Raw genomic sequence first — 206,264 nt, 5'->3', positions numbered from 1 at the left:
GTCTGCCATTCAGGTTCAGAGAGGCAGATATTTTCCCGCAGACGTGCTTGCGCTCAGGAAAGGGAGTATATATGTGTGGCACCGACAGTAACCTGGAAGTGAGGGCAGATGAAACCCCCATCCCCGCCGCTCTTCCAGGGGCTCCCAGAGGAGGTGCAGGCTGCGTGATTAATAATATTTTAGCGTGGCTGTCCTCTCGGGTTGGGTTTTTTGACGCACAAGCTGTTAAATCACTCTGGAGGTGGAAGGCCCTGACATGTCTCCGGTTACGAAAACAAGCCCCGAAAATGAATGAAATTATTTCTGTGCGAGGGAAGAGCTTACGCACTGTCCACAGAGGTCACACCGCAGAATTGGGTGGGAATTAAGCGTCCCCAGATGTGCCTCGTGCTCCTCTTCGTGCCGGAGTTCAGCATAGCTGGAATATTTGGTGTCTTCTGCTGCAGCAACAGCTCTGAAGAGCCAGCAACAATTTGCAGTCTGCCCTGGCTGGATGGACTGGCCCCTGGGATAGGGTGGGGACCACATTAAGGTTGACGGGCAGTCATAGGAAGTGACTGTAAGAACCTACTAAATCCATGTTTTAGGGAACTGTGTTTTTCCATCCAGAATACATCTTCGAACTCCCCATGATTTCATAAAAATCCATGTGATTACATGTGATAGCCTGACGGGGTGTCTGAAATCTATACTGTGAAATTAAACACACCATTACGCAGCTTGTAAACTGTGCCAACACGTCGCCAGTAGTTCATTATAAATCAGATTCGAGGCCAGCTCTAAAGTGTTGAATGTGCGGTAATACGCAGGTGGAATCCTGCTTTCCTGTACTGAACCCCAGCTGTGGAGTAAATAAACACCCACTCTTAATTTCTGCTTTATTCTATGTGGGGGACTATAATCACCTTATAAAGGCTTGCACAATATTTTCAGCAGGCGTGAGATGACGTAATAAGAAGGTAATGTAGCAGAGTTGCTCCGTTTGCCAAAGAGATCGGTGCTGTTGTGTTTACACATACTGTGGCACTTTTCCAACAAGATTTTCAGGGGCGTCGGAGCTCGGAAACACGAGAGGGACGGGGGGAGGGGGGCGGGAGAGGACACGGACGGCGGGAGACACCGGAGCAGGAAGGCGGGTGCCGGCAATGCCGGAACAGATTCAGGGGCGTTCCCGGCTTTTGGCTGACGTCGCGTGACGTAGCCAAAAGCCAAAAATTCTCGGGAACGCCCCCGAATCTGGTCCGGCATTGACGGACAGGCCCGTCTTCCAATGGCTAGCCTCCATTTATGGAGCTAGCCAATGAAAGACGGAGGCCGTTCCTGTCTCCCGTATACAACTCAAGAGGTTTTCGCCTGCGCGAAAAAGATGCGCAGAAGCCCATCTTTTCGCCAGGCAAAACCTAAAAAGGGTACAGTGTTCTTGTTGATCCCATATTTGTGAAGACATATGGTGGTGAAATATTGTCCGGTTGATACTCTTCTCATTCCCATTTAGTCCCTTTTGCTTGAGGATAATCATCTTCATCTTGAAAGCATACTTTATTCAACCGAAAGATAATTCCACCTACTGAGGGCTTCCCGGAAGCAAACAAAAGTGCATACCAAGCTTGACATGAACCATTATGGGAAAAGGTAGAGGAATAAAAGGGGTTCCTCCTTTCTTTTGGTGTGCAGGTATCATCCCACACACCCAACAATTGGTAGTATTCGTGGCATTGTGTGTATGATGCAACATCTGGATGAATGTGTTATTTAGGTAGGATTATCGATGCTTTTGCTCATGGTAGGGAAGTATAGTAATGGTGTTCCACTGGAGCAGGAGTAGTGGCAACAAAAAGCTGTCGAGCAGGGGCCACTTTCTCAACAAACCAGGTGATTATTTCCATAACCACCAGAGCAAAACCAAGCCCTACAGCACAAAATATTCTTTTGTTATTCATTTCAGCAACAGCGATGATTGATCTTTCTAAAACTCGTTGAAAACAATCGTTGGAGCTCTTATCCCTGGGCAGCCGTTGATTTCTTCACCACGGGCCAAGACGGGTGTAACTACACTACGCAGGGCTGATCCCCCCCTTGCCACATCGGCTCTCCGTTTCACAAACCCAGGGCGGTAGCTCATCCAGTATTTTCCCGCACTGCAGCTTCTTTCTTCGGTCTCAAGTGGCATCGTGATGATCCAGGAATCGTGTGGTCCGGGAAGACTTCCGCAGATTCGTCAGGTGAGATAGCTTGACCTTTCTCTGTCTCCAGAATCTCTCGATGGTCGGTCAGCACAGCAGGTTCCACCAAGGCAGGCGACACGCATTTACAATGCGTGTTGAGGACCCAGTTCTTTTCGTTCGTCACTCGAACTGCTGTCCTTGTAGCCAGGAGCACCTGCTCCGGACCCCGCCACCTCGGCTCCAAGCTGTGTGATCTGTTGAAGACCTTGACCATCACGTGGTCGCCGGGATGAAGTTCATGGGCCTCACCTGTAGATCTGTCAGGAAGCGCTTCTCAAACCTGTTGATGAATAGAGATAAAACTGTTGGTTAACTGTGCCAAATAATCATTCAACAGAACACAAGGAACATCATGTATGGGGTATGCTTAGGAACTCCGCAAATGTTCATCGGTCTCCCAAATACCACCTCATAAGGTGTAAGCCCAGATCGTGAGTGTGGCACCAATCTTATGGATAACAATGCCAAAGGTAGTGCATTTGGGCACTTTAAAGACGTGGAAGCCAGTATTTTCGCCAGCTTCAATTTTAAAGTAACGTTATACCTTTCCGCCAATCCTGCTGATTGCGGGTGGAAGACTGTATGGAAATTCTGTTTGATCCCTAACCCTTTCAGGACATGCTAAACAACTTACCCAATAAAATGAGGTACGTTGTCACTCCACAAAAGCTCACAAACACGATATCTAGAGAAAAACTCCTTTAGAAGCACCTTTGCTGTGGTGAGAACAGTATTATCCTTTGTAGGGTATGCCTCTATCCATTTGCCGAAGGCACATACCACCACTAGGACATACTTCAGATTATTGGTGCGTTCGAGTTGGATGTAATCCATCTGCAAGACTTCAAAAGGTGCAGTTGGTGTAGCAAACCCTCCTGTAGAAGTCTGTGTCCCTTTTCCAGGATTATACTGCCCACAGATCAAACAGGACTGTACTACTCTTTTAGCTGTGCTGGCAATTTCAGGATGCTCCCAAACTTGTGTAAGCAATTTAGTTATTGCTAGAGCTCTAACATGTGCCAGCCCATGTGCCATTTGGACCATAGGTTGTAAATAGGCTGTAGGCAGTTTCCACTTATTCATTTCTTTGTTACACCCACAGCCCTCATTGTCTAACATTCCTTCATTAGACCATTGCTCAAGTTCTTCCACAGAGGCAAATCTCTGTATATCCAATACTTCCTCTCTAGCATCATGCCAACGCTCAGCTTGTGATTTTACTACGTACATGGATGTAGTGCTTCGCTGCATCGCAGTCTCACGGGCTAAGAGATCTGCAAAGGCATTGCCTTGTCCTATTTTGTCAATGATTTTCTTGTTTGCGCTACACTTCATAATAGCAACTTTCTTTAGGTATGAAAGTGCACTCAAGAGATTATGCACTAATTCTCCGTGCATTATCTGCATCCCGTGGGGTGTAAGAAAGCCTCTTTCCTTCCAGAGTAGGCCAAAATCATGAACCACTCCTAAAAGCATAGCGGCTATCCGTGTAAATGTTCACACACAAGTCAGTGCTAAGTTCACACGCTCATGTCAAAGCTATTAATTCAGCTGCTTGAGCCGACTTCTGTGGTCTGCGAGCTGTTTCAACTAATTTCTCAAGTGTTGTAATTGCATACGCAGCTGAAGTCGTGCCATCTGGTAACTTCAAACAGGACCCATCAACCCACAGTTCCCCATCTACATCTGAAAGGGGCATATCTTGCAAATCAATGCGACCCTTTGTCTGTTCCTCAGTAAGGAATATACAATTGTGAGGCTCCTTTGACTGAGACTGAGTCGCAGGATATGGCAACAAAGAGGCTGGGTTCAGTGTCGCGCACCTCTTCAATGTAATATGAGGTGCTAACAGTGTCAATTCGTATCCTGTCAGGCGAGCACTAGTTAAGTCTTGTGTCTTGGTCTGATTCAAAAGGGCATCTACTGCATGGGGTACTAGCACCAACAGTTTGTGTGACAAAACTATCCCTTCAATCTGACGTATGGACACAGCTGTCGCTGCAACTGAACGGAAGCATCCAGGCAAAGCAAGAGCAACAGGATCAAGAACTGCAGAAAAATATGCACAGGGACACTGTTTGTCACCGTGTGTCTGTACTAAAACTGACAATGCACACCCATCTTTCTGATGTACATAGAGTGTAAAAGCCTTTGTGTAATCTGGTGTGCCTAACACTAGTGCAGAGCAAAGAGCTTGTCTTAACTGACGAAAAGCATTTTGGCATTCATTTGTCCATGGGAGGGGGATTGGGGTGTTTTTAGTCAAAAGTGCAAGCAGGGGTGTAACAATGTGTGAAAAACCAAATATCCATTGCCTACAAAACAAAGTCAAACCAATGAATGCGCAGACATCTTTCTGTGTGGAAGGTACTGGGGTGTCTAATATTGCTTGAATGCGATCTGGTGTCAGTGCACGGCCTTTATTAGACAGAAGGTGACCTAAGTAGGTTACCTTCGGTCTACAATATTGCAATTTCTTCAGTGATACTTTATGATGGTGTGTAGCAGGAAAAGAAAGCAAGGACAAAGTACATTTTTCACACTGCTCAGGTGTATCGGCTGCCAACAAGATGTAATCAAAATATTGTATGAGAGCCACTCCTTCAGACAAAGTAAAGGAATCGAGTTGTCGTTTTAGGGCTTGACTATAAATACTCGGACTCTCAGTGTACCCTTAAGGAACTCTACAAAATCTGTATGATTGATTATTCAAAGTGAAACCAAACAAATATCGGCTATCAGGATGAATAGGAATCGAAAAGAAAGCATTCTTCAAATCGATTACAGAAAATGTAGTTGCTGTTGGAGGGACCAGGGTAAGCAATGTCGTTATGTCAGAAACTACAGGGTACTCGGGTACTACAATCTTGTTGACTTCTCTCAAATCAATGATAAATCTATAAATCCTAATGCCAGTATCTTTTTTCAAAATGGGAAGAATCGGAATATTGCAAACATCGTAAGGAACTTCTTCCACAACCCCCACCTTAAATCATGGATAATGCGTGTGAGTGCTTCTTCTCATTCTCGAGAAATTTTATACTGAGGCAGTCTCGGCAATGAAGCACCCTCCTTGACACTAATATGCACTGGTGGAATAATTATTTGCCCTACATCGGTGTCTGAAGTAGCCCACAAGGTACTGGGGAGTGAAGCTAATGCAATGTCATCTTTAACAATACAGAATCTCTCAATGATGGGGTGGTTGTCATTCAAAATAACCCGTTCTCCTTCTGGAGAACATCGTATTGTAGCCCTGAAATATTTGAGCATATCAAGACCCACAATATTATCTGGTGTGTTTGGAGAAAGCAAAAACGGGCATGGAGCAGTAAACTTATCATGGAATGCAAGTGGTTGTGACAGTGGAAGGGAAGGTGTTCCATCGAAACCTATTGATGCAATAGTTAAGCCAGACAAGGGAGCCCTAGGAACCAGGGGGCTCATTTATGAGCTCTTGCGTCACTTTTACGCCGCTGGTGCGTCACTTTTTGTGACGCACCAGCGGAGTAAAAAATGTGCCTTGTTGCACCATATTTGCAAAGTGACGCATCTAGGTAGATGCGTCACTTTGTAAACCCCTGCGCCACATTATACCTGCACCAGGTATAATGTATGCAAGGGGGGCGTATTGACGCCAGAAAGAGTCACAGAAGTGATGCAGTGAAATCTATAACATTTCACTGCGCCATTTCTTGGACGCTAATGCGTCACAATCTTACGCCTGCCTCATGGCAGGCCTAAGATTGACGCAGGCACTTACAACACGGGACTTGCCCATGTTAGAGTACACATTGCTGGAGTTGCGTCACTTTTGTGATACACTCAAGCAATGCGTCGCTTTTGCGCCTACAGATACGTCAGAAATACTGACGTATCTGTAACTCCTTGCGACATGATGCGTCATACTGTAAATATGACGCATCGTTAGTGTCGCAGGGAGAGCGCAGTGAAAAGTGAGGCATCGCTGTTTTCACGCAGCGATGCGCCACTTTTCATAAATGAGGCCCAAAGTGTTTAGACAAGGCGCTACGAGTAGCTCCTGTATCAACCAGAAATTGATCAGTAGAACCCAAAACATGTGCTGTAACATAGGGAGCCCTCTGATTATGCATTAGCAGAATCTTGCAAATCAGACGGCACATAGTCAGACATTTGATATTGGTTCCGTCTATCAAAAGAGTTAAACCCATCCTGTCCACGTGTATTAGCATCAAACCTAGCACGATCATTTGTGCTTCCTCTATTTCTCACTTGTCCCCGACCACGTGGACACTGCTGAGTACGCAGTACTGGACAATCAGAACGCCAATGGCCGAATTTCTTGCAGTACGCACACTGATTGACAGACACATTCGAACGAGTATAGGAAGGATAAGATGAACCATAACATCCATGTCCACCTCTATTATTACCTCTAGAAGGTGGGCCATGAGCCTGAGCAAACATAACCTTTGTTTTTTATCCTCATTACTTTTAGCTTCAAATTCTTGTCGCTCATAATACTGAGCCATAGTTAGGAGAGAAACCGGAGAAGAGGTAGTCCATGAGCTTTCACTGGCCTTTAGGCGACTAGCTATACCTGGAAAAAAGTTTGCGACATATTTATCGACAAACAGATCCCTACCTGTGTCATCTGTCAATGACTGGCTACTAAAATCGTGGAATGCTTCTTCAAAGCGTGTGAAGAAGTCAGAAACTGATTCATCTACCTTTTGCTTGCAAGATGCTAACACTGTCCAATCTATCTTTTTAGGGGGAATAATCGTCTTTAACTTAACTAATATAGCTGCCGGAAGATTTAATATTGTCGGGATCGTCAGCAGCACAAGAATATGTAAAAACGCCTTTTCTTGTGACCAGCAGAGATGAGGATGGATGAATATCCCCCCAGTTCCCTTTAACGCAACCTCCAGCAGAGGTAGGAATCCTACTGCGTGAAATTTTGTCCAGGGGGAAAGGGAAGTGGATAAAATAACAAACCAGCTGCAAGTTCTGTAGTCCCTTCTAGGTCTGGTCTGGGAGACTGCGAGGCAACAGTAGGGATGTATAGGGATGTATATACTGCAGGACAGGAAGACACCAATAATAATGAGGTATTCACTCTTTGGCTGAAATACAGTACTTCTAATAACTACCTCTCTCACCTACTCACCAGATATATGCAGTGAACAAACAAATAAATAAATGTGTCTTTACTGTCCAGGTTCGAGATATTCCCCCACTGACCAGTCTTCAATAATAGCAGGGTAATCGTGAGAATCAAATACTAAAGTTAGTAAAGTACATGACAAAATGAAATAAACACGGGCTCAAAATGTTCACTGTAGACAGAGAACCCATTCCTAGTAGTGTCGATAAAGTACACAACCCTAGGAACTTGAACAACTGGAGTATTTCCTTACAAACATAAGAAAGGTATAGCATAGATGAAAATCATGAAAAGTTCAAGGCTCAGAGTCTCAGGGAACATATTTGCGCCTTGCTTTTAAACTAAGAACAGAGCATCCGGCATCCAAACAGGCTTCCGCTGATTGGAAAACGTTTTCGCTGATGTGAGCCAAAAGAAAAAAACAAACAGACGTTGGAGGTACCTTGCCCGAGCACCACACTAAAAATAGACTGCCAGAACTAGAAACTCCAAAGGAAAAAAGTCTTTAAGGGAACCAATGAACAATTCACTAATAAACACAAACGAGTCACGTAACACTTAAATGTGCTCCAGCGCGACCAGTGTTACCACGGCTCCAATCTCGAAATAGTAATTAAGGACAGTGAAATGGAGGAGGCGAGCCCTCACTCCTTCCGTGATACCTGGAAGCAAACGGGCAACTCTGGAGGGCGATATCACCAAGATGCGAACAGGAGACTGCTGTCTTCACTCTGAATCCGGCGGGGCACACCATCCGTCATTCCCAATATCGGCTAGAAGATTGTCAAGCACCTTCTCTAGGCAGAGGAGGTGCTTAAATCAGAAACGCTCTTTGCCTCGCTTTGGCTAGCCCCATGGTCTGCTGGTAGTTGTAGTTGAAGGGGACCCTTCGCACTTTCGAACTGGAAATTCCCCATAGGAATGTTACAGGGACGTGTCAATATGTTGTTATGTGGACAGGAAATCGCGACAAATATTAACTGACACGGTTTCTGTGCAGGTTCTCTATCCTTGTTTAAATGCTCTAAATCTTTCCACAAGGCTCCAAATGTCGCACAATCATCAACTTTATGCACAGTTCTCCAAATATAAGGCGGTAATATTAGCCCAAAAAACAAATCAATATCAGGCAAAGTCATGGTACAAGAGCTAATGGCACCCTCAACTTCCTCATAAAAGGCTACTGGATTATTTTGCGGATCATACAATGCAATTTTAAGGGCCATAACATCTGCTCTATTCCAAGGAGTGTAAACCCAATTATAAAATATATTACCCTTTTGCATCGGTAGAAGTTTTATCATCATTTATACCCGCTCCCTTAGGAGGAATGTATAAAGGCGCGGCTTCCAGCATACGTTTCACATTAATTACAACATTTTTATCTGTTTCAGGATTAGAAGTTCGTGCCATGCTGATCTGGGATGTTGGTGCAGCTGCGTCTGCTGTCTTTTTCTCCTCTCGCAAACGGGCTGCGTCAACACGCAGTTTAACCAAGCGTCTGATCATGTCAGCCACCTGGGAGAAGACAAAAAGACCGTCATGTAATTGTTTACAATCAGTTGCTGCATCATCGGGCTCCATTTCTACTGAATATTTTCTGTACCGTTCAATAACCTCTGCGGCAAATGTCTCGGTAAAATATATTTTCTCCCTTTCCGGCCAATCTTTAATATTATCTAGAAGTTCAGAAGCAGTCTTAGTACTAAGAACGGCTATACGCGCAGCAGATCTAATCTCAGACACACGCTCAGCAGATAACATTGAGCGAGTTTCTCAAGCTTTGTCCTGGTCTGAAGAAGAGTCCTCATCTGACTCATGAGGAGCAGAAGGAAGAGTATACGGAGGTAGACAACGATCAAATAAGAGAGAATCATCTTGGGGTTTATTAAGAATAGGATAATGAGGCCTACGAACAGTGTATTAGCCATTTACCTGTAACTGAAGCTCCCTAACTTCCCTCTGTTTAATTTCTCTAATTTCGTTATTTTTCATTTCCAATGCTCTCGCATGAATGCTCTTATGTTGTTCTTTTTCAATCAAGGCTTGCTCACGCTTCATTCGCTCACACACTTCTTTCTCCCACATTCGCACACAGCCAAACATATCTTGCCTAGCCTTTCGCTTAAACATTAGTTGCTCCGCATACTGAATCTTTCGCAAATCAAATGACCCATGCATAGGCCAATGCAACTCAGGATCTTTACGAGTGTATTCGTTTCATAACATGCTGTACATTATGGAAGAAATACCATAATTAATATACATGTCCCTATTAGGCTACCCCTCCGGGGGGCCGGCAGTGCTTCGTCGAGTCTCAAATTGGTACCACTACAAAAGCAACACATCCTACGAAGTGTGCTGGAAACAGGCATGCCAAAAATAGTGCAAAATATGCAGTATTATAATCAAAGTAGCACTTAAGGTATTCTTCGTACGTTGCGCCGTTCAAACAAATTGAAATAGAGAAAAATCTCCTCATTACCTGCCTATATGAATTGCAATACATATATAAATGTCACACAAATTCTGATATTGGGCAATCGTACAAACAAAGTAGCAGTAAGTGTTACTAAACTACCTTACCAATCAAAGGCATCAAAAAACCAACAGCAAGTGCCGCAGAACGGCTCTTACCAATCAAATGGTGTCCAGGTTCAAACTGCCAAGTTCTCAAATCGACCAAATGGTCACTGCACGGCGAATCAACAGAAGAGATCTCAGTCGAGGACCGGCGCCACCTGGATGGTCAGATCAGAAAGAAAGGAAAAACGCCGTGGGTGCCAAGACTCGGGTCTCCTCAGGCAGCGATCGCGTCCAAAGCGAGATTCCAATCCTTCATCTCGACCACTCCTTCGGGCATCCGAGTCGCCGATGAGCCCCACGTTGGAAGCGCCAGTTTGTGGTGGTGAGCCTCAGCAAGCCGTACCAGTGCAAGGGATTCGCCCTTCTCTGCACAGAGTCCTCAGACCAATAGGAAGAAGTTGGCACAGAAACTGGAATAGAAAATAGAGTTTATTAAACCTCATGAGGTGGAACTACATTCACACAACACCCTTCGGCAAAGTATGACGTAGCACACTGAATGGAAGGAGCTTGGTCCTTTTATACCCACACAGGGGCTCAAATGAAGGTGGTACAAGTACAAATGCTGGTTTTAGGTAAATATAAGGCCATAGAGAAAATGCAGTCAACAAGTGTGAGGAGCTAAACAGTTGCTAATCCTGGTGGACACATCCTGACAGTTACAATTTGGGGACAGCTGTAAGCTCAACTGGTACAAAAGGGGGTGGTAATGGACGGAGCATCTGAACCAATCAAACACTCACACCCAGTCAAAGTACCTGGGTTTAATCCATCACCGTTCTTTAGCCCACTCTGCCACCCTAGTTCAGACACAGTCATATGCAAATCAGTCTGACCCTGTGCCTCATGGGAAAAGTCCAGCCCGAACTGCCAAGCCATGCCTTCCCTGGACCGGAAACAAGCTTCCGAGGACCGGTTTCTGGCATTCCAGCCGTCTTCAGCCTGGCCTGCTTGAATCCAGTGGCAAAGGGAGCAAGGGTCTCACGTCTGAGCATACCCTGCCACACTTATGGCGGCAAAAAGCGGTACAAAAGGGGGTGGTAATGGACGGAGCATCTGAACCAATCAAACACTCACACCCATTCAAAGAATCTGGGTTTAATCCATCACCGTTCTTTAGCCCACACTGCCACCCCAGTTCAGACATGGCCATATGCAAATCAGTCTGACCCTGTGCCTCATGGGAACAGTCCAGCCCGAACTGCCAAGCCATGCCTTCATGGACCGGAAACAATCTTCCGAGGACCGGTTTCTGGCATTCCAGCCGTCTTCAGCCCGGCTTGCTTGAATCCAGTGGCAAAGTGAGCAAGGGACTCACATCTGAGCATACCCTGCCACACTTATGGAGGCCAAAAGCGGTACAAAAGGGGGTCGTAATGGACGGAGCGGTACAAAAGGGGGTGGTAATGGACGGAGCGGTACAAAAGGGGGTGGTAATGACTGGGTGTGAGTGTTTGATTGATTCAGATGCTCCGTCCATCACCACCCCCTTTTGTACCGCTTTTGGCCGCTATAAGTGTGGCAGGGTATGCTCAGACGTGAGTCCCTTGCTCACTTTGCCACTGGATTCAAGCAAGCCGGGCTGAGGACGGCTGGAATGCCAGAATCCGGTCCTCGGAAGCTTGTTTCCGGTCCAGGGAAGACATGGCTTGGCAGTTCGGGCTGGACTGTTCCCATGAGGCACAGGGTCAGACTGATTTGCATATAGCCATGTCTGAACTGGGGTGGCAGAGTGGGCTAAAGAACGTGATGGATTAAACCCAGATCTTTTGACTGGGTGTGAGTGTTTGATTGATTCAGATGCTCCGTCCATCACCACCCCCTTTTGTACCGTAAGCTCAACTGAGCATGTGAGAAACAGGAGAGGCTAAATATATCTGGTCTCTAGGCAGATTTCAGGAGCAGTTAACAGGAAGGTAGGACAGAGCATATGGCGAGCACATGGTAAACAAAATGGCACATAGAATACAACATAGATTCCGCAAAATGGACAAGATAGTCTCTAAAAGCAAGATGGCTTTAGTTAATGCTAACCTAATTGCTGCCAAATTACAACAGAAGGTCCAAGAGTTCTGTATCAAAGTTTCTTTCTAGGATAATCTAAAATCCTGGGTCCCTCCTATGGGTGGACCTGAGAAGGGTGTGGTTACACCCTTTTCCCTTTGTCCAGTTTCGTGCCAGAGCTGGGGCTGGAGTGCCACAGCAACTGGTTTGAACCAGGCTATGCATGGAGCACCTTGGGTGCCCCAGGCAGTGTCTAGATGCATTCACTGAATGCAACCCTCCTTGCCCCAATACACAAAACCCCTGTCTGCAGAGGTGCCAGCACCTCCCTGGACAGGAAACCTATTGTCCAGGCCTCCCCTGCCGGAGTTTCGTCCAGCAGCAGGAGGTCAGACTCATGTCTGTGGCAGCAGCATCCATTTTGTGATGCTGAGGCTCTGTTTAACTTTAACTGGGTAAAGCAGTAACATACATGTCTTTTCCCTCTAGAAGGGTGGAATGCTACCCCTGCCGCCAGAATTGGCGGGGGGGTGTAGTATTCCAAAGTGTTTGACACCTTACACGACATGTTTTGATAAAGCCAAACCAAAGTTAGCATTAACCGCGAGGATTATAATGCACTTAGGAGTATATGGTATGGCTATATCATAGAACAGCTATAAGGAGATGGTTCCGAAAGCTGCACAGGGGCTCAGCTCATGCCAGAGCACCCTCTCACATGAAACCAAGCAGTCTGCCTCCAGGATTGTCGAGGCCTACCTTAGGAGTGGCTTATAGGTGTATATGTGTCTATATGTAAAGGTAGATATAGGTATACTATATCTAAGTAAGGGGTGATTACACCATCTTACCCAGGCTGTGTGTACAGACCTGTGGTGTCAGTTTGGAAGGCAAACCAGTGGTGGCACAATACATGCTGCAGCCCCTGGTAGGCCTAGGGTGCACCTATGCCCTGGGTACCTATGGTACACTCTACAGGGGCTCACAAGGGTGACCCCGTAACCAATCTGGTATGTACCTAAAGTACATGGAGTCCATTTTATAGAGAAAGCAGATAGTCTAGGGCTCTGATTATCAGGGTCCCAGGCCAACTAAGTCAAAAACCAGCAAAACTAGGAAAAAAGTTGGGGGGTAACCATATAGTCAGATTCCACCTTCGTACACCCCCCTCCACCCCCCCAAACGAAAGGAGATAAGGCTATCCTTGTCCAAGTAAGCCTATATTGACTAAGTGGCCATATAAGGAAGTACCTGCACTAGCATGGTTACCCCCTGTCTTATGGTCCGCTAAGAAATCCGTCACCCTAAGGGTATCAGAGGGTCTCCACCATTGGGATTTACTTCCTATGGGGTGTTTTGGCAAAGTAAAAGGCTGGTGCTGGGATGGAGTACTGAAGTGAGGCTCCACTAAGGTTGGGCTCAGCTTCCTCCAATCACTATCCACCATGTATGCCTTTCTTTCCATGACTGAGTTGCACTGCACTCTCAGGGTCAACCTTTGGCTACCTACAGCTGGAGGTTGGGTCCCTTTGACTGGACTACTGGAGGGACAGGTCAGGTTTGGGACCACTGGGTCCCAGGTTTGCATGTGTCCAACAGAGTCCATCTGGGGGAGGTTCCTACACAAAGGTAAGGGAGATCCCTCAGAGTGTTGAAGAATTTTCACTTGGCTAGGGCTACTAGACTGGGTGCCCCTAATCTGCTGATGGGGAAGGGGTTCCTCTGGACAGCGGGCCCTTTGGGTGACCACTGTCCTCCCTGACCTCTACAGCCCTGGGCTGGGTGAGGCAGGGTAGAGAGGGGCAGGTTACCTGCTCCAGACTGGGCTCTACCTTGGAGGGGTCCACTGACATCAGGGGATCTGCCAGGCCTGACTACCTCTGGGGCAGTTCCTTCACAAGGGGTGGGGTCAGTTCCCTGAGGAGACTGACCCTCACCTAAAGTCTGGTGGGAGGGAGACTTTTCTTCCTCCCTTATGCTCTCTGTCTGTGTGGAGTGATCCATAGTTTCAGGCTTCACAACACAAAAATCTGTTTGGGTTTGGGCTGTGACCATCACAGCCCTACTAACCTTTTCAGGACGGCCTATCATTTTGGAATGGGCCTGTTTCTCTACCTCAGCCCAGGCTGAGATCACTAGACCATAGCCCAGTAAGCAATCTACAGGCAAGTTTGTAGACACTGCCACTCTCTTTGGGCCAGTGACACCTGCCCAGCTGAGATTTACTACTGCCATGTCACGATCTGTCTTCACTCCATCAATATTGACCACCTGGTAGCTAAACCCAGGTAACAGTTGTCCTTAGGGTTCTAGATGCTCGGTCACCATGGTGACACTAGCCCCTGTGTCCCTATAGGCCACAACTGTCTGGTCATTGATATGGGGCTCCTGTCTGTACTTGCCCAATGTGTTGGGACAAGCAGTAAAGTTGGCAAACCCCATGCCAGCATTACAGACTAGAGTTGCTGTGGTAGGGGACCTGGTTAGGCCAGAGTCCACCTGAGGTCCCCAAGTATATCCAGCCAAATTCTTGGGGGCACTCCCACCACCTGGGGGATTACTACTAGTAGTAAAAGGAGGTGTTGGAGTAGCACTTGGAGGAATATTTTCCTTATTGTTGGCTTTTGGGCAACTGCTGTCAGTTTTCCAGTTTTCCAGTGGCCAGGTTGTCTACATACATGACAATAAGGTTTCTTAACATCAGAGGAAGGGGTTTGGGACCCACCCCCCTCAGAGGATTTTTGGGGCCCTGTAGTAGAGATTGTCCTTAGATTTATCCCCACCTTTCTCTTGAGGTTTGGTAGAATCTTTCTTCTGGTCACCACCCTGATTTTTAGGCCTCGCCCTGGTTCTGACCCATTTGTCTGCATTCTCTCCCAATTCTTGGGGAGAGGTCAGATCAGAGTCCACCAGGTGCTGATGTAGAAGCTGGTTTTGACAATTATTAAGCATCTGCTCCCTCATAATCAAATTATACAATCCTGTAAAGTCTTGTACTTTGCTGCCCAGTAACCAGCCCTCCAGATCCTTACTAGCACAATCTACAAAATCAGCCCAGTCCTGAGTCTGTGTCTTTTGGGTATCCCTGAACAGAAACCTGTACTGCTCAGTGGTTAGGCCAAACCCATCTATCAGAGCACTCTTCAGGACATAGTAATTGTCAGCATCCTGGTCATTACCTGTCAAGAGCTTATCTCTACCTTTTTCTGAAAAGGAGAGCCACAAGATTGTTGCCCACTGACGTTTGGGTACCTGCTGTACTTTGCAAGCCCTCTCCAGAGCAATTATCCATTTGTGAATGTCATCCCCAACCTGATAGGGAGAGACAATCTTGGTTAGATTTCTATGGTCATAAGACCTTTCCCTATCTTTAGGAATGATGCTGCCACCAGTGGGCTCTAGCCCTTTCAACTTTTTCTCTCTCTCAAGAGCCAGGGTCTCTTTTGCAAGGGCAACTTCTTGCCTCTTGATCTTCAGCTTGACCTCTTTCATTCTAGCTTTGTGCTCTCTCCTCTCAGGGGAAGTCATCCCCCTTAGAGCAGAGGCATTGGACCCTACTGAAGAATCAGAATGCTCAAAGCCACTGGACAGTGACCGGTGCCTTCTGTTTCTAATGTTAGGCCTACTGGGGTGAGTGGAAGGGGGCCTCCTATCGCCCTCTCCACTTCCAGATTGTCCTGTGTTGCCCAGGATAGGGTCATCACCCTCTTCCTGACCAGCATCCACCTCCTCATCAGATTGTGGTGGATCATCTCCAGTATTCTCTTCTGTAGATGGATGCCACCCCTCTCTACTACCTTGGTTGTCTGTGTCTGATGCATTCTCTACATCATAGGCCACTAAGATGTCTACCAGGTGGTTAAAGGTTGGACTCTGTCCTTGTCTCAGTCTTCTGACTGAACACAGACTTCTCAGTTCATGAAAAGTAAAAAATGTTCCAAGGACATTTTCTAGTGAGGTGTGGTGTGTGCACTTACCTACACTAAATGGTTTCCTACTAGAACCTCTCCAGGAGTTGTAGTCAGGGTGTGCTAGGCCCTTACCACCTACAACAACTACGTTTAGTAGAACTTATGTATGTCTAAGACTTGATTTATATGTACATAGATTATTACAAGATTATTTGGTAAAACAAATTGCAAGCTCTTATCCCAACCGCTGCACACCAATGTGAGAAGTTAGCCTGGCATATGATATCCACTAGTTCTAGTGGGCACCTTGCACCAGTCTAATCGACCCTTATTGGTGATGGTTGTAAAGTCAACCTTATAGAAAGCTATCCTAGTGGTAGCATGAACCAGCAGTCTTCAGGCTAAGCCTTCAGTTAAGCAAGTTGTTTTACCAAATATAATCCATTGAATACCAAATGAAAGGACACCACACAAGGTATATATCAAATATATATATATTTAATCTAAACACAACCCCTCTGCACTCTTTATGAGGTCAGAGGTAAAAATACAATACAAGTCACACAGTTAATACACAATAAGTTGCACAGTATACGTTATGCCCTAGGAGCATCACTAACCATATACTAAGAAAGTGTTATAAGAACCGTGTGAGAGTTAGAAAGCAGGCCCAGGGGCCTATAGAATCGCTGGGGCTACACTAAACGACCAGTTGTTAGGAAGTAGGAGACCCACCGGAGCCGCGTGCAGTGTCTAAACACAGGCGCAGGTTCACATTGACTTTCTACGGTGTTTAAAAAAGTTACAAAGTTAAAGACTGAGGACACTTCCGGATGGACTTGGATGGAACACTTTTAAACTAGGACACTTGCTGAGTCAATACCCACAGGAGCACCGGGGTACTCGAGTTACCTCACCCAGGGAAACCAGGTCCATAGGGGTCTTTTCGTGTCTGGTTTTGTCGTTTTCTATGGAGAGTTGCAAAGAAGTGCTGCAGGCGACCAGAGGAAAAGTGTCCAGATGGATCCAAGGGTGGATCAGAGGTGTGAAGAACCTGAAAGCAGAGGGGACAGAGTCTGGGTCACTAGCTAGTGACCAGGAAGGAACCAGGCGATGTCGGGTGCTTGCAGGTAAAGATGGTGAGCGTGTCTCTTCAGCCACGAGGTCCAAGAGGCATCGACGATGACCAGGAGCTGGATTCGAGCTGTCCTACAATGGATCTAGATGAATGCAGTGTCGGTATCCTGATTGGACCCAACAAGCCTTGGTAACCGCAACCCATGCAGGATGTCAAGATTGGCTCTGTTGCAGACCAGCAAGGTCTGTGGCGCTTCTCCTTTTGATAGAAGCTGGAGCAAGCCTGGAGCAACCAGGAAAGCAAAGTAGTTTCAAAATGGCATCTTCAGAGGGCTCACTAGCTAAATGGCAAGCAGCCGGGAAGACGCATCAAGCACAAATGTGAAGGCGGGGTCCACGGGACACTCACGGAGTGTGGGGGCCTAGGCTTCAGTGCAAATGATGCTCAGGGCTGGGGCTTCTTGTACCCCAATGCACAACTTACTGAGTCTTCAGGAAAGGAGTGCAGTTAGCAAAATGCAGGATGTCCAAGATGTCCGGTCCCACGTCTCTCGTGTCCGCCACGGGTCTCAGCTTTGCTGTGGATGTGGGTGGGGGTCAGAGAAGTCTGGAAGTCTAGTTCTTGAGTCGCAGAGTCATTGGGTTCCAGCAGGAGCCTAGAAACTGCAGACCGGCAAAGTTGCTGATAGTGCCTGTTTGAACAGGGTGGTCATTCCTTGACCACAAGGGAGATGTCTTCCGTCTTCTAGTCAGAATAGAATGTCGAAGGTCCAAGAGTTCTGTATTAAAGTTTCTTTCCAGGATAATCTAAAATCCTGGGGACACAGCTCCTATACTTATACTAAGGATGGGGGCTGGATTACCTGCCTAGGTCCCTCCTATGGGTGGACCTGAGAAGGGGGTGGTTACACCCCTTTCCCTTTGTCCAGTTTTGCGTCAGAGCTGGGGCTGGAGTGCCCCAGCAACTGGTTTGAACTGGGCTATGCATGGAGCACCTTGGGTGCCCCAGGCAGTTATGTTATGTTATGATATTGGGTGTTTTATAGAGCGCCTAGACTCAGGCAGAGTGTCCCGGCGCTATACAGATCAACAGAGAAGTGTCCAGGAAAGCGCATGTAAACTATTGTTCAAACAGCCAGGTCTTAAGCCCTTTCTTAAAAGACAGCAGGTTATCTAGTTGTCGAAGAGCAAAGGGCAGTTTGTTCCAGAGTTGAGGGGCCAGCTGTCTATATGAGCGACCTCCAATGCGTGCTCGTTTGGTTGCAGGCACGATGGCCAGTGCTTGAACAGAGAGATCTAGACGGAAAGTAGAACCATAATCTTTTCCTTAAGTACACGGCACCAATGCCGTGTAAGGACTTAAAGGCCATGATCAGAGTCTTGAAATGAATCCGTTTCTGCACCGGCAACCAGTGGAGCTAGTTCAGAAGAGCCGATGTACGGGCCCTACGGCTAAGGCCAAAAATGGCCCTTGCCGCCGCATTCTGTACTAATTGGAGGCGCGTGAGAAGATATTCCGGCAGGCCCAGATATAGTACGTTGGCATAATCCAACCTGGAGCCAATCAATGCCTGTACCGTAATCCTCCTATGGCTCAGGGAAAGAAAAGAAAGAAATTTCCTAAGAGTTCGTAACAAGCCAAAACACTGGCCAGCTACATTGAGAATCTGGGGTTTGAAGGTTAGGCCATTATCGATTTTAACACCCAGATTCTTTGCCAGAGGTGCAGCCGAAGATGGGGGGTACATATTGGAGGGCCACCATGATTTCCAATGGCCGTCTGGAGGGCAGACAAAAAACAAGATCTCAGACTTGTCCGAATTGCATCTCAGCTGATTTACTTGAAACCAAGAAAAGACGGCCTCAAGGCAGCTTCTGATGGAATCACCTGCGAAGTCCATGTTCTTATCGCAGGTGCTGCTTTGCATTCATAATGGTGGACCCCTCCTGAGGCGGAAGCCGGGAGGTAGACTACTGTTTTAATCTTCTGTACACTGCGCTGATCACTAGCAAAGTGTACAAATATTTACTGTGTGTTGTGCTAACTACTAGCGCGACGCGCGTCTTGAAATCGCCGATTTTTAAATAATTTTATTTTCACTCCTCCCTTCACTCACTTTTCTCCCTGTGCTCCCCTCTGCCGTTTTCCCTCCTCTTCCCCGCACCCTGGTCGGTTCCAGCCGATTTTCGGGCTGATCACCGAGACCTGGGCAGAGTGCTCCCACAGCGGACATCTTGAGTGGGAGGCACCAGAACCTTTAGCGTTCTGGTCCTCCTTACTTAAGGAGTAAACCAGAGACAGTCGCGTGTTGCTGCTGCTTTGCATTCATAAGGGTGGACCCCTCCTGAGGCGGAAGCCGGGAGGTAGACTACTGTTTTAATCTTCTGTAAACTGCGCTGATCACTAGCAAAGTGTACAAATATTTACTGTGTGTTGTGCTGACTACTAGCGCGACGCGCGTCTTGAAATCGCCGATTTTTAAATAATTTTATTTTCACTCCTCCCTTCACTCACTTTTCTCCCTGTGCTTCCCTCTACCATTTTCGCTCCTCTTCCCCGCACCCTGGTCGGTTCCAGCCGATTTTCGGGCTGATCACCGAGACCTGGGCAGAGTGCTCCCACAGCGGACATCTTGAATGGGAGGCACCAGGACCTTTAGCGTTCTAGTCCTCCTTACTTAAAGAGACGGCCATGTCTCCGCGCAGCGGACGCGTTAAGCAGACGCGCCGTATCAGCGCCGGAGTCACGCCTGAGTCCAGCCCGTCTGCGCCCGTCAGCGCCAAGGAGGCGCCGAGGGCCGGTAAGGATTCTGGAAATACTACTCCGGACACAGATATTTACTTGTACTCTCAGGATTCTCTCCTAGCTCTAAGACCCCCTGGAAGCACTGTCATCACGGGACTACCCCTCAAAGACTATGTAACGCTCTCAATTGTTGTCCCACTGAAGGGCCGAGCAATTACATCCCGCCTGCTCGCCCTGCTAAAAATACTCCTAAAACATCCCCGCCCCTTCACAAGGAATTTGGCTTCCTTATTAACGCCCGATCATTGGTTAAAAACAGCATCACTTTTCATGATTTTGTCTCGCAAAGAAGGCCCTCTTGGGTTTTTATAACCGAAACTTGGGCCACTGACTCCTCGGGGCCCGAACTAGTAAATGCTGTCCCCGATGGCTATGCCCTTGTGAGACTGGACAGGGAAAGGCGGAAAGGTGGAGGGATTGCTATCTTACATAAATGCTCTACTATCTGCCGGATTGAGCCCCTTTCCTCCCCGCTGGACTCTCTTCAAGCTTTGCATTTTATGTTAAAATTCACTTCCTCTGCCTCCTTTGCCGGCATCCTTCTTGATAGACCACCCGGTCCTAGAGCTACCTTTACCCCCCACCACCTGGAATTAATAGAGCCCTATATTGACAAAATCAACCTCACCATTCTAGGTGATTTCAATTTTCACCTAGAAAACCCTAATTCAGCTGACTCCACGCTTCTGCTCGACTCTCTAGTATCCTATGTCTTCGTGCAGCAAGTAATGGGCTCCACTCATTCCGCAGGGCATACCCTGGATGGAGTTTTTACTAACGACTCCAGGCTACTCACAGGCCCTCCCCTTCCCCTATCTTGGACTGACCACATGGCAGTCCCTCTTGAGCTCACCCTCTGTCCTTCGGCCCCTTCCGATAAGTCCGCTAGTCATCAGGTCTCCAAAAGGAACTACAAGGGCCTCAATAACGAAGCCCTAGGCCCTTTTATCGCCAACTTCAACCTTTCATCTATATCAGATATAGATATGGCTTCCCTTGCGCTCTCCAACTCCATAACAAAGGCCATTGATACCCTGGCCCCGGCTAAATCTTACTACTCTGCCAGAAAGCGCCCCTCGGCCCCCTGGTACACCGACGCCCTCAGACTGCTCAGACAGGACTGTAGGAAGCAAGAAAGGCTTTGGAGATCCCATCTCGATCTACACGAAAGAACTAAACATAAGGACATGCTCAAAAGATATAAGGCCGCAGTTCTAGCGGAAAAAATGTCATACTTCACTAACCTTACAACTACCCTCAGATCACCCAGAGAGCTATTTAAAATCGTGGATAATCTATCCATGGCTCTCCTCCCTGACCCTATTGTGCCCTCCCAAGAGTTGTGTAACCAGATCTCCACTTTTTTCCACATAAAAATCAAGGATATTTACACAGCTCTAGAAGATTGCAACCTTAACACCAATATTGCCCACTTTCCGACAACTCTCCCCCCGCAAGACTCGATGTCTCTTCCTCGTGGCAGCATGACAAATTATCCCCCTCTAACTATGGAGCTCCTCCATCAACTCCTTGACAAACTTAAGTCTGGTTCCCCCCTTGATCCCTGTCCCTTAAAAATCCTGAAGGAGTGCAAAGAGGTTCTCTTGCCCCCACTCCTTTACATCATGAACCAAGCTATCTCCAAGGGCGCTTTCCCAGCATCTTGGAAAATGGCCATAGTCAAGCCACTCCTCAAGAAACCCTCCCTAGACCCCACCATCCTAAAAAACCTCCGCCCGATATCCTTGCTACCTGCTCATGCCAAGCTATTAGAGGCCCACCTTAACTCTCATCTCAGCGCCTTCCTGGATAAATCCTGCCTGCTAGATTCTTCTCAGCATGGCTTCCGGAAGGCGCACAGCACAGAGTCAGCTCTCACAGTGGTGGTTAACAACATCCGCACTAAGGTCGACAGTGGTCAGACTACCCTTCTGATCCTGCTCGACATTACAGCTGCATTCGACACCCTGTCCCCCGCTATTCTTATTGCTCGCCTCAGTGAGATGGGAATAGATGGGCCTGCCTTGAGCCTCCTGGCCTCGTTCCTCAATCAACGCATGCAGAGGGTTAAACTGGGTGAATTCCTCTCTCCTGCCAAGCCTGTGCAATGTGGGGTCCCGCAGGGCTCATCCTTGAGCCCCACCCTTTTCAACATTTATGTGGCCCCCCCTTGCCAGGCTTGTAAGATCATTTGGTTTGGAAGTATTATCACATGCCGACGACACCCAGATTATGGTCTCCCTCAATCAATCTGTGGAGACCGAGGCATCCAACTTCAGGAACTGTATGGAAGCAGTACCAGGATGGATGACCAAAAATTTCCCAAAACTTAATGGGGAAAAGACGCAGGTCTTGGTCTTCGGAGGCAAACATGAGATCTGGTTGGCTGACTGGTGGCCATCGGCCCTTGGAGTATGCCTCACACCCACCCTTGCAGCTCGTAATCTAGGAGTTATTCTTGACACCACACTTTCCCTCGATAGACAAGTGAATAGAACCGTCTCTACCTGCTGCGGGGTTCTAAGGATCCTCCGCAAACTCTCCAACTATCTTTCCTTGGATTCCAGAAAACAACTTGCTGTGGCCCTTATCTCTTCACGCCTAGACTATTGCAACGCACTTTATCTGGGCATAAACAAGAGTCTGGTTCAACGCCTGCAGGTTGTGCAGAACACTGCAGCCAGGTTTGTGGTCAACGCCCCTAGACGGTCCTCTGGCTCGGCCATAAGAAAACATCTCCACTGGCTTCCGATGCTATCCAGGATAGATTTTAAGGTCTTATGTCTAACCCACGGTGCCCTTCATGAATCCGGCGCAGAGGACATCAGGTCCCTGGTATCCTTGTATACCCCTGGCAGAGTCTTGCGCTCTGCCAACAAGAACCTTCTGTCCACCCCCCGGACGAAGAAGGCCAGATGGGGAGGGAAGGCTTTCTCTGCTCTTGCCCCGAAGCTCTGGAACCTTCTCCCTGAGAAGCTCAAGGGCCTTGCATCGCCTGATCAATTTCGCAAAGCCTTAAAGACCTGGCTTTTTACCAAAGCTTACCAGTAGTCCCCCCCCCCCCTTCTAATCTATGCACTGCCCCCAGCTTTTCCATCCTATGCGCCTTGATGCCTCTGGGCAAAGTTCTGCGCTATATAAAACTACTTTCATTCATTCATTCAAAAGAAGCTGGGTGTCATCAGCGTAAGACACAATCCGGGCACCGTGAGATTCTACCAGATCGGCCAAGGGAGACAAATAAATATTAAAAAGAGTGGGGCTCAATACTGACCCCTGTGGCACTCCCACGTTCAGCGGTGGAACAGTGGCGGTGAAAGGGGGGGCCCATATCGATTGATGTCGATCTGACAGGAAAGACTCGAACCAATTGAATACCGTCCCTCTCAGTCCAATCTCCTGGAGTCTTGCAAGAAGACGCCCGTGAGGGACGGTATCAAAGGCCACCGACAAATCGAGTAGGACCAACATCGCCTTTTCTCCATTATCCAGGACTTCCTTTATTGACTCCGTGACTTCCAACAATGCAGTCTCAGTGCTCAAATTTGAGCGAAAGCCAGATTGAGTATGGTGAAGAATGTTGCGGGTTTCAAGGAAGTTCGAGAGAGTGCAGTGAACATGCTTTTCCACAATTTTAGCAAAAGCGGGGAGTAACGAGATCGGTCTATAGTTGGAATGCTCTAAGGGGTCCAAATTCTGCTTTTTTAGTAGTGGGAGAATGTGTGCCCTTTTCCATGCACTGGGAACTGTACCCGTTTCGAGATAGACATTGAGGAGAGGATTGATGATAGGGTTTATCACATGTGCCAACTTGGCCAAGATTTTAGCAGGGCAGGGATCAGACGGAGAACCTGACTTTAATTTGAGCAATAGGTCCAATGACGATTGGGGGGATATGGGGGAAAGGAAGAAAGCAAATGATTCTCAGAACAGGGATGGATTGGGAAGGAATTTGGTCTGGATTCGCTTAAGGAGGCAACAGGTGAAAAAGAGGCCTGGATGTTTATGATCTTATTTGCGAAGAAACTGGCCAATTGATTGATCCAAAGATCTGTGGGAGAGTTTTGCGGTTAAAGAAATAGGGGAGGTGAATTCCCTAACTATATTAAAAATGTATTTACTAATATTAGCTGCAGCTTCTAGTCTTTTAGCAAGATGCAAGTTTTTCTCTGCAACAATCGCAGTATGGTATCCTTTAATAAGGTCCCTTTATGTCTTTTTTAGTGAAGCATCATAGCTTTTTCGCCACGCTCTTTCGGCTTTTTTGCAGCGTCTTCTGGTTTCATGGAGCACCGAGGTGAACCAAGGAGCTGATGCCCGCTGATCTTTTTTAGGCTGAGTGGAAAGGGGGCCTGCTCATCCAGACTCTGCGTAAGTCAGGCCTGAAAAGGAGCTAAGTCATTCGCTAGCTTGCCCGTAAATTGGCAGGGATGGGACACTAAGGACTGCTCCAGCATGTCGGCTGTAAGACGATGATATGGGCGGGCGGTTGAAAGCTAAGAACCTACAGCACTACTGGCCGCTTTAGAAATGCCCAAAATGTCAAAATTTTATAGGAAATGATCAGTCCAAATCAGGATTATGGGAGGGTAGGAGATAATGGGCAAAGAATAAAAAATCTGGTCAAGAGTGTAGCCTTTTGTGAGACTGTGGGCTGGGCGGACCGGAATAACAGGCGGGGAGGCCGGATGTATTGAGCTATGGTCAAGGATTTATTGGTTGATAGTATACACAAAGTCCGGAACAAAGAGTTTGTAGGGAAGAAAAATCCGCAGGGAAGCTCCCAGCCGGGAGGGTCTGGATGTTTGGCAGATATCCGGGTTGTGGTCCGCTGCGGGGCTGTAGTCGTCAGGGTCCGGCCGGTCGATGGGTCTCCTCGGAGATAAGTAAGAGAGAGTACAGGGGTTAGTCCCGTCCAGTAAGGACTACTGAGTACTGCCACCGTCACCGGGAAGTGAATGGCCAGGTAAGGAACGTGGCGGAAGGTGGGAAGGGTAGGTAGGGATAAGAGCGATTGGCAAGCAGGAGGGGTTTGTGATGGGAGGTGTCCGGGATACGTGAGAGGACTATAGGTACAGTGCTCGTGAAACGTATACTAAGTACTAAGGCTGGTGCAGGGTGCTCGTGGGGGTTCTATTTACAAGATTTACAGTTAGGTACAATATTTACACTAGGGAAACACGGAGAAGGATAGAGTGTACTCACGTGCCCCGCCGTAACTCTCATCCGAGTTACGGCCGCTCTCCCGCCACCTCCGGAGGTCGCCACCAATCCTCCGTCCACAGGTCTTCTTCCTCGTTCTCCTCTCCGCTCTCCGCCTCCTCTCCGGTCTCCTCCTTCCTTCCGCTCTCCGTCGGGGGTTCCCGCCGTTCGCTGTCTCCTGCCACGAGTCCGCTGGGCTGAACAACCTTTCCTCGCTCCGGCCGTCTTTTCTATGATCTCGGCGGACTGCAGTGGACGTGCTTCCGGTTCCGGAGGGGTCGGGTTCCGGGTCACCTGAAGGAGTTCCGTTTCCGGTATCCGATGGGTCCGTTTCCGGGTCGGTGTGGGTTATCGGCTCCTGTGGGTGAAGAGCGGAATTCCGGTAACCAAGGGACGCTGTTCCTCCCGGTGTGGGGGAGTGGCCCCCGCGACTACACCGCCCTTCCGACGAGGTAGGGACCCCTGGTCTTCCACATCCCCTTTCCCTAGCTGTCTTACTAGTAGGGTTGGTTGTAGTTGGAAAACGCGAGAGGTAATCTGCATTGCCCTGGTCTAGTCCCTTTCGGTGTAGTGTCCTGAACCGAAAGGGCTGCAGAGAAAGGAACCACCTAAGTACCCTGTCGTTGTGGCCCCGGTTACGGGCCATCCATTCCAGCGGGGCATGATCCGTATATAAGAGGAACTCCCGGCCCTCCAGATAATATCGGAGACTGTCCACAGCCCATTTAATGGCTAGTGCCTCTTTTTCTACGACCGCATAGTTCTGTTCACGGGGGAAGAGTTTTCGGCTCAGATACAATATTGGTTTTTCGACCCCCTTGTCATCTTGTTGGGACAGGACGGCCCCTAAACCCTGATCGGAGGCGTCTGTCTGCAGGATAAAAGGTCGAGAATAGTCAGGGCTGACTAACACGGGTTCTGACAACAGGGACTGTTTGAGGAGGTCAAAGGCTTGTAGTAGCTGGGGAGTGGGTTGCTGTAATTTCTCTTCTGTTCTAGAGGTTTTTCTCAACAGGTCTGTTAAGGGGGCGGCCATTTGGGAAAAGTTGGGAATAAACCTCCGGTAATACCCCAGCAACCCGAGAAAGGCTCGTAATTCTCTCTTGGTATGAGGGAAGGGTATGGAATGAATAGCCTGAATCTTGTTGTTTTGAGGGCGAATGACCCCTTCCCCCAACAGATAACCCAGATATTTCACACTTTGGGCCGCCAAAGTGGTTTTGGCAGGGTTGATGGTAAAGCCGTGATTACCAAGGGATTGCACTACAGTCTGCAGATGGTGTAGGTGTTGTTCCCAGCTGTCGCTGTAAATGACTATGTCATCTAAGTATGCCCCGGCATAGCTGGTATGGGGTCGTAAGACCAGATTCATGGCCCTTTGGAAAGTTGCCGGGGCCCCATGTAGCCCGAAGGGCATCACTCTGAATTGGAACAAACCCTCAGGGGTTGAAAACACGGTTTTCGGCCTGTCTTCGAGTTTTAGAGGGATCTGCCAGTACCCCTTGCATAAGTCAAGGGTACTGATATATTTGGCTTTGCCTATACGCTCCACCATCTCATCTACTCGAGGAAGGGGATAGGAGTCAAAGGCAGAGATTTTATTCACCTCCCTGAAATCGATGCAGAATCGAGTAGAGCCATCAGGTTTGGGTACTAGAACGATTGGGGAATTCCAACTGCTGCTGGACGGTTCAATTATACCCATCCGTAGCATCTGGGTCGTCTCTTCTTTAATTACGGCCCTTCGTGCTTCAGGGATCCGGTAGGGTCTCTGTCGCACTGTTTTCCCTGTTTCGGTGTGAATGGCGTGCTCCACAATGGTGGAGTGCCCGGGCATGGAGGAAAAGACTGTTTGTACAGAGGATAAGACCTGTCTAAGGTCCTGCTTGTTCCTTTCCGGGAGTTCTGGATCAATACAGCCCTCAAAGGGGAGAGAGGGAGAGGTTGACAAAACTGGGAGGGGTCCCACCCATTTCTTCAATAGATTGACATGGTATATTTGGGTGACCCCTCGGTTAGTATCGATATCGAGTTCATAGGTGACGGGAGTCACCTGTCTCAAGATAGGGAAGGGCCCCTGCCATTGACCCAACAATTTATGGTCGGAGGAGGGTATGAGCAATAGTACTAGGTCTCCAGGGTTAAACGAACGGGCCTTGGTTCCTTTATTATACTGCTGTGTTTGGGATACCTGAGCGGCCACCATGTTCTGTCTCACTATTTCTCTAATTTGGGTTAGGTGGGTTCGGAGATTATCGACATATTCCGGGAGGGGACGGGTTCGGTCAGGCTCAGCTTCCCATGCCTCACGGGCCATATCTAACAGAGTCCTAGGCGCTCGGCCATATAACAATTCATAAGGGGAATACCCGGTGCTACTTTGCACCTTGCAACGGATTGCGAAGAGGGCAAGCGGAAGCATCTCCTCCCACTTTTTACTCTCAAGGCCTAGTAGCTTTTTGAGGGTGGTCTTTAGGGTGGCGTTGTAGCGTTCTACCAACCCATCTGTCTGGGGGTGGTAGGCCGATGTTCTTATCTGCTTAATGCCCAGATGGGCACAGACTTGCCGCATGAGGGAAGACACAAAAGGCGTACCTTGATCTGTTAAGATCTCCCGAGGGAACCCTACTCTACTAAAGATGGAGATAAGGGCTTTGGCAATGTTTTGGGTAGTGGGCTGTTTCAAAGGGACGGCCTCCGGGAACCGGGTGGCATAGTCTACCAACACCAGGGCGTATCTACAACCCGACCTAGAGGGCAACATGGGTCCTATCAGGTCCATCCCTACACGGGAAAAAGGCACGTCAATAAGAGGCAGGGGTTGGAGTGGGACTCGGGGTGGCCGATACCGGCTGTTCTTCTGGCAGACCGGGCACTCTCTGCAGTATTGTTTTATTTGCCCGTGTACCCCCGGCCAGTAGAACTTCTCAAGGATTGTTTGCCCTGTTTTTTCATCGCTGAAGTGTCCTCCCAGCAAGTGACTGTGGGCCAAATAAAGGACCTTGTCCCGAAACAATCCTGGGATGACTAACTGGGCTGGGAGCTGGGGCCCCCCTTTTCTGTATAGAAGACCATTCTTTCGAAAGAAGTAGGGACCTACTTGCAGAGGATCTTCATTGTCCAGGGCACGATTCCAGGCTTCCTGCAGCACCGGGTCCTCTTGCTGGGTGGCGCGGAATTCTCGGTCGGTCTCCCAGGGGTGAACATCGACCTGAGCAGGATAAGCCCCAGTAAAGGTCCTTTTCTCTCTTTTCTTTTGATTCTTGGTTTTCCCTGGTTTTGAAGGGGAGTCCGCTGAAGGAGAGCCCTGGGGAAACGGGGCCTCTGCCCACCACCTCTTTTGGGAGTCCGTAGTGTCTTTCAAGAGGGAGGGGAGACCACTGTAGTCGCTACCTAATATGATTTGTTCCGGGAGATTAGGAACCAAACCGACAGTTAGCATTCTACCCACATCGGATTGTTGTTGCACCCGTACTTGGGCCGTCGGATAACTCCGGGTGTCTCCATGGACGCATTTGATCGCGACTGTTCCAGTTAGGGGTCCGACAGGATCAGGTAGTTCCTGGGGTCGTAGGACGCTATGCCTACATCCCGTGTCGGCCAATGCCATCATCCGGCGTCCCTCGATTCTCACTGGACACCGGAACGGTGGAGGTGTGACCTCGTTGGTAAGACATACATAGTTCCGGACCATCCCTATGTCCATGGGTTCCTCTTTTTGGGGGCATACACGAGCTATGTGGCCATACCCTCCACAGTGATAACACTGAGGACCAGGAGGGCTAGGTCGAGGCATGACAGGGTAGGGCATCAGGGGAGCAGGATCTGGTCTTCTGGCCACGGGAGAATGCCTCTGTGGACGAGCGTGACTGCTATGTGGCATCCGTGGATGTGGTTCCTCCCGGACCCGTTGGGACTCTTGGGCCCTACTAAAGGCACTGGCTATCTCAACCGCGCTGTCCAAGGTCAGGCGGGCGTGTTGCCTCACCCATTTTTGGGTGGCCGGATGTAGAGACGCCAGATACTGCTCCAGATATATTTTTGAAAGGATCTCGTCCTTGGTGGCTGTGGCAGGTTTCAACCATCTGTTTGCCAGGTCCTGTATCCGGAATGAGAGAGCCCGTGGCGTTTCTTGGGGTCCCTCTTTGGCCTGTCTCAGCCGTACCCGGTATGTTTCGTCATCAATTCCCAGCCTCTCTAGTATACAAGTCTTTATGTCTTGGTAGGGAGTCTGGCCCTGGATATTGGCCTGCTGATATGCTGCTTGCAGTTCACCAGTCAAGAGAGGACCTAGATAGTGACCCCAGCGATCCTCAGGCCATGCTGCTGCTTGAGCCAGACGCTCGAAATTGGTAAAGAAATAATCGGGGTCTTCACCCGAGACAGATTTTTGGAGAACGACTGATGGTAAGGAGGTTGTGGGTATTTGTTGCCCCATGACTGTGGTCAGTTTTTCAAGGGCATGATCCTGAGCGGTTCCCTGTCCCTTAAGGACGTCATGTAGTTGACCACGATCATCTTCCGCGGTTTTCAGGAAGCGTTCCATCATTTTTCCAAGCTGCTCTTGGCTCTCTGCTAGATGTTTAACGGCGGCCTCCATGCTTCCGGCGGATCCCACTTCTGACACCACCTGTGAGACTGTGGGCTGGGCGGACCGGAATAACAGGCGGGGAGGCCGGATGTATTGAGCTATGGTCAAGGATTTATTGGTTGATAGTATACACAAAGTCCGGAACAAAGAGTTTGTAGGGAAGAAAAATCCGCAGGGAAGCTCCCAGCCGGGAGGGTCTGGATGTTTGGCAGATATCCGGGTTGTGGTCCGCTGCGGGGCTGTAGTCGTCAGGGTCCGGCCGGTCGATGGGTCTCCTCGGAGATAAGTAAGAGAGAGTACAGGGGTTAGTCCCGTCCAGTAAGGACTACTGAGTACTGCCACCGTCACCGGGAAGTGAATGGCCAGGTAAGGAACGTGGCGGAAGGTGGGAAGGGTAGGTAGGGATAAGAGCGATTGGCAAGCAGGAGGGGTTTGTGATGGGAGGTGTCCGGGATACGTGAGAGGACTATAGGTACAGTGCTCGTGAAACGTATACTAAGTACTAAGGCTGGTGCAGGGTGCTCGTGGGGGTTCTATTTACAAGATTTACAGTTAGGTACAATATTTACACTAGGGAAACACGGAGAAGGATAGAGTGTACTCACGTGCCCCGCCGTAACTCTCATCCGAGTTACGGCCGCTCTCCCGCCACCTCCGGAGGTCGCCACCAATCCTCCGTCAACAGGTCTTCTTCCTCGTTCTCCTCTCCGCTCTCCGCCTCCTCTCCGGTCTCCTCCTTCCTTCCGCTCTCCGTCGGGGGTTCCGCGCCGTTCGCTGTCTCCTGCCACGAGTCCGCTGGGCTGAACAACCTTTCCTCGCTCCGGCCGTCTTTTCTATGATCTCGGCGGACTGCAGTGGACGTGCTTCCGGTTCCGGAGGGGTCGGGTTCCGGGTCACCTGAAGGAGTTCCGTTTCCGGTATCCGATGGGTCCGTTTCCGGGTCGGTGTGGGTTATTGGCTCCTGTGGGTGAAGAGCGGAATTCCGGTAACCAAGGGACGCTGTTCCTCCCGGTGTGGGGGAGTGGCCCCCGCGACTACACCGCCCTTCCGACGAGGTAGGGACCCCTGGTCTTCCACACCTTTGTTATGGGTGGCCGAAAAAACATAAGGTGACAAACCAAATGTATCATTGACATCCTCAAGTTTCACAGTATCAGCTGCACCAATATCATCCATATGTATGTTGAATTCCCATAAGAGTAGGCAGTGCTTAAATTTCATGATTAATGGGGCCAAAGCTGCGTGCAATTCGTCATAAAAGGGGCCTGTGTGACCAGGTGGTCTGTAAAGCAATAGACCAGAACACGAGTGATGGGAAGAAAAGGACAGACAGAAGCCAAGTGACTCCACCCCAGTAATATCCTCCGTCACAATCACCGAACATGCATAGCGTCTATCCACCACAATGGCAACTCCCCCTCCTCTCCCTAGCGCTCGATCTTTCCTCACTATATAATAATTGGGAGGGAGAGCCATAGAGATATCAGGGCTAGAAGAGTCACCTAACCAGATCTCTGTCAAGAAAAGGCATGTCGGCTTGTGCTCGGTGATCAGATTAAATAGATCAAGCGCATGTTTGCCCAGAGACCGAGTGTTTAATAGCATGCAGGAACGGTTGTTTTGATAGTTTTCCCTAGTCTTCGCCTGAGCAGAAGGGTCAGATACACACACAATGCCCTTACTAAGGGAAGGGATCTGAGTTGTCCATCCACAACATGCACAGCTTAAGGCCTCCGATGGATTAATGTGGAGCATGGGACAATGGCAATCGACATTTCCCCTCAGAGTGAGCAAGTGAATCGAATCATATTTAAGCATGTTATGTGGCATTCCTACTTGGGCTCCGTTAATGGGGTCTAGCCCGGATGCCTCCAGGACGCGGTCGGGTGCAGATGGGCTTACCTTAGGTGCACCTTCGGCGCACATTAGGCGCGCCCACTGCACTCGTCCGCTGCACGTCCTCAGGGGCATTCTAATTAAATAGGGAGGAGAAAGTAGGGCATGTGACGCTAAACACTAGCGTGCTTACCTGATTCCCCCCAAGATGGAGGCCGCGCTGCAAAGGAGCGTGAAACTACAGCCCGAGTCAGGTAAGGCTGCAGAAACCCTCACAATGACATCTGCGCCTAAGAGAGAGTGAGGCAGTCGTTTTAGAACACAGGGTCTAGATGCATTCACTGAATGCAGCCCTCCCTGCCCCAATACACAAAACCCCTGTCTGGAGAGGTGCAAGTACCTCCCTGGACAAGAAACCTATTGTCCAGGCCTCCCCTGCCGGAGTTTCGTCCAGCAGCAGGAGGTCAGACTCATGTCTGTGGCAGCAGCATCCATTTTGTGATGCTGAGGCTCTGTTTAACTTTAACTGGGTAAAGCAGTAACATACATGTCTTTTCCCTCTAGAAGGGTGGAATGCTACCCCCACTGCCAGAATTGGCATGAGGGGGTAGTATTCCAAAATGTTTGATACCTTACACAACATGTTTTGATAAAGCCAAACTAAAGTTGGCATTAACCGTGAGGATTATAATGCACTTAGGAGTATATGGTATGGCTATATCATAGAACAGCTATAAGGAGATGGTTCCGAAAGCTGCAGAGGGGCTCAGCTCATGCCAGAGCACCCTCTCAAATGAAACCAAGCACTCTGCCTCCAGGATTGTCGAGGCCTACCTTAGGAGTGGCTTATAGGTGTATATGTGTCTATATGTAAAGGTAGATATAGGTATACTATATCTAAGTAAGGGGTGATTACACCACCTTACCCAGGCTATGCCCTGGGTACCTATGGTACACTGTACAGGGTCTCACAAGGGTGACCCAGTAACCAATCTGGTATGTACCTAAAGTACATGAAGTCCATTTTATAGAGAAAGCAGATAGTCTGGGGCCCTGATTAGCAGGGTCCCAGGCCAACTAAGTCGAAAAATAGCAAAACACCAGGAAAAAAGTTGGGGTAACCATATAGTCAGATTTCACCTTCCTACAGTATTTATCCATAAAATAATATTGTATGCATACAGTGCCTTAACTTGAACTAGATTTCCGCTCGTAGTATATTCCTCTTTTTTTTTAAGGTTGTGTTTCCTCTTAAAACAAATATCACGTTTTCTTCGGTTTCTTCTGTCGTTTTTATGTTTCCTTCTTCTTATAATCCTCAAGTTAAAGTTATTCCAAATGTATTCCGTTAGGTTCTATTTAAATTGCTTCACCATAAAAGTCCTTTTCTGATTAAATAACATTTTCCAACTTTCTTCTTCGTTCTGTAAATCCCAAAAATTGCAGTTCTCTTCTTTTCAAGAGCACAACTCCTCTGTGTGGCATCCTTCTGTTGAGAGAAATGCTCTTGTCCTCGTCGCCATTATAAATCTCCAGATTTAAATTAAATAAGTTTATTGTATATAATTAAAAGCAGCACAGCAACAAGCACTGAACAGCTCCAGAGTCCACTGCAACTGAATACTCAGGAGTTAAACATTCCACCAAGATGTCCTGATGGAATCAGAACATTAACTAAATGATAACACTATTGCTTGAAAGCATTATGCAAAATGTAGCAAACATGTCCCGAAAACACTTGCAAAATATTTAGATGACCACCAATTGCTCCACACTGGACAGGCGGGCTTCAGGGCACACCATAGTACAGAGCTGGTGATGGTGTCCGTCCTGGACCAGCTTAGAGTTAGGGCCAATAACAAACAGCCGAGTGCTCTGATTTTATTAGATCTGTCAGCAGCATTCAACACGGTAAGCCATAACATTCTGCTGAACCGTTTGTCGAATCTGGGCATAAAGGGGCAAGCACTTCAATGGCTAAGATCCTTCCTGACTGATCGCACTCAGAGAGTCCAAATGGGTGAGCAGTAAGGGTGGGCGGCCAGCTACGCTCCGTGCATGGAGTGCGCGTAGTGCCGTCTCCTACGCATTTTGCGTAGCGGGCGTAGCCAGGCGGCACTATGCGCGCTCCGCAGACGGTGCGTAGCGGGCCGCCACCCACCTCCCTCCCGCCCTCCCTAAATACTTAAATAATTGTCCGCCGCGTCCCCGGGGCTCCCTCTCGCCGTCCCTGGATTCGCGCCAACATTTCGGATACTAATGCGCATGCGCGGGCGCCCGCGCATGCGCATGCGCATTAGTATCTGAATCGGTGGCGGCGCGAATCGCGGGACGGCGAGAGGGAGCCCCGGGGACGCGGCGGACAAGGTAAGCGTTTTTAAAAGCTTTCTATCCTTTAATTTAAGTATTTAGGGAGGGCGGGAGGGAGGCGGGTGGCGCGTAGTGGGGCTACGCGGAGTGCGCGGGTGGGCGTAGTTTTGTGCCCACTTCGCATAGCTCCGCGTAGCCCCACTCCGCACACTACGCCCAGGGTTAGTGAGCAGTTGTCGAGCTTGGGCTCCCTGACCTATGGAGTCCCCCAGGGTTCTGCATTGCAACCCTTGGTGGAGGCTCTCACACGCAGAGACTGCCAGGTCTTAAACTACGCTGATGACACCCAACTCCGGGTCCGGCTTGACAACACCAGCCAGGTTCAAGAGTCAGTAAAAAATCTACTTAGGTTTACTGTTAACTGGATGGCAGCCAACTCCTTGAAAGTCAACCCGGATAAAACCGAGGTGCTGAATATTCCAGCTCATAATAGCCCTTGGTGTGATCTTTTTTGGCCCCCAGAATTAGGGGTGGTCCCAGTGCCAGTAGTAAAAAGCCTGGGACTGAAAATTGACTCGGATTTGTCTATGTCCTGTCAGGTTTCTTCGGTTGTGGGCACCTGCACGAGCTTACTTAGGCAACTGCGGAGGCTTGTTCCTCTCCTCTCTACTTCTGTGTTGCAATCAATTGTTTCCGCCACTGTCATCTCTTGACTGGATTATGGGAATGCCCTCTATTTGGGCATTCCCCAGAAGTTCTTGAGGAGATTGCAAGTTGTACAAAATGATGCGGCCAGGCTCCTTTTTAGACTTCATAGGAGAACTCGAGCCACTCCATTACTTCATAAATTGCACTGGCTGCCCATTGAACAGCGTGTGCAATTTAAGAGTCTTTGTATAAACCACAAAGCCATTTATGGGGATGCACCGAAATATATAAAAGATCGAGTGAAAAAGTTCGTTCCCGGCTGGGCTCTCCCTTCCTCCAAGGCCTGTAGGCTAGCCTTCTCCAGGTACAACCTTAAAACCAGGGGGGCAGAGCGTTCTGGGTCCTCCTTCCACAGATCTGGAACGATCTACCGGAGAACCTGCGAAAGGAATTGGTTCTGCTTTCCTTTAGAAAGATTCTAAAGACCTACCTGTTTAGAGAGACATTGACATCAGTCTAAGCTCTGCCTCCACAGTCACTAGACTTCCTACGCTAACGACCTGTTCTTTCTCTAGAAGCGCTTAGAGACCAGGGGTGATTTGCGCTATATAAAAATAAAATAACATAACAGAAATGTGCCATAAAGTGGACCCTGAAAGAATGGCTAAAAAGGTAAAAGCAGGGCACACTTGGGTAAAGTTTGATTGTTTTAAAATGGGATTACAAACATTTCCCTCGGCACCTCATAATAACTATAAAACATTTAAAAATAAATGATATCCTGAGGGGATTTGCCATTGCAACCACATGGCAACAAAGTCTCGCCTTTTCTACTCGCCTGCGGGTGGGCGAGGAAAAGGTGAAATAGATCAAAACGTAATCTTGTTAATAAAAAACGTTCATGCGTTTTGGGAAGTCCTAGGAGATACGGTTCAATTGTGGGTCCGTCTTAAGAATAATATATTTACGTACACTGGGCTTTATTAACTCACACTCTTCCCTGTTCACCAGCCACTATCTAAAAAAAGTTTTGTCGGCCCAAAGATCTTTTCTTTCAATTGAATTCAGATTACTATAGCGATCCTCCCTACCAAGAGTCCTATATCCATCCCGGATGTATTTTAACCAAGGAATGTAGTGGGCATGGTCCAGAGCCATACAATCTCTTAGGATCTCTCTATTTAGGGCGGTACGCTTGTTCAAGCAGACTTGGAGCCAATGAGAAAGGGGGCGAAATGACAACATGTCAATTTATTGCGTCTGGATTTACCTCACATCCTAGAGGGGTCCTTATCTGTGCTGACAATAAGGCAGGTGGGACGATAAAAAATGTTCGCAATGACCCAAGCGTTAAAATTGTGATGGTCCGTTGTTATAAGGAAGACGTAGCAGTCCTGTCAGTTGGACTCTTTGGTCCTAACTATGATGACCCGCAGTTTGACCACACACTCGGCGCCTACCTGCAACAGGACGATGGCCTGCCTCAGATTTGGGGGTGGGGCTACTTTAATTGCCTCCTGGACCCTGCTAATTATAGATCAAGGGACCCGACCTGCAGCTGGACTGTTTGGGAATGGTGGATATATAGAGACACTGCTTAAATATGGAAGGCGGGTATATCCACTATTCCTCCGTACATGACATACCCACTAGGATAGATTATTGGTTAATCTTTAAGAGCCTAGTGCCTAGGGTTACCCAACGTGAACCTCTCCCCCATACATATTGGGATCACTCGCCAGTGATATTGACCATGGAGCTCTGACAATGCCAGACCGCTGGCGATTCCCACCGTTCTCTCTTCTAGACTCCGCCTTTAAAGTTGAATTGAGCCAGCTAATAAGTGAGTTTTTCTCAGACAATGTAGGCTCGGTGGATATATTTGCTGCAGTCTGGGAAACATTCATAGTTTATACCTGTGTAGGCCCTGCTGCTTTAAAACTACAGGCCTCAGTTACATGGGCCTGAGCACTGCCATTTCTTTTAGCTTAGAGCACAAGCAGAAAGCAGGTCTGACCCAAGCTTCTCCCAGCGAGGCCCAGCACTCCTGTTTCAAGGCCCCCACCCCACAGTATGCTAGGTTCACGAACATTAAAGTTCAAGTTCCTCCTTAATCTTGCAACACACCCCAGGCCCCCACCTGAAAGCTGTGAACGGAGAAAAGGGAAGTTCTCAGCTACTGTAAGCCGTCCGATAAATGAGAATAAATGTGGCAAATCAGTATCTCAGACTGGCACATAAACGCATGAATAGAATCCTTTGAAGCAATAATGGCACATTTCTAATTAATGATAAACTTCCAGCCAAGATGCCAGGAACTCAGTCTAGACTGGCGTACGTGCCACACAATTACGAGAAGGGGCCACATTTACACTTATGCTGGGAAGGTACCAGGCAGGGGCGTAAGAGACGATGGAGGGATATGAGATACGAGGTGGCGTGAAATGACGTGATTATAGTCTCACGCTTTGGACATTATAAAAAGGAGACCCGCTAGAAAATCGGCGGGCAACTCCTCGTCTGTATGTAGGTATTCAGGCAGAGAGTTGTCTCCAAGGGCCCTTGATCAAATGTTCATCTTTTGTATATATATATATTTACCTGTATTTTATCTGTGTAACTGCTTTTCAACAAGACATTTTATATCTGCATATGTTTTCTGTAACTTGTTTTTCTCATTTAAGCATTTATATTGTGGTGTAAGGACATCTCACTGAGTATAGAGTTGTGAGCGTACCTAATAATAATAATTTGTACTTTGCATTCTAATGTAATTTCAGGATTCTCACTATAAGCAAATGTGAGTATTTTTCTATGTAACTAGCACAACCGTGGTTATTCAAACTGCCTCAAATCTCATAAGTGCACTTAAAGAATAGTTTCTGTTAGACGGAGACCCGAAGGGTCCGCCGAGGACAGGGGGAAGAGGCCTCCGGTGAGGGCCGTCTCCTGCGATCGTACAGACGAGTAACTTCCCCCCCACAGATGGACACCACACAAGGATGAGGTCAACACTCTTTATATATGATTCTTGAAGCAAGGTTATCAGTGATACAGTGAGGTCAGGACACGAGGGTCCTCTTAATTCTAGTCTCTGAAGGGGAAAGGGTAGCGGGACAGTCTTGGTACCGGTCTGGTACGGGGTGGCAAGATGGGTAGCTCACAATCCTCGAGCTCGGAGTTCTGGAAGGTCGGGCCGCGGCAGCGCCAGCAGGCTAGGGTGATAAGTCTCACTTGAGAAGGGCCGCGGCAGCGCCAGCAGGCAAAGGCGATGGTTCACACAAGGATGGGCCGCGGCAGCGCCAGCAGGTGCCGACGAAGATGTAGGTTGCAGAGGGCCGCGGCAGCACCAGCAGGCAGGAACAATGAAGGATGGGCCACGGCAGCGCCAGCAGGTCCCGACGAAGGTGTACGTTGCAGAGGGCCACGGCAGCGCCAGCAGGCAGGAACGATGGTTCACGAGGATGGGCCGCGGCAGCTCCAGCAGGTCCCGACGAAGGTGTAGGTTGCAGAGGGCCGCGGCAGCGCCAGCAGGCAGGAACGATGATTCACAAGGCAGGGCTGCGGCAGCGCCAGCAGTCCGTCAAGGATGAGTTCTTCAAGGTGTCTCTCGACTCCAGGATACAACTGCCTTCCTGCTCTGGAGCTGCCCCAGTTATAGGTCTGATGTCCTTTGATGTCCGGACCCTCGCTCTTGGAGGTCGGGAGGTCCAGGATGAGGGAGTCCAGACACCCAGCAGGGGGGTGGAGCCAGCGCCCGGGGAGGCTGGGGGCGATCGGCACCTGGCGGGGGAGAGCCATCGACACTCCTCTCTCCCATTGACCTGCCAAGTGGTCCGTTCACCTCCTGGGTGGATGGTGGTGCCTCGATGTCGGGGCCTGGCCAGGCCCAGGGTTGGGGTCGAGCTGCGGCCACGCGGCCTCGTGGTGCAGTGTCCAAGATGGCGGCTGGGCCGGGGCAATGCTGCTGATGACGGCCCGGGACGGCCGATGTCGGGGTGTTCGGGAGCAGGCGTCCCGTTGGGAACGGGTTGCGGGTTGCTTCTGTGGGTTGCCGATGTGGTTCTTCAGGTGACACCGGGAGAGCCGGTGCTCGGGCCTTATTATGCGGGGGAGGGAGCGGCCCCTTCACGAGGTCTGTCCAACATGCGTCCCCCCCAGCTGAAGGCAGGGAGAGTCACCCATCTTCTTGGGTACTCTCCTCACCGAGGCGGAAAAAGCGTGACAGGCCGTCCGCGTTGGCGTGGTCCTGGCCAGGGCGATGCTCCACAGAGAAGTCCATCCCCTGCAAGGAGATGGACCATCGCAACAGTTTTGGGTTCTCCCCCCGCATCTGCATCAGCCATTGCAGGGGTCGGTGGTCTGTCTGTACCCTGAAGTGGGTACCGAAGAGGTAGGGTCGGAGTTTCTTGAGGGCCCATACCACTGCGAAGGCCTCCCGCTCGATGGTGCTCCAGCGCTGCTCTCGAGCCAGCAGGCGTCGGCTGATGAAGGCCACTGGCTGATCGACTCCCTCGGCGTTGAGTTGAGAGAGTACTGCCCCAACGCCATGATCTGAGGCGTCCGTCTGGACGATGAACTCCCGGCTGTAGTCGGGGGCCTGGAGCACGGGGGCGGTGCACATGGCGGCCTTCAACTTCTCGAAGGCCGCTTGACAGTCCGGAGTCCAGTTAACGGTTTTGGGGTTTTTCTTGGATGTGAGTTCTGTGAGGGGCCCCACAATGCTGCCATAGTCCTTTACAAACCGCCGGTAGTATCCGGTGAGCCCTAGGAAGGCTCGGACCTCGGTTTGGGTGACAGGAGGTTGCCAGGACTGGATGGCAGCGATCTTGAGCTGAAGGGGGGCCACCAGACCGCTCCCCACTTGGTGTCCGAGATAGGTCACGGACCCCTGGCCAATCTGACATTTGCTGGCCTTGATGGTGGGACCGGCCTGCTGGAGGGCGTGCAGGACTTCTCGGAGGTGGTGGAGGTGGTCCGCCCAGTGACGACTGTATACAGCGATATCGTCCAGGTAGGCGGCTCTGAATTCTTCGAGGCCCGCCAATACCTGGTTCACGAGTCGTTGGAAGGTAGCTGGAGCGTTTTTCATGCCGAATGGCATCACTTTGAAGTGGTAGTGGCCATCCGGGGTAGAGAAGGCGGATCGTTCTTGGGCCCTGGGGGTAAGGCCGATCTGCCAGTAGCCTGCTGTTAGATCGAAGATGCTCAGATAGCGGGCAGCCCCCATGCGGTCAACCAGCTCATCCGCCCGGGGGATGGGTTGAGCGTCGGTTCGGGTAACAGCGTTCAGGCCCCGTTAGTCTACACAGAACCGGAGCTCGGGGGCGACGCCCGGGGCGGCAGCCTTGGGGACCAGTACGACTGGGCTGGCCCAGGGGCTGTCGGATGGCTCGATCACTCCTAGGGCCAGCATTTTAGAGACTTCGTCCTGGATGCAGGTGCGCACCCGATCTGGCACTCGGTACGCCCTGTGTCGAATAGGTGGACTATCCCCAGTGTCCACGTCGTGAAGGCACCAGGGGGTGACCCCTGGGGTGAGGGAGAACAGGTTCGCAAATTGTAGCAGGAGAGCCCGACAGTCTTGGCGTTGTTCCGGGGACAAGGCCTCGGAGAGTCTGACCCCTTCCACTGAGCCATCTTTTTCACGGGTCCTCAGTAGGTCAGGGAGGGGATCGGAGTCTTCTTCCGTCCCACTATCTGTTGCCATCAGTAGGCTGAGCTCCGAGCGTACGAAGTGGGGTTTGAGTCTGTTGGCGTGGAGGACTCGGAGGGGGTTCCGGGGGGACTCCATGTCTATTAGGTAGGTGACAGGGCCCTTGCGCTCTATCACCTTGAAGGGTTCTGTCCATTTGTCCTGCAGGGCACAAGGTTCGACTGGAGACATCACCCATACTTGCTGGCCTGGTTCGAACTCGATGGAGGAGGCATGTTGATTGTACCATTTCTTCATGTCCTCCTGACTGGCCTGGCAGGTGGGGCAGGCCCGGCAGTGGTTGGAGACATCATTTCGCATTTTGGGCCAGTAAAAGTGTGTTACCAGGCGGTTGTATGTTTTGTCTTGTCCCAAGTGTCCAGCAAGGGGGACATTGTGCGCTAAGTTCAAAAGGAAGTCTCTGAAGCGGAGGGGCACCACCAGCACCCGACTGGCCCCCAGCTCAGCAATTCTTTGCTCGCTGTAGAGCAGGTCATTGTCCCAATAAATCCAGTGGGCCCCTGTGGTGTCTCCTGCGCTCTGGGCGAGGGCTTGCTGCCGGAGTCCCTCGAGGGAGGGACAGGTCTTCTGTTCTTGTCGGAATTGTTCCTTGGTGGGACCACCCTCTTGACGCCACTGGGCCAGTTCGGGAAGGTCCTGGAGTTGAACGGGCCCTTCTTCGTTTTGGTCTGGGGGATTGGTACTTAGGGCGTCTCCCTCCGGGACGATCGGGGGAGGAGGTTCTGGCCATTCGGGTTCTTCGGGACTGGGGATGGCGCGGGCGGCCATGGACCGGGTCGTTATGCAGGCCCATTCAGGGAGTCCCAACATCCTCAGGTGCTCTCTTCTTTCGACGGCTGCCCAGGGGGAACTTTCGAGGTCGTTTCCCAGGAGGCAGTCCACTGGGGCATCATCGCGGACAGTCACCTTCAGCATTCCCGACACTCCTCCCCACTCGAAGGGGACGCAGGCCATCCGACACAGGCTTTCCGAGTTGTCGGCTGACCGGACAGGGCAAAGGACGTTCGGCAAGATCTGCTCCGGGGTTACCAGGTGACAGCGGACTGCCGTCACACTGGCCCCGGTGTCGCGTAGGGCTTCAGCCCGGCGCCCATTTATAATTACCCACTGGCTGTATTTTCTCGTATTGGCGGGTAGGGGAGCCAGCGGAATCATGTCTCTCTCCCCTAGGCAGACCAGGGACATGGCGGCTGGTTCCCACTCGGGCTGTTCCTGTTCGTATTCTTCATACTCCTCTTGGGCTTGCTCTTCTCCCAGGGCGGCGGCAGCGACCTGGCGGGGTATAGGATTCTGGTTCTTCGGGCAATTAGGGTCGTTGGCATAGTGGCCGGTCCGCTGGCACCGGTGGCAAGTAACGTTGGCTCGGAACCCCGGACGCATCGGGGGGTTTCCCCTGCCGGCCGGGGGCGGGGAGTTGCTGGCGGGAGCCGCCGGGACGGCGTCTCTGCCCCAACCCTGGCCTCCTCCTCCTCGGGGGCGATGGGGACCTTGGTTGGTTCTGTTTGGCTCGCTGGGCCCGTTTCGGGCAACTCGAATGCTTTCCCATCGGTCAGCTTCGGCGGCAAGTTGCCGAGGTTCAGTCAGTTTACTGTCGAGGAGGTGCTGCCTGAGCTCGACGAAGCAATTGTTGGAGAGGTGCTCCCACACAATGAGGTTAAAGAGTTGTTCGTAGGTGGTTACCTGGCTGCCCTTGATCCACCCCTCGAATGCTCTGCTGAAAAAGTTCACGTACTCCACCCAAGTTGTACCCGGGATCCGTTTGCAGTCGCGGAACCGCTGGCGGTACATCTCGGGCGTGAGCCCGTATCGAGTGAGGAGGGCGGCCTTCATGTGGTCATAGGACGTCATCTGATGGTCCGGGAGTTGCAGCAGGGCGTCGCGCCCTTCGTTGACGAACCTACCCCATAACCCGGCTCCCCAGTCACTTCGAGAAATCCGGTGGGAGGTCATGGCTATCTCGTAGGCTTTGAACCACTGCTGGATATCGTCGTTCCGATAATATTCTCTGACGACATCCTTGGGGATGTGGACTTTAGGGTCTGTAGTGCCAGGAGTGTTCGGGCGCTCGGGCACCCCAAGAACTTTATTCTGTTTCCGAAGCTCTATTTCTGCTAGATTGCGCTCATGTTCGTAGGCTAGTTTTTTCTCTTCTAACTCCCTCTGTTTTTGCTTCTCTTCCCGCTCCTCTCGGAGCCGCAAGTGTTCCAATGTTATCTTTTGTTCCGCCAATTTCAGTTCTCCGTCCAACCGAAGTCGCGCCAGCTCTAATTCATGGAGTCTGCTTTTTTCTCGTTCTCGGATCTCCTCCGGGGAGAGACCCAATCTCCTTCCTTCTGTCGTAGTGGTGCTTGTTTCTGGCGCCTCGAGGTTTTGATTTTGGGGTACGGTCGTACCCATCTCCGCCCAAGATTCTAGGGCCTTTTTGAAGTCTTCTTTCGTGCTCAATCCTGTGGTAGCAATGCCTAGTTCTATGCAAAATTGTTTTAGCTCTCTGTGGTTGTACTCTTCTAGTTTCTCCATCTGGAATTTTTCTGTGGTTCCGCTCTCTTTTGTTGTCATTGTGGTTGAGTCGTGGGGCGAGTTACTCTCTGTACGATTACGCGTTGGTTCGGATCGCGCCGCTGGCCACCAATGTTAGACGGAGACCCGGAGGGTCGGCCGAGGACAGGGGGAGAGGCCTCCGGTGAGGGCCGTCTCCTGCGATCGTACAGACGAGTAACTTCCCCCCCACAGATGGACACCACACAAGGATGAGGTCAACACTCTTTATATATGATTCTTGAAGCAAGGTTATCAGCGATACAGTGAGGTCAGGACACGAGGGTCCTCTTAATTCTAGTCTCTGAAGGGGAAAGGGTAGCGGGACAGTCTTGGTACCGGTCTGATACGGGGTGGCAAGATAGGTAGCTCACAATCCTCGAGCTCGGAGTTCTGGAAGGTCGGGCCGCGGCAGCGCCAGCAGGCTAGGATGATAAGTCTCACTTGAGAAGGGCCGCGGCAGCGCCAGCAGGCAAAGGCGATGGTTCACACAAGGATGGGCCGCGGCAGCGCCAGCAGGTCCCGACGAAGATGTAGGTTGCAGAGGGCCGCGGCAACGCCAGCAGGCAGGAACGATGTTTCACAAGGATGGGCCACGGCAGCGCCAGCAGGTCCCGACGAAGGTGTAAGTGTCATGATCGCTCTCGCAGCCACAACGAGAGGACTTAAGAAAGGACAAAATGCGCGTTCACTCCTTCTGCACTACAAGTCCCAGAATGCCAAGCGGACCGGGAAAACAGGAAGGAGGGTCTTTTCTATATAGCTCCGCCTTAGTTGAGAATCGGTGCTTGACAATTGTTATCGTGGATTCATGAAGGGCGGATGGTGTTCCCCGCCGGATTTATCCCAGAGAAGATTACCAGCGCCGATCAAGTGCCCGCGCGGTCAGAGGAGATTGCCAGCGCCGATCAAGTGCCTGCGCGGTCAGAGGAGATTGCCAGCGCCGATCAAGTGCCTGCGCGGTCAGAAAAGCATCAAGCCAAGTTCCGAGTAGGAACCAGAGCGGTCAGAGGAGTGGAGCAACTTCCAGAGAACCGCAAGTATCACCACGGAAGAACGGGATCGTTCTTTCCGTTCAGACCTGAGAAATTGCTATTGTTTTACGGAAGTTCCCGTTATTATTGTTTTAGTTCTTACAAAGCCAGTACTAACTCAATCACAGGGTTCTATTACATTTGCTGTATACTCAAGCGTTCTTGAGGATACAATTGAACGGAGAACAACACTAAGAGCACCAGATACCGATACTCTTTCTAAGGAGTACAGCACTGAGCGGGAAAGTGACTTTCAACTTTTCACTTCAGTCTTTTGGAATAAGAGGAACAGACCGGTTCCATTTACAGTGCGAGTGACAGTAACTTTGCACATCCTTCCAAGGAGGTTTCCCCGGACCCAGACTCAGAGGGCCTCATCCTGCACTCCGTTCTTTCCTGCACATTATCCCTCCGGCTTTCTGCGATACCCATTCAGACGGCGATCTCTAAGACGCCCCTGGGTGCGGTGTTTAGGCAAGTCGAAAGGACATTCGTCCCATCGTCCCTGCTGACCGGATTGCTCAGGTTAGTGGTGCGCGAAGGTATTGGCGCCGCTTGCAATCGCGACAGATTGTCAAGCCCACGAATACTCTTCAGCCCGGACGATGGACGCCGATGCTACCTTTGCTTCCCTGATGGAAAGCTTCTCGGAGCTTCGTCAGGAAGTCCTTACCTCTCGTGCCGAGAATCAGGCATTATACCAGGAAGTCACGCTAATGCGTAAAGAGATGTCAGACTTATCGCTGAAGGAACCAGCGGCTCGACCTATTCTTAAACCAGCCACCTTGCCTCCACCTTCGTCTTCCCGAACCGGGGGTTACTTCTTGCCATTATCGACTCCCGCAACAGTCCCGGATGCGGTACCGACGGTACAGGTGATTCAGAACCAAGGGATTCCTTTGGCCCCTCCGGAGAGGTTATGGGGATCCCCGTAAATTCGAGACGTTCCTGAATCAGTGCCGTCTTCATTTCCTTTGTAAACCTGTGGTCTTCCAGGAAGAAGCGGTTAAAACGGCATTCATGATGTCCTACATGGGAGGGAATGCGTCAAGCTGGACCATTCCCTTATTAGAACGCAACGACCCGGTTTTACATAATTTTTCGGATTTTTGTCTCGAATTACGCAAGCTATTCGACAGGAAATCCCACATGCTCACCCTTGACCGAGAAATCATGACGCTGAGACAGGGGTCTCAAGATTTATTATCTTATATCACTACCTTTAATCGCCTGCTCGTGGAAACGGATTGGCCGGTGGAGAAACGGATTTCCCTCTTTTATCAGGGGTTGAGAGGAGAATTAAAAGATGTGTTGGCCCAGGTGGTACAACTTCCCACCACGGTATCAGAATTTATAGATCTCACCGTACAGTTGGACCATCGATTACTGGAACGTAAAGGAGAAAGGCCCAGAGGGGACAATCGTTTCTACTATCCCCCTTCCCGTCCCAAATTTGGAGGAGAGGAGAAGATGAAAGGGGTCGATGAGCCGGAACCCATGCAGATTGGAGGGGTCAGGGGGCCTCTTACTTCCGAAGAAAAAGACAAAAGGCGACGTCTGAAACTCTGCCTTTATTGTGGTAAAGGAGGACATTTCATTAAGGAATGTAGAGCCCGTAATTACGTTCCCGGACGCTCTACCCTTCCCCGGGTCCAAGCTACTCAGAAAGACAGCGAACCGGCGGAAAACTTCAGGTCTTAAGTCAGACGGAGGTCTCTGACTTAAGATACCAGCAGCCTATGATCTCCCCCGTACTGGCCAACACCCTTCATCCAGCAGTGGCCCACATGAATGTACGTGTATCTCTCTGGATTGCCTCGCACAACAAATTACAGATAGATGCCCTTCTTGACTCTGGGGCCACCGGAAACTATATTGACCAGGACTATGCGTTAAGGATGGGCATCCCTTGCGAGAAGAAGCTGCGTCCCGAGACGGTGAAGGCAGTGGACGGAACTATCCTGTCGTCTGGTCCGGTGGTTTATAACACCCTGTCACTTTTGATGGAATTCGGTGAGAACCACCAAGAACACATCCAATTTGATCTGATCGATGCCCCGCAGTTCCGGCTCATCTTGGGTATGCCGTGGCTTACGCTGCATGATCCCTTCGTGAGTTGGTCCTCCCGAACAGTCAGTATGACCTCTCCTTATTGTATGGAACATTGCATGAATCATGAGGTGCGTCCTCCTGTTCTGGTGCCCTCGCCGGCGGCCTGTTTGGCGAGCGCCTGTGGCTTGGAGCTTTTCTGTTGTGCCACGGTGCTTCCCGTTGAATATCTGGAGTATAAGGCGTTGTTTGACAAACAAGAGGCAGCGCAGTTACCCCCCCATAGGGTTTATGACTGTCGAGTGGACCTCATACCGGGGGCAGATATCCCTTGTAGCAGGGTTTATGCATTGACGGAGAAGGAGACCCAATATTTGAAAACTTATATTGACGACAATCTCGCTTCCGGATTCATTAGACACTCTACCTCCCCAGCGTCTTCACCGATGTTTTTCATTGCAAAAAAGGACTGTGACGAGTTAAGACCCTGCATAGACTACCGTGCAATCAACAAGGTGACGATAAAAAAACGCTATCCCCTTCCCCTCATTCCGGTCTTGATGGACCAATTGAAGGGGGCGAAATATTTCACGAAGCTTGATCTTCGGGGGGGCATACCACCTTGTTCGAGTGCAAAAGGGAGACGAGTGGAAGACCGCGTTCAGAACCAAATTCGGATTATTTGAATATAGGGTGATGCCCTTTGGACTCTGCAACGCCCCTGCTGCCTTCCAATTCTTCATGGATGAGGTGCTCAGGGGGTGCTTGGAAACATACTGCGTGGTCTACATAGACGATATTCTGATATACTCAACAACAATGACAGAACATGTTGTCCATGTGAAAACTGTGTTGCAGAAGCTTCTGCAAAACTCATTATACGCCAAATTGGAGAAATGTCTCTTCCATGTCCAGGAAGTCGCCTTCTTGGGGTACATCATCGACGCTCAAGGGTTCCGAATGGACACACGAAAAGTCGAGGTGATCCTGAACTGGAAAACCCCACAGAATGTTAAGGCGGTGCAGAGTTTTCTTGGCTTTGCCAACTATTACAGACGCTTTATTCAGGACTTTTCGAAGGCCATACATCCCATCACATCCCTCCTGAGAAAGAACGCCCCCTTTGTATGGGGACCTGAAGCAGCACAGGCCTTTCAAGTTCTCAAGGACAGGTTCACCCAGGCGCCTATTCTGAGGCATCCAGATCCTCAATTGCCTTATGTCCTCGAGACCGACGCATCCCAATACGCTCTCGGAGGAATCTTGTCCCAAAGACATCCGAAAACGGGGCAGTTGCACCCAGTGGCATACTACTCCAAGAAACTTACACCGTGTGAGGTAAATTACTCTATCACTGATAAGGAACTCCTCGCTATTAAACGAGCCTGTGAAGAATGGCGACACTATCTTCTAGGAGCACTGCACACCGTGGAGATTATCACGGATCACCGCAACCTTTTGTTTCTCAAAACAGCTAAGGCTCTGACCCCAAGGCAGCTTCGATGGACTTTGTTTTTTTCCGATTTTGATTTTGTAATCAAGTATCGACCTGGATCCCGTAATGGAAAGGCAGACGCCTTGTCCCGACTAGGTACAGATGAGACGGTGGAACCAGCAGAGCCCCCATATATCCTTCAAGGCACAGACTGTTCTGAGGTATCGCTTGCCCTGGTATCCTCCGAAGACTTTCTGGATGATTTGAAAGTGGCAATAGCTGATCAGGACATCGATACTTGGATACAGGAAGAGCCAGGAAATCGACGTATGGAAAACGAACTGGCCTACCATTACCAAGCGTTGTATGTCCCACAGATACAGTTACAACAACAGGTGCTCAAATGGGCGCATGACTCAGTATTAAGTGGACACATGGGCATCTATAAGACCACTGCTAATGTGGAGCGTTCCTTTTGGTGGAAGGAAGTTCGCAAGGACGTTAAAGAATACGTAAAGACATGTGCTGTTTGTGCCCAGGGCAAATCTGTACATACAAAACCCTCGGGTCTCCTACGCCCATTGCCCATTCCTCCTAAACCTTGGCACACCATATCCATGGATTTCATAGTGGAGATGCCTCCCTGCGGCAATCAAACTGTGGTTCTGGTGGTAGTAGACCATCTGACAAAAATGGGCCACTTCATTGCTTTACCGGGGCTGCCTACATCGATAGAGTTGGCTAAAGTGTTCCTTCAACACGTTGTACGGGCGCATGGAGTGCCCAGTGTGCTTATAACCGATCGAGGTACGCAATTTACATCTCATTTTTGGAAAGCGCTCTGTGCCATCTTACAAATTGATGCCAAGTTATCGACCAGCTATCATCCTCAGACCGACGGTAAGACCGAGAGGCTTAACCAAACACTGGAGCAATACCTTCGATGCTTCACCATGCAGAATGCCATGGAATGGACCACCCTCCTGTGGCTGGCGGAATTCGCTTATAACAATGCTGTTCACTCCACCTTGGGGTGTTCCCCCTTTTTCTGCCTTTACGGTTTCCATCCGAATATGCTTCCCTTCGACTGGCCAGCGGAATCCTTGGTTCCTTCCATACATGAACATCATGCGCATTTGAGAGCCATTCTGATCGATGCGCGACATTGTTTACAGTCGGCACAGGCAGCACACAAACTGTTTGCAGACCGGAGGAGGTCGGAGGAGCCCGAGTATAAGGTGGGGGACAAGGTGTGGCTATCCACACGCAATATCCACTTGAAGGGTGTCAATAAGTTTAAGCCTAAGTTTATTGGACCCTACGGTATCAGTGAGGTTGTGAACCCTGTAGCCATGAAATTGTCCCTGCCAGTGTCGTGGTCCATTCATCCGGTGTTCCATGTGTCTCTCCTCCGGCCTTGTCCATTGAGTATGCGCTTGCCGGAGCGTCCCCCTGCAGTGGAGGTGGAGGGACAGGAAGAATACGAAGTGCAGCGGATACTGGACTCCCGGTTGATTCGTGGCAAGGTTCAGTATTTGGTCGACTGGCAGGGATATGGGCCCGAAGACAGAACCTGGGAACCCGGGGACCATTTGCATTGCCCGGATCTGGTTGCGGAGTTCCATGAGCGATTCCCTGGTAAGCCGGGTCGACCGCCGAGTCGGCAGTCCTCGAGAGGGGGTTCTGTCATGATCGCTCTCGCAGCCACAACGAGAGGACTTAAGAAAGGACAAAATGCGCGTTCACTCCTTCTGCACTACAAGTCCCAGAATGCCAAGCGGACCGGGAAAACAGGAAGGAGGGTCTTTTCTATATAGCTCCGCCTTGGTTGAGAATCGGTGCTTGACAATTGTTATCGTGGATTCATGAAGGGCGGATGGTGTTCCCCGCCGGATTTATACCAGAGAAGATTACCAGCGCCGATCAAGTGCCCGCGCGGTCAGAGGAGATTGCCAGCGCCGATCAAGTGCCTGCGCGGTCAGAGGAGATTGCCAGCGCCGATCAAGTGCCTGCGCGGTCAGAAAAGCATCAAGCCAAGTTCCGAGTAGGAACCAGAGCGGTCAGAGGAGTGGAGCAACTTCCAGAGAACCGCGGAAGAACGGGATCGTTCTTTCCGTTCAGACCTGAGAAATTGCTATTGTTTTACGGAAGTTCCCGTTATTATTGTTTTAGTTCTTACAAAGCCAGTACTAACTCAATCACAGGGTTCTATTACATTTGCTGTATACTCAAGCGTTATTGAGGATACAATTGAACGGAGAACAACACTAAGAGCACCAGATACCGATACTCTTTCTAAGGAGTACAGCACTGAGCGGGAAAGTGACTTTCAACTTTTCACTTCAGTCTTTTGGAATAAGAGGAACAGACCGGTTCCATTTACAGTGCGAGTGACAGTAACTTTGCACATCCTTCCAAGGAGGTTTCCCCGGACCCAGACTCAGAGGGCCTCATCCTGCACTCCGTTCTTTCCTGCACATTATCCCTCCGGCTTTCTGCGATACCCATTCAGACGGCGATCTCTAAGACGCCCCTGGGTGCGGTGTTTAGGCAAGTCGAAAGGACATTCGTCCCATCGTCCCTGCTGACCGGATTGCTCAGGTTAGTGGTGCGCGAAGGTATTGGCGCCGCTTGCAATCGCGACAGTAAGTTGCAGAGGGCCGCGGCAGCCCCAGCAGGCAGGAACGATGATTCACAAGGCAGGGCTGCGGCAGCGCCAGCAGTCCGTCAAGGATGAGTTCTTCAAGGTGTCTCTCGACTCCAGGATACAACTGCCTTCCTGCTCTGGAGCTGCCCCAGTTATAGGTCTGGTGTCCTTTGATGTCCGGACCCTCGCTCTTGGAGGTCGGGAGGTCCGGGATGAGGGAGTCCAGACACCCAGCAGGGGGGTGGAGCCAGCGCCCGGGGAGGCTGGGGGCGATCGGCACCTGGCGGGGGAGAGCCATCGACACCCCTCTCTCCCATTGACCTGCCAAGTGGTCCGTTCACCTCCTGGGTGGATGGTGGTGCCTCGATGTCGGGGCCTGGCCAGGCCCAGGGTTGGGGTCGAGCTGCGGCCACGCGGCCTCGTGGTGCAGTGTCCAAGATGGCGGCTGGGCCGGGGCAATGCTGCTGATGACGGCCCGGGCCGGCCGATGTCGGGGTGTTCGGGAGCAGGCGTCCCGTTGGGAACGGGTTGCGGGTTGCTTCTGTGGGTTGCCGGGGTGGTTCTTCTGGTGACACGTGCTCGGGCCTTATTATGCGGGGGAGGGAGCGGCCCCTTCACGAGGCCTGTCCAACAGTCTCTCTCTCTCCTTAGCAGCTTCAAAACTGTACTTTGTGTAATCAAACTGCCATTATTGAATATTGCATATTTCTAGAAGCTGTGTCTTCTAATAAAACTTGTTCAACTTTCAGAGACAGTCTCCAAGGCTCATATATCCGTTTCTTCCTGTTTTTAGAGCAAGCGTTCCAGTACTACCTGGTGCAACTTAAGGTGTCCCATTTCCCTTAGTTCTCTCTCACGGTCTCCCCAGCGCGGCTTCTGAGATGCTGCACCGAGTCCCCTGGCCCCTCCTGCCCACAATTAATTTTCCCTCCGTCATCTTGGTGACCCCGACGCGATGGCGAAAGCTAACTGAACAGGATGCATCTGGACTGAAGGGAGGAAGTACGAAACGAAGCTGTTGAGCGATTCTGCACCACTCTCTGACCGGACCATTGGGAGGAACACAGCGCACGGGTAAGCATCATATCATTTGACTGCCCCCCCCTGCTGCTATTGTTCTCCCTCTTTGGGTGCGGAGGAAAGGTGTGTATTATTGTAACACAGCAGTACTCCTGTCTGTTTTTCCATGCTTCCTGTCTGTTAACTTCGCCATTTGATCTTGCGCAGAGGAGGGATTGTGTGCTAAGTGGAGACTGAACCTGACAGTTAGGTCATTATTGTGATTTATGTGTTTCTCTTTATATAAATAGTCGCATGTTATTGCCAAACCTCGTGTATCTACAAAGTTCAAAGAAGGATTGTTTCTGTCATCTTGTAACGCTTATTTTTTACATTTAGCTTTTTTATTCAGCATTATTATTTAGCGGTTTAAAGGTTCCTCTGTGAATATACCACCACAGAGAAGGGGAAGGTTGGGGCAGTCGCCTTTCCAGTATTTAATCAAGTAAGCTAATCTGAAATCCGCGTAGCTAACGGTATTTTCAGGTGTCGCTTATCCCTGCTGTGTGATCAGGGAAATACCTGTTGTGTGATCAGGTAAATACCTGCTGTGTGATCAGGTAAATCCCTGCTGTGTGATCAGGGAAATTCCTGCTGTGTGATCAGGAACATTTATCTTTGTAGCCATTGTATTTTTGCCTGTTAAACGTGTCTTGTTGCTTGCTATTTGGTGTGCACCACGTGTGTAGAGAGCATTCTGGCGCACTCTGGTGGCCACAGTGCGCAATTTTTTGTAATATAAAATTCAAATAGTACAAGTGTCTGCATGTTAGCGCTTAGTGCCTAATGGTACATGCAGAGGTCTCTTTTTCTTTTTTAGTTCATAGAGCAAACTCTTGTGTGATTATTTCTTTTCCATGGTCTTTGTGTTAGGAGTCACTGGCTGGTACAGAGGCTGACTGTAGAGAGACCATACTACTGATATCTACGTTCATTGTGATTGATTATTTTTATTCTTGGTTTCTTTGATTGATTATAAATTGTGTACATTGATTTCTGTATAATATTGTGGTACATTTTTGTGCCTGGCCCAATACCAATATTACCACTTACGGGTAAGGGCCCACTAAGTGGATACTGCTGCAAGTATTTTGTGAACATCATTTTAAGACTGGGTTGTTAGTGAGATTCAATAACTAGGGAGATTGTAAATGCACTTTTATGTATCCCCATGTGTATTGACCCGCCACTGATAACCTAAGAGTTTCTGCACAGATACAGTATATTGAGCACCACAATTACCACAGATATATTGTTTTTTTTAATGCTGCTATTCTCCTGAGTGCACACTTGGCAGTCAGGATTGCCCCCTCCCTCCACGAGCACTGCAGGCTCACGAGGGAGGACACAGAGAAGCACCCTGCGTTTTTTGATGACTAAGGGTCATTCAGAGTAATAAGAAATGTTTTTTTAACTAAATTCCACACAAATGAATAGGATACAGGATTATAGGACATACATTACGACACACGCCATACTAGTGCAGATTTTTATGACAACACCGGGACTAGAGGTACCTGTTATTGTGACATCATTGTGGCCTCGCAACCCTTTGCAGAGCAAGGTCCTTGAGGCTTATTTTGGTAACCACCCTACTGCCCTGCAATTTCCTGACAACTCCCCAGAAGGTATTTACAATGGCCCGGATAAAAAAGAGGTTAGAGAGGCGGTTTATTCAGTCATTATAGAAGCACTAGGTGATGAGCTCGTGGTAAACTGCCCCACCCCCGAAAACGACTGATAGGAGGTCAGGCAGATTTCCAGTACATTTATGCACATATAACCAAAGAGAGTACAGATGAACCATAGTGGGCAGCGTCCGGTTGAGGTGGTCCTGCACATATTGGACAAGATAGTGGCAATACAGAATACTGGCTCACGAACTATAACTAAATTTGACAGACGCCACATTCCCTTGGTAGCTAGAGTGTGGAGACTGTTGGGACTCCCACTCACACAAGGCACTGAGGTAAAAATATCTACACTACATCTGACGCGACTGTGCCTCCCAGTACAGTCCTACACACCCCTCATTGATAATAGTCAACTCATACGTGAGGGATTACAGGGTCCCCCCTCCTTGGGAGACACGCAAGATATACCCTTGCAAGTATCACGGGTGTCCCTGTCATGAATCCACACCAGCCCTTCCTTAAAGGCTACATATCCCCTTTAGGAATATGCAGTATTTCCCTTTTGGAAACCCACCCCTGTCCCGTGCTCCCGCACGCTTCAAATCAGTGTGTTTGAGTGTACAGTATTTCGTGCTTAAAACAGGTCTTGTATTTCCTTTTTAGTGTATTGTAACTTGTTGTAGTCTCTTTTAAAATGCTTTGTGCAGGTTTCTGTGTTGTATTACAGGATTTATAAACCAGCATTGTAAGAAACCAAGCCTTCGCTTTGAGCGCTATCGGAAAACCAAGCCTTCACTCAAGGAAGCGCTCTCCCCTCATCCCTCGCACGCGCCTTTTGGTGCGCTTCTGAAGGGATCGGGGAACTTCTTTCTCGCACGCGTCCTGCGTGCGTAATCGGGTGGGGCTGGGTGCGGTCCTGTACTTAAACCGCACCCAGCCTTCTGGAAGGCGCTTTGCCTTCAGACTTCCACAGGAGAAGCTCGCGCTAGGACTGGGAACCTACCTGAAGGCTTCTCAACTCGGCAGGACTTCTTCAAAGCTCCTCATCATGGCGATTCTTCCTCTGCAACCACGTTGATGACCCGGGAAAACTAAGAGGCAGAAAGCTAAGTACTTTCGTTTATTTAAAAGGCGCCCTTCGCAAGAAAGGTCAACAATAATTTTTGGAACTTTGATTCACTGAAGAAAACGCAAGAAAAGACTTTGGACATTTCCGTTTTTTGTATCTCAGGTTTCTAATGAAGAACTTTATTTAGGATTTAATGTGTGTAACGTTTAGAACAATTTTAGATTGCGGCTTTAGGCAATCCTTGTTATGAATAGGGTATTGTGTATCTTTTTGGTCTCAGCTTATCTTTCCAGAAATTAGAGGAAAGATTACCAGAACCCCAAGTCTAGGAAGCAAGAAGTTAATTGCAAGTAAGTGATAGATTGGTTAGGAAGGTTTTGTGAAGGTCTTTTAAAGAATGTAAAAGTAATCCATCTTCTTTGAATTCCAGCCACATTCAACTTGAGCATACAAGCCCACAAGCTGACCATCTATCCTAGAAGACGACTTCATCCCACGCTCCTATCACCTTCTCCTCCTATAAAGAAATACTGGACGAAGGCCAACATCTTACTGATCGCAGGTAGGGGAACATCAAAACTTTCAGTTTGAGCCTTAGGTGTCTTGATTAGATTAGTTAAAAGATCTAGAGTAGATTAGGAGGAATCTACTGGACCCCAAGTAAAGTCTTTGTACTTGTTGCCTCGCAGGTCGACAGCAAGAATCAAGGTTCTTCACTACGACGTCCAGTACCGGCCCTCCTCCCTAATTTCTAGTTAAATTCTTGCTGTGATTTTAGAACCAGTAAGTTTTAGTTAGTAATCAGGGAAGTTGGTCCCTTGCGTCTCTGCGGAATCATCTGCGTCTTCCTAGAGGGCATCTGTGCAAGCAAGGTAAGGGACGACGTGGATAGCTTGACAGAAGGCAAAGCCTACGTTGATTATTCCGCCCAGACGCAATGGATCAGGTGTCTATGCAGGATTTGGCCACAGTGTTAGAAGCAATTAGGCAGGATAATGCTGCTTTACGTAGAGATCTATCCTCTCTCCAGGAAACAGTGCAGCAGAAATCTGTTTTGAAACCAGCCGTTTTTCAGGGTTCCTCCAGTTCAGGTTCTCCAACACAAGTCCATGTAGTTACTCCAGTACCCACCCCCTTAGCCCCTCCTGAGAGATTTTATGGAGACTGCAATAAGTTCTCTGTGTTTTTGCAACAATGTCATTTGCACTTCATAGCAAAGACCACAGCTTTTCCTGACGATTCTTCTAAAATTGCATTCATGTTATCCTACATGGGTGGAGACGCTGCCCTCTGGTCAGTCCCCTTAGTGGAAAGCGATGATCGGATCTTGTATAATTTTAGGGACTTTGAGAGGGCTTTAAGAAAGATGTTTGCTAAACATCTATTTGTCCAGTCTGCTGACAATGAGCTACTAGGTTTGAAACAAGGCTCATCAGACTTGTTACATTACATATCTAACTTCAATCGTTTGGTTTTAGAAGCAGATTGGCCTCAGAACAAGAGAATTTCAATCTTCTATAGGGGATTAAAGGACGAATTGAAAGACATGATCACCCAGATTTTAGACCCCCCCGAAGAGATAAGTGCATTCATTGACCTTGTGGTGAAACTAAATCACCGAATTTCTGAAAGAAGGGGAGAAAGAGGGAAGTCGGAACACAAGTTGGTTTTCTTCAAGGAAAGATCCACATCAGCACCTAACAAAGAATCTAGCTCCAAGTCTGATACAGTAGAACCTATGCAAATAGGTTCAATCCGTGGTCCCTTGTCTAAAGAGGAGAAAGAAAAGAGACGTCGATTAAATCAATGTCTCTACTGTGGGAAGACAGGGCACTTCGTAAAAGAATGTCCCACTCGACCAAACAAATTTAAGGTAAAATCTTCCGATTTAGCAGTCACACAAGAAAAGTCGGAAAACTAGAAAACTCGATAAAGGGAGAGGTCGGTTTATCGAGTTTGTCCTCTAGTTTGGCCTCAACTCTTCCTCCTATTGGTTGTAGACACTTCTCAATTCTTGTAGAACTTCGAGATCTGCTTCCAGAATCTTCTTCTAGACAGGTAGAAGTCATCATAGATTCAGGTGCTACCGGAAATTTTATAGACTCTCATTTCTTTCGTCAGTTAGGCTTCAGATCTTTGCCAAAAGACCATCCAGAGATCGTCAGAGCTGTGGATGGCAAAGAATTGACTTCAGGTCCAGTAAATAGACAAACTGAGGTATTAGAAATGGATTGCTCTCCTGTACACAGGGAGAAAATACAATTTGACATTATCGATGCCCCTCAGTTCAAAATGATTTTAGGTATGCCTTGGTTGGTGAAACATAATCCGTCCATAGATTGGGTAACCAGGTCAATCACTTTTCAATCTCCAACTTGCATAAATCATTGCTTCCTTACTAAGAGATCTAAGGATATGGTTCAAGGTTTTGATTTTGGATTGGAGTCACCCAACATACTAATTCTTGAGGGGGTACCAGCTGTGTATAATGACCTATCTGATGTATTTGACAAGAAGAAAGCCAACACCCTTCCACCACATAGGGACTTCGACTGCAGGATTGATTTGGTGCCTGGAGCTACCTTACCCTGCAGCCGAATATATGCACTTACTGAGGCAGAGAATGCTCACCTCAGAGAATATCTGGATGAGTATCTAGCTAATGGCTTCATAAGACACTCTAAGTCTCCAGTTTCATCAGCTCTTTTTTTTATTCCTAAAAAGGGAGGGGAGCTGCGCACGTGTATCGACTACAGAGCCTTAAACAACGTAACCATAAAGAACAGGTACCCCTTGCCTTTGATTCCTACACTATTAGACCAAATAAAGAAGGCTAAAATTTATACAAAACTGGACTTACGCGGAGCTTACCATTTAGTTAGAGTAAGAAAAGGGGACGAATGGAAGACAGCATTCCGTACCAAATTCGGTCTCTTTGAATACCAAGTCATGCCATTTGGTTTATGTAATGCTCCTGCAGCCTTCCAGTTTTTTATAAACGAGGTTTTACATGAGTTCATTGATATCTGCTGTGTAGTTTACATAGATGATATTCTCATCTATTCAAATTCTGAGGAAGAACATGTAAAACAGGTTCGCGCCATTCTTCAAAGACTACTTTCAAACTCACTCTTTGTAAAATTGGAAAAGAGTCTGTTTCACGTTTCCAAAGTGGATTTCCTGGGCTACATTATTAGCCCAGAGGGAATTGAAATGGATCCTAAAAAGGTAGAAGCGGTAACAACCTGGCCGAGTCCCACTTCAGTGAAACAAATCCAAAGTTTTCTAGGATTTGCAAATTTCTACCGCAGATTCATTCAGAACTTTTCTCAGATAATTACACCCATTACCAAACTGTTGAGAAAAGGAGTCAAGTTTTCATGGTCCTCAGCTGCTGATGATGCTTTTCAGAACCTAAAAAGGAGATTTACCAGGGCTCCAATTTTAAGTCATCCAGACCCTAATCTACCTTTTATAGTGGAAGCAGATGCTTCTCAATTTGCGTTGGGTGGCATTCTTTCACAACGAGACTCAGACACTGGCCAAATGCACCCTATAGCTTATTTTTCTAGAAAACTATCTGAAGCCGAACAAAACTATGCAATTGCTGACAAGGAGCTGTTAGCAATCAAAGCAGTGTTTGAAGAATGGCGTCACTACCTATTAGGAGCTCGTCACCCTGTAACGATTTATACTGATCATCGGAATCTCCAAGCTTTGAGATCTGTGAAGGCTCTATCTGCTAGGCAACTGCGCTGGTCCATGTTTTTTAACGACTATAATTTTGTAATCACATATCGCCCAGGAAAGGAGAACTTAAAAGCGGATGCTTTATCTAGACTAGGAGAAAAGAGTCCAGATCAACCTGAGGTAGTTCACCCTGTAATCCCAACTTCTTGTTTTCAGGGGAGTTTAACTGTTTGTGACATCATTAACGACATCAAGGAAGCTCTGAAAGAAAAGGAAATGGAACTTTGGAAAAAAGATCATCCTTTTCTAATAGAGGAAGACAATTTGTTGAAGGTTCATGACTTGATCTTTGTCCCAAAAGAGAACATTCAAAAATCTTTAATTCATTTTCATCATGATACGGTTCTGACAGCTCACCCAAGCGTTTTGAAGACTATGGAACTCATCAAGAGAAAGTTTTGGTGGCCTTCCATGTTTAAAGACATAAAACAATTTGTGGAGACTTGTAGCATTTGTATCCAGCACAAATCCTCTCACCAGGCTCCTAGTGGGTTGTTAATGCCTTTACCTATTCCTCCTCAACCCTGGCACACTATTTCATTAGACTTCATAGTTGAACTACCTGAAACCAAGAAGGGATTCAATACAATTTTGACGGTGGTAGACCAATTCACCCGAATGGCCCATTTTATCCCCTTAAAAAAGCTTCCCACTGCCTTGGAACTAGCTCATTTGCTCATGGTCCATGTGATTAGACTACACGGAATTCCTTCGGTTGTCATTTCAGATAGGGGATCTCAGTTTGTTTCTAAGGTTTGGCAAAAGCTGAGTTCTTTGTTACACATGGAGGTTCGTTTATCCTCTAGTTACCATCCCCAAACCGATGGTTTAACTGAAAGAACTAACCAAACGATAGAACAGTATCTGCGTTGTATGTTACCTAATGTTTCTGAAGAATGGTCTGATCTGTTAAGTCCTTTGGAGTTTGCCTACAATAATTTGGAGCATTCATCTATTAACATGTCCCCATTCTTTTGTAATTTCGGTTTCCATCCAAAAAGCATTCCCGAAAACTCCAAAAACAACACCAATGAATCTGTACCCACAGTTTATGATTATGTATCCAAGATATTTACTATTCAGGAGGATGCTAAATTCAATTTGGCTAAGGCAAAAGAGTCCCAAAAGGAAGCTAAGGATAAACATCGTTCTGAACAACCTCCTTATGAAGCAGGTGATAAAGTATGGTTGAGTACCAAAAATTTGAAATTAAAGGGGAACAGAAAATTTAACCCAAGATTTATTGGCCCCTTTCCCATCGAAAAGGTACTAAACCCGGTTTGTGTGAAATTGGCTCTCCCTAGCAAATACCTCATACACCCAGTCTTCCATGTCTCTCTAATCAAGCCTTTTCATCCCCAAACTCGGATTTCCAAATCTCCGCCTCCTATCTTAGTAGAAGGCAATTCAGAATTTGAAGTTAAAACAATCTTGGATTCTAAACGAGTTAGGGGAAGGCTGTTTTACCTCATTGACTGGAAGGGTTATGGTCCAGAAGAAAGATCATGGGAACCTCTAGAACATCTTAAAAATGCTCCCAGATTGATTCGGAATTTTCACTTAAGACACCCTGATAAACCAAAACCCATTTCCACAGTTCTTGGGGGGATCTTGAGGAGGGAGTACTGTCATGAATCCACATCAGCCCTTCCTTAAAGGCTACATATCCCCTTTAGGAATATGCAGTATTTCCCTTTTGGAAACCCACCCCTGTCCCGTGCTCCCGCACGCTTCAAATCAGTGTGTTTGAGTGTACAGTATTTCGTGCTTAAAACAGGTCTTGTATTTCCTTTTTAGTGTATTGTAACTTGTTGTAGTCTCTTTTAAAATGCTTTGTGCAGGTTTCTGTGTTGTATTACAGGATTTATAAACCAGCATTGTAAGAAACCAAGCCTTCGCTTTGAGCGCTATCGGAAAACCAAGCCTTCACTCAAGGAAGCGCTCTCCCCTCATCCCTCGCACGCGCCTTTTGGTGCGCTTCTGAAGGGATCGGGGAACTTCTTTCTCGCACGCGTCCTGCGTGCGTAATCGGGTGGGGCTGGGTGCGGTCCTGTACTTAAACCGCACCCAGCCTTCTGGAAGGCGCTTTGCCTTCAGACTTCCACAGGAGAAGCTCGCGCTAGGACTGGGAACCTACCTGAAGGCTTCTCAACTCGGCAGGACTTCTTCAAAGCTCCTCATCATGGCGATTCTTCCTCTGCAACCACGTTGATGACCCGGGAAAACTAAGAGGCAGAAAGCTAAGTACTTTCGTTTATTTAAAAGGCGCCCTTCGCAAGAAAGGTCAACAATAATTTTTGGAACTTTGATTCACTGAAGAAAACGCAAGAAAAGACTTTGGACATTTCCGTTTTTTGTATCTCAGGTTTCTAATGAAGAACTTTATTTAGGATTTAATGTGTGTAACGTTTAGAACAATTTTAGATTGCGGCTTTAGGCAATCCTTGTTATGAATAGGGTATTGTGTATCTTTTTGGTCTCAGCTTATCTTTCCAGAAATTAGAGGAAAGATTACCAGAACCCCAAGTCTAGGAAGCAAGAAGTTAATTGCAAGTAAGTGATAGATTGGTTAGGAAGGTTTTGTGAAGGTCTTTTAAAGAATGTAAAAGTAATCCATCTTCTTTGAATTCCAGCCACATTCAACTTGAGCATACAAGCCCACAAGCTGACCATCTATCCTAGAAGACGACTTCATCCCACGCTCCTATCACCTTCTCCTCCTATAAAGAAATACTGGACGAAGGCCAACATCTTACTGATCGCAGGTAGGGGAACATCAAAACTTTCAGTTTGAGCCTTAGGTGTCTTGATTAGATTAGTTAAAAGATCTAGAGTAGATTAGGAGGAATCTACTGGACCCCAAGTAAAGTCTTTGTACTTGTTGCCTCGCAGGTCGACAGCAAGAATCAAGGTTCTTCACTACGATGTCCAGTACCGGCCCTCCTCCCTAATTTCTAGTTAAATTCTTGCTGTGATTTTAGAACCAGTAAGTTTTAGTTAGTAATCAGGGAAGTTGGTCCCTTGCGTCTCTGCGGAATCATCTGCGTCTTCCTAGAGGGCATCTGTGCAAGCAAGGTAAGGGACGACGTGGATAGCTTGACAGTCCCCACCAGCACCACATAGTACTGAAGAACCCCCCATAGAATCAGTGGGAAGTCTAGTGAATTGCGAAACTATCGACCTCACCAACCCGCCTCCAGTAACCTCATCTTCCCAGAGTACAAACTGCCAGGGGAGGCAGGGAGACTCACAAGCTACTCGCACCTCACCAGACTGCGAATTTTACGCATCTTTTCTACAGGCACTATCAGTTCCTGACTTGCCCCTGACTTGTGAGCACCACGCCCAAGAGCTGCACGCGCAGCTGGGACAACAGCCTTCATCCAGTATCTCAGAACAACTGCAGAGACACCCCTTCACATCGCATTGCCCCTTACTGTGGGCATATACAAACGCGTATGGTAAACAGTGAGCACACTTGTCAGACTTCGTTGCCACCAATTGCCCACCACCAAGGCAATTTTAGGATATGAACAGACAGCCCACGCAAGACCGTAGAGTAGAAGTCACAATACATATAGAGGACGGACGCGTTACTGTCATTACTGAAGATCCATCAGTATCCTCAGTCCAGGTTCCGCCACTGGTGGGTACAGTCATCTTGGCACTAATACCTACCCTGGGATTAGACACAGCAGACTTACATCGGGTGACACTGACTTTAGCCCCTAGTGGAGGTACACCTTTTTCCCCTCACACACACAAGGCTGAGTAACAATGACAACGCCCCTGGAGCATGTGATAAAAAACTTTACAGCGCAGGAAAAGCGCATCAAGAAACATTGTAATGAGTTATACGAACTCACACGAAATGCGCCACATTCATGGCCCAGAGAAGGGACTTTTGATAGAATAGTGCTAGAACATGCTAGAACATTCCTGGAAGGTAAATACTCTGGTAATAAACTCAAAAAGCGTAAGGACACCCTCGCCATGTGGAGTGTCTTTAAGGAAAATGACACGACAGCCCAATCACCCACAGCACCCCCACCAGCCTACTCTGAATCTCGCATTTATCCTGAACTGGTCATTAAAACTGACCTAGAACCCACCTCAAATGACAGGGCAGCCGTAGGACATGAAGATATCTCTGTCCCAGACCGTGATATTGTCTCCCCAGACATTGCAAACAGTCCACAAGACAATAGACAAGATAGTGCACAAACTCACCAACTCCTGAGAGCCCAAAGCCCAGTGATACAGGGTGCCACATCTGGAATACCAGGTCAAATTGACGCGCTATTTACAATAAAGATGACTCCTGCACCCAGTGCCCCAGGCCCCCAGCCAGAAGAAGATCGAGAGAGTGACAGGGTCTCAGGCGGTTCACAGCACAGCTCTCACATGCCTCTCCCCAGACCTCACGGCCCAGCGCCAATACCCAATACTAGGGAACACAACACCTCCGGGACTGGGATTAGGCAATATGGCCCGTTTCTGTCCCCCATCCGGCAGCAATGCGATACACAAACACACTATGAGGAGTGGCTACCCCTTAACACTGGTCTCAACAGAGAGGAAGAACACCAGATACAGTTCAATGAAGAAAACAGGGATGGCGAACAACGCCTCTCTGAAGCAACCACTGATAGAGACATCATTAGGTGGAGGACAGAACAAGACTTATACCACAGAGCAGGCAGAGCAGTTGAGGACGTGCCACTTGCACACTGCTCAAGAAACGCCACTGACAATACAGTAACTGATCAGCGGCGGCCATTGCAGAAAGGTAGAGGAGATGACAGAATGACTGAACTGATGGGTGGGGTAGGCCAGTTTAGGGAAAGGCAACAACCACCGACACTCAATGAATTGGCAGGTGGTGCAAATGAGGTAAGGTCACACAAGGGTGGAATCTTAACAACAAGGCCACAGCAGAGGCCATGGATACAATTAGATTATGAAGCCCAACCACAGAGCGACACAGCAGCTAATCTAACACAAGCCCCTCCAACATTCCCTAACTACAACCCCCAGAGGTCACTGCCACAGACACCTGTACGCCAGGCATCACCACCTGTAGCTACACCACGCAGAATAGTAGCACCAGAGATAAACATAGACGATTTGGAACTGCAAAATGTGCTTAAAAGAGCAGAAGGACGCTGGAGAGGGAGGAGAAGAACAGAAGTAGAAAATTTAGAAGTTTTAGGCAACCATGGGAAGCCTGATGATATCCCACAGGAATATGATGTATCAGGCACAGCACGCCTGCGCTCCACCAGATCAGGAGCACTGTACCGCATGGCCATTAGAAGGCCAGGACAATTGTCATCCAAAGAACTGACACCACATGAGATAGTGGTACTAGGAGAGGGGAGTAACTACTATGCCCACAAATTTTCAGATGACTTGGCAGAATGGACGGAAGCTAATGCACCCCAAATTAATGTGTGGCCTCGAGAGGGGTCTTTCGAACCTGAGGATATGGCCACTGCTGAAGACTATCTTACAGGGGGAAGGGGATGAAGACTGGGACTACAACTACATGCGTAGAGGCCTAAGAATATGGCCGAAATACGCATGCAGGTATGACAACACAGGGCCCACAGGGGGGCAGCGCCAGCTGCCCCTGCTGTATAAAAATATCAAGGACCGCCCCATCTACACCCCTTGGTCCCTTATGGACAAGGAAAATTTAAAAAAGCAACTTCCGCCCCTCACAGAGGGTGCTGGAAAATGGATACAAGCCTTTGAGAAACACACTGCAGGTGTGCCATTGGCTGCTGGAGATGTAAAAAGCCTGCTCACTTCCTTGATTGGAGAGGATGCAGATGAAATGTTCACACGGATTGACTACAGACTTTCCACCACTAACTCAGAATTGGATGGTAATACTTTTAATATAATAAGGACCGCCCTATGGAGTGAGCTGCACAGGAAGTTCCCTGATGTCCCAGACATCGGGTCCCTAATGTCTCAGACAATGCAAAGCACTGAAGACCCCGCACAATACATTGCAAGAATGAAGGAACAGTGGCATCAAGGGTTAGGAGAGAAATGGGATGTGACAGGAGGTAACTGTAGGTTCTTCTACCACACAGTTAAGAAGGGATTACCCAGCGCATTACAGGACAAATTAGATGGATAGTAGCAATGGAATGCAAACCATGGCCAGAAATACAACATCACATCATTCACTATTGTAAGAAGGAACAGGAATAGGAGAAAAAGAGGCAATTAGCAATTGAAAACGCAGCTGCTAAATTGGTGCAACAGAAATTGAAGAAAAAGGAGACTGTGGACACAGTTATGGTAGCTACCCCAGTAAATCAAATGACCACTGTCACCCAATTCCCACAAAATGCCCAGAGTACATTAGAGGGAAACACGCAGGCAGCAGCACAACAGACACAGGCACAACCCTCTAATAGCAATCAGCGACAACAACAGTATTATGATAACAGACAAACAAGGTCATCAAATACTGGAATGCGAGGAAGGGGTAGAGGAATGGGCTACCAAAGACCTGCACAACAGCCAGGTCCTCCACTGTGTTACTACTGTCAGCGACCAGGACACATGATAAGGGAGTGCCTCACTAAAATGCGAGATGATGAAAGGTCAGCAGGCAGAGGGCAACCACAGCAAGTTCAGGTACCAGTACAGTACGTTCAGCAGCAGCCACAGCTGCTGCAGCCCAACGTAGTGTACACCTACCCATCTGCACCACAACAACAGCCAATGTTGCAGCAAGTGCAATTACAGACACCAGTTCAACAGACACAGCCACAACTGGTTCAACAACAAACGCCGGTGTACCAAATGGTGCCACAGACACAGGTTCTTGTACCTCAGGGAACCACAGTATTGCAGCCCGCAAATTCAGTTTTGCAGGGCACCATCCAGCAGTACCGGACTGGAGGGTATTCAAGTTAGGACAGCCCACAGACAAACCTAGTGTGTCCCTTGTTGTCGTGTCTCACAAATATTAGAGAGGATCCAGTTGTGTATGTCACGATCAACAACAAAACGTATAGTTTTTTGATTGACACAGGTGCAACATTCTCCTGCATAACGGAAGGAGCACTGCCCATCTCCAAGCAGAGTGCAGACACACAGGGTTTCTCTGGGGCAATAACAAGGGTCCCTTTCACAAAACCAATACCATTGGAAATAGGAGGTAAATGTGTTTGGCAGCGCTTGCTTTACTCAACACAGTCCCCAGTCAATCTCTTGGGGCGTGATCTCATGGCCAAGTTAAATATGACAATACACTTCAGTGAAGTTGGCACAATGACTTGCTCCATCCCTGGTACATCGCTGACCAGGATGATGGCTGTCACTGTGGATTCTTCCAAGGGAGATCAAATGAGAGCCCGCCCGGTGGATGAACAAGCATTTTTAACAGCAGTACAAATTGTCATTGCCAATTCACCAGAAATGGCAGGGCGCACTGTGCAGCTTCCCAAAGAATTTCTTTTCCGCCCTCAATCACAGAATATACCAGCTCCAGACAAAGACATGATTCTAGGAATACAGTGTTTTCAAATAACACCAGCATATGGAGCCTTTATAGCAGGAGATGACTTCTCCCACGCATGGGCCTGCGTCATTTTTATTGAACCAGGACATCTGGTAAGAAATATTACGGCTCAAGAACTATTCAGTGATCCTGAGGAATATCAAATGACAGAAATTGCTTATCAGAATCAGTCCCCGTGTCGGTGACAGTTGAAATTAGAACACCAGCACCACCCACGGTAATTGATACTGCCCGTGACTCAGACTTAGCTCAGGTGCCCAGCATCCTTTGGACCACAGGTCCCAATGATGTGGGGCTCATTCGATCAGCTACACCATTCAGAGTAACGCTGAAAGAAGGCGCCATTCTTCCCAGAGTGCGCCAGTACCCCTTGTCCAAAGAAGCCGAAGAAGGAATAGCCCTACAATACAAGCATTGCTAGATCAAGGGGTGATATACCCTTGTATCTCACCTTGCAACACCTGTCTTTTTCCTGCGAGGAACCAGCAAACAAATCAATGGAAGCTAGTTCATGATCTTCGCTCGATTAACAGCATAGTGGTACCAGAGTTTCCCATCGTCCCTGACCCTTCAGTGATCCTTACTAACATCCCACCAAATACAAAGTACTTTTCTGTCATTGACCTGAAAAATGCCTTTTTCAGTGTTCCACTGCATGTTGACAGCCAGTTTCTATTCGCATTTACATTCAGAAATAGGCAATTTTGGTATCAAAGACTCCCTCAAGGCTATTGTGAATCCCCCAGTTTGTTTAACAGAGTTGTCAGGGACGATTTATCTAATTTCCAATGTGACAGCACTTTGCTGCAATATGTCGATGACATACTCCTCTGCAGCATAACGGAGCAAGAGTGCAGAAAAGTTACAATTGCTCTGCTTACAACATTAGCACATAGAGGATACAAAGTAGACAAGCAAAAACTGCAATACTGTCAGGAAGAAGTACAGTACTTAGGTCAAATGATTTCAGCATCTGGAAGAAGAGTTACGCCAGGAAGAGTAGAAGCGATAAGAAAGCCTCCAGAACCACAGACAGTCAAAGACATACAAAAGTTCCTAGGACTAGTGAACTATGTCAGACAGTGGGTCTTGACATTGATTATGTTGACATGCTTGACAGATGCCAGAATTACAGATACCTCATTGTGCTAGTGTGTCCTTTTTCACGATGGATTGAAGCTGGACCATGTGTCCATTTTGACGCTAAGGCCGCAGCTACCATCCTGCATCGTGAGGTCATATGTCGCTGGGGAATACCAGATTCTATTCGCAGTGACAATGGCAGCCATTTTTCAAACACTATTTTTGACACAATTGCAACAATGCTAGGGTTAAAACATAAGTTGACTTCAGCCTATCACCCCCAAAGCAATGGCATTTGTGAGCACCTCAACGGTCTGCTCAAAGCCAAGATCAGTAAAATAAGTGCCACAATTGGGAAGAAATGGCTTTATTGCCTTCCCATTCCTCTGTTTTCACTAAGGAACAGTCCCAGTTCTGATCACCACCTTACACCTCACCAGCTTGTCACTGGCAGATCAATGAATATGGTTGTTCCTTCCACCAGACCTAAAGTAGACAATCAAGCATCTTCAGAAATTGTAAAAGCAGAATTATTTGATTACTTGTGTGCCCTAACCCGTGCTGCCAGGTTTCTTTCCATTCAGATATCGAAGACAAAGAGCAAGGACGGCACCCTTTCTGATGAACTTTTGCCTATCCACCCTGGGACACAGATCTTCATAAAGAAGCACGTACGAAAGTGGAGAGACCCCAAGTACGAAGGACCATTCCAAGTCATTGACTCTTCACCCACTGCTGTCCGAATAGCTGAACGCAAAGCATGGGTTCATCTCAACCACGTGAGGATCCATCCAGCACCAACAGAGACTTGAACTTTAACAGAAAGGAGGGCATCTTATTCCCTATGACGATCCAAGACCGTGAATATGGAGATCAAATGAGGGTCTATGGAATAAGTGACAATAACAGACCAACGCCTCCTACCAAGATTTCAGTTAAAAAGATATGTACAGCTACTCTTATACTATTTGTTATGTTTGTTGTTTCAATGGCTGTATTCCACTGGTTTGCAGTGCAATCAGAGAGAGAGAGAGCTATATCTAGCAATGTTAGGCCTACCACCTTAGTAGGGTATCACATACCCAAATCGCTTCCTGGTAACATACTAGATGAGGAATGCACCAGCAGCGGCTGCACCACCCCTGTATCCACCTTGACACCTTCCACACCCCTTGCAGACACCACTGAGTGGGACAGGGTACTTGATGTCACTGTAGAAACCCCTGGGAAAGATGTCCCTAGACGTTTTTGTCAGCATAAAAGGAGTATCAGGTATAAAACAGGTCCAAGGATATATACCAAACGTACCCAACGTAAGGAGAAACACACTGTACAAGTTTCAGACTGGGTTAGTGATCTCCAGGACACAGTTGTGTACACATTTGAACAGCACTCTATACCAGATTTCTACTCCCAGCGCCCCATTGTGTCAGTAGAGGATTATGGTATCCACAACGCCCTGTTAGATAACATGTGGTATAGAGACATGAGGGAGGTGGGAAGAAAAGCCACAAATTACTCCTGCTTTGTGTGCTCACACATTCCACACGCTGTAGGTGCTGATAAACTGCTCTTTCCCAAAGAGATTCCACCGCCCACTGCCAAATGTCTTCTACACCTGTTTCTTTGCCGCATACAAGGTCAGATTCAGCTCCAGTCAGCAAAGATAAATATGGCATTTGTGAACGTCAAAGAGTGGGATGACAAGCATGTCACATTTGTGGTTGTTTCTGATCCAGTAGAGTTTGAAAAGAGAATGGAGGTTTACAGTGATATGAAAGTGTCTGCTGACATGTTACAGGTTTGGGAGAATCAGTTTAAAACATTAGGATACTTCACTTTCCCAACACCCCACTCATCCAACAATCGCCAAGCTAACTATACATGTGACACATGCCCTTGTCAGTGGAGACCAATTTTGCGCGTAAAGGCCAATATTTATTTCAATAACAAGTGGAATGGCCCACATGACTTAGCATGCAAGGCAGCTTCCTTAGGAAACTCACTTGTAGGTCAAGGAAACAAACCTGACACCAAGCATGACACCAATAAGGAGGTGGGGAGGGAGTGTGCTGAGATATGGGCACAAGATACTAGAAGATACACTTTCAATGAAGTTACAAAGTACAAACCAAAAAGAGCATACAAGCTAAAGTCTCCTCTCCTTTGCTTCCTAGGTAACGGAACAGCACCTGTGGGTCGAAACACAAATTGCAGTCACAGAAATTTTAATTTTGACCTACAGTACGGCACCTTCAGTCTCATGGATATTTACTGGGCCTGCGGTGAGCACATTTACCTTCAGCTGCCCCCCCCAATGGCAAGGACTTTGTTCTATCGTCACGATGCATGAACTGCATCTTGTCATCCCAGCAGCGAACATTTCCCACATCCATGCACACCCAATGGCAGATGATGCTACCCTGTTTCACCACCGGAAGAGAGAAGTCATGAAATACTTCTAAGATGGCCCATTTCATAAGATACCTCAGGATTTTAGACTCTTCAACGATGCCAAACTTTTCTTTGGGGGAGTTATCCCCATGTTCCAGACTAAAGCCAATGCTCGCTGGCTACAGGTAACAAGATATGAACTGATGCAGCTTGTCAACAACACCTGGGATGGGTTCAACGCCGTGAAAGAAGAACTTCGACCTTTGAGACTTATGGTACTAGAGCATAGATACGTTCTAGACCAGCTAACAGCAATGAGTGGTGGTGTGTGCGCCAAGGTGGGAAAAAGGTCCTGCTGTACTTTCATTTTAGCGAACGATGCCGACAACGGAACACTTACGAAGGCCATCGAGGATTTGGACAATCTGGGGAAAGAAATGCATGAGGAAGGAGGTGCTCAAGCGGATGTCTTAAGTAACTGGTTCAATTTGGACTGGATGCCTTCATGGCTGTCCGCAGTACTCAAATTTTTAATGCCAATTTTTTGTGTGCTGTTATTGTTGTGTTTTGGAACACAGATACTGATGCACTGTGTAAAGAGATTCAGCTCTAAGGTGATAGGGATGAACTATGCTGGCTCAGGTTCATATACAGGAATTCGAAGAGGAAAGAGAGATGATGGAGAAGCAACCGTGATGAGTATAGTGGAGGTGACAATTCCTGACTCCCGCCCATTACCAGATGTTCCTATGAATAGTCAGTACCAGGCCCAGGTGCATGAAGTTCCACCACTTTCATCACAGGGTGGCTTGTTACATCCCTATGAGACAATGTGTGATAAATTAGGGAAACCCAGTGCGGATATAGAGAAAATACAGGACAAAAGCCCAGAGGAGCCACTTCTTTATAACTCGCCCTGTCCACTTCCCCCATCTCCAGCTAAGTATGCAGTTCGTATGATGTTTAAGGACGTTTGATTGGTTCAAATATGAACCAGAGGGGGGAGTGACAGAGGGAGATAATTTTACTGCATAGTTACCTGTGTAGGCCCTGCTGCTTTAAAACTACAGGCCTCAGTTACATTGGCCTGAGCACTGCCATTTCTTTTAGCTTAGAGCACAAGCAGAAAGCAGGTCTGACCCAAGCTTCTCCCAGCGAGGCTCAGCACTCCTGTTTCAAGGCCCGCACCCCACAGTATGCTAGGTTCACGAACATTAAAGTTCAAGTTCCTCCTTAATTTTGCAACACACCCCAGGCCCGCACCTGAAAGCTGTGAACGGAGAAAAGGGAAGTTCTCAGCTACTGTAAGCCGTCCGATAAATGAGAATAAATGTGGCAAATCAATATCGCAGACTGGCACATAAACGCATGAATAGAATCCTTTGAAGCAATAATAACACATTTCTAATTAATGATAAACTTCCAGCCAAGATGCCAGGAACTCAGTCTAGACTGGCGTACGTGCCACACAATTACGAAAAGGGGCCACATTTACACTTATGCTGGGAAGGTACCAGGCAGGGGCGTAAGAGACGATGGAGGGATATGAGATACGAGGTGGCGTGAAATGACGTGATTATAGTCTCACGCTGTGGACATTATAAAAAGGAGACCCGCAAGAAAATCGGCGGGCAACTCCTCGTCTGTATGTAGGTATTCAGGCAGAGAGTTGTCTCCCAGGGCCCTTGATCAAATGTTCATCTTTTGTATATATATATATTTTACCTGTATTTTATCTGTATAACTGCTTTTCAACAAGACATTTTATATCTGCATATGTTTTCTGTAACTTGTTTTTCTCATTTAAGCATTTATATTGTGGTGTAAGGACATCTCACTGAGTATAGAGTTGTGAGCGTACCTAATAATAATAATTTGTACTTTGCATTCTAATGTAATTTCAGGATTCTCACTATAAGCAAATGTGAGTATTTTTCTATGTAACTAGCACAACCGTGGTTATTCAAACTGCCTCAAATCTCATAAGTGCACTTAAAGAATAGTCTCTCTCTCTCCTTAGCAGCTTCAAAACTGTACTTTGTGTAATCAAACTGCCATTATTGAATATTGCATATTTCTAGAAGCTGGGTCTTCTAATAAAACTTGTTCAACTTTCAGAGACAGTCTCCAAGGCTTATATATCCGTTTCTTCCTGTTTTTAGAGCAAGCGTTCCAGGACGACCCCGGTTCAACTTAAGGTGTCCCATTTCCCTTAGTTCTCTCTCACGGTCTCCCCAGCGCGGCTTCTGAGCTGCTGCACCGAGTCCCCTGGCCCCTCCTGCCCACAATTAATTTTCCCTCCGACATTATATCAAAGCACTCAGGGGTACTGAAATCCCTCCGAAGTAGGTGAACACTCCTAGAAAAAGAAATATCAGAGCTAGAAACGGAACATCAATGGTTGGGAGATAAACAAATGTTAAGGTACATCCAGGTTAGACTAGAAGAGTACAATTAAATAGCAGCCCAGGAGTTTCAGCATATGTGACAGAATGCGGTAGCCAGAGCATACGGAGAAGGGGAACACCCAGGGACAACGCTAGGAGCATTGGTGCACCTTAGGAGAAAGGTAGAGGCTTTGTTGGAAGAGTTAGATGAAGATGAAAAACCCCTACATGAGCCGAACCATATAGCAGAGAGATTTCGCAAATACTTTGCTCAGTTAAATAGGTCTTGAATAATCCCAGATGAGGCAGCCATGAATGACTATTTGGAGCACATTAAAATGACTTGGGTGCATCTGATGGCTCCGCTGGACCCGGAGGAGATCCGTGCAGCACCGGCGGGTATGCAACCTGGGAAAGCGCCAGGGATGGATGGCCTCACTGTGGCTTTTTATAAAGCATATCAAGATTTCCTGATAGCACACTTAGTCACTCTCTATGAAGAAATGCTACAGACCGGAATAATACCCCTTTGAGGCGCGAGGCCCTCAAAGTTGCAATACCTAAACCTGGCAAACCTCCCAATACCTGCTCCTCTTATAGGCCTTTATCGTTATTAAATGTGGATGGGAAAATATACGCTAAAGTACTTGCCAATATGCTGGAATTGATATTACCAGGGGTGGTGGGGCCAGAGCAGACAGGATTTGTCCCGGGTCGGAATCTGAATACTAATCTTAGGACGCTGCTGGATGCACTACAGCACCTGGACCCCGAAACAGACGAGGCCGCAGTCTTTTTGGACGCCGAAAAGGCGTTTGACTCAGTCGAGTGGGTATTCATGAGAGCAACCTTGAGACAGATTGGAGTGGGAGAAGTATTTCAACAATTGGTTAGGACACTGCACAACAAACCGGTGGCACATATTCATATTGGTGCAATAACCACGTCCAAAAAGTCCGATTACAAGAGGCACCCATTAGGGCTGCCCACTATCGCCCTGCTATACACTCTCATAGTGGAGCTGCTGGCGTGCGCGCTCCGAGAATATCATGGTCACAGAGGGCCACGATCCCCAAACTACAGACTAGTCATATCAGCGTACGCTGACAACATGTTGCTGTATGTTTGGGAACCAGGGAAGAATCTTACGCCTATGTTTAGAGAAGTGGTACGATTTGGGGGTCTTTCAGGGCTAAATGTTAACTGGGATAAGTCCTTCATGTTAACACTTACCCCATCCACGTCGCCACCAGTATTGGAATTCCTCTTACGATAGACAGAAGCAGTACGGTATTTGGGAATACAGATTCATACAGACCCAGCAATAGTCATACTTGAGAACTACGGTAAGGCAATACAAATGTTAGAAGAAGATGTGAACCGCTGGGTCAAACCAGCACTCTCTCTCTCATTGGGGGGATAGCTCTTAGGAAAATGGTAGTCCTCCCTAGGTGTCTGTTTGTGAACATACCGATTCTCCTGCCTAAAGCAATTTTTGCGACATTATGCAGTTTTCTGACAAAATTAGCATGGGCGGGAAAGCAGGCAAAGGTTCGGTTAGAGGTCCTCACTCTACCTTATGACAAGGGGGGTCTTAATGCGCCAGACCTAGAATTGTACTATAAAGTGGTGCAAAGCTCCTTCGCCTACTACTGGATTCATGGCCCACACAATCTGCCTAATCAGTGCTTGGAGAGAGACGATGCACACCCCCACACACTCCCACAGAAACTTTCGAGGCTCCAACCCGCCAAATTGGAGTCTTTGATCTACTGAACACTACATCACATGCACGGTGGAGCTTGTGAGATAAACAAGGGGCACATTCTTGTATTCCTGCATGTTAAACTGGAGCGGTCCACCTGGCTCTCGTTAGTACTGGTAAGAAATATGAGAACTGCCCTGCAAACGCAAGGGGTAACAAAGATGGGAGATCTTTTTCACAAAGTAAAGTTTGGGAATTGAAGGAATATCCCTGAGCAAGGCACCCATCAGCCCTGACTCGATATTACTGCCATGAATTGAGAGAACTATTAGGACAAGACTTGCAAGAGCCACCAGACATGCCGGCATGTTCTGCCGTGATACAGAAGAAGCCCCAGACAAGTTAGTAAGAGTGCTCTATGCTCACGCACAGGCAGGTGCAGACCCAGTGTGACTAAAGCAGGATCGGACTAGCCGAGAGACTTGGGTAGGCCCGTAGAAGATAAGGTATGGCAGTTCTGCTGCGCTAGAACTAAGGAGGGATCTGTAAATGGGGACACCAGTTGATACACTTTAAGTACATAAACCGTGTGTATTATACGCTGGGAAGATTGTACCGATATGGCCGACGGGAATCTGCAAACTGCCTGCGATGCAGTGATCAGGAAGAAGGGTTTATACATGCTGCTTGGTACTGTCCAGCGATACTTCAATTCTGGGAGGGAGTTTTCCAGGTATTGACGGCTAGAACAGCCTCACTATACAGATGGAACCAATGCGAGCTTTATTGTGATACGATAAGGACCTAGGGAAATCGGTCACTATTAACTAAGCGCAGAGTAGCGATGCGCTGGGCAAGGGGCCCTGCCCCAAAATTGGGGGATCGGCACTCGGACATGGCACACTGTAATGAGTAGTTGGGCACTTCTAATGAGCTTCAGTCTGTGCAGAACCACCCTAGGGACTACTGGGCCCTTTATAAGGCATACTTAGTGGACAAAGGCGAAAATGCCGAGGAGGAAGGGCACGCAGAGGGGCGATGCTGGACACAGGATACTAAAAGAGGATTGCCGGCTGCAGCGTGGTGGGCTATGGAATGGGGCTGCAGCAACACCAGACCCCTGCAAAGGACGAACGAATGTATGCAGTTGAAGAATGTACGGACGACAGGTCCTCTGGGGCAGATGTGTGGGGAGAGGTCTATCGAATGACTGTCAGCAGCAGAAAGGTATACTGAAGAGCGCCACTTACCACTGAATGCTTTATACTACTTTCTGTATCATACAAGAACTATGTTGTCCAGTGGGACTACGAGGTGGTCAAATGTGCATGTGTGATCTTTAAAATGTTAATAAAAAAAGAATTTAAAAAAAAACAGCAGAGAGGAGTTGGACAAGAAAAGAAAGGAATCCCCTGAGAGTGTGAAACATTTTTCTGCACTATACAGCTATTTCTGATATTTCAGGAATCAAGGCAAACTGTGTTGTTAAATGAAACATATGGGAACCTTATTTTAGGCAGAATGAAGCCCCGCATTAACCAAGCAGAGGTAGATGAAGGGTTCCTGCTGCTCAGGCGTCGGCAGTGCAGAGACTCGTAATAATGATCATTTTATCTGAGCATGGTCCTGAGAGATCGACTCTCCTTCCGGGTTTATGCATGTTTGTGGAAAGACCAGGATGCCATGAGCTCAGGTGCAAGCAAAGGAAATCACCTATTTGATTGTTGTTGGGCAGCTAATATACAGTAATTTACAAGGTTCAACTGGCCTCTCATAGCCCTGGGCCCCGTGCCACTGCACCTGCTGCACCAATGGTAAAGTGCACAGAAGCATAAAGAGTCAGCAAGCACCAGCAGGAGTGTGTGATGAATGGACCAAGAACAGCAGGAGCATCTGCCGTCCGCTGGGAAAACACGAACATGGACTTCAAACAAAATATTATCTCCAATCCTAAGGCTGAAAGAGACATCTGCAATCATGAGGAGCACAAATAAATGAATGCTTGCTGTGAGTAATTTGTTTTTTTTAAAACCTAAGTGCCGGTGCTCATGCCACCGCTGTTGCTGCACACGTGCAAAGCTGGCGCTGCACCATTAATTTAGTGCCCTATTGGCTAGTTCTCCAGCTGGGAGAGTAAATCATTAGGGGCCCCTTGTACAAAGCATTTTTGCAGTCGGAAAAGTCCAACCGCAAAAATGCTTTCACAAATGTACCAAATACAAATTGTGATTCAGTAAAACGCTACCTACTTGCAATTAGTGTTTGCGATTTGGTATTTAAAAGGGGCGTGTTTACGGCATTTCTTCCAATTACTGAATCTGAATGGGCTGTATGAAAGGTCCGAATTAAGGTCGAGTTTTACTGACTCCCTGCAGGAGGTGATAACCCATTTGCAAATAGGTAGGGGTCCTTTGAAGAATGGAAAACAAATATTTTTAAGGGCAGGCGGCTGTCCCTCGGACCCCACTGTCTACTCTTAAAAAAATTAACGAAAAAGCGTATTTTTTTTCTTTTTAAATGCATCCCATTATCCTTTAAGGAAAACGGGCTGCATTAAAAAAAAATAAACAGACTGCTTTATTAAAAACCAATCATAGACATTGTGGTCTGCTGACCTCAGCAGGCTGCCATCTCTGTGATGGCTGTGATTCCTAATGGGTCTCAAATTGCGACCTACCTCACTAATATGCATGAGGTAGGTCTATTTGTCACTTGCTAGCAATCGCTAATGAAACTCAAAAGAGTTTCATACATTAGGAATTCCGATTTCAAAATTGCGACTCATAGAGAATCACAATTAGGAAATCGGTATTCCTGATGCTAGTACATCCTGCCCTAAGTCTTGTTGTATTTTGCATTCTTTGAATGAGGAAAGCAAAAAAGGGCCGGGATGAAAAAAAGAAATTAAAAAATCAGTCTGGACACAGTACTTACTCCTTATAAGAGGTAAATCAAGTTATACCTGGCGGCACTCATAGATAAGGGGCTGCTCAGTGGGTTAGCTGATTTGCAGTTGGTTGCAGCAGCACTCTTCACTACCGAAGCCTGAGCGCTGTAGAGCTTACAGAGTGACCAAAAAATAAATGTGAGCCCTATAGGAGTCAAGTCAAGTCAGGATATTTGTATTGCGCAAATATCACGTCCAAAGAGTCTCATGGCGCATGCAGACAATTCTGACAAGGAGGAAATAGCTGAAGGGGATCTTAAATGCACAGAATGCTGACTCGAACCCATTGAAATGCAAGATACAGCAGGATTTATTTAGGAAAAGAGGTCTACATACATCTGCAATAAACAAAGTTCAACTACTAACTCTTAAACATATGTGGTAAAAGGTATGATGGGAAGGTAAAAGACCCCACGTTTCTTTCTGCAGCTCCAACAGTAATCACACACCACAAAGAGCGCCCAACACCTTGGCTGAAGATGGACGCAAGTCCGTTCCGAGAGGCGAGTAGGGACTTTGGCATCTGTGAATAGGGGTCTGTGCTGAGAGCCCTAGCTGTGAGCTCAAAGTTGCTGTGACGTGTAAGTAGTAGTTTAGTGTGTGATTTGTAAGATGGCGTGAGAGCGTTGCGGCTGTGCCGTCATGTAACAGCGTGAGCGAGGTAGTAAATGAATCCTATATTCGGTTGGTACAATAGAATCAACTAGCAGTGAGAAACGCTCTGGACATTTATAAAGAACTAACACGAGGATGTGATTGGTTACCAATCACATCTCCTTACATTCTTGTATGGCTGCTCGCAATCACGCTTCACAGGTGACCAGAGCTGCAATTACGGAGCCGGGAAAATGACTCATCTGAATGATGCTGCCTCACTGGGGGCACATATGACTAAGCATGCTTGCGGCAGGGTCAGAAATTACTTCTCTAAATACGTTTAGCACAGGCATACCATTATGCACCGAGAGCTTGCCTTTGAACACTTTTAGCTGGGACTTAAACATCAGTATGCCCTACATCATGCCCTTAAATACCAAACAATGCTAATTAGTGCATGGCCTTTTAAAATAAATTAATCTGAAAGGGACTGATCACGCCCGGAGAGCCACAGCTGCCTGTAAAGCCCTGCAGCCTCTCTCCGAAACTAGTGCTGCAAACGACATGCAAAGAAGAAAGATGCTGCACGATTGTGAACCTCGGCAACCCGATACCTGCCGTTTAAGAGGCACGCTGCAACGTTCTCCCCTCTTCCGCTGTGGTATTTTGCTAGGCCCAAGATCTGCTCTCTGTGCTCCTTCACGCAAGAGATCTTTTTTTCCACGCTGCTCTCTTTTTAAAAGCAAAAGCTGCAAATGGTGCCTCAGTGAGGAAGTGTATGCGCTTCGCAACGGAGTTTGCGCACTCAGGGTTATTACAACAAATACACGCTCCCTACAGGGAACACTGGCCATTAGGCATTTTTTACTATAAGCCCTCGCTAAGTTACAATATTCCAGTAAAACTTACTTTGGGGTAACCAGGACATAAGATTGTTACAGTGAAAATGGATCTATCTTGTTTGTATTAACTGGTGTTGTAGAAACGTTCATTTGAGTGAAGTTCCTGGCATAAACTGTGCAGTGATAGGTTTCAGTTTAGTGTGTATTATTTGGTGCCGTTGCATATGTGCCTTTCGAGTAAAGCTCTTCTCTCACCCAGTGCAGCGATAAGGCCTCTCACTGGAGTGTAACCTTCGGAGCCGTAGAAGATGTGCCTTACCAGTAAAGCTCTTCCCACACACAGTGCAGTGATAAGGCAGCTCTCTTGTGTGTGCACTTTGATGCCATACATCGCTTTACTTTCTGAGAAAAGCGCTTGGAAGACACTTTGCAGTGATAAAGTTTCTCTCCTGTGTGTTTGGTGTTACGAGACTTGACTTAATTTAAGCTCTTCTCGCACACAGTGCAGTAAAAAGGCTTCTCTCATGTGTGTACGCTTTGATGCCGTACAAGGCCTCTGTTCTGGGAAAAGCGCTTTGAACAAACAGTGCAATGATAAGGTCTCTCTTCGGTGTGTATTAGTTGGTGCGTTCGTAGATTTGCCTTTTGATTGAAGCTCTTCTCGCACACAGTGCAGCGAAAAGGCTTTTCTCCTGTGTGTGTTTTTTGATGATGTACAAGGGATCCCTTATAAGCAAAGCGCTTGGAACACTCAGTGCAGTGATAAGGCTTCTCTCCTGTGTGTGTTCTTTGATGCAGTACAAGGGTTGCCTTCTCAGAAAAGGTTTTGGAACACACAGTGCAGCGATGAGGTCTCTCTCCGGTGTGTGTTCTTTGATGTAGTACAAGGTTCGACTTACGAGAAAAGTGCTTCTCACACACAGTGCAATGATGAAGTCTCTCTCCTGTGTGTACACTTTGATGCCGTACGAGGTCTACCTTTTGAAAAAAGCGCTTTGAACACACAGTGCAGTGATGAGGTCGCTCTCCGGTGTGTGTTCTTTGATGCAGTACAAGGTTCGACTTACGAGAAAAGTGCTTCTCACACACAGTGCAATGATGAAGTCTCTCTCCTGTGTGTACACTTTGATGCCGTACGAGGGCTCCCTTTTGAGAAAAGCGCTTTGAACACACAGTGCAGTGATAAGGTCTCTCTCCAGTGTGTATTCGTTCGTGCTTTAGTAGAGTTGCCTTTTCACTGAAGCTCTTCTCACACAAGGTGCAGCAAAAAGGCTTTTCTACTGTGTGTATGCGTTGATGCTGTACAAGGTTTTTCTTATGAGCAAAGCATTTGGAACACACTGTGCAGTGATACGGCCGCTCTCCAGTGTGTGTTCCTTGATAAGGCCTCTCTCCAGTGTGTACGTTTTGATGGGGCCTCTCTCCAGTGTGTACGCTTTGATGAGGCCTCTCTCCAGTGTGTACGCTTTGATGAGGCCTCTCTCCTGTGTGTACGCTTTGATGAGGCCTCTCTTCTGTGTGTACGCTTTGATGAGGCCTCTCTCCTGTGTGTACGCTTTGATGCCGTACAAGGCCTTTCTTATGAGCAAAGCGCTTGGAACACTCTGTGCAGTGATACGGCCTCTCTCCAGTGTGTGTTCTTTGATGCTGCAAAAAAGTTGCCTTTTGAGTGAAACACTTTTTACATGTTTCGCATACACCCTGAGGCTGGTCTGTCCTTTTTTGTGCCTCACAAGAAGTGTCTCATTGATAAATCCTTTCTCATGCACATTACAAGCAAAGCGGCTCTCCCTCATGTGCATTCTGCACCATTTTTTTAAGTTGAAATTTTGAGTAAAATTCATCTCGTCTCCGGAACTTTTATGGCTTTCTATCCCATTCATACTTTCTAGATGGGATTGTTGTGCTGCAAAATAGAAAAAACATAGAAAATTACATGAAGAAAATATTTATTGAAAAAGCTGCATTGATATAATATGGAGAAGTGAACAGTTACAATTCAGGGGAAAAAATGTATGTTCTAGGAAAAAGAGTCATACTTCCCTTTGAGACACAAATGGTGGCTAGTCCTCCTAAATAAAGTGCGTTGACCTAGTCCTGCAGCAGGAGCATGCTGGGAAATCAAGTGACTCACAAGGACCACTGTTGGACATGGGGTTTCTGGTTAGCTAGGGTAGGCACCTAAGCCAGGCAGAATCCACCACTCTAGTCAGTGTAAGCCAGATACACACCTGAGATAACCTGCGCTCACCCTCGGGTAGCTTGGCGCAGAGCAGTCAGGATAGTTTAAAGAGGCAATGTGCAAAGCATTTGTGCAACACACTCGCGCAGCAACACAGTGAGTAAACTACAAAAGGGAATCCACGCAGGATTACGTAAAACTAGATTCTATATTGTACATCAAACAAGACCAAAATGACTTAAATCACACCGTTAGTGCACAAAATGCAGGTTTGATAGAGAAAAACACATACATTACTATGAAAACATAGGTAACAGCGCACCTGCGCTCCTATTACACTTCATATGGTAACTGTAGTGAACGTGGTTGAAGTGATTGCATTTAGAAACCAAACGTACGGCACAGGAGCACCTACTAAACGCTAAACAGTATTTGAGATTGAGTCTTCCAGCAGTACTCCTTTATGGAGGGCCCTGCGCCATTCTTGCGGTCATCTCCAGAGCAGAGACAATGCTGAACAAGAAATGCCCCTCGCGCTCTTGCGATTTGGAGCCCACCGGAGCCACTTGAATCGGGTCTCTTTGCCCAAGGGAAACCAAGCCACCCGTGAAGGAGAGCAGGGCGGATTTACCACTCTGCTCGACTCAACCCGCCTCACAGTACCTTTGTGGGTGCAGGGTCACTGTCATCAGGGCATCTGTAACTTTCTAACAATGTTGTCATATCTCGGGAGTGGGACCCGATGTTGAGAGCTTCGTGCAGTATACGCGTTAAAACCAGAGGACGAGGCTGGCTGGAATGAGCCTCAGAATGCTGGCCCGCCACATGTTACGGAACAACGTGTAATCGAAAAGCCAGCCTTGAAGGCTGTGTGCAGCTCCTGTAGCCCTGCAGCCTTGGACGCAGCACTGTATCACCTCAGAGCAAGTCTTCAGGGGGCTGTTCCTCGAGTCTCACCGCCAGAGGGGCCACACTAGTTTGTTCTTGGTGGCATCTGACGGTGGTGATATCTTGCCAGACTCTGGGGGGGGGAGGTTCACAATACAATTCAGCTGCAGTGAGCAGGCTGGCTCAAGAACGTGTTTGTTTCTCTGGTAATGCCTCCAGGCGAAACAACGCTGTTCACGCTAGAGAAAAAACGCTCACCACATGCTGGTTTGTAAAACATGGAGCACTTCCCTAGAATGCACAAAGGCACTTCCCTGGTCAGAGTGCTGCACTGCAGGCCCATGATGGTCAGAGCGCTGCACTGCAGGCCCATGGTGCACTGTCCTGTAATGCACAAAGTTCTACCTTGTTGCAGAAGGGAGCACTGGCGACATGCTAGCCCTTGTAAAATGGGCTCACCAAACAGAAGTCTTGGAGAAAAGAGGTAACAAGGTCTTTGATGGCCCTGAGATCAAGAGAGGACAGGAGGCAAGCAAACAACCCCGTAGAGAGCACTTCCAGGCACAAAGGGAGGTGGCAGGCAGCAGACAGCACATACAGTTAGGTTGTAAATTGGCAGTCCCTCCTGCAGCCCAGCAGCAGTAGGTCAACACAACAAGGCAGTTAGTCGAAATGGTGGTTGCTCCTGGCAGCACAGCAGTCCTCATGGCAATGAGCAGTTTGTAGAGCCAACAGTGTCTGGCTACAAGTCCCAAGCAGCATCTAAAAACATGGGATCAGAGCTCCAGTACATATACTCAAAAATGTCTTTGATGAACGGGTGACTTCAAATGAACCCTCAGAAGTGTGCAACAGTCCCTTGCAGCCCATTCCTGGCTCTAGACGATCAGTGGGGCGTAAATCAGCCCTTTGAGTGAGGGCAGGACACAACCTATTCAAATGTAAGTGTGAATCACCTCTCCCCCAGCCCAAGAAGACTATCAGCATGCAGATGAATGCAGATGTATCCCCTGTCACACCCAGCCCCTTCCATTGGGAAAGCTTGGTTGTCATGACTCTTCCAAACATTACAGTTGCAGGGGTTTCCTCTGTGGTTGAGTGAGGGGGTCAAACAGTAACCTCAAAGAATAGTGTTCAAAATACCTTTGAGGTCGAGCTTCCCCAATGTAGAATGCTGAACAGCTTTCTTTAGAGTACTCATGAGGCGTTCTACCAGACCATTGGCCTGGGGTCAAAGGGGAGTGCTTTTTTTGATTCTTTGTATTGAGGTGATTTAGAACATTTTTTGAATTCTCGACTATTAAAAGGTGGGTCGTTGCCAGATTTTAAGATTGCAGGTACCAGTCATGACGCAAAGATGTTATCTAGTTTTTGAATATCCCTGCTCATGTGTAGTGGATGAAAGGTCTACTACCAATGGAAAATGTGAGTACTGATCAACAATAACTAGAAGATAATGTCTAGAGGGCCATAAAAAATCAATAGCAATTCTCTCCCAAGCATGATGTGGCAATTCTGACATAATCAAAGGTTGCTGACTAACTTGAGATGAAAGACAGTTGCATATGTGACAAGTCTTCAATTCTTTTTTGACCCTTTTGTCAAGATACGGAAACCAGACTCGATCACGGAGAGCTCTCTTGGAGGCAACTGTTCCTCGATCTCCTTCTTGGGCAGATTCGACTACTTGTTGTCAGAGACTTTGGTGAATAACAATCTGTGTACCTTGCAGAATGAGGCCTTCCTGCGTTACTGAAAGTTCATTTCTTACATTTCTGAACTTCATATACTCGCTGTCATTAGTGAGAGATCTAGAATACTGGTTCCACAACTTTTAATCTTGACATGCCACTACCTTAGCTCGTGGCAGTGGCAATTTGCTCTAAAGACATGGCAGTTGGTGTACTCTATTTCACAATAAATTGGATGTAATCCTCCACTATCTTAGATGGGGTACCAGGGCCTAATCAGCCAGTTTCTAATCTTTCCCTGGATGATGAAGAATCGTTTAGTTGTAATTCTTGTGACCTCAAACCCCAATGCTCAATTCGAGGAGGCATTTTTGCTGTGGGATTGCCAAATACCATCAACAATGCTTGGGGATCAGCCACTAATGTGAAGGGCTTTCCATACACAAACACATGGAAATTATTCACAAGCCCAAACCAGTGCCACACTTTCTTTCTCAGGGTGCGAGTAAGCACGTTCAGTTTGTGACTGGCTCTTATTGGCATGTACCACGATATGTCTCCAGGCATTTGGCGGTCCCTTGTGCTGTTCAAGGATTGTGCCAAACCCTACAGGGCTAGCATCAACTACAACCTCTGTATGGAGTTTGGGATCAAAGTCGGGCATTTCAATAGCGCTCTCAATGGCTTGTTTGTTTTTTTGGACGCTCTTCTCACACTCACGTGACCAATGAAAAGACATACTTTTTGGTTAGTTCTGGTGCAATGACCATAACAAAGTCTTGCACGTAACTAGAACAGTAATTGACCATTCCAAGAAATGACTGTATCAGCGGCGGATGCGCGCAGCGGGCACGCCGACGGCGCATCAAAGGCAAGCCCGTCTGCGCCCGTCCACGCCTGGCCCGGGCTGAGGGCCATAAACCCTGGACCGCTCATTCAGACCCCTGTAAGTTATTCGAGAGAGGACCTGTTACGACTTGACCCTGGGCTGGCGTTTTCCTACCACCATTCGCTTAATCCCGTAATGGAACCACAGGTATGTGTTCACTGTAAACTGAAGTTGGACTTTATGACCATCAAACAAGCTAGGTCCCCAGTTGCCCCAATGCTCCCCAATGCTAGGGAACTAAAAGCTATGCTACTGAACTCCCGCTCACTGATTAAGCATAATATAGAGATGGCTGAAATGATCGAGAGTCATAATCTAGACTTAGTATTTATTACAGAAAACAGGGCTAATCACTCCTCTGACCCGTATCTGCTTCTAGCTCTTCCTGCAGGCTTTCAGATCAATAGAGCAGACAGAGCTGATAGAAGAGGGGGCGGGCTGGCCATTATCTCAAAGGAGGAAATACCTATAACAACATCTTCTTTGGGCACCTCACCGATTGTGAGCTTTTATCGTTTCAGATACAACTTATCCCTATTCAAGCATGGAACAGCCTTTTGATCTATCGCCCACCAAACGCTCAAGCCCCGCTGGTAGACAAACTTAACCCTTTTCTGGAAACCAGCTTTAAGTATGCTAACTATACTATCCTGGGTGACTTCAATCACCATCTAGAGCTCACCTTGGATCCAAAAAACATTGATCTTATAGATACCTTGTCCTGCCTAGGGCTGGAACAACTGGTGAAAGAAAGCACACATAATGCAGGACATACTCTGGACGGTTTATGTACATCGAAAAAGATAAGGGGTTGAATGGTTGGGTGATAGATTGCGCTAAGTATTGAAGAGGAAGTCCCTATGTATACAGTCAAGCAAGCTCTAAGGATAAGGAGATGGCCATCCACCATCCACCAAAAAAACGTGAATTTATAAATCAATACCATTTATACAACAAATTCACAATATATCCTGAGCTAGAACATAAGTAATAAATACAGTCATATACAAAATCCCAGAAATTCTTTGTTTCTTCTTTTATTCACAATGTGTAATCTTCCAAGACACAGTCTAGCCGCCAACACGTGTTTCCTCTATTGTGGTTCTTGCCACAGACATCTTCAAGGCTATAGCTAAGTTACAGTTGTACTAACTTCTTAAGGAATTTGACCAATAAGCGGAGTTGTGTTTCTTCCGGAAATCAAATCATATTCCAGTTAGATTCCAATATTCAAAAACTGTAATTGTTCACTTATCTCCAATATCATGGAATTTACGCAAAATAACCTTTTCTCGTGCATACGCTGTTGGTCCGTACTCGGCCAAAGGTAATTTTGCGTAAATTCCATGATATTGGAGATGAGTGAACAATTACAGTTTTTGAATATTGGAATCTGACTGGAATATGATTTGATTTCCGGAAGAAACACAACTCCGCTTATTGGTCAAATTCCTTAAGAAGTTAGTACAACTGTAACTTAGCTATAGCCCTGAAGAAGTCTGTGGCAAGAACCACAATAGAGGAAACACGTGTTGGCGGCTAGACTGTGTCTTGGAAGATTACACATTGTGAATAAAAGAAGAAACAAAGAATTTCTGGAATTTTGTATATGACTGTATTTATTACTTATGTTCTAGCTCAGGATATATTGTGAATTGGTTTATTTACATCCAACCAAATGATAAATGTACAGGAGATCCTGCCGGTACAATGGTCTGATCATAAGGCCGTCATATTTATAATTAGAGCCCTAGTCCATAACAAGACAGGGAGCAAGCCTTTGAATTCATTTACATATCGGGATTGGTCCAAGACTGACCCCGACCTCCTGCAAACTGCTTTAAACCAGAATATACCAAGTGGGAAGGCAGAAATCAGTCTGGCAGTACAACATATTACGTTGTGGATCACGGAGGTTGCTAATATAGTAGCCCCCTTAAAAACCTCTACCACTAGAAGGAATAAGCCCTCTGAACCTTGGTTCTCGGACAAATTGAGGCTACAGAAACAACTGTGCAGAAGGAGGGAAAAACAGTGGAGACGTAACTATGACAAGGAGGCAAAAACGAAGTATGCCCAGACTTTAGCTGTTTATAGAAGACTAATTGTGGAAGAAAAAAGTAACTACTTCACTAAGAAAATATTGTCTGCTAAAAACTGAAGTAAAACACTTTTTGATACCTTAAAAACACTCACTAAACTCCCCACTAAGGAGAGGGCAGATAATAATATAGAACTGTGTAAAGTTTTGGGCCAGGCCTTTGTTAATAAGGTGGATTCAGTGTACAAAACATTCACCCAGCTCCCTGCTGAACCTATACCTCAAAGGAATACTCCTACGATGCAATCTCCAGGCTTCTCTCCCCCCCCCATTGCTGGAGCAAATCACTAAAACTATAATGGGTATTAAATCAGGGGCCCCTTCTGATCCCTGCCCTCCAAGGGTCTTCCATCTCTTCCCAGAGACCCTGGGTACACAATTGAGTGACCTATTTGCAGGAATAATACAGCAGGGAAAATTCCCTGACCCCTGGAAGTTGGCATTGGTTCTTCCCTTATTGAAAAAAAAAACACCTAGACCCTGCTGAGCCCAATAATTACCGGCCCATTTCCAGAATCCCATTCTGCGCTAAGGTTTTGGAGGAGCAACTCAACACCCAGCTCACCACCTTTGTCCTTGTCTCAGCCCACGACCTGTTGGACCATTCCCAATTTGGGTTTAGAGAGGGACATGGAACGGAAATGGCCCTCATATCTTCCAGTGAAGAGTTAAGGAAGACTCTGGACATGGGCGGGAAGGCCGCCTTGATATTATTAGATCTATCGGCGGCCTTCGACACCGTTAATCACCAAATCCTTGTCAATAGACTAGCGGCGATGGGCGTCCAGGCGTCCCCCTTGGCCCTACTCACATCCTACCTCACTGAAAGATCTTTTCGAGTGGAGCTGGGTGAAGCAAGCTCACAAACCTTTAATCTTCAGTGCGGCGTGCCACAGGTCTCGTCGTTGAGCCCTACTTTGTTCAATTTGTATGTCGCCCCGCTGGCCACCCTGATCAGGCAGTTTGGATTCTCAGTTATCTCTTAAGCGGACGACACGCAGATTGCGGTGTCCATCCACAATAATGAAGAGGAGGTAGCCGATCGGTTTAACAGCTGCATGACCCAGGTCAATGCATGGATGCAATCAAACTGCCTTAAGCTGAACGGCAGCAAGACCGAGGTGCTCCTTCTGGGCGCCAATCCGTTGTCCTGGTCTCGGAGGTGGTGACCCTCTGCTTTAGGGGAATGCCCTACTCCGGTCGCTAAGACAAAAAACCTTGGGATTATGTTCGATGGTAGGCTTACCTTTGCTAGTCAAACCAATTGTCTTACATCCAGCTTCTGGTCGATTCTGAAATTAATACGGAAGGTGCGACCCTTCGTGCTGCCGAAGGCAGTAAAAACGCTCGTAACTACACTTGCATTCTCTAGACTGGATTACGGAAATGCATTATATGTTGGCATTCAAATCCAATTTCTGAAAAAATGCAACGCCTGCAGAACGCAGCGGCCATAATGTAATTGAACATCCCAAAGCATGAGCCAGTGGCACATCATCTAGGAGCACTGCACTGGCTTCCGGTTAAGAAGAGGATTGCATTCAAGACTCTTTGCATTACATTTAAGGCATTGCATGGAAGGGGTCCTGCTTATCTCACATCACGCATAAAACTCTACATCCCCTCTAGGAGTCTCAGATCCACACAACGCAGAATTTTGCAGGTGCTTAGGTTCAGATAGAATGGATGGGGAGGAAGGAGTTTTCTGTTGGGAGCTGCTAGGCTATGGAACCTTCTCCCGCCAACTATCAAAGAAAGCTTAGACCTTTTAGTATTCAGAAAAAAAGTAAAAACCTGGCTCTTCCAAACTGACATTTAGCTCTCAGTGGTCATTAGTGCTACACTCTGAGTCCACAGCCCCAAAAAGCCTCCGGGTATTCATTGCGCTCTACAAATTTATAAATCAATCAATCAATCAATCAATCAATAGAAATGCCTTTTGGGGGATTTGCAGTAGACAATGCTAGCACTCTAGCTGGATCAGGTTTCATACCCCCATCACAAAAGACATGGCTGAAGAATTTCAAGCTTTTCTTGTGGAATTCACATTTGTCAGCATTCAGAGTTAAGGCTGCATCATTCAGCAAACGACATACTTGCATGAGAGTTTTGTAATGCTCTTTCTGAGCAGCTCCAAAAAAACAATATATCACTATAGTTAAATGCATTTACTACATGCTATATGATAAGTTAAACGACGACTTGGAAAAGTTCTGCAGCAGAGGATATACCAAAACTCAATCGCTTGTAGCAAAACAAACCAATATGCGTAGAAAAGGTTGCAACGTATCTGGATTTTTCTTCAAGTTCCAATTGGTAAGATCCTTTATTTAGGTTGAGTCAAGAGAAGAACTCTGCGCCATTCAATTGAGTTATTATATCAGCAATGTGCGGACTGTGAGGTTTCTCTTGCTCAGTTGTCTTGTGGGCCTGACGCATGGCAACACTTATGCGCACAGCTCCTTCCCTGTCTCTTTTAGGCACTGTTACATTGGGAGAAAGCCATGGTGTTGTATCAATGGAGCATTCAATGATGCCATGTACAAGTAAAAAATGAAGTTCCTTTTCAACAGCTTCTTGTAAGTGAAACGCAACTCGTCTATGTTTTTGATGAAAATTCTCATTTATGTGTAACCTTACTTTCATTGTTTGAGTTTTCCCGACCCATGAAATAATGAAGGAAATTGACTAACAATTTCATGATGAGCATTCATAGTGTAGTTCACTGATGAGTGTGGAGAGGTGTGGCTCACTGGTTAGAGGCGGCAGACCCGAGTGCAGAGAACGGCCCGGGACCAGGGTTCGATTCCTGAGGCGGCAGGGTCTTGGACCAGGATCAGCGGACTGATAATTCTCGCATCGGTGCCTACTCCGACCAGGGAGCACACTCGGCAACTCTGGGCATTAGCTTGCCTCATCTCCACAACGGCCCCACACAAACGCCGGGGATGCCTGGTTTCACCTTGGAGACCCCCAGGAGGGACTATCTCACAGGGAAAGCCAGGACGGGTTCCCCAGCGGTCTATAGCGCTACGAGGCCTCCGGGTAGCAGTGCGCTTTACAAGACACAACAATTTACAATTTACAATATCAGTCCCATATCAGCAGCACTGTGGAAACTGAGCAAACAAACACTTGAAGCTGTTCCTTGAAGTACATGAATAGGCGCATTCACCACAGTTTTCTTAAGTTTCATTGTGGCTACAAATTTTTTATTTGACTTTTGAAGGGCGTTGAGGCAGCCCATGAGTATACTTTAGTCTTTGAATTCATAAGTTGTGGTACCGGAGATAATTTGCGATAAATCTCCAGCGGCATATTATTTATCAACGCACCGCTGTCTTCATGTTGAATTGTCTTCATTTTGGATTTTTTCTCACATTCGACTACCATATGTGCATGCCTTTTTGAAGTAAACATCAATATTGCACAATTGTCATGGTCCCTTTCATTTTAAACAGACACGGAGGAATTCTTTCTCGATGATTTAGACACGATTATCAACTTCATTTTGCGTCGATTTGCCTCAATTGGTGTGACCGGGAGTACGTCGAATGTCACTGATGTAGTGTTTGGTCAGCCATTTTGTCTTAACGCTGCAACACACTTACTTTTATCTTCGCGTTGCAAGTCGTCACGAAATGATTAGCTTTACCACAGTCTATGGATATCTGTCCAATGGCGGGACATTGACCTTTGTGTGGAAATGATAGTCCGTATCTGTAACACGATTTGTTTTTCTGTGGAGAAAGGACCTTGTGACCCTCGGCCTTGTACCTTGCCTTACTTTTCATGCTCATGACCGAAGTTGTTAGACGGGGACCTGGAGGGTCGGCCGAGGACAAGGGGAGAGGCCTCCGGGGAGGGCCGTCTCCAACGATCGTACAGACAAGTAACTTCCCCCCCCACAGATGGACACCACACAAGGATAAGGTTAACGCTTTTTATATGCAGTTCTTGAAGCAAAGTATCACGGTACAGTGAGATCGGGACACGAGGGTCCTCTCAATTCTAGTCTCTGGAAGGGAAAGGGGGTAGCGGGACAGTCTTGATACCGATCTGGTATTTGAGGTGGTATGATGGATAGCTCACAATCCTCGAGCTCGGAGTTCTGGAAGGTCGGGCCGCGGCAGCGCCAGCAGGCTCGGATGACAAGTCTCACTTGAGGAGGGCCGCGGCAGCGCCAGCAGGTCCCGACGATGATGTAGGTAGCAGAGGGCCACGGCAGCGCCAGCAGGTCCCGAGGACGATGTAGGGTGCAGAGGGCCGCGGCAGCGCCAGCAGGTCCCGAGGACGATGTAGGTTGCAGAGGGCCGCGGCAGCGCCAGCAGGTCCCGAGGACGATGTAGGTTGCAGAGGGCCGCGGCAGCGCCAGCAGGTCCCGACGAGGAGGAAGGTTGCAGAGTGCCGCGGCAGCGCCAGCAGGCAGGACGATGGTTCACAGGGCAGCGCTGCGGCAGCGCCAGCAGTCCGTCAAGGATGAGTTCTTCTAGGTGTCTCTCGACTCCAGGATACAACTGCCTTCCTGCTCTGGAGCTGCCCCAGTTATAGGTCTGGCCTCCTTTGATGTCCGGACCCTCGCTCTTGGAGGTCGGGAGGTCTGGGATGAGGGAGTCCAGACACCCAGCAGGGGGGTGGAGCCAGCGCCCGGGGAGGCTGGGGGCGATCGGCACCTGGCGGGGGAGAGCCATCGACACTCCTCTCTCCCATTGACCTGCCAAGTGGTCCGTTCACCTCCTGGGTGGATGGTGGTGCCGGGATGTCGGGGCCTGGCCAGGCCCAGGGTTGGGGTCGAGCTGAGGCCACGCGGCCTCGTGATGCAGTGTCCAAGATGGCGGCTGGGCCGGGCAATGGTGCTGGTGGTGGCCCGGGCCAGTGATACAGAGATGTCCGGGAGCAGGCGTCCCGTAGGGGACGGGTTGCGGGTTGCCTCCGTGGGTCGTCGGGGTTGTCCTTCTGGTGGCACCGGGAGAGCCGGTGTCCAGGCTCTGTCATGCGGGGAGGGAGCGAGCCCTTCACGAGGCCTGTCCAACATGCGTCCCCCCCAGCTGAAGGCGGGGAGAGTCACCCATCCTCTTGGGGACTCTCCTCGTCGAGGCGGAAAAAGCGTGACAGGCCGTCCGCGTTGGCGTGGTCCTGGCCTGGGCGATGCTCCACAGTGAAGTCCATCCCCTGCAGGGAGATGGACCATCGCAACAGTTTGGGATTCTCCCCCCGCATCTGCATCAACCATTGCAGGGGTCGATGATCTGTTTGTACCCGGAAATGGGTACCGAAGAGGTAGGGCCGGAGCTTCTTGAGGGCCCACACTACTGCAAAGGCCTCCCGTTCGATGGTGCTCCAGCGCTGTTCTCAGGCCAGCAGGCGTCGGCTGATGAAGGCCACTGGCTGGTGACTCCCTCGGGGTTTAGTTGGGAGAGGACTGCCCCAATGCCATGGTCTGAGGCGTCCGTCTGGACGATGAACTCACGGCTGTAGTCGGGGGCCTGGAGCACAGGGGCGGTGCACATGGCGGCCTTCAGTTTCTCGAAGGCCGCTTGACAGTCCGGGGTCCAGTTGACGGTTTTGGGGTGTTTTTTGGATGTGAGTTCCGTGAGGGGCCCCACAATGCTGTCATAGTCCTTCACAAACCGCCTGTAGTATCCGGTGAGCCCCAAGAAGGCTCGGACCTCGGTTTGGGTGACGGGTGGCTGCCAGGACTGGATGGCAGCGATCTTGAGCTGGAGAGGGGCCACCAGACCGCTCCCCACTTGGTGCCCGAGGTAGGTCACGGACCCCTGGCCAATTTGGCACTTGCTGGCCTTGATGGTGAGGCCGGCCTGTTGGAGGGCGTGCAGGACTTCTCGGAGGTGGTGAAGGTGGTCTGTCCAGTGGCGGCTGTACACAGCGATATCGTCCAGGTAGGAGGCGCTGAATTCTTCGAGGCCCGCCAATACCTGGTTCACAAGTCGTTGGAAAGTGGCGGGAGCGTTTTTCATGCCGAATGGCATCACTTTGAAATGGTAGTGACCATCCGGGGTAGAGAAGGCGGATCGTTCTTGGGCTCTGGGGGTGAGGCCGATCTGCCAGTAGCCCGCTGTCAGATCAAAGATACTCAGGTAGCGGGCAGCCCCCATGCGGTCAACCAGTTCATCTGCTCGGGGAATGGGGTGAGCGTCGGTTCGGGTGACAGCGTTCAGGCCCCGATAGTCAATGCAGAATCGGAGCTCGGGGGTGGTGCCCGGGGCAGCAGCTTTGGGGACCAGTACGACTGGGCTGGCCCAGGGCCTGTCGGATGGCTCGATGACTCCGAGTGTGAGCATTTTGGAGACTTCGTCATGGATGCAGGCGCGCACCCGATCTGGCACTCGGTACGCCCGGTGTCGGATAGGGGGACTGTCCCCAGTGTCCACGTCGTGAAGGCACCAGGGGGTGACCCCGGGGGTGAGGGAGAACAGGTTTGCAAATCGCAGCAGGAGAGCCCGACAGTCTTGGCGCTGCTCCGGGGTCAGGGCATCAGAGAGTCGGACCCCGTCCACCGAGCCATCTTTCTCACGGGTCCTCAGTAGGTCAGGGAGGGGCTCGGAGTCTTCCTCTGCCCCACTATCTGTGGCCATCAGTAGGCTGAGCTCCGAGCGTACGAAGTGTGGTTTGAGTCTGTTGGCGTGAAGGACCCGGAAGGGGTTCCAGGGGGACTCCATGTCGATTAGATAGGTGACAGGGCCCTTGCGCTCGACCACCTTGAAGGGTCCTGTCCATTTGTCCTGCAAGGCACAAGGCTCGATGGGAGACATCACCCATACTTGCTGACCAGGCTCGAACTCGATGGAGGAGGCATGTTGATCGTACCATTTCTTCATGTCTTCCTGACTGGCCTCGAGATTGGCTTTAGCGAGTTCCCTGAAACGCCGGGTCTGGTTGCGGAGGGTCAAGAGGTACTTATACACGTCCGGAGGGGTCTTCTGGGGGGCCATTTCCCATTCTTCTTTAACCAGGCTGAGGGGCCCCCGGACAGGGTGTCCGTACAGGAGCTCGAAGGGGCTGAAACCGAGGGATTTCTGGGGGACTTCTCGGTAGGCGAAGAGGAGGCACGGGAGCAGCACGTCCCACTGGCGACGTAGGGGTTCCTCCAGCCCCATGATCATCCCCTTGAGAGTGCGGTTAAACCGCTTGACCAGTCCGTTTCCTTGCGGGTGATAGGGGGTCGTGAACCGGTACGTAACCCCGCACTGCTGCCAGAGAGATTTCATATATTTGGAGATAAAGTTCGTGCCTCTGTCGCTGACGACTTCCCGGGGGAATCCTACTCGAGAGAAGATCCCCATTAGGGCTCGGCCTACCACGGGTGCTGTTACGGTCCGAAGAGGAATGGCCTCGGGATAGCGGGTGGCGTGGTCCACCAGGACTAGGATGAATCGATGCCCTTGCGCTGTTCGGGGGTCCAGGGGCCCCACAATGTCTATTCCCACCCGTTCGAACGGGGTGGTGACGACGGGGAATGGTTGCAAGGGTGCTTTGATTTTTCGGCCGCTCTTCCCGCTGGCCTGGCAGGTGGGGCAGGCCCGGCAGTGGTTGGAGACGTCATTTTGCATTTTGGGCCAGTAAAAGTGGGTTACCAGGCGGTTATACGTTTTGTCTTGCCCCAAGTGCCCAGCAAGGGGGACATCGTGTGCCAAGTTCAAAAGGAAGTCTCTGAAGCGGAGGGGCACCACCAGCACCCGAATGGCCCCCAACTCCGCAATTCTTTGCTTGCTGTATAGTAGGTCATTGTCCCAATAGATCCAGTGGGCCCCTGCGGTGTCTCCCGCGCTCTGGGCGAGTGCTTGCTGTCGGAGTCCCTCGAGGGAGGGACAGGTCTTCTGCTCCTGCCGGAATTGCTCCTGGGTGGGTCCACCCTCCTGACGCCACTGAGCCAGTTCTGGAAGATCTTGGAGCTGAGTGGGCCCTTCTTGGGTTTGCTCTGGGGGATCAGTACTGAGGGTGTCTTCCTCTGGGGTGATCGGGGGAGGAGGTGCTGGCCATTTGGGTTCTTCGGATCTGGGGATGGCGCGGGTGGCCATGGACCGGGTTGTTACGCACGCCCAGTCCGGGAGGCCCAACATCCCCAGGTCCTCTCTTCTCTCAACGGCCGCCCACAGGGAACTCTCGAGGTCGTTTCCCAGGAGGCAGTCCACTGGGGCATCATCGCGGACAATCACTTTTAGCATACCGGACACTCCTCCCCATTCGAAGGGGACGCAGGCCATCAGACACAGGCTCTCTGAATTGTCAGCTGATCGGACGGGGCAAAGAACGTTTGGCAGGATTTGTTCCGGGGTCACCAGGTGACAGCGGACCGCCGTCACACTGGCCCCGGTGTCGCGCAGGACTTCGGCCTTGCGCCCATTTATGTTCACCCACTGGCTGTATTTTCTGGTGTTGGCGGGTAGGGGAGCCCGCGGGATCATGTCTCTTTCCCCTAGGAAAGCCAGGATCATGGCGGCAGGTTCCCACTCGGGCTGTTCCTGCTCGTACTCTTCATACTCTTCGGAGGTTTGCTCCTCTCCTAGCGCGGCGGCAGCGACCTGGCGGGGCACGGGAGTCTGGTTCTTCGGGCAGCTCGGGTCGCTGGCATAGTGGCTGATCGCTGGCACCAGTGGCAAGTAACATTGGCTCGGAACCCTGGGCGCATCGGGGGGTTTCCCCGACCGGCCGGGGGCGGGGTGTTGCTGGCGGGAGCTGCGGGGACGGCATCTCTGCCCCGGCCCTGGCCTCCTCCTCCTCCTCGGGGGCGATGGGGACCTTGGTTTGTTCTGTTTTGTTCACTTGGCCCACTCCGGGCCACTCGAGTGCTTTCCCATCGGTCAGCTTCAGCGGCGAGCTGCCGAGGTTCAGTCAATTTACTGTCGAGGAGGTGCTGCCTGAGCTCGACGAAGCAATTGTTGGAGAGGTGCTCCCACACAATGAGGTTAAAGAGTTGCTCGTAGGTGGTTACGTGGCTGCCCTTGATCCACCCCTCGAAGGCTCGGCTGAAATAGTTCACATACTCCACCCAAGTTGTACCCGGGATCCGTTTGCAGTCGCGGAACCTCTGGCGGTACATCTCGGGCGTGAGTCCGTATCGAGTGAGGAGGGCGGCTTTCATGTGGTCTTAGGATGTCATCTGATGGTCCGGGAGCTGTAACAGGGCATCGCGGCCTTCATTGACGAACCTCCCCCATAGCCCGGCTCCCCAGTCACTTCGATCAATCCGGTGGGAGGTCATGGCGATCTCGTAGGCCTTGAACCACTGCTGTATGTCGTCGTTCCATAGACGGGGACCTGGAGGGTCGGCCGAGGACAAGGGGAGAGGCCTCCGGGGAGGGCCGTCTCCAACGATCGTACAGACAAGTAACTTCCCCCCCCACAGATGGACACCACACAAGGATAAGGTTAACGCTTTTTATATGCAGTTCTTGAAGCAAAGTATCACGGTACAGTGAGATCGGGACACGAGGGTCCTCTCAATTCTAGTCTCTGGAAGGGAAAGGGGGTAGCGGGACAGTCTTGATACCGATCTGGTATTTGAGGTGGTATGTTGGATAGCTCACAATCCTCGAGCTCGGAGTTCTGGAAGGTCGGGCCGCGGCAGCGCCAGCAGGCTCGGATGACAAGTCTCACTTGAGGAGGGCCGCGGCAGCGCCAGCAGGTCCCGACGATGATGTAGGTAGCAGAGGGCCGCGGCAGCGCCAGCAGGTCCCGAGGACGATGTAGGGTGCAGAGGGCCGTGGCAGCGCCAGCAGGTCCCGAGGACGATGTAGGTTGCAGAGGGCCGCGGCAGCGCCAGCAGGTCCCGAGGACGATGTAGGTTGCAGAGGGCCGCGGCAGCGCCAGCAGGTCCCGATGAGGAGGAAGGTTGCAGAGTGCCGCGGCAGCGCCAGCAGGCAGGACGATGGTTCACAGGGCAGGGCTGCGGCAGCGCCAGCAGTCCGTCAAGGATGAGTTCTTCTAGGTGTCTCTCGACTCCAGGATACAACTGCCTTCCTGCTCTGGAGCGGCCCCAGTTATAGGTCTGGCCTCCTTTGATGTCCGGACCCTCGCTCTTGGAGGTCGGGAGGTCCGGGATGAGGGAGTCCAGACACCCAGCAGGGGGGTGGAGCCAGCGCCCGGGGAGGCTGGGGGCGATCGGCACCTGGCGGGAGAGAGCCATCGACACTCCTCTCTCCCATTGACCTGCCAAGTGGTCCGTTCACCTCCTGGGTGGATGGTGGTGCCGGGATGTCGGGGCCTGGCCAGGCCCAGGGTTGGGGTCGAGCTGAGGCCACGCGGCCTCGTGGTGCAGTGTCCAAGATGGCGGCTGGGCCGGGCAATGGTGCTGGTGGTGGCCCGGGCCAGTGATACAGAGATGTCCGGGAGCAGGCGTCCCGTAGGGGACGGGTTGCGGGTTGCCTCCGTGGGTCGTCGGGGTTGTCCTTCTGGTGGCGCCGGGAGAGCCGGTGTCCAGGCTCTGTCATGCGGGGAGGGAGCGAGCCCTTCACGAGGCCTGTCCAACAGACGCACTTTGGGCACCTACGGCCTCCATGTCAGTTACTTTGCGATGAGTACCCTTGTCAGCGCAAGCAGCCTTGAGGACTTGATACAAGCTCAGTTTCCATCAGCATTCGTCGTTGAAATGCTTACGACAGACATCCATTGATCACTCTGAGGAGGGTAGCCTCCTCATCATAAACAAGCATTTGCAATGCAATAGGAGTCGCATTATGAAAGTTTGAGCTATTGGTATAGTAAATGACAATTTTTTTATTTATGTGTTGGTTTTGAAAATAGCAAAATTAATAGCTTCATCATTTACAATGCCAATAGTGTTAACTTTCGCAAATGTGACACCTATAGCATTTGTAATGCAATATGTGTTGTATTTACGTGACTTAGATGTATTGATATTACAAATAAAAATGGCTTTTTTTAATAATTAATACTTAAATAAAAGTTATTGTAATTTATTTATTTATGTTAAGTGGCACTGAGTGGTATTTGGAGTGTATGTTTAATAATGAATACTTAATTAAAAGTTATTGTAATTTATAATGGCAAATGCTTTTGTAAATAACTTTTGTGAAGATTATGTTCATTGTATTTTATTGTGACGAAAATCCAATAACAGAAGTGAAATATTAACATATTTTTGTGACATTTGTAATAAAGCTTGAAACATTGAGAGAATATATTTGAACCAGTTGTTGTTAAATAGTTGCACAGAGTGATGCTGTGGTGGCGCTGACTGATGTTGTGGTGGCGACGAGTGATGCTGTGCCGTTCAGTGATGCTGTGGTAGCGCATAGGGATGTTGTGGTGCCCCTGAGAGATGCTGTGGTGGTGCTGAGTGATGCTATGGTGATGCGTTAGATAGAGTGAGGGTGATAGATAGAGGGAGGGCGGCAGATATATAGAGTGAGGGCGATAGATATATAGAGTGTTAAGTGGCGCTGAGTGGTATTTGGAGTGTATGTTCCATTGCAGAGTGTGTGAAGGTGTGCAGGGTGTGAGGGTGCGCAGGGTGTGAGGGTGCGCAGGGTGTGAGGGTGCGCAGGGTGTGAGGGTGCACAGGGTGTGAGGGCGGCCAGGGTGTGCAGGGTGTGAGTGTGCGCAGAGTGTGAGGGTGCGCAGAGTGTGTGAGGGTGCGCAGAGTGTGTGAGGGTGTGCAGTGTGTGTGAGGGTGTGCAGTGTGTGTGAGGGTGTGCAGTGTGTGTGAGGGTGCAGTGTGTGTGAGGGGTGCAGTGTGAGCAGTGTGTGTGATGGTGCAGTGTGTAAGGGTGCAGTGTGTGTGATGATGCAGTGTGTGTGAGGGTGCAGTGTGTGTGAGGGTGCAGAGTGTGAGGGTGCGGTGTGTGCAGTGTGTGTGTGAGGGTCCAGTGTGTGTGAGGGTGCAGTGTGTGTGAGGGTGCAGTGTGTGCAGTGTGTGAGGGTGTAGTGTGGGCAGTGTGTGTGAGGGTGAAATGTGTGTGAGGGTGCAGTGTGTGCAGTGTGTTTGAGGGTGCAGTGTGTGAGGGTGCAGTGTGTGCAAGGGTGCAGTGTATACAGTGTGTGTGAGGGTGCAGTGTGTGTGAGGGTGCAGAGTGTGAGGGTGCAGTGTTGGCAGTGTGTGTGAGGGTGCAGTGTGTGTGAGGGTGCAGTGTGCGCAGTGTGTGAGGGTGCAGTGTGGGCAGTGTGTGTGAGGGTGAAGTGTGTGCAGTGTGTTTGAGGGTGCAGTGTGTGTGGGTGCAGTGTGTGTGAGGGTGCAGTGTGTTCAAGGGTGCAGTGTGTACAGTGTGTGTGAGGGTGCAGTGTGTGTGTGAGGGTGCCGTGTGTGCAGTGTGTGTGAGGGTGCAGTGTGTCCAGTGTGTGAGGGTGTAGTGTGGGCAGTGTGTGTGAGGGTGAAGTGTGTGTGAGGGTGCAGTGTGTGCAGTGTGTTTGAGGGTGCAGTGTGTGTGAGGGTGCAGTGTGTGTGAGGGTGCAGTGTATACAGTGTGTGTGAGGGTGCAGTGTGTGTGAGGGTGCAGTGTGGGCAGTGTGTGTGAGGGTGCAGTGTGTGTGAGGGTGCAGTGTGCGCAGTGTGTGAGGGTGCAGTGTGGGCAGTGTGTGTGTGGGTGCAGTGTGTGTGAGGGTGCAGTGTGTGCAAGGGTGCAGTGTGTACAGTGTGTGTGAGGGTGCAGTGTGTGTGAGGGTGCCGTGTGTGAGGGTGCAGTGTGCGCAGTGTGGGCAGTGTGTGTGAGGGTGAAGTGTGTGTGAGGGTGCAGTGTGTTTGAGGGTGCAGTGTGTGTGTGGGTGCAGTGTGTGTGAGGGTGCAGTGTGTGCAAGGGTGCAGTGTGTACAGTGTGTGTGAGGGTGCAGTGTGGGCAGTGTGTGAGGGTGAAGTGTGTGTGAGGGTGCAGTGTGTGCAGTGTGTTTGAGGGTGCAGTGTGTGTGTGGGTGCAGTGTGTGTGAGGGTGCAGTGTGTGCAAGGATGCAGTGTGTACAGTGTGTGTGAGGGTGCAGTGTGTGTGAGGGTGCCGTGTGTGCAGTGTGTGTGAGGGTGCAGTGTGTGCAGTGTGTGTGAGGGTGCAAACAAATGAGAAAGGGGTGTAGAGAAATTGTTAGACGGGGACCCGGAGGGTCGGCCGAGTACAGGGGGAGAGGCCTCCGGTGTAGGCCGTCTCCGGTGATCGTACAGACAAGTAACTTCCCCCCCACAGATGGACACTACACAAGGATGAGTTCAACACACTTTATATAAGAATCTTGAGGCAAGGGGATAAACGATACAGCGGGGTCAGGACACGAGGATCCTCCCAATTCTAGTCTCTGTAGGGGAAAGGGAGAGCGGGACAGTCTTAGTACCGGTCCGGTACAGGTGCGGCAAGAGGGAAGCTCACAATCCTCGAGCTTGGGGGTCCGCAAAGATGGGCCGCGGCAGCGCCAGCAGGCTAGGACGATGGTTCACAGCGAAGAGGGCCGTGGCAGCGCCAGCAGGCTACGAAGATGGAACGAGGTGATGAGAGCCGCGGCAGCGCCAGCAGGCTAGGTCGATGGTTCACAGCAAGGAGGGCCGCGGCAGCGCCAGCAGGCTACGAAGATGGAACGAGGTGAGGAGGGCCGCGGCAGCGCCAGCAGGCTAGGACGGTGGTTCACAACAAGGAAGGCCGCGGCAGCGCCAGCAGGCTACGAAGACGGTGCACGATGAGAAAGGCCGCGGCAGCGCCAGCAGGCCAAGACGATGGTTCACGTGGAAGAGGGCCACGGCAGCGCCAGCAGGCTTCGGAGATGGTTCACAAGAAAGGGCCGCGGCAGCGCCAGCAGGCTTCGGAGATGGTTCACAAGAAAGGGCCGCGGCAGCGCCAGCAGGCCTTCAAGGATGAGTTCCTCACGGTGTCTCTCGACTCCAAGATACAACTGCCTTCCTGCTCTGGAGCTGCCCCAGTTATAGGTCTGGCCTCCTTTGATGTCCGGACCCTCGCACTTGGAGGTCGGGAGGTCCGGGATGAGGGAGTCCAGACACCCAGCAGGGGGGTGGAGCCAGCGCCCGGGGAGGCCGGGGGCGATCGACACCTGGCGGAGGGGAGCCATTGACACTCCTTCTCCCATTGACCTGCCAAGTGGTCTCTTCACCCCCTGGGTGGATGGTGGTGCCTCGATGTCGGGGCCTGGCCAGGCCCAGGGCTGGGGTCGAGCCGAGGCCACGCGGCCTTGTTATGTAGTGTCCAAAGATGGCGGCTGGGCCGGGGCAGGGGTGCTGACGGGGGCCCGGGCCAGCCGATACTGGGGTGTTCGGGGGCTGGAGGTCCGTTGTGGACGGGTCGTGGGTTGCCCCAGCGGGTTGCCGGGATGGTTCTTGTCGGGGATACAGGGAGAGCAGGGGTCCGGTCCCCGTCATGCGGGGAGGGAGCGGGCCTTCTCTGAGGCCTGTCCAACAGAAATGAAAAGAAGGAGGGTGAAAGAGAGGGGAGCTATGACAGAAGAGAATAAAGGATCTAAGAGGCGTGAAGAAGAAAAAGGAGATGAAAGAGAAAGAGGGAGCAACAGGTGGGGCTGTGGACGGTGGGAGAGATAAAAGCCATAAGGAGAAACGAGTAAAAGTTAGGGATTTGAACTGGAATTAGAGAAAGAACAAGAGAGCGGGGGTATAATCGAGTAGAGATCGGTGAAATAAAGTCTGACAGAAGAGAGCGGCGGCAACCCTCTCCCTGCACCTTCAGCGTGTTGCATAACATTAACCCCGCAGTTTATAAATTGACTGTGCGCCCATGCTGTTAATCTAAAAGTGTGAAATGCGAACGTCTGCATGTAATTTAAATAAAGATGCAAGACGAGCGCGGCGCGTTGTGAAAGTTAAATAAAAGTTGTACATACACAATGCCCCTTGCAGCATACCGCTTCTGAGCCTTTGTAAGAGTTGTGATGCAGAGTACCAAAAGCAACTACGCCTGCAACCAGTTAGGCAACACAAAAATCCACTAAACCTGATCTGCTCTCAACCATATCCATTCCCCCAACTTGCGATGTTGATGTTAAAAAATATGAAAGCATGGGGACCAGATCGACAGAGAACCAAATGCAAACACCCCCTCCCCCATCTAATCGGTTTAAACCTTCTTAAAAACCAAGTGGGGTGGTTGCAGCGGCAAACCTCTCTCTGGACCTTCAGAGTGTTGCATAACATTAACCCCGCAGTTTATAAATTGACTGTGCGCCCATGCTGTTAATCTAAAAGTGTGAAATGCGCGCATCTGCATGTAATTTAAATAAAGATCCAAGACGAGAGCGCCGCGTTGTGAAAGTTAAATAAAAGTTGTACACAATGGCCCTTGCAGCATACCGCTTCTGAGCCTTTGTAAGAGTTGAAAGAACAGGAAACATGCGCTTTCGAAATTGGGGGGAAGGGGGAGGGCTGAAGCAAGCAGAGGCTCCAGAGTGAGTATAACAAGGAGTGCACAAACAACAAAAATGTATGGGTGCTGCACACCTAATGCATTGACTGAATGCCCTGCAAGAGTAAACATCATCAGTTGTTTTCCAAAAGACAGCATATTGTCGCCCTTCTAGATTAACGACACGGGCGCACAGTGAACAGTGGTGGCGACAGCCCCCTCTTGCCGCGCTTTAATGAAAGTTTAAAAATTGGCTGTGTGCCCGTAATGGCGATATGCGTGTGTTTGCAGGTAATTTAAATACAAATGCAAGAAGAGAAAAAGCCGTGTTGTGAAAGTTAAATAAAAGTTGTACTTACACAATGGCCCCTTGCAGCTCGACCTAAACAATGACAGTTTAAAAATTGACTGTGTGCCCAATACAAATGCAAGAAGAGACAAGACAAATCCTACTAAAAACGAGTGAGCAACAAGCCACAAAAATGAGGCATAAGTATTATTTTTTCCACAAAAAAACCAAAAAATTACTCGTTTTTGGGAAAATGACAATACAAATTGAATAAGGCATTCAAAACTATAATTAAGCACTGAGGGAGCCTACCCCTCGTGTGTGTCCCCCGCATCACCGCCGCAGCCCGGGACAAACCAAACATCGCCGCCGGCCTGCGACCAGGAAGTCAGGCGGGACAACCGGAAACCGGAAGTAGGAGGGCGGGAGCCTACCCCGCCTCCCACGAAGAGCCGCGGCTGTTTCGAGCACCGGAGCAGGCAGGAGCCTACCCTGCGCCCCGGTGCACTCGCCCTGAGATGGAGGGAGGAAGAGTCCTGCTGCCGGCGCCTTTCACGAGGCTCCCAGGAGTGAGGGAGAGCCATAGAGGAACACTGCAGCTGCCGAGGAGAGCCGCCGCACCAAGGAAGCCGGTGAGTGGAGCTTCGCCTTGTTGCTGAGCTGCGAGGGAGGGGGGCATGTGTGTGTGTGTGTGTGTGTGCGGCGGCGGGGGGCTCTGTATGTGTGTGAGTGTGTGTATGTGTTCTTGGAGTCTGTGTGTATGCGTGTGTGTATGCGTGTGTGTGTTTAAAAGAGGCCGATGACTGTGGGGGAGGGGTTGGGGGAGGGGGGTGTGTGCGCGAGCGAGTGTCTGTGTGTGTGTGTGTATGCCCACGCATGCGAGCGAGTGTCTGTCTGTGTATGCGCACGCATGTTGCTGCAAATGTAGACGGAGCCGCCGTGCGCGTGCACGAGGTCAAATCCAGCGGAAAAGCGCGTGGCACCCTCTTGTCCGTCATTCCCCCGAAGTCGATAACTATAGTTGTCGATCTGGACTGCATCCTACGGATGCTTACCAGCTCGACCTAATTAATTGAATTTACAGTGCTTTACCAAACATCAGTCTTTCAACAAACTCATCAATGGTCTTACCTGGTATATGGATGAAGATATATCTTTTATAATTCACATTTGGCACTGGCTTAAACCTGACATTAATGGCCTTTTCCATTTGATCATATGTCTTTTCACCTTCTTGTAAATTCTTTTTCATGGCTTCTTTCCTCCTTCACCGGCCATGTTTCTCAAGATACTTTATACTCTTTTTCATCTATTGCATCTATGAACTCTTCAATCTATCGCCAATATTCAGTTTTTTTGCAATATCAAACACAGTTGGCGGTTCTAAGAATGCAGCAGCCGTATATACATTGGAGGACAGTAGTGGTCTCGCAGGCACTTCCTGTGGAACTTGATCAGACACAGCTACTTTAGCGCCTCGTGATGTGCTGGCTTCGCGGTCAGCCTGAATGACTTTTGGAGCTTGGCTCTTGTCCTGGCTCTCCAACGGAGCTCTGTATGTTATGGCTGCCTAAGGAGTTGTTCGGGGCCCCTTAGGCAGCAGCTTTGGAGGTGCGGCGCTTCGTCTGGGGAAACTCGTCAAACCCAACCCAGCCCTCTTTCTGGGACTGCTCTTCAGCATGTTGAGAGACAATGATTTGTTGATGGTTTCGGGAAGGAGATAAATCTTTGTACACTACAAGTACATGAAAGCAGATCGATTTTGTGCTGAAATGTTTCTTCACAAACATCTGGTTAATCTCTGCTTCATAGCATATGAATTTCAGTGTAATGTGAACTGAACTATTTCTGTGTGTTTTTCTTGTCCACCTTTAGTTTTCTTACTCCACATAGCGTAAACGTATTAATTTGCGTAATATCGCCATATATTTTATTAGAAGCTGTTTCGTTAAGTTCCTGTCCAGCGACATGTAGACTTTCAGTGTCGCTGTCTTTATCTTTAAGCATTTTATGCAGGCTGGCACTGCGCTGAAACTCCACCAGCGCTAGCATTGATTCTGCACTTCAACTGAGGCACATGTGGCACGCCCGAGCAGTGTGCTTGACCACGGCAAACACTCCGGAAGAGCGCTTTTAGTGTACGGGCTTCGTATCCCCTATCTTGTCAGCAGTTATAGCTTCCTTCCAGCCCAGGTACTCACCAATAACCAAGCCACACATGGAGAGTAGTTGAACACATCTTGATTACACTGCGTGTGCGTCAGAACTCAACATTCTACACCAGCCTTTAACTCATCTCTCCAGCACTTACGTCCTTACCGATGATATACCTTGGAAGTCACTCATGAAGGATAGATGCTACTACTGCAAGAATAAGCTTGTTAGTTGCACTGAAGAAAACAGCTATTGAATTTGGTAGACATTGCCCTCTCTACAGGGTCACCCCCAGACTGGTGCTTCACCCTTCCTATTATTACTGAATTTGTTTCTGTTGGCCTTAGGACACCCTCCTGTTCTACGCCACTGTGAACCCATGTGGTACCCTTTGTAAAAGGTCTCAGGACCAACTAGGCTACCCCACTGGTACTTCCTACCTGCCCGCGGCCCGGACCAGGCCCTAGGCCACCCAGATGCCACTGGTCCTTGCCCATCCACAGAGTGGGGGTAGTTACCCCTGGCACATAGTAGCAATTCTCCACTCTTCCCCTCATAAGGGCAGTTCTAGACTGCCACTGATTCTCCAGCCTCGGGTCCGCACCCTCAGGCTGACCAGAAGTCCTGGGCGAGGCTCTCCTCCCCCTACCTCTAGGGTTCAGCACTCTCCTCCTTTGAGAGGCCCCCCCAGAACACAACTCTCCCACCAGTTCAGGACCTCTCTCCAGCAACTGATCTCCCAACCTAGGGTCTAAACCCTCAGTTTGCACCGGGGTCAGAGGCGAGGGCTCCCTCCCTCTGCACCCCCTTCCAGAGTTCTGCACCCTCCCAACTGGAGCGGTACCCCTGAAAACCAAACTGGTCAAGACACTATTTACAGAAGTCCCTCGCTCCAGGTCAGGAAGATCCTGAACCTGTCCTCCTGTTGGACAGGCATCGGAGAAGGCCCACTCCCTCCCGCATGACGAGGACCGGACCCCTGCTTTCCCTGTATTCCCGACAAGAACCATCCCGGCAACCCGCTGGGGCAACCCACAACCCGTCCACAACGGAACTCCAGCCCCTGAACACCCCAGTATCGGCTGGCCCGGGCCCCCGTCAGCACTACTGCCCCGGCCCAGCCGCCATCTTTGGACACTACATAACAAGGCCGCGTGGCCTCGGCTCGACCCCAACCCTGGGCCTGGCCAGGCCCCGACATCGAGGCACCACCATCCACCCAGGGGGTGAAGAGACCACTTGGCAGGTCAATGGGAGAAGGAGTGTCAATGGCTCCCCTCCGCCAGGTGTCGATCGCCCCCGGCCTCCCCGGGCGCTGGCTCCACCCCCCTGCTGGGTGTCTGGACTCCCTCATCCCGGACCTCCCGACCTCCAAGTGCGAGGGTCCGGACATCAAAGGAGGCCAGACCTATAACTGGGGCAGCTCCAGAGCAGGAAGGCAGTTGTATCTTGGAGTCGAGAGACACCGTGAGGAACTCATCCTTGAAGGCCTGCTGGCGCTGCCGCGGCCCTTTCTTGTGAACCATCTCCGAAGCCTGCTGGCGCTGCCGCGGCCCTTTCTTGTGAACCATCTCCGAAGCCTGCTGGCGCTGCCGCGGCCCTCTTCCACGTGAACCATCGTCTTGGCCTGCTGGCGCTGCCGCGGCCTTTCTCATCGTGCACCGTCTTCGTAGCCTGCTGGCGCTGCCGCGGCCTTCCTTGTTGTGAACCACCGTCCTAGCCTGCTGGCGCTGCCGCGGCCCTCCTCACCTCGTTCCATCTTCGTAGCCTGCTGGCGCTGCCACGGCCCTCCTTGCTGTGAACCATCGACCTAGCCTGCTGGCGCTGCAGCGGCCCATCTTTGCGGATCCCTAAGCTCGAGGATTGTGAGCTTCCCCCTTGCCGCACCTGTACCGGACCGGTACTAAGACTGTCCCGCTACCCCTTTCCCCTTCAGAGAACAGAATTGAGAGGATCCTCGTGTCCTGACCCACTGTATCGTATCACCTTGCCTCAAGATTCGCATATAAAGTGTGTTGAACTCATCCTTGTGTGGTGTCCATCTGTGGGGGGGAAGTTACTTGTCTGTACAATCGCCGGAGACGGCCCTCACCGGAGGCCTCTCCCCCTGTACTCGGCCGACCCTCTGGGTCCCCGTCTAACATTGGTGGCCAGCGGCGCGATCCGAGCCAACGCATAATCGTACAGAGAGTGACTCACCCCACGACACACAACCACCATGACAACAAAAGAGAGCGGAACAACGGAAAAATTCCAGATGGAAAAGCTGGAAGAGTACAGCCACAGAGAACTAAAACAATTCTGCATAGAACTGGGCATTGCTACCACAGGACTGAGCACGAAAGAGGACATCAAACACGCCCTGGAATCTTGGGCAGAGACGGGTACGGCCATACCCCAAAACCAAAGCCAAGAGACAACCGAGACAAGCACCGCGCCGACAGAAGAAAGAAGACCGGGTCTCCCACCAGAGGAGGCCCGAGAACGAGAGAAGAGCAGGCTCCACGAATTGGAGCTGGCTCGACTTCGCTTGGATGGAGAACTCAAATTGGCGGAACAAAAAATAACTTTGGAACACTTACGGCTCCGAGAGGAGCGAGAAGAGAAACAAAGGCAGAGAGAGTTAGAAGAGAAAAAGCTAGCCTACGAGCACGAGCGCAACTTGAAGGAACTAGAGATTCGGAGGCATAACAAAGACCTCGGGGTCCCCGGACACCCAAGCCCCCCTGTCACTACGGACCCCAAGGTCCACATCCCCAAAGATGTCGTCAGAGAATATTACCGGAACGATGATATCCAGCAATGGTTCAAAGCCTACGAAGTAGCCATGAGCTCCCACCGGATTCCCCGTAGCGACTGGGGAGCCGGGTTATGGGGGAGGTTTGTCAACGAAGGGCGAGACGCCCTGCTGCAACTCCCGGACCATCAGATGACGTCCTACGACCACATGAAGGCCGCCCTCCTCACTCGATACGGACTCACGCCCGAGATGTACCGCCAGAGGTTCCGCGACTGCAAACGGATCCCGGGTACGACTTGGGTGGAGTACGTGAACTTCTTTAGCCGAGCCTTCGAGGGGTGGATCAAGGGCAGCAAGGTGACCACTTACGAGCAACTCTTTGACCTTATTGTATGGGAGCACCTCTCTAATAACTGCTTCGTCGAGCTCAGGCAGCACCTCCTTGATAGTAAACCGACTGAACCTCGGCAACTCGCCGTCGAGGCTGACCGGTGGGAAAGCACCAGAGTTCCCCGAAACGGGCCCAGCGAACAGAACAGAGCCGCCAAAGGGCTCCATCGCCCCCGAGGGGGAGGAGGAGGCCGGGGTCGGGGAAGAGATACCGTCTCGGTGGCTCCCGCCAGCAACACCCCGCCCCCGACCGGCCGGGGGAGCCTCCCGATGCGACCAGGTTTCCGCGCCAACGTTACCTGCCACCGATGCCAGCGACCCGGCCACTACGCCAATGATCCCAACTGCCCGAAGAACCAGAGCCCTATGCCCCGCCAGGTCGCTGCCGCCGCCCTGGGAGAAGAGCAAACCCAAGAAGACACTGAAGAGTACGAGCCAGACCAGCCCGAGTGGGAACCCGCCGCCATGTCCCTGGTCTGCCTAGGGGAAAGAGACCTGATCCCGCAGGCACCCCTTCCCGCCAACACGCAGAAGTACAGCCAGTGGGTCAACATTAATGGGCACCGGGCTGAAGCCCTTCGCGACACCGGGGCCAATGTGACCGCAGTCCGCTGCCATCTGGTGACCCCGGACCAGATCTTGCCAAATATCCTTTGCCCCGTACGGTCGGCCGACAACTCAGAAAGCCTATGTCGGATGGCCTGCGTCCCCTTCGAGTGAGGAGGAGTATCCGGAATGCTGAAAGTGACTGTCCGCGATGATGCCCCCATGGACTGCCTCCTGGGGAACGACCTCGAGAGTTCTCCCTGGTCAGCCGTCGAGAGAAGAGAGCACCTGGGGATGCTGGGCCTCCCTGAATGGGTCTGCGTGACGACCCGGTCCATGGCCGCCCGCACCATCCCCAGTCCTGAAGAACCCGAATGGCCAGAGCCCCCGCCCCTGCCCCGATCGTCCACGAGGGAGCCACCCTGGAGGCCAGTTCTCCGGAACACAGCGAAGAAGGACTCGATCGGCTCCGGGACCTTCCCGAACTGGCCCAGTGGCCTCAAGAGGGTGGCCCCACTCAGGAACAATTCCGACAGGAGCAGAGAACATGTACCTCCCTCGAGGGACTCCGGCAGCAAGCCCTCGCCCAGAGCACAGGAGACACCTCGGAAGCCCACTGGATTTATTGGGACAATGACCTGCTCTACAGTGAGCAAAAGATTGCTGAGCTGGGGGCCAGCCGGGTGCTGGTGGTCCCCCTCCGCTTCAGAGACTTCCTCTTGAACCTAGCACACGATGTGCCTCTTGCCGGACACCTGGGGCAAGACAAAACGTACAGCCGCCTGGTGACCCACTTCTACTGGCCGAAGATGCGAAATGATGTAGCAAACCACTTCCGGGCCTGCCCAACCTGCCAGGCCAGCGGGAAGAGCGGCCGAAAACTCAAAGCACCCTTGCAGCCTTTCCCCATCATCACCACCCCGTTTGAACGGGTGGGAATAGACATTGTGGGGCCCCTGGACCCCCGAACAGCACAAGGGCACCGGTTCATCCTGGTCCTGGTGGACCACGCCACTCGCTATCCCGAGGCCATCCCTCTTCGGACTGTGACGGTGCCCGTGGTAGGCCGAGCCCTGATGGGAATCTTCTCTCGGGTGGGCTTCCCCCGGGAAGTCGTCAGCGACAGGGGCACGAAGTTTATCTCTAAATACATGAAGTCTCTCTGGCAACAGTGCGGGGTCACCTACAAATTCACGACCCCCTATCACCCGCAAGGAAATGGCCTGGTCGAGCGGTTTAACCGCACCCTCAAGGGGATGATCATGGGCCTAGAAGAACCCCTACGTCGCCAATGGGATGTGCTGCTCCCGCGCCTCCTGTTCGCCTACCGAGAAGTCCCCCAGAAATCCCTGGGCTTCAGCCCATTCGAACTCCTGTATGGACACCCCGTCCGGGGTCCCCTCAGCCTGGTCAAAGAAGGGTGGGAGGTGGCCCCCCAGAAGACTCCTCCGGATGTATACAAGTATCTCCTGACCCTCCGCAACCAGACCCGGCGATTCAGGGAGCTCGCCAAGGCCAACCTTGAGGCCAGTCAGGAGGACATGAAGAGATGGTATGATCAGCATGCCTCCTCCATCGAGTTCGAGCCGGGACAACAAGTCTGGGTGATGTCCCCGGTTGAACCCTGCGCCCTACAGGACAAATGGACCGGACCCTTCAAGGTGATAGAGCGCAAGGGTCCCGTCACCTACCTGATCGACATGGAGTCCCCCCGGAACCCCCTACGGGTCCTCCACGCCAACAGACTCAAACCCCACTTCGTACGCTCAGAACTCAGCCTCCTGATGGCTACCGATAGTGGGATGGAGGAGGACTCCGAGCCCCTTCCCGACCTGCTGAGGACACTCGAGCAGGACGGCTCAGTGGAAGGGGTCAGACTCTCCGATGCCTTATCCCCAGAGCAACGCCAAGACTGTCGAGATCTCCTGCTACAATTCGCAGACCTGTTTTCCCTCATCCCTGGGGTCACCCCCTGGTGCCTTCATGACGTGGACATCGGGGACAGCCCCCCTATCCGACACAGGGCGTACCGAGTGCCGGATCGAGTGCGTACCTGCATCCAGGACGAAGTCGCCAAAATGCTGGCTCTAGGAGTGATCGAACCATCTGACAGCCCCTGGGCCAGCCCAGTCGTACTGGTCCCCAAGGCTACCGCCCCGGGCGTTGCCCCCGAGCTCCGGTTCTGTGTGGACTATCGGGGCCTGAACGCCGTTACCAGAACCGACGCTCACCCCATCCCCCGGGCGGATGAGCTGATTGACCGCATGGGGGCCGCCCGCTACTTGAGCATCTTCGATCTAACAGCGGGCTACTGGCAGATCGGCCTCACCCCCGGGGCCCAAGAGCGATCCGCCTTCTCTACCCCGGATGGCCACTACCACTTCAAAGTGATGCCATTCGGCATGAAAAACGCCCCCGCTACCTTCCAGAGACTTGTGAACAAGGTACTAGCGGGCCTCGAAGAATTCAGCGCCGCCTATCTGGACGATATTGCTGTGTACAGTCGCCACTGGGCAGATCACCTCCACCACCTCCGGGAAGTCCTGCACGCCCTCCGGCAGGCCGGGCTCACCATCAAAGCCAGCTATTGTCAGATTGGCCAAGGGTCCGTGACCTACCTGGGACACCAAGTGGGGAGCGGTCTGGTGGCCCCCCTCCAGCTCAAGATCACTGCCATCCAGGCCTGGCAACCACCTGTCACCCAAACCGAGGTCCGAGCCTTCCTGGGGCTCACCGGGTACTACCGGCGGTTTGTAAAGGACTATGGCAGCATTGTGGGGCCCCTCACAGAACTCACATCCAAGAAAAACCCCAAAACAGTCAACTGGACTCCAGACTGTCAAGCAGCCTTCGAGAAATTGAAGGCCGCCATGTGCACCGCCCCCGTGCTCCAGGCCCCCCGACTATGGCCAGGAATTCATAGTGCAGACGGACGCCTCATATCAGGGAATTGGAGCCGTCCTCTCTCAACTCAACACCGAGGGAGTCGATCAGCCAGTGGCCTTCATCAGCCGACGCCTGCTGGCCCGAGAACAGCGCTGGAGCACCATCGAGCTCGAGGCCTTCGCTGTGGTATGGGCCCTCAAGAAGCTCCGGCCCTACCTCTTCGGTACCCATTTCCGGGTACAAACAGATCATCGACCCCTGCAATGGTTGATGCAGATGCGGGGGGAGAATCCCAAACTGTTGCGATGGTCCATCTCCCTGCAGGGGATGGACTTCACTGTGGAGCATCGTCCAGGCCAGGACCACGCCAACGCAGACGGCCTGTCACGCTTCTTCCGCCTCGGCGAGGAGAGTACCCAAGAGGATGGGTGACTCTCCCTGCCTTCAGCTGGGGGGGACGCATGTTGGACAGGCCTCGGAGAAGGCCCGCTCCCTCCCCGCATGACGAGGACCGGACCCCTGCTCTCCCTGTATCCCCGACAAGAACCATCCCGGCAACCCGCTGGGGCAACCCACGACCCGTCCACAACGGAACTCCAGCCCTCGAACACACCAGTATCGGCTGGCCCGGGCCCCCGTCAGCACCACTGCCCCGGCCCAGCCGCCATCTTTGGACACTACATAACAAGGCCGCGTGGCCTCGGCTTGACCCCAGCCCTGGGCCTGGCCAGGCCCCGACATCGAGGCACCACCATCCACCCAGGGGGTGAAGAGACCACTTGGCAGGTCAATGGGAGAAGGAGTGTCAATGGCTCCCCTCCGCCAGGTGTCGATCGCCCCCGGCCTCCCCGGGCGCTGGCTCCACCCCCCTGCTGGGTGTCTGGACTCCCTCATCCCGGACCTCCCGACCTCCAAGTGCGAGGGTCCGGACATCAAAGGAGGCCAGACCTATAACTGGGGCAGCTCCAGAGCAGGAAGGCAGTTGTATCTTGGAGTCAAGAGACACCGTGAGGAACTCATCCTTGAAGGCCTGCTGGCGCTGCCACGGCCCTTTCTTGTGAACCATCTCCGAAGCCTGCTGGCGCTGCCGCGGCCCTTTCTTTTGAACCATCTCCGAAGCCTGCTGGTGCTGCCGCGGCCCTCTTCCACGTGAACCATCGTCTTGGCCTGCTGGCGCTGCCGCGGCCTTTCTCATCGTGCACCGTCTTCGTAGCCTGCTGGCGCTGCCGCGGCCTTCCTTGTTGTGAACCACCGTCCTAGCCTGCTGGCGCTGCCGCGGCCCTCCTCGCCTCGTTCCATCTTCGTAGCCTGCTGGCGCTGCCGCGGCCCATCTTTGCGGATCCCCAAGCTCGAGGATTGTGAGCTTCCCCCTTGCCGCACCTGTACCGGACCGGTACTAAGACTGTCCCACTACCCCTTTCCCCTACAGAGACTAGAATTGAGAGGATCCTCGTGTCCTGACCCACTGTATCGTATCACCTTGCCTCAAGATTCGCATATAAAGTGTGTTGAACTCATCCTTGTGTGGTGTCCATCTGTGGGGGGGGAAGTTACTTGTCTGTACGATCGCCGGAGACGGCCCTCACCGGAGGCCTCTCCCCCTGTGCTCGGCCGACCCTCCGGGTCCCCGTCTAACACCTCCCAACCCAGGGACCAACCCCTGCGGTTGAACACTTGCCTGGTACGCCAGAACTTCTGGGGGTGCACACAGCCTCGACCCCATGAGGGTAACACATGACTCATGTGTCATGTGAAAGTCTGCCTGGCGCAGATCTCCGACCCCTGTTCATCTGACAGCACGCGAATATCTCCCAGGCCAGAAGTGGTGTCACCATTGCCATTCAATGGTGACTCAGTCCTGGCTGGCCCCTAACCCACTGGTTCTTTCAATGGGGAACACATCCCCCTCTCACCCCTCAATCCGGACTTCTGCACCCTCCCAACTGGAGCAATACTGCCAGACACCAGAACCACTGGTGCTCCGTTTACAGATGCTCCAGGGTCTCCTAACACTAGGAGATCCCCCTCAAATGGCTTCCTAGTACAGCCTAGGCCCTCAAGCTGGTGTACCCTTAGGGAACCCTCCAGGCCCTGAGACTGGGTTTCGGGCACCTGGGGACACACTAACTCCTACTCCACTGAGGCAGGATGTGAGCCCCTACACCCCTCCCACTACACTGGGACCTAGCTGGGCTACACTGAACCTCTTCCCCACACAGGACAGGAAGATACCCAAGCCGCTACTTTTGGAATCACTCTCCAATGCTTTGGCAGAACTTTGGGCGCTTACCCAGAAGTGTGCCTCCTATGCAAGTTCCCAAGGATTAAAGGACTCACACTCCAACAGGTGTTAGCATAACCCCGGCAAACAACGACTGAGCATCTGCTCTTTGATAACCATATTGATCAGTCCCTAAAAATCATGTTCCGGGCTAACAGTCACCCAATCAACCAGTGCATCATAACATTCATCCTCAAACCCCCCCCCCCGCCCCCATCCCCCCAACCCCAAGACTGGTGAGACATTTTCTTACTGCCCCTGAACTTCAACCTGTACTCCTCTTCTTGGGAACAAGGTACCATACTTTGGGAACTGGGAATGGGACTTCCTGCACTGGACTCCATATTTCTGCCACCTATGGACCCCACCCTCACTGATGAATCCAGAAAACCACAACTGGACTCAGGGGATAATCTACCCTCCAGAGCTAATTTCTCCCTGGCGAAGGCCCTCTCATCCTCCGCCATCTTCTCCTGCGCTAAGACCCTTTCGGTCTCTAGCTTTTTCTCCTCCACACTTAGCTGCGCTATCTCCTTGGCATGCTCTAACTTGAGCTTCACCACAGCCAGCTGGTGCTCCCGTTCTTCCCTCTTATCTAGCCATTCCTCTGGGGAAGGGGAAAGGGAAAGGGATGGGGCACTGCCCCCCACACTGGACCCAGCTAGAGACTCCCTATCTATGGGGTCCTCACTATCTACTAGCGTCCCGGTCCTGTCATTTTCTACCTCCCCTTCAAATTCCACAGGCCCACCCTCAGACCCACCATCCTCTTGGCGGGCGGCCAGGGCCCTCATCTCCTCATTGTGCTCATGTTCCCATTCGTCCTTTTTCCATTGGATCAGGTTTTTCCGAAGTTTTGACGTGGTGTCTGACCCGCTCACTGCTATGTCTCTCTCCTCACAGAACCTCACCAACCCCCACATACTGTATCTAAACAGACTATAGAAATTGAAGGCAGACTCCATTTTGGCAGGACGCTCAGAGACACGAGCAACACAGGACACCTAGGTGCAAGAGCTGTAACAAGGGTACATAATTAAAAAATGACACTTTTAGGAGACAAAAATAAAATCAAATAAAACTCGGAAACAATAATCCCCAAACACGTGATTATCTAAATGCAGGGTTTGTAGTGCAACCAGTTGTCGCTGTGGTACTGTGCAAATGCAAGTCCTATCCTCACCACTGACCACCAATGTTAGAAATGGGATCTCTGGTTGGCTAAGGCTTGCGCCAAAGCCAGGCAGAGACCACCACTCTAGTCGGGGCAAGGGAGTTACACGCCAAAGATAACCCCTGCTCACCCCCTTGGTAGCTTGGCACGAGCAGTAAGGCTTATCCCGGAGGCAATCGTTAAGGCGTTTGCGCAACACACACACACAGCAGCAACACCCTAGGCACACCACAAAAGGAACTCCAAACAAGGTTATATAAAAATAGCCTTTGTATTGTCATAAACACATTCGAAACATAATCACATAATATACACTGTACCAACTGGCACTAGGCAATATTCACAGGGGATTATATACAGGACCAGGCCAATCGGGCCCTGGTCATTACCATCAGAACAGGTAAGTAAAACACAACTAATGAAACAACCAGTAACTACTGGTACCATAATGACCTCAGCATTATCACCTGTAATAAACACATTATGTCTGCATCACTTTGGGCATTCACACATTACACTATCTCCTTAGGCATAAACACATTAGGATAGACCTCATACTCATAAATCACCTTAGGGCATGCCGCCCTACAAACCTATTAGTCCCCCTGGCCAATTGGCCCAAATGTCAGAGCTGCTGCCAATGCAGCGGAATTCGCAGTGCACAATTGCGCTGGGCAGAGGAATGCATCTCACTCCTACCTCATTCAGAGATGCCCCCAAAGGAATGCTGGCCTAAACATGGCAGCTGCCCTCTACTTGCTGGGCAGCTGTGAAATCCAAAAAGATGGGCACTGGCATCCTCTGTCCCCTACTGGGACTCTAACAAAATAAATGGGCCCAAACGTTGCAGCTGCCTGCGCTTCGCAGGGCAGCTGTGGGAATGCAGCGGCAGTCCTGGCACTCACTGTGCCTCTGGCGCCCAAAACAATGCCCCACAAGCAATGAGAACGGGCACTGTGCACATGGTAGTCCCACCCTCGGACTCTGAAAATAAACTCTGCCCCAAATGTAGCAGTTGCCCACTGTCACGCGGGGCAACTCTAACAAAATCTTGCCAACACGGGGAAGAGCACTGGAATCTCGTTGGAGATTAGACTGGAGAAGGGCCCAAAACATTGCAGCTGCCCGCTTCTGCGGTGCAGCGGAGAAAATGCCACAAGCACCGACAATGTGCCTCGAGCGGCACCAACACGGCGGTGCATTCAGCCCCCCCTCACTCACTGGGGTACACTGGCAGAATTCTCTGGGTCCTGGTGGGTGGGGGCAGGCATTGACAACGTGCCTCGTCTCGCTCCCACCCCTGGCCCCCTCCTCACCTAGTCGGCCGGTCTCTCGCTTCTTTTGGTCCAAGGAGCGCGGGGTAGGCTGCTGTCTGCTTCCTTGTTCCTTTTTCCACAGGAGCGGGGGGTAGGCTCCTGCCTGCTTCTGGCTTCTTGCGGCGTGCCCCGCCCCCAACCAGGCCGCTCTGCCTGGTTTCCGAGTCGCCACGGGCAGCGCGGCTGCTCCTCTTGTAGATCCTCTGTGTTCTCGGCGGCAGCCTCATGCGGGGGGCCAGAACCTGCGGCGTGGGCTCCCGCTTCGTTTTTTTTAAAAAGTACTAATCCGTGGAAACAGCGGCAGTGCGAGGTGGGCACCCATTCTTTCAATAAAGATGATTGCGGGGTGGGCACCTGCCGGCAGTACACCCAAATGCAAGGTGGGCTCCTGCTTCAATAAGGAGCTCAGGGGGAATTCCACACACCGGGATTCCCTCACAGCCTTGCACTGCAGCAGGGCCTGCTCCTCTTCCCTTAGGCAACCCAAATACAGCACTCATGAGGCGCTAGGCCTCAAAAGTCCTCAAAAAGGCAGAAATAAGAGAGTCCTTGGTGCTGGGGAGATCCCAGCAAAGTGCAGCGAGGCAGGCCAGCACGCAACGGTGGTTCCTCCTGGCAAAGTGTCCTCCCAGAACAAGCGTAACACTTCATGGGGTCACAGCCCCTACATTTATTGGACAATTTCCTTTGTGTTACAGCATTGGGCATGGGAAACCAGATGCAATTGGTTTTGGAGCACTCTGTTTACCAGGCTCCTCTTCCCTATTGTTAGGTGGGGGCTCAGTGATCAGACGCACCACAGGGGGCTGAGCCAGCATTGTGGAGGGAAGGCACAGCCCTATTAAGGTCCCAGGTGCAACTCCTCCCTCCCATCTGCATGCAGATCTCTCTATTCATTACTGGGCTGACTCACCCTGTCTCCTGGAGCCACCCACACCATCCAGTCCCTGTCACTCACAAGCCAGACATTCAAATAAGGCAGGCAGACACACAGCAATGCCAACTTCTAAAAGTGGCATTTCTCCACCACTCACCAAAAATCGGTGCACACCATTGCGCAGCATTTATTCTCACGAGTTCATACATACTAAACTCAACCCTGCACTCCTCTCATACCAGGAATTACCATGGACACACATCACCAATGCATTCCTATGGGAGGGCAGGCCAATCTCACCACAGCACTCAGAGAGCGCAGGCACTCTACACTGGGCCACAGTTCTAAAGTGCACAGAGGTCTAAAATCAATACCACCATGTCAGAGCTAAAGGCAAAAAGTTCAGGGGCGAACCTGCCAAAAGGGCCAAGTCCAACACAGATGAAAAGTGGGTGGAGTCTAGAAAAGAGTGAGTACAGCACTCAGCTTTAAAGTTACAAAATAAACCTTAAGCGGCACGGCTGAAGCGGCGAAAGGAGAGGGGGTTGTTTGTAGTGTTGCTTCTGGTGTATGCAGCAGAGGGGGGGTAGGGTTGATGAAGCAATGAGAAAAAAATGTGAGTAGACTGACAGCAACTGTGAGAAGTTGGCCTGGTATATAATGCTCACTAGTTCTAGTGATCACTTTGTACCATGCCAAGCAACCCTTATGATGATGGTTGTAATTCAACCTTGTAGACCAGTTATCCTAGTGGTAACGTGGACAAAGCAGTCTTAGGCTAAACTCTGAAAGGCATGTGAAGCCAGCTGTTATACCATACACAACCCCCTTGAATACCAAATGAAAGGGACACCACACAGATATATATTGAAAATATATATTGATTTATTAACTATTAAAATCCCCTGGACTCTTTATGAGCACAGAAGCACAAGCGTTAAATCACAAGACAGTTTAAAATACACAAAAGTTGCACAATATGGATGAGCCCTAGGGGCCACCTAAACCATATACTAAATAAGTGGTATAAGAGATACCAGGAGGAAAGTGAAGAGGCCTAGGGCCTTGGGAATCGCTGGAGCTATTCGAGACTGGAGTTAACTAAGTCGGGAAAGGCCCACGGGACTCGGATGCAGTGTTCAAAGTGCACGCACTTTACAATACAAAGTCTATGGTGCGTAAAAAGCACAAAGTTAGAAAGTTAGGAACCTTCCGAGTGACCTACGGAGCTGAAACTTAAAACACAGGCCCTTGGGATGTGTACCAGTGCAGGAGCACCGGCGGAGCTGAGTTACCTCACCCACAGGAAGCGGGTGCACAGGGTCGAAGATGTGTCGGGTTTCGTCACGCTGGTCGATGGTGCTTGGAGCTGAAGATGCTGCAGGCGGCTCGATGAGAAGAGTTCCGGTGGATCCAAGGGTGGATCTGAAGAGTTGAAGACCTGAAAGCAGAGGGGACAGTGTTCAAAGTCACTAGCCAGTGACTGCCGTGGAACCAGAGTGGAACCAGGTGATGTCGGGTGCAAACAGGCGTTGTCGGGTAGCTTCTTTCTGCAGCCACGTGGATACCCGGGGTCGAGGACGTCCAGGAGTCGGTCACGAGCTGTCCCACGTAGGCTTCTCGCTGTTGGCGGTGTCGGCGACCTGATCGGAGCAAACAGGCCTTGGCAAATGCAAGCCACGCAGAAGTTGAAAGATGCTGTTCACTCGGACCAGCAAGGTCAGAGCGGGTGCTCCTTTTTACAGGAGCTTGGGTAGGTCTGGAGCAACCAGACCTGCTGTTTAAATCTTCGGGTTCGTCGCCAAGATGGCCGCTGGCCGCGTGGCTAGTGGCCGGGATGGCGCGTCGAGGGGCACAGTGCAAAAGGGCCCCACGCAGATCGTGGAGATGCTGGGGGGCTGATCTTCGGTGCAAGGGCTGCTCGGTGGTGGGGGTTCTCAATCCCCAAAGCACAACGTCGAGGATGCCTCAGAAGCTGCGCAGTCAGCTTTACGAGTGTCTTCCAAGAGGTCCGGTCCCACGTCACTCGGTGCCTCCACGGGTCCCTTCTTTGTAGGGACTGTGGATCGGGCTTTGAGAGGTCTGGGAATCTGGTTCTTGTCGGGCTCTGGGCTCGGGCTCCGGCGGGAGGCGGCGGCAAAGCAGATGTCGAGTTGCTGGTTGGTGCCTGTGTTCACAGGGTGGTCACTCCTTGGCCACAAGGGAGATTCTTCTGCAGTCTTCTGTGCAGCAGAATGTCGAAGTCCAGTCTTCTTCTTAGTTTTAAGTTGATTTCGGGATGATCTGCTGTGCAATGGCACTGCTCCCCCTCTTATTCCAATCTAGGGGGTGGATCACCTACTAGGTCCCTCCTCTGGGAGGAACCAGGAAGGGGGGCGGTTACACCCCCTTTCCTTTGTCCAGCTCCGCGTCAGGACTGGGGCTGGAAGGCCCCAGAACCGGTTTGGGCTGGCCTATGCACGGGGACACCTTGTGTGCCCCGGGCATGTCTGATTCTATTCAGCCCTGTCCTACCCAATACACAAAATCCTGTCTGGGGTGGTGCTCGCACCTCCCAAGGCAGGAAACCCTTTGTCCAGGCCACCATCTGCCGAGTTTCGGTCAGCAGCAGGAGGCCAGACTTGTGTCTGTGGTGGCAGCGTCCATTTTGTGAAGCTGAGGCTCTGTTTAACTTTAACCGGGGTTAGGGTTACACACATGTCGTATCCCTCTAGAAGGGTGGAATGCTATCCCCGTCGCCAGAATTGGCGAGGGGATAGTATTCCAATTCGTATGACACCTTACTCGACATGTTTTGATAAAGCCAAACCAAAGATAGCATTTAACCGCGAGGATTATAATGCACTTAAGAGTATATGGTATGGCAATATCCCGGAACAGCTTAGGGAGTGGTTCCCGACAGCTGCAGACAGGCTCAGCTCATGCTAGAGCACCATCTCACATATTTCCAAGCACTCTGCCTCCAGGATTGATGAGGCCTTCCATAGGAGTGGCTGATAGGAACATATGTGTCCAGTTTAGGGTTAGGCACAGGCATACTGTACCTAAGTAAGAGGTGATTACACCAACTTACCCCAGCTGAGTGATCAGCCAGTTGTGTCAAATATGGAGGCCAGGCCAGGGGTGGCACAATACATGCTGCAGCCCCTGGCAGGCCTTGGCTACACCTATGCCCTGGGTACCTATGGTACACTGTTACAGGGGCCTATAAGGTGAACCAATTCCAATTGTGTTATGCACCTAAGGTACATGGAGTCCATTTTACGGAGAGAGCAATCAGCCTGGGGCCCTGAATAGCAGGATCCCAGGCCAACTAAGTCAAAAACCAGCTAAACACCAGACAAAAAGTTTGGGGGTAACCATAGTCAGATATCCACCTTCCTACATAACCCCCCCCCAAACGAAAGGAGATAAGGCTATCCTTGACCAGGTAAGCCTATATTGCCTAAGTGGCCATATAAGGAAGTACCAGCTCTGGCTTGGTAACCCCCTGTCTCATGGTCCACTAAGCAATCCCTCACCCTAAGGGTATCTGAGGGTCTCCACCATAGGGAATCTCTACCTGTGGTGTGTCTTTGCAAAGTCAAAGGCTGGTGTTGGGATGGAGTACTGAAGTGAGTTTCCTCTGTAGGGCTCAGCTTCCTCCAATCACTCTCCACCATGTGTGCCTTTCTTTCTCTGACTGAGTTGCACTGTGCTCTCAGGGTCAACCTCTGGCTACCTAAAGCTGGAGGCTGGGTCCCTCTGTTTGGCTTACTGGAGGGACAGGTCAGGTTTGGGGCCTTTTGGTCCCAGGTTTGGCTGTGCCCAACAATATCCATCTGGGGGAGGTCCCTAACTACTTTTAAGGGGGATCCCTCAGGAGTTTTTAAAGTTTTCACCTCACTAGGGCTACTAGTTTCGGTGCCCCTAATCTGTTGATGGGGGTGCTTTATTTGACAGGGGGCCCTTTGGGTCTCACTGTCCTTCTTGTCCTCTGCAGCCCTGGGCTGAGTAAGGCAAGGTAGAGAGGGGCAGGTTACCTGCTCCAGACTGGGTCCCTCCTGAGAAGGGTCCACTGCCATCAGAGGCTCTGTCAGGCCAGGCCTAACAACCTCTGGGTCAGTTCCTTCATCAGGGGTAAGATCAGTTCCCTGAGGAGGCTGATCCTTTCCTAAAGTCTGGTGGGAGGGAGATTTCTCTTCCTCCTCAATGCTCTCTGTTTGGGTGGAGTGATCCATCATTTCAGGCTTCACTACCCATGTATCAGTTTGAGTTTGGGCTGTGGCCATCACAGCCCCACCAACCTTTTCAGGAGGAGACTCAGTTTGGGTATGGGCTGTTACTAGTACAGCCCTGCTACTCTTTTCAGGAGGGAGGTTATCTAAAGATGGGGCTGAGGTTTGCTCAGCCCTCCCAACCTTTTCAGGAAGGACATCTTGGATTGGGGCTGTAGCCATCACAGCCCCACTAACCTTTCCATGGAGATTTACCATTCTAGAATGGGTTTGCTGTTCAACCTCAGCCCAGGCTGAGATTTCCAAATCATTACCCAGTAGGCAATCTACAGGCAAGTTTGCTGACACTGCCACTCTCTTTGGGCCAGTGACACCTCCCCAGCTAAGATTGACTACTGCCATGGGATGATTGGTTTCTATGCCATCAATGTTTGTCACCTGATATCTGGCATCAGGTAAAAGTTGCCTTGAGGGGACTAGACATTCAGCCACCATGGTGATGCTAGCCCCTGTGTCTCTGAAGGCCTCAACTTTCAAGCCATTGATGAGGGGCTCCTGTCTATACTTGCTCAAAGTGTTTGGGCAAGCAGTGAAATTGGCAAACCCCATGCCAGTCTCATAGACAAGAGTATCTGAGTTAGGGGACCTGGATAGGCCAGAGTCCACCTGTCCTCCAAAAGTAAACCCACCCAAATTCTTGGGGGTGCTCCCACCACCTGGGGGACCACTGCTAACAGTGACAGGAGGTGTTGGAGCCTTACCTGGAGGTATATTCTCCTTATTGCCATTCTTGGGACAACAGCTGTCTGTTTTGTAATGCCCAACCTGTTTACAGGTATGACAATAAGGCTTTTTCTGGGATGTAGAAGTGTCTTGGGACCCACCCCCATTCTTGGAGTTTTGGGGCCCTGGGGAAGTCTTTTCCTTACTTTTATCCCCACCCTTCTCTTGAGGCTTGGTAGTCTCTTTCTTTTGGTCACCACCCTGGTTCTTAGGCCTGATCCTGGTTCTGACCCATTTGTCTGCCCTCCTACCCAATTCTTGTGGGGAGGTCAGATCAGAGTCAACCAGGTGCTGATGTAGAAGCTGATTTTGACAATTACTTAAGATTTGCTCTCTCATAATTAAATTATACAATCCTGTATAGTCAGTAACCTTACTTCCCAGCAACCAGCCCTCCAGAGCCTTAGTGGCACACTCAACAAATTCAGACCAGTCCTGAGTCTGTGTCTTCTGGGTGTCTCTGAACATTAACCTGTACTGTTCAGTGGTTAAGCCCAACCCATCAATCAGAGCACTCTTCAGGACCATGTAGTTTCTAGAATCCTCATCACTAACTGTGAGGAGTCTGTCTCTGCCTCTACCTTCAAAGGAGAGCCACAAGATTGCTGCCCACTGCTCCTGAGGGATCTGCTGTACTCTGCAGGCTCTCTCCATTGCAGTTATCCATTTATGGATGTCATCCCCAGCTTTGTAGGGGGGCACAATCTTACTCAGGTTTCTTGTATCAAAGGACCTGTCTTTATCCTTCTGGATATTGCTGCCACCAGTGGGTTCTATTACCCCACTCTCTCTAGGCTGTCTTGCTCTAGCAAGTTTCTCCTTAGCCAGGGCAACCTCTAATTCTTGCCTCTGGATCCTAAGCTCAGCCTCTCTCATCTTGGCCTCATGTTCCCTTCTCTGAGGGCTAGTCATCTCCTTTCTGGAGTGACCATGAGAGCCTCTAGAGACATGGGAGGTATTGGATTCACCTGAGTGATGCCTCCTCCTCCTATGGCTCTGGTTAAGTCCACCTGAGGGTCTGAATGGGTTGTTACCTGATTCATTCCCAAGTTGACTTAAGTTAGCCTGGTTCAGTCTACTGACCAGCACCGGACTATCTCTGTCATCATCTGACTCACTGCTCTCCACCTCCTCCCCCTCTTCTTCTTCCTCTACATCTACCTGAGGAGCTCCAGTGGTGGAGGCCTCCTCATCTACCAGGATGATAGGGGCAGGGGGGTCTACAGTGTCATCCTCTGAAGGATGGCCTCCTTCAGCATTCCCTGTGGGGTTTGCTTTAGAGGTCTTTAGAGCTTCAGACTGATCCAAAAGCTCTCTTAGGTGGTCTGCAGTAGGGGAAGGCCCTGTCTTCAGACCCCTTAAGACACAAAGCTGTCTTAATTCCTTAAAGGGAAAAATAGCAAACTGGGATGGTGCCCTTGGAGGGTCACTCTCAACAGGAGTAAGTCCACTGGACCCCTCTGTTCCAGACATTGCTCTAGTGTGGGTGGATGTGTTGCAATCTACCTACACTGGTGTTTACCTACTAAACCTATCTAGTAGTTGTAGCTAGGGTGTGCTACTCCCTTTGCTCTACAACAACTAAGTTCAGTAGAACTTATGTATACTAGTCTTGTTTTTATATGTACCTAGCAGGTACCTGTATGATTTTTCAAATGATAATCTCAAAGATTGTAATGGTAAAACAACAGCAAGCTCAGATCCCAATCCGCTGCTCACCAATGTGAGAAGTTGGCCTGGTATATAATGCTCACTAGTTCTAGTGATCACTTTGTACCATGCCAAGCAACCCTTATGATGATGGTTGTAATTCAACCTTGTAGACCAGTTATCCTAGTGGTAACGTGGACAAAGCAGTCTTAGGCTAAACTCTGAAAGGCATGTGAAGCCAGCTGTTATACCATACACAACCCCCTTGAATACCAAATGAAAGGGACACCACACAGATATATATTGAAAATATATATTGATTTATTAACTATTAAAATCCCCTGGACTCTTTATGAGCACAGAAGCACAAGCGTTAAATCACAAGACAGTTTAAAATACACAAAAGTTGCACAATATGGATGAGCCCTAGGGGCCACCTAAACCATATACTAAATAAGTGGTATAAGAGATACCAGGAGGAAAGTGAAGAGGCCTAGGGCCTTGGGAATCGCTGGAGCTATTCGAGACTGGAGTTAACTAAGTCGGGAAAGGCCCACGGGACTCGGATGCAGTGTTCAAAGTGCACGCACTTTACAATACAAAGTCTATGGTGCGTAAAAAGCACAAAGTTAGAAAGTTAGGAACCTTCCGAGTGACCTACGGAGCTGAAACTTAAAACACAGGCCCTTGGGATGTGTACCAGTGCAGGAGCACCGGCGGAGCTGAGTTACCTCACCCACAGGAAGCGGGTGCACAGGGTCGAAGATGTGTCGGGTTTCGTCACGCTGGTCGATGGTGCTTGGAGCTGAAGATGCTGCAGGCGGCTCGATGAGAAGAGTTCCGGTGGATCCAAGGGTGGATCTGAAGAGTTGAAGACCTGAAAGCAGAGGGGACAGTGTTCAAAGTCACTAGCCAGTGACTGCCGTGGAACCAGAGTGGAACCAGGTGATGTCGGGTGCAAACAGGCGTTGTCGGGTAGCTTCTTTCTGCAGCCACGTGGATACCCGGGGTCGAGGACGTCCAGGAGTCGGTCACGAGCTGTCCCACGTAGGCTTCTCGCTGTTGGCGGTGTCGGCGACCTGATCGGAGCAAACAGGCCTTGGCAAATGCAAGCCACGCAGAAGTTGAAAGATGCTGTTCACTCGGACCAGCAAGGTCAGAGCGGGTGCTCCTTTTTACAGGAGCTTGGGTAGGTCTGGAGCAACCAGACCTGCTGTTTAAATCTTCGGGTTCGTCGCCAAGATGGCCGCTGGCCGCGTGGCTAGTGGCCGGGATGGCGCGTCGAGGGGCACAGTGCAAAAGGGCCCCACGCAGATCGTGGAGATGCTGGGGGGCTGATCTTCGGTGCAAGGGCTGCTCGGTGGTGGGGGTTCTCAATCCCCAAAGCACAACGTCGAGGATGCCTCAGAAGCTGCGCAGTCAGCTTTACGAGTGTCTTCCAAGAGGTCCGGTCCCACGTCACTCGGTGCCTCCACGGGTCCCTTCTTTGTAGGGACTGTGGATCGGGCTTTGAGAGGTCTGGGAATCTGGTTCTTGTCGGGCTCTGGGCTCGGGCTCCGGCGGGAGGCGGCGGCAAAGCAGACGTCGAGTTGCTGGTTGGTGCCTGTGTTCACAGGGTGGTCACTCCTTGGCCACAAGGGAGATTCTTCTGCAGTCTTCTGTGCAGCAGAATGTCGAAGTCCAGTCTTCTTCTTAGTTTTAAGTTGATTTCGGGATGATCTGCTGTGCAATGGCACTGCTCCCCCTCTTATTCCAATCTAGGGGGTGGATCACCTACTAGGTCCCTCCTCTGGGAGGAACCAGGAAGGGGGGGCGGTTACACCCCCTTTCCTTTGTCCAGCTCCGCGTCAGGACTGGGGCTGGAAGGCCCCAGAACCGGTTTGGGCTGGCCTATGCACGGGGACACCTTGTGTGCCCCGGGCATGTCTGATTCTATTCAGCCCTGTCCTACCCAATACACAAAATCCTGTCTGGGGTGGTGCTCGCACCTCCCAAGGCAGGAAACCCTTTGTCCAGGCCACCATCTGCCGAGTTTCGGTCAGCAGCAGGAGGCCAGACTTGTGTCTGTGGTGGCAGCGTCCATTTTGTGAAGCTGAGGCTCTGTTTAACTTTAACCGGGGTTAGGGTTACACACATGTCGTATCCCTCTAGAAGGGTGGAATGCTATCCCCGTCGCCAGAATTGGCGAGGGGATAGTATTCCAATTCGTATGACACCTTACTCGACATGTTTTGATAAAGCCAAACCAAAGATAGCATTTAACCGCGAGGATTATAATGCACTTAAGAGTATATGGTATGGCAATATCCCGGAACAGCTTAGGGAGTGGTTCCCGACAGCTGCAGACAGGCTCAGCTCATGCTAGAGCACCATCTCACATATTTCCAAGCACTCTGCCTCCAGGATTGATGAGGCCTTCCATAGGAGTGGCTGATAGGAACATATGTGTCCAGTTTAGGGTTAGGCACAGGCATACTGTACCTAAGTAAGAGGTGATTACACCAACTTACCCCAGCTGAGTGATCAGCCAGTTGTGTCAAATATGGAGGCCAGGCCAGGGGTGGCACAATACATGCTGCAGCCCCTGGCAGGCCTTGGCTACACCTATGCCCTGGGTACCTATGGTACACTGTTACAGGGGCCTATAAGGTGAACCAATTCCAATTGTGTTATGCACCTAAGGTACATGGAGTCCATTTTACGGAGAGAGCAATCAGCCTGGGGCCCTGAATAGCAGGATCCCAGGCCAACTAAGTCAAAAACCAGCTAAACACCAGACAAAAAGTTTGGGGGTAACCATAGTCAGATATCCACCTTCCTACAGCAACATACTGGTTACCTTGGACTTCTGTGCATTATATATAGGGCTCCCGGTTTTATGGTATTTATTTTTTTGCCATTTCCGTCTGTATTTATCCATATTTATTTTTGGGGCATTTTTTCTGTATTTATCCACGTTTATTTTTGCTACAAGCAAAAGACGACGCTACAGCTAGTATTTTTCCTCATTTATTTAAATTGACAATGCACACATGCGCTCAATTAAACTAGTGATTTGTTGTAACTTTAGTTGTGCTTTAAATGGTCCGGTACTTTGTAATATGAAAAGGAGAGTACCTGCACTTCTCAGTTCTGCTATAAAAACACTTTAGCATAGTGAATGGGTCAAAATATGTGTAGAATGACGTGTTGAGAAAACAAAGCAACATTAATACAACGTGTGTACATTGACGTGGCAAGGGGAGGTTGGGATTAAGAAGGATATCTGTGGTTTCTAAATATTCCATCCCTGAAGATCATCCTTTGGTAAACTAATACCTGCTGCTCGATATTCAGTGGATGAGTCAGTCTGGGATAGGATGGCTGTGGCCATGATCGTGGCCGTAGCCACTTATGCAGGAGATATAACCCATCTGGGTGGTCTGTGTCTGAAAGTGTAAAGGAACCCGATGAGGCTGGCCCTCTAATGGCTGTTAAGAATAAAGTTAGTCAGAGTATCCATTTTTTTAATATCCCCATTTTAGGATGTGAGACAGGTAGAGTGGAATAATTTGTATGAACAACGCGAAAAAGAAAGTGACAGGCTCGTAAATCCAGAACAGTGTCTGTTCCCAGAGTAGCGCACCTGTGCAATAAAACAAAGGGCTCAGCATTTGTTCGAAATAAAATCAGCCAGAGTTGTCACTGTTGTAATCTCCTTTAACAATTATAGCTGTAATGGTACGTTCCATCACCCCTTCCCCTTTCTGTGTTATCAGACCCATAGAATGTTGGTGAGGCGTCTGAGTTAGAACATTGGTGTGAGGCTGGCGAGTGCGAGAGACCAAGACGTGAATAAACCAGCTCTTCTTCATCAAGTGTTTGCTGTGTTTAATTCTAACAATTTGGCGACGGGGCTGCGCGGGGGGCAGGTCCTGGTCTTCCCCAGTTAATTCAGCACTGCTGTGAGCCACGACACCGATCCGAGAAGTTAACCGTGAGTCAAGAAGGAAATTAAAGCGTAATGATAACATCGTTAAGCGATTGTGAGAGACCGCCGGCGAACAGTGTGCGCTTATAGACTGCTTCGCATTTATAGTGATGCTTTGTTCCTTGAGGTGTCTAACCTAACGACAAGCATGGAAGGCGCTATTGTAAATTGAGGCCAGCGTTTAATTGTTGTGACCGGACTGGCCCCGCTCCGTGAACTGTCAGTTGGTGACGCATTACGAGTAACGACCGCTACAGCGAGACACGTTACTGTAAGATCGGCGATTTAGCCGAAGTTATCACGGATTCTGATTATTCAAGTTTTACGGTGCCAAAGTAACAATGCAGCCGTTCTTCTTCTCTTCGTGAACAAGTCGTGTGAGGAGACTTGATGGAGAAGTATTGAGTGGAAGTCTGTCAGCTGTACCGGTAACAGCCTGTGACACAATACTGAAGACAGTCAGCTATTCCAGCCGTATTAGCGCTCCAGCGTCTGTCAGCTGTGCTGTTAAGCCGAGGAGGGCGTGTAGGCTCTTTGGTCACGAGAGGGCGCCCAGTGTGTGAGCCGTGGCGCAGGAGTGACACATTAAGCACCTGTTTGGGCTGCAGTTTAGCATTCTCCTGAAGGGAGCCTGAGTATTGCTGAGGAGGCTACACGCTGATAGGCACAGCACCTACTTAGACACCTATTGGTGTCTAAGTGAAGAAAGGAGCATTTTATTAACCACGCTGACAGGCACAGCTTTTATCTAGGAAGCCTGACAGGATCCTCTTCTTGCTAATCACACTGATAGGCACAGCTATTGTAAGACTGTTAAGACTTTTAAGATCGAGGTGGCTATTGACATTGGAAACTGTGGGTGTGAAAGGATTTATATGTATCTTGATGCTAAATTATCAACCTGGAAGAGTCTTATTCAGTGAAGGTGGAGATATACAGGTTGTGTGTACCCATCTACATAACAAGAGTTATTATGCATACCCATGTGTTAGGAATTTGATTTAAGGTATTATACGTGGGTGAAGAGTTGTAGCAAGGGAAAGTTTCAGCCACCGCACCTGTTCATATACTTACACTTTGGCACACATTCCAAACCTTATTCATTAAATGGCTACAGCAATGTCAATGTCACAACCACCTCCCTTCCTAAATGAGGATGGTGAACCTCTCATTCCGTGGAAAAATTGGGAAAGGATTTTTGAGTCCTATTTAATAGCTATAGGAGGCAACAGGTTTTCATCGGTTAGGAAGTTGCACATTTTGTTACATAACTTGGGGAAGCATGCTAGAGAGATTTATGATAATTTACCTGAAATTGTAAATGAAAGCAGTGGAGGAGGTGTGGATGGCGATGCTCCACCAGATGTATACCAAGTTGCTTTGAGGAAACTAGATGCACAGTTTGGAAAGAAAATTAACGTAGTGTTGGAGCGACACAAATTCTTTTCAAGGTCTCAAGGGAAGTATGAGAGAGTAGTGAATTACATAGCGGTCCTTAGAGGTTTGTCTTCCACTTGTGATTTTGGAAACCTCACTGATTCTCTGATCAGAGACCAATTGGTTAGGTGCACTTCAGATAAAAAGATACAAGAAAAGTTACTAGCAGATGCCCCAGATTTGAAACAAGCTGTGGATATAGCAAAAAGCATCGAGCACACGGCATTCTGCATGAATGAGATGAAGGATGCTGTTGAAGTGAAACGTGTGTGAAGAAGAAATACTGAAAGTGTCCAATAAGCATGACAAAGGCAAATATGTACAAAAAGGGAGTTCCTTTCTGAGGGATGAAACCCAAAAGTTGAAATGCTTCCGTTGTGGAAATCCTAATCACCTAGCTAATAGTGTGACGTGTCCAGCAAGGGTAGTTATGTGTAGGAAGTGCAACAAAAGGGGACATTTTACCAAGGTATGTCATGACATGAAAAAAGAGGTGACCCATGTTATTTTGGATGACGAGGAGCCCAGAGGGGACATTGTATTCCAGGTTAAAGAATTACTTGAGAGTTCAGACTGTAATTACCCAGAATGTGAGATCATGCTTGACAATGTGTCCTACAATGTATATGCAGATTCTTGTTCACCCTACACACTTATAAATGAAACTACATTTAAAACAAGGTCTGTTGACAAAGAATATGAACTGTCACCCCCAGACATCAACCCAGGAGGATACAATCGTGATACCATACCCTTGGTAGGAATGGTCATTATGCACATCAGATTCAAGGATAGAGTCACTGTGGGAAAAGTGTATTTAACTGAGAAAGGTTCGTGTTTACTGGGAAAGACCTAGGCATCAAATTAGACCCTAATGCTCCCGAGCCAGTGTACTTGATAGAACAACCAAGCATAGGTAGTGAGGTGTGCGAGGATTACCCTGAGGTATTTTCAAGTGAGTTAGGATTATTGAAAGGTTTCCTCCATAAGATAAAACTGAAGAAGCATTACAAGCCTATGGTACATAAAGCTAGATCTGTGCCGTTGGTGGTGAGAGACTCTTTAAAAAAAGAACTGGAGAAATTGGAATCCATTGGGGTAATTGAAAAGATTGAGAGCTCTGAGTGGCTTGCCCCCATTGTGGTAGCTTCAAAGGGAGGTGGCAAAGGGATTCGTCTGTGTGTGGATCTCAGGGATCTCAATGCCAACATCTGGGTAGAGAGGCATCCTCTCCCTAGAATAAATGAGATGCTCAGTGTGTTGAAAGGGGCGAAATTCTTCAGTGTTTTGGACCTCTCGGCGGCATACCATCAGGTTGGGGCATACCAATATAACCGTATGCCATTCGGGTTGGCCTCCGCGGCAGTGGTTTTCCAACGCATTATGCAACACATCCTTGAAGGCCTTGGTAAAGTCCTGTGCTTCCAGGACGATATACTAATTTATGGAGACTCAGAGGGTGAGCACAACTTGAAATTAAGAGAAGTTTTGTGCAAATCGAGTAAAGCTGGTTTTACTACTCAAAAGGACAAGTGCAAGATAGGGGTCAAGTCTGTAACTTACCTAGGGCACACCATATCAGGCGAAGGAATTAAGCCTAAAACTAGCCTGGTGGATGCAGTAATGTTAGCGCCCGCTCCCTCTAACAAGGAGGAGCTCAGATCCTTCCTGGGATTAGTAGAGTACATGACTAAGTTCATCGAAAACTTTTCTAGTCACACAAGCACTATGAGGGAACTTTTGAAAAAGGGTAGTACCTTTGTGTGAAATGGTGAGTGCCAAAAGGAATTCAAGTATGTAAAGTCAGCCATTGCCAAAGCACCCACCTTAGGCATGTTTGATCCCAATGAAAAAACCACACTGACTACAGATGCCAGTAGCAAGGGCCTGGGGGCATCCCTTACTCAAAGGATTGGTGGATGCGAGAGAGTAATTGCTTTCACTTCCAGGGCACTGAAGGACCCAGAGTCTAATTACTCTACCATCGAAAGGGAAGCCCTAGCGTGTTATTGGGCAATAAATCACTTTAAATTCTTCCTTTGGGGAATCCCCTTTACACTGAGGTCTGACCATAAGCCGTTAATTCCCTTATTCTTAACTAAGAACATTGAGAGGGCCACTCCACGCATTGCTAAATGGATTCTGGCATTGCAAGGTTACAATTTCACCATGTGTTATGTGGCCGGTGAAAAAAACACCATAGCAGACTGCATGTCAAGGTTGCCAATACAGGGAGAATACAACGTGGGTGGTCCACCAGAGGAAGCTATTCTCGCAGTTGAACACCCGGCAATCAGTAAGGAGGAGTGGGAGAATGAATCACAAAGTGAACAGGTGTTAAAGTAATTGAGGAAGTTGATTGAGGAAGGGTGGCCAGAACATAACACTGAGTTAGCTGAAAACCTTAAACCATATTGGACAGTGAGAAATGAGTTATCCAACATGAATGGTCAGGTATGGAGAGGGAACAAAGTTATTCCTCCGGGTGGCATGAAAGACAGGATCATAGCGTTAGCACATGAAGGTCATCCTGGAAGAAGCATGACGAAGAGTAAGGTCAGACAACATTATTGGTTCCCTAGGATGGATGGCTTGGTGGAGAGCATGGTAAAAGACTGCGAAGCGTGTGGTAGATGTGACAAATCTAAAGTAATACACAAGGCACAACTCATTCCAGTAGAAGTACAGAGTAAACCATGGGACAAGTTGGGGATTGATATAATAGGTCCCATGAACTTACTTAATACCAACCAGAGATTTATGTTTGTAATTCTAGATTACCACTCTCATTGGATCAGTACCAAATTTGTCCCTTCAATAACTACACAGGACTTGATAGAGTTTTTGAAGGAGGTGTTTGCTACAGAAGGTATACCGAGCACCCTGGTGACAGATAATGGCGTTCAATTTACGTCAGATACAATGAAAAAGTTCTTGTCAGAGGTAGCCATCTCACATATAAGAACACCTTTTTACTGTCCTAAAGCTAATGGCATGGTGGAAAGGGCAAACGGGATGTTGAAGAACTCAATTCAAATGGCTGTTTCAATGCATGAACCGGTAGACGAAGCTGTTAGAAAAACACTATGGTCATATCATTCCTTCCCTAATGCTGTGACAGGAGTATCCCCGTTCGTATCCCTTAAAGGGAGGAATCTGGGGTCTAAGCTCAACCCCAACTGGTTGAATGGGGGTAGTCCGGTGTGGGTGGACAGGAAGTCTGTGAAAGACAAAGTGGAATTACATCAGGTGGATTACAAAACCAGGTACGACCAGAAATGGGGCACCACCAGCAGGAAGTTCCATGTTGGAAAATGGGTAGTAGTCAAAAGACCTGTTATTGGACGTGCAAAAGTGTCCTCTTTCTCCAAACCAGCAAGAGTACAGAGAGTGAACAATATCTCGCTGGTGCTGGAAGATGGAAGCACATGGATCATAGACAAATCGTCGTCCCCTATGGCATTAAACTTTTGACATACGCGGACGACACACAGCTGGTCGTCTCCCTCAGCCAGTCAGAACCCCCCATCATTGATCTGTATTCCTGCTTGGAGAATATAGTCAGCTGGATGAGCGACTCCCACTTAAAGCTCAATGGGGAAAAAACTGAGCTAATGGTACTAGGCAACCAGTCCCACTTCCGCCCAGAGTCTCTCTGGCCTTCCAGTATGGGCCCACCACCAATCCCCAAAACTGATATCAAAAGTCTGGGGATTTGGCTGGATGACAAACTTACTCTCAACACGCAGGCCAAGAAAACTGCAGGAATTTGCTTTGGCCTGCTCCGCTCCATCCGTAAAATTCTCCCACTCCTACCATCCCAGTCAAGAAAATTGGTCATGCAGGGCCTCATATTGTCTAGACTTGACTACGGCAACGCCCTATATCTTGGTTCCCCAAAAAAAGTCATCTCTAGGCTGCAGGTGGTGCAAAATGCGGCCGCCAGAATTCTCACTGGCACCAAAAAACGCTGCTCCGCCAAACCTGCACTCAAGGAGCTCCACTGGCTCCCGGTTGAACAAAGGGTGCAGTTCAAGGCCATGTGCCTAACCCACAAAATCCTGCATGGAAAAGCCCCCCCGGTCCTGAAAGATCTCGTGACCCCTCACACGACAATCAGAACCCTACGCTCAACCAATGCCCACCTGACCAAAATACCTAAGATCAAAAAAACACGTTTCGGAGGTCGACAGTTCTCATTTCAGGCGTCCAAGATGTGGAATACTCTTCCACCAGACCTTCGGGCCCAACCTAATCTCCTTTCATTCCGCAAATCCCTGAAGACATGGCTGTTCCCCTGATCTCTTCTTTTCCCGCCGGTCCCCTCCTCTGGAGTTGATAGTGGATTTCAATTAGCGCTGGGACGCTCTCGGGCAGCCATGCGCTCTATAAATCTCCAAAATAAATAAATAAATAAAATAGACAGTGTAAGTGCCTGCCCCGATGTGTGTGTTCCAAATTGGCCAACGGTGAGGAAAACCAGGATGTTAATCTGCCGGACATTCAAGCGACCAGAGAAACCAGGGTGCGCCAGCCACCAAGTTGGCAAAAAGACTATGTAACTTAAGGCTGCTTAGTATCTTTTCCTCCCCCAGAGGACTGTTCCTTAACTGTTGTTATTTCCTGTACAGAGGGAGATGTGTTATAATCTCCTTTAACAATTATAGCTGTAATGGTACGTTCCATCACCCTTTCCCCTTTCTGTGTTATCAGACCCATGGAATGTTGGTGAGGCGTCTGAGTTAGAACGTTGGTGTGAGGCTGGCGAGTGCGAGAGACCAAGACGTGAATGAACCAGCTCTTCTTCATCAAGTGTTTGCTGTGTTTAATTCTAACAGTCACATTCCCATTTTATAATATGGCACAAATAGGAGTCTACTAATTTGCCCTGACAGCTCGAGGAAGACGGTGGCAAATCCAAAAACACTGAACTGCGCCTCTACATCCCAGAATATGCACACCTGTGCTATAACCTCAGGACCTCAATTCTGCTTCGCAGTTTTACCACCGCATAACTCGTTTACAGTCTGTTAAGTGTACAAATGCTCAACTCGGCAAAAGCCATTAAAACCACCTTGAAATTTTGTCTGAAGTAATGCGCCACCGGCAACAGAGGGGGCGCTCTACACAAAAGACCCCGTGGCAGCCCTACACAAGCTATTGGTGACCCGCGAGCAGCATGAACCTGTGACTTATTGCTCCGTGCTTGAAAACGACCCTTCTGCCTTCCTTGCTCCAGCAGGGATCTCTCAGACTGCGTCACTGCTCCGTCACACCCCTGCAATCGGATTTGAATGCTCTCAAGTGGCTTTCGAGGGCAGAGCTTTGTGTGTGCCTCACTCAGCTGTCTTGTTAATTTCAATGGGAAAATTGGCTTGTCATGAAAGTCCTTACTAGAAATAACCTATCATTTAGTGGTGGCTGGTGACATTTCAAAGTGGTGAGGCACAGGAGTTGGGGATTAATTTGTGTGTAGCGCGCGAGTCCGGGCGACATAAGGGAGTTCAACGCAAGCTTCATTCACGAAATCATTCCCCCAGTAATTCATCCATGTTTCCATCATCTACTGACTGCATACATCTGCTCATGCATACATATATACATACATACATCCTTCTAGACTCCCCCATTCAGGCATCCACCCTTCTATCCATCTATGTACCCATTCACTGGAAAATCATTGATTCCTTTGTTCATCATATGGAGCATTCATCCATTCATGTATACATCCACTCATTCTTTCAGACTTACTCTCCTGTAACTCTTTGCCCACCCATCCATCTATATATCCTTTCACCACTGGTGAATCACCAGAACACCCAACCATCCATCCATCTTGATAAAAATGCATTTGCTTGACTGTATTTGAATCATGTTTTCTGTTCGCATAATGTTTTGGAGGTGAGTCATTAACAGTAATTCCGCCTCTGTCTACATCAAGGCTGGATGGACATGCTTTTCTTAACAAAGTAATTCAGGTTAACAAGAGGCATATTAAATTGTTTTCTATTCTTACACACAGAATAGGTTCAACTTTGCAGGAGAAAGATTGACTGTGACTGAGAGCAGACCAAAAAAAGTTTGCCCATCCAATTTCTCAGAAACAAGCTAACTCGAGCATTCTTAATATTTAACATATAAAGGGGCCTATTTCGAGTTTTATTTTTCAGGTGCTTAGCACCTGAATCAAACAGCTCATTACAACCCTGCTCCCTCCTGCCCCCTTCCTCTGTATTTCCGAATGATCACACTTGCCTCCTGAGATATTTGCTGCCAGCCATCCTTCTAATCACGTCTGCTTGGTCTTGGCATGGAGGAGAGGTCAGGTGGATTTTGAGACTGTGGCTTGGTCTGTGCTCTGTGGCCTCCGTTTCACCTCCGCAGCCCTGCTCCACACCCTGGACTCCGCAGCCGCCATTTCACATTTAATAACAGTATGTAAGCACATATGGAGGCCACGCACGGCATCTTATAGGAGGAGGTTTTTCAGTATGAAAAAGGGCATTTTTTCCTAACGGAGCTTCTCTTTCATTCCAACAAAGAAAGACAAATGTATGTTTATTTTACGTGACATTGACAAATCCACGAGTCCAAATGCATGAGTGCTAAGCACTTCATTTCCCTCTTTGCTCAGTAGAAATACAATGCCACGTTTCTATTTTTTTATACAGACTAAATATTCTGAATGGAAACAAAACGCTATCTGACATTAAAATACCCCTAAAGGCATCAGTGGGCAGAGCTGAGCAACTGTATGGGACCTGGGACAGGAGGCGTCAGGGGCGCTGGAGGAGGCTATGTCACAGGATGAAAGAACAATTAAGCCTCTTTAACAAGTAAACGGTCTTTCAAAAGACGTGTGAAGTACTCGGGTGCGGCTGTGTGTGTGCCCGGGAAGGAATTTCCAGCAGCAGGAAGAAGGCGTGGGGAGATAACTCTGTATTCGAGACGACAGAGCGGCAACATTTGCTAGTATTTTGCCGTTTTTACATATAAATACAGACAAAGGAAAAATTGTTTTCCGTCTGTATTCATATGTAAAAATCCATTTAAACGGAAAACCGGGAGCCCTAATTATATACTAGTATCCCCAAGTCTGGGGGGATTGCCGCCAAACAGCATTTTTTTTTAAATCGGACACGCCACTCTACTTTAGCATTCTGGAATGCTAATATAATAGATTTGATTACTGTTGTTTTGGCTAACAATGACTTTATCCGGGGAGTAGTATGATTTTACAGCAAGTTGCAATAACTTAGCATGGCCAGATTATCAGGCACAATCTGTTTTAGGATTTCACCCGATGCACTTGGCTCTTCACAAGGTATCTGCTAGTGGTGACTTAACAGCTGCATTTCTTATCCCTACGTCATTGTTACAATTGTGTAAGATACTTTCTATATCCTCTTGCAGCCTTGAAAAAGTCTCTATGACGAAACACGTGACGGCTGCCTGTCTGTAATGGATTTACGTCTCCAACGAAGAAAGGTGAATAATTGTGGAAACAATAAATCACAACAAACATCTCTGATCTTGCAGTACTTCTTTACGGGCCACAAGGCATGGCCATTGGACTTAGCTGAGTGCTTCAGTGCTCCTCTGCTCATTTGGAAGCGAGGTGTTGGCAGGATAGGACTCTTTGCCTTAACGAGGGGGAGAAGCTGTCACTTATCACAGTTGCACATCACAAAGGCTCTGCATGAGCACTCTCACAAAGGAGTTATCACTGGTCTTTTGTGACTCCAGACAAGCTGGACCCAGGGCAAAGAGGAAGGGGATGCCTGACATGTCATGGCGGTAGAACCCTCTAGAAACTCCTACTAGTGGGTGCCAGGTATAAATATTGGACTCCAGACCGCAAAAGAATAAACGAGGTCCCAGTGCCACCCACTGTCCCTTCTAATACTTCATGCCAGTAAAAACAACTCTCAACAAAGTCCCACAAAATTATAGTGTCTGAGACAATTTACATCAATGACACCTATTGACCCCTCCCAACATATTTCACCATTAAAATGAACTCTCAACCAAGTTATACAATGCTTGTGGTACTGAAAATTCTGGACCCTGCTACTGCGTGGTACCACAGCTCTACACTCGTGTTTGACATATCATCGTATCATGACGATTTTGGTACTAGCAGACCGGCAATGATTGGGATACTATACATAAACATTTGTGTCATGATCGAGTGACGAAATCACCCCGAAATCGTAGTTTCCGTCTCGAACCCTCGGGTTCCATTTTGTGAGCGGCATCCATTTTGTGATTGCTCTTACATAGCCAAATTACTAAAGCCGAATTCGATCTGAAAAGGACACGTACACCTTTGCTGACTCCCCTGTGACCTGGGCGACCTGACTCCACTGCCTCAAGCCAAACCTGTTCAGGCAGTTCCTCTCCCAGTGGCCGAACGAGATTAGCATCAAGGCACAACATGTCATAAACCGTTCATCGCATACAAGCTATGTTTTATCTCACACACACCTGTCCCTGTTTCTTCTTTATGATCTGTTTTACGAGGAAGAGGTGCCCGATTTTATTGTGGGTCCGTCGATATCTGATGGAAGTTCTGGCCTTGTTGGGTAATCGATCACAAACTGGACAAACTAAAATGTGGGCTTGCCATCATGACTCTGCTTTTCCTTTATAGTAGAAATATTTATATGACCCACTGTAAAAACAAAGAATTCTTGCCTGAAGTGTAATATTTTGTATAAAAAGAGAAGGCTGGTTCTGTAAAAACGAGCAGTCTCCTGAGAACCTACATGCGCTACATGCTGTTGTACTTCTAGGATACCTGTTACTGGTTGCAACCAATAAACACGATCCTTGACATCACCTAGAAGACTCTGTTTCTGTGGTCCGAAACAGGAAGGACTCAAGAGGTCTCTGGGTATTCCCCTGGCACCGTCGGGTCCATAAAAACCCGGTACCTCAGTTGGCGCCCAACATGGGGCGATATCAAGCGGTATCGGTCCAAGCCAGATGTTCGGGAGGAGCTTCGTGTGAAAATTCCAGAGGACGGCCAGCCACTTTAGCGACCCCTGTATGTCGACGTGGTTCCGAAGGTCTTTGCTGCGAGGTTCCCCGCGTCCCGACGGCTACGAAGGACTGCTGCCCTGACTATCACCCTGTTTTGGACCCTTGACGATTGGTAGAGCGAAACGATAGACGAGTCTTCTGGTGACGTCATCGATCATCGATACTTCAGTTAAGTATAAGTGGAGCATCTCCCAGTCCTTAGTTTGGTTCTTAGTTTAATATCCTTTGGGATAGCTTTGATTTGGAACTTGCAAGTGCCAAAGCCGAAGGACTCATGTATTCACGAGGCTATCGTGTTCGATAATCCTTTGAAGTTTGAAGCTAGACTAGAGAGCGAAGATGCCTGGTTTTAGCAGACTTGGAAATTTGTTTTGTCTTGGTTGTAATAGGGATTCCCGATTGGAGGACTCGTGTCCGGTTCCTCCGATTGGAACTCCAACATACGAGCTCTATGTGAAGCATGGCGTAGGCCCCATCACATATAACGAAGTATGGATCCGATACACCAGAAACGATGGTGTTTTAAAATGGCCCCAATATGGTAGCTTTGACACGGAAATCCTAGATAATCTAGAGGTTAAACTTTTTAAAAAGAAAGCCCTACCGGCGATGTTTGACTCCTTTCGCCTGTGGCGCAAAGAAGCCAAACAAAAAGAAATGAAATTAGCAAAGAAGAATAAACGAGGTATGTCAGTGGTACAAGCTGCCGTTGCGTTCAGGGACAATGAGGAAGAACAAGAGAATGAACAAATGCTTAGAAGCAGGAAGTTAGCGGTAGATAACTGCTACCCAGTTTTGCCACGTAAAGGACAAGGATCAAAAGAGACAATTGAGAAGGATCCTTTAATGTCTCATTTACTGAGTTCACCACCCCCTATGCACAAAATGCTACTGCACCCACCTCAACGCTCTGTTATACCACGCCCGCTGCACAAACCCCAGTTCTTCCACAATCACCAGCTCCTCTTCAGCTGGTTCCTACTCCTCCGGCGCAGCCCTCACAAGGGCCGCCGTCTTTGCTGCCTACTTCATCTGTTTTTTCTAAGACTTCGCCTACTGCTCCAGCTGCTTATGCTAATCCTCCCTCTACTACTGTCTCGACATCTGTTTTACATCAGCCTGTCTTCTCTGGCATATCTGCCCTTCCGTCAGTTTCTCCTTCTGTTCGACAGAGAGTAGCAAACACTGTCACTGGTCTTTTCTCACCTCTCTTTGGGTCGCCTAATACGACCCCTAACACAGAACTAAGACAGTTGCGGAGTCGACTGCCTAGCTATCAAGAGAGAGAAGTGCTAAATGAGTTAGTGCTTAAATGGGTTACCAATACTGTAAAGTATGACGTTCAGTCCGTCATGGAAGTTTTCCGTCAGTGGGATGCATCTACGCAGAGATATGTTTTTGAACAAATGTGTATATTCCATAGTCAAGATTTGGAAGGAAATGATCCAGAATATGACATGCCTGAATTATTCCGTAGGCGGTCAAGTTCACGGAAGGCATGATTGTGGGTACCGATGTTGAACAAGCGATTGAGACGTTATTGTCTTATAGGAGTAAGGGAAGCAATTCTCGTTCGCTATCTGAGCATGACATGCCAGGTAGGAAAAAAGGCGTGACAGTATCCCATGAGAGAGGTTCCCCCAGTTTGGAGGGAAGGTGACGCAAATTCTAATCCAGCCATTCCGCCGCATTTTCAGCTTGTGTGGGTACATGTTCCTTGGAAAAGATCTGAGGTTTTGGCTCTAAAACAGACATTGCCTGATCCCCGTAAAAATCCTGCAGGGTATTATAAGGAGTTGTCACAGACTGCAAGCTCCTGTATCATGAATTTAGCCGATGTAGACATGTTGTTTGGAAATGTTGTTCCACAGCCTCTATGGGGAAAGATTCGTCATGCAGATCATGATCAAGAGTTAGGTGACACATGGGTTAACATCACCGCTGCTGATGCTAGACAAGTTGGTGGTGCTAAACCGGATAACTATTAATCAAAAGAGGAAGTGTAGAGGAAGCAATAGAATCACCCTCCTGGAAGACTTATATAAACAAAGAGATTCTATCAAGAAAAAGTGCAAGTGTTTATTTTTAAGGGTTTTCATAAATATATTTTTGAAAAGGAGGTTGGCTCTTCATCGAAACAGTGGGATGAAGGCACTATGTGCTTTTAAAATACCCCTCACACACTAAGAGTCCCTTAGTGTCATGCTTCATCATGGGGGTCTTCCTGTCCCTCTACGGGGCGGGGCGTGCTACGACCTACGAGCTACGCGGGAGCACTATAATTTTGTGGTGAAAGACTATGTGTTTGTGCAGTGACAGTGGAGATGGTGAGGTGTAGGGACCTAACAATGTGATTAAAAAAGTTAAAAATTCCCTGGCTAGTGGAAAAAAAAAATTTATTCGCTTCCCTGGCTGGGAATGTTAAAAAGGGGTTGTGGGGTAGGGCTGTTTAGCAACTACCGGGTCGACATGTTTCACAGACAGTCCCCTACTGTCTGATCATCAGGACCAGTGGTGGTCCCTACTTGGAGGTACTCAGTTCTAAGTAGTATAGCCTAGCGTCCTACAAACTGATAGCAAAAATCGGCTAACAGCTTGTGCTTCAGGGCATGAGTTGGCCCAATGTGAAGCGTGAAAATGAAAAAAGACGCAGTGGTCTCTGCAAGAGAAAGGAAAAATAACAGAATGAAGTAAATACATTCATAGCACATGGTTAGACTCGAATTTGTCATTGAATTTTAGAACACATGCATATCTAACAAAAATTTGAAGATAGCTTTTACCAAATATACTCCTGATTGCAGAGCTTAGTTTTCGGTACGACAAACATACATAAAGTCTCAACACACATATAACAGTGACTCACAGAGAAGGACTGACACCCATTTCTACCAATGTCTCTGTTCTTTGATTGATAGAAGATTGTGCAATCGGTTTACTCGTTTCTGAGTTGCGATTGCAAATGATAGGGAAGGCACAGAGATATATATAGATGGTATACATACTTTCCCGGTTCAGAAAACGTGCCTCATGAGCCGGCAGATACGAGGTTTTTTTTCGATGCGGTCAACTAAAAGGGGATAGACAGAGCCATATACTCTCGTTAGATAGCTTGGTTCACGGGAGCTTGTTTTACCTTTTTGTTTCTGAAGGTCTGTCACCCTCGGCTGTTAGTTCGTGGTTGATTTTACTTACGTAACCGCTGCTCGACAGTGCCTTATTCCTACCCCCGTGCCGCTCCGAGGAGAACATCAGCTTCACCTCGCCTTCGTCTATTTATACCAATGCCGGTATTGCACTGTCATTGGCATATGTATTATTTCCAACTACTAGTCTGCTAACTCAAAATGGCCGCTTGTTTTTGGAACACTTCCTGGTTGGTCCGGAAGTGGTGTTTTTTTGTCGGTCGTTTGGTTAGGCGTTGGTAAAAGACATTGGGTAGGATATATGGGTAGGGTTTTCGAAACATTGGAAATTTTTCAGGGAGAGGTCCTTAATTTTTCAGTACTACCTCACAAACGGCCCCAGGGTATGTCATCGTTAAGGCCGTTCTTATGGGATTTGATTCTGAAAACCCATCTTTGTTCCTTTTCCAATAGTTGTTCTTCTCTAGCGACCAATTCAATTATTGTCCATGACATTTCTTCAGGCTTGTGGTCCATTTCAAGGAAGTGGTTGGTCAGTTTTGTGCTTGATTTTTAGGTCTCGCCTGTCGATGCGCATGTGCATCGAGCTTGCGAGACTATGGGGGCTTATCCACTCTTTAACCAACTTGCAAGGAATCGTGGCGATTCCTTGCAGTGCACGAGAAATTTAAGCTCAATGCGCATGCGCATTGAGCTTAAAAGCGCGTGCACATGCCCCCAGCCGCCTGCCTTGCCTACTCTCTCTCTCACTGCCTCCCCCAGCTACGCCCCCTCACTTCTTGATTGCACGGCCGCTAGGCCGTGCCTCCCCTACTCTCCTTCCCCCTCCTCCTCCTACTCTCCTCCCCTGCCTGCCGTGTCGCACCTCTCCCCTCCCCACAGCAATGCCCTCCGTTTTGACTCGCTGCCTCCTCCCGCTCCCCCGCACCGCCCCCTCCCCTGCCTGCCGTGTCGCGTTGCATTTCTCCTCCCCCCTCCCCACAGCAATGCCCTCCGTTTTGACTCGCTGCCTCCTCCCGCTCTCCTTAATCCGCTCTCCCTCCTCCCACACCCCCGCTCCGCCCCCTCCCCTGCCTGCCGCGTCGCATTTCTCCTCCCCCCTCCCCACAGCAATGCAGGCCTGTTGCGACAACACCTAACCAGGGGAACAAGTCTGCTATCCCTTCTGCTTGTTTTCCATACAACTTTGTCCGCTATCTCTTCACTCCCGCCTGTGCACCCCTTGTCCCCATCTCTTTATCTCTTTACTCCCGCCCGTTTTCCCATCTCTTTACTCCCGCCCGTGCACCCCTTGTCTGCTATCTCTTTACTCCCGCCCGCCCGTTGTCCCATCTCTTTATTCCCGCCCGTGCACCCCGATCTCCGTGGCAGGGTGCGTGGGCCGTGCCTTGTAGCGCTGTCGCTATGTCCAGTGTTCGGCGCGTGGCCGTCGTGTCTTCGCTTTTAAACTGAGATCTCTCTTCCGGTTGTCTATATGCGTGCGCTTGAACTCTATTAAGGTAAAGGTTTATACCCCAGCGTTTGACTTTGCTAAGTAATCGCAGTTGTTGCTCCGTTTTATAGAACGTATAATTACTTTTAAAACAGTAAAATATTTGCCAAAAAAAATCTGGAGTTCCTGCTTGCGGTTGGTAGTGGTGTTAGAATGTTATCCCACGGCTCCTTTTGCCTGTACGAGGAAGCTCCACGAGTCGATGGTACCCGTTTATTTTGCATGGCAATCCGTATCCCAAAAGCTTATATTGCGTGTTACTTGTGAGGTGCTAGACCTACGAAATGTGTTTGGCAGCTTCAGATATACTCTCTGACTTAGTGACATTTTAATATTTGGTGGGACACGGGCAGTATATATATTTAGGGCCCCCTGCGTGTTTTTGTTAATTTTTATATTTATTTCTCCGTATCTGCTCGTTCAGGCCCTTATGCTACTAATCAGTGCTGAATTATTGTAATGATTCAGAAATGGGGCACCACAGTAACAGCCGAATGTTCAAGTTACTTCGTGTCCGCCGGGGCAGAGCGCTTGCAATTAAAACTTTAGTTCCCAAATATTTGCATTCACAGATGTGGTCCTCCACTACAGACGTTATTGCTATAATTAGTTTTAGTAAAGTTATGTTAAAAAAAACAATGCGTCCTCGCATACATTTTTGCTATGTGGATGTATTTAAACAAAGCATTGTAAACAGACGCTCATGTATAGTATGCATGCATTCACAATACATTTTTACAGCGAATGCCACATCTCGCGAAGAGACGTGATTTCGGGAATTTTCCATAAACCATCTTGTAAATGAACGAAATATGCTGGCGTAGTTTCAACCTGGCCTACCACTAGACAGACCAAACTACACCCTAGTAAAACACTCTGTGAAGTGATACCGCGCACAGTGGTATTTTCGCTGAGAAAAAAACACTTATCCAACACAAAATAACTTTTGCACTGGAAAGGAAATGCCCATGTTACTGCAGGAAATCGCCTTGGTTAAAACCCATGGCATTAAACTTCTATTAGGCATGCTGGTCTGTCAAATTCGAAAAATAATCCGTTTTCTATGGGCTACATTGTTAAACCAGGAATTTTGACTATCATACGTTTTATTGGAGGGCTTGGAAGTGGGGGTCCATGCAATTGCTCATGGTTTAAAACTTCTCTGCTCAGACGTCCCAATAGGGACCGTTTTTTTTATTCAGCAGTATTGTACTTTCATCATAAATGTTTTATATGTAACTCTGTCCTGCCCGTGGAGGAAGGCATCCCTGCGGCTGGCTTGATACACTTTGGGCCCCACCAAGAGCGAGCAGACTGCCCATTCGTAGGTGTCACATTCACGAAAGTTATAACTATTGGCATTGTAAATGACAAAGCTATCAATTTAGCTATTTTAAAAAACAACACATAAATAAAATAATTGTCATTTACAAGACCAATAGCTCCAACTTTTCTAATGCGAGACCTATTGCATTTCCAATGCTTGTTTACATTTGACGGTGCTCTTATGCTCACCTATCCTTGTCTTGATGGCTCTGCTGGTCATTCCTACGTATTCCATATTGCACGGACATTTTATCAAATATATGGCATTCGAGCTGTTGCAGTTGCTGAAGTTTCTTTGTTCCCACACTGTGCCATCGTTGAATGTAATTGATGTGCTCTTTTTTGTCAGGCAACATACTTTGCAATTACCACAGGGATGGTGACCATGTACAAAATTTACATTTCTGGCTTGATTGCTGATGGTAGTCCTAGGTCTAGTGTGGACTAGCATGTCTCGGATGCTCTGCGCCTTTTTGTGCGAGAAAATTGGTTTTGGTAGTTGTAGATTGCCACTGTAAGATTTTCCAGTTCTTGTTTATGATTTTTGTCACCTGGTTGGAGCTTGTGTTAAATGTGGTGACACAAATATGTCTTCGCTCTTCCTCTTTTTGGATTTTATCTTCGAGAAGGCTTTCTCTGCAGTTATTCCTTGCCCTTTTGTAGGCCTGCTCGATGATTCTTTTTGGATATTGGCGATCTTCCAGTTTTCTCTTGAGATCTTTTGATTGAGTTTTAAAATTGCTGATCTCAGTGCAGTTTCTACGTAGCCGCAGAAATTGGCCATATGGTAAATTGTCCCGCAGGTGTTTGGGATGGAAGCTTTGGTACATTAGTAAGCAGTTTTTTGATGTGCTTTTAAAGTGGGTAGTAGTCATCAGTTTGCCATCTTTTGGAAAAATGTTTAAATCTAGGAAGACCAGATTGCTTTTTGAGATTGTGCTGGTGAAGTTCAAAAAATCGTCCTGTAGATTTAGCCATGTGAGGAACTGTCTGGAGGATTTTTCATCTCCATCCCAGATGATCAGGATATCATCGATGTATCTCTTCCAGGTCTTAATGTGATGCCTGAAGGGATTTCTGGGGTTCAGGATTTTAGTGACCTCAAGGTAGTGAACATAGAAACCGGCTATGCTCGGCGCAAATGTGCTCCCCATACTGGTCCCGTGTTTTTGGAGGTATATGGTCCCTTCGTATTCAAAAAAAATTTCTTTCAGAGCCAGAGAGCAACATTCCATAACCACATTTCGTGGAGTCTGATAGTCCCATTCATCTTGGAACAGTACATCCTCTATTATTGTTAGGGTCTCTTGATGTGGCAAGCTTGTATAGAGGGATTCCACATCGCAGCTTATTAAAAGCTGTGTTTCTGGATTGAAATCTTGATCTTTGAGTAAATTAAGGACATCTTTTGTGTCTTTCAAATATGTCGAGGTACGTTGGACCATTGGTCTCCAGAATGCATCAGCGAATTTAGACAGTGGTTCCAAGATTGAGCCGATCCCCGACACTATTGGTCTTCCTGGGGGATTTTGGAGATTTTTATGAATCTTCGGTAGTGTATATAGGTAGGGGGTCCTTGGATTCTTTTGGCATAGAAGTTCACCTTCTTTTTTCGTTATCCAATCGTGTGCCAATGCTTCTTCTACCATGGTGTTGATTTTGGTTCGTATTTTTTCGGTTGGGTCCTCGTGTAGGATCTCGTAGTTCCGTTGGTCATTTAGTAGTCGCATGCACTCATTGTGATATAGTACTTTGCTCTGGATTACGGTCGCACCACCTTTATCCGCAGGTTTTATTACCAGTTCTTTGTTGTTACTTAGTTCTCTGAGGGCTATACGTTCATCCTTAGAGATGTTCTGGTATACCCGCTTGTCAGTAGGGGTCAGTTCTTCTAGTTCCTTCATGACTGCGTTTTCAAAAGCAAGCAGTTCAACAGGTAATGTGCTATTCATGGGAGTGAAGCTGGATCTCGGCTTCAGTCCTGTGTCTCCCTGATTTTGGTTGTCTTCCTTGTCTCTGAAGAACACTTGGAGTTTGAGGCGTCTCATAAACTCCTGCATCTCTTTGCAAAGGTGGAATTTATCCAGATTCGATGTTGGGACGTAACCAAGTCCTTTTTCCAAAACGTTTTTCTGGGACGTAGATAGTTCGGTGTCAGTTAGGTGACACATGGGTTAACATCACCGCTGCTGATGCTAGACAAGTTGGCGGTGCTAAACCTGAGCCTTTAGTAGCAGAACTTCCTGGTAGGATTATTGCATATATGAAGACTTTAAGGCCCGAATTGCGTGTTGATTGGGACAAGTTGTCCGCATGCAAGCAGAAGAAAGATGAGACTGTGTCTGACTTTTTCACGCGGTTTGAGGAGACTTTCGTTGATCATAGCAGTCAAGATATGGCTACTGAGGGTGGCCAGAGATTGTTTGCTGACAAATTTGTACATAATTTGCTTCCTGAACTATGCAATAAGTTGAAGGATTCTGAGAGTGCTTGGGCTGTTTCCACATCAGCGCAGATTTTAGCTACAGCCCAGTACTATGAAAATAGGCGCAAATACGAGCTAGAGAAAGCGGATAAAAAGACTAAGGAATTGAAAACTAAAGTCCTTCTGCAGCAAGCTTATCCACCTCGTACTGCTAGTCAGCACGACTATCAGCAACCCCAGAAATATCCGAGGAACTCGCAAAGAAACGAGTCTTCTCAACCACGTTTACTGTATGGGCCAAATCAGTGTGCGTATTGCAAGGAAGAGGGTCATTTCAAGAGTAGTTGTCCAGTTTTGTTACGGCGTATGAATGGTGTTTCTGGCGCGAGAGGTCGAGGTGCTCAACAGGCTCCTAGAGGTAGGGGCCGTGGAAATTTCCCCCAGAATGCTCTTTCTTTCCCGCCTCAGAATTCCATGAATAGTTTTGACCAGCAGAATAACGTGTTTTCTAGGACGGCTCAGTACTATGCTGATGATTACTATGCAGAAAATGAGAATATGGAGGGTAATGATTGCTAGGACAGCCATGGACAAAGAGAGGGAGTCGTTTCAGTTCCAGTAGATCAGAATGGACCTTATGTTGAGGTGATTACATCAGGTGTGTCAGAGCCTTTTCTGTTGTATACTGGTGCTACAAAGAGTTCTATTATGCACTCAAAACTCCCTGGTGCACCTTTGTCTGGCGAAATGAACGTTTCAGTAGGTTTTTCTGGCGCCCCGGTTAGGAACCCGGTTTCTAGTCCTATGTCTCTTTCTGTTGGACCTTGTGAATTGGAAGCACCCCTCATTCTTACAACAGGTTGTGGTGAAAACTTGTTAGGATTGGATCTGTTAAAAAGATTACATGCGACTTTGTACTGTTCTCCTTAGGGAGTACAACTTACCCTGGGTAAGAAAGTGGTTTCTCCAATGTATTTGTCAAAGGACAAACGTCCAACAGAATTGTCCTCTCTTCCAGATGTACTTTGGGCTACTGGATCCAATGATGTGGGTCTTTTGGAAATAGCGCCATATGTTATAACGTTGAAAGCCAACGTTAGACTGCCACGTATTCCCCAATACAAAATATCTAGCGAAGGTGAAAAGGCGTTGTTAGCAATAATTTACGATTTGATTGAGAAAGATGTAATTGAGGAGACAAGAGGTAACATCTGTAATAGTCCTCTTCTGCCGGTTTTAAAGCGTACTGATCCTTCCCAACAACCTGTCTATAGGCTTGTGATTGATCTGAGAGAAGTGAACAAGATTGTTGTGCCACAGTTTCCAGTTGTTCCCGATATCACTACCCTGTTGACTATGATTCCAGCTTCAGCCACTTGGTTCTCAGTGATTGATTTGAAGAATGCTTTCTTCAGCATCCCGATTGCTGAGGAGAGCAGGGATATTTTTGGCTTCAATTTAGGAGGCCGAAGTTTCCGCTTCAAACGCGCTCCTCAGGGCTACTGTGAAAGTCCGTCAATATTCAGTCAGGCTCTAAAATCACAGCTTGATACGGTTGTCTTACCCGATGGCTCTACTCTTATTCAGTACGTTGATGATTTACTGGTCGCTGCAGATACTGAGGAGATTTGCAAACAAGCCACATTGTCATTGCTGCGTCATTTATGTGAGTTGCACCACAAAGTCTCTCTTTCAAAGTTGCAATATTGTCGACAAGAAGTGACCTACTTAGGTCACCTCTTATCGAAGGAAGGAAGGGAACTGACCACAGAAAGAATTCAGGCAACTGCAAAATTTAGTGTCCCAAGGACACAGAGAGAAGTGCGTGCTTTTTTGGGCATTACATCATATTGCAGACAATGGATACCAAATTTCTCCTTGTTGGCCAACCCTTTGGTGGCATTAACTCGCAAGGATACACCAAAACCCATTCCGTGGTCTGAAGAGTGCCAGACAAGTTTTTCCGAGTTACGTGATGCATTGTGTTCGGCCCCTGTGTTGGGTACCCCCGACTACAGTAAGCCTTTCACGTTGTATGTCCATGAGAAAGAAGGTTGCGCATTATCAGTTCTGACACAGCCTTTTGGGGACAAACAGCGTCCATGCGCGCACTTTTCGGCAACTCTAGATCCGGTAGCTAAAGCATTGCCAAGTTGCTTGAGGGCCACTGCGGCAGCAGCTGTCTGATTTCGACAGTCTGCGGGGTTAGTAATGAATAATATGTTAATCGTCATGGTCCCGCATGCAGTAGACATTTTGTTGAACAGAACAAGGACACAGCATTTAACTAGTGCCCAATTGTCAAGCTATGAGCTGACACTGTTAGCGAGTCACATACACATAAAGAGGTGCGACACACTGAACCCAGCCACGTTATTGCCCATTCCAGTAGAGATAGACGAGGTCAAAGAACAGGACTGCTGTTTTAGGACAGAAGAAGAGACAAAAGGGAGAATAGACTTACAGGACACTCCTCTTTCTGAATGCAACGCTACTTTATGGGTTGACAGTTCGTGTTTCAAGCTGCCGAATGGTGATACGACTTCAGCATATGCTGTGACAACTTTGCATACAATTGTTGAAGCTGCACGTATCCCCCACAATTACGCGCAAGCAGCAGAGTTGATTGCACTTACAAGAGCATGTGTGTTGGCGAAAGGGAAACTAGTGAATGTGTACACAGACAGCCAATACGCCTTTGGCGTGGCTCACAGTTTTGGACGATTATGGCGTGGGTTCCTGACGTCGCATGGTATAAGATCCAACATGGTCAGTTAGTAAATGAGCTTCTCGAGTCACTGACCTTGCCACTACAAGTTGCGATTGTGAAATGCAGTGCACACAAAAAGGTGACGGATGATGTTGGTCGTGGGAATGCAGCCAGGAATGTGACGAGCCGAATGTATGTTGTAGACCCTGCGAGATGGGTTGGGGACGTTAGAATGTGTGAGGACACGATCGAGAGTGTGAAGTCCATCCAAGCTGAAGCCACAGAGAAAGAGGTGAATGAATGGAGAGAAGGTAAGGGTAAACTGGATGCGAATGGTTGTTGGGTTGAATCGTTAGAGCATCAGAGATGGCTGTTACCCGATGCGTATGTGCTTGCAGTGGTTACAATGGCTCCTTGAATGGCTCACATCAGCGAATGGAATTTGCAAGTTGTTGGCCCCAGTGTGGCAGAACACTAGGATCCCTAAGTATGCAGAAAACGTGGTCAAGAACTGTATGGTGTGTTTGATGTACAATCCTGGTAAGGGAACCCCAACTCCAGCTGGCCATTTTGCGCCTCCAACGTATCCGTTCGAGGTTTTGCAACTCGATTTCATCCACATGGAGAGGTGCAACAACTTGAAATACGTACTCGTTGTTGTTTGCGCTTTTTCAAAATGGATCGAAGCATACCCCCTGAAGGACAACACTGCCCTATCAACAGCTAAAGCCCTTGTCAAAGAGTTCTTCCCTAGGTTTGGAATGCCTAGAATGGTCTGGAGTGACAATGGGAGTGAATTCGTGGGACGAGTGATGAAGAGAGTGTGTGAGGGGCTAGGCATACAACAGAAGTTCCACGCTGCAAATCACCCCCAATCAGCTGGATTAGTGGAGTGCTATAACGGCACGTTAAAGTTGAAACTCGCCAAGATCCAAGCAAGCACAGGTCTTAAATGGCCTGACGCTCTGCCCTTGGCACTCCTATCCACAAGAATGACTGTTCACTCTAGAGTGGGACTTAGTCAACATGAAATTGTGTTCGGCCGTCCGGACAACATATGGGGAGTGCCAAGGCCCTCCAGGTTCAGTGAAATTGAGCACCCTGTACTGCTTGACTATCTGTATGATTTGACGGCTAAATTGCGTGCTTTACACCAACAGGTCCACGACGCTCTGCCTCAGGCCTCTGAAACTCCAGGGCATCCTATCGATCCTGGATCCTGGGTACTGGTCAAGAATTTCCAGTGAACAAAGAATGACCAGCCCCGGTGGACCGGCCCTCATCTAGTTCTCATCTTGACAAGATTTGCTGTTCGAGTGGGGGGAAAGAAACATTGGGTCCACGGCAATCATTGTAAGAGGGTCCCACTGCCTCTTCCGTATGACCGGTGGGTCCAGGAGGGAATTGCTGACTCTGAGGCTGAGACAGTGCCTCGGTTCCTACCCTTTAGTGATGCACGTCTGAAAGGAACTACTTCTGAAAAAGAAAGCGACAACATTCTACAAGAAGCTGTGCCTCCGTCAATTCGATTGAACACTGCTGAGCCTGAACTCTTGTTTCTAGACCACACAGCACCTGGCCGAAATCATTATATTTGAGGCCAAGACCTATGACTATGGACAAATAAAAGTTTTTTCTTTTTTGATTGTGCAGCTCTCTCATCCTGGAAACGTGCTCATTTTTGATTTTCGAACCGCCATCCGGTTCTGCTGCTAGGGCCGCGGTTGCCACAGTCTTTGGAGTGCAGCTGAAGACGGTTAGGTCGACAGTTCTGTCGGTTCAAGGGAGTTACCCTGGATTGGCAGAAGCACTCTTTAGCAGAATCAATCTCCCACCGCAGGCAGCAACTTAGAGGATGGAGTTTCCCAAGATGGAGAGACCTGCCAAACCAATAAACTTTGAAACGAGAATATGCACTGTGATGGCAAAAACACGATTTTTATTAATATGTATTTTTATGTTGTGTAGCATAATGATGTTCTTAATAGGCTATGCTTTATTCACCTTTTGAGTATCATTTGCACGCACCACACAGCCCACACCTCCTCCTACTGTTTCCCCGCACTCTTTTCACCCCCTACCTGAACACGAGTCTGCCAGAAGACTAGAATTTATAAACAACTCATTCGTTCTGCTCCTACACCAGCACCAGTTTGTAATGAACACGACAAATTGTTGGGTATGTGGACTTATGCCACACCCGACAGATAAGGGTATCCCATATTTTGTCCTGCCATTTAGCTACTATGGTTCTCTGTGGGCATTTCAAACAATAAACCATATTCCCCAGGAAGCAACTCAAGCAACAAGACACTAGTGGCGGGAATCAGAAATATGAGTAGAGGTATCGACACGTATAGAACGATTCCCAGAGACGAATTGAAGCCTTACAGTAGATGGAATATAACAAATTATGGAATTTCCTTGAGTGAGAGCCAGGGAGCAAAGAAGTCCTCCCCAATTTGGATAGTACCCCATCAGGGTCACCTATGTCTGTAGGGAAACGGCAAAAACCCCAGAGCTCAACTAGGGAAGAGTGTCTGTACTGAGACTTACGTCTTCTCGTCCCAAACCTCCCCTTCGTTCTTAGCAGCTAAGGGTACCTACTTCGTCTGCCATGATAGAGCATATACATGGTTGCCCCCCGACATTTCGGGCACATGTTTTACCTCGAACCTACTGCCACCCACCTACACGGACAGGACAGTTAGGGGTGTTGTGAGTAAAGACGACACTGCGGAACAGGAGTTTGGGGATTCCGCAAAAGGTTTTCTGCCGTTTTGGGGGCCTATGGTGAACAGCAGGAACATTCGCCAATTGACAAGGGTAGTTGAATCCGCCGTGATCGAAACGGCTGGTGCCCTAGGTAACTTGACTGCGGAGCTCCAGTCGGACCGCCTTATGACCCTTCAGAACAGGGTTGCCCTAGATGTCATACTTGCAGACCGTGGTGGGGTATGTAAGGTGATCCAATCCAGTTGCTGAATCTTCATCCCAGATAACGCTCCGACAGTATACCAGGCCATCTCCAAACTGCATAAAATCTCCGAGTCCATTCACGTGGATGAAGGAGACTGGTCCTTAATGGGGTGGTTCTGAAAACTGATATCTGCCTGGGGATGGAAGATTCTGATAGTCATGGGATTGATCTTAGCCATCCTTTTCCTGTTCTGTCTGTGCGTGCAGTGTGCTCCTGCAATATGTGGCCTCTGCGCTACATCATGTGTAAGGAAACCTGTATCGAGGGATGAACTAAGTAATAGGATGATGCTACAGCGACATCTCAATGACTTTATGAATACAGACCTGGACTCAGATTAGCATGAGCATAGGTTATTGCCTATATAAGGGCAAAAGGAGGGTCTGTGGTACTGAAAAATCTGGACCCTGCTACTGCGTGGTACCACAGCTCTACACTCGTGTTTGACATATCATCGTATCATGACGATTTTGGTACTAGCAGACCGGCAATGATTGGGATACTATACATAAACATTTGCGTCATGATCGAGTGACAAAATCACCCCGAAATCGTAGTTTCCGTCTCGAACCCTCGGGTTCCATTTTGTGAGCGGCATCCATTTTGTGATTGCCCTTACATAGCCAAATGACTAAAGCCGAATTCGATCTGAAAAGGACACGTACACCTTCAGGCAGTTCCTCTCCCAGTGGCCGAACGAGATTAGCATCAAGGCACAACATGTCATAAACCTTTCATCGCATACAAGCTATGTTTTATCTCACACACACCTGTCCCTGTTTCTTCTTTATGATCTGTTTTACGAGGAGGAGGTGCCCGATTTTATTGTGGGTCTGTCGATATCTGATGGAAGTTCTGGGCCTTGTTGGGTAATCGATCACGAACTGGACAAACTAAAATGTGGGCTTGCCATCATGACTCTGCTTTTCCTTTATAGTAGAAATATTTATATGACCCACTGTAAAAACAAAGAATTCTTGCCTGAAGTGTAATAGTTTGTATAAAAAGAGAAGGCTGGTTCTGTAAAAACGAGCAGTCTCCTGAGAACCTACATGCGCTACATGCTGTTGTACTTCTAGGATACCTGTTACTGGTTGCAACCAATAAACACGATCATTGACATCACCTAGAAGACTCTGTGTTTCTGTGGTCCGAAACAGGAAGGACTCAAGAGGTCTCCGGGTGTTCCCCTGTTACTGCCGGGTCCATAAAAACCCGGTACCTCATGCTAAAGTGCAAGATGCTATCTTGCGAGTATACTGTGTCTTTATATCGACACTGTTATTCTAAGCCTACATGGTGATTTTTTTGCCCATCTTCTTCCAATAATATCTCGTGCATATACTGTCATCTCAAGTTGATGCTGCTTCCTATCCTACCATGTGCCTATAGCAGTGACCCATCCTTTGTGATGTCTACAAGTCTATGGTGATATTGATATACTACCTATGATGTGGGTGTATAACTTGTATATATGCCGTCAAACATAAAGGACGTTTCTGCAGACTGACTAATAAACTCCATCACAACCACCAGCTCCTAGATACCATGGCCACTAAGAACCTAGTGATATCAACAGGCCCACTGGCGCTTTTCAGCATTCAAGGCCCCCTTTTCCTCAAAGGGATCCTACCAGATCGCCTTGGCGACCTTTTTCACACGCCTCTGATACTCGCAGTCCACTCTTCCAAAGAAGTGCCCACCAACCATCCACTGAAGGCCCCAATGTTACAATCAGGCAGCCATCTCAGCTGTTGGAGGCTGCCTCTTGACCACTAGGCACACCTCTGAATGCTTCTCCTGAAGTCTAACTTTGGTTATCCCCAGAAACAACTTCTGAGTATCACTTTAACTTCGGGAGCGTGGAAAGATATGCCCCCAACTCATTTCTGCAAAACCTCTCCAAACATGCTGCTAAAAAGTACAAACACAAAATGCTTAAAGAACACCCAGAGACACTAATAACAGACATCTTGTACAATCCAACACACGGAAGTCTTAAAATGAACTTCATCTTCTACACTACGAAACCCACCAAAAGGAGAGAAAACGTCATTCAAAACCTTCATGTAACTAATGCTACCAATGTCCCTTATGGATCTAAATAAACTATATCCCTATCCCAGAACTTTAGCGGAGATCGGTCCATAACTATATACAGAAATGGGAACATCCTAATCCAAGCCACTAAACAAAATTATCTATTTTCCACTTTCCGGCTCTCTGCCCCGCCATGCCATTCGCTCCCACCACCACCCCTCCACCCTCTCCCATTAATGCCCTCATCTACTAGCTGAACCTTCTACTCTCAAACCCCCTTGCACTGCCCCCATCTTTACCTCCCCTACAGCCTCTCTGATCCCCATACGCACTGAAGCTTCTGTTTCGATACCAAACTACTTACCCCCTCTGCATGGCACACCTCCACTGCCCAGCTTGACTTATCTATCCCACCGGAATTCTCTCAGTCCTCCAACCACAGCAGGCTGGATACTACATTAGCCCAGGAGCGGCCTGTGCAGGTAAGAGCAGTGGGGTGCCGGGGGAACGCGACAGACGACGACAAGGGAAAATTAAATAAATCATTTCCCCCTCCTTTTCGTCTATTGAATCCCCCCACCCGGCCCCACCGCTCTTACCTGCATGGGCCGCTCCTGCATTAGACTCCGCCCCAAACTCAGCCGAGCTCCATCGCACTCCAATTCCTACCATTGACCCAAACGCCACTCAACTGATCCCTACAACAGCCCAGCTTCAACTCATAATCAACACTATTCTGGATGAAATCTAGTAAGAACGCAAAGATTACCTACTTCCTACCCCAGCTTCACGCATCTATAGCGAACACTGATCCTGCCACAAACATACACTCTGATCCCCTATCCTTTACCCCTAGACAAACTACCCCCTATATCCATCACCATCTCAAACATAGATGCACCACGACTGAAATCACGCAACGGGAAGCTGAAATGCTGAGCAACACGTATGACAATGCCCCGAGCAAGCCTTGTCGCCGCCAGATCCCGGTCATCCTTGGCACGAGTAGAACCCTGAACACCACTCGCCCTCCCAGGCGGTCTACCAAAATAACAACCATCCAACCCCGTCAGCCTGGTCCAAGATCACTACCTACGCGTTACTGCATGTTACTAAACTGTCAGTCAGCAGTAAAGCATGCCACTCAAATAGCCGAAACTATCCTAGGACACAAAATTTACTTCTGCTTTCCAACTGAAACCCGGATGAATGACCACTCATCCTCTTTTATCAATTCTCTAAACCCACAGGACATCTCAATCATCCGTACCACCGCTAAGATCGTATTGGCGGTGGATTAATCATTATACACAAAAACTATCTGTGCTTAACTCCATTCCTCAACACGAAATACCCTACCTTTGAATATGTAGGAGTTCAACTCTCGTCCAAAGGCCCCAACTCTATCAAAATTCATGTAATTTATCACCCTCCTGGTGAAAAATGACAAATCTTTGAGGACTAAACAAAACTATTAACGCAAAACTACCTTAAAGGCAGCGCAGACGTTCTACTAGGAGACCTGAATCTGCACTTGAACAATGCCGATGATCCAACAGTACAAGCCCTATCCACCGTCCTGGAAGCGAACGATCTCACCCAACACTGCAATAAACAAACTCATACCAAGGGCTCTATCCTTGTGTTGTATATGACTCTAGGACCCTAGTGTAATTTTCCAGATTCATGCCCATATATAGGTATAAATTACCCTATCCTTATATAGGCATAGAAATCATAACCATATTTAGACTTAGCCTACGCAGCCCAAAGACGGGATGGCTACTTCGACTAGTTCCGAGAATCCACAACGATTTCTTGGAAAAACCCGCCTTCAGCAGCTAGGGACTTCCCCTTGCTCGAATACTAACTTATCTAAGAAATCATGGAGTTTTCAAAGAACCGAGCCTTTGATGACTTTATTATGTCCAACCGTACGTCAAACTCGGCACCTTCAAGGTAAAGGGTAAACTGACAACCTGTTGACTGAACAGCCTGTGTTGAAACCTTTCAAGTATGAAAGGCATCAGCCTGTCAGGGACGTTAGCTAACCCTACATCTGCAACGTGGTTCGACATATAGAGATAAAAATAGCACAGCCTCACACACACACACACACACACAATCAAATTAGAACCATTTACCCAAATAATGGTACTGCTAGGAAACAAAAGCTGGCATGGCTGGGCTATGGACATTGACCATAGAGCTCAATGAAAAATGTTGAACTCTTTTGGTGCACCTAAACACATGCGTAAAACACAATAAAATGCTTGCGTAGGAAGGACCAAACACATTTTACTTTCATATTAAACAGCAAAAACATTATATCACTAAATAAAACGATTACCAAATCTAACCATACTCAACCAAAACAGGTCGATGGAAATGCCAAAACATACACAAAGGGCACCCAGACTAAGAAAGAACTATGAAACCATTGTAGCAATATTTAATGATAGATATTTTCAAAGTGATAAAACACCACGACGACGTCTCCTCGCTGTGCCACGGTCACAGGAAGCCGGGGCCAGGGGTGAAATGTGGCGTGCTGTGGGATAACGGTTAGCCTAATGCCTGCTTTGGGATTACAGTCTTGCAAAATAATTGGAGCTTTCGACAGCACACACACAACTTGTTCCCTCGTAACCAGGCCGCATCCCGCTGCTTAGGAAAACATAATAACCAGCCATTTCCCATTTGCTCACAAGGAAAGTATGAGAGAGAATACCAGTCAGTGCTTTATAAAAACTGGAGATGAAGATATATTTTAGTTTCTGTTCAGAAAATCGGGATGCGGAATGTGTGTGTGCATTGCCCACGGTATGTCAAACGGGAAACAAGGCATTGCCGAATGATAAAGCGGAACGCATTGTGATGACGGGAAAAAAAAGTGCCGGTCCTCAACCCACAGCTCAAACGAAGCACCGAGTCACAGACGTCGGGATTCTGGATTCCAGCCTCTGAGAGGGGGGTGCAGCCTCAGCAGATGCCCGGCCCCATGGGACTGAGTCACCGACGCCTCCCGCCTCTGCACACAGCGCAGGTTTCTCTTTCCCGAGAAACGAAATTCAAAACGCTGTAGTTTTGTTTTAAGAGCCGGGCCCTCCTGGTTAGTTGCGGTCACTGTGCAAGCAGAAAAAAAAAAATGCTCGTGAGTGGTGCGCACGCGCACGCCACTGCAACCATATGTCTTCAATTACCGCGGCCCTGACGGCCGCGATAATTAAACATATATGGCCTCTTGTGCGCGTAACAGACACCAATAGGCCATGGGCAGAGCTATGCGACCGCCCATGGCCTACTGCGTGTTCTGTTTTAAAAACACACGCACGCGAAGGCCAATGAAAATGGACCTAGGAAACAACACGCACGAGCTGCTTGGAATTCCTAGGTCCATTTTCAAAACGCAGAGAAAGGGACTCTCGCTGCGCGACACTGCTGCGCAGTGTACACTGGGCCCGAGACCTAAAAACTCAACCTACAATGCAAAGGCAATATCCTGTTAAGCAGGAAGCTAAAAAACAGGTCAGGGTGATGCTAAATATACTGGAATATTAAGGGGTGATTGAAACATGCACCTCATCTATGAACAATCCTTTGTTTCCTGTCTCCAAACCAGACATTTCATATCGTCTAGTTTTGGACTACCGACACTTAAACTCTTGTTGCAAAACATTTGCAGTACAAAATGCACACAGTGCAGCACTGATGAATAACATCGTGCGGATAAAAATATAAAACAACATTAGATATTTCAAATGGTTTCTTCTGTCAAAACATTGCACCTAAAGCAGGCATTTGACCGCTTTCTCAATTATGGGGACACAGCGTCAATTTTGCCATCTCCCCCAGGGATTCAAGAATAGTCCAGGGTTATTTTCAGCCAGAGTAAAAGAGTTACTACAAACGTACAATGATGAAGCATTATCGTATGTCGATGATATCTAGCTTACAGACGATGACTTGGACGTACACTTGAAAAGAGTAAACACCATAATACTTGGGTTCGCTTCTGAAGGGAACAAATTCAATTTTAAAAAATCACGAATTGCCCACCACAAAGTCCTATTCTTAGGATATGAACTTTCAAGTGAAGGCAAAAGCCTGGCAGCAAACTTTCTAGAGAAATGTGTGCTGCTCCAACCTCCGAAAACACTGAAAAACTTACAGTCAATTCGAGGTTTCCTGAATTTTGGAAGAATTTATGTTCTAAATTACGCAGAAAGGTTTAAACCTCTCTACGAACTGATCAAACCTGATTTCAAACCAACTAATTGGACTCAAAAACACACAGAAATTTTGCGCTCAGTACAAACAGATATGTTAGCAAAAACACAATTACAGACACGCGAAAACGTGCGCAACCTTGTGATCCGGATCATCCCAGGGAGATGCGGATTCACATACCTAACCTTTAAAGAAGGTGAAAAGGTACCAATAGCTTATAAATCACACTTGTATACACAAGCTGAAATTAAATTTACTTCTACAGAAAAAATTCTGTCAGCGGTTCAAACTGCAGTAGCAAAGGAGAGAGCCCTAGCACAGGATAAACGCATAATGATCGTTACACCTGTACCTGCTTTCGAAGCAGTGAAAAAAGTGAGCATTCCAAATGCAAAAGCTTTACATCCGAGATGGATACAATGGGTTACTTCTCTTGCTACAACAGATGTTGAATACGTGTTTGACCCCTACTTGAAAACACAAGAATTCCTAAAATACGAACACAAATGTTCTCTGCCAACTGAAATTCTGCCTCTAGAACATTACGGATGTATAATCTATACAGACGGTTCAGCACAACCCGCAATTGGGGGTAAACAAGCCTAAAGTGCTGCATGCGCAATTGTTAAAAGGTCGCTGGCGTGAAGGTAAATTTAGGCTGATGGTCACTAAAAATCAATCACTCGGAGACTGTACGGCTCAGCGAGCTGAACTACAGGCTTTCAAGACGGCGCTTGAAAATACCCATAGCGAATTCCCCACACTCATAGTGTGCGATTCGTATAACTGCGTCAGGAATTAGAATGAATATCTGCAGACCTGGGTGCAAAATGGTTTCAAAAATACAAAAGGTGGCACAATCAAGCATAAAGAGCTTTGGGAACAAGTAGTTCTATTACAGAAAGAACTACAAAAGACTCACGTGATTCATACACTGTATCATCAGCGTGATGGCGTTCACGTTGCAGGGAATTCATTGGCTGATGAAGCCGTGAAGGCAGCTGTGCAAACGGCTTCCGTAGCTACAATCAATCGTTCTAAAACAACGATAGACGGTGAAACAATTCTAGCAGTTAATGCCTCAATGAAAGGCAACTATGTGGCGTTCCCACTAAATTATCCACTCAGACATACATACATAATTGATGCAAACTCCGTTCCTTTTGCTCGAATCTTTGGAGTGGGGGACAGAGTAATTCCAAACAGGAACCGGAGAGCTGCTTTGGTTCACAAAGCACATATGGGAGAGGGTCTGACACATCATGGGATCTTAAAATCTCTAATAGAGTTAGAAGAGGTGTACTGGTGGCCAGGAATGAGCGTCGAAGTGTACAAATGTGGAATTAATTGTGATGTCTGTTACAGAGATCATAGCATTGAAAAACACCAAGTATCTGACTACAGTGTAGCCAACCCAGCACAGACACCACTGTTAGACAGCATTAGACTTTCTACACGCAGACGTCACCATGGACGAATGCGGTCCCACAACTATTAGGACAAGTTTCATTTGGATGTGGCCTCAGCGCTCGGCTGACGCCCGAACTGTTATAAAAGATTTGCAAGTCTTTATCGGCACATACGCAATCGGCACGCTACATTCTGACCAGGGTCCTGCGTTTAGCTCTCGGGCTTAAAAGGAGGCCATGGTCAGCTAGGGCATTGCATTGCAGTACTTAAGTCCATTCCATCCTGAGGGAAATGCGGTAGTGGAAAGAAAAAAACGTGACATAAAGCAATCTATAACAGCTAGGGTATTAGGCTCGGGTGACGGGTGGGCCAACCATCTAATAAGTGTCCAACGTAGTCTTAACAATCTGCAAAGAAATTCTCTGGGTGGAATCACTCCATATGAATTACTGTTTGGTACTAGAATGATAATCGAAGACCTCGATTGACATCAAAGGGTTTTTGTTCCACCACTGAAGTTTGACAAAGATCGTTTGGCTGTTTTACAGGACTTAAATGAAACAAAAAGAAGTCTGAGTAACACAACACAAAAGCCAACAACCACTGAAGAAAAACCACCTGTCCCAGCAAGGCCCGTCTGGATTCCAAAGATTGGGGATCTAGTCAGGGAAAAGATTGCGGTGATCGCGGTGAAGAAGGAATTTGGGCCTTCTTACAGAAAAGCAGTACCTGTCTTAGCAATCCACGGAACAATCCACAGAAGATCAGTGTCACTACCGCCGCTTGCTGGTAAAAGGGAGAACAGAGTTGTATCAATTGACCTGGTCAAACCACATCATGAGGGATCAAAGTGCCTTGCCGCCTTGCTTGCTGTTATTGTGGGGAGATTGCCGCCCTTGCGGGGAGATTGTTGAGGAGAGCTGTACCTGGGCATCTGGTCCCCCCCGCTGCCGCCTACAAACCGCGGCCGCTGAGCGGGGGGACTACAGCCCCCACAATCCCTCCAGGTCCCGCCCATTGACGCTGTCAGCCGCGCCCGGAGGTGCACAAAAAGAACGAAGCTCCGCTAAGGAGCGGGAGAGCCTTGCAGAAATCGCCGACCATGAGGGATCAAAGTGCCTTGCTTGCCGTTATTGTGGGGAGATTGCCGCCCTTGCGGAGCGATTGTTGAGGAGAGCTGCACCTGGGCATCTGGTCCCCCCCGCTGCCGCCTACAAACCGCGGCTGCCGAGCGGGGGGACTACAGCCCCCACAATCCCTCCAGGCCCCGCCCATTGACGCTGTCAGCCGCGCCCGGAGGCGCACAAAAAGAACGAAGCTCCGCTAAGGAGCGGGAGAGCCTTGCAGAAATCGCTGTCCCTGAGGGATCAAAGTGCCTTGCCGCCTTGCTTGCCGATATTGTGGTGAGATTGCCGCCTTTGCGGGGAGATTGTTGGGGAGAGCTGCACCTGGGCATCTGGTCCCCCCCGCTGCCGCCTACAAACCGCGGCCGCCGAGCGGGGGGACTACAGCCCCCACAATCCCTTGGCCCCGCCCATTGATGCTGTCAGCTGCGCCCGGAGGCGCACAAAAAGAACAAAGCTCCTCCCACATCGCGGGAGCGCACGGGTGCGCCGGGCTAAGCCCAGGCAAAGGGCGGGCCCTCTGTGGCCCGAGGAGGCCCGAAGAGTCTGGGCTGGGCCACCCCTCTTGGTCCTACGGCGCCCCCTGGCCCATAGCAAGGTGATTCTTCGTTAACATTCTTGTTTGCTTAATAGTGACTTTAGATATTTAATATCACTAGTAGGACGTAGCACCACCATAATGAACAAAAGCAAGACCACCCCAATGTCGACTCGGTCCACCTCTAGGCCCAAGTTACCACTCTCCTCCCAAGCCTTACAGCGATTGACAGAATGCTTCAAAAAACCATAGGAGCAGTTGTCAATGCGATAGAAAATACTGAGAGGCGCCTCTCACTGCCCCCTAGCATGTGTCTTCCCACGCAGAAAGCTCAGGATGTACATATAATAGCCAACTCATCCACACACACAGCATATTCTCAAGATTCCATTCTCATGGAATCATTTGCGGGCTTCCCGGATACAGAGAACAGGCAGTTAGTCCCTCCAAGCACAACCCCTCCACCTGACTTTGTTACCAGGGAAAGCAGACTATCTTTGACACCTAACATCCAGTCAACCGCTGAATCTTCCACACACACACCGATGCTTCTGTGGTAATAGTAGCGACAGCCTCTCGAACCTCTAACAGGTTAACTTCCCCTAATAATTGTACTCAAGGGAAAGGAAAAGTAGGCACTTCTTCAATCAAGAGGAGGGTGAGGGTGACACAGAAACCTAGGGCAAAACTGAAATACGACAAATACAAACCCATGCATAACCAGGGGGTTTTTAATCATAAAACAAAAAACCCAACACCATCACATCAAAGCCAGTCGGTATGCGTAGAGAATAGTACAGGTACCCAAACAGTCAACACTGACAGTAAGCAGTCTAATAGGACAAGCACTAATGACACCTACTTAGACACCATTATGGGAAAACTTGAGCACCTGATGAAGTCCCTCATGCTCCCTCTGACACAAAGGGTTAAAATGATGGCTGAGAAAGTCGATAAGATGGAAGAAGTTCTCTTGCAGAACAATGAAATGCTGCTAAAGTATGCTAAGACCCCCCCAAATCCAGGCAACGTATAAAAATATAACTAAGCCACCGTGCCCTGCTGCTAAAAAGAACACCTTAGTTGCAACACCAGGCCCAAGCAAATTGTCTAAACCCTCACAGCCACCGAAAACGGCAGTTAAGGGTCTCATGGAGCCACCCAAGGTCTCAACAGCGACACCGGGTATGAGCTCAGTTGTGACAGCTATTCCTAGTGTGCACCCAAGCAACATCGGGCCAGATACCACAGATGGGGGGGGGGTGAGAGCGAGTGGGCAGCAGAGGTTCTAAACAACGTCTGTAGTAACAACCGTCAGGATCACCCCATTAATCCAGTCCCAGCCAGTAAACTCCCATGTATCGACCTGCCACCGGAATCCCATCCCTACACCGTGATTATGATAGGAGTCCCATCTTTAGGTACAGGAAAACACGAGGGTTATCAAGAGTTAAAAAACAAAGTTAGTCATTGGCTAACTAGACATAGACCTATCCCTCAAGCCATAAGTGGTCAAATCTTACAGGTCAGAAGAATAAATTGGGTGGGACAGGGGAAAAAGGATTATGAGGGTGACTGTATTGTTATAAACTTTAAAGATCGGCGGGTGGTTAACTACATCAGTGGTTGGAGGGACGGCGACCTACAAAGCAGAATACAAACTGTAGATCTGAGCTACTTTTCTCATCCGCCATCCAAGCCCCAAAGGAACACAAATCAACAATATCAACACAGAACTAGGTACTACACCCCACAAGATAATTACCAAATGGCACATGGTAGTATGTACCCCCATTACACCTTTGGACAAGGGCACCTTGACCACTATAACACTCAGTACAGGGTACCCACCTTCAATCGGTTCGCTGCCTTCTACCAGCAGGAAGGCCTTGAGGGAGTGGATTGACTTTATGAAATACTCCTTGCACCAGCAAAAGATACCCCTCCACAACCCCGACAAAATGTAAACATCAGGGGGTCGCTACAGGAAGCCGAGGTACTTAACTCCGCCATAGAGGATACCAACAATCAACAGCAGAAGGACACATTCATGGAAACAATTGTTACCAAGGCACACATGTTGTTAACCAACGACCTGCCGACAAATAACGAGTCAGTGAGCACCCTGCTCCCACAAACCAAAGAACACACTCAAATCCACACAAACAAATGGAACTGCAATATGGATCTAAGATCAGTGGCAGCGGATAGTCCAGAGCCATGTCCGGCTAATTACAACAGCCAAGACTCAAGGGGTGAAGCTCCTGCTCCAGAGGAAACTACAGTAACGAAGCATAACGTAATTTCATGGAACATTGCCGGCTTAGCTAGTAAAATCAATGATCCATCCTGGGTGTCCTTTATAAAATCCTATCCAATAATTTGCCTACAAGAAACATGGCTGGTAGGAAACAACGCATTTATAGAAGGATACAAAAGCTTTTTTGTGCCAGCCGAGCCCTCAAGGAGCGGTAGAGCTAAAGGGGGTCTTGTTGTGTATATTGATCTAGCACTAACATGCTCTGTTAATAGATTTCCTTTTAGTGATAACGACATTCAAATATTGACGATCAAAAAGGGGAAAGAATCACTAGCACTGATTAACTTTTATAATGCTATTAACCTTAAAGGGGGTTGCAAGATCGTGGATTTAGACCGTTTTCTTAGGGTTAATATGAGGAGACTCCCACCCCAGGTTGTCATTGTAGGAGATTTAAATGTACACCCCTGCGGGAATCCAGCAACCACCCCAATAGGCCTAATGGGTTGTAACAGACTCAAAGGTTTTCACTTCGATCATACCCCTCGTGGCAATTTGCTGAATGAATTTATGGATGATTTTGACCTACTTACTGCCATGTCCCATGTGGATGATCACACTTTATATGAAATCCCTACCTTTAAAGGCAGTGTGGGTGGTTCCTACATCGACCACATACTTTACTCCAGCAACCTTAGTTCCTATATATCTGGCTTTAAAATTCTAGAGAACTCATTGAGTGACCATAATCCTGTTTGCATTTACTTAGGAGGTATGCTCCTCAATGTACGAGAAGAAAGGCCAGACAGAGGGGTTTTAAAATGTACGGACTGTAAGAGACGTCTAAAGTAGGAAATGGTGAACTCGGCCCAACTTTATGATAAGATTAACAGGACATGTAATATCGAGTTATCCACCTGTGTTTCTCCTGCACCTTCAGCACAGGAAATCCTATCAGCCTTTAATGGTATAGTCACTAAAGTCGGGGAAATGTTAACTGTACCCTCCACAGGCTGGATCTGTAATGTGCCAAAGTGGTTTGACCATGTTTGCTCCAAGGCAAGTCGTGATCTAAAGTCAGCCCTAAAGGTTAGACCAAGGGACTCGGTAAACATTAGGGCAGCTCGGATTGCCTATAAAAGGGCTTTGGTTAAACGCAAAGCAGAAGTAAAAGCGACCACCTGGGAAAACCTGATAGACCCCGAAATACTTGGTAATAGCGCTAAATTCTGGGGTATCATAAACAAACCCCTGTTTGTTTCCCCAGGTGATTCCTCTACATACACCAACATATCAGAAGATGATTGGGTCTCCCATTTTAGCTGTATTTTTAATAGCGATACACCACAGCCTATATATGACAAAAGTGTCCCAGGGATTAACCCCCTGTGCTTCACCACTTGTGAGGTGGAGAAGGGCATCATGGGCCTAACTAGTGAGAAAGCACCCGGACCTGATGGTCTGCCCCGGACCTTTTTAAATCAAGGATATCAACTTGGGCACCCGTTCTCTCTGCTGTATTTAATGCAGCCGTTGATCATGGATGCCCAAAGTCCTGTTGGATGTCCACAATAGTCCCCGTTTTCAAAAAAGGGGACCGTAACAGTACATCCTGCTACAGGCCAATATCCTTAATCGACTCGGTCGTAAAAGTAGTAGGTGGTGTAATCCTGAACAAGTTAACAACCTGGGCTGCCGAAAATAACATAATTTCCCCAATTCAGTGGCCACTCTACCATCTCACAGTGTCTCAACTTATACATGGTTTTGGGAAAATACACTCTGGCACGCCAGGGCACAGTCCACATGGCTTTTATGGACTTGTCTTAAGCCTTTGACTGTGTCAACAGGGCCAAGCTATGGGAGGCTATGAAAAACATGGGGGTGGAGCAGAACCTGGTCAACTTTTTGGCGGATTTACACCAGGACACTCGAGCTAATGTACGATACACCCAGGACTTGAAGGTGACCAGGGGTTTCGGAGTACACCGGGGCGTTAGACAGGGCTGTATCCTAGCCCCGTTTCTTTTCAACAAATACATCAATAACCTGGAAAACACTCTTTTAAAAACACATGCTGATTATCCCTTTGTCAGACGTAAAGGGTTACCCGTTTTACTTTATGCGGATGACGCCGTTTTGTTGGCAAGGACCGCAAAAGGGCTCCAATTGCTGCTTAACTCCTTTTTCACTTTTATGAAAACCCGGGATCTCTTCATTAATAACTCAAAATCTTTTGTTATGAACGTAGGTACAGCACATAACAAGGAGTTTTCATTTTATGTAGATGGGGAGAAGATTCCTACGACAAAAACCTTTTCATATCTGGGGGTCAAGTCAAGTCAAGTCAAAACAAGCTTTATTCGATTACATTTAAAATCATATCTGGGGGTCCTGTTTGATAACCAACTGAAATAGGGCCCCGCTGTACGGAAAAAAAGGAGATATAACACGGGCAAATGCGGCAATTTTGAATTTTGCGAGGAAAATGGGGAAACAGCCAATTGCCGCTCTGTTAAAAGTATATCAGGCCAAGAGTGTGGCAATAGGCTGTTATGGAAGCGAGCTATGGGGGCACACAACTGTTAAGGACCTGGTGGTAGCAGAAAAGAACTTCTTGAAACAGCTCCTGGGGGTCCCGAGAGGAACAGCTAACTTCATAGAGCATGAGGAGTTAGGTTCTCCCTATTTAGGTGACATTATTGCACTCCGGCCTCTAACATTCTGGCTGAAATGCTGGCTAAATAAGGACCTCCCGAGAGAAGCACTGACATGGGACAATATGTTAAAAATCCCATGGTTGTACAAAAGGGGGTGGTAATGGACGGAGCATCTGAACCAATCAAACACTCACACCCAGTCAAAAGATCTGGGTTTAATCCATCACCGTTCTTTAGCCCACTCTGCCACCCCAGTTCAGACATGGCTATATGCAAATAAGTCTGACCCTGTGCCTCATGGGAACAGTACAGCCCGAACTGCCAAGCCATGCCTTCCCTGTGTGGTAAATTTTAATTACCTATGCGGAATTTATGCGGTAAAGTTCAGAAAATAATAACTCAGTCAAAATGAAAGGCAGAATCCGTGGCATCTGAGTTTTGAAAGGGGTTTTATTCCTTAAAAAGGAATTGGTTCGAACCAGGTTCATTCATATTCCATCACCACGAAGGTTCAGGAAGGGAATTACAATGCTTTATTACAAGTACATCATATATATAGTCAATGCATTACAGTGGTGATGGGTTCAGAAGGCGTAACAGCTGAGAGAAAAAGATAAGAACATATGTACGTAGCAGAAGGCGTGCATGAGGGCGTACACGGAGGTGTGTGCTAGAAACGTCACATAGAGGTGTCACATGTGGGTGGATCCTTAGTAGAATCCTGCAGAGTCAGCAGAAATACCTGACAGGGATGCGCGCGCAGCAGTATGACGTGGAACTGGAGGGTGAAGGGGACTTGACATTTAGCCCTACATGTGGCGACAGAAGTCTGGAGTGTCAGAACAACCTAAACCCAAATCATATCTATATCTTGGGTATATCTTGTGTTTAAAGGACTGTATTATCTAGAAGGAAAGGTCTCTCGGGCAGAGGCTATTCTATACTGACTGCGAGTGCGTGCATATACGACTACGTGTCTACATGAGATGTGAGGGGCCATGGGCCTACCATGGTAACAGAAGCTATGAATTTCCTGCATGGAGACAGTGAGGCCGGGCCCTTTGCTCTGCAGCTGGGAAGGATGTTTTCGTAAACTACTAGACAGGAATGTATTTGAGGAGCGGAGCAGATAATCTTGAAGGTTGAATACAGTCTTGGCAGGCAAGGCAGGCCGAGCTAGGCACTGCTCGCCGCGCAGGGAGTAAGTCAAGGGTCAGGAAGCAGCAGGCTGCGGCTGTCAGAGACAGAAGGCAGAAAAAGGCTTGATGGCAGAAATCAGGGCCTAACTCGCCAGAGCGAGTAATACATGAAAAGTGTACCATATAAAGACGTTGGCAAGGCACACTTAGGAACGGAATATCCGACCCATTCATGGTGGATCTGGAAGAGGACATGTTAACGTTGGACGCAAATGTATTTGCGTCTTCATAGCTGAAAGTGGAGGGAACATACATGTACTTAAAGCACGTACATGGAACCGGTGGGGTCTACGATAGGGGACATAACTGACCATAAAATTCATATTACCTCATTCCCTCCTTGTCCCCTACGGACCCTTCATGATATATCAATCCTCATTAATCTATCAATCTGTTCATGTAACATCATTTGCTCTTCTTTCTTCTTACGTTTTGAATGAGGACTTGAATGAGGAATACATGATGTGGCGCACAAGCCGCAAATCGCTGGCCCACATTGCAAACATAGGCAGCAACTGAATACTATGAGAAGGGCAATACCTAGGAAGGATAGGACTTTCCATCCCCAGGCTGACAACGTGGTCCAGAACCAACCGGACCAAGTCCAGGTGCCTGGATCCTGGTGTATCATACTTGCAATCTTGTGAAGACGGGTAATGGCTCTATATACTGATGGCGCGTTTTCTGGAATGAAAACACAGCAGCTCGACCCGATGACTCTACAGGCTCCGCCCCTATCGGGCAGAATGACGTCAAGGACGAGACGATTTTGAAGAACAACAATCCGTATAGCAGACTGCTCCTCTGTTAAGTTACTTAGGGCGGAAGTAGCTTCGTTCACTCATGCTTCGAGGGTTCTGGTTAATTTTCGTATCAGTTTACTATTGGAGACAGTACCTAAGTAGGGAAAGAAACCTTTATTGAAGTCTGTGTATTGCTCCCATGCCGTTTCAGTGTAGTCGACAATCGGGAGATCTCTCTGTGGTCTATTGTGTACTAGATGGGTGTCCCTATGATAATCAGGAGGGGCTAGGAAAACAGGTGGCAGAAGGAATGCAATGTAACAGGTGCCATCCCAATCTAGAGGTAAGCGTACATATGCGGTATGACCACAAACAAAGTAGGAATGACGTGAAGCTTTGAATGTGGACTTGCCCTTATCACTGAATTCGATCACAGTAAGGCATTTACTGTGACCCAGGTGTACTGAACCATTCTTTCTGACACATAATTCACCTTTAACTGGTAGTACGGACATTGCAGGTAAGACTGGTTCAGATTCGGATTCAACATTCAGAATCATGAGGTTAAGTGTAAAGTTACCTAATCCATATACTCCGTTTTCTAGATCAGTCCCTACCCTTTTAGGAAGACCCTCCTTGTCAGGGAAACATACTTTATGCAGAACTGTGTTCAGATTTCCCCATACCCAGTTACCCTGGTAAACTGCGGAATAGGAATCTAAGGAATTAATTAAACTAAACCATGCACCACATGAGCCATTGTGTGTGAACGGGTACGGAAAAAGAGGCAGGACTCCCTTATATTTCTGATAGGGAGGGAGTCGGCCACATATCCAACAATTAGTAGCATTGCTGGTCTGATGGGAATGGTGTAACATACTAATGAATGTGTTGTTGCGCAGCGCAAGTCGGTAAGAAAGTTCATGAGGGGGTAGTTCACTGAAAGAGTGCTCGACAGTGTCATTTGAAGAAGACTGTGCACGTTTGAAAATAGGGTAGTACATATGTAAAAGCGCACTTGTAGCAATAATCAGAAGACTTAGAAGAAACATAATCAATAGTGTCACAATGCAGTGGCTGCGAAGAGATTTACAATATTCACGTTTCTTGAGCTGTTTCTGTCTATCTCTCTCTCTCTTGGGGTCTAACGGGTACATGTCAGAATCAGGTTTAACCGATTCACCTAGGGGAGGACTTAAACAATTAAACTGTCTGACTTGCTAGACCTTAGTTTGGATTTATACTCCTCGGACGGAGTTTTCTCTATCAGGGGAAGTTTAGAGTCACTGAAATCTGGGCAGTCCTTAGAGGGGGAGGGCTGAGAGTCTGTAGCTGGAAGCAGTCCATGAAATAACTTGATGTGGCTGGAGTGGAGCCACCCTTTGCGGCCCTCGACCTTGATTGCAGTCCTCGTGGTCAGCAAAACAAGTTTCGGCCCCTGCCAACGGGGCTCCAGCGGACTCCTCCGATCAAAGTTCCTGACGAGAATAAGGTCTCCCGGAACGATCCCATGTGGCTTTACATCGGTGGTGTCGGGAAAGGCTGCAGCTACCTGTGAACGACAAGATTGTAGTGCAGACATCAAGGAGGCAAGGTAATCTGTCAGCATATTACAGTCGACATCGGTAATTTTTCTCGGCAAAGGCGTCCCCCACATATTTGGTGGCCTACCAAAGACCACCTCGTACGGGGATAGCCCTGTTCTGGAATGTGCGACCATCCTCATATAGAAGAGTGCGACTGGCAAAGCTACTATCCAGTCGACTCCTTTCTCTCTACAGATTTTGGCAAGACAAATTTTCAGAGTCTGATTATGGCGTTCCACGAGGCCTGCTGCCTCGGGATGTCGGACACAATGGAACTTCCATTGATAGCCGAGCAGGAGTGATACCTGTTTCATTAACTCGGATGAGAATGGCTGTCCATTATCTGAGTACACGACACGGGGCAAACCGTACCGTGGGAAAAATTCACGTACCAGCTGCTTGGCAGTGGTCGGAGCAGTGTAATCTGGGACTGGATATGCTTCTGTCCAACGGGAAAGTGCACATACAACTACGAGGACATATTTGAATCCTCGACAACGTTCCATCTGGATATAATCCATCTGGAGGACTTCAAAAGGGTGATCGGGAGGATGGAATCCACCTTGCTCTACGGGAATGCTTTTACCTGGGTTGAACTGACAACAAATCATGCAAGTACGCACTTTCTGTTTGGCTGCTGCTCGTAAATGTTTATTGAACCAGATGTTTTGAATACTGTCTAACATGGCTTTTTCTCCTAAATGTGCAGGACTATGTACTGTGTTAATGATTACTTGGACCATAGAGTCGGGGAGAAACCATGTAGATTTTCCCTTCGTCATCCATCCTTGGCCTGTCTGGACCCCTCCTAGTTCAGTCCATTTCTTGATTTCGTCTGGTGTAGCATGTGTCTGTATATCAATTACCTCTAGGGCGGGATCCTTAACTGTCATGCAATGTGTTGGTGTCGCGACTATGGTCTTTGTCAGATCAGTGATGTGAGTCTGAGCTATATGTTTGGCTGTTCGGTCTGCTAGGTCGTTACCCTGAGAAATTGAATCTGCAACCTTCGTATGTGCCTTGCACTTCATGATGGATATCGCCGTAGGCAGATGTATTGCATCTAACAGAGTTTGAATGAGGGAACCGTGCTGAATTTTGGCACCGTGAGAAGTCAAAAAAACCTCTCTCTCGCCAGAGTACACCGAAGTCGTGTACGACTCCGAATGCATAACGTGAATCTGTGTATATGTTAACTTTCTTGTTCTTTGCTTGAATACAGGCTTGGGTCAGAGCAATGAGCTCTGCTGCTTGAGCTGAAAGGGTGTCTATACAATTTGTTTCTATGACTTCAGTTTCTGTCGTGACTGCATAAGCGGCCACTAATTCTCCTGTACTTGTTCTCATACATGAACCATCCACATAGAGTGTCAGGTCTGGGTCTGGTAATGCGGTGTCTGTCAAGTCTTGTCTGGGTTTTGTCGTAATAGTAATAACTTCAATACAATCATGTGCCAATGGGTCTGTCTCATTTAATGGCAAAAGTGTAGCAGGGTTCAATGTGTTGCAACGTCTAATGTCTATGTGTGGCTGAAACAATGTCAATTCATAACCTGTCAGTCGTGCTATAGTCAAGTGTTGAGTCTGTGTTCGGTTTAAAAGAACTTCCACAGAGTGTGGAACTTGTACTGTCAATTGGTGTCCTAACACTATGGAATCACTTTGTCTGATTGCTAGAGCTGTTGCTGCTACTGATTTCAAGCACGCAGGCAGAGCCTGGGCTACTGGATCCAGTGTACTAGAAAAATAGGCACACGGTTTGTGTGAACCTGCTTGATCCTGCGTGAGTACTGACAATGCAGTACCTTCATGTTCTGTGGCAAAAAGTGTAAAGGGTTTGCTGTAACATGGTGTCGCTAAAACTGGTGCTTGACATAAGGCTTTCTTTAAGTCGTCAAAAGCTTGTGTATGTTCCTGAGTCCAAGGGGGGACAGTCGAAGACGCTGCCTCCTGAGTTGTCAACTGTATGAGTGGTTTCGCTAGAAATGCATACTGAGGGATCCATTGTCTACAGTAAGAAGTGAGGCCTATAAAGGCCCGTACCTCCTTTTGTGTTCTGGGCTGTGACATATTTACAATTAACTGGATACGGTCGGGTGTTAGCTGTCTCCCCCATTTGGACAGCAAGTGCCCAAGGTATACCACTTGCTGAACACAGAATTGTAACTTCGAAGGGGACACCTTGTGTCCCTTGTCAGCCAGGAAATGCAGAACCGTCAGTGACGCATGCTCACATTCAGGTTCGCTGCGGGCGGTGATCAATAGATCATCGACATACTGTAACAGAGCAGTGTTGTTAGGCATATGTATACTGTCTAGTTGTCTTTTTAGTGCTTGACTATAGATGCTGGGGCTTTCTGTGAATCCTTGAGGTGCGCGTGTAAATTTGAAGCTTCGACCATTTAAACAGAATCCGAAAAGAAATTGGCTTTCCGGGTCAATGGGGACACTAAAGAAGGCGTTCTTCAGGTCAATCACAGTAAAGAACGTCGCTTCGGAATCAATGGCAGCTAATAGAGACGATATATCAGGGACCACAGGATACTGTGGTACGATGCATTTATTCAATTCGCGTAGATCGATAACTAATCGATAAACTGGGGGTGCATTTGGATCAGTACGTTTAAGAATAGGAATGATAGGGGAGTTACATACATTGGAGTCGGTTTCCACAACCACTCCTTGTGCAATGAGCTCGTCAATGATTTTCAGTAAAGCCGCTACAGCATCTGGAGGTAATTTGTATTGTCGAATTCGTGGCAAGACTACTCCTGGTCTGAGTGTGACTCGATATGGTGTAATGTGCATACATCCTACATCAGTGGGGCCTTGTGCCCACAAATGTGCAGGAACATTCCGTAATCTGGGATCAATATCTCTCAACACATAGTGACCTTTAAAGTCACGTAAAAACAGTCTTACTCCTTCCGGAGAACAGCAAATGACAGCTCCTAGAGCTTTCAATGTCTTTATACCAAACAGGTTTTCTGGACATGATTTCGTTAGTAATAGATCTGTAGTACGTGTCAATGGACCAACTGCAAGGGGAAGTGGTTGTGATACTTCATTAATAATAGGCTTTCCTGAAAATCCAAGGGAAACATTCTGTGAGCCTGAGAGGGGTGCCCCTGGAACCTCGTCGTGACTTATAGTTGTCCTGCTTGCCCCTGTATCAATCAGAAACTTTCGGTCTTTCCCTAATACTTGACTGTGTACATAAGGACCTTCTTGATCTACAGGAACCTCAATGAGAGGCAAGCCAACTTCCCTCTCTAGGCTGTTTCATGTGTATCGCTGATAATCGGGGTAATCCGTCTGTGCATACTGGTACATCTGCTGTGTTGCATGTTGTGTTGCGGCAATGGGTTGTGGCTGTGGTACCGCTACTGTCTGTTGTGAGGCTTGCATAGGCTGGATATTCTGTGGTACTTGTTGTTGGACCTGGTCCTGTCTAGGAGGACGCGGTCTCTCTTTAGTTTTACCTGTAGCTATATTATGTTTCAAAACTGCACAATCGTTTATATAGTGACCTGGCTGTTTACAATAATTGCATGTCCCTTTAACAGGAGCTGCTGAATTATTGGACTGTGTCATACCCTTTTTCTGACCGTCAGCTGGAACTGACTGAGCAACTAACATTTTCATTTTTGTGTCTTTCATACGTCTTTGTTCGTGATCATGTTCTTCTCTAATTCTGTTCTGGTGGTACTGTAACATTTGTAACATTTGTGAAGGCGTATTTGCTTGCCATGTGCTCTCGACTTTCAGAACACGATTCTTAACCTGGGGCAGAGAATTTTCGACCAATTTAGATACAAAAAGATGTGGATATGATTCGCTACTTGGTTTCAGGCCACTATTAATAACAAAACATTTCTCAAATCGGGAATAAAAATCACTAGTGTCTTCATCGGGTTTCTGTTTGCAGGCTGAGATTGCATCCCAGTCCTCTTTTTTCGTTGCTAACAAACGTGGCAATACTTGTACTAACAATCCTGGTAATGCTTTAGTTTTGTCCCCGAGCCCTAGGCCTGGGGTTCTAGTATTTTCTTCGTTCTCTAATGCAGCCCAATCTATCTTTGCCTCTCCCACCTCCCATTCTTTTTCCTTGAGCTTCTCGTAAATACCAGCAGGCAATAATACTTTCAATATTTTCATGATCTCGGGATAGGTGTAATCACCCATGAGTAACATGTCTTTTATTTCACGGTGGAAACCTGCTGGATCTTTGTCATGACTGGGCACTAATTTCTTCATTTCCAACAGTTCCATTTTTGTTATGGGTGTGTACACAAACACACGTCTAAAGGTATTATCATCATTCTTGACTGGATGTACTTCTCGCAAGGGATTCTGTCTGTCTATGTAATACATTTTTCTTTCTGGAGGTGGAGCTGGATCAAACTGTGGACACAGGAAGGCACTATATCTGTGCCGTTGTTCTAGAATTATTTTAATTAGGTCAGTACCTAGACCTCTCCATCTATTCATGAGTAGCTCTACTAATATATCAGGTAGGGGACCTGGGTCAGAATGTTGGCTTTTATATAAAATAAGGAGATGCTGAATCATGTATATTCCAGCTAATTTCTGTTCGTCTGGAGAAAGATTTAAAAAGGTTTGTGCTAATGCGTCATCATTATATTTATCAGAACTGTCAGCCCATTGTACTGCTGACCTGGCTAATTCTTGTTCATCCATAGAATTGAGTACATGGTACCCCAATCGTTCTTGCAGTATTTTATCAGTAACCTGAAATAAGTGTTCAGGCGTCTTCGGGTTTGACATGGCAGCTTGAAAAAGTCTCTTACTTTCTGGACGTACTGGACGCATTGAATTAATAAAGGGTCTTCCCTTACCTACATATGCTATCATTTCTCTAGCTGGTAATTGTAATTGCCCTGTAGTCGTTTCTGGTTGTTCCTCCTCCTCCGAGGACTCAGTCTTGTCTGTATCCATTTCTCTTTCAGGCTGTCTCCTTTCATGTATTTGTTCTACTGTTTTTCGGATCCTTCGACACATATTTTCTATACTATTCTGTCTATCATGTTTTCCGTCTGCTATATTCTGACCCCATTTGTTAAGTGCTTTCATCTCTTCCTGGTCTGCACCAGGCCTGTCTTGGTTTCTAATCAAGCAGTTTATGAAAAAACGTAATATCATTTTCTGAGTGTCAACTTTCTGGTATGCTATGGCATCGCCAATACTTTCAGGACCTTCCCCTGTCTGAACAAAGTGATATATTCTGTCTAGATGATCGATCATTCCTGGTAATATCATTAAATAGTTTGCAACTCGTCGTAGACGTACTGATGATAGCATCATTCTGTCATCTTTACCGGGTACTGGATCATATCTACAGTCTGTAAGAGGCTCTTTAAGTATGTCGTAATTCGCTGATTGAGGTGTACGTTGCTGTGCTAAATCCCTATAAGTCAATCGATGTGCTTGTGGTGGGGTCTGAAAACCTCCTGAGGCACCCCCTGAGGTGCCAGGTCCAAAAGCATTCGTTGGGTGTATGTCAGGGAGAATAGGTGCGGGAAGAAGTGGATGAACAGGCGGAAGATGTGGAACGGGAGGAGGAGTATGGTGTTGCGGAGGTGGCGGTAGATTATCTCGGGGTGGAGTGCCATCAACAGGTGGTGTGCGTGGTGGCGGAACATTAACATATTCAGGAGCTACATCGTCTAAATAGGAAGAGAGGAAAATGTCCTTTGTGGCCTTGTGACGTACTTTAGTCGGGACCAATGGAGGGGGCAGATTCTTTGGTATTTCCGGAGTGGCCTTAGGTAAACCCTCGGCCAGAAGAGGATACATACCATTCATAAGAGCGTTTCGTTGTCTGTCTACTTGTTCTGTTTTGACTCGTATCCCCTCTTCAACTAAAAGATTTTCTCGGGCTTTGTCTGAATCCTCTCTACTTTTCTCTGCTTTTCTGAGTGCTTTTTCTGTGCGTCTATGCGATTCTTTACGCCATAATTCAATGGCATCTTTCTGTGACTGTCTGGCTTTCTTTTTCCATAATGCTTCTTCTACTCTCATGATGCACTCGGCATCCCATGTCCCTGCAGCGGGCCATCTTTGATTCTCTGCTAGATCCTTAGTGTAATCCACCCATAAATCAAGATATAATACAGCGTCTAGGCCATGTTTATGGTACATAAAGTACCCTGGAGTGTCCCTGGGTGGAATGGGAACAGCTTCCTCTAGTATCCCTTTTCTAGTTCCTATCTGTCTTAGCTTAGAAAATAGCGGCATGTCTCCGCCGTACTACTTGGTACTTGATACTTACTTGGATTTGAACACAATTAATACAATTAATACAATGAACACAGTAATGTAGATCGAACAATCATTCATACCACGACATTTAGAACACATTTAAACATTTTTAAAACGAACAACAATGATTAAAATGAAACTAGCTACCTCCATACTTGATATACTGCTAAACAGTACAGATACACTGCTAAACAGTGCAGACCGGGTCTGTGTACCCAAACCCGTCTTGACCGGCACAAATTAATGCGCACGTCTAGATGCGTCCCCAGCAACGGTACTCACCGGGAAGCACGGAACAGAAGGCCTCGGAAACTCGATACTGGACTGGACCCTGGACTCGACTGGACTGGACTCGTGACATAGGTACTTCGGAACTTCGGAAACTGGTGGGCCTCCAAATACCTCGGACTCTGCTCTCTCAGCTAGGCTCTGGTCGGGATCCTCCGCACTCCTCACCGCCTCGTCTGGGTGTCGATCGCAGCCTCAGTCACCTCCGTTGGCCTGAGGGAGATACAGGAAATCCTGCGGGTACGCGTAATTGTCCGTCAGCGCTGTGGCAGGGGACCGGGCCTGCAACGCACCTCCGGCGCGTGGGGTGGGGGAGGGGTCCCTGTTCGGGCGCCAATTATGTGGTAAATTTTAATTACCTATGCGGAATTTATGCGGTAAAGTTCAGAAAATAATAACTCAGTCAAAATGAAAGGCAGAATCCGTGGCATCTGAGTTTTGAAAGGGGTTTTATTCCTTAAAAAGGAATTGGTTCGAACCAGGTTCATTCATATTCCATCACCACGAAGGTTCAGGAAGGGAATTACAATGCTTTATTACAAGTACATCATATATATAGTCAATGCATTACAGTGGTGATGGGTTCAGAAGGCGTAACAGCTGAGAGAAAAAGATAAGAACATATGTACGTAGCAGAAGGCGTGCATGAGGGCGTACACGGAGGTGTGTGCTAGAAACGTCACATAGAGGTGTCACATGTGGGTGGATCCTTAGTAGAATCCTGCAGAGTCAGCAGAAATACCTGACAAGGATGCGCGTGCAGCAGTATGACGTGTGAATGACGTGGAACTGGAGGGTGAAGGGGACTTGACATTTAGCCCTACATGTGGCGACAGAAGTCTGGAGTGTCAGAACAACCTAAACCCAAATCATATCTATATCTTGGGTATATCTTGTGTTTAAAGGACTGTATTATCTAGAAGGAAAGGTCTCTCGGGCAGAGGCTATTCTATACTGACTGCGAGTGCGTGCATATACGACTACGTGTCTACATGAGATGTGAGGGGCCATGGGCCTACCATGGTAACAGAAGCTATGAATTTCCTGCATGGAGACAGTGAGGCCGGGCCCTTTGCTCTGCAGCTGGGAAGGATGTTTTCGTAAACTACTAGACAGGAATGTATTTGAGGAGCGGAGCAGATAATCTTGAAGGTTGAATACAGTCTTGGCAGGCAAGGCAGGCCGAGCTAGGCACTGCTCGCCGCGCAGGGAGTAAGTCAAGGGTCAGGAAGCAGCAGGCTGCGGCTGTCAGAGACAGAAGGCAGAAAAAGGCTTGATGGCAGAAATCAGGGCCTAACTCGCCAGAGCGAGTAATACATGAAAAGTGTACCATATAAAGACGTTGGCAAGGCACCCTTAGGAACGGAATATCCGACCCATTCATGGTGGATCTGGAAGAGGACATGTTAACGTTGGACGCAAATGTATTTGCGTCTTCATAGCTGAAAGTGGAGGGAACATACATGTACTTAAAGCACGTACATGGAACCGGTGGGGTCTACGATAGGGGACATAACTGACCATAAAATTCATATTACCTCACCTGGACCGGAAACAAGCTTCCGAGGACCGGTTTCTGGCATTCCAGCCGTCTTCAGCCCGGCTTGCTTGAATCCAGTGGCAAAGTGAGCAAGGGACTCACGTCTGAGCATACCCTGCAGCACTTATGGCGGCCAAAAGCGGTACAAAGGGGGTGGTAATGGACAGAGCATCTGAACCAATCAAACACTCACACCCAGTCAAAAGATCTGGGTTTAATCCATCACCGTTCTTTAGCCCACTCTGCCACCCCAGTTCAGACATGGCTATATGCAAATCAGTCTGACCCTGTGCCTCATGGGAACAGTCCAGCCCGAACTGCCAAGCCATGCCTTCCCTGGACCGGATACAAGCTTCCGAGGACCGGTTTCTGGCATTCCAGCCGTCTTCAGCCCGGCTTGCTTGAATCCAGTGGCAAAGTGAGTAAGGGACTCACGTCTGAGCATACCCTGCCACACTTATAGGGGCCAAAAGCGGTACAAAAGGGGGTGGTAATGGACGGAGCATCTGAACCAATCAAACACTCACACCCAGTCAAAAGATCTGGGTTTAATCCATCACCGTTCTTTAGCCCACTCTGCCACCCCAGTTCAGACATGGCTATATGCAAATCAGTCTGACCCTGTGCCTCATGGGAACAGTCCACCCCGAACTGCCAAGCCATGCCTTCCCTGGACCGGAAACAAGCTTCCGAGGACCGGTTTCTGGCATTCCAGCCGTCTTCAGTCCGGCTTGCTTGAATCCAGTGGCAAAGTGAGCAAGGGACTCACGTCTGAGCATACCCTGCCACACTTATGGCGGCCAAAAGCGGTACAAAAGGGGGTGGTAATGGACGGAGCATCTGAACCAATCAAACACTCACACCAAGTCAAAAGATCTGGGTTTAATCCATCACCGTTCTTTAGCCCACTCTGCCACCCCAGTTCAGACATGGCTATATGCAAATCAGTCTGACCCTGTACCTCATGGGAACAATCCATCCCGAACTGCCAAGCCATGCCTTCCCTGGACCGGAAACAAGCTTCCGAGGACCGTTTTCTGGCATTCCAGCCGTCTTCAGCCCGGCTTGCTTGAATCCAGTGGCAAAGTGAGCAAGGGACTCACGTCTGAGCATACCCTGCCACACTTATGGCGGCCAAAAGCGGTACAAAAGGGGGTGGTAATGGACGGAGCATCTGAACCAATCAAACACTCACACCCAGTCAAAAGATCTGGGTTTAATCCATCACCGTTCTTTAGCCCACTCTGCCACCCCAGTTCAGACATGGCTATATGCAAATCAGTCTGACCCTGTGCCTCATGGGAACAGTCCAGCCTGAACTGACAAGCCATGCCTTCCCTGGAAACAAGCTTCCGAGGACCGGTTTCTGGCATTCCAGCCGTCTTCAGCCCAGCTTTCTTGAATCCAGTGGTAAAGTGAGCAAGGGACTCACGTCTGAGCATACCCTGCCACACCTCTAAAAATCCCGTGGTTGAAATACTTGAAAAAATGTTTCACTGCACTGGGGCGTCCTGTACTCTTCTCGAACCCAGACTCCATCACTTTACTTGATGTAGAGTCTGTGAAAAACAACTTTTTCCTTTCGCAGCTTTTACAATGGGAGGAGGTGGATCTAAAGAAAAGCAGCAATAGAAACTATGTTGTCCTACAAACCACATTAAGCATGGACCCTTACTTGACTTGGCCAATGTCGAGCTTTGATCGCTTCTTCTTAACTAGATTCCGACTGGGCCTTTTTCACTTACTATTAGCTGTTCCAAGAGGCAGCCACCAAGGCCAAGTGCTACCTTCCTGCGGCTGCGACTGCGTGTCTCTGCAGGATTTGGTGCACTTTTTATTTTTTTGCCATTTTTATGATATTCCCCGGAGGGTTTACCTCAAGCCTCTTCTTAAAAGACTGAATTTTATCCAGATTAAACCCGTGCTCTGTTATCTACAGCTGCTAAACAATGAATGCACTTTATTTGTAATCAGTTTTTTAAAATTAGCCCTTAAATTTAGAATCAGTATGGAGGTTTAATGCCCGTTATGTTGTATATATTCTCTACTAGATTAATTGTGTTTTATACCTGGGGACAATGTGGTTTTTAATCATTTAGCTTTTATGATGTTTATTAAATTGTGCTTTTATGGTTGTTTTCTGCAAATAACCGAATAAAGATTTACAACAACACATCATGTGGCCGATAATAAGTAGTAGGCCCAGTGGACTCCCAAGAAGTAGCAGACAACCAAATCTTGCTACAATCCAAGAGGTTCAAACTGAAAGACTAATCACCTTTGATAAACCTGCAGTAAGAAAAGAAGGACTATGCAACAAAGCCATGGAACTTGTGCCTCTTGAGGCCCAAATAACAGTTCATCAAGACACTCCTGTCTACAATGATGTAGCGTCTGACTATATAAATATGACAAAGGAAGAAGAAGCTCCAACGATTCCAAACTATCCTGATGCTATTCCAACAATTGACAGAACTGCCTCTGGCTATTTCATCAACTTTGATACCTTTTCTGAGGATCCCAGTGAACCTGAAACAACGCCAGCAAACAAATCTTTCAAAGAAAAAAAATAACAGAAATCTTTCATCAACTGGAAAAAACATATCTGGTTTCACCATGGGTTGAATTTTGGATTGTATTAGGTGTACTTTTTCTCCTACTTTGGCTCATTCTTGTTTTAATGCCTTAGATATGTTCAGTACTTACACATTCAGTTTTATTGAACTTAATACCGTGGAGTGGGTGTTGTATATGAATCTAGGACCCTAGTGTAATTTTCCCGATTCATGCCCATATATATAGGTATAAATTACCCCATACTTATATAGGCATAGAAATCATAACCATATTTAGACTTAGCCTATGCAGCCCAAATACGGCATGGCTACTTCCACTAGTTCCGGGAATCCACAACGATTTCAGGAAAAACCTGCCTTCAACAGCTCGGGACTTTCCCTTGCTTGAATACTAATTCATCTAAGAAATCATGAATTTTCAAAGAACTGAGTCTTTGATGACGTTATTATGTCCAACCGTACTTCAAACTCGGCACCTTCATGGTATAAATATGTAATGTAATGTAATGTATGTATACCTTTAAAGCGCACTGTTACCTCGTTACGTGGCGTCCTGGCGCTGTATACCGCTGGGGAACCCGTCCCGGCTTTCCCTGTGAGAGGGTACCCCCAAGGTGAAGCCAGGCATCCCCGGCGCTGCTAGGGCCGTTGTGGAGATTAAGCAAGCTATTGCGCAGAGTTGCAGAGTGGGACCCATGGTTAGCGTAGGCACCTAGGTGAGAATTATCGAGTCCGCGGACATTGACCCAAGACGCTGCCGCGTCGGCAATTGAACCCTGGTCCCGGGCCGACCTCTGCTTCAGGGTCTGCCGCTTCTAACCAGTGAGCCACACTTCTCCACTCTGCCGCTTCTAACCAGTGAGCCACACTTCTCCACATTTGCCCAAACAAACACACAGTGGTTTGGAGCAGTTCGACTATCTACTTGCCGACGCACCACGCCGCAGCAAGTGCCGAAGGAAGCCGACCCTCCAGCAGACGCACTGAGAGACGCTGTCTTTTCTCTGGCCGAGAAATCCAGCTCCAGTGTTTCCAGGCTACCCTTGCGGGTTGCTGGGAAATCGAGTCCTGAGAGAGAGATACAAGACCTCCTTCATTCTAAACCAAGGTACGGAGCTGATTAGACCCTTAGAGAATTCTTGGAATAGATTCTTGGCAAAAAGAATACTGAAACTAATCTACACCTCATTTACTTCTTCCCTTGTACTAGACCTAGGTTAGGTCCACCGGGGTAGGCGTATTTTAGAAGCACCAGTTGAGTACTTTTAGTCATTATTTATTAATGTATGTATGTTATGTTATTTTATATGGCTTAGAAACCATACCATACAGTACTACTTTATAATACTCTTCCTATTATATGCCGTGTACTTTATAACCAGTATCATGATTGTAGCAGTTCATTTGCTGTGCTTTAGAAAGAAGACTGTTCAATAAATACTTTTATTGAAAATGCCCGTCTCTCTATTCCTCTGCACCTCTGGTGAAATGAAGCATGCACAATTGACTGAGTGAAATAACTATCTATTGTTTCCGCAACTCTAGAGATTGATTTCTTATTCTTGCGAAACAAAGTTGTCATGTTTATGCGGTTGTCAGAAACTAATCCCTTGTTGTCTATTCGAGAAAGTTTCTAGTGACCTCTGAGCTAGCTGGCACTCACAATTAAGTTTAATATATTCGTTAGAGACCTAGTCAACCTCAGTCCTTCGTCTAAACTAGAGTATATGTTATTCCAATGTGCAGAGCCTATTGGGAATATAGGAACTACACTACACTTGATGCAATCATCTCTAAGCAGAACACCTTATCCCTCCGCTCTATCCTACCCACTGACTGGACTCACCACCACCTAATTCTTTTCAATCTGAATGCCATTGAACCAAAGGCCCACCCCCAAAATACCCGGCACAAGCACTGAGTGAGGAACATACACTGAATCTCCCAGGCAGAGTTAGAAGCGTTAGTCAGTTCCCAAATTCCAAGGTGATGATCTCACCGCCAACTACAACAGAAAAATGGGAGAACTACTTGACATAGATGCCCCTTTGAAACTCAAGAAATCAAGAAGTATCCCTTCCAGATCTTGGTTTAACAAAGACCTTAACAAAGAGGCAACAACTCGGGTTGGCTGAAAGAAACTGGAGACAACAATCCTTGTTAACACATCTAGCGATATCGGGAGCTAAACGCATAAAATACAAAACACACATCTTCAGAGAAAAATCCCTCTTCTTCTGAGCCCAACTTGAACCTTCGAGGAACAGACCTAAAGACCTTCTCAACATCAAACAACAAACCTCCTCTTTCCCTCAACACTCAATAAATAACTCTACCATGTGCTGCAAAGAGTTTGCAACAGTCTTCTCTGAAAAAATATCTAACATTGAAATCTCTCTTGACCCACCCATCTCTCTGTCCTACACCAAAGATGTCCCCCTAGCAAAGAGGGTCTACCCAAGGCCCTACCTCCAACTAATGGTCGTCTCACCAAACTCACCCTATGGCAGCTGGACTGAATTCAACAATGTCCCTTAAGAAGAAGTGCTCCAATAACTCGCTTGCATGAAACCAACATCAAACATTTCTGATCCCCTCCCTCCTGAGCGTGTCAATAATCACAGTCACATCATATCTCGCCTGCATGGACCAAAATCATCAACTCCTCCTTTTCGAGAAGCTCCATGCCAACCTCCCTCAAACTCGGCCAAGTCACCCCCCTCATCAAACAACATAGACGCCAACTAGAACAACCTTAACAATTACAGACCTATGTTTATTCACATTTACCTTCAGAAGCAAGTCTCACCAAAGCACCAGAGTGCCTGACGAACTTAGTAGTCAATACGCTGGTACTTTTCAGACTGGATTATTGGAACTCTTTCCTGTCTGGCCTTCCCCGAGAAAATTAGCATTCCTGAGAGAAATGCTTCATACAGTTATCCACTTTGTGACAGGTCACAAAGTTTTTAAATCACATTTCTTCTATACTTCGCATCCTACAATGGCTTCCAATTGAAGCAACAGACCAATGTAACACTGAATGCATCACCCACAAAGCCCTCCACAACTCCACACCCTCCTACTTGGTAGAAAAACTCAAAATCTCTGGATCTGAACAAGGATCGCGAATTCGTAAAGTCCTCCTGCTGGAACAAGTGACATTCAGGCAAGAACGCTTTATAAAGCTCGCCTTCTCTGCCACCGCTACAAGCATTTGGAACTCCCTCCCACAACCCCCTTGAACAACCACAAGTCTTGCCACAATTATAAACTCAAAATCCTCCTACTTGAGAGATGCTCTGAATAATAAATCTGTGGTCACTTTTCTGCATCCACTTTTCCAATGTATCCAGATGTTAACTGTTTGAACTTTCTCCCCTGACGTGATCTGTGGGATTAGTCTATTGCTTATCCGTTATTTTATGACACATCTAATCTGCATTTTGGTCTTTCTTCTTTAGAACAGTGCTTCAATGCCCTTCAGCAAAGATTGTACTATATAAAACCACAAAAATAAACACATTTAGTATACTAAAGAGGAACCAAAAAAAAAAAGTTTGTGCAAATTGGTCAGAAGATTCCAAAATTATTAGCAAAGAAATAATTGCTTTTCAAAAGAAACTCTTATAACCACAAAGTACATGGGAGGGAAAGAAGGAAGAGCAGAAGAGAGAGAGAGTGAGAGAGAAAGAGAAATAGAAAGGAAGAACGATAGAAAAAAAGAGAAACAGAAACAGAGAAACAGAGAAAGAGTGACACAGAGAGAGAAGTGAGAGAGAAAGAGAGAGACAAAGATAGAGAGAAAGAGAGAAGGATAGAAAGGAAGAAAAACAGAGAAAGAGAGGGAGAGAGAGAGAGAGAGAGAGAGACCATGGTTTAAGTGAGTTGCAAATAACTTTTAAAAATAAATTAAGATGTTAAAAGCAATCCCAATAAAAACTTCAACGTGACCTGTGTACTTTTGATCCAAGACTACCAGACATAGCTAAAGACATCTTGGGGATAATCAGAAAGCATCAGTGGGAATACATTCCACCCGTTCCTTACCATTGGATTTGTGGTTTGTAATTCACATCCGTCCCTCCTGCTGCCCAAACCTAGTTTACTGTATTCTTCCACAAACACACTTTCTTTAAAAAGGCCTTTAAATCTTGTTTTTATCTTGTCACATTTGCAGTGCATTCAAAGACAGAGGTCAAATGCCAAGCTCTCTCTTTGAGAAAGCTTGGTGTTTACTTTTCTTCCTATGACTTAAAAATGAGAGAATGTATGTGACAATTCTGCTGAGTATCCATACAAGAGGAGAAGGTGTAAGATTATTTCCTAGCACACAACAAAAAACAAGCACTGGCAAAGCCAATTTTCTTGCCTTGCGAACCTACTGACTTTGCAAATGACTTTTAGCCGTGTCCCAAACCATCAGTCGAAAAAGAAATATCCTACTGCATTTTGCCGGGTTACAAAGATGGACACGTAATTACCTGGCTTACCCTTTGAATTTCAATCAAATGTGGTGGATATGATTAATGAAAATAGAGAATGCAGGGAATGGAGCGTTATTACTGTACCATCAATAAGCTCTTTAGGTGCTGCACCTAAAAATGCTGATATTACATTTTTTTCTGAACGCCGGGAAAGGGGACGATTAGTCTGATAAGAAGCTACAAATGGTTGCTCTCTGTTGCAGGGAATCCCAGCCCACAATCAGAGCCTGAGAAGTCTCTCCCCAGTGCGAGTATGTTATTTCTGAAAAGTAGTTTGGCCACGCCGCCGGTATTTGATTATTTTCCTCAAGATACCACTATCAAAGTGCCCAATAATTTCCAAATCAGCCTACGGGCTTGCCGTCTTTCACGTATTGGGTGTAAATGCCTGAGATGTCCTGATGATTTTCTGCTTCAACATGGCCACCACGCAGGCAGCATCGAGGGCGCTGGTCTTGCAGGGCGTGAAGGTAATTTTTCAGCCCTCACACACCTTCTTCACAGCAGGCGCCAGGTGTGTTCGGAGGGGATCTCCCTGCACTCAGGTGTGTTATTTATGTATTTTATTCAGTGTTTTATATAGCGCACACATGACCCAACTGGGTATCAGAGTGCTTCACAATTCTATAGCACTGTACTTCTGACATTTGGTTTGATTAGTCCTTTAAACAAACTACCAAGTATATATATTCAATTTTAAGTGGAAAGCGTTTCTACTTTACAAATAATACATGTCCTAAACATTAATAGAGATCAACTTGCATTACAATAGTATGCGTCCTTAATATTACAACAATTGACATTTTAGAAATACATGTACTAAGAATACCTCATATCATTTAGTACAGTGGATTGTACGTAGCAAACAGACTGGTTACAGAATTTATAGCTATTATCCTATACTGCTTTTGGCCCGGAAACGTTGCACAGATGTGGCAGGGTCGCGTCATGATGCTGCTGGGGAGAGCTGCCAGAAGATGCTTCAATGGCACGGCCCTCTGTACGTGCCAATGTCCCCTCCACCCCAAGCCGTCCTTCCAGTTCCTTAGGTGCCAACTTTACAGTCGACAGTGAAGTTTCTGGTCGGCAGCAGTAGACATGAGCACTTTAGTTGAAACGGCTGCTACCATTATGCAAAGGGGATGTGGTAAAGACAAGAAAATGAAGTAATTTGCTTTTATAAATAACAAGCAAGGAGAGGCAAGCAGCGATGAGTGAGACGGTGAGGAACTGGCAGAGAAAGAACAGGCTGTTTAGGGGAAACATCATCTTACATTTGATCTCGGTCTGTGAATGAACAGCCAATGTGAAGAGATAAGAACAAGAATTACAGCCATTTACAAAAAAGCTTGGAGTGAGTGAAAAAAGTGCGCATATGAAGTGCTCTTAGGCAAAGAAAAAAGAAAAAGTGCCTAAAGCAGTTGATAATATGGGACCATTGCAAGGCTGAGGTAATTGGGCGTGGCGCACAGTGTAGGTGTTTGAAAAAATTAGTTGAAAAGGTAGAAATTAATTCTTTGTACAGCCGACGTGAGGAGTCTATATACTTCTATTCCCCATGAAGGGGGGATCAATGCGGTAGAACAGGCCTTACTTTCATCTGGAATCAGTGACCCTTTGAAACCATTCATTCTTGAACTGATGATATATACTCTGTATCATAGTTACTTTAAACACGACGAAACCTGGTACCTACAAATGTCTGGAATGGCTATGGGCAATTGTGCGGCGCCCACCTACGCAAATCTATACATGGGCAATTTCGAACTTAACCATATTTACAAGAACAAAACCTGGATGGACAACCTCAAACTCTATGTGCGCTATATTGACGATCTGTTCTTCATTTGGAAGGACTCTCAAGAGAGCTTAGAACTCGCTCTAACGGATCTCAATACTAAAGATGATCGTATAGATTTCACTTGGAACATCAATCATCAAGAGATAGCTTTCCTGGACGTCCTCATTAAAATAACCCCACAAGGTATACAGACAGATCTTTTCCGAAAGACCACTGACCGTAACAACGCTCTACTTTTCAGTAGTTTCCACCAAAACTCCTTGAAAAGACATTTGCCTTACAGCCAGATGTTGAGAGTAACCCATATTGTTTCCGATCCAGACACCAGGACGAACCAAATTACATGTATGGCATCTAGATTTCGTTGCAGAGGTTACCCAGAGACAATACTTAAGGAAGCCATGGATCGCATTTCCGCAACCTCTCGGACAGAAGCTCTAAGGAGTAAGCCTAAAACTGATAGTCAGAGAATGGTACTAGTCTCTAGATATTCCACCTCAAGCAACAACTACAAGAAGATAATATTGAAACACTGGCGCATCCTTTCATCCGAACCAGATTTCGGGGACCTCTTCAAGGATCCCCCTATCTTCGCCTACACCAGACCTATGAATTTCAAAGAAATTCTATCCAAGCAAACAACTGAGGGTACCTCAACCAATCATACTGGCACACGACCGTGCCATCATTGCAGCAACTGCAATAACGTGATTAAAGGAAATACGGTCAGCCACCCTATGAGAGGATTTAACGTCAAACTCAATGTGGACGCCACATGCGATTCTTCCAATCTGATCTATCTCCTAAAGTGCCCATGCGGGAAAACCTACGTGGGCAAAACAAGCAGGAAAATAAAGACGAGGTTAAACGAACATAAGTCTAACATAAGGACAAAAAACATCAAATCGAGCATTGCCATCCACTTCAACGAGGCCAACCACAGTGTGGCCCAGCTTAAATATATGGTTCTTGAGATTGTCCCTAAAACTGAAGGAAGAGACAACAATAAGACTCTGTTGCAAAGAGAAACTGCTTGGATGTATAGGTTACAATCACAGAAACCCTTTGGTCTTAACGACCGGACTGAACTGAGCTGTTATTTATAATGCCGACAGTGGGCATTTAATGATGCATTATGACTCTGTTCTGCTGTTTGTATTTAATTGTTGCCCTTTGTACTTCTTTACTTGACTTTCCCCGCCTTTTCACGTTTCACCCTCCCTTCCAAGATGGCCACTTCCTTGTTTACAATCCTTCTTAGTCCTTTTTTCATCTCTATTACCTTCCCACCCTTCACCAAAACTCCGCATTCGCTTCGCGGAGTTTCACCACCCAGGAACCCGTTTCACGGCTACGCCTAACCGCCAGACCCAGTAAGTCTTCCATGCTTTCCCCGCGTTTGCTCAACGCTTGGTTTAGCTTTCACCTTTCGTTTTTTTAAAACCGGCGATCCCATCTTTCTTTTAGGATCGCTGAGAATCCTGCAAACTGTTTACGTAAGCCTCGCTCGTTGCTCGTCCGAGCAGTTGAATTCATGAATTCACTGTTAAACTGTCTTTTCCTCTTAATCACTTGCTCCGTCTCATCCCGTCACGCCTTAGATTTCCTCACTTTCACCCCCTTCGTCACCGACCCTTGTCCTAACGTTCTTGGTAGTCCTCCTTATCCTCGCTAATCACACTTTCCCGTGCACATTCTTTTGGTGAAACTCTTCTACATTTCTTTTATCCCGCTAAAGGGCGCATGAGGTTATCTCGCATATGTGTCTCGCTGAGACACATATGTAACCAGTATTGTGTCTTAATCATTTTCATACTGCGTGTATTGATTTGGATTTTTTGTATTCTCTTTGTTGCAGTGCTCCTTGAGAAAGGACACTTTTGTCCGAAATGCATTGGAGCCACTTCCAGTTTCTGATGGATTAAAATTGATGGTCTGCTAACTCATATGAAAGCAATATGCAATATACCAATGAAAAACTTTAATTAAAACTTTGAAAACGTCAACGATTGGAACTTTATTTGAACTACTTTCGGGAACCACTGTGTTGTTTTGCCACACACAGCCCCACACAAGTGTGCCCACCACAGGGATGCGCCTACACCTCAGTAGCGCACTCAACCCCTTAACCATTGCAAGGCTACAAGTAATGGGACGGTGCTCCGTGGAAGGGAACAAACTATGAAAAGGAGAGACAAGTAGGAAAGATTAGCCATTGGGAAGCAAGGCTGTTTAAAGGAGATTCAAAGACACAAATAACAAGCATTTGAAATGCAATAGGTCTTGCATTAGAAAAGTTGGAGCTTATTTTTTTGTAGATGTAATTATTTTTTTTACTTATGTTGACATTTTGAAAGTAGTTGTATTTTATAATCACAATAGCTTATAAATGTTAAAAGTAACTGACTAACCGCAATAAAGACAAATCCCCCTTAATAACAAGCATTGGCGGGCGGAAAAAAAAATCGGCGCGAAATGAAGACAAATCGGATGGGGTGGGGGGCGGGGGAGAAGGAGAGTGAGCAGCCTTTGATGAGCTAGTGGGGAGGGGATAAGGGGGGAGAAGAAACAAGAGATTAACCAGGACAATGTTTCCATCTCCTTGGTGTGGCAACAGAATATTGTAAGAATATTGTCTGACACAGATATCTTGTCTTAAATTTGGTTGACTGAAGTGTCATTACACAGTAGAATAGCCCGTCTGCTTGTTTCCAGCCAGCTGCCGTGGGTGTGCATGTTACTCCTGTTAGAAGACGAAATGGCAACGTTTTTAATTGTGTTTTTACAAGTGTGTCAGAACAAAGAAGTTTTTGGTGCGGGCTGGTTCCTTGGCAAGAGAGGTTGATGCAAATGCAGAGAACGACTTAAAATATGGGGTAGGGGAGGGGGTAACTCGGTGCAAGCGAATGTAGGGCTGGAGACAACGGTTTTTCTGCTTTTCGATGAGTAGTTCTGCCTTTCCAGATCTCCGCCCTTCTTATGTTCTTTAGATACATTGGTTCATCTGATGGCCTGGCATATTATTGTAAACATGCCTGCGTGTCCTGGGTCTCCCATCTAAATTACTTATAAATCAACCAATAAATAAAAATAGTAACCAACTTCGGTTCAATTTACAGCTTTGTGAACAGCGCCCCCGTGAGGCCTTGTGAAGACAGTCGCATGAGAAATACATTTACTATGTGGCAACGGCGGCCTTCACCTTCGGTCAAAGTTTAGTTTGTATAATTTTTCTTTCCATGTAAAATGTTACACGTATGGTTTTGGAGGGACTGAGAAAATGCGTGTCACCGCTAGGTGGTGCTGCTGGTAAGAAACATGTATAAACTCAAGTGGAATTGCTAAGTTAAGGAAGTGCCTTCAGAGAATTTGGGGTTCAGACATTGAGATGGGAGGAAAGTTCTTGTACACGACGTTCATTGCCCCTGGGTTGAAAAGACTCGTCCTACACTAGAAATGAAAAAAAAATCGGCGCGAAATGAAGACAAGTCGGATGGGGTGGGGGCGGGGGAGAAGGAGAGTGAGCAGCCTTTGATGAGCGGGTGGGGAGGGGGGAAGGGGGAGAAGAAACGAGGGACACGGCCTGGCGGCAGTGAAAGTGAAAACTCTTTGCATTGCTGTGGGGAGGGGGGAGGAGAAATGCGACACGGCCGAAAGCCTTTGATGCAGCAGGGGGCGGAGCGGATGCCTTTCAACTGAAGCTGCTGGCGGCAGATGGCTGGCTTACATGTGCATGCGCATTTTAGGCCAATGCGCTTGCGCATTGAGCTTGCTTTTCACGGGCACTGCATGGAATCGCCCGATGGTTAAGCTCTGGTTAAGCCCCTATATTCTCGCAAGCTCAATGCGCAAGGGCATTGACAGGCGAGACCTAAAAAGCAATGGGTGGGCAGTAAGCCCACAAAGTTAAGCGCTGTTGCGGCAAGACCTAAAAAAAAAAAAGAACTGGGCTGATGTTTCAGAATATATCGGAATTAGTACAAATGAAGCACATTTGTTTTGTATTCCTGAAGTGTGGAGAAAAATATTTGAATACGATTGAAACACATTAATACACTAGGGGATGACATTTGCAAACATTATCATTGATGTGCAGTAAAACTATATTTCGGTGTGAATGTAATGATCATTTCATTTGAAAATGTGTTGCCTGTAATGGCAGTGCGCTACCACACCAAGTATACTCCACACTACGCCACTCAACTCCACACCATTCCACTCCAAATATTTGCCACTCACTCCATGAAACAACACTCCACTCTCCTCTAATCCACACCACTTACCCCACTCCAATCTATTCAACTCCTCTCCAAAGTACCCCAATCCATCCCACTCCAATTCACCCAATCCCCAATTTACTCACCATAATCTACCTCACTCTACCTCAATCTACCCCATCCTACTCCAATCTACCCTAATACACTCAATCTAACCCAATCTACTGACTCCACCCCAATCTACCGCACTCCACTCAGATTTACCCCACTCTGCTCCAATATACCCCAGTCTACCGCACTCCACTTCAATCTACCCAAACTCTAATCTAGTCCAATCTAACTGACTTCACCCCAATCTACCTCACTCTACTTCAGTCCAATTTACCCAACTCCATTTCAATGTATCCAACTGCAATCAATTAAACTCATCTACACTCCTACCACAATCTACCCACTCCAAACTACTACAATCTATCCACATCTAATCTACTATACTCCACTGTAATGTACCCCACTCCACCCAATCTATCCCTCTCCACTTCATCCAATCTACCCCACTCAATCCAATCTACCCCACTCCATCCAAACCACACCACTACAATCTACCCCATTCCACTACACCCTAATCTACCCCACAATATTCCACTCCAATCTATCCAATTCCACTCCACCCCACTCTAACCAAACCTACCTCATTCCAGTTGAATCTAATCCACTCCACCCTACTTCAATCTACCCTACCCCACTCCATCTCAAACTTACCTATCCCAATGTACCCCATTCAATTTACCCTACTCAAATCTACTCCGATCAATCACACCACACTCTACCCCATCCCAACCCAATCTACCCTACACCACTCCATATAACTCCACTCTACTCCAGTCCAATGTACCGCAATTCAAACTACCCCATTATATTGCACTCTAATCTACTCCACTCCAGTCTTCCCCACTCTACTCCAATCTACCTCATTCCACCCCACTCTTTCCCAATCTATCCCACTCCAATCCACCCCAATCATCCTACTGCACCTCAATCTACTCCACTTCACCCAAATCTACCTCAATGAAATCTACCCCACTTGACTCCAATCTACCCCATTCCACTCTACCCCAATCTCCCAATCTATCCCCTTCTATCTACCCCACCCGACCTTGTGCCACTTACTTTTAGCCAAGCCGAACAGCAGTCACACTGGTGTACATAGTGGCTAAAACTCATTGCCAAAGCCAATAGCTTATGGATAGGAGACACCTATTTGTTTTGCCAATGCTTGTTTTCAGTGTGGTTTTTTTCATCATATACACACGCAACAGTTCCCTGCAGCCAACTCCAAGCAGGCACAGGTGTTCAACGGTGCCTGGGCACAGCAGGGGATTCCCTAAAGGGCCTGGCTTATGTTTTTTTATTTTTAAGGGTTCCCGGACACTTTCTTGGGGTTCTCGGACCTTTGCAAACTTGTGTATCCTTATTGGACATCGATAGGGTTTCAGACCGAGCAGCAGGTCTCCGAACATCACAAATGTCTACCAGGATACAAGGCCAATTACTGTGCCTGCGCAGACACCTGCATAAGGTTTGCAGACCTCAAGGGTCATGATGTGGAATCCAACCTCATTTCAAAATCAGCAATTTCTTTCTACATTTTAACATTAGGCAGCCTCTGTGCCCGGGAGAGACAGGATGGCACCACGGCTCTTTATGGCTTCTTTAGTATTTTTACAGGATGCGGGGAACAAGTCTCTTCATCATGTAATGGTTCAAGATGTAGCCAGCCGATCAGGGAGCTTCCGGTCCGCAGACCCAACTTTGGGTTTAGGTATCCGAAATGGATGGGCAAAAAAGCTCCCTCATCCAATCGGATCCAATATATTTTTACATTTGTGTCCACGAGTCCAGATGCATGGACCATTCATGGGCTAAAGGTCCAGCTAGCTCTATCTTAAATGACTAGTGGCTTAATTTGAGGACTACATAAAAAAAAACACTGCATGAAACTAGCCATGCCAATCCCAAATAGTTTTGTGCAGATTCATTGAACTGTGCCTAAGTTATTATATATATATATATATATATATATATATAAAAAAATATATTACATGGGATTCTGTAATCCCTGTATAAATGGCAGTCTCTAATTTCTTTATAATCAGGAATTTGTGACGCAGCAAGTCAGTGATTATGAAGAAGAGACGTCAGAACTCGGCTTTTGTACGTTATTACAGTCAAGTCCTGAGGGTACAATGCCTGCTGCCAGCGCCAGCAGCTGATGTGAAAGGAAGGTCAAGTTACGAAGCATAATTGAAGCAGCTGTTTAAAGCAACAAACAGAACTTTGCTTTTATTACTTCTGCTGTATGTAACTAGCTTACTATGAGAAGCAGAGGGAATATGTTTATTAGTTTCCGTAGATAAAGGAAGGGTGGAATCTTTCTGCACGTTTCGAGCTACTGCAGCTTTTTCTTTTTAATGGACTTTTATTGAACTGTTTCTAACATCTTTTTGCAACAAATATCTAATCGCACAAGAGGTTTAAAGTTCATCCTTCATGTTTGCAAACATGTTAGCTGCTGCATATGTAGGAGCTACGCACCAAGGTTTGTGGGGAAGGTGATGGTGTGACCATGTATTATACGGGATAAAGTACCACCTGGTGCATATAATAAGATTATTGCAAGTCACCTCAGAGTTCCAAAACCTTTGTGTATCTGTCTATCATGAGGTGGTGTGCACTCCTGGAGAACCCTGCAGTGACAACAACATCCCTGGTCGGCCCTGCTGTTGAGGCCGAATACAGACTCGGATTTTTCTATCAGGAACTGGAGACGACTGCGTCTTACCCAATGTAACTGTGCAACTAGAAACACAGTTCCCTCCCCAGACCGCACATGTCTGCTATTCTCAATGAACACCACATCACTTGCATCCGACTATTACGTGTGATTCTGGCCAGTAATTCCTCCCATGAATTGCGCTATTTCCATTTCCTAAGCCTGGAATGGGGACGAACAAGGAACGAGAAGAGCTACTGGTCTATTTGTCTCATGCAGAGTCCCATAACCAGGCCTGTTTCTGCACAGGAAGGATGCAGTCCTGTGTGGAACCAGAGGAGGAGAATGCAGGGAAACATCTGCACCCTGTGTACTCGTACTCTGGGGGTCAGTATCGCTCAGTGGCTTTCATCCAAACCATAATCCTCCCCTCAGAGACTTTCTAAAATCTGCCCATACGCATTTTGAAGAGGTTACATGTGTTAGTATGCACTCCAAGAGTCCATTTATAGTGAAACACATACCTGGGGTAGCTTCGAACAGCAATAAATGTGATTTTGTATTTCCTCTCTCCATTGAGTCTTCATCTGCAGTATTTGTATCCAGTCCTAGGAATGATTGAGGCACACACTGACCCCGCTCTTCAGGACAGAGCAGTTCTGCCTTGCAGTTCTGATGTTGATGCTGTGATTCAGGGTGCAGTGGTTCGAGTATGTAGTTCTGATCTGAACCCTCTGCATCAGTACAAGGAGGTTCTAGCTTGTACTTTTGATCTGAACCATGTGCATCTGCACAGGTCTGTTCGAGCTTGTCGTTCTGATCTGGTTTCTGTGCTTCAGGAAGCACGGACTCTAGCTCTCGGTCCTGTGCCACAGTGTGCAGTGGTTCTAGCTTGTACTTTTGATCTGAACCATGTGCATCTGCACAGGTCTGTTCTAGCATGTCGTTCTGATCTGGTTCCTGTGCTTCAGGGCGCATAGATTCTAGCTCGTAGTTCACGTTTGGATCCTGTGCATAAGAATGTTCCTGCTCCAAGCATAGGTGATGCTGTAGGCACTGGGTTTGTTGTGACCCCAAATCATCAAAGGACAATAGTCCAGATTCTAAGTGTTCGTCTGATGACATCCCATCATGTGACATGGGTTGTAGGCTGCGATTCTCCTGGGGATCTTGGAAATCAAAACACATCAATTCTTCCTCCAAGGGATCATCAGGTCCGTTCCCATCTGGTAGCGTGGGTTGTATACGGTGGTTTGGCTGTGGTTCGTGTCCTTCAGGAAATAGTGGGTGTGGGCAGAGGTTCTGTTGCTGGTCCCAGCTATTAGTAGACAATGGGGATGGTTCTTGCTTCAGGGGCTCATCTGGCTCCCACTCTTCTGGGAACGCCGTCTGTACGCTCTGGACATGCTGTGGTGTCTGCCCATCAACAAATTCCGAGTGAAGACACAGCTTTGCCTCCTGTGATCTGCATGGAGTATCTGTCTGAGGGCACCGGGATAGAGGACAATCCTGCTGTTCTCCATTTCTACCTGGAAACCCAGGTTGCACCCACTGGTCCTGCTGTGGGTGATGTCGATCTGGAAACATTGGCTGTAGACAAAGGTTTGGCTCCTCTGGGCGCCCTTGAACATCTGTTGGCGAGGAGAGCGTACTGTCCTGCTTTGGTGCATGCCCATCATAACACACTGTCTGAAGACACAAGCTCGGTTCCATTGGCCTGTCCAGTTGAGGTGTCGCAGGAGACCGTCTAACAGCACAATCTCTAATGCTCGCCGGACAGACCATCTCCAAAGACACTGCACCATTATCTAGGGAACCTTGATCCTTTTCTATCCAGATTTTCTTAATCATCCCAGCGACGCTAGAAGGTACGTCTTCCACAGTTTTCAGCAAGTTATCCAGTTTGGCTTCCAACTCCTCCAGCATGGATAGAAGGATAATGTGGGGCAGGTTCTCCGAAAGCGGTTCCAGGTCCTGGTCCCTCTGAGCATCATTTCGGGATCTTGAAGCTGAGACGTCATGAAGAGTATACAATGGGACTGTGGCTCTTACGGATTCCTGTGAACACTGTGCTGTCACTTTCTTTTCTGGAGCCCGTCTTCTCCCCATTCCGGTAAATTGATGTTCAAGTCTCAATGTCTGCAGAGGAGAGGAAAAGAGAAAAGACAACACGTTATCACAGGACAGTTAGGTCAAAATACTCCTTCCTGTCTCACCAACGCCAGTGTGATGAGAACATCGCTCATTTCTAAAACCAGACAAAAATGAATCATTAAAATGTCACAATACCAGCAACATAGTTCATATATTATGAAAGGCACAGATTTGAAATGTTTCCAACACTATGTCTGTTCCTGGTCTGCTCAAATTATACACTGTGCTACCACAGAAAATTGAATACTGTAACAGCCTTGCAGCAATCGAAGGTTTATAATACCCTGGCAGACAAGACTGCGCTAACATCCTCACTTGCACTGTACACCTCTCTTTTGCAATATTCAGTTCAGCGACTGAAGCACACGCCAACATACCAAACTTCTACAGGATCTACAAAACACATGTTAAGTCATTGCATATATAGAGAACCTGGGGTTTCTTGGAACTGAATCAGAAATACATAAAAGAGGAGACAACCATTCAGACCCGGAAGAATCGAGCATGAATAGGTTTGTGGGTTGTCAGATTTCTGGGAAAACACTTAAAGTTAGATTCAAATGGATTTAGCCGGGAGAGAGATCAGAATGTAAGGAGCTTGTACCAAAGCTGCGTGCACCTGATCTGATCCTCTGTAATTTTGGAATAGAAAGTAAATTCAAGTGAGGGGATCTCTGGTTTTGTACGGGTGTATGCATTTCCGCCTGGTTTGCAATGAAGTGAGGGGCTAGACCTCTCGACCCTTTAGGGCTGAGGGTCTTAGAGTGGATTTGTTATTTCAATATAGGTGTGGCGTGTGTCCACCCTGAAGATGATGTAGTAAACAAGCTGCATCGCTGTGAATTACTTGTAGTCTATGAATGGTGATACTGGGCATTCTTACATATACTCGGTTGACATGATGAGATCTAGATAGGACTGGGAGGAGTGGGGTTATTATCTTAAGTAGTTTCAGTATAAATCTGTATTTAGATCCTACTGCTCCAGCAGCTGGATCTTGCTAGATTGCTATTGATTATAACTCAGAGGCTTTTAGCTGTGGGTTTAGGCTCCGGTAACAATCTCATTTTTGTTGGAGAGTAAAGTTGGTTCCAAAGATTGGTCTTATTCTTTAGAATTACAATCTCAGTTTGGTCAATATCCAGTTTTAGCTGATTCAACCTCATCAAGAAATCATCAAATTGCATCATATTCTGAACCTGGAGTGGTGAGGCTGACATTCAATTGATAAGAATTATCTGAGAGCTGGTGTATTTATAAAGCCTGGAACCTCTTGAAGATAGTTCTCCGACCAATGGTTTTTGCAGGTTAAGGGAGCAGAGATATTGGCCTATAATTCTTGGTTGTATCCGGGACTTCTCCCTGGTTTTTCAGTATCGTGAGCTCTGCAACATTATGAAACGCGCTTGGAACGACAGCTTGAGCTGCTGAATTGATGAAAACGCTCTGCAGGGGACTGCTCAAGACCTCGCTTTTCGACAGAGACGCAGCACCCTCAGCGCCCAGATACCCTTGGGGTACGCTTTATAAATGCTGATTGATTGATGAGGTCAGAGATTCTATGACTGCTGGAGGGCAAGTGTCAGTTGGTGACCCGAATTTGACCTTGATCATAAATTCATGAAGCTTGTTTATTTCTTCAAACAAGGATAAGGAGAGTTGAATTCTTTCAGACTCAACTTCAGAATTACTGCTAATGTATTTGTTTATACTATCTTTAAAGAATGTTTTTGTTAAGTATTTAGATTGTCACAGAATGCCTCGACAGGAGTCATGGTAGTTCTCATTTCATCTGGGGGAGACAAATCATTCAGGATATAAAAAAAGTATTTTTATTATTTGTCTATTAAGAGGACTTTGCATGGAAAGGGGTTGCCTTTATATTCCTCAAGCTCAATTTAAAATGTGATTTTGCTCTCTTCATCATCCCTTTCCTGCCAGTGTCGATGCAATGCAGGTTTTGCCTCCTTTAACTCTGGCTTGTACCAGGGCACTGGTCTGGTGCGGTTTATAACACGCTGTTGGATTTGAGGGGTGTTGGTCACTAGCACGTCTGAGCCACAGAGTGGATTATTTTTCTTTGGAGAGAATGTCTTCAATTGATGGGAAGAGGGCGGAAGGGTTTGAAAGTGTTGATAACACTGGCTCTGTATTAATGTATCGCCATGTGTGTATTGTTTCATTTCCTGCTTGTGGATCAAGTTAGAAAGATCTACCGGAATACAAACGCTGATCAAATACGGATTGGACTGTATGCAAGGAAGGATGATTATATTCAGTCAATTCGAATTATACGCCCAGATCAGATCTAAGGGATTTTATTTTATGTGACCTGAGCATGTAATGTGTTGGTGTAAATTCAACATCATTAAATCAGCAAATTCATTATCTTTAGGGACCGAGCTGTCGTCATCAACTCGAAACTTGAGAAAGGAAAGCAGATCTGCCCCTTCAGTTTGAGTAATTTGTTTCACAGATGTGTGAATCCACTGGTGAATAATTGCTGCTATCTCACTCGTTTCTCTGAGCGTGTTCTTTTTTGGTTATCTTCGGGTATGGCTTCTGCAGATCTGGAGTAGATTCCTCCGACAACCAGGTTTCATTTAAGAACAGGATATCCATCTTAGAAGATTCTAATAATTTTAGTATTTCCACCTTATCTTTGCCTAGGGAGGGTGGGTTTAGTAAAGACCCTTTTAACGACTCCTCAAACTGAGCATGTATAAGAGGTTTATTGTTTGTTGGTCCCAAATGAGGGCTGTTTAGTACTAGATTCCTCTATATGTGTGGCTGGCATACACAACATTTGCCTCTAAAAACGAGACAAACATGGGGGAAATTATTCTAAAATCTGTGTACCTGAAAAACTTTAGATCTTATGCAGAATATGAGAAATATTGAGTATACTAACTGATTTCTGGTCTCAGCGGTGGCAGCCAGGTGTGCCTGGGAGCAGACAGGCTTGTCTTTGGCAAAATGCTTGCAACACACACGCCAAATGTTTGCAACAAACACGCACACAAAACAAATTGCTCTTTAAAAAGTCCATTCAATTGTGTACTCACAGATGTGACACAAACTACAACTCTCACTTGTACAGCCTCACGCCTCATTTATAAATGGATTAATGTAACAAACCAGATATATCTTAACCCCATCTTCAATGCTGTACAATTACACAGGCATTGTGCTCTGCAGTTCACACACAAACACACGTGAAACACAATTCATCCCCAGGCACAAAGAGCTACACACTGGAAATAAGTAATAAGACGGATCAGTCGCTTACATGCTCATATATATTGTTTCCACCCAAGACGACCAATCACAAACAAACACATACACACCGTCTTGCACACACAAACCCCTTCCATACATTTTGTAGTGAAAGGTTAGGCTTCGTCCGAGCCATTCACGGGCATCAACTACTCCGAGATACCTACACACAGGGTGGGCACAGATCAGCACAATCACATGTAACACCTCAAAATGCTCTAACATCTTTCTCAAGTAAAGCTTCAGCAAGTGGGATTACATAGCTGGTGAACAAATGGGGGGAGATTGAGGACCCACGAGTCACTCTGAAATTGCATGCAATGTGTTGGACGAAAAGTTGCCCAATCTGGCGATACATGTTCAGCCTGTAAAGAATGATATGAACCTCTTTAGCACCTAGCACCCGATGCCCAAAGCCTCAACATGGTTCACAAAGTTGGAGTACTCAACTGTGCGAAGACAGCAGAGAGATCTAATGAGAACAAAGCGTCGGCTGCTGCTCCCATTTCAGCTCATCCATATTAGGGAGAAGCACTGTCTCTGTATTGTGTGATGGCCGAAATCATGCCCTAGTGTCCTTGGGAAAGTGGTTTTGCTACAAACTTTTACACCAGCTAAGAGCAAAAGAAAGCAACAATATCGGCAATAACTGTTTTAAACCAAGGAATCTGCTCCTGGCTTCCAGAACAAGGAATTCACTGTGGTGTCTTTAACAGAGGCAGGAACCATACCATTAACAACTAAGTGGGGAGTAATGGCAGAGGTACTGGTCCAACTTAGAGATTCAGTTGTTTGAAATTTGTTACAGGATTGACGTTGTTCAGCTAACCAGATCTAGCCCCCTCAAAAGAAAGTTACAGAAGTCTCAGGGTATAAAGTGGAGAACTCCCTGTGTCAAATAATTCTAGGTGCTGAAGTGGTCTCTACCAGGGGGAAGGTACGTGAATCAATCTCCCCATTAAGGTTTTAATTTTGTTGTGTCACAAAGTTGGTGAAACAGTATGAGAGTGAATTATAAATTGAAAGTTTCTGTGAAGCCGACATACAATGAGTTGGATGACAGGATGAATTCATTGTAGGAGTCATTGTAGGAGGCGACAAACAGATTCTCTGAGATAGAGCAATAACCCCGCCACATAACTTAGTTGGGTAAAATAAAAATAATATTTCAGTAAAGGAGGAGGACTTAGAGAAGAGGTCCTGAAGGAATAACATCAGGATCGAGGAGTATATATGCGCGAAGAAGGGGAAGACAAGTAAACATGTTAGAGAAATGTTGCATACAATCCTCAACCAGAGATGAAAAGGCCTGGGAATGACGAGGTTATGACACTATGAACGGCTGAAGACAACTGCTTATCATCATGCGGAAAGGACCTTTTAACGGAACCCTAATCGAAAGAGCTGAGATTTCTTAGCTATTGTGCAGAAAGGTTTCTATCCTATTAAGGACACAGATGTAAAGTTTACGCATTTCTCTCTTCGTATTATCCAATGAGTCCCATGCTTAGAAAAAAACAGCCCCTGCTTTCCACGTAAAACAGGCACAAGGCGAAGCACTTCCTCTTTACAAAATCCCCTCTCCTTTGTCATTCCTCCACTGGTAATAATGTTGCGGATCAGAGCTTGAAAGGAAAACCCCTTGTGAGTCACGTCATACGTTGAACCTGTGCCACCGTGGAATCGTCCACATTGCTCAAAGTATTTCTTACAGTCATCAATAGAATTGGAGCAGATTTGTAAAGATCGCTCAGTACTAAAGTAAGGTACCTATCCTCAATGAGCTTCCATTCTCCTTCTTGAGTGGGTGCAGTATTAGTTGTATGTAGGGTGGGAAAATCCTCGCCTCCATGACATTAATAGAGTTTAATTTTCTTTCATGACAGCTTGGAAATATGGTTATGTTATGCTACCACAACATGTAAAGCGCAACAGCTGCCCCAGTGAAGGGGCGTCCCGGCGCTGACAGCAGAGCAACTGACATGAAAGGGTGGGACTGAGGGAAGGACTGTGGTGCAGGGAAAAGGTGAGTTTTAATGGCCTTCCTGAATTCTAGATAGTTGTTAAGGCTACGGATGTGAGCTGGAAGTGCATTCCAGAGGAGGGCCACTCTGCTGCGAAAAGAGCGGCCTCCATCACAGACTTTCTCTGTTCGGGGGACCACTACCAGGTGTTGACTCTGTGAGCGAAGACAGCGTGAGGGAACATAAGGCAAGAGGAGGCTTGTCAAGATGTTAGGGGACGACAGTCTCAAGGCTTTGAAGGCGATGCATAAAGCCTTGAATTCTAATCGCCTGGCTTCAGGCAACCAGTGAAGGTGCCGGATGGCGTTGGAAACCGGGCAGGGCCTGCGCAGATCTAGCAGGGTCCTTGCTGCTGGGTTCTGTGCCCTTTATAGCCTCAGAATTTCAACCTTATTGAACCCTAGATACAGAGAGCAGGCATAGTCCAGTCTTGACATTACAGACGCCTGAATGATGATCTGTCGTGTGGGTGCATCGAAGAAACCTAATAGGGGTCGAAGCCCCCGAAGTAATCCAAAGTAGGGACCTGACACTTTTTTGGTTTGGGCTCGGAAGTTGAGAGAGGAGTCTATCCACACCCCTAGAGTTTTCACAACCTGTTTGGTGGGCAGAGGGGCACTACCAAGGCTTGCGGGCCACCAGCGTTCACTCCACTGACCATGGCCTTGCCCACCAGCAGTACCTCCGACTTGCTGGCATTCAGCTGGAGACAGTTAGTGGTCATCCATTCGGCAACTGCTGCTAGGTCGCCTTGAAACTTGAGGGCGTCCCGCTCAGTGTTATTCGAGAGCGCCACCACCAACTGTGTATCGTCGGCGTAGGAGACCATGGTCAGACCTCTGCTCTTAGCTACTGCGGCCAGGGGTTGGACGTAAAGATTGAATATCAGGGGGCTGAGGAGGAACCCTGTGGCACCCCTTGTTTGATGGGGTGTTCACCTGAGGCATATGGAGGGACTGTTACCACGAACAACCTCTCATGAAGAAAAGAGGAAAGCCACTCCAGAGCCGGACCAGTGATTCCTGCCTCCTCCAGGCGGCACAGCAGTATGGCATGGGTCACAGTGTCAAACGCAGGGCTCCAATCCAGCAGGACCAGCGCCGATGTTTTACCGGCATCTAGTGCGGACCAGAGATGTTCTGTCACAGCCAGCAGAGCAGACTTCTTGATGTGACCTGGTCGGAGGCCATTCTGGGAGGGGTCCAGCATGTTATTCCTGGTCAGAAATTCAGATAGGAGTGAGTTAACATAGGCCTCAGTGATCTTTGTCGCCCAGGGGAGCCAGGAAATTGGACGATAGTTCTCTGGCTTGGCAGGGTCGAGGGAGGTTTTTTAAGCAGGGGTCACTTTGGCCTGTTTCCAAGCCCTGGGCACAGTGGCCGTGGCAAGTGACCCATTTATCACCTGACCCATGGAGGATAAGATAGTAGGAAGCACTTTCCTGAATTGGTCTGGTTTGTGCGGGTCTGCTGGAGATCCATACCTGACTTTATTACACAGTGTTCACAGCTGGTCGGCAGGGATAAGCGGAAAGATGTTGAAGGTATTCGCCTTTTGAGAGCCCCCTGCCGCTTACTCACTACTAGGTGTTGTTGGGAAGGACCTATAGGTGTTATCCACTTTCCTGGCAAGGTCCTCACACTGCTCATTGGACTTTGATGGTTGGCCCAGCGGCAGTCCGCTGGGATTGAAAGCTAGAGAGTATTGAGAACACGCTCTTTGCGGGGTTATCACTTTCGCAGATTTTATTGGCGTAAAATGCCGCTCGGGCCCACTGAATGGCCTTGTGGTACCTCTTAATCGCCGCCCGGTAAAAGCCCTTCGTGGCGGGATTGAAATCCCTTCTCCATATATGCACCAGCCTCTTGCAGCTCTTGCGCATATTGCCCAAGTTGTCTTTGTACCATGTTCTAGTTTTAGATTTGCGGTTAATAGACCATTTCTCAGGGATTAGGCATTCTAACGGAAACGTGATCCAGTCGGAGAATACCCTGTAAGCCTTGTGTGGCGTTAAGCAGCAGCCTCAGGCAGGTAACCGAGAGGCATGCGTCGAATTGTTCACAGTTCAATTTGTACCATGGCCGTTTGAGGGAGACCGAACGATCCGTACTCCGTACCGGGGTTATACCCTGGAGTGACATACGGATTAGGTAGTGGTCCGACCCTCCCATGGGGATGGGTGCGTGCACTGTAAGGGAGGGTATGTTCGTGAAGACTGGGTCTAACAGGTGGCCGGCAATGTGCGTCAGACCCGATACCAATTGCACAAGCTGACAAGCCGCGAGATCGGCTACAAAGTTAGCTATGTCTGTGTCATCATAATTATCCAGATGGAGGTTCAAATCCCCAGAGACGGTAAAGTTAGCGGCGTTAACTGCTAATACGCTGACCGTCTCCATGAGGGCAGTCCTAAAGTCAGTGGATGGCCGAGAGGGCCGGTATACCAGGAGCACTGACATTGTGTAGTTGGAGCTCAGTGAGATCTTAAAGTCTGCACATTCGCATCCGGTGACGACCTGTTTTACAAAAGTACATGCATAGCAAGATTTAAAAATAATTGCGATGCCCCCACCTCTGGACTCCCTATTTAAAGTAAGGATGCAGTAGCCAGAAGGAAGCGCAAGGCCTGGCTCAGCTATCATGGCATCAGAGAGCCACATCTCGGTAAGGAAGAGCACGTCAGGGGAGGTGTCCTCTAATATGGCATGGATATCAGCGAAGTGTTTGGCTAAGGAGCGACAGTTCAGATTGAGGATTCTAAGATGCTTACTGGGATGGGGGAGGTAGCATCAGCATGGGATGGGGCTAGTACAGTAATGATGCCGCATTGTATACAGCAGAAAGGGCGGTCCCCATAGGACTGTCTACAATTGCTGAGTTCCTGATTTTCAGGAGGCCATTCCGAGCGTAGAAGAGCCTATCTCTAGTGGGGGAGGCAGCATGCCTGGCGTCTGGCGACTAACTGGCGCGGACGGGCGCAGACAGCCTTGCTTTTGGCGCACCCGCTGCACGCTTCCGTGCCATCGGCCCCTTTTCACTGGGCTGGTGCCGAGTTTTGAGCAACTAGATCGTCTCCTCACCCAAAATGGCAGAGGATCGCGGCACACTCAACTCCCTCCACAAAAACAGCCCGCTAATGGCTGGTGGTGGACCGGGGAGGGATTGGCGGATTTCAAGTCTCAGATAAGGTGAGTGCAGATAGGGAGAAAGCAGCGAGTAATTTGTACAATTTGCGTACGTTTTTAAAAGACAGATTGTTAGAAATGGGGGTCTCTAGTTGGCAGTGGCTGGCCACAGTCCAAGTAGGGACCCTTCTTCCTAAGTCAGAGTAAGGGTCTATACCCTCTGATAACCCCTGCTCAACCCTGTGGTAACGTAGCACGAGCAGCTAGGTTTATCTCAGAGGCAGTGTGTAAAGCATTTATGATCATACACAGTAACACAGTGAAGGACACTACAAAGGGACACCACACAAGTAGTTATAAAAAATAAGTATCTTTATATATAGACTTAACACAAGACCAATAACAGTAAAAAGCCACAATACTGAAAAATGGGGGTATTTTTGGAAAGCTGGAAATAGAGTTCAAAGTGTTCAAATAGGGGTTCAGTTCAAAGCAGGGGTCTCTGCGACCCTTTTACTTACAAAGTACCTGGATTTCATAGCAAAACAAGCAAAATGTTGCAAACAAGCTGTAGCGATGATTTTCCCCAAGCTAGGCTGGCAATGCGTTGAATCCTTGCCACAAGGGAGGATGATGCGCCGGTCTGCGGGTGCGTGCAGGACCAAGCGACAGACTTCTTCACGCTAGGCCAGCGATGCGTTGAATACTTGCCGCAAGGGAGGATGATGCGCTGATCCTGTTGTGTGTGCGATCTTGTAACGATGAAAGAAAATGGCACCCCGCGAGAGAGCGACGATCCGGGTGCGATGCGAGGAAAATGGCGGACGTACGGTGCCCGCTCTGCGATGTCGTGATGCGATGACCTCGGTGTGACGATCCGGGGTTAGCCAGCCTTCAAAAAACCCGCAAATGTGCGATCCGATGATCTCTGGGGTTAGCGAGCACTTTGTGGCCCTCAAGCGTGCGATGCAATGATCTTTGGTTTGCGAGCGCTCGGCAGCAGCAGCGCGATAATTTTTCTTAGGCTCTTCAGCTGCGGCGGATCACAAACGGGCGTTAGCGACAATTTCAGCACTCTCTTCTCTGTAGTAGAACTAGAGGCTCTGGAACTCAGAGGGACCTCACCTGCAGATAGAAATCCTCGGTGGGAGGAATCAGGAGGCTGGTGGGGAGTCAGATGGACCTGTGACTCCAGCAGTAGGCTAGCTCTCTTCTAGCCCTTGGGTGATTGCTTAGTAAAATAAAAGTCTCTCAAAAGTCCTTTTCCCTCTTCTTCCAAGTCCAAGGGGAACTACTGCAGGCCAATCCAAGAAACAGCACACAAGCACAAGGACAGTCCTCTCCTGCAGATTCCTTCAGTAACACGGACAGAGGTTCCTCTTGACATCCAGGAGCAATACCAAAATCAGGGGTTTGGGCACAGACATTTATACCCCAAAAGTCTTTGTTTTCAAACGTCTCTAGTCACTGAACCCAGCCAGAACCAGTTCTGCTCAGGCATGGAGCACTTTGTTTACCAGGCTGCAACCTTCCTTTCAGGAAGAGGGGGGTCTGCCATCAGACGCACAGTAGGAGGTGGAGCCAGCATTCACCTTGCCAGGCACAGCCCTATTCAGGTCAAAGAGCTACCCCTCCCCAGTACTCAATGCATATTTCTCTATTCAACCCAGGTCTGACTCAGCCTGCCTTGCCCCTCTAAACTCAGAAAATCAATACACATAACAGCAGAGCTCACTGGAAGGTTTAGGCAAGAAAATACCTACTTTCTAAAAGTGGTATTTTCAAACACAGAATATTAAAACCAACTTTGCTAAAATATGTGTTGGAAATAGGATTCCCAGTTGGCTGGGGTTTGCACCGAAGCCAAGCAGGAGGGAGGTAGCCTCCCGGAATAACCCCTGCTCGCCCTTATGGTAACGTAGCACGAGCAGACAGGCTTAATTCAGAGTCAGTGTGTAAAGCATTTACGACCACATACAGTAATACAAGAGCCCCACTACAGATGGACACTACACAGGTTTTATGTAAAAATATCTATTTCTTTATATAACTTTATCACAAGACCAATTGCGTTAATGACAATCCACAATATTAAAACGGGGTTTGAGTCATATACAAAAAAATGCTGGTTGTGGGTGTCTCCCATCATGGGACACCTCTCTCTTTGAAGCAGGAAGGCAGGGTCATCAGCCGCCCAGCAGGACGGGGCGTCAGCATTGTGGAGGACAGGACACAGCCCAGAAACCACTCCTCCCCCTAATCTAAACGGCAGACAACTAACACCAGATCCTGGAGTTTCCCCAGGCCCTGTCACTATCTCCAGACGGGGAATACACATTCCATCAGCAGCACACAGTAAGATTGGACAAGGAAACAGTCACTTCCTATTAGTAATACTTCCAACTTAGAATTCTAGAAATCATCCATCCTAAAGAAGGTATTAATAAATACGGATTTCAGGGCCGCTAGTCTCATATCTTTACCAGGTTCTCTGGGTCAGATAGATCATCCGATGTAATAATCAAACCTGCCCATTCTGGTCTATTGGAGGCAGGTATCCTTACAGTGATAAAACAAAATGGCTGTAATTCATTACTAGGTCAGAGAAACAAATGTAAATGCGAAGCAAAAAGCTCAGGGGTCATCCTTTAAGGAGGGCCAGGTCCAACAAGATGTATTTTATTATTCTGAGCTCAGGCATACTAAACTCGAATTTCTACCATGTTCCCTGAGTCAGATAGGACTATAAGATGTAATAGCCAGTCAGCCCATTCTAGCCTATGGAGAACAGGTAGCCTTGCAGCAGTGAAAAACAAAATGGAGGGTGATTCACTACCAGGACATGTTACACATATGAAGCCATGTCCTACCTTACGCACACACTGCACCAACCATAGGGGTGACTGACATGTTGCTAAGGGAAGGTTCAGGTGCTGGGAAGTGTGGGCACTTCATAGCCAAGATGGAAGTTCTGGACTGCACGCAGACACTGCAGTGGCAGGTCTGAGGAACACTTTAGCAACTGTTTCTGTGGGTGGCACAAACCAGCGCTGCATGCCCACCAGCAGCATTTGTGTTACCAGCCCTGGGCAAACACAGGCCACACTACTAGGGACTACCAGGTAAACTAAATAAGCCAATCAGGGATATACCAATTCACAGTCATATTTACACAGGGAGCATTTGCGCTGTGGTACTGAATGGCAGTGGCACAGCGCCCAGAGCAGCTGATACCAGAAAAAACTGAGGAAACAACAGCAAAAAATGGAAGGGAGACCCACACCAATGGTGCACAGATTATTGCAGCGAGAAAATACAGGTCAAGCACAGACTCTGATGCCAAAGATTTAAAAAGCGCTCAAGGTCACATACACACACACGTTAAAACAGCACAGCTTCCTGCAACCGGGCAGTCCTGCACGTCAATTACATGCTGCGAGCAATAATTACATTCCTTGTTAGGACCGTAGACTCTGATTATGCAGGTTAAACGCTTATTAACCACCAGTGGTGCCACCACCATCACTGGTTTGTAGCAGAATTTCTTAAAACTTGGAGTCCAAGGACCAGGCTGCCGCCCCAAACTATCCTCAAGACGGGTACCCAAGGTATAGGCTTTTGATGCCATCGAACCCCTCACCGAGTGCAACCAAAAGATGGAGACATTGATTCCATCCTTGGTCATAATCCACCGAAACAATTGTGCATTTGTTACTGGGGGAGTGGTTGTCGATTAGGGCGGTGGAGTTGGCGTTGTTGTTGTTCTCGAGTTGGAAGTTCAAGTCCCCGAGGAGGATGTAGTCTGTGAAGGTGATGGCGGGGGTGCTGATGAGGTCGGCGATGGTGTAGCTGAAATGTGGTTGGGTCCGGGTGGTCTGTAGACGAGTGTTCCTCTGAGGGTGGTGATGGGGTCGGAGTGGATCTGGAAGTGCATGTGCTCGGTGGTGGTGAGGGTGTCTTCGGTGTTGGTCGAGACTCGGAGGGTGTCTTTGTGGATGATGGCGATTCCTCCTCCCACTCCGTTGGTACGGTCTCTGCGGGAGATCTTGTAGCCCTCTGGGATGGCTATGGCAATGTCTGGTGCCGAGGAGGCGTTCAGCCAGGTCTCTGTCAGGAAGGCGACGTCCGGGGTGGTTGAGTCGAGAAGGTCCCAGAGTTCGATGGCGTGGTTGCGGGCAGAGCGGGTGTTTAGGAGGATGCATCGGAGGTGGTTTGGTTCTCTGGTTGATGGTTTTGCAGGCCGGAT

At 48.1% G+C, this 206,264-nt stretch overlaps 1 protein-coding gene across 1 annotated transcript; it reads right to left on the bottom strand.

The window, feature by feature from the left end:
- Window positions 1-75,727: 75,727 nt before the first annotated feature.
- Window positions 75,728-193,548, bottom strand: LOC147668747 (uncharacterized). The gene is made up of 4 exons (XM_086948460.1): window positions 191,964-193,548; window positions 78,666-78,686; window positions 78,249-78,354; window positions 75,728-78,044 (listed from the first exon to the last, which is right to left on the bottom strand). Exons 1-4 carry the CDS (start codon window positions 193,546-193,548, stop codon window positions 77,303-77,305), a joined length of 2,454 nt encoding a protein of 817 aa, XP_086804586.1. The 3' UTR covers window positions 75,728-77,302.
- Between the last annotated feature and the right edge of the window lie 12,716 nt (window positions 193,549-206,264).

Source organism: Lissotriton vulgaris, unplaced genomic scaffold (assembly GCF_964263255.1).
Source record: "Lissotriton vulgaris unplaced genomic scaffold, aLisVul1.2 SCAFFOLD_484, whole genome shotgun sequence".
NCBI classification, from domain to species: domain Eukaryota; kingdom Metazoa; phylum Chordata; class Amphibia; order Caudata; family Salamandridae; genus Lissotriton; species Lissotriton vulgaris.
The sequence above is the reverse complement of the archived record's forward strand: the minus strand, read 5'-3'. Positions and strand labels throughout refer to the sequence as shown.

Bases quoted from the DNA above. Each gene is read 5' to 3' on its own strand.
- LOC147668747 (XM_086948460.1), bottom strand. From the start codon at position 193,548: ATGGGGAGAAGACGGGCTCCAGAAAAGAAAGTGACAGCACAGTGTTCA. The intron at 78,355-78,665 runs GTATGAATGGGA...CTCATAAGAAAG, and splicing joins ACAACAATCCCATCTAGAAA to GCCTTGTACGGCATCAAAGC. The intron at 78,045-78,248 runs AAGCGTACACAC...AAAGCCTTTTTG, and splicing joins ACAGGAGAGAGGCCTCATCA to CTGCACCTTGTGTGAGAAGA.